The sequence below is a fragment of the Phascolarctos cinereus genome, unplaced genomic scaffold (assembly GCF_003287225.1).
Source record: "Phascolarctos cinereus isolate Bilbo 61053 unplaced genomic scaffold, phaCin_HiC Scaffold_5;HRSCAF=322, whole genome shotgun sequence".
Classification (NCBI taxonomy): Eukaryota; Metazoa; Chordata; class Mammalia; order Diprotodontia; family Phascolarctidae; genus Phascolarctos; species Phascolarctos cinereus.
Window position 1 is genome coordinate 287216592 of NW_027555958.1, and position 235949 is coordinate 287452540.

General features: G+C 43.5%; 4 protein-coding genes across 24 annotated transcripts; 3 read left to right on the forward strand and 1 right to left on the reverse strand.

Annotated features, from left to right (window-relative positions):
- Positions 1-27959: 27959 nt before the first annotated feature.
- TMEM94 (transmembrane protein 94) lies at positions 27960-76902 on the forward strand. Of its 8 annotated transcripts, none has more exons than XM_021002638.2 (32): positions 27960-28056; positions 42673-42797; positions 60142-60261; positions 60947-61074; positions 61488-61624; positions 62082-62284; positions 62667-62818; positions 63116-63218; positions 63465-63551; positions 64011-64127; positions 64505-64561; positions 64900-65004; positions 65593-65757; positions 65989-66198; positions 66679-66988; positions 67385-67558; positions 68441-68543; positions 68637-68854; positions 69556-69737; positions 69833-69971; positions 70302-70417; positions 70664-70763; positions 72718-72826; positions 73134-73323; positions 73599-73676; positions 73955-74040; positions 74376-74457; positions 74794-74942; positions 75113-75207; positions 75363-75456; positions 75685-75855; positions 76023-76902. In XM_021002638.2, the coding sequence occupies exons 2-32, from the start codon at positions 42777-42779 to the stop codon at positions 76093-76095; spliced, it is 4074 nt and encodes a 1357-aa protein (XP_020858297.1). In that variant the 5' UTR covers positions 27960-28056; positions 42673-42776; the 3' UTR covers positions 76096-76902. The 8 variants fall into 8 exon arrangements, with proteins under 8 accessions (XP_020858297.1, XP_020858298.1, XP_020858299.1 ...); XM_021002639.2 differs by lacking the exon at positions 27960-28056 and adding an exon at positions 29632-29649; XM_021002635.2 differs by lacking the exons at positions 27960-28056; positions 42673-42797 and adding an exon at positions 48226-48692 and having other exon boundaries at positions 69559-69737.
- A 130-nt stretch (positions 76903-77032) lies between these two features.
- CASKIN2 (CASK interacting protein 2) lies at positions 77033-94520 on the reverse strand. 4 transcript variants are annotated; one of them, XM_021002644.2, is made up of 19 exons: positions 94314-94520; positions 89173-89224; positions 88438-88535; positions 87732-87877; positions 87502-87597; positions 87188-87318; positions 86914-87022; positions 86385-86493; positions 85772-85866; positions 85317-85578; positions 84838-84959; positions 84596-84656; positions 84353-84444; positions 81067-81177; positions 80865-80966; positions 80504-80642; positions 78590-80047; positions 78262-78484; positions 77033-78074 (listed from the first exon to the last, which is right to left on the reverse strand). In XM_021002644.2, exons 1-19 carry the CDS (start codon positions 94405-94407, stop codon positions 77981-77983), a joined length of 3594 nt encoding a protein of 1197 aa, XP_020858303.1. In that variant the 5' UTR covers positions 94408-94520; the 3' UTR covers positions 77033-77980. The 4 variants fall into 4 exon arrangements, with proteins under 4 accessions (XP_020858303.1, XP_020858304.1, XP_020858300.1 ...); XM_021002645.2 differs by having other exon boundaries at positions 84353-84441; positions 84838-84962; XM_021002641.2 differs by having other exon boundaries at positions 84838-84962.
- Positions 94521-94915: 395 nt separating this feature from the next.
- TSEN54 (tRNA splicing endonuclease subunit 54) lies at positions 94916-109329 on the forward strand. 4 transcript variants are annotated; one of them, XM_021002648.2, is made up of 12 exons: positions 94916-95090; positions 98205-98287; positions 98671-98835; positions 99293-99356; positions 99460-99543; positions 101787-101885; positions 103341-103393; positions 105173-105277; positions 105575-106230; positions 106921-106981; positions 107422-107541; positions 108735-109329. In XM_021002648.2, the coding sequence occupies exons 2-12, from the start codon at positions 98214-98216 to the stop codon at positions 108883-108885; spliced, it is 1632 nt and encodes a 543-aa protein (XP_020858307.1). In that variant the 5' UTR covers positions 94916-95090; positions 98205-98213; the 3' UTR covers positions 108886-109329. The 4 variants fall into 4 exon arrangements, with proteins under 4 accessions (XP_020858307.1, XP_020858308.1, XP_020858309.1 ...); XM_021002649.2 differs by lacking the exon at positions 94916-95090 and adding an exon at positions 96511-96608; XM_021002650.2 differs by lacking the exon at positions 94916-95090 and having other exon boundaries at positions 98156-98287; positions 107425-107541.
- A 1390-nt stretch (positions 109330-110719) lies between these two features.
- On the forward strand, positions 110720-183929 carry LLGL2 (LLGL scribble cell polarity complex component 2). 8 transcript variants are annotated; one of them, XM_078155913.1, is made up of 26 exons: positions 110720-111026; positions 141405-141511; positions 161418-161515; positions 164274-164355; positions 164905-165020; positions 165542-165700; positions 166502-166664; positions 167099-167231; positions 167377-167530; positions 168125-168273; positions 174977-175194; positions 175369-175436; positions 175594-175747; positions 175851-175955; positions 176178-176470; positions 177010-177160; positions 177947-178091; positions 178627-178743; positions 178882-179048; positions 179791-180055; positions 180417-180570; positions 180718-180746; positions 181403-181450; positions 182148-182190; positions 182648-182709; positions 183245-183929. In XM_078155913.1, the coding sequence occupies exons 2-26, from the start codon at positions 141437-141439 to the stop codon at positions 183250-183252; spliced, it is 3156 nt and encodes a 1051-aa protein (XP_078012039.1). In that variant the 5' UTR covers positions 110720-111026; positions 141405-141436; the 3' UTR covers positions 183253-183929. The 8 variants fall into 8 exon arrangements, with proteins under 8 accessions (XP_078012039.1, XP_078012035.1, XP_078012038.1 ...); XM_078155909.1 differs by having other exon boundaries at positions 110721-111026; positions 177941-178091; XM_078155912.1 differs by having other exon boundaries at positions 110721-111026; positions 177941-178091; positions 183248-183929.
- The last annotated feature ends 52020 nt before the right edge of the window (positions 183930-235949 follow it).

Here is a 235949-nt window from a genome sequence, read left to right on the forward strand (position 1 = left end):
ATCCAGAATAGTCCTTGGAGTTTCCATGGAAAGTACTATCTCTCTAATGCCTTTCAGAAAAGAGTCTCAAAATGGTCAGTGTGGCACAATCTCATAGAGTTCCACATGGATAGGTGAAAATCATATTCGCTTCCCCCTCCCTCTTCAAAACAGAGTTATGTAAATTCAACAAAGGTTCTTTTACAAAGTTTATCAGAGATTATTGCTTTCTTAGTCCCTAATAAGGACCTGTCTTGGTACTCAAAATGCCCTTTCTCAACCTACTTCCTCTGGGTCCCTGCAACAGCATAGGGTACTCAAATATTCTCCAGAGATTCTTGAATCCAACCAAAGACCTGGAAAAAAAACTCTAGGTATTTCTGCATATGACACACCAAAATTTTCCAATGGTTCCCTGCCACTGCAAGGGCAATTCTAACAGAACTTTATCCTCACCCAACATAGGACCCAGGTTCAGTTTGAGAGAAAAGAAAATAGGATCAGATAAGCCCTGAGCAAGTGCAAGGCTCTCAAAAAAGGATTAAACACTTAGGAATGATAACTTGGGCTTTCTAGGCCACCAGACAAACCTTATCCTATAGACCTTAAGGTATGGGTGTGGTGAACCATAGAGATTTCTGTATTTTCCATATTTTAATAATCTTGAGTCATATTCCATAATATCCTTAGATCAATATTAAACCTGGGTTAGTGATAATCTCCTTGCCCAGCCATCTGAAAAAGCATGATGTAGCATTACCTGTAATACCTGCTCAGTGAATACTGATGTTTCATCAACTATATCCCACTTAAAAATAAAAAAGATGAATGGTCATCCATTTTAAATAGGTTAGAAGCAGGAGACGGAGTAGACTAGCAGATTTCTTCTAGCTACATGGCTATATACACAAATACATACACATGCTTTAATTGTGTAGAGACAAATAGCAAGATATATCCACTGAACAGGTACATTTTTAGATTTTAGCATGTTTAAATTTACAAAGTAAATCCCAGGAAACTGCAAGAGCCTTACATTTAACAGAACCAAAACTGGACTGCAGCAGGACATAGCGGGAATGCTGAACAGGATGTCTCCCACCATGTAGCCACTGATTCCTATTCTCTGAGGGACACTCCAGCAGCTGCGGATAAAACTATGTGACCCTCAGCACCTCTCCATCCCTGGGGAAACAAGAGAAAATGGGCATAGGCCCCATGGGAATGTAGGAAATGTGGGCTTGGCGAATAGGGAATGATGGGAATGAGGCTACAACACTAGGGCTCTAATAGCATATCACAGCTCTGCCTCACCCTGCCTTGACATTTGCCCTAGCCAGTTTAAGGATGAAAATAAAATCTATTTAGATTAAGAAGGGAGCTCCCCATTTAAAAGTTCCTCTGCTTCGGGACTATTTGATCGCTGCCTCTGAATCCCATTGCTTTTTTTTTTCTTCAAGTGAACACATGTGTCTTATTATAGCTTAGATATGCCACATTAAATCCATCTCATGATGCAGAGAATAGATCACCAAAAAGTGGTGTGTGTATGTGTGTGTGTGTGTGTGTGTGTGTGTGTGTGTGTGTATGTGTGTGGATACAAGACAGGAATGTACAGGCAACTGTTCTTATTACAAAATAGGTTCCTTATATCTTTCAGACTATCTGAAATAAGCACTCCCAGTTCAGTACTTACCTTTTCAAATTTATTTTCCTTGGTGGCATAGAAAGAGCCTTATCAGTAGAATGTAAGCTCTTTGACTGTCATTTTTAAAAAAATCTTTGTATGTTCAATACCTAGTGCAGCACCTTCCACGTACAGTAACAAAAAAAAAAAAGAAAAGCTCTGTATCACCTCAAATGTAGGAATAGTTTCCATTAACAAAGATAGAAGACTACAAACTAGATTGTAAAGAAGTGTCCAAAGCACATAGAGTATAAGTGACTTGCCTAGGGTCACATAGGTAGGAAGTATTAGATCTTCCTAATCCCAGACCTAGCACTTTATCTATTCCATGGCACTGTATTAAATCTACTGACACATGGTGTTTAATAAACACTCATCATATTGGCATAATTTTCTAAAAGCCTGTAAAAATTTTATTTGCTCCATGAAATCTATCTTAGACCCTTGTTCTGGATGACGCCTAATTCTGGATGGTCTGGTTTTTTTCTTTTTGCTTTTGGTGTTCACATATCTTTAAAATTTTGTACAAAAACATTTTTAAAAAGCCATGATCTTATCTGTCCCATGGCAAATAAAGTCCTCAGCTTGGGGAAAATGCCTCTCTAAGTACATCCCTACATCCTCCCTCACCAACTTGCAAGGAGGTTCAGTAACATACATAGAAGAAGGGGTCAGGGAAGGCATCAAACTGCAGTACCATGAAAACCTGAGCTTGAAGGAAAGGGATTGGAACAAAATGAAACACTTCCAACCAACACTTAACAAAAAAGAAACCAATTTAACAGGAGCATGGAAAGGATACTCAGTAAGGCCACAGCAGTGCTTCAGGTAGATGCAGCTTGCCTGGTCTCCATATGGAAATACTTCTTGTCAGAAAGGTGTATTGAGTCAGAAGTATAAGTTGACTCATATGTCAGGGTTGACTCACATCAGTTGAGTGTGAGGGACATTGACTCCTTGAGGGCAGGGCTTTTTGTGTTATGGCAACTGGGAAGTCAGTGGCTTGAGTCCTAGTTCTCTGGATAACTTCCCCGTCTTCTGGGGAAAACTAGCCAAGCCTACATGGTAGGGACTCTAGAAGATATTGCTCCTACTCTCTTCCCAAGCCACCCCACTGTTCTTTCCATATTCATCAGCCTATATTGTGGTAGAAGCAATATCCTAACCCCTCCTCCCATGAAAGTTAGGTTAGTCTTTCCTTAAAAGGCACTGAAAATCTCATCTAGGCTTGGTTGTCTCAGAGTACTAAAGGCTCAGACTGTTGACATTACTTCCTCTTTGCCTGAGTACAAAACAGCCACAAGGAGCTCCCGAGGTGTTCTAAAACTCAGTTGGTGGGCCCTTTCTACTGATAAAATCATATCAGTTTCTGATGTTGTACCATTTGACAATGCCTAGGACTTTGGCAACAAGAACTTTCTTTTCTGGGTCTTCAATAAATGTAGCTGTAGCATCTGCAGGAGCAATTGCCAGGCTTCATTTTTTTTTAATATAAATTTATTTATTTTTAATTTTCAACATTCACTTCCACAAGTTTTTGAGTTCCAAATTTTCACCCCATCTCACCCCTCCCCCCCACCCCAAGATGGCCTGCATTGTGAATATCCATTCCCCTAGTCTGTCCTCTCTTCTATCTCTCCCCTCTTCTCTTATCCCCTTCCCCTTCTATTTTCCTGTAGGACAGGATAGACTTCTGTACCCCATTTCCTGTATTTCTTATTTCCCAGTACAGGCTTCATCTTGACAGGAGTTCCTTCCCAGGATGATAGCTGAGGACAATGGGTTAGAAGCAGTACTGGTAGCCTGGGGGTGCTGATACTCCAGCATTCCTATGTTTGTGTTCCTATTGGTTGTAGTTTGTCAGTAGTTGTTGCTGGTGATAATGAAGAAGGTGGATCTTTCTCTGCAATGATTTCTCCCAACTCTAAATTTTGACCAATTTAAATTTATTTTCAATTATTTTGTCATAGATTTTAAAATCTATGCTTTAACTATGTGTAATGTTGGATTTAACTTTGCTGAATTTTTTTTTCTTTTCTTTTTTGTTACAAGGGATAATTCCCCAGGAAGAGAAGTAATAATAATAATAGCTAACATTTATATGGCACTTACAATGTACCATGCTAAGTGCCTTACAATTACTTCATTTGATCTTCACAACAACCCTGACAGGTAGGTGTTATACATCTGTATTTTATAGGTGAGGAAACTGAGGCAAACAGATTAAGTGACTTGCCAAAATCACACAGCTAGTACGCATCTAAGGCTCAGTTCTTCCTGACACAAGGTCCAGCACTCTATCCACTGTACCACCTAGCTGCCCCTAAGTAGGGAGGAACATAGCAGGAATAATCATGCCTGTAGACATTTCAGACTTTTGTTATTGTTCAGTAGTTTTTAGTTGTGTCCTAGTCTTAGTGACTCTATTTGGGTTTTCTTGGCAAAGATACTGGAGTGGTTTTCCAGTTCATATGACAGCTGAGGAAACTAAGGCAAACAGGGTTGAGTGACTTGCCCAGGGTCACACAGCTAGTAAGTGTCTGAGGCTAGATTTGAACTGAGGAAGATGGAGTCTTCCTGACTCCAGGCCTGACACTTTATCCACTGTACTACCTAGCTGCCTATATTAATATTAATGCCCATATATTAGTATTAATTATATGATATTAATATAAATAATAAATAACATATTTGAAATCTGTAGTTCATAAATAAAATCTTTCACTCTAATGCTCAGTAACTCAGTAGCTTGCCAAGGATAAAGGAAAGCAAGACTTGGCATACCATGCCTTTAAATTAAGCTCAAAATCTCACTTCTGTTCTGGGAGTTTTGCAGCAGCACATTCCAACCAACAATGATGGAAAAGCATGTGTAGAAAGAGCAAGCTGTTCTCTAAATAATGTCTCCCACTGCAAACTCTGAGAGAGCAGGGGGAAGTGGCATATTTTATGCTTCTTGAAAGAGTGTGAGGAAAGAGATTTGGAATGTATCCTAATCCTCAGCCCGCAACTGATTCACCGGGTGATCCTGAGCAAAATAACCTTTTTGCATCTCATAATTGGTTTATTTCCATGAAGTATGAGGCTAATAATACCTTATTGCTACCAACCTCCCTGGGATATTTTAGGAGAAAGGGTGGGAAATTTGTAAAAGCAGCCCCAGATCACTGAAACTACAAACAGATCTAAGCTTCAGTTCCAAAGTTATGGGAAGGGAGTTACAAAATCTGTCTGGAATTCAGCAACCAGCTAACCACACTCCATCTCCAAACCATATCAGGACAAGTTCCTCAGTGTAAGGGCTTGAGTTTTCTCTCCAGTGCCTTCCTGGGACAGCACTTTATATGCTTAACACACACACATACACACACACACACACACACACACACACACACACACAGAGGTATAATTATATAATATTTACATATAGTCCATATTATAGGATTATTGATTTTTTTATTTCAATGAAACATTTTATTTCATTCAACAGCTCAAGCTAAGGAGTTGAGATAGATGCCATATGAACCTTAAAAAAAAATCATTCTTTCCATAAACAGATCAAAGGTAATTCTCCAAAGGGCATTAATCATCACTCATGACAACTTTTGTAAGCATATTCTAATTTAATATAAATAACTAACCTTCTCAATTTTATACATTGGTTACTCCTTTCAATTTAAGTGGATTTGGACAGAATGAGTTATAATTTTAACATATAGGCTAAGTATAATCATAAACATTTTCTTAGTGCAATAAGGTTTTGGTAATAATGGTTGGCATTTATATAGTGCGTTAAGGTTTGCAGCTGAGTGATGCAGTGGATGGAGCCCTGAGCCAGGAGTCAAGTAAACTCATCTTCCTGAGTTCAAATCTAGCTTCAGACCGACTTACTTACTAGCTGTGTGACCCTGGACAAATCATTTAACTCTGTTTGCCTCAGTTTCCTCATCTGGAAAGTGAGCTAGAGAAGGAAATGGCAAACCACTCCAGTATCTTTACCAAGAAAATCACAAATGGAGTCATGAAGAGTCAGACACAACTAAAAAACAACCCAACAAAAACAAAAAGTTTATAAAATACTTTACATGAACAATTCCATTTGACTCTCATAATAACCCTATAAGGGTAGGTGCTATTATTATCCCTTTTTTGCAGCCGAAGAAACTGAGGCTCAGAGAGATTTCAGTGACTTTCCCAGGGTCATACAGTTAATAAGCCTCCAATGCTAAATTCAAACCCTTATGATCCCAGCTCCAAATCAGTTCCTGCATCCATGGTCCTACTTTGACATGCATTCCCTGAAGTGCATACTTTTGAGAAATTAGTTTTCCATTAATCAGTGGTTTGGGGAAAATATATCAATAGCACATATCTTTAGGTTCTGTTTGGTGTTATGGAATTCATTATACTTCTATAAGAATTCATTTTTTAAAAAGGAGTTCCAAGATTTCCCCCTTTCGTTTCTCTTGTCTATCCTGTTTCTATCTGTGTGGTAATATTTTATAGGATTTGTAAGTGCCAAGAACATAAAAGGGAAATATAACATATTGGGCGGGGGGGGGAGAACTAGTAGCTGGAGAAATCAGGAAAGCTTCATGTAGGAGAAATCCCTGGAGCTGAGCCTTGAAGGAAGTAGGTGGGATAATGATATTACAGCCTATCCTGCCCCATATATCTTGTGAATCATATCACCACCTGGTGGAGACCGTTTGAAATTAGCCAATGTATCAATTAACAAGCATTGATTAAGCACCTACTAAGTGATAGGCACCTAATTTTTTTTTTCTAGAATCAAATGCTTTAGCATCTGGGAGTAAACAAGATAGGAATACAACATCTTAAAAAGCAAAACAAAACTAGAGGGAAAATCATAGGAAGTGCCTTCCAGCTACTCCAAAAGGCATGGAGCTAAAGAAATCTTCCCCCCTGCTTTTTACTATATGATAACCTTGTGAATTATAAATTTACTTTTGGTATCCATCCACTTGCCTCCACCAATATTCATTTTTGAAGGATATTTATTGATTTCAGTAACATCATACACACATAAGGTACTTGATAGATATATTGAGCACAGTAGGGAAAAGATGCATAATACCAATTTAACCCTGAGGGACCCTCACAAGAGCCCAAGGGGCTGGAGCACTTTGCCCCACTGTGTTCTAGACCTAGGTATGTAATCTGACCAGATTGAGCCCTGGGAGAGCCTACCTCTAATACAAGAGTTCTTAACTTGGGGTCTGTGAGCTTTTTTTTTCTTTTAATATCTTGATAACTTTATTTCAACATAATTGATTTCCTTTGTTATCCCATATATTTTATTTTAAGCATTTAAAAACATAACTGTGAGAAGAGGCCCAGACTTCACCAGAATGCTAAAGAGATCCATGACACAAAAAAGGTTAAGAACTGCTGCCTTAGACCATAATTGAGATATTTGGCTGCTGCAGTAACAATTCAGCAAGGGTCTAACCCTACACATTTCTCAGCGTATTATTTTCAAGCCAGCATTGTCCCAAATGCCTTTTGTAAAATGTAGAGGAGCATTTTTTCTTTCCTCTCTTCTTTATTCAACATTACCTACTCTCTCTACTCTCAACATTTATTTTCTCCCTCTAATGAGAGAGGATTAAGCTCTCTGTTCTTACACTCATTGGTACATTAAGTCCCCTTCATTAACTCCTTGGGGATATTTTTACTTATTTTCTCATAACTAAGACTTCCTTACAAAAGGGGAGTGGAAATAAGTGTTTGTGTAGTGCCTACTAGGTTCCAAGTGCTATTTACAAATATTATCTCATTTGATGCTCACAGCAACCCTGGGAGGGAGGTACAATTATTATCAGCATTTTATAGTTGAGGAAAATGAGAAAAATAGAAGTTAAGTGACTTGCTCAGGGTCACACAGCTACTAAGTGTCTGAGATCAAATCTGAATTCAGGTCTTCTTGATTCTAAGCCTAGAACTCTATCTACTGTGCCACCAGATGCCTCTGGTAGAGTAAGAAAAGGTATTTAATATATAATATAAACTAGGCATGGAACAGGTAATTTATTCCTACAAACAGAAGTGAAACCAAACACAGGACATTGACAAGCAGGCATTTGATTTTTTAAAAAAGCCTTTAAAAACAGGATTCAGTGACTTAACTTATAATTGCCATTACAATCTGCTGGAAGATGATACTTAAACTTCATCAGAACATAAAGCAGTTCACAAGACTGCTAATTAGAGACATTTTACATTTCACCTCAGTGCTGTACTATTGTGGAACATAATGTTCTAACTAGCAGTGATCAAAAAGCATGTGCAGACAAAGCAAGCTGTTCCCTAAATAACTTGAACCTCTAAAGTCTGAATCTCCTCTGAAATTCATATTAAGCTTCTTTCACTGCCTCTGCCATGACCAATGGTTCCTACAGTTGCCCAAACGAACTGCTCCTCTCACAAGACCTAGGACCTTCTAACCTCATAGATTCACACCTTTGAGCATGGACATTTCCACTTCAAAGGTGATGTTCAGTCACCTACCCAAGAGAAGAAACAAAGCAGAAAAGGCATCCAGGTTCCAGTTGCAAGCTCACCTATTTGATTCTTACCTTCCTAGTTGCCACATGACCATGGTCACTAAGATGCAGGAATGGAGAAAAGGCAGCCTCAACTCTCACTGCAAGTCCCAAATTTACATGCTGTCCCCTCAAGAAAGCATAGAGGCTAAGCCAGAAGCCATCTCTTTTTTTAAGTGACACAGCACTGTCCCCTATTCTCACCTGCCACATCACAGGGCAAGGGAAGGCTAAAAGGCCCTTTCAGAGTGCTCCATGTCAGACCAAACCACTAAGTCCTTCCAGTACTGAGTAACCACATGGCTGGAATCAAAACTCAAAGTTCCCCATGTAGGACACCAAAACAAGGAAGGACAAACTACTCTGAGCGTAACCCTCATGACATGAAGACGAAATTAAATTGAATTTATTTGATCATAGAATCTTAGAGCCTGAAGGGATCTTTGAGATCACCTAGTTCAATCTTTTCATTTTCCTGAGGAATTCAGTCATTTTCCAGCAGAGACTGTACCTGATGGAGAAAATAGTTGGAGGGTACTTTTGGGCAGACAAAATGGTGGAGTAAGCAGTAAATCACCATAACTCTCTCATATTCATCTCTGAACAACCATAAAATGGTACCCCAAAACATATCCTGGAAAAGCAGAACTAGCAAAAAGACAGGGTGAAACAATCTTTTAGCCCAAGAAACTTGGAGGATCAGCAAGAAAGGCCCATCTCACTCAGGCTAAACAGGAGTACAGTCCAGGATGGGAAGCGTCCCAGCAAGCCAGCAGCAAACTCCACCTCAGCAAACCAGTTTGAAATCCTAAGCCCCAGTGTGGTGGACCAGGCAAATGGCAATGCCAAGAGCCCCCGAGTGCTTCAGCATAGCCAGAGGAATGGGCAGACCCTAGCTCTGAGAACCCCTACAGACGCAGCATACCCCCGGGCAAATAGGCAACCTCCAGGTGCTTCAGTGTGGCCCCAGGGAAATGCAGAAACACCCCACTTGCCTCAGCACAAGCCAGACACCAGCACTAGGACCTTGGCTCAGCACAGGTAAGCTGCCAGACCCCTATGACCTCCAGCAGCGCCAGTCATCCCCCATTCAACCCCCTCCATGTAATACCAGACACAAGGGTCCCCTGTGGGCCCCAGGGCAACTTCAGTGCAGCACCAGGTAAACAGCCAGGGCCTGTAGCCCCTGGCACAAGAAGCCTGAGACAATGCCCCTTCCACCCTGGAAGCCAAGTTCCAATGTAAAAGGAAAAAGGCCAAAAAAGATGAGCAAAACAACAACAACAACAAAAGAATCTGACCATAAAAAGTTATTATGGTGACAGGGAAGATCAAGACACAAATTCAGAAGAGGACAACAATGTCAAAACATCTATGAGCAAAGCCCCAGACAAAAACAAGTAGTGGTCTCAAGCCCAGAAAGAACTCATGGAAGATCTCAAAAAGCATAAAAGAGATATAAAAGAAAAATTGGGAAAAGAAATGAGAGTGATGAAAGAGAATTATGAAAAAAAGAGTCAACAGCTTAGAAAAAGGAAATAACTGCTTAAAAAGTAGAACTGGCCAAATGGAAAAGGAGATATAAAAATCTACTGAAGAAACCAACTGCTTAAAGAGTACATTTGGCCAAATGGAAAAAAGAAGTACAAAAGCTAACTGAAGAAAACAACTTCTTAAAAGCTAGAATTGGACATATAGAAGTTAATGACTCTATGAGATAAGAATCAATCAAACAAATTCAAAAGAATAAAAAAAATAGAAGAAAATGTAAAATACCTCATTGGAAAAACAGCTGACCTAGAAAATAGATCCACGAGAGACAATATCAGAATCATTGGACTACCTGAAAGCCATAATCAAAAGGAGGACCTGGACAGCATCTTTCAAGAAGTCTTCAAAGAAAATTGCCTTGATTTCCTAGAACCAGAGGGCAAAATGGGTATCGAAAGAATCCACCAATCACCTCAGGAAAGAGATCCCAAAATAAAAACTCCAAGGAACATTATAGCCAAATTACAGAACTATCAGGTCAAAGAAAAAATACTGCAAGTGGCCAGAAAGAAACAATTCAAACATCAGGGTGCCACAATTAGGATTACATAGGACTTAGCAGCTACAACATCAAAGCATCAGAGGTCATGAAACATGATGTTCTAGAAGGCAAAGGAGCTAAGATTACAACCAGGAATCACCTACCCTGCAAAATTACTTCAAGGGAAAAAATGGTCATTCAATGAAATAGAAGGATTTCAAGCTTTCATAAGAGGAAGATCAGAATTGAACAAAAAATTGGATCTCCAATATCAAGACCCAAGAGAAGCCTAAAAAGGGAAAAAGGGAAAAGAAAACATAAGGGATTCGATGGAGCTGAACTGTTTATATCCTTACATGGGAAGATGATACTTGTAATTCTTAAAAATTGTACCACTAATAGTACAGCTAGAAGTAACATACATAGACCAGGGACAGAGAACCTGTGACCCCATGTGGCCCTCTAGGTCCTCAAGTACAGCCCTTTGACTGAGTCCAAGTTTCACAGAACAAATCCTTTTATTAAGGGTATTTGGTCTGTGAAGTTTGAATACAGTCAAAGGGCTGCACTTGAGGACCTAGAGGGCCACATGGGGCCTTGAAGCCACAGGTTCCCCACCCTGATATAGACAGAGGGTACAGATATAAGGTGAATTTGAGAAAATGACATAAAAAAATAATTAAGGGATGAGAAAGAAGAATACACTGGGTGCAGAAGGAAGGGAGAAATAAAATGTGGTAAATTATTTCACATCTTATCGGGAAGGCTACGAGCAAGGCAATTACAGCAATATATCACAAGGATTATACACTATGACCAAGTGGGATTTATACCAGGAATGCAGGGTTGGTTTAATATTAGGAAAACTAGCAACATAATTGACCATATCAATAACAAAACCGACAGAAATCATACGATTATCTCAATAGATGCTGAAAAAAGTTTTTGACAAAATATAGCACCCATTCCCATTGAAAAAATACTAGAGAGGGGCAATTAGGTGGTGCAGTGGATAGAGCACCAGCCCCGGATTCAGGAGGACCTGAGTTCAAATCTGGCCTCAGACACGTAACACTTACTAGCTGTATGACCCGGGGCAAGTCACTTAACCTCATTGCCTAGCCCCCCCCAAAAAAAAGTCATAAAAAAATACTAGACAGTATGGAAATAAAGGGAGCATTCCTTAGTATCTATCTAAAACCATCAGCAAGCTTATCAGTAATGGGGATAAGCTAAAAGCTTTCCCAATAAGATCAAAGGTGAAGCAAGGCTACCCATTATCACCACTATTATTCAACAGAGTACTAGAAATGTTAGCTGTAGCAATAGGAGAAGAAAAATAAATCAAAGGAATTAGAATAGGCAATGAGGACAAACTATCACTCTTTGCAGATGATATGATGGTATACTTGGAGAACCCTAGAGAATCAACTAAAAAACTACTTGAAATAATTAACAACTTTAGCAAAGTTGCAGGATATAATAAACCCACATAAATCATCAGCATTTCTTTACATGACCAACAAAGCCCAGCAGCAAGAGATAGAAAGAGAAATTCCATTTAAAATAACTGTAAGCAATATAGAATATTTGGGAGTCTACCTGCTAAGACAAACTCAGTAACTATAGGAACACAATTACAAAACACTTTTCACACAAATAAAGTCAGATCTAAACAATTGGGAAAATATCAATTGTTCATGGATAGGCTGAGCCAATATAACAAAAATGACAATTCTACCTAAGTTAATTTACTTATTCAGTGCCATACCAATCAAACTACCAAAAATTATTTTATAGAGCTAGAAAAAAATAACAATAACATTCATCTGAAAGAACAAAAGGTCATGAATATCAAGAGAATTATTGAAAAAAATACAAAGGAAGGTGATCTAGCCATACCAAATCTCAAACTAAATTATAAAGTAATCATCAGAACTATCTGGTACTGACTAAGAAATAGAGTGGTGGATCAGTGGAATAGATTAGGTACACAAAACACAGTATTAAATCACCATAGTAACCAAGTGTTTGATAAACCCAAAGACTTCAGCCTTTGGGATAAGAACTCAATATTTGACAAAAACTGCTGGGAAAGCTGGAAAACAATAGGGCATAAAGTAGGTATGGATCAATATTCACATCATATACCAAGATAAGGTATAAGACAAGTCAAAATGGATACATGATTTAGATATAAAGGATGATAACATAAGCAAACTAGAAGAACTAGGAATAGTCTACCTGTGAGATCTATGGAGAAGGGAAAAATTCATGATTAAACAAGAAATAGAGAGCATTACAAAATGTAAAAATGATAATTTTGATTATGTTAAATTAAAAAAAAACTTTTGCACAAACAAAACCAGTGCAACCAAGATTAGAAGGAAAGCTTAAAGCTGGGAAACAATCTTTACAGCAAGTATCTCTAATAAAGGCCTAATTTCTTAAATTTATGGAGAATTGAGTCAAATTTCTAAGAATACAAGCCATCCCCCAATTGATAAATGGTCAAAGGATATGAATAGGCAGTTTTTAGGTGAAGAAATCAAAGCCATCTACAGTCATATGAAAAAATCCTCTAAATCACTTTTGATTAGAGAAATGCAAATTAAAAGAACTCTGAGGTACCAGTTCATACCTATCAGATTGGCTGAGATGGGAAAAAAAGGAAAATATTGGATATTGGAGGGAATGTGGGAAAACTGGCACACTAATGCACTGTTGGTGGAGTTGTAAACTGATTCAACCATTCTGGAGAGCAATTTGGAACTATGCCTAAAGGGCAACCAAACTGTGCATACACTTTGATCCAGCAATAGCACTATTAGGTCTGTATCCCAAAGAGATCATAACAAAGGAAAATGTGCACGTGCAAAAATATTTATAGCAGCTCTTTTCATGGTGGTAAAAAAATTTGGAAATTGAAGGGATACCCATCAATTGGGGAATGGCTGAACAAGCTGTGGTATATGGATGTAGTGGAATATTAGTGTGCAGTAAGAAATGATGAACAGGCAGATTTCAGAAACACCTGGAACAAATTGTATGAACTGGTACAAAGCAAAATGAGAAGAACCAGGAAAACACTGTGCACAATATCAGCAAGATTGTGTGATGATCAGTTATGAATGACTCAGCTCTTCTCAGCAACACGATGATCTAAGACAAATACAAAGGACACACGAAGGAAGATGCTATCCACATCCAGATAAAGAACTGATGGATTCTGAATGTAGATCGAAACAAACTTCTTTCTACTTGCTTTATTTTTTTGTTTTTTCTTTCCTTTTGATCTGTTTTTTCTTTCACAACTGTGACTAATACGGAAATATGTTTTACATGCTAGTACATGTATAACTTAGATCAAATTGCCTACCATTTTAGGAAGAGGGGAGGGGAGGAAGGAAAGGAGAAAAATTTGGAACTCAAAATCTTGTAAAAACGAATGCTAAAAATTCTCTTGACATATAATTGGGGGAAAAAATAGTATAAAAAAAAGGGGGCAGCCAGACGGCACAGTGGATAGAGCACGGGCCCTGGATTCAGGAAGACCTGAGTTCAAATGTGACCTCAGACACTTGACACTTACTAGCTGAGTGATCCTGAGCAAGTCATTTTACCCCATTGCCTCGCTTAAAAAAAATATTCAGAGACATTTATTATCTGGAACTTAGATGGGTCCTCTAGAGCAGTGATGTCAAACTCAAAAAGGAAAGGGGCCATACATAAGGATCTCTCCAGGTTACATGTTGTCTTAATTTTGAAACATTGTAATATATTTTAATTTTGTTAAATATTTCCCGGTTACATTTTAATTTGGTTTGGAGCATTGTGGGGTTGCATGCAGCCACAGGCAGGCTCTATGTTTGACACCTCTGGTCTAGAGAATTTTGGTCTGAAGCTATCATTTGATATGTGCCAGTTTTGCCGAGTTTCTCTTAGATATGTGAGTCTCTCACATATTGTGAGTCTCAAAAAGTGTGAGCACTAACCCCAAGAAGATAGAAGTGCTTCTGAATTGGTCACATCCACAGAATCTTCAAGAGCCAAGACTTCTAGGATTCAGCAGTTATTATTGAAAAATTGTTAAGAACCATGCTATTGCTGCTAAACCACTGAATGATCTCACTTGTGCATACATGATTGAAAGATCCAAAAGCAGAAGGGCAAAAAAAAAAAGCCAAATTTCTCCAAAACACACAAAGTTTTCAATGATGTGGATAACTGTCTCATATATGTATCAATGTTGATCTATGCAGATCTAAGCTTTTGTCCCCCACACAGATTACAACTTGGAAGACTGGGAAGTTGTCTGGTACCAAGACAGTGGTGATTACCAGAAACTAATTACATTCCCTAGCAGAAGACTGACTAACAATGAGATTCAGTACTCCATTCATAAACTAGAGTTCTTGGCTTTGAAGTGGGTGGTCATTGAAAAGTTCAAAGTCTATGTGAATGGAACAAAATTCTATGTGTGGGGTGAAAACAATCCACTGTTATATTTTGACAATGCCAAGCTGGATGTTGCATGTCAGAGGTAGGTAGAAGCACTAGCCAGCTATGAATTCAGCATACACACAGTCTAGGAATGACTAATACAGATATGGATTCTCTGTCCTGAAGGCTACATAACAACAAAACTTCGATGATATTAAAAGATGATATGTGTATACAAATCTACATATATACACATACACACACGTGTGTGCATGTATGTATGTGTGTGCAGCAGTTAGGTGGCTCAGTGACTAGAGTGCTGGGCTTACAGTCAGGAAGATCAGAGTTAAGATGCAGCCTCAGACACTTACTAGCTGTGTGACCCTTGGAAAGTCACTTAACTTCTGTTTGCCTTAATCTACTGGAGAAAGAAATGGCAAACCACTCCATTATCTTTGCCAAGAAAATCCCACAGACAGCATTGATGTGCTGTGGTCCACAGGGTCATGAAGAGTAGGATGTGACTGAACAACTGAAAACCAAATCTATTTATCTATCTATCCCTAAAGAGTTGAGCTACAATCACATTGGAAATATTGCTTAGAACTTGGGAGGGACTTCCACCCCAGACATCATGACAGCTGTGTATTTGAACTTTTTTCATTTTCATTTTCTCTCTCTCAGTTGTCCATAGATGACTGCCAGCAAGAGTAGTTATTAAAGACTAGGAGAAGTGATATAAGCCAAGAAGCAAGGAAATGACTGGTTGTAGGCACCATAGAATGGAGACAATGGCAGGAGATAGAGCTATGCAAAGAAATGCTGTACTAGTTTAAGATACTGCTTCTTTTGTATGTGAATAGTTTGGTTACTGAAGAGACATTAACAAAATTTATATAGGAAAAACTAATAAAAAAAAACAGCTAGAAAAGAGACACAGCTTCTCAAATAAACTGCTTGAGAGGCACAGACTGTTCTGGGGAGCAAATAGGGAATTGGCTAGAAGATAAATGTAGAGAAGGCAATGCAATGACTAAAGTAAGGATGGCTTCAGGGCATTCTGTTCAGTTCATTTGCATGTGGCTTTTCAGAATTTTTTAAATGACTGCTTAGGGTCTTCAGGGAGATCATATAAGGACTATTGCATTCATACCTCACTAAAAAGTGGATTTCTTGGGTTTTACTTCATAAGGTAAACACAAATAACTTGCCAACCACCAGGAACCTGATTTTGGACATATAGAGCTAGAAAGAAAAGATATAAGGATTTTTGAGAAGGAGCTATAAATAGGTTGTTGTTGTTTGTCTTTTGTTCTTGAAGAGGAGCGTGATGTCAGGGAAGTGATGCTATGACATGCAAGTAAATTGGATTTAAATGATAGGTACATATAGACAGAACTAGGAAAACTAGCTGAGAAAAGATAGTCACAAGAAGTTTCTCAGCTTGTCTGTGTTGACCTGTACTGCTCTCTCTAGTTTAGGAGAGAAAAAAAGAGGAAAATAAAGGCTTTTCATCTGTTTTGCTATTAGCTAGCTATGCTTTACTATTGGCTTGGAGAAGAGGAGACAAAGCATAATTCTATTTAATTCCCTGCTATTCCCTCTTTTTAACTATAGATGGCACTAGAGAGCAATAAGCCTGGATAACTTCACACGGGAATTTAGCTACCTTTCAATGAGCTTCCTGCAGCTATCCCAATCTTTCTCCAGCAATTCAGCAAAGTAACACCTATCTACCAATTAACTGGGTGAAGTGTGGAGGGGTCTTATCAGCTTCAATACAGAGGTTGCCAAAAGTGTCCATAAAAGTGCCAATTCCTCAGAGTTCATGTCTGTTCACCAAATAAACTCATCCAGAGTGAACACCACAACTCAACCCAGAAGAGGTCTTCTACCCTTCTCCACTTGAGTAATGATGCCCTTGGCCTGCTCACAAACCACCAATGGAAATTAGGGTCCCCTAATGATCCTAGTAGGCAGCTAGGTGACACAGTGGATAAGAGCCCTGGGCCTAGAGTCAGGAAGACTCATCTTCCTTAGTTCAATTCTAGCCTCAGATACTCATTAGTGGTATGACCCTGGGCAAGTCGCTCAACCCTGTTTGCCTCAGTTTCCTCATCTGTAAAATGAGCTGGAGAAGGAAATGGCAAACCATTCCTGTATCTTTGCCAAGAGAATCACAAGTGGAGTCATGAAGAGTCAGACACAACTGAAAAACTACTGAACAGCAATGATAACAAAATAGACCCAGTGTGATAGTAGCCTGGTTGCTAGTTTCAAACAGCCCCTCATATTTGTCAGCATTTCTCTTTCCAGGCATGTAGCCTCTGGTGCCCTCACCATCTTACAGTTAAAATGATTCATGCCTTGGTGGAACTTCACTCTTTATCCTTTGATGACATCCCAGATTTCCTTCAAATCTAAATACAAGAATGTGTGTAACTCAAGACCACCAAATGTGGTTAGGGTTTCAGGGGATGCCATAAGTTTGAGTGAAACAGAAAGGTTCTTTCTGCCGAGATAGTGTCAAGATGCGGCTTTACTAGTACTCTCATAAGTTGAGAGATGATTTTCTCCCTATCAACCCCATGTTTCAAGAGCCATACTCAAAGTTTCTTCTACAAGAGCTCAATCTCCACCCATTAAGCTAGGCAGTGGGTACCATTCCCCATCCTGCTATTTGTATAGAGAGGCATATTTACACAATTTTACACAAGCTCCACCAGCTGGCTTCTCTAGACCTTTGCAGTGGTATGCCAGAGGAGATACCCAGCTAAAGTCTGATGTCACTTAGGTGGGACTTCATTCCAAAGGCAGAATCAAATTGTTTCCCATGTTGGCTAATCAGAGAATATAGGGCAGTGGCGTTAGACTCAAACAGAAATGGACAACTAAACCATACAGAAGGATCTGTGATTTAGAAAACCACAAATTACCATTGTTTATGTTTTATTGTATTTTTATTCAGTTAAATATTTCCTAATTATATTTTAATCTAGTTATAGCAGCCCTTGGGAGGATCTGCCAAACCTAGCTTAAACAACTAAATAGGGAGAAAGGACAATCTCCATCTAAGTTTCCAACTCATTTAATTAGCTTTCTTCTGTGAAAACCATTGTTCCAGTGATGTATGTAAACTTTCTTAAGTAAACTTTTCTGCAATGTCTCAGTTTCCTTTGTGGTAAAAGCCCACCCATCCTATGACATGCCACCATAACAAACCATCCCCAGGATAACAATAGGATAAGCCTATGGTTTTCTTACCACCAAGGTAGGTTCTAATTCTCATTCTCACACCTGAACTCCAGTGATCAATAAGTATCAGCTTCCCCAGCAGCAGGATCTACAAACATTCATCACCACATCTGTTTTTGTATTACATAATGACAAATTTTAAGTACACCCAGGCTGATTTTTGCAAGGGATTACAAAGATTCTGGCCCCAGCAAGGAATATGTGTGTGTGTAATTTTTTTTTCCCCAGGCTGCTGCATATATAATTCTTTCCAGGCTGCTGCCCAGAGAGCATTTCCATAGAGATGATAGACTCTGGAAACATAGAATAAACTTTATACCAGAGTTCACCCATTTGATATTCTTCATCTTGCTTGCTTGTTCCAGGAGAGAGAGAATGCAAAGGGTAGGGTCAAGCTTTGGTGCTTGCTCATTTGCCTCACTTCCTCCAAGACTGTGGTGTATTATTGCTGTGGGCTAGTGGTAATTGGAAGTGATGAGAAATCTATTAGATGTGGATGTTAGAACACTTCCTCTAGGGTACCATTTAAGTGTAATACCTGTTTCAGTAGATTTTCATGGAGGCTACAGACTCTGTTACTGTATTTTTAAGAGTCCAATGGAATGTTAGGGAAAGGACAGTTTGGTGTTACAATTGTAACTATCATTCTATGAGATGCTTTTCTCTGTAGAGTCAAGGAGAATGTATGAGAGTTTAATTTGGGTCTAAAAGGATCTGTAGGGGAAACTATGGAGGAAACAGAAATAAAGTAAGGGGAAATTATCCCTCTAAGCGTTAGAACTATTCTGTTATATTTGTAAAGAAATATCATAAAGAGAATTTTGTGATGGAATCTGGACAAACTCATCATATTTAATTAGCTTGAGCTTGAGAGAGGCTGAAGATAATGTTTTCCTGTCATGGCTAGAGAGAAGCCAAAGAAGAAAGAGAGAAAGAGGATGGAGAAATCTTTCTTGATGGAACTGCTTTTAACCTTAATCTGGTAAAGAGAATGAAGAGAATTCTTATGAAGATACTTTGCTATCCTTAATGAACTAAATAGTGCAGGACTATATTTTCAGACGGAAAAAGAAGTCATCTGCATTTACAGTAAGATTTGAGGTGACCCTGGTTGTGATCATTATCACAGCTAACAGCAAATAGTTATCTATTTTATTATTTCATTTTTAAGAAACCATGTGTTCAGTAACTTCCGTGTTTATTTCATTCTGTGCCTTCTCTACTCAGACCATCACCTCCATGTCTTCCCTATTAGTAACCTAAAATCTGTTCTTGAGGCCCTCAGCTCTGTTAGGTGAGATTTTCCCTCATCTTGTTGAGACTCAGGCTTCCATGCTACTTCCCAGCCATTTTCACACTATGCCACCACAACTCTCCTTCTACAGCAACAACCCCTCTACTTTCCAGTTCCCTTTTATGTATTTTCTTCCCCCACTAGAGTACAAACTCCTTGAGAACAGAGACTGTCTTAAATGCTTGTATTTGTATCCCTAGAACTTAACAAAGTACCTGGCACATAGTAATTGTGTTTTCTCTCTCTCTCTCTCTCTCTCTCTCTCTCTCTCTCTCTCTCTCTCTCTCTCTCTCTCTCTCTCTCTCTCTCTCTCTCTCTCTCTTCTCTCCCTACCTGTAATGGGGAACTGTCCAATAAGTTACAGACCTTAGGAATCTGCAGTGTGCTCATCTGATAACAATCCTCTTGTGGACTTTGGAACAGGTGCAGGCAGACATTCTGTAACTAGTTCTGGTCTTCTATCAAGTGAAAAGGAGTCTCTTTGATTGGCTGAGGATGTGTAGCTAAAACTGGGGTTTACTGAAAAGCACTAGTCTACCAGAATTTACTACTCCCTTTCAGTCTATCTTCTTACTATCTGGTACCACTTTAGTGAGAGAGACAGTGCTGTTAGGAGAGAAGACTTAAGCCCTCTCCATCTGAGGCCAACATGTGGACAATGAATACAGACTTGGTCCTTTGCCTCTATGTGTGTGTGTGTGTGTGTGTATTTAGGAGTGTATGAAGGAGACTGAAGGCTATGACCTTGTGAGTTTTGAAAGCTATTAAGAGTTTCAAGAGTAGAATCTATGCTAAATTTTCAGCTAGATGGTCCAGCTTTGAGGCTTTGAAGAACAGCAAAGGATGATCTATGGGACCTAACCCAGTTGTAACTGAGATAGGGCTCATCCAACAGTAAAACTACATTTGGACATAAACTTGGTGGGACTAATGCCATGTAGAAACTGTATTAGATCTGAGCCCACTCTCCCTAGGGACTGAGGTAGCATAAGGGAGTATATATTGCCAAAATATTGGGGGGGGCGGGGAAATGTTCTACTTTTGTTCTTGTTCTCTCTTCAAAATAAATATCACTTGGTAAAAGCTAATTGAAGTTAAGTGGTTAAATGGAACTGGGGCTAGTAGTGGGGTGACCACACCAGAATGAGGGCTTGATCTGGTAGCATTAGAGGAGACACACTCCAACTCTTCAGGAGTACCCCTAGAAACATGAGGAAGAGATATGCTAACCTTACACTGAGAGAGTGAAGCCAGAATACTTACACATATTTATCTATCCTAGAAGATTAAGGAATTTAAGATATAGATACACATAAGTAACTATTTTGGAAGTTTTTCCAATTTATTAAATTAATATTTAATGAACTGGCAGGGGCTCTGAGAGTAGCTGATTAATTGAGAAATATGTTGAAATTGTATTAATTAACAAACACACCCTTGGATTACCTTAGAAGTGGGGAAACAAGTCATTCTTCATAGCCTTGCTACATAAGGTTTTGGAGCAAAGTGATGAAAATTGATGAAAACAATATTTAAAGATCAGTTTGGAAATGGTCAAGGCTATCTCCCGTGATTTAGCAGTCAGTTTCATTGAGTTAGTATAGTAGTTCAAGCTGAGAGAAGATGAGAGCTCTAAAATAGAGGGCATATAGAGAAAAGATTAGAGAGCTGAACTTTAGTGTGTGCTTTTATTAATGGAGCATGAGGAAGAAGAGGAATTAGAACAGAAGAAAGAGTAGTCTGAGAGTTTTTGTTGATATAGTCAACATAGTGTAACTGATGTCCACAGAAATCAATATAATATAACTGGGGCCCACAGGAGACTTCCTTATCTCTTCTGGATTGTCATGTATCCCAAGGGGAGATAAGGCAGCTGGGAAAAGAGGGAGGGATGGCATGCAACATTTCTAAGATCTCTCTTTCCTATCTCCTCTCCATCTCTCCACCAGGGAAAGATTCTGGATGCCACCCACACTTGTGCAATGCCAGGGGAGTAGATAATTGCTCTGGGGTAAGCCACATGAGAGGTCAGAAGCCTGACAAAGCCAGTAAGCCAACAGTATTGGATTCTTTTTTCCTTACTTCCATATGAGTATCCTTGAGATCCAAACTTTTTTTTCTTTTCCTTCTCCATAATTGGTTGTTGCTCATGCAACATAGTGAATGAAGAGAAATAGTGCTGGTTCTTACCCTTTTCCCCTTCAGACAAGGAGCAGGAGAGAAAGCTGGAACACACCCCAAAGATGGGTGCTTCAGAGGCATAGAACTTGGAGCTAAAACAAGGCATCATAGAGGTGAAAGTAGAGTGGGACTGAACTGGAAGCTACTATGAAATCTCAGTCAGTTGGTGGGAAGGCAGGGAGATCATTCCAACCCCCAAACATTCCCTGTTGTTTCTGCTTTCACTATTCTGGTCCAGGACCTGGATCTGGGCACTCTGTAGCAGCATTGCTCCTCCCCCACTTACCATTTCTTTTCCATGATCTTTGGGTGAAGCAGGATGTTTAGGAGGATAATTGGGTAGAATGATCCTCTACCAGAGAGGAATACATGATAATTTCTTTGAAATTTTGCTATTCTAAATCAACCATTTGGCCAAAGAAAAGTTGATTGCCTTTGTAAATCCTAGCATCAAAATTGAACTAGGAAATTTCTCAGAGGTAAAGACTAGAACTAGAGGTTTCCTTATTTTAATAATTCTGGACTCTTTCAGAACCCAGTTTCGGGAGGGGTTTCTTTCCTATCAGGCCTTTTGTAGCTAGTGGCTTTGTTAACTTCTAGGACATAGACACTACGTGCCCTTGCTGGTTAATGGTAAATGACACCTTATGTGTTACTGTAGGTTTTCAGAAGGCAAACCATGAGATAGTGTCAAATAGCAAATGAACTTGCTGCTACTGCTACTATAACACTTTGAATGTCAAATAGCAAATGAACTTGCTGCTACTGCTACTATAACACTTTGAATATCAACTAGGACACCTGCCAAGGGCACACATAGGGGAAGCCACTGTCACCCTAGTGTTATAGGGAGACGGTGTTGAGCAGGAGAGAACACAGAGAATGTCAAATGCTACGTAGACATCAAGGAGAATGAGGCCTCAGATAAGGCCACTGGATTTGGGGTTTAGATCACTGGTGATCTCTGAGTGAAATTTCAATACAATATTTCAGATAGAAACCAGATTACAGGAAGTTAAGGAGTGGGTGATGATGAAATGGAGACCACTGGTTTGGCTGTGAAATGAAGGCGAGAAACAAGGAAAGCTGAGTCACATACAGTCATTTTCAAGATAGCAGAGACCTTTGACTTTTTACAGGCAAGAAGAAAAGATCCAATGGAAAGGGAAAGATTGAAGAGGATAAGGAGAAAGGTGATAATGAAGGAAGCTAGGTCTCCCAGAGGAGGTTCAAGAGAATGGAATTAAGTTAACTTTGGAAAGGAAGAAAGCCATCTTTTCCTCAGAGTTTAGACTATTGGCATAGACCCAAAGACATTTTGAAATGAAGAGAAAGGTAGTTAGCCTTGATCTTCTCAGTAAATTAGTAAGCAAGCTCATGTGCAGAAGGGGAAGGAGGATTAGAGGCTTTGGGAGAAAGAAGGTTGAGAACTGCTGTTATGGAGAGTACATTAGAAAGTCAACAAGAGAAAAATAAATGGATGTCAAAGAGCAGTAAGGATCCTCTGTAAAAGATCCAGTCTGTGTAGTTTTAGGACTTTTTCCAGCAGTATTCTATGGCTCAAGAGAAGTAGTAAAAATATACACTGAGATTGATCAAGGTTGAGGATTGGCCAGGCAAGCTGGCTAAGGGCAAAATAATCTAGGGTGTTGGTGAATACAGCAGTAATTCTAAATGAGGCAGTCCTGAACCGGGTTATGACTTTTATGCAAACTATTCCCAGCACTATATATCCCTAGCTCTGACCTCTCTCATGTATTCCAGACCCATATCTCCAGGTGCCTATTGGATACCTCCACCTAGATGTCCTACAAGCACCTCAAACCCATTATATTCACAAAGAAATGGATTATCTTTCTTTTAAAAAAATTTTTAAAAAAACATTTGGAACTTAGATACCAGATAAAATTAATATTTTATAAAGTAGAGTCAATAAGGAAGATTGTACATGAAACCACAAATCTGTATTACATATATCTTGTTTTTCCATTTAAGTATATAATAAATTCAATGTTACTTTCAAAGTTGTCCTGCTTATGCGTTTCCTTCCAAACACTGAAAAAAAATGCTACAATGACCCCCCCTTTCCTTCTTTTATCCTTTCTTTTTTGGACAATACTATTGCTAATTTCCTCCCTAAAACTGACAAGAACAAAAGGGAAAAAGAAAACTCTTGTAACAAATATGCAACTCAGGCAAAATAAATCCATACATTGAATATTTCTGAAAATTTATGTTTCATTTGTGTCTTGAGACCATAACCTTTCTGGCAGGAGGTGGGCATTATGCTTCATCATAGATCCTCTGGAGTAGTAGTTGGTTATTTCATCTATCAGAGTTCCTAAATCTTTCATAGTGTTTTTTAAAATTTATAATGATGTTATTATTATATAAATAGCTCTTCAGATTCTGTTTGTTTCATTCTGCATCAATTCATAAATCTTTCTGGATTTCCCTTGAAACCAACCCTTTGATTATTTTTTCTGGAAAAACAATATTTCATTACATTCATAGTTCATAACTTGTTCAACCATTCCCTAGTTAATGGTCAACCCCTTAGTTTCCAATTCTTTAGTACTACAAAAAGAGTGGCTATAAATATTTTTGTACATATGAGCCCTTTTCTTCTTTATTCTTTGATCTCTTAGGAGTATCAGCCTAGTAGTGAAATTTTGGGGTCAAAAGATACATAGTTTAGTGATTTAAGGGGAATATATTTCCAAAATACTTTCCAGAAAGTCTGGACCAATGAATAATCTGTTGTGTGCCAGATTACTCATGGAAGTTTGAGTTAAAGTTCATACCCCTCACCCGTCACATACACACACTCCCACAATGCCAACCAAAACTGTTGTGAACTAAGAAGTTATGGAGCAAACCTAGGGAAGTTTGAATTAACCTTGTCCATAGGTGGATTGATCTGGGACCCAGCTGGCCACCAGACAACTTTCTTGCTTTTAACCTTTCAGGTGACTTTTAATTGCATTTATCTTCCGATTAACTACTTCTTCATCACTTTGGGGACTGCTTGTACTTGGGGGCATTTGAAAATGTTTTTATTAAACAGACTTATTATTGGTGCACTTATGTTCAGTTTCTTTTCAGCATTACTGAGACAGCTCCACCAACGTGTTGGTTAGTGTGCTTGTCTTCCTGCAGCCCATCTAACAATTGTCATTTTCCTTTTTTGTCATCTTTGATAATCTGAAAGGCATATAGTGAAACCTCAGGGTTGTTTTAATTTGATTTTCTTTAATTATTAGTGGTTTGGAGCATTTTTTCCTCATATGACTATAGATAGCTTGAATGTCTTCCTTCAAGAACTTTCAATTCATATCCTTTGCCCATTTATCTATTGGTCAATGGCTCTGGTTTTTATATATTTGAATCAGTTCTTTATATGTATTGCATATGAGAACTTAATGGTAGAAACTTACTGCAGATATTTATTACTAGTTACCTTTTCCCTTTCTAATTATAACTGCATTAATTCTATTTGTGCAAAAACTTTTTAATTTTATGTAATCAACATTGTTCATTTTATCTCCTGTGATTATCTCTATTACTTGTTTGATCATGAATTCTTCCCAAATTCATAGCTGTGAAAAGTATTTCCTTCCTACATCCTCTAATTTGCTTATTATGTGGACTTTCATATCTGTTATGCATTCATGTGGAGCTTATTTTGGTATATAGTCTCAACTGGATTTCTGCCAGACTGCTTTCCAGAAACTTTTATTTCCCCCAAAAGATGTTCCTCTTCATGACTTCCTTATTTTTGTGAATGACATCAACATTCACCTATCCATCCATGCTTGAAACCTGGGCAAGTCACTTAATCTTACTGCCCTTGGCATAAAACAGATACTTAATAAATGTTCGCCAAATTTTTATGTTTGTATAGATAGCAGCTCAACAGTGATTCAATCACTTATGAAGTTAGGTGCTGAAATTCCATTTCGTTAGGTAACTAAGGGATGAAGGAAGAAATAATATTTTATTGCTGGAAGGGACCTTAAAGATGATATAATTCTAGTCCAATCCTTATTTTGCAGATGAAGAAACTGAGGATAAGGTGGGTAAAGTGACTTGCTCAAAGTCACAGATAGTAAACAGTAGAGTTAGAATTTAAAAAATCAGTTTCTTTGACTCCAAATCCAATACTCTTTTATCTCCCCAATGTCACACAGGGAAGGGAAGGAGGCAAGAAAGGAACAATGATTAATTAAACACCTACTATGTGCCAGGCACATATTATCTTACAATATTATCTCCTTTGATATAATATGTACATATTTCTTATAAATGATATTTGAATTATATTATATGTAAATGATATTTGAATTATATTATAAATATCAAATGAGATTTAATATCTCATTTGATCTTCACAACAGTCCTGCGAGATAGATGCTATTATCCCCATTTTATAGTTAAGGATACTGGGGGTAAACAGAGGTTAGTGATTTGCTTATAGTCACACAGCTAGTAAGTGTCTGAGGCCAGATCTGAACAGAGATCTTCTTAATGCTAGACTCAGTGCTCTAACCACTGTACCACCTAGCTGCCTAGAAGCTAGTATTTCAAAGAAGGTTGAAATTTATTACAAAAGGAATCTAACTTTTCCCATCTTCTATTCTAATATAAGTGGCAGGAGGTTTTTCACAAGACTCCAGACTGGCATCCCTTGGAACACAGAGATATGAGGGCCTGCTAGGTTCTCAAAGATCGGCACGGTATTATTTTACTAGTCTAGGAAGAGATTCAGTTCAAGCATGAGATCATGCTACTTGGGACCAATGAGGTGGTCAATAAGCCAGTCAATACATATTTATTAAGCACCCACTCCAGCATCTTTGCAAAGGAAATTCCAAATGGGGTCATGAAGAATCAGAGAAGAACAAAAGGACTGAACAACAACCAGGCACTGTGCTAAGCCTAGGGAATATGGAATAAAGTCGAAAGACAGTTGGTCTAATGGATGGTCAGGTAAAACACTGTATAAACCTTTAACTGCTACATAAATTGGGTATTATGATTGTTACTGTTATGGGTTTACCCAATGCATGTACTTCCTTTGCCCCATCAGGAATAGCAACTCAAAGGACTGGGCCTTCACCCCTTGGTGAATTAATTAATCCACTCAGCGTGGGCATTGTACCTAGAGTGATTGGATGAAAATTTGCCGCTAGATCTGTGAAGCCCCAGTCGATGCTTCACATCCCATTCAACAATCCATCTGGAACTCAAAGCCCATCTTGTCTTGTGCTCCCTACCTCCTCACTTTCTCCCCAAACCCACAACCTGCCCATTTTCCTGCTTCTCTTGCTCTTGCCTTAGGGAATAGTAGTTGGGTCAGTGCTACCATTACAGCTTGAAATAACATAATAATCATCTGCCCTATAATTCCGTTCATAATCCTGTGATTCTCCAACCCAAAAGCCTTTCCCGCCGACACACCCCCACTCCCTATATATGGTGTATCCTCCTATTAGAATGTAAACACCTTGAGTTGTGTCCACAGCAACTAGCCCAGCGCCTGACACATAACAGGCAATAAACGCTTATTCATTCATTGGCAGCAACGTTTCTGTATATGGGAGAAGAGGGAAGGATGCTCCTGGTTCTGTGATCTAAGCATCCCCCTTGTTATCACAGACAGGAAGGAGGAAGCTTAAGAGGGACAAGTGGGTGGGAGGGAAAGTTAGGGAAAGCTGTCTGCCTATATATTCTGTGGCGCCAAATCAGCATTCCCTGTCCAGCCTGTGCCTGGATGCTCATTTGCCATTTCCAATGATAAAGCCTTTCTTGATTCTTTCCCACCCCCAGCCAATTGTTGGTGCTATCTTTCGCCCTCCTCAAATTATCTTGTATTTAAAGTATGAACACACATTTTGTATCTCCTAGGAAGACATAAGCTCTCCGAAGGAAGGTACTAATTCGTTTTGTTTTGGTTTTTTGTATCCCAAGAGCAGAGCTTAGCACAGTCGTATCTCCAGAGCAAGGCCCAGAACATTCTCCAGAGCTGAGAGTTGCACAATAGACGTTGGGTGAACTGAACAAATAGGGTACGGGGGAGGGGAGGGAGATGCTAAGATATTGATTGCCGCGTTGGGTTTTTTAACGCCAGGAAGCTACTCTTTTTTCCTCTAGGGCAGGGACAGGAAGAAGAGAGAAGGTTGTCCTCTTTGCCCCTGAGGCTGAAGAGCTCCAGCGCCCAGCACCTCGCCTCAAGGCGTGGGCGGTCATCCAGTGCGGAGCCAGGAAGGCTCTTTTCTCTCCCTCCGTCCCTCCCTCAGGTGTCACTTCACACGCAGAGGTCTGCCCCTACCAGGGCCTCAAAGGGCGGAAGTAACTTCAGCCCGTCTTATCCCAAAACCAATGAAATCTTGAAAAACTGCCGCCACACTAGCCCTTGACCAATAGAATCACGGAACGCTTCTCAGTCAGCCGGCATCTCCGTAATTGAAAAGGGAAGAAAGAGGGGTTTCCCTTTTAGTATTGCCAGGAACGTTGATGGCGGCGGCCCTTGGTGGAGGGGAGGTGAAGTGAGGAGTGGGGGGAAGGGGAGGGGGGGCGAAGACTCTGGCGAGAGGAGGACAGGACCCCCGAGGGCCTGGTAAGTACAAGAAGGCCACGGACCGGCCCGTGGGGAGGAGCAGTCTGGTTCAGGGCTGACCCCTCTGTACCCCCTTCCTCCTCTGGCCTCCTGGCCCAAGACCAGGGGAGTCTGGGGTCTGCACTTGGGAGAATGGGCCTCGCCTGGAGTTCGCCCCGGGGGAGAAGTGGAATGAATGGAGGGGGCTGGCCACTGCCTCCCTTCTCCTTTCCCTCTTCTTGATTATCCCCTTCCCTAAGGGCCCTTGCCCTAGGCTTCCCTCCTGGTGGTCCAGCTGGCCAGGAAACCCCCTCACCCCCCAGCCCCCACACATATACACAAAGGGTGGGTCCTGGTGGATTCCTGGTCCAGGGCCTCAGGTCTGCCATGCATGGTCTTTGACCCTGAGCTTTTTAGCTCTGATGTTGTAATGTATATTTATAGTCCCTGGGGGAGTCCCAAGGCCAAGCCAAAACTTTGTCCACTCCCCACCTCCCCGCCCCAGCTCAGCTGTTGCCTGGAAGCAGGACTTCAGCTCTTGTGCCCAACCCCCCCCCACCCCTCACCCCCCCCAAAAGGTCCTGCACCTGCTTTGTTTTCCTGGAAGCTACTGAGCTGCTCAGCTTTGTTCCCTGGACCTCTTTGATAAACTTAGTTTGCTGTCGTCCCAGGTTGGAAGTTCAATATGCATTTATTTATTAAGAGCCAACTACCTGCGTGGTAGGCCCGGTACTGAGTTTTGCAGATACAAAAAAAAGCCAAAAAAAAATCCCTACTCTCAAGGAGCTCACGCTCTAATGGGGACAAAAACATGCTGCCAATTCTGTACAAGCTATATACCATATTATGTTGGAGATGATAATCTCAGAGGGAAGGCATTAAACTTCTTGCAGAAGGTGACCTTTGCTGAGATATATTAGGGAAGCCTGGAAGCAGGGATGAGGAGGAAGAGAGTTCCAGACATGGGTGGGACAGACTCATACTCTGGCTTGGTAACTCTCCTACCTCCTCAGTCACCAATTTCGAACACAATTGTTCCCATCTAGTAAAACCCAAAGTTTTTATTGTTCTCTGCAGTTCATATGTGGGTATGGTTCACCCATTCTTGCCCCATAACACCCTAAGGAACCACTTGTTACTCTACTTCCCAGACATCTATAATTCATACCACTTCCAGGGCTACTCCCTGGGCAGAGAATAGAAGAAAATTCTGCTCTTAGCATTTTAGCTATAGAGCTGGAAGACTTTTTAGAAGCTGTCTTTTTGATAGGTGAAGAAACTGAGGCCCAGCCAGGTTAAGTGACCTGCCAAAAGTCACACAATTATCACACAAGTAGTTAACAGTAACGGCTGATATTTATATAGCTCTCTAAAGTTGGCAAAGCACTTTATATACACTACCTAGCGGAGTAGGAATTTTACTCTCAATCAAGCACTCTTTCCACTGCTTTGTATATTTCATTCAGCCTTTTACTACTCCATACCTTTTATTCATCAGGTCATAATTCTTCTGTTGCCTTTCCTCCCAATCTAGTTACAGTATGACTTGTCCAGAAGAGAAAGAACCACCACACTGAGTCTATTTTCCTTCTCTGTAGGTGTTTCTTTGCCCAGGTGAGAAAATGATCACTCTGGCAGTTCTTTTATACCTTTATTTGAGCAATTCAGTTTTAAAGACTTCAATTGAATTTATCCCTTGGATACTCCTAGGAAAAACACATTCTAGCATTTTGCACATGAGATTGAACTATAGGTATATAAAGGGCCTTCTCTGGGCTCATGTGTTAACAGTCTATAAGAGAATCCATCTAGAAGAGAATCCAAACGTTTGGATTTTTCTACTAGAACAGTGGTTCTCAAAGAATAATCTGGTGGTCTTTAAGGATCATTCAGGTGGTCCATTGTTTTCTCTAGTAATATCTATAACATGATAGGTCTGTACTTCAGTTTTTGGCAAGAATGAATAGTTTTCAGAGCCCTTAAGGTAGAATCATTAATTTTAAAAAAATGATTAATTGTCATCAATTCTGGTGAAGTGTGTTTTTTTGTTTGTTTATTTTTAATGGAAAGCAAGTAGGGCTAGTGATCTCTTACCCTAATGAAATGATTCATGGTCTGAAAAAGCTTACATCCCTCCATATTTGGCCTGGACCTGTGATTTCACTGGATTGGGTACCTTGTAAACAGATCAGCAACTTGTCTAACTTTTAAGTGAGTTTTCTAAGGCACACAGCTGTTCAGTGACTAGCCTATGGTCACACAATTATAGACAATTCTCCTTAACATAAGTGGACCATGGGCAGACCTCTAAGTAAAGAAGTTTTTACATAATGTAAATTATTCCTACTGATCCACTTCATTTAGCCTTTATAACAAAGGCATACACAAAATAATACCTTTATGCGAGTCATAAAACATACTAAAATACAGACATATTAAATACTTTGATAATAAACAGAATAATGAAGTGAAAGGTAAAGTTAATGATAAAGTGTACACAGTATTGTACAGTAAACATAGATATGCAGTATGTTGCCCCTTCCCCCCGCCTCTGTACCTAGCCTTTACCACTGGGGGTTGGTTGTGCGACTTTTTTTTGAAGCTGTTGAAAGATGTTTGGACAGTGGCTCTTTTTTCCCCTTGTGTATCTGACAATATTGAGCAATATTATCTTCAACTAGTATTTGAACTTTTAAAAATCTTGAAGTATTCAGATCCAGCTTTTTAATACAAGAAAAAAATTTACTCAAATGATGAAATGCTTACACCAGCTGTTTTGTTGTTGACCTTTTTGGTTCAACCTTTAGTTCCTAAGCTTCCCTTTTTTCTTTTGCCGTCTTTGTAGCTAGAGGCTCAATCAAATACTTCAGTAGTTTTTCTTCGTAAGACTCAACCAACTCTTCCACATCATTCTCATCTACTTCTAGCTCCAGTTCTTGTGCTAATTTTACAATCTTGTTACTTCTTGAAACTTTTCATCTTTGTCAAATCCACAAAAATCAGAAATAAACTGTGGGCATACTTTTTCCCCAGACTCTCTTCATACATGTTTCTGTTACACATTCCCATGCCTTATCAGTATTCTTGATTGCATGATAAATATTAGGACTTCCAGAAATCTCTCAATGTCAATTCCTTATCTTCATCCAAAGCTGCAATTGCCAGGACAAATGTAGTGTGTAGCAATCACTCCCTGATCCATAGGTAGCATTATTTTCATTAATACCATCCAGATGGGGAGGGTGACCTGGGGAATTATTCAAAATAAGTAAAATCTTCAAAGTAATGCCCTTATTATTGTTTAAAGATGATGCATTATCTATGTCTTAGAGTTAGCAAAATAATGCACAGGTAGTGTGGACTTGCTGTTTCCTTTCAATACTCCGGGATTTTTTTTTTAAGGCAGTTGGGGTTAAGCGATTTGCCCAGGGTCACACAGCTAGTGAGTGTCAAGTGTTTGCTTTGAGGCTGGATTTCAACTCAGGTCCTTCAGACTTCAGGGCTGGTGCTCTATCCACTGGGCCACCTAGCTGCCCTCTACTCTGGGATTTTTTGAGTGGTGCACAAGAACAGGTTTTAATTTGCAAGTCTCGGATACATCCCCTCCAAGCAGAAGAGTCACTATTTTTTGGAGCTTTATACCTTAGCATAGTTTTTTCCTCTACCAAAATGCAGGTTCAAGATAGCATTCTTTGATAAAATAGGCCCGTTTTGTCTACATTGAAGATTTGCTACAACAAGTAAGGAACTTCATCTGTTATTTTTTGCAGGAACTCTGGGAACTTCTTTGCTGCTTCAGTATCTTTACCCACAGCCTCTCCTGACACTCGCACATTATGAAATCCTGCATGATTTTTAAATTGTGCAGTTTTTATATCGTACTGCTTGCTGTAAATACCTGTGTTCCTTCAGGGTACTTTTCCTTTACATTTTCAAAGAGGCTTCGAGCCTTGGCTTGAATTGTCATTAAGCTGAAAGGAATACTCTTTTGAGTCTGGTCTTCTATCCAGTTAGTCAATAGTTTGTCCATCTCTAGGTTAGCACCTCTTTGTTTTGACAGATAATTAGATTTCATTCAAGCACTGCCTTTTGCCTGCTCCTTTATCTGGACAGCATCTTTCACTGTGGTGCTCATAGTCAATACCAGGTGCTATCTTATTGATGACAATTTTTGTCTTCTTTTATATTTTCTAGTTGTTTTCTTTTCCAAGTCCGTTGGCTTATGCTTACGAGATGGCTCACTTTTCCCTTCAAGAGCACATTTGCCATCAGCCATGGTGAAAATATAAAGATTACTACTGAACACAGGGAGAGGCACAGTGTCACTCACTGTCTGCAGACATGCAGGAACTGACTTAGAGATGCATCTCAGCTTCTCACCACCATTTATGCAGCCCAAATTGTACAGCATCTTATCATGTTGCAGTATAGCATCTGCTTTGTGTAAGGAGTTTTCATATTTTTTTTTATGGAATGAAGATTTTTTTTCAGAATACGTTACATAAAGTGGAATTTGTGTAATGTGAATTTACATAAAACAAAAATTGTCTGTAGTATGTGTCCGAATCAGGACATGAACCCAGTCAGTCAACCAGCATTTATTAAGAACCTTCTATATGCCACAGCATTATGCTAGGTGCTGGTAATACAAAGATATTTTTGAATTTTCTTCCAGAGTTCACATATGACCCCTGTAAAGTCTCTTTATATATCTGTAGTAATACGAAAATATCTGTTTCACTTTTGAAATAGACCTTATCCTTATGGGGCTTATGTTCTTTTAGGAGAGACCATATTTACATTCTGTTGACTCTTGTTCTAGTCGACATCATGGCTATTTCATGACCATTAGATTGATGATAGTAGATGATAATAGAAGTTAATAGGAATGCACATATGTGTGTGTGTGTGTGTGTGTGTGTGTGTGTAAATATATATGTATGTATATGCATAGCTAGGTCCTGATCAGTACAAATGATGAATCCCCTGAAGTTGTCACATTATTCAAATTGGCACTGCATTTCCATTGGGCTGGAGCCAGTTATCATAGTTTGCGTAATTGTAATTTTGAATAGTGTAAATTCAAATATATGTGGCCACTTCAGAGGATTCTTTGTATATAACAAAATAACCACCAGGTTATTTTTTTGAAAGAGAGACACTAGCAACTGCGAGGGTTTGGGGAGTACAGAGGGAAGGAGGTGGCATATACTAGTTATGGAGGGGACAGACAGTCCCCTGTCTGGAGATGGAGTGTCATATGTGGGGAACACTAAGGAGGCCGGTTTGGCTAACTGTACAGCACTTGAAGGAGAGTAATGTATAATAAGATGGAAAAGGTAGGTGGGGGCCAGACTGTGGAGTGCTTTAAATGTCAAATAGAGAAATTTGTATTTGATTCTAAAGGTAGTAGGGAGCCATTAGAGTTTATTGAATAGTGTGATGACACAGATCTATGCTTTAGGACAGTCACTTTGGCAGCAGAGTGTAGGACTGATTGGAATTCGGAGATACTAGTGGTAGAGAGATCAATTAAGCTTGGCATTTGTCCCAATGAGAGGTCATGAGGACCTGAATGGGGGTAGTAGCCAAAAGTAAGGAGAGAGAAAGGGATAGAATGCCTTCCTGATTCCCCCAACTCTTGGTGACTTCCCTCCCTATCTACCTTGTATTTAACTATTGTGTATATTTATTTTGTATTTATTCCATAACTACTTAGATATGTACATATGACAGAATATCCTGGAGAGCAGGAAGTGTTTCATTTTTTTTTTGTATCCCTGATGTTTGGCTTAGCGCCTGGTACATAGTAGGTTTTTAATAGATGTTTGTTTATTGACTGACAGATTCAAGAGATGTTTTGGAGGTTGAAACATGCTGATCCTCTAATCCGCTATGCTATTCTGTGTATTGAAATAATGATGCCTGATATTTCATAGATCACACTAAGGTTTATGAAACAATTTTTGTTCATCTGATTCTTACAATAACTCTGAAGTGCTATCAAGTTTTATTATTCCCCTTTGTGGAGAAATTAACTTGCTCAAGGTCATACAGCCAATAAGTATCTGAAGGGAGATTTGAACTCAGGTTTTCCTGACTCCTGGTCCAGCACACCATCACCTACACTCTATAGTTAAGGCCTGATTACGGAGAGGATATCCTCTGGAATGAGAGAGTGGATCCTGTTTCTGTCCTTTACTACCTATGGACCTTGAACAAATCCAACAAATTATTTCATTTATCTGATGGGCCTGTTTTCTCATTGGTGACGTGAAGGGATGAGATTAGATGAAAGATGGTCCACAAGTCATATGTGGGGCAACACTCTCAAGTGAGGCCCAAATCAGGTTAAAAATATAATTGGGAAATATTTAACAAAATAAATAAAAAATAATAAAATATAGATATTGCATTTAAAAACTAAATCAAATGTGGCCTGCAAGGATCCTTATGTACTGTTTAGTGGCCCCTATTTTTTTTTTTAGGCAATTGGGATTAAGTGACTTGCCCAGGGTCACACAGCTAGAAAGTGTCAAGTGTTTGGTCCGAGGGCAGATTTGAACTCAGGTCCTCCTGATTTCAGGGCCGGTGCTCTCTCCGCTCTGCCACCTACCTGCCCTGAATGGCCCCCATTTCTATTTGAGTTGATACCATTGTACTAGGTCAGCTCTAGGTGATCCCTTCTAGCCATGAATTATATTAGTCTGTGGAGAGGGCACTTTTTTTTTTTGGTCCTGACTTGAGATTTCCGTGGTGTGGGGAATACTCAGCAAAGAAACCCTCTCTACTCGAAATTTATAGTCTTAGTTGTCTGGGGACATTTAAGATTTATCCATGGCTACCCACACAGCCAGGATGTGTCAGATGCAGAATTTGAACCCAGAATCCAGAGGTCTTTTGTTTAGGCTTTTTTTAAAATTTAGGCTTATATAGCAGCTTTTATTTTTCCCATTAAATCTTCTACCAGAAGTAGAAGCAGGAAAATTGTGAGGTGTTAATAAGAGGTAAAGTGGTCCCCACCCCCTAAACTCTTACAACCCCTATATAAATAAGAGCTGATCGAGCTTGAGTCCATCTTTCCTTGTGGGTTCTTGGGTAAGAGGAGAATACAGATCCAGAGAACAAGGGTCAGGCAATAGAAGGAGAAAAAGGAGAAAGCACTTTACATTTCTATTTTGAGCAGTTGCTGGGGAGTGCCAGCCCTGGGTGCTGAGAATCACTCTTCTGGAAAGCTTAACTCCTGCCTAGCTAACAGTGAGTGAAAGTGGCAACCCGAATTTCCCCTCACTGCCCCCTCCCTGGAGGCCGATGTAGGAAAGAATTTGTGTGGGGAGAGAAGGGAACACTAAAGTAAAGGTCTGCAAATTGGAGGCTTTATTTAACTCAGTGTTTTGAGTCCAGCAGTGTACCCTGGAAGAAGGAGGCTGTTGTCAGTGAAACATTTTTGCTTCCAACTTTACAACTCTTGTTGGGGGTGGATAATAAGCAGGCAAAAGCAACCAGTCATCTTTCCATTAGGTAGGATAGGCTGTGACTGAAGCAGAAATGTGTTGGTTTTGTTCTTTTTTTCTCAAAATGAAGCCACAGTGAATGGTTTTTGCCTTCAGAGCCCTCTAAAGACTGCAGGTTAGCTGGCTCTTAGGGGCTGCTGAGGACAGTAATAAACAGCTCCAATTACCTGGCTTGACAAGGGTAAGGGTCACATTTGGGGTTCCACCCAAGGTGGAAGTGTCTACTCAAGGTGGAAAACTGTGGCTAAAATGCCCTTGGAGCAGCTGCTGTGGGTGCCAAATGGTGTAGTCCAGGCCACTTAACCTCACTGTCTTCTATAAGTGGAGTTGACGACATCAGCCTTCCTGAGTAGGAAGAATGATGTTGAAAAGAGCCGTTGGGAGGAATAAGTACTAGAGGGATAGTGAAAGGTCAGACAGTTATTACAGTATCTCATACTTAGGAAGCTATTTTCGCACAAAAACCCCAAAATCATTTTCTATTTTGCAGAGGAGGAAACTGAGTCTAAGAGAGATGGAATGACTTGTCCTTGGTCACAGCTGGTAAATATTAAAGCTGTCTTGAACCCAGGTCTTCTGGCTCCAAGTTTTGTGTTCTCTTCACCAACCATACTGCTTTAAATAGATTTTGCAGTTGAGGCCCTGACCCTAAGGTTAAGGGGGTTTGTTGCCAAGTAACAAGGTGAGAAGGCTCTGACTGAATCAGAATTGGAAGCTGCCCATGTTCTGATGCAAGGTCTTGTGGCTATTGCTGGTGCCCTCACTGAGGTTTTGTTTAAAAGAATTAAAAAAAACTGTATTATTCAACCCCTTTTTACCCTGAACTCCTCTCGAGGGGCTCTTTAGCTGTCTGTTCCTTCAGATTGCTTTCTAGAGGACTAACATATGGTCTTGTTCCTATATGTAGCCACAGGGAAACATCTCCCCCTTACTTTTGTGTCTTTATGACCTTTAAGAAATTCTGAATTTAACAAATACCAGCCACAACGTAGAATATGAGAGGATTGTATATGAAATAATGAATCTGTTCAGTGCTGCTTATTTTTTAAAAAGTATATAATAAATTCAACAAATTACTCTTACAGCTCTCCTGCTTGTCTATGCTTCCTTCTGAATTTCCTTCTGTTGTATATGCATTTAAAAATGCATATTTTTCCCTTTTCTTGCCTTTTTTTTTTGGCATCACCATTGCTCTTCTCCTCAAATTGCCTCTCCATGAAGAACATGGAGAAAAGAGAAACAGCTTTTGAAATGAATAAACTTAGTCAAGAAAAACAAATCCGTACCTTCACCGTGTTCTAAAATGTGTCTCCTTCTGCCCCTTGATTCTACTATCTCTGTCCACAGGTGGCTAACCTGCTTTATTGTAGGCTCTCTGGGGTTGTGATTAGTCATTCCTTTGATCTGAGTTCTCATGCTTTTCAAAAAATTGTTTTTCTTTACAATGTTTTTATTGCATACACTCTTCACTTGTTCTACTTATTTCTCCATGCATCTGTTTGTACAAGTCTTCCCATGATTCTCAAAAATCATGTTTTCATTTCTTATTGCTCAATAATAATTCCATTACATTCTGATACTGTAATTTGCTCTGCAACTCCCCAGTTTTCCTTGTCCACCCCCACCCCACCCCACTTTTTGGTATTCAAAGCTGAAGTTTATTTTGCTTGTGACTTTTCTTTCCCTGATATTATCCTCTCTTAATCTCTCTACATTCTCTCCCTCCCTCCATACTTTTTTCCCTGTTGAGTTTAATGTATTTCTACACCTAATTTTGTGTGTGTGTGTGTGTGTGTGTGTGTGTGTGTGTGTGTGTGTGTGTGCACGCGCGCGCAAATGCAAATGTGTTGGGGCAGCTAGGTGGTATAGTGGATAGAGCACCGGCCCTGGATTCAGGAGTACCTGAGTTCAAATCTGGCCTCAGATACCTAACACTAGCTGTGTGACTCTGGGCAAGTCACTTAACCCCAGTGCCTAGCCAAAAAATAAACCCAAAAAACAAACAAAAAAAAATGCAAGTGTGTTTACCCTTCTTTTGACAGTGTCATGTAAGAGTGAAGTTAGTCTGATTTCTCCCCCACTTCCTCTAAGCTTACATTATGAGAAACAGTAAATTCCATCCACTTCCTCCTTTTTAAATGCTAATGTTTTCCCCTTCATCCTCACTTTAAAACTCCCCTAAAACAGTCAGTCCACCCCCAGGTCCTTTGTTTTACCCAATTTCCTCAGCACCCTTTGAAGACATTCTGAATGGATACCTGTTTCTTCTCCTCTTGGAATGTTAAGCCTTTCATCGTTATATAATCTCTTCAAATTGCTCATCTAAATTTACCTTTCTAGGTCCCTCTGACTCCTGTGTTTGTACTTCAGAGTTCCTACTCAGGTCTGGTCTTTTCGTTAGAAGTGCTTGAAAGACTTGTGCTTCATTAAAGGTCTATTTTTCCCCCAGTAGGATTATACTCAGTTTTTCAGGGCAGATTATTCTTAGTTATGGGCCTATATCTTTTGTCTTTTGTTATTTGTATTCCAATATCTCAGGTTTTTGGTAGAAGCTTCCAGGTCTTGTGTGATCCTGACTGGTCCCTTGGTACTTTCTGAATGCACATAGTATTTTTTTCTTTGATGTGGGAGCTTTGGATTTTGGTTATGACATTTTTGGGACTTTTTCTTTGAGGGTTCTTTTTAGGAGGTGATTGGAGGAGGAGTCTTTCTATATCTTTCTTTTGCCTTCTGGTCCTATGTTTGAATAGAACTGGGCATTCTTCATTTATGATTTATTGAAAAATAGTATTGGCTTTAAAAAATGTTTTCAGGCATTCTAATGATTCTTAACCTATTTTCTAGGTCATCGTTTTTAATATTAGACATCTTTCATTTCCTTTTTTTTTCAATCTTTTGATTTTGTTCTAATATTTCTTAGTTTTCATGAAATTATTGATTTTTGTTTTATCTGTTCTAGTTTTTAGGGATTCCACTTCTTGGGTTAAGGCTTACCACTTTCTCTTCTAAGTTACTTAATTCACTTTCCATTTCTTTTCTCTTTTGCTTCTGTTTCATTTTTTATTTTTTACTTCATTCCTTCTAGGTAGACATGTTCTGGGCTGTCTTTTTGGATATCTAGATCTCTAATAATTCTTTATAGTATTTGGTATCTTCTTTTTACTCATATTTTCAGCCACAGTTCTGGAACTGGGGCTTTGTACCAGGGCTAGGCTCTGCCTCCTGTTTTGCCTTTGGGGGGGCTAGTCAGCCCTACTTGGTTTTGAATTTTGAATTTCCAGCCAGTCTTGGGGCTTTCTTGTAGGAGCCCTGAACTTTGGCTCTCTGGATATGGAACTTTACAGGCTATGTAAATCTCTGGTTGTGTTGGGAGATGTCTCTCTTGTTTTTGAGCCTGGCTTTTGTGGTAGGCTCCATTTTCTATTGCTTATAGGCTTCTGACTGACTTTTTTTTTTAAGCAATTCTGGGGTAGATGAAGTCACTTACTGTAGATTTTCATTAAATTTGTTGGTCATTGTTTGGTCTTATGCTATTTTTAGGTTTCTTGCTGGAGTAGGTATGTGGGAGTTGGGCTGCCTGCCTCCTGAAGTCTTTCTCTCTTCCTTTCTACTTCAAATTCTATCAGGCCAGTCTAAAACTCTCATCATCTCAAGCTAGGGCTACTGTAACAATCTCCTAACTGATCTCCCTGCCGTGGATTCTACCACTGTCACATTAATCTTCCTAAAATCAGAGCATACCATGCATTAGAAACCCTGCTTACTAACACTGGTTAGTGGTTCCCCTCTGCCTCCAGAGTAAAGTTCCTACTCCTTGGTTTACAAGGCCTTTCATAATCTGGGCTCTTCAGCCTTCCTGTCTGCTCCCTAAGGAAACCTTTCACTCTAGAATAGTCTTCAGATATGCCATGGGCATTCATGTGCCTTTACCTCTTTGCATTCCTTTCCTTTTCCTTGAATTTTTCTCTCCCATGGTCTAAATCCTATATACCCTTCCAGGCACCAAGTTCCATCTTCTTCATGAAACCTTCCCAAAGCACTTTAGCCGAGGACTGTCTTTCAAGAGTAGAACTAATCTGGGGCAGCTAGGTGGCACAGTGGATAGGGCACCGGCACTGGATTCAGGAGGACCTGAGTTCAAATGTGACCCCAGACACATAACACTTACTAGCTATGTGACCCTGGGCAAGTCACTTAACCCCATTGCCTAGCCAAAAAAAAAAAAAGGAGTGGAACTAATCTTTAAAGCCTTAACTTGTGATCTGATTACAGATCAGACCTAAGAAAATAGCCCTGAGTTCCAGTAGACTAATGTATGAAATGATGGAAAAACTTCATCTCTTAGAAAGATCCTCTCATATCTGTCTTTATTGTACTACAGTGGTCCTAGTTGGCCGCATAAGTGCTTCATAACCTTCGGGATTCCTCATTGGATGACAGTGAAAGAAGTTTATAGCAACAGTTTCTTTCTAGCATCTTTGTGGTGACTCCTTTGAAAAACTCTGGGTTGCTATACGGGGACCTTGGTGTTACACACATAAAACATGTCCCAAGGCCAGCTGAGTGTGGAAAATAGCTATGTGGAGGAGTGAGGCTGCCCTTTCAGGAGCCCATTTCATTGGGCTGCCTAAGAAAAAATATCACTGCACCCAGAGCCATTTCACTGTCTCTCTTCACTCTCCCTGACCCTCTTGGGTTAGCTCTGTTTTACAAGCATTGTTTGGAGATGGGGAGAGAATGGGGGTGGGAATGGAAAAGAGCTGGCAAGTCCTTGGATCTGGACTGTTCCCTCAACAGCACTGATGCTGGCCTACCAGGAATCTGAATGAGAGTTTCTGAAGAGCTGGCTGCTTCAGAGCCTTGGGCCTCCCTGCTAGGGTCCTTGGGAGAGGGCTTTTGTGTTTCTTGACAGCTCCTTTGTGAGCCAGTTCCTCTGAGGTTTTTGGCTGTCCCCTCTTTAAAGAGGCCCTGACTCTGCTAGCCCCGGAGGTAGCAGTTCCAATTGGCAGCCTTCCCCAGGGGAGTCCAGGGTCAGAGACCCAGCACTGAGTCTGAATTCCGGGGTCACCTTCTGAATTTGCCATCAACATTCAGTGTCTTAGGGCATGTTCATCTGGGTCTCCCTCTTTGTAAATAACAAATATTCCTTTCTGTGCCTCGGTGTCTGCATCTGGTTCTGAGCAGGTTGATTGGGAATTAAATGGGTAAGGAATATCTTGTACACACTCTATTTCTGTTGAAAAACTCTTTAAGGAGAGGTATCATTGTATACCCAACCAACCTCTTTGTCTCTTGAAATTAACCTCGCCTCACTTGGTGCCAAAGAATATTCTGCTTTGCTGGAGAACTTCCCTGGCATATTTGTCTTTGTAAACTATGGCATCTCAATCGAATACTAGGAACAATTGAAATGAGGGCTTTTTGCTCCCTTCTATCCTCAACCCCCATGGACCCCGGAAGACAATAATACATCATCCTCCCCTCCAGCTCTCTCTGATCAGTGACATCTAGCTGGTGACAGGCATTGTGGAGTCCATTGTTCTGCTGCTGCCTAATCTCCTTAGCAGCAAGTAAATGCTGAGGTCTGGTCAGGTGGGAGAAACAGTACCACCCAGGGGGGGCTTCACAAGAAAAGCCAGATTAAAACTGTTGGATACAATTGCATCAGTATATTGGCCGAAAAAACAGAGCTGGTTTGTGGAAAGGAGTGGGTAATTTCCAAATCCCTGCAGTGTATGGGTTTCCTGGGATGTGTGTGCTGCATGGGAATCATGTAGGTAGGGCTGGACCTGGGGTCAGGAAAGCTCATCTTCTTCAGTTCAAGTCTGGCCTCCAACACTTACTAGCTATGTGACCCTGGGCAAGTCATTTCACTCTTCCTCAGTTTCCTCATCTGTAAAATGAGCTGGAGAAGGAAATGGCAAACCACTTCAGTATCTTGGCCAAGAAAATCCCAAATCGGGGCGCAGCAGTCAAATATGACTGAAAAACAACTCAACAGCTGCCATAGGAACTGTCTATCCTGGACATTGCAGACTCCAGAGCACAATTAAATGGTAGTGGGAAAGTCCTCACGTAGTACAAAGCATATGAATCTATTTTGAGTCTTGTACCAGGCCCCTCTGGGACTCTTCCAGAGTAGAGATGAACTCCTAAGATGTGTCCAGGCCTCTTAGAAGTTCTTCAGACTAAGGATGACTTGGTATCAGGCCAGATTTCCCCATACCACTTAGGCCAAGCACATCCTGGTGTGACTTCTTGCTGTTAAAGCTCAGCTGAGTGGAGGAAGATGCATCATATCTGGATGGGCTATGAAAGATCAGGTGGTTGTATTGTCAGATCAAATCTGTCATCAAAAGCTTCTGGGTCCTTGGCCATCCTGTAGCTTCCTAACCTGCTTCTGATAAGTCCTTATTGAATGCTGCCCTGCACATAAATTGCACTAAACTGTGGGAAGAGGTTGCTGTGATGGTACATGTTTCCCAGTGAATGGAAGGCATTGTCACTGGGGCTTCAGGTGAGATTAGCTGGCTGGAATCTGTTCAGCTTCTGATGACAGCAGTAGAATGAAGATGTTGCTGCATTGCCACTCCCTGAGCTCTTAGGCCCTCTTCTTCTCCCTGATCTTTCATATCCCGTCCGGGTACCAGCCCTATGCCACAAGATGTAGATCCCATTCCTTCTCAAGGAACTGTACTAGTATAGGACTGACTGGTTCTAGGCAGGTTGCTAGGAAAGAGCCTGGAATGTGTGTACTCTACTGCGCAGGAACAGTCGATCGCACTGCCCTCTCTGTTCCTATGTCGATGTGTGGGAACATACACAAGTTAATCTTGTGTTGCTCTTTGGCTACCAAGTACAGGAAGCTGGATGTAGCATGGAAGCAGACTGGGTTAGTGGAAAGCATATTGGATTTGTAGTCAAGACACACCAAGTTCTGCCATTTACTATCCTTTGTGATGTTGGGCTATTTAACTTTACTGTGCCTCAGTTTCCTCAGCTGTACAATGGAAGGGTTTGTTCTAAATAATCTCAAAGTTCAATTCTGGCTCTAAATCTGTGATATATGATTTCCCTCTCTTTCCCCTCTCCCCTCCTCACCACCCCCCTTGTATTTTCACAGGTGATGTGGCTGTGACAGTCACTAGGGCTTCTACGTGTAAAAGAGGACCCTCTCACTGGGTCCTTACCACATTCTTCTGGGAATGCCTGCTGCACTTTGGAGCCATGGACCTGAAGAAACACCAGGTAGGCCTTCATTGCCTGGAGGTTCTTTCTTTGTCTTCGTTGGATCCCCCCTTCCCCTCAGTCCTTCAAGTTGACTTCTGTTTATCTGGAGGGCACTTATGTTTTGGGTACTTGAATTCTAAATTAGTAAGAAATAGAGAGGGTCCTTATACTTGTAATGTCATTATTGTCTGTTGACTGTACTGGGGAGCAGTGGTGGGGTCATACAATATTACTTGGTTGGAAGGCAGACAGGTGGAGATAATAAGGTAGAATATAACATAGATAAATAAGGTAGAATTAATTAACAGAATTCATAAAGCTATACTGGGATTTCTAATTCTGATTGGAGCCCAGAACAGCTATTTATAGCTGTTGCCTAGGGGTTTTAATTTGGATTGTTTTGATCTTTACTAGGGCCTTGCCAGTTGATTCATATGAGTTTAGTTGACCACCCCACATAGCCTCTCAGTAACTAGAGAGAATGATCATATCAAGATAGGGAGAATCCAGGGCACCATTCAGACTCAGGTAGTGGCTTTGTTAACTGGTACAAATCAGCCTGGCGGCATGGATCTTTTAATATAGTGTTCCACCTTATCCTCACTTTAATTCTTCTTCTTTTTTTTTTTTTTGCTAGGCAGTGGGGTTAAGTGACTTGCCCAGGGTCACACAGCTAGTAAGTGTTATGTGTCTGAGGCCGGATTTGAACTCAGGTCCTCTGGAATCCACGGCTGGTGCTCTATCCACTGCACCACCTAGCTGCCCCTTATCCTCACTGTAGAATAATCTTGTTTATGCCACTGACACTAATGGTGCTTTGAGAGTTGAGTAGTCTTTGTATGCAACTACCAGAATGTCTTTGTCTCTCATTAGAACCTTCACATAGTTCTCTTTGCCAGGAAAGAGGTTCTGTTATAAACAGAACCAGGAATTTCCTCCCCAGGGATGTTGCTCTGAACCTCTCTCTCTCTTTTTTTAATCCAATCAGTTGCCAAACTTTATTAATTTAATCTCATTGTTCTTTTATCTTTGTTTTCTTAATATTTTATTTTTTCCAATTACATGTAAAAACAATTTTTAACATTTGCTTTTTAAAATTTTGAGTTCCAAATTCTCTCCGTCCCTCTCCTCCACCCTTATTGAGAAGGCAAGCAATTTGATATAGGTTATATATGTCTAGTCATGCAAAACATATTTCCACATTAGTCATGTTATGAAAGAAAACACAGACAAAAAAAGTAAAGAAAGTAAAAAATGGTATACTTTGATCTGCATTCAGATTCCATCATTTTTTCTCTGTAGGTAGATAGCATTTCTCATCGTAAGTCAGAATTGTCTTGGATCATTGTATTGTTGAGAGTAGTTAAGTCATTCACAATTGATCATTGTATGATATTGCTGTTACTGTGTACAATGTTCTCTTGTTTCTGTTCACTTCACTTTACATCAGTTCGTGTAAGTCTTTCTAGGTTTTTCTGAAAGCATCCTGCTCATCATTTCTTATAGCACAATAGTATTCCACCACAATCATATACCACAACTTGTTTAGCCATTCCCCAGTTGATGGGCATTTCCTCAATTTCCAATTCATTGCTACCACTAAAAGAGCTGCTCTAAATATTTTTGTTCATAGAGGGCCTTTTCCCTTTTTTTAAAATCTCTTTGGAGTATAGACCTAGTAGTGGTATTGCTTGGTCAATTAACCTATACCTTGATAAAATGTACTGGCTAATTTCCCTCAAAGAGAGTAAAGCAGAACTAGCTCTTTTTGTTGATCTGGTGCATGCTTAAGCCACAGAAGGGCAGGTGGAAACTAGGACATCATGGGCTAGGAGAGTTACAAAAGGACTTCATTATCTGAGTTCCAGGGCTGATGCTATTGAATAGCGAAGGGTGGTCAGAGGGGAAGGAGATATATGTCTGCCCATTTGCTGTGCCAGTAGTATCCCAGCTGACTGGGATCTCATCTCATCTATAGAAGTCTTAGAGAAGAATTCCTTATAGACGTAGATCTTTAGCCCATCTGTGGCTCTGATGTGAAAAGAGAATACTGTCTTCTGGCTTGACCCTGATGGTGAAACACCATTTCCTGTTGTTGTGGAGATCGAAGTTCTGAGAGCCACTGGCCAAGCCCAAGTAAAGTCTGAAGGCTCATCTCTGGGAAGTCATTTGCTCATGTTTCCTCTGCATCCTCTTCCTCCCTTTCCTGAGCTGATAAGGCCTGAGTGGGTGTCATCAGGATAAATACATCGTCAGCTACTTATTGAGTAAATGCTTTATGTGAGGCGCTGTGCTGCCACTGGGCAGACCCAGGGGCTTAAAGTCTAGTTGGAGTGAGGACAAATACAAAAACGGATGAATAGCAATACTGGTTCAAAGTAGCATGTGCTAGTAGCATGAGTGAAAAAAATCAGAGAGAAGATTCGGAAAAGGGATTTTGCATGGAAGGAGTGGGATTTGAGCCTGGCCTTGAAGAAAAGACCAGACTAACTCGTAAAGATTGGGCATGGGTATGGGGTGTGGAGTGTGGAAGAGAAGATATTTCAGACAGGAGAATGAGCAAAATTATTGAGGTAGGATTGTTTGTCCCATGTTTGGAGAAAAGTCAGTAAACCAGTTTGACTCAGGCAGAAGATTTGTGTGGGGAAGTAATGGGAAATACATTTAGAGAGCTGTGGAGAACCAAACTAAGGAGCTTGGACTTTAAATGGCTGATGATGGAATTTTTCTGCTCCCTTCCTATTCTGGCTGGAAAATTATAATTTATGTTTGCTGGGGCCAGATCTGGACTTCCTGAGTACAGAGCGGGAAATCAGTCTTCTCCAGCCTCTGCGGTGTTGGAAAGGCATGAAGCAGGCCTGACTGCGATTAGTCGTTGGGTAGCTTTTCTGCTGGCCACAGAGCTAAAGATCAGCTTGGCTGATACGGGCTGATTTCTTGACCCCTGACTTCCTCCTTACTGCTCTGGCTTATACCCAGTGTCTTGCTGTGTCTCCCTGTATCTGATTCCCTTTTCTGCAGCCTGCAGTATATATAAACAGTGGTTGTCCCAAACTCCTACCTCTTAGCATTAGTGCCTCTATTTTCTACTGCTGAGAAATGGGTGCCATGGCTTGCTCTACATGACATGATGCAGCGTCACTGCTCGAGCCTAGAACCAGTGAGCTTTTCTTCCTAGGTAATGTCACCCAGCACTCAGGTTTTTAGCTAGTCATCTCTACAGCTGTGTCTTTTTAAATGAGTAATACCACTATGTGGTCAGCCTCAGCAGCAGACGAAGTTGGGCTTCGTGGTTTGGGAGTATCAGACAGGCCTATTGTGGGCTGACTTCTGAAACTGCTGCCAGATTGTATAAACAGAAGTTATCTGAATAGGGAGCTGTTCCTGTCCTTCCCTCTGTCCTGTGAGTGGCCGAGGAGTGTCGGAACCTCACTAGCCTTCACTTTTAGGTGGAATAGTCCTCCTTTCTGCCCCTATATGCCAGTGGGTTTGCCTGGGGCCCTACCTGAAGCTGTGTTTGGAAGGGGGAGGGGAGAGGCCAGCCTGTGTTGTACCAAGGTTCTTTCTTCCCTCCTGTGGTATGAAACGGTGTCGTCTAGGAAACGGAGTGCCCTAGAGAAAGATGCTCAGGCTCATTTTCTCTTGCTCCTCTGCTTCTCTCCCCTTTGCAGTTGCAACCATGAGGAAAGCCTTAGGTTCTATTTCCTATCAGATCTCTCTGATTTCTGAGGTAGTGTCTAAAAGGGCAGCATCTGGTCATATGGCATATCCCTTTCATCTCTTCTTCCCCCCCCCCCCGTTTCCTCTTCCTCCCCCCAATTAAGTCTTTTTTAAAGGATATCATATTTATTCCTGAATATATCCTTCTCTCCTACTTAACAAGTCTTTTTTTTTTTAGGCAATTGGGGTTAAGTGACTTGCCCAGGGTCACACAGCTAGTAAGTGTCAAGTGTTTGGTCTGAGGCTGGATTTGAACTCGGGTCCTCCTGACTTCAGGTCTGGTGCTCTATCCACTGCATCACCTAGCTGCCCCCCAAGTCATTTCTTAATACAAAGATTTTAAAAAGAGGGAAAAAAAGCAAGTTGGTTTTGTAAAACCAACTGATATGTCAACTGTGTCTGTTGGTACATACAATATCCTGCACCCATAGTCCACACCTTTGCAATGAATCTGTGGAAATGCATTTTCTCAGTTCTTCTGGGGCCACCCTCTTGCTTCTTTGACCTATATCTAGGTGCTGTGAGAATGTTTATTCACATAAGACCAGGACTCAGAAAGTTTCTAGGCCCTGTGAAATGGCTTGTTAATTCAATTAGCTGATCAGTGTGAGTCCTTATGTAAGACCTCTTCTCTCTGTTCTGGAGGTGAAGTGGCCTGGTGGCCCCCTGTACCTAGCAGTAACCCTCTAAGCCTGCCTCACTCTGGGTTTTGGATTTATCATCAGCTGCTTTTACAGCTCTTCACTCGGCACAGCATAATGACAGTCTCTGCGTCTACATAGCCGTATGTCCTTAGGCTAGTCACTGGAAGGTTCAGTTTCCTCATCTATCAAATGAGAATAATAATGCTTGTACTACCTCTCTCATAGGTTGTTGGGAGGAAGTGCTTTATATGTTCAAAACACTATAAATGTGAGTTGTGATGATCACCCCTGGAGGGAAGGTGGGGGGGGAAGGGAAGTATTCAAATGTGGAGTGCTAAAAGGACTTTCATCTAAGCTAGACTTTTGATTTTCCCTTTCTGTGGTATGTTTACTTCAGTTGGTTTCTTGACTCATCTAGGCCTAAAGTTCTGTTTTCCAGCTTCCACTGCCCAAGTCTTTTCTAGTTGAGTATAGCCTGTAGCTATCCTCTCTCCCCCAACTCCAGTCTTCTTTTTCTCACTACAGGATGTGTTGCTATTAAAATTCTGCATTGCCTTTTTCTCTTCCTTCCTTCAGTCCCAGGACTAGGAAGAACTGCTCCTTGGCAATAGGGAAGTCACTCCGAGCACTCTCCTGTGGGGAGTTCTCACTGGGATATAGCTGCCTTGCCCCCCACCCTTTTTCTTACCTTTCCCAATGCCTCAGAGGTAATGGGATAAATGGTCCATAAAGCAGCCCTTGGGGAGCTGGAGACAGTGTCTGGCTCCTGTAGCATCCATCAGGGATGCTTTTCTTACCCCAGTTTCTGTGGTGCTTGTTAGTTAACTCATTTCTCTCTCCGCATCATCTTTGACCATATACCTTCCCCTCTCCTGACACGGGTAGCTCAATTCCAGGGTTTCATACGACAGTTGGGCCAAGCTCCTGATTATCTGGCAGAACAGTGTACAAACTTTGTCCTCACTGTTCCCAGTCTCCTCCCTCCTTTCTCTCTCTATTCTGCCTCCCACCCTCCCTCTTACCGCCGCTGCTGCTGCTGCTGTTGCTGCTGCCTCCTCCCTCCTTGAATCTTCAGCGTGACTGGAAATAGACTGAATTAATCAGCAGATTGGAGCAGCTCCTGATTCTCTGCAGCACTGGGCCTCTTGTTCACATTCTCTCTGGCTTTCTGTGTTCAGTCGGTCTGTCTGTCAGTCTGTCTGTCTCTCCCCTCTTACCTTCTCCCTCTTTCCTCCCGTCTTCCTTTCTCTTCCCTCTTCTCTCTCCCTTCCCTCCTTCATCTCTCTCTCTCCCTCCCTTTCTCATCTCTCTCTCTCCTCCCCTCTCTCTCTCACCACTCTCACCCTCTTGTCTCTCTACTCCTCTTGTCTCTCTCCCCTTTCCCCTCTTCCCTCTCTGCTTTTCTGTTTGTCCTCTAACTCTTTTTCTGTCTCTCTTTAAGGACAGTATTAGAAATTGTTTTATTTAAGTCTTGGTTGCTCAGGCCTTATCCTCGATGCTCTTTAAGCAGGCAGAACTATGGATGCCCCATCAGGGAAAGGGCAGCAAAGTGAGTATGCCACGTTGGTTTTTATATTTCTGTTGAAATGGCTTATCCCCTGCTTTGTGCTCATCTTGAGATCTGTGAACATTTCAAAGGTCCTGAGAGTTAACAGCTAGAATAGCTTCAGGTGGGCCAGAGGCAGTGAGGCCTTTAGGAATGTGCCAGTGTTTCCCAGCCAGAAAGCTGGTGTGCCCACTGAGCTGGCAAAGGGGCTCATGAGTTGGTTGGAGAAGACGGAGGAAAGTCTAAATGACCCAACCCCAAGCAGAGTAAAACATGGACAGCATCCGCTCTGGCCTGCCTAAGAGATGTTATGTTAAGGAGTGTCGGCACTCTTGCTATCTCCTTGAAGGAAGATAGCACCGGGGAAAGGCATGAGGCATGACGTCCAGGCCTTCTTGTGCCCATGGTAGGGATATCTTAATGTCATCCTGTTCTTTGATGGCTCTGGAAGAAGGAAGGAAAGAGATGAAAGAAAATGCTAGAGTTAAGAATAGGGAGCATTAAGGGAGAGAAGACCTGTAGTATCAGTAGTTACCCTGCTATCTTTTTGCTTCAGACAGAGCTTGTGAGATTTTTTTGTTTGTCATCATTCTTTTTAAAAAAAGTATTATGAACTAGGAAATAATCAGCAAATGTGGATATTTCCATATGCAAAGAAGGCCAGAACAAGATTGTATATGTTCTTATGTACAGCTTTAAAATATACACATATGTAAAGTTAATGTGATAGTACCAATATTGTCCTACTTGTCTGTGTCCTCTTATGAACTCCCTCCTCTTTTCTTCTGTTTTTAAACTATTTCATTGATGATTTTTTTCTTTTCCTTTTGCTCCTCTCCCTCTTCCTTCATAACAAATAAGTGTAGACAGACAAAACAAATTGGAGTTGAATTAGTCATATCTGAAAACATAGATCTCATTCTGCACCTGTAGCCCATCCCCTCTCCACCAAGCAGTGGAAGGCGTGTATTAAGACTTCTGGAGTTACAATTGGTCATTTCACAGGGTTCTTGACTTTCAGAGTTGCTTTACTTTATAAAGTTTTGACCGTTTCATAAATAGTTCTCCGGGTTCACTTCATTCTGTTTCAGTTCATACAGTTTTTCCCAGGTTTTTCAGAACCCATCCCTATTTGCCATTTCTTGCTGTATAATAATGTTATATATTCATATAGTGTAATTTGTTCAGTTATTCCCCAATTAATGGACACCCACTTTTCCAGGTCTTTCCTACAATAAAAAATACTGCTATGATAATTTTGATACAAATGGGTCCTTTCCTTATATTTTTGACATGTATTTGGGTGGTTTAACCCTAATAGTGGTATTAGTGGGACAAAGGACATGCACAGTTTAGTGGCTGTTAGGGTATAATTCCAAATTGCTTTGCAGAATTGTGGATCAGTTCCCCCAAGAGTTCATTCATGTGCTCGTTAGCCGCTCAATAATTAACATTTTACTTTTTTGTCAGTTTTTCCATGTGGCTTTAATTTGCACCTTAAGTCCCTCACCCTTCCGTCAGGGGATAGGTAGCATTCTTTGGTCGGTATTCTACAGCAAGGTTCAGAAGACAAACTGTGACTCTGCCATATTGTACAGCCTTGAACTGAGACTGGTTTTTACATTTTAGTTTTATTGTTTCAGTGCTTTGGCTTCAGTTTGCCTACCTGTGCTTGAGTCTTATTTCATCACTGCATAGATCAGAGTTCTTAAGTCTTTCAAAGTTGTGTTTTTCTACGATGCTGTTGTTTCTGTATAAATTATTTTCTTGGTTCTTCTCACTTCACTCTAAATCAGCTCATACAAGTCATCCCAGGTTTATCCCAAACTGGCCCATTTATCATTTTTTATAGCACAGTAATATTCCATTACATTTATATAGCATGATTTGTTTATTGATTCCCTCAAATATTGTTATCTCTTTTGTTTAGAACGACTATAAATCTTTTTGTACCCATGTACGATATTTTCATTCAAAATACTTTGTACTTTTTCCTCTTTTTTGCTGTGTTTGGGGTATGGACCTAATAATGGAATTGTTGGGCCAAAGGGTTTGCACGTTTTACTGACATTTGGATTTTCTTTTAGCAGGTAGATTTTCCTATTTTCACTTTACCTTCTAGTTCTAATAAATTTAGGTAAATTTCTTTTCATGATTTCTTGAATTTAGATTTTTTTGTTCTATTGTGGTTTTCAGGGAGCCTGATAATTCTTATATTTCTTTGACCTGTTTTCAAGTTATTTTTGATAGTGGGAACCTTATATTTACTTCTTTTTTTTTCAACTCTCTTCACTTTGTTCTGTTCTTTTCTCTCCAACTGCCTATTGGACATTTTGAATTAGATGTCTCCAAGATGGAGGCTTCTTAAGCTCAGTATGTCCCAAACTTATTATCTTTCCACAGTGAACTTAATATCTTTCTTCTCTTTTCATGATTCTCAGCTAGGAATTGGTTCCATCCTCTGGGATAGCCCCGATAGGCCCCAGTGAGATACTGGAGATCATGCTAGTCTTAGACCTTCTGTGTGGTACTCCTCCCTGCCCCCACCCTTCCCCCAGTGCTGGCTCTCAGAAGCTGAGCTGAGCCTGTCTCCTTCCTTGACTCCCAGTGCACAGGTGGGCCCTGCTTGCCTATTCAGTGATCTGTGCTTTAGGGAGGGCTGTGTCTGGGAAGCCAACTTCTAGGTCTCTTCTGAACAAAGAGGATTCTGGGCTTGGAGACTTTGGGCATTCAGGCCAATTCAGTTCCATTTAGGAGGTGGTCTGTCTGGTGGGTAGGGTATTAGCTAAGGCCAAACCGAGATGACAAGTTTAATCATTCCCATCTCAAGTAGTAGTTGTGAGGCTAGGGAGCTTGGGACCTTGGTTGTTTCTGTTATTTCGTTGAGTTAAGCAGTCATCCTCTACTTCTTCCACAGATAGCAGGGAAAGGAGCAATCATGAGGTTGACCATGGGTGCCATGGATGTATTGAGGGGTCCTGGAAGAGGAAACTGTATTCCCTGAGAGATTCCACAGGACTGGAAGTCAGATTTATGCTGGGAGCAATGATGTTTCCCCCTGGTTGGTTCAGCCCCGAAACATGGGCTACTGTTTCAGAAACTTGTTGCTCTTATACTAGCTGTAACTGCCCATCCTGCTCCTCTTGGTCCCCAAGGCCCACCAGGGTCCAGCCTCTCTAACAGGGGAGACAAGGCTGAAATGGAGAGGATTCTGAACCAGGGCGTCTCTTGATGGCCTCTCTCATTTCATTATCTCTCTTCACTGCAGCTGGATTCTCAGTGGTAGAGCCTCATATAAACCTCTCCATTTTTTCTCATTTGAGTACAAATCATACAACATAGGGCGGGGCATGGGGGAGTTGGTTTAAACTGAAAAGTGCCAATGTGACTAGAGCAAATGTGGTCCTTCTGTTTAGTCCATAGAGCCTCCTTACCAATCATCCATTTTCTCCAGTAACTTCTTGGAGGGACTGAACTGAGAGATTTGAGGTTTCTTTGGATATGGAGACCTGGGTGGGGAGCATGGAGAAGATCTTGCCAAATTGAGTACTTAAAGCTAGGGCAGATTTTTCTGTCTCCCCAGTCACTTGGCCAATGGCCTCTATAAATAAGAATGGTAGCCCTGGGAATGTGTTGAACCTCAGGTTGAGTTTGCAGACCCAGATTCTTATTTCCAAAACAAACCGTATTCTTTCTCTTGCTGTGGCCTCTCCAGAGGCAACTTGGAACTCTCAGGAGTCCAGACTCATACTCCGCTCTTAGAAATGCCAGTAGAATTTGCCTGCCTGCCAGCAGATTGGCATCCTCTGCTGTCCCAGGTCCAGCTCTGCCCTGGACCTTTCTGTGGCTATTTGATCACAAGTGACAAGATTAGCCCTTGGACAGTATATCTCGGTCCCTCAGTCCTGAAAGTAGTACCATGCGTGTGGTATATTAGAAGGAGAAACTTGGGCAAAAATAGCAGGGAAGCATGGGTTGACTTGTAACATGGAAATGCCTGCTGGAGATGAGGTACGATATTGCCATTTACTATTTGTGAAAGGCCTCCAGTTAGATGAGCTTGACTTTGCTGATAGGAGAGTAAAGTGAGAACTTAGGGAGCAACTGGGCACAGAAAGCTGTGTGTTTTCTCCTTACCACCAGCCTGTGCATATGGGCACTTTTCTTGGGAAGGCATGTAATTATAGAATGCCTTGTTTTTCCTTTGCTGTGTTTTCCTTAATAGCCAGTCTGGAGATTGGTGCCCCAGGCTAGACACAACATGAGCAGGTAGGGGCATGGAGCAAACTCTCACAGATACTTTCTCTGCTCTCTGCTGGAGCCTGACTGGCCAATCTAGGGATTGGGGCTGTACCAGCCTACCACACCTACCACCCTAGGAAAGGAAATGGGATGTCCAGGCACTACAGAGAGGTCAAAGAGAGGTTGCTGAGGGGCCAGAGTTTCTGGTACCAGAGATGGGACATTAGTCCTTGTTTTTGGCTTTTCTTTCTTCGGGTTTTTTTTGGGGGGTGGGGTTTGTTTTGGCTTTTTTTGTTTGTTTGTTTGGTTGGTTGGTTTTTTGGAAACAGAACGTAAACTAATTCTGAAGATGTTTTGATGTTGGGAAGGAGTTAAAGGGAGGGTCATATATCTGTGGTCCCTAAAGAGAGAGATACAAATACCTAGTTAGAGAAGGGGCTGCATGCCAGCAACCCTGTTTGTATGGACTTAGCTTTTTGTGTGCTATTTGTAGCTCTTTTTTCCTACTCTACCTGAAATCCTTTAACTTTGGTCCTCACTTCAGACCTAGAGGTTCCCTGGTGAAGTGTTATCTCTGTTGGACATGGATGTCCCTTCCTTCTTTTTCTTCTAGTCTATCTTTATCTCTCCTTTCTTTGTCCAGTTTTCCTATTACTGGTTGTTGGTAGCTTCCATCATAAGACACTGTCATCCTGGCCACTCTCTCTATCACTGGTTGCACTTTCTCCTACCCTTTGACATACTGAATCTGGAGAGGAAATCAGAATAGTCTTTGCTTCCCACATAAGACTTTCTTTGCTATCATCACTCTGCAGTCTTTGCTTCTTTAAGGTTCACTCCATTCAAATTTTCTCCCCAATTCAGAACCTACTACTTATCTCTCAGTCCCAAAGTCTTCTTCCTTTTATTTTTTAAGTTTTAATTTTTTTTTTTAGGCAATTGGGGTTAAGTGACTTGCCCAGGGTCACACAGCTAGTAAGTGTCAAGTGTTTGGTCTGAGACCAGATTTGAACTCAGGTCCTCCTGACTTCAGGGGCCGGTGCTCTATCCACTGTGCCACCTAGCTGCCCCTGTCTTCCTCCTTTTAAAGGAGTTCATTACCTGACTCACAGTCTCTTCTCAACTCTTGACTTTATGCTAAGGGATATCAACACTTCTTTCCTCAACTCCCCTGAATTCTCCGTTTTTCCTCAGCCACACACATAGATAGCCACACCTTGATCATCTCACAGGACTTCCACTTCAACCGTCAAAACCCCCCTAATTCCTTTATTAGGTTATAACTTCCTATCATTCTGCCTCCTATTCTTGTTCCTCATTTGACTCTCCAGTTCCTCCATCCCTCAGTGTGGTCCCAGGCCATCACCCTACTCTAACCTTACTTTCTTCTCTTTCCATTCTCAACACTGTATTTATCCAGTTCAGCTCTGCACTGTCTTCTGCTTTGAGTGCTTTGTTCCTCTATCCTGTCAAGTCCATGCTCTACCAAGGTCTGATTCTAGATTATTCACACCATCTATCTCCTCTACTCCTACCCACATGCTGCCGAATGGAGCTAGGTGAAGTCAGGCAACCTTGCTGACTGGGACCGTGACAAATTTATAGTATTTAAGCTCAGCTGGGTCCTCACAGCAGCAAGATGGCCCTGTTACTTCTCCCTAATTCATTCCCTATACCCTCTTCCTTTAGAGGTGGTTTAGATCTTCACTTCTCTCCTCAAGCCTCCCACAACATCTCCTCTACCTCCCTCTCAGCAGAGTGCCTTGTTTCCTATCTTACATAGAAAATAGGTTATTTACCATAAGTCCCCTCTTCTTCTCTTCTCTCCATTTCAAAAGACCTTGACATTATCTCTTATTCTCTCCTTTATTCCAGTCTGTTGAAGATGTGACCTTTCTCCTAGCCAAGGCCAACCCCCATATGAGTGCCCTTGATCCCATCCTCTTTCTGATCTTTGAACTCTCCCAATCTATTGGCTCTTTCCCTGCCGCCTTCAAACATGCCCAGGTCTTCCCTAGACTGATAAAAAAAAAAATCTTCATTTAATGACCATCCCCTAGAGCTGTTGTCCAATATCTCTCTTCTTTTTCATGGCTAAACTCCTAGAATAAATTGTCTATTCTGCTTGCTCTCCTTTTACTTATTTCTTAGCCCTTTATAATCTGGTTTCCAATCTCATCCTTGAAATGCCTTTCATCTAAGTCCACAGTGATCTCAGTTGCCAAATCCAATGGCCTTTTCTCAAACCTCATGTTTCTCAACCTTTCTGTAGTAGTTGACACTGCTCATTCTCCTCTCCCCATGGTTACTTTCTTTTCTCTAGGTTTTCATGGCGCTCTTCCTAACTGTCTGGCCATCCCTTCTCAGTCTCCTTTGGTGGTTCACCATACATACATAACCTCTTAATTGTGTATATTTTCTAAAGTTCTGTTGTGGGTCCTCTTCTTTTCTTTGTCTACACTCTCTCAGTAACTTCATCGGTTTCCATGGGTTTCATGATCATCTGTGCATATGACTCCTAGATCTGGGTATCTAACTCTAGCCTCTTTCCTGATTTCCATTCTCTCGTCTACAGCTGACTATTTCAAACTGAATGTCCCATAGGCCTTTCAGACTCAGCACATCCAAATCAGGATACGTTATGTTTCTTCTGAAGCCCACTTTCTTCTGTATTTTTCTATTCCTGATGAGGGCCCCACCCTCCTTCCCAGTCATCCAAGTTCTTAACTTTGGTGTTATCTTTAGTACCCTACTCTTCCTCACTCCATATACCCAATCAGTTGGAAAATCTTGCTATTTATGTCTCCACATCTCTTGCTTATTTTCTGTTGTCTCTGTTCACCCTAATTCCTCTCTCATCACTGCTCTCTCGTGCTATTACTATAGCCTCCTGATTAATTTCTCTGGCTTAAATCTCTCATCTCTCCATCCTCCACATAGCTGAGAAAGTAATTATCTTTTTTTTTTAATTTAGTTTTTTATTTTTCCCCAATTACAAGTAAAAACAATTTTTGACCCTTGTTTTTTTAAAATTGAGTTCCAAATTCTCTCCTGCCCTACTTTCCCCCCCTCATTGAGAAGGCAAGCAATTTGATATAGGTTGTATGTATGCAGTTATGCAAAACGTATTTCCATATTAGTCATGTTGTAAAAGAAAATACAGACCAAAACAAATAAACCACTAAAAAAAGTTTTAAAAAAAGTATGCTTTGGTCTTCATTCAGACTTCATTAGTTCTTTCTCTGGGGATAGATAGCATTTTTCATCGTAAGTCCTTCAGAATTGCCTTGGATCTTTGTATTGCTGATAATAGCTAAGTCATTCACAATTGGTCATCGTGTAATATTGCTGTTAACTGTATACAGTATTTTCCTGGTTCTGCTCATTTCACTTTGCATCAGTTTCCGTAGGTCTTTCCAGGTTTTTCTGAGAGTATCCTGCTCATCATTTCTTTATACCACAATAGCATTCCATCACAATCACATACCACTACTTGTTCAGCCATTCTTCAATTGATGGACATCCCCTCAATTTCCAATTCTTTGCTACTACTAGAAGAGGTGTTATAAATATTTTTACATATAGGTCCTTGTCCTTTTTGTTTTTTTTATCTCTTTGAGGTTACTGCCTTAGTACTGGTATTGCTGGGCCTGGTTTTATAGACCTTTAGGCAAAGTTCCAAATTGCTCTATAGAATGGTTGAATCAGTGTACAACTCCACCAACAGTGTGCGTTAGTGTCTCAGTTTTTCCACATCTCCTCCAATATTTTAATTTTCTTTTTTTGTCATATTGGCCCAGGGTTGGGGAACCTGTGGCCTCGAGGCCACGTGCGCCCTTCTGAGTCCTTGGGTGTGGCTTTTTTTTTTTGTGAGGCAGTTGGGGTTAAATGACTTGCCCAGAGTCACACATCTAGTGAGTGTTATGTGTCTGAGTCCAGATTTGAACTTGGGTCCTCCTGACTCCAGGGCCAGTGCTCTATCCACTTCACCACCTAGCTGCCCCATGGGTGTGATCTTTTGAACGAGTCCAAGTTTTACAGAACAAATCTTTTTATTAAGGGAATTTGTTCAGTGAAGTTTGGATTCAAAGGGCTGTACTTGAGAACCTAGAGGGCCATATGTGGCCTTGAGCCAATCTGATAGGTGTGAGATGGTGCCTCAGAATTGTTTTAATTTGCATTTCTATAATCAGTAGTGGATATAGAGCATTTTTTTCGTATGGCTATAGATAGTTTTGATTACTTCTTCTGAAAACTACCTGTTCATATCCTTTGACCATTTATCAGTCGGGGAATGGCTCTTATTTTTATAAATTTGACCCAGTTCTCTATGTATTTGAGAAATAAGGCCTTTGTCAGAGAAACTTGCTGTAAGATTTTTTTGTGAATGTAATTTTCTAAAAGTTCTGGTCTCACCATTGGCTTCTGTTTCCTCAAGGAGCAAATATAAGTTCTTCTGTTTGACTTTTAAAGCCTCTTACAACTGGCACCCAGCCTACCTTTCCAATGTTATAGTATTATATACTTTTCTAGAGGCATCTGGTAGTGCTAGCTACTAGAGTGCTGGGCCTGGAGTCAGGAATACCTGATTTCAAATGTGGCTTCAGATGCTTATGAGCTGTCTGACCCTAGGCAAGTTACTTAACCCCTTTGCCTCAGTTTCTTCAACTGTAAAATGGGTATAATAACAGCACCCACCTCAAAGAGTTGTTGTGAGGATCAAATGAGATAATATTTGTAAAGGCACATAGCACAGTGCCTGGCTCATAGTAGGCACTACATAAATGTTTATTGATTTCCTTTCTCATGTTCTATAGTTCAAACTGGCTTTCTGGCTATTATTCACATATGATAGTCAATCTTCCATCTCCAAGCCTTTGCAATGTCCCCCATGCCTGGAATGTGCTCCCTTCTCTCCTCCAGCTGTTTGAATCTCTCATTTCCTTCAAAGCTCTGCTCAAGAGCCACCTTCTATATAAAGCCCTGCCTGATTCCAAAACTGCTAATATGCCCCACCTCCACCCCTCTGACAAAAGAACTTACCTTGTATTTATTTTATATGTGCTTATTTGTTGTGCGTATTGTCTCCCCCTATAAAATGGAAGCTCCTTCAGGGAAAGGACTGTTTGGGGTTTGTTGTGTTTTGTTTTGTTGTTTTTGCTTGGTGGCCCTAGTACTCAGCACAGTGCCTGATATTCCCAATTGTTTATTATTTGGTTGGTTGGCTATTCTTGCTGAGAGTTATCCTTCTGAGCTCTAGCATCCCTTATAAACTGTGTTTAAAGCCTCAATATATGTGTACATGGGACGTGGAGATACAAAGGCAGAAGCCACAAGAGGTTCTTGGTTTCTAAACCTGAATCATTTGTGCAAGGCTGATTATAATTCCACTATCTCCCCTCTCAGAGGTGGGATACATTTCTCTTGTCCCACCCTTCAAATCATCAGAAGTTTTGTGGTCATCTTGACTTTTCCCTTGGTGCCCTGCTTTATTCACACCTACCCTTTGCTGATTTTTCTCTACTTTTAAGCTAGGCAGTAAAGGATTAGATAAGATAGGCCTTGGTCTCGGCCGGCACTTGCCATGAAGTCTAAGCCCATTGCTGGAGTAAACTCCAGGATCCCCTGGTAGGGGAATGCCTTGAATGTGGACTCCCTGCACCAATGGCCATTTCTTCTTTTAAAAAATTTTTGAATTGATAATTTTGTTTCAGTCCTCATACATACTCTCATTTGAATTCCCTAATATATATATATATATATATATATATATATATATATATATATATATATATATATAATTATATATATATATATATGCATATACATATACATATACATATATATACATATATGCATATACATATACATATACATATATATACATATATGCATATAATATACACATACATATATACATATATGCATATGCATATACATATACACATACATACATATATACATATATGCATATACATATACATATATACATATATGCATGTACATATACATACACACACACACACACACACACACACACACACACACACACACACACACACACATATATAGTTTCTGAAATCAATTAAGTAAGGTGGCTATTTCTCCATAAGCTAAAGTAATTTGTATATCCCCTGTGGGAAGGTGCAGACCCTTTCCTCAAAGTCCCCTAAAGCTGCTCTGGTGAGCTGGGATGTAGTTTGGACATATTTGTTGGCAGGGAGCCAATGCAGGCTGCTGAAAGCCCTCCCCTCTTCCTTTCCATGTCTAAGAGAGGGTATTCCTGCTTGACCTCTTGTGCCCAGAATGAAAGTAGTATGAGTTTTTCCACCTATTACTAATGGACACTTGTCAATTTATTTGTTGTGGGGAGGGAAGAATAGGAGCTGGAAGGAAGGAAATGGGAGGGGTAAAATGGGCTTAATAATGTAGGCACCTTGGTCCATATGGGTCTGTAGGCAAACGGTAGCATAAGTCACAGGCTCTGCGGTATAAAGGAATCTGAGGCGGCTGATTGAGATGGCAGGGCACCCCAGTGATCTTCTGTCCCTAACGCTCAGCACAAAATCTTGGGTCTCATTTGTGAATCAAGGGTCCCTCTCTCTACATAAGCCACTTTCCCTGGCTTATCAATTCCCTTATCAGCAGTATTTCTTTCAGACCTCCATTTATTTTTTTAAACTTAATTCTCTTGACACATTTTGTTTGGGCGCAGTAGACATTTCCCAACAAATGCCCAAACAAGCTCCCTTATAGAGTATCTTCCCCCAAAGAGAGTTAAGTTTGATGTGTCCTTTAACTTTGACAGTACTAGTGTGGTGCTAGCATTGACTAGTGTTTTTGAAGGGAGCCTCTGCAAGTTGGCTATACTTCAGTTGCTATAGTCATTGTGTGTGTTGTACATTGATGTTCTTTAACTGGTCCTTGGCAGTCCTCTTCCTCACGCACTTATGTTCTCATCTCCTGAGGGCCCTCTCAGAGCTGTTGAGACCTCATTTCCGTCTGATCTGGAAATAGGGTGGGATTTTTCTTCCAGCCGCTGTAGCAACCAGGGATGTGGGGTGGAGCTAGAGTTTTCTGGGGGCCTTCAGTCTCCCGTAGTCTGTTCTTACAATATTGGACCTAGGGGAATCTAAGCATAAACGGGCTCTGGCAGTGACCTGAAGGGTTTCCATAAGGTGGTTACAGTGCTTTCTGCTCTCTTCTGTAGGGCGATCCTCCTTTGGCCCTGGGCCTGTCCACAGGTAAGGCCCTTAGTATCCTGAAAGAACAGCTGGAGGCAGTGCTGGAGGGGCACCTAAAGGAGCAGAAGAAAAGCCTCACATGGAAGGTGAGATTCTCCCCTTCTTTCTGTGTCAAGATGCTAGCCCAATGCTGCCATTACCCCTTCCAGACTTAGACAATAGTAATGTGTAGTGGAAAGAACCCCAGATTTGGAACGGAACATCTTCCTTTAGACCCCAGCTCTGATATTTGCTATCTGCGTGCCTTGGGCAAATTCCTTAACTTCTCTGCTTCTTAGTTTCCTGCTCTGTAACACGAGGGAGTTGGGCTCTGCTAAATGATTTCGAAGGTCCTCCCTAGCTCCAAATCCTTTGATCCTGGCCCAGCCAAATGAGTGTGAAGATGCCTAGGAAACTTATTTGCCTGGGGCATATAGGGTGCAAGGATGACTCAGTAGAAGCTAAAGGGGTGGCCACTTTTAGCTTTCTTCTAAGGCTCTAGTGAAGTTTATAAGTCTGGACCTTTTCACTGGGTAACGGTTCCCTTTTAGTGTTTCTCTGGATCCTAATCTTAAGTTTTGGACCCCTACTCCAGTAATAATAGGCTAGTCTCCAGCTTAGATCATAGCTTTGCTTGAGAGATGAGAAGTAGGTCAGGGGCAGGTGTGTGTGAGAAGGAGGCCAGATCCTTAGGTAGGAAAGGCTCTTTTCTTGCCATAACTGACTCTTTGGTGCGCCATTCTGGCACCTGAAGCCAGCTGCTGATTTGCAACATCTCTACCCATTCCTCAGGAGATATGGAAAAGGAGCTTCCTGCACCATGGTAACCGCTGTTCCTGTTTTCACTGGCCGGGTGCCTCCCTGATGCTGTTGGCTGTGCTGCTGCTGCTAGGCTGCTACGGGAATCAGCCAGCCGGGAGGTAAACAGAGGGCCCTGGTGGCCACCAGAAAGAGGTGGTTCTCCACCTGTTTCTTCTCCCTCCTGTTCCCCTTCCCACTCCCAGAAGAAAGTTTCTACTCTCCTATCCCTAAAACTAATGGGGGAGATCAAGAATTGCCCAGTGAGCTAGGGCAAGTGAGAACAGAGGCTGGTGGCCGTGAACTACTGCTTGGACTAGGGTGCTGAGCTGTATGGAAATCTCTTCTATTCTGTGACTGAGGCCAGAAGGCCAGGTTCATGTTGGGCAACCTGAATGTGACAGTCTCCTCTAGAAAGACAGGGGGTGGGGAGTGAAGTCAGAGCAGGGAGAAGGAAAGTACTTCAAGCCCAGGGGATGGGCTGGGATGGAGCCTCTGCTCATGGCACCTCGGCCACCTGGCTCTCTCCACCCAGCCATGGGGTAGAGTTGGTGAATTCCACAGCACTTCTCCTGCTGCTGCTTCTGGACCTCATCCTCATCGGGAGGCAGGAACGGCTGAAGCGGCAGGAGGTGGAGAGAAGGCTTCGGGGGATCATCCATCAAATAGGTGGTAAGGACAAGGACTGATTCTTCCTGGGGACTGGGGAAGATGCCCTGGGATGGCAGAATCTTGGCCTTCTCCTTTCTCACTAACATCCAGACCTCTGACCACCTAGGCTGGCAGCAGGTTTGCCTTGGTGCTCGTCCTTGCCCTGGCCTAATTCTCAGAGAGCTAGAGAGTTACCAGTGAAAGTTAAATAATAATATGAGATCCAGCTGTAGAGCCAAGGATCCTTTGTAAAAATTGTATATGATAAAGTGCCACTTGATTGGTTCAGATTGAAGGACGTGTTGAGATGTGGGGAGAACATCCCCAGAGCTGGGAAGCAAGCGTGAATAAAGGAAGAGAAACAAGAATGAGCTCATTGGGTTAGGGGAAAGTGAAGAGATTGGTCTGATTAAACTGGAGAGTTTATTTTGGGGAGTTGTCAAAGATCGCATTGCTCCCTTCCTCCTCTTCTTTCCAGATGCCCTCAGGGATGGTAAGGAGGTCAGGTGGCCAAATGCCGTGTACCCTGATCTTCATATGCCCTTTGCCCCATCCTGGTCCCTGCACTGGGCCTACCGAGATGGACACCTGGTAAATCTGCCAGTCAGCCTGCTGGTGGAGGGAGATGTCATTGCCCTGAGGCCAGGTCAGGAATCCTTTGCTTCCCTGAGGGGGATCAAGGTAACTCAGGGTTGTTTTTCCCCTTCTCTGGGGAATGTTGTGGGAGTAGTGGGAGGGTATCAGAGTTTATTCCTGAAGCTTCAAGGCCATAGCTAGTTCCTCAGTTTCTCAGCAGGGTCTTTGGGCAGGATAGGCCATGGACCACTATTTATTACCTGTCTTCTTATTCCAACCCTCTCCTTTCTGCTGTCTTTAAACTGTCAGAAACCTTAAAGGGCCCTGTCCCAACTGCCTGTTTGCTTGCTGATATCCCCGTTCCCCCAGGCCATCTCTCCAGTTGTCAGGGATCATAGAGGATCTGTGGCTATATCGGGGTGCTCTAGCACTGGCTGGGCACTGACATTTTTGTCTATTCCCTCAATCTTCCCCACGTTGCTGATAGGACGATGAACACATCGTCTTGGAGCCAGGTGACCTGTTTCCTCCCTTTTCTCCTCCTCCCTCTCCACGGGGAGAAGTGAAGAAGGGGCCACAGAACCCCCAACAGCACCGGCTCTTCCGAGTTCTTAAGACCCCCGTGTTGGACAACATCAGGTGAGAGGGAGGTTGCCCTTCACCCAGCCACTTGCTGTCTCTCCTACTCTTGTCCTGAGGGGAATTTGTCAGCTTAAGCACTTGCTCTCTTCTCACTGTGGACTTTTTGGAGACATTGGTCATTGGACTGACCACTGTGCTAAGAGAGGGGTTTGGGGGACTGTGCTGGGCAGGGGTAGGATTAGAGACTGGCTGTTTTGCCAGCTAATGGGTCTGTCTGGGGACTAGTGACATGTCCGTGTGACACTTCTTGGCTATCTGGATGAAGCCTGGGACTGAGGCTGCTCTTTCCCTCAGGTGGTGCTTGGACATGGCCCTGGCTCGCCCAGTGACTGCTCTAGACAATGAGAGGTTCACAGTGCAGTCAGTGATGCTGCGATATGCAGTGCCTGTGGTCCTGGTGAGTGAGAGGAGGGGAAGGTGGGTCAGCTGAGGGAGCCAAGGGCATGACAGTTTGGGCAGAGACTGCCTGTGCATGAGTTTCAAGGGCTAGAAGGGGATGGGAGGCAATGTTGCCAGGGGTCCTGAGAGATGAGCAGGAAAATTTTGGAAGAAATGAAGGGCAGGAATGGTAATTGAAAGTGTAGGCTTTGCCCCTCGTGCCTGAGGAGGCTGGACGGTACTGAGACTGTCCTTTTCCCAACAGGCCAGCTTCCTTATCACTAATGCCCTGCGCTTTGTATTCGGTGCTCCAGGGGTCACTTCTTGGCAATATACCTTACTCCAGCTGCAGGTAAGGGATTCTTTCCTTTGAAGCTGCTTCTTTCTTTGATTCTACTTCTGGGGTTCTCTAATACAAAGAACAGCCCCTCACCAAAGAGCAGTCTTTGCTCAGATTTATCCCAGGTGTGTGAGGACCTTCCCCACTGAGCTACTCTGATGCTAGAATTTTTTCTTGCAGAATGGGGAGAGGCAAGATGGGTTCATCTTTTAGATGGGATGGCCAAGAGAAGGCCATCTTTCAAATGTGACATGAAGCCAGAGTCTGATACCTAAGCTCATACCTTAGTTGTACTCCTTGCATGGTGAGAAAAACCCTCATGGTGGTACTCACCTCCTACTCTGGACTACTGGAATGCTTTATGCCTATGAATTGGCCACATAACCAGAAAAATCCCTCTGTTCCTTTCCCCTCATGGGCCAGTGCAACAGATCTTTAGGTTACGCCAGAGGTGAGTTTTTCTTTCCCCAGGTGAATGGTGTCCTGCCAATCCTCCCACTGTTGTTTCCAGTCCTCTGGGTACTGGCCACAGCCTGTGGGGAGGCCCGAGTCCTGGCCCAGATGAGCAAAGCCTCACCTAGTTCCCTGGTAAGTCTTCTGAGTTTTGAGCCCTGCAGCATCTGAGGTGGAGAGGGAGGAAGAGAAGAAGGGGTTTGGTTGTCTGCCCTAGGGGTATATCTTAGGCTCTGGAATCTGGCTTATACACTAGGGTGAGACCACTGTGTTGGGTGTGGTCGGTTAAATAGCCCAGGAGGACATTAACATGAGGTTCAGTACCGTTGTGATCCTCCTCCTGCCTCCCAAGTTCTCCTCCATATGGGGACTACAGTGTCTACTGATATATTCTCTTCCAAGGGAACTTAAGACCCTAGCTTAGGGCAGGGCTCTTGTTGCTGCCAGCACTAGCTACTGCTTGAACATATCCTTTCTGTTTCACTGATGATATCTTTTGTGTCTTGATATAGTTGGCCAAGTTTTCAGAAGATACTCTCAGCAGCTACACAGAAGTGGTCTCCTCTCAGGTCTGCGAGCTAGAATGGTGATCTCCTTACCTTCAAATTCTTATTATCTTGTGTTGTTCCCTCCCCTGAACCTTGGGAACTTATTCTCCTCTTCTTGACCTTGACCTGATCTTCCTTTCCTTGGGTTTCTATAGCCTAACAGTCCCTTTCTTGTGTAGACTGAATGTGAGCCCTTTCCTCTTGTTTTCTGCCCCTCAGCCAGAGAAGCTTTGCTTTAAACTGATAATTCTCCATCCCTCTCCTCCCCTGGAATTCTCTCTTTGAGCTCTAGAATCGATCTCCAAAAATCTGAGGCCCCAAATCCTCATGGTCCTCACAATGTCTTCTTTTCCCACTAGGAAATGCTCCGCTGCATCTGGGGCCACTTCCTTAGGGTGATCCAAGGCAAGTCATGTACACTGAGCTACAGCTCGAGCTTGCTGCACAGCCTGGGCTCCGTAACGGTGAGGATCATCCCTGTCTGAACAGAGAGGCCCTGAGGAGCTGGGGTGAGGGTGGGGTACTATAGGGACCCCACACTTTGAGGGAGATGCTCTGTCTTATAATAATAATAATAATAGCTAGGATTGTAAAGCACTTTACAAATACTTTCTCATTTGATCCTCATAACAGCCCTGGGCAATGGGTGCTATTATTATCCCCATTTTATAGATGAGGAAACTAGGCAGGTAGAAGTTAAGTGATATGCCCAGGTTCACATAGCTAGAAAGTATCTGAGGCAGGATTTGAACTTGGCTCTTCCTGACTCGAGGTCCAGTGCTCTAGCCATTGCACTGCCTATGTTTTGTGCCCCTAGACCAGAGAAGCTTTGCTTTAGCCTGATAATTCTCTATTCCTTGCCCCCAGAATTCTCCTTTGAACTCTAGAGTTCTCAAGACTTGCAGGATGCTTTCCCTCCTCTGTGGTCTCCAGGCCAGCTTATGCCCAGATGCAGGAAGATACTTTCCCCTTTCTTCTGTGGTTTACAATATCCATACACAGGCAAGGGTAGCATCAGGCACTTACCTTATCAGACCCCCTTCCTACTACAGGTGCTGTGCTGTGTGGACAAGCAAGGAATCCTGTCCTGGCCTAATCCGAGCCCTGAAACTGTCCTGTTCTTCAGTGGGAAGATGGAACCACCTCACAGCAGTCACGAAGACCTGACTGATGACCTGTCCGCCCGCTCCTTCTGCCACCCTGAGGTAGAGGAGGAGGTATGGCCGGCTCCTAGGCCCAGATTTGGGCTGAGGCTGTTTAGCCCCTGGAGCCTGGCCAGTGGCCTCAGGGAGGGTGGCAATTGACTGGAGGTAGTGAGCGTGGCCCCCGGGGAGGAGCAAGGAGGGTAAAATCACTAGAGGTCACAACCCTCTTCTTCAGTTAATGGGAGGGAAGAAGGGAGTCTCTGGGGCCTCTCTCTCAGCCCTCCCTCTTCACATTTTCCTTAGCCCCATGAGCGTGATGCTTTGCTGTCTGGTCCCTTGGGTGACACCTTGCACCTCTCCAATGAGCAGGAGAGGGGTGACTGGCCTGGGGATGGTCCCAAACCACCTGAACCTCACTCTCACCGAAAGCTGCATGGGCGCAATAAACATCCCTCTGGCTCCAATGTGAGCTTCAGCAAGGACATTGAGGGTGGGGAAGAGGAGCCATTTAAGGTGAGGGGAGAAAAAAGAATAGGGTAATTCTGTCCTTTCCCTTGCCCATTTTCCAGAGAGAAGAAGCCAATGGGTCCCCTTAAAGCCTTTTTTAACCTTTTTTTAACCTTTCCTTATCTCTCCTCCTCCCTCCTTAGATCATTTCACACCTTTCTCCTTTGGTTTTCTTTCTAATGGTTCTTTATGTCCTCCTTGAGAGTCAGAGGGCAGGATTAGAAGAAGCAGAGAGGGAAACATGGAGGGGGATGATTGAGGGAGGAAGATCCATTTAATCCCTCTGATTCTTCAGGCTGCCTCTTGAACAGGGAGGTCTTGAGCTTTGACTGACTCTCACTGGTAGAGTCCTGAGAATCCACTTCTCTCAAGCTTGGGAGGAGGGTGCAGCCTGGAGCAGTCTCACCTTTGTCTGTGCCGGACTGATGGATATGTTTCCCATCTCTCCTTCCCTCCCTCCTCTCCTGCCTCATCTGCTCAAGCCAGGCCGTGAGTGAAGGGGATGCCTGTGAGGCAGAGGACTTTGTATGTGACTACCACCTGGAGATGCTGAGCCTGTCTCAGGACCAGCAGAACCCCTCTTGCATCCAGTTTGATGACTCCAATTGGCAGCTGCACCTCACCTCCCTCAAGCCTCTTGGCCTCAACGTACTGCTGAACCTGTGCAATGCCAGCGTCACCGATCGCCTCTGCCGCTTCTCTGACCACCTGTGCAACATTGCACTCCAGGAGAGCCACAGTGCTGTGCTGCCTGTCCACGTGCCCTGGGGGCTCTGCGAGCTCGCCCGGCTCATTGGTATAGAGCTTGCCCACTCAACTGGCGGGAGCTGGGGTGGGATAGCCATAGTCTGGGCATGCCTGAATCCTGACGGGGGAGCTAGCAAAAAATAGGGATGGCCCTGCTGCTTTTCTGTTTAAAGAGCCCAGAGCTGCTGATTCCCAAACAGTTGTAATATTTGTATACCATTTGAGTCTCATTTGCATGACAAAATGAACAGAAATAGAACTCCCTTCTGCTCCTTTCCACTGAAGTTGCCCCTGCTGTGTGATTAGGTTGATTTGGCCCAAGTCTAGAGATACAACAGGAAGGTAGATGTGTTCAGCCCAGATAGGCTTTGGGGAGAAAAGTATGCCTGAGGTCCCCTTCTGGAGGCCATAAGCCTCTTTTCCTTCCATTCTCAATCTACTGCAGGGTTCACTCCTGGTGCCAAAGAGCTCTTCAAACAGGAAAACCACTTAGCACTCTATCGCCTTCCCAGTGCTGAGATGGTGAAGGAGACAGCCTTGGGAAAACTATCCCGTGTTACCAAGAGGCGCCCACCACTGAGCCATATGATCAGCCTCTTTATCAAGGACACCATCACCAGTAAGCCTTCTATCCCATTATATTCCTAAGCCAAGTCACCCTTGAAGTGGGAAGTGGGGCCCACATACTCCAGGCCTGTTACCAGAAGGGAGATAATGGCTCTCCCTGGTAACCTGCTGCCTGGCTTACTGCTCCTGGTCACCTGAACAACCTGTGGAGAAGCTGTGCCATTGTTGGCTGTTTCTAGGGAGGGAAGGGGAAATGAGCACCTGGATTCCACAGTTGTCCATCTATGTCAAGAATTGGGTAGGCTTTGGCTCCCTGGAGCTTCATGGAGGTATACCTATCAAGGTGGACATGTACTCCAACAGTCCAAGTTCTGAGGATCTCATTGGAAATCTAGATGAGAAGCCTGTGTAGTTTCCCCCAAAGAAATAGTCCTAGCCAATAGTTTTCACTATGGCAAGTGCTGTTGTTTCAAGGGAGCATTCCTGGAGGAGCTGTAAGGACCATTGAGGGATGAGAGAGAATTGGGGGAACTATGTGCCTTAGTGCTCAGAGCTGAAGATGTGGTGGGGATGAGGTTTCTAACCCTTGCCTGGCTAGAGGCTTTCGGACACTGGTCTTCCTGTTTTCCTTCAACTCATGGAGAATGTGAGGTCTGGGGTAAGTAACTAGTGGTCACTGCTGATGGAGAATTATCTTGAGTATAGGTAAGTTACCTGCAGCCAGGAGCTTCAGAATTGCTTTTGGATGATGGAGCTGCATGGCCCCTGCTTTTCCCTCTGGCTCTTTGATGCCGGAATTGCAGCCCGTCTTTGTAAAGACAGCTTTGTTGCAGCAGTCTCAGAACGTTGGGCCCAAGACATCAGAGGTGGTTGTAGAGGATTTCGGTTTTGGAATTTGGAGCTTGTTTTTAAGTCTTGGCCCTGTCTGTCACAGGCACTGAGCAGATGCTGTCCCACGGCACAGCAGATGTGGTCCTGGAGGCCTGCACAGACTTCTGGGATGGAGCAGACATCTATCCACTCTCTGGCTCAGACAGGTGGGTGTCTGAGGGCTCCTGTGGGATTAGGAGCAGCCAGCCCCAGTGCCCTGCCAGCTGGGGTCATTCCCTTTATTTATCTTTCCCTGACAGAAAGAAAGTGCTAGATTTCTACCAGCGAGCCTGCCTCTCAGGCTACTGCTCTGCCTTTGCCTACAAGCCCATGCACTGCGCCTTGTCCTCTCAGCTGAATGGCAAGTGCATCGAGCTTATGCAGGTGCCTGGCCACAATGCCATCTGCACCTCCTGCGAGCTTCCTGGTACCATACCCATCAAGCAAAACACCCGCCGCAACAGCTGGAGCTCTGACGGTACCGGGGCAGCCTCAGACACTTCTCTTTAATTTCTCTCCCAGGGGAAGCTGAGCCAGTCGTTGTCACTGGCTTGGCCCTGTTGGTCCAGAGGGGAGCCTTCATGGCTGGGGGAGTCTCAGAAAGGATCCTGGCACTTGCCTGCCTTCATTCTGTTAGTGTAGCATAATGGATTTGGCGTCTGATAGACCTGGGGTCAAATCCTGTCTGCCGTGTGTGAGTGGCAAGACTTTTCACCTGCCTGACACTCATTATCCCAATTTGTAAGATTAAGGTGTTGGACTGATTTCTCAGTTCCCTTTTAGCTCTCGATGATCCCCTGCCTGACCAGAGCCTCTCAAAGGACTAATGCTCCTTTCCTTGCACCCAGGAGCTTGGGAATTAATTAGTTTGGATGTATAGGGTTGACTAGGGGAAAAGGACACCTGTGTCCACACAACTTTCTTCCATAGCCTACAGCTGACTGATGAGTGTCTTTTATTGTCTTTTTTCTCTATCTTACTTGTGTGTGTCTGTCTGACTGCGTCTTGTGTATGCTGACGTTGATTTATGTCTGTGTACTTTGCTACGTACTTGATGCACTGAATGCCTGTATTTGTGTGGCAATCCAATGTGCGTGATTTCCTGTCTGGGTTTTGTGATATTTGGCTATTGTGGCTGTATCTTGGCTGGGCTCTATGCATCGGTTGCACTGCCTGAAGAAGGGATTGGTGAAGCGATGGAGAAGGAGGATTGCATGCAAGCTCTGAGCGGCCAGATCTTCATGGGCATGGTGTCATCCCAGTACCAGGCCCGTCTGGACATCGTGCGCCTCATTGATGGGCTGGTCAATGCCTGCATCCGCTTTGTTTACTTCTCCCTGGAGGATGAGCTGAAGAGCAAGGTGGGACTAGCCTTTCCCCTCCTTCAACAACCTGAGGGGAGCTGGCTTCTTCCTTTCCTTTGCTTCTCTATTCATTTCTATTGCCTCTTCCTCAGGTGTTTGCAGAAAAGATGGGCCTCGAAACAGGTTGGAATTGCCACATCTCCCTCACGCCAAATGGTGATGTTCCAGGCTCTGAGATTCCACCTTCCAGCCCCAGTCATGCTGGTTCCTTGCATGATGACCTGAATCAGGGTGAGAACACAGCTTCTTGGGTTTGCAAGAGGAGAGTAGTTAGAAGGGAAGAGTTAGAGGAGGGGCAGGGATTCAGAGGTCTTTTCTCCTTGGGTAACCGCTGCTGGACGTAGCTGCACGGGTTTCCCCCTGTTAAAGTGGCTATGATTTTTATCATCTGACAAAAGCCATCCTCAGAGGAAGGGAAGAGGAGACCTCCGGGTACAAAATTCTGAACCTGGATGGTTCTGAACCTCTTGAAGGAAGCTCTAGTCATTAAAGATGTGGGAAAGAAAGGGCACAAGAAAACTGTGGCTTTCAGCTTATGGTGATTCGGTTCTGTTCTTGCAGTGTCCCGGGATGATGCTGAAGGGCTCCTGCTCATGGAGGAGGAGGGTCACTCCGACCTTATCAGCTTCCAGCCTACCGACAGTGACATCCCTAGCTTCTTAGAAGACTGCAACCGGGTATGTAGCTAGCCCGGATCCCTGTGGACTGTCCTGGAGGAGGGTACCTTGCTTCCCATATCCCGCAGTCTCCCCAAATGGTGGATGTGTGTATGCTTCCAGACCCGTGTAAGTTGCACCACGAGTATGGAGGGGTCTGAGAAGTGGGGAGAGTCCTGGATCTTGTTGGAGACAGATGGACTGGAGCAATCTCATTCATTCATTCATGGCCCAACCTGGGCCTGTTTATATTTCTCTGCCTTGCAGGCCAAGCTGCCTCGGGGGATCCATCAAGTACGGCCACACTTACAGAACATCGACAATGTTCCTCTGCTGGTGCCCCTCTTCACTGACTGTACCCCTGAAAGTAAGTCTGTTGCTCAGGCAACTTAGGCCGCCTCCCTCAGGGGAGAAGGAGTCAGACCCTTCATCTTAAGTCTTTCTGGGGTTGTAGTTCTTACTAGGGTTTGGAGAAAGCTAGTGCAGGGCTCAGTAAATTCTAGTGGGCTAGGTGACTATAGTTCCTACAGATTTCATTATGACACCTCCTAATTTTGACTAATGATCAAATAATAAAAGATGAGTATGCAGGTGAAAGTTGGTGCATTGGAATTCTTATTGGACATGTCAGGTGTCAGGCTCGAGATTTGAGGAAAGTATGGATGTGTCAGTTAGGGGGCCTGAGGAAGCCGTTTGACTGTACCTCATTCTGCATCCCTTGGCTGAGCCAGTACTTTGGCCTGGGGCTTCCGGCTCAGGGCGGAGACAAAGCTACCAGGCACAGGGAAGTGGGGAGTCAAGTTCCCTGCTGTGTCTGCCCTGCGTCTCATTGTCTCAGCTCACCAGCAGACGCACTGAGCTCGTGCAGGTGCCTCTGGCCATTGTACCATTTTCACATCCTATGGGCTTCCTGGCCTCATACCCATTGAGTACACACACCTGCTGTAACAGCTGGAGTGATGGGGCAGTCTCTTTCTTGTCTTAGATTTCTTCCCAAGGAATGGCCTCCACTGAAGTCTGTTATAAGCTGTGGAGGGTCCCCTTTCACCAAAGAGAGTAGCACTCCATTCCCCCAGACAGCTGTTGCTTCCTCAGCATTGTTTCTGATGTAGGATGGAAAGACCCTCCTTCCACTTCCTCAGTAGGCCAGCCTCCCCACCAGCCCTGCCAGGCTTTCTTCTTTTTGCTTGGATGCCTTCTCGTCTTCCTCATGCAGGTTGGATCAAGGAAGGCATTTTCCCCATTAAAGTAGAACTCCCAGTGAGGTTAAGTCTCCAGTTGCAGTGATAGCCTGAAGCCTCTTTTTCTGCCCACCTTCTTGGATGTGTGCATGAAAAAAAAAAAAGAATCAAAGCATATCTGACCATTTCATATTAGTACTAAATTTGTCTCATTAAAAGAGTTGGCATAAAGTGTTTTCTTTTTCACATTGTGAGAATATTTTCCATAGTTTAGGGTATTAATCTGGACCAGGGTCTCTCCTGCCCCCCCTTTTCGGTAGTTTCCTTACAACTATTTCAACTTCTTTTTTTTCTTTTTGAAGTTAAACTGTTCAAGATTTCTATTTGATGCTCTGTTAATTTGGTATTTTACGTTTTTGTTTGTAATATCTAATTTTTAAATTTGTTGTGCTTTCATCTTGTTCATTTTTTAATTTTAATTTGGTTTTCCTCCCTCTTCTTTATAATATATTGACATTTGAAAGAAATTTTTAAAACGTGGCTTTTTTTTGGCTTTTTTTTTTTGAGGCAATTGGGGTGAAGTGACTTGCCCAGGGTCAACTAGCAAGTGTCATGTGTCTGAAGCCACATTTGAACTCAGGTCCTCCTGACTCCAGGGCCGGTGCTCTATCCACTGCTCCACCTAGCTGCCCCAAATGTGGCTTATTTAATACATTTATTTGGCTCCTGTATTTTGAAGATGGCCCCTAGTTCAAAGCCCCCTTGTTGATCCCTCTTCTATCTAGGTTTTTGTCTGTGAGGAATATGTGAACTGTGATCAGCCAGCAGGGGGTCTGGCTTAGTGGCGCTTTTTTATTGGGGGGTGTGGGAGGGTGTTCTGGTGGATACGGGTCGTTAGAACTTGGAATCCTGTGAGTTGGAAAGTAAATATGGTCAGTAGGGGCATATACAGTGTGAGCTGCAGTGAGTCTGCCTGGCTCCCAGAGGGCCATGGTTCACCTGCTCCCTCACTCCTAGACCTTCTGACCTAGGGGTTAGAAGAGTATGTCTTGCATGAATGTCAGTATCTAGTGCTGGGTTTTGTGAGTGAGTATCCTAGGTCTATTGTTGATCGTCTCTTCCTACTCTCTTTTTCTTCAGCCATGTGTGAGATGATTAAGATCATGCAAGAGTATGGAGAGGTGACGTGCTGCTTGGGCAGCTCTGCCAATCTGCGCAATAGCTGTCTCTTCTTGCAGAGTGACATCAGGTCTGGATGAGCCAGAACTGTAGCACGTGACCCCAGGGGTTGGCCCCCATCTCCGAGGGAGACCACAAGTGGATCGGGCTGGTGGTGATGGCAGCAGGGGCAGTGACGGAAGTGATGGGAAGGTGCCTGCTCTCGCCTGGGCTCACCTACTTCATGGCTTGTGGCTGTTATTAGATTGTGTTTGCTAGTATTTTGAGTGGCCAGTCAGGGAATGAGAGCACAGGGTCTAAGCCCAGAATCTTGCTAGGAAACAGCAAATCTTTGTAGGATAGGACCTGATGTCTTCTTTCTCCCCCCAACTAAGCAGCATTGCACTGGATCCCCTGTATCCGTCCCGCTGCTCCTGGGAGACCTTTGGCTATGCCACCAGCACCAGCATGGCCCAGGCCTCAGATGGCCTCTCTCCCCTGCAGCTCTCAGGGCAGCTCAACAGTCTGGCCTGCTCGATGGCCTTTCGGCAGGAAGAGAGCATCAGTATCATCCGGCTCATTGAACAGGTGAGGATTCAGAACCCAGCATTTTCATCTTTCTTTCTTTAGGGCCTAGCATAGTGCCATAGCAGGTGGGTAAGTTTTTGTTGAATTAGAGTGAGAGGGACAATTGTCCTGTTGGCTCTCGGTTCAGGCTTTCCACCGTGTGCCCAGAGGAACATAGGACAAGCCTAGGAACCAAGGGACAGAGGGTAGGTAAGGGTCATTCCAGTTGAAGTGATGATTGATTCCCATACCTATCAGTTCTCCTTCCCACTGATCTGGTCTGATTGTCTCCGCAGGCTCGTCATGCTACCTATGGCATCCGCAAGTGCTTCCTTTTCCTGTTGCAATGCCAACTGACTCTAGTGGTTATCCAGGTGAGGTTGGAGCAAGGCAGTAGGTATTGTCTTTCTGCTCCCCTGGGAAAACAGAAGGCTGAGCAGGGACAGTTGTGGTTGTGAGTAGCTTAGATAAGTCTGGGAGTTTGGTGAAGTACTTTCATGTCCTCTGACCCCTATTCCCCCAAATCCCTCTGAGCCTCTCTTTACAGCAAATGAGAGCAGCTGGGCTAGGGGCAGTGCCACAGATCCTGAAGGTTTAGCCCCTTTTTCATTTCTTTAATCCTTGCTTCTTTATTTTTTTTTCCTCCATCTAGTTCCTTTCTTGCCTGGTACAATTGCCACCACTCCTAGGCACCACTGACATCCTGTGGCTGTCCTGTTTCTGCTATCCCCTTCTAAGGTGAGAAGCCATGTGGCATCCCAAAGTGGGGCTGAGTGCTCCCCAAGAAGCATGGGCTCCAGGAAGAATACCATGCAGGGTGTGGCCCCTCTGGGACAGGTGTGCATGGTCCTTTGGGAATTTCTTTCCCATTTCTTCACCCCATCTTCACCCTAGTGGTTCACGTCCTACTCCCCTTTCCCCGATGGGATGCCCTGGAGCCAATCCAGGTGGGGATGGTGAGTGTCCCTGCCCTCCCGGAGGTTTTGGCCTGGTCTTTGTCATGCCTCAAGATAACTGGGGAAGTGGAGCTCCAAGGAGCCAACTATCCCCTTACGCTGCCATCTGCTTTGCAGCGTCTCCCTGCTAGGGAAGCCTCCACATAGCTCTGTCATGTCTGTAGCTACAGGGAAGAATCTTCTCTCCATTCCCAAAAAGGTAGGTGAGGCAAGACCCCCTTTGCACTTGATTTCAATTGATTCCTGGGTTTTCTGAGCCCTCAGTGGTGGTGTGGATGGTGTAGAGCAGATTGGACAAAACTGGAGGCATCTGAAGATGAGATCTTTATTGGGGGGGGTCCATCTAGTCCCCCTAGATCAACAAATGTCTGACGTGGGGGGAGTGGATGTCAGGGGCTCTTACACTGTTCATCCTCAGCATTGCCAACAGACTGTTTCTTGGCTTGAGTTGGCTCAGGGCTGAGCAGGAAAGGGTGGGGTCAGCTGACTGGAGTGGTCCTGTCTCCTGTGAATGACGGCCCCTCTTCTCCCGCAGACCCAGCACTACTTTCTTCTCTGCTTCTTACTCAAGTTTAGCCTGACCATTGGCTCGGGCCTCATCTGCTTTGGCTTCATCCTGCAGAGTTTTTGTGAGAGTGCCCAGGCTCGAAACCTTACTAACTGTTCCTCTATCATGCTGAGCAGGTAGGCCCCACCCTTCACCCCCCTACATAGCTGGTAACTCTTCCTGTGAGGGGACTCCCTGCTCCTTTACCTTCTGAGAGGACTCTTGTCTCCCTTTTTGCCTTTTTTACTCCTTAACTGCCTAACTTCTTTGTGCTGGTTTGTAGCTGTGCTTCCTTCTGATTTGACAGATTTGACGAGATGGCTCCGAATTGGTTTGATGACTTTGCCAATGGGCTCCTGCTGGCCCAGAAACTCACAGCTGCCCTGATCGTCCTTCACACTGGTGAGCATCCCTGACCTCTGGGAGCTTCTGGCCTGGTCCCTCCAGTGTTGCCCGATGAGGACTGACAGTAGCTGCCTTGGCTGAGTCACACGGGGAGTAGGCAGCCCAGGCCAGCGGGGGATTCTGAGGCTCTTTTGTCACCCCTCCCCCAACAGTGTTCATTTCCGTCACCCACGTGCACCGCACCAAGCCCTTGTGGAGAAAGAGCCCCTTCTCCAATCTCTGGTGGACTCTAACCGTGCCTGTGGTGTGAGTACGGCCAGCTTTGGCGCGGTGATCTGGTCCAGGGGTTCCTCGAGGGTGGTTGTTCGAAGTTTGTGAAGTGGGTTCTGGATCAGCTGTCAGGGTTGGAGGTGGACATTGGTGATTTCAGGGGTCACACAGGTACAGATAACCAACTCTTTCCCACTGAAAGATTGGGGAGCTGGTGAGGATTGTACCTCACAGGCTCTACGTCTTTGCTCCTACCTTTGTCAGGCTTCTGGGGCAACTCGTGCAGATAGCTGTGGACTTGCAGCTCTGGACAAACAGGGACAGCGATATTAACTTTGGCCTGGCAGATGTGCCCTTGATAACCTGGCTCCTGGGCTGCCTCTCCCTCATCCTTGTGGTAGTCACGAATGAAATTGTCAAGTTGCATGAAATCCGGTGAGGAGCAAGACAGGTCCAGCCCCCTCTGAGACCAGTTTGCCAAATCTGTTCTTTACGATCCATCATGGAAGAACACCCAAGCCTTTCTCTATTTGCCACTTGGTTCACCTGCTTTCCTTGTTTTCCTTCTGTGTCCTAATCCTCTGTTCATCTTGTGTCATCAGGGTCCGAGTCCGCTACCAGAAGAGGCAGAAACTACAGTTTGAAACTAAGCTTGGCATGAACTCCCCTTTCTGAGCTGCTGGATGCAATCATGTTCTTTTGGCCTAGCCATCCTCTCCTTCCCGGGGACGTTCCACCTGTCCCCTCCACCCCTACCATTTGTGTGTTTGGGGATTGAGGTTGTAACTACTGGAGCGATGGTTCTTGGGCCCTTTAAACTAATACAAGGTAGGAGGAGCCATCAAGGCCTGTGGGCCAAGCCTTCCTGCTCTGTTCCTACTAGATTCTGGAGTCTTCCATTTCTCCCTCTACCACATGCTTTTGGAGGAGTCCAAGAGCCCAGCAGGGGCTCAGCCAGTCCTGGACTTTTTTCTGAGCCCAGCCTGGGGTACGTTTGAATGAAAGGCACCTTTGCAGAAAGGGCCCCTCACCTGAGTGATGTGGCACAGACCCAGACTTTAGGGGCAGAAGCCCCACCTAAGCAATTACCCGAGCTCCCCCTTAGGTGGTGATATTGAATGTGGGGGGGGAGGGGCTTTTGCCTCATCTTCCCATCCCTGACTCCACAGAAGACAGTAGCCACAGGCCCCTCCCTTAACCTCGTCTTCCCAGGCCTGGGGCATGGCTTCTGAGCCTCCCTCTAGCCCTCCCAAGCTTTCACAGAGGAGCCTACTGTTCCTGCCTTTTCTCTGAGACTGAAGATGGAGAGCAGCCCTGGCCACACCCCTAATAGCTGGATGCCACTGCAGGCAGGGTTCCCGGTCCTTCCTCCTAATGTCTTTCCTATGTGAGAGTGTTTTTACTGGTGTACATTTTCTATCAGAAATGAGCCTTTTGGAGATGAATGTAAAAACTCCATTTGTATTAAAACTTGTAAATTGCTTCTGTCATTGACTGGTATCTAATGGGGAGTAGAGAGTGGCCAGGTAGGGGATAACCCCAGGATTCGGAGTGCATGTAGAGGGAGAAGCCTTAGCTGAGGAGGCAAAGAAAGATTCAAAACACAACTACATCAAGTGGAATGAGTCTTTCATTGAAGTTAGTGTTGGGAAGGGGTTAATGGTCAGAGAGAGGGGGCTGCTGACTTAACCAGAGCACTTCTCTGGTCCAAGGTAGCTACAGCCCCTCCCTGCCTGTTAATAGAGAAAATTCCATTTAAAATATACACCTTTCTCTCTGCTTAAAAAAATCTGGAATTACACACAAGTTGGCCAATAACACCAGGCCCATAACACAGCCTGGGCACCACACCCAACATCACAGCAGCTTTGTCAGAGCAGTGGGGGAAAGGGGAACGAGGGTAAGGAGACTGATGGGCACCTGGTTGTGGCTTCATAGCTTCTAGGTGCCATGCCCTGCTGACAGACCCAGCACGGCCTATTTACATGTCCTATATACACACACAGGTCCAGCTGGGAGCAGGCACTGGGACAGCAAAGAAGACCATCCTGGATAGGTCAAGGGCTTGAACTTTGCTTCTAACCATCCCTTCATCTCGAACCCCTTCCAGTCATCCATAAGAAGTCATTCTTTTCTGGGGAAAGTTCTTTTGCCTGTCAGGTCTGTCCCTCCCAGGATACACTGGCTGGGGATGAAGACAGGAGTGGGCAGGAACAAAATACCACAAGGCCTTTGTCCCCTACAGCCTGGAGAGGAAGCTTTTCCCAGAGGCCATGTCCAAGGGGGCAGAGCTATCAGGTCAGATTACACAAGGCCAGGTGCTAGAGCTGGGGCCCCTGAGCCTGTCAGGCTCCAACAAGTTTGCTTCGCCCCTCAGGCTAGGGGCTGTTCAGGGGTGGAGCTGTGGTACTGACAGGTATTGGCTTACAGGAGGAGCAGGCACGGAAGGGCACTCCAGTTCTGCTCCTGCTTCTTGCAGGTCCCAGCCCTTGCCTACGTACTGTTAACTTCTTCCTTGCTGGAGCAAAGCTGTCATTTGCGTGAAGAGCTAGGTTTCCGCTCAATCTAGCATAGCATCCAGTTGGTCAGCTAAGGCATCAAACATGGTGCTGATATCATCCAGGATGTGCTTGGAATTGCCAGGTTGGGAAAGGCTGGTGGAAGGGAGAGGACAGGATCAGTGTCATGACAAACCCAAGGGGCCCTCATCTATGTACTGTAGAATTTATCCTGCAGATAATACGAGGAGCCGGGGGAGGGAGTTGGTAGCTGCTTCTAATCTTCAGTCATTCCAGCAACTGCACCTACTCCCTACCCTTTCCTCTCCCCGATGTCTCTCACCCTTCTCGATCCTCAACACCGATGCTCTTTTCAGCAGCCCTCAGGGCAGCTGCCAGGGAGGAGCTGGTCTGCTCTAGTCTCTGCTGGGCATGAGCAGCAATGGGTGCTCCCCCGTTCTCAGGTTTTGGTGGGGGGGCAGGGCGAGGACCAAGTTTGGGAGCCAGCTTAGGCCCTGAGAATGCAAGTTGTGTACAAGCCACTGACACAGGTTTGGGAGATACACCTAAGGAGAAAGAAAAGCCAGTCTGTTATCTGCAATAGGGCAAAGGACCTCTCAAAACTCCTAACACTCCTCCCTCTCACCCCAAGGCAGGCCATCCCCTCATACCTCCTACTGGCACCTTGATGAGGGCCAGGGGAGCTGAGGACATTTCCCCCTTTTGCTGGGTGGCCACTGAGTCCTCCAGGCCAGACCCAGGCAACTGGGGACCAGGAATCTGAGTCAGGATATTGGTGGAGAGGGAGGAGGCAGTGGTGTTAAGAGTCAGTGAGTTGTTAGGGCCAGGAACTGGAGGGGTGGGAGTCAAAGTGTTGGATGGGGGAGGTGCCGGGGAATCGGTGGTGGGCTGTGAAGGCAATGGGGCCGAGAGGATTGGGGTGGGAGTGGCAGCTCCAAAAGCCAGAAGTGCTGTCTGCAGTGGCTCTCTCTCCCGACATTTGGGCCTCCGCTTGACAGTATCTGACTCTGTGAGGTTGAAGTCAAGTCCAGGGGGAATAGAGACCTCACGGTTCAAGGGGCCGGCAGGCTTGGGCCGCTGCTTGATAGTCAGGTTGCCTTCTTCAGCAAAGGGCAGTCCCTCACCAGAGCTGCCCCGGGAATGGGATGTCCCTTCAGAACCCCGCTCCTCTTCTGTATCTGAAGCAGGACTCCCAGGTGCAGGAGAGCCCGGGGGATCCGAAGGACCAGTTGGTTCACTCAGTGTGCGTCTCCTGGATGCTACAGCTTCTTCTTCGGGCCCTGGGCTCCCACCAGACAGAAGAGAGTCAGGCGTAGTACCAGAGACAGAGCTGAGGCGCTTGGGAGGTGGAGGTGGGGGCCCTTTTCGGCGAGCCCGTAGGGCAAAGGACTGGCTACGGGGAGCTCCCCTAGTTAGAGCAGAGCCAGGGCTGACCTGGGTCAGGGTACTTCGACCAGGGCGCCGGGTCAGAGTAGCATAGCTGTCCAAGGCACTACCTACTGGTCCTTCAGCCTCCCCTTCTGTCAGTCCTGGGCGGCTCAAGCTGTGGGAGCGGCGTTTGGGTCGGGGAGGGTCAGGAGGAGTTGAAGAGGAAGCAGACAGGTAGGAGAAGGCCCGGGGGACACTAGAAGATGGCACAGGAGCTGGACTAGGGGGTGAACTTTGGGGATGCATGAGCATATAGGGGGGTGTGTCCTTGCTGGAAGGGTGTTCGTTACCCTCTGGGAGATTCCTCTCTGGAGGAGGACTGGGGTGCCCAGTATTGGATCTAGGGGTAGGTTGTTCCTGAGAGTGCCCAGAACCCCTAGAACGTGCCCCAATACTCTCCTGGCTAGGAGAACGGGTTGGGGGTAAGGTCAGTGGCTCTGGGGTACCCCTCGCCATGGCTGCTTGCAGTTCAGGGCTGAGTTCACTGGCTTGGAAGGTGACCAACCGGGGTCCGGCAGGGCCATCACCATTCTCCAATCCCTCAATAGCCATCACTTCTGGACCCCCTGCCACTTGCCTCCCACCACCACCCCCACTCCCACTCAGACCCTCCCCCTGCAGCAAGCTCCTTCGAAGCTCTGCCAGACGTTTCACTCCCAGCATCAGCTTCTTCTGATGGCCTGAAGAAGAAAGCAGAGAGAGTCAGGCTGGGTGGGTCCCAGGACCCTGCCACCTAGTCTAGTCACTCAAAAAAAAAATCCCTTCTATGTGTGTTTAGTGCCTAATGACTTCAGATGTACTTTCATGTATATCATCTCATTTACACTCACAATTGTTGTGCGGGTCAGAGCCAAGGTAGGTGTTTTTAATCCCAGTTTCACAGATGAGTCTCTAGCCCAAGATCATACAGTTTAGTAAGGTGACAAGAGTTGTTACCTGAACCCAGGTCTTTTGACTCCAAGTCCTGGACTTCTCCAGGGAAGAGGGGGCACTCTGATTGCTCCCCTCCCCCAGCTGCTTCCCGATGGACACAGTGGGGGACGGGGCAACACAACAGACTCATCAGAGAAGGTGGCAGGCTGGATGGAGGTCCCTGGGGTGGCTAGGAGTTGGAGGCGGTGGTTCACCATGCTTACCGAGTTTATTGACTCCAATTTCCTGCAGCTCTTCCCAGGTGAGGTCGGCTACCAGCCCCATGGAATCATAGCCACTGCTCACTAGTTGTTTGTGATACTGAGGCAGCCCCAGGGCCCCCAGCCACTCCAGTAGGTCCGCCTGCAACAGTGGCCATCAGCTCCAAGCCTCAGGATAAGCACCTAATCCAGAGCCCAGTACAGGGGGTGCTATCCAGCCCTGGGCATGTGACCACTTGTTTTGATCGGTCCTGGTGTGAGGACTATGCCCATGATGGAGGGTGGGGATGGGGACAGTGCTCCTCCACAAGGCATTTGGGGGTGATTGGGCTCAATATCCAGGATGTTGTGACTAGCCACTCACCGGGATGTAGCTGGGTAGCCATTCTGCAATGTTAAGCTGGGTGATCTCAGTAGCAATTTTCTTTCTGTGCCCAGGCTTCGTCACCCCAATGGCTGTCAGGTCCTGGCACATGGGGTAATGCCCATCAGTGTCTATTGCTTGGCACCTCCCTAGCTCGGCTCTTCCCTATCCCTTGCCCTTGCCCTCCCCCACCAGCACTAACCTCTGGCGTCATTCGGCTGATGGTTGGCACGTCGTAACCAGCCTGCAGGAAGTGAGTGGTATAGCTTTCCAGCTGGAACTCGCTCAGCCAGTTGTGAATAGCCTGAGCATCCTGGGGAGCAAGAGAGGGAGAAGGGAAGGCAGATAACTCAGAGGGCTGTGCTTCTCGATTCCCTCCCCAAGCAGCCCAAGGCTAGCTTCGCCCTTTACCCAATCAACTCATCTGCAAGCATTTATTAAGCACTTACTGTATGCTAAGCACACTGCTAAGTGCTGGGGTTACAAAGAGAAAATTAAAACTGTTTTCACCCTCAGTGAATTTACTTTAATGGGAAAGATAACATGTACGCATATAAACAGATACTATATCTATATCTATATCTATATAAAATGAATACTAGATAGGTTTGGGATAGGATACATTAGCAGCTGGGGGGACTAAGAAAGGCTTCAAGTAGAAGGTGGCACTTCAGCTGAGTCTTAAAGGAAAACCAGACATGATAAGAGATGGAGGTGAGGATGGATTTGTACTCTAGACAGCCAGTGCAAAGATTAGGAGGTGGAGTGTTGTTATGTGCAGAACACATATGCCAATATAGCTGGATGAAAGAGTTTGAGGAGGGACATAAAGACTGAGAAGGTAGGAATGGGCTAGGTCCTAAAGAGATTTAAATGTCAAAGTTTATTTTAGAGGTCAGAGGGAGCCATTGGAATATTTTGAGCAAAGGGATAAATGACCTGTGCTTTAAGAAAATTACTTTAGGGGGCAGCTAGGTGGCACAGTGGATAAAGCACCGGCCCTGAAGTCAGGAGGACCTGAGTTCAAATTTGACCTTAGACACTTGACACTTACTGTGTGACTCTGGGCAAGTCATTTAACCCCAACTGCCTCACCAAAAAGCAAAAAAAAAAAAATTTACCTTAGGAGCTATAGGAAGGATGGATTGGAGTAGGGAAAGGCTTGAGGCAGGGAGACAAATAAGAGATGTTGCAGTATTCGAGGCCAAATGCAGTGAAGGTCTGAATAAGGGTATTGGTCATATGAATGGAGAAGAAGCGAAGTATTCAAGAGATATTAGGGAGGAAGAAATTTCAAGATTTGGCAATTATTAGATTTGTGGGATGAGAGGAAGGAGTTGAGGATGACAACGAAGTAACAAAATTGGGTGACTGGGAGGAATGTGGTGCACTTAATATTAATAAGGAAATCTGGAAAAGGATGGGGTTTTTAGAATGGAAGGTAGGGCCTGTATTTGGGACATGAGAGGCCTACTGGACATCTGGCTGGAGTTGTCCAATAGGCAAATTGGTGATGAAGAGCTCAGGAGAGAGATTCGGGCCAGATATATTTGATGGAGAGTGTGAAAATTATTTGAAACAATTTGATCAATTTTTATATGGTTTCATTTTGTGACAGCCATAGTCAGGTGTGTATCCTCCTACCAACACTAGGCTGGCTGAAAAATGTCTAATCTTGACCATATGAAACCGTTTGAGCTGGTTCCCCCTACTTTTAGTTCTTTCTCTTGTCAGGTGCGTGATGGATTACATGCTGTATCCATGTTTTGTTACTCTTATTTGCTGTGTTTTTAATTCTATGGTTCTCCAAGGAAATGTGCTAAAATTGTAGAGCTTAAAGAGCACACTTCACTGACAATTAGAGATATTGCCATGGCTACTGATGTCATGTATTTTAAGAATCCTTCAAAACAGGACTGTTACATCAAAGTGGAAAGGAAAGTGTGGCAGAAAGTGAAAAATGATGCCAACTAGTGTTGCTAAACACCTAAGAAAATTAAGTGAAAACCTTCAGAGGAGCCTGGCAGCTGGAGGGGTTACTGGTGATTCCTTTAGGGCAGTGTAGGCTTCTTTATGTTGGAGAAACAGGAAAAGAGCAGTGAAAAAATACTAACTTGCTATGAAGAAAAAACGCTTGTCATAAACAAGACAATACAAAAACTGGAGTGCTGAAGGTGACTTACTAATAAAACTTACTTTCAATAAAGGTAATACCAAAACTGTTCTCAGAAGAAGTAAAAGTGACCCTATGATATCTGAGCATATTCATTAGACTGCAAAAACATCTACTCAAAAAAATGTTTTGGAGATTTTTTTTAAATTTCCAGTGGGCCTAGAAGTCCCATTTCCATTGAGGAAATGATGAACATATTGATATACTCAGAAACAGAACTGTTCCAGAATTATAGAAATTTCCAGATGGAGATGGGATACTGCAACATGACCTTACACTAGCCCGTGTCATGAAAGGTTAAAACATGTATCCAAGAGATGGAGAGAAATATGCTTCAAGTAGTCTGGGAGATTGCTAGATTTAAGAACCAATGAAAACTTACTGGTGATAATCAAGGCTAGATTTGGAAAATTAAGTGTTTGTCAAAGTACACTTAATGTCCAATGTAATAAAAGTATGGATTCATGATGAAGAATTGCAGAGTATGGGTTAAAGTCCTCCTAAGAATTCAATGCCAAATCATGGGGGGGAAAGTGACTACAGCAAAAAGAGGATATAGAGTACATTCAAAGCTTTTGAAAGACGTGAAAAGTTAGAAGGTTTATTGCATGTCAATAATTTTTAATTATTTCACTTAGTTCTAGTTCATTTGCACATCACTGTAGGTCAAGAAGTCATCTTCAGAAAGATAGTAATGGAACCCATAGAAGTGGATGAAGTCCCCAAGAATAGAGAGAGAAAAGATGGCCCAGCACAGAGTCTTGGAGTACACTCACAGTGGGCATGGCATAGACGAGGAGACTCAGAAGACTGAGAAGGGAGTAGTCAGAGAGGTAGGAGGAAAACCAGGAGGGAGTAGAGTATGATCATCATTGTTAGAACCATGAAGTGTCCAAACTGAGCCCATGGACTGGATTCCTTGGACTCCTGCCCCTTAGTTCTTGCCTCTGTTCAAGTCAAGGACTCCTAGCTACCCAGAGAAACCAGCTGATGAAGCATACCCTAGCAATATCCTCAGCATGCCCTTATCCAACAGCCCAGGTCTGATTACAGTTTATTTGGGTTTTTTTTTTGTTTTTTGGGTTTTTTTAGTGAGGCTATTGGAGTTAAGTGACTTGCCCAGAGTCACACAGCTAGGAAATATTATTTGTCTGAGGCCAGATTTGAACTCAGGTCCTCCTGACTCCAGGGCTGGTGCTCTATCCATTGTGCCACCTAGCTGCCCCATCTGATTACAGTTTAAGGAAAGACCCTCCACCCTCCTCTAAGCCCAAGGTCTAAGAGGTAGGGATACCTTCCCAAATAGGGGTCATACCTTCCCCTCCAGCAGCTGTTCCGGTCTCACATCCTGGTTGAAGATTTGTTCCCTAGGGCGATGGTTCGTCAGAGACCAGTGGCTCAAGCCTTCTGGGGGAGGCAGAGGAGATGGGGTAGGATGAATACAGTATCCTGGCCATCTCGGCCTCCTGAATTCTGCCCACATTTCCTAGCCAAGGGGTACAAGGGTGACCATAGACCACTACCAGTCCTGATGTTCCCTGACCCCAGCCTTCCTCACCTGGTAGGGATGTGGGGTGTAGGCCAGGCAGAGACAGGTCCTCTCCAGTAGGGGTCAGTGGCTGTAAAGGGAGAGCAGAGTCAGAAGCCATGGGGATAGGTATAGGATCAGATTCATAGCTGGAAGGGACCTTAGATCTAGTCCAAGAACTGCAACTGGGCCAAGAATCCCAATTCAGCACCATTTCTGTAATATACAATGCTGAGAATAGTGTCCCCTTGCCCAAAGACGCAGCCCCATACCTGGGTATTCTCAATGAGGAGGCCAGTGTTGTGTCCATTTGGGCCCTCTGAACTTTGACCGCTACCTGCACTGCGGATGCTGCCCACACTCCCTTCACTGCCCACACTGTTTCTGTCACTGGCTGCTGGGAAGAGGAGGAAAAGAACGAGAATCCCTGTAGGCACTATTGGCAACTTATGAGAGGTGACATTATTTATAGAGAACTTTAGGGTTTGCAAAAACTATATAAATTATCTCATTTGATCCTCACAGCAACCCTGTGAGTTATATGCTGTTATTATCCTCACTTGGCAGATGAAGGGACTGAAGGTCAGAGGGATTAGCTGGCTTTTTCAATGTCACACAGAATATTAGGATATGAACCCAGATCTCCCTATTCTCAAGACCAGTGCTCTATCCAGTATACCATGCTGCCTTCAGGAGGATGCTAGGAGCAATGGCTTATGCCAGTTTTCAAGCCCTCAGACAGAAGACTTACCTGGGCTATCTGGGCTAATGCCAACCCGAGGAAGTTGGCTATAAGTGAGAGGGTGCAGGGAGTCATCAGTTGGCAGCTGAGGGGTCCTGGCAAAATTTGGGCGCAGCGGTATGGTCCCAGCTGCGGGGCGGGGTATGGTGACCCCAGCCCGCTTGCTGACCACTTCCACAATGCCCGGTGGGAAGTATCCCACCCGATCAGTGCCCAGTTGGCTCTCATGTATATGTCCCTTCCATCGTCCATCAGGGTGCTGTTCAAGAACCTGCAGACATGCATGGAGAACTGGTTCAGTGGGGCAGCAGAAGGTGTCCAGGTCCAGAGACCTTCTTGTTTGGATCTCTAACTTCCCCTACATCTCTGATGTCCTATAGTCTTTCGGACCCTTCCCTTCCCCTTAAAGAATCATAAAACCTCATCAATGCAACAGACCTTGGGATTCCTTCACTATCCCTCACCGTGATGATGTCTCCAGCCCGGATATTGAGGGCAGTAGGGTCATGGAGGTTCCAGAAATCCTTGAGAGCCCGGACCTTCAGGATCCCTGATGCTTCTGTAAGACAGAGAAAGAGAAAGAGAGAAAGAAAGAGAGAGAGAGAGAGAGAGAGAGAGAGAGAGAGAGAGAGAGAGAGAGAGAGAGAGAGAGAGAGAGAGGAGAGAGAGAGAGAGAGAGAGGGGAGAGAGAGGGAGAGAGAGAGAGAGAGAGAGAGAGAGAGAGAGAGAGAGAGAGAGAGAGAGAGAGAGAGAGAGAGAGAGAGAAGAGATGATGTGAACATTGCTGGGGTCATCTCCCCAACTCAGCCCCTCTTTTCCCTCCCCACTCTGTTGCTGGCCTCAATCTTCCTTCCCAAGTTCCAAACTAAAGCTGAATGTGAAATTCTCTTTTTCTTCTTTCCTTTTATTTTTAATTTTTTTTAATATAAAATACTCCCCAGTGAACTCTGCTTCTCTCTCAGCTCGCCCCAAGTATGTGACATCCCACAATCCCTAACCATGCCAACTACACTCTCTTTTCTCGTGGTCTGGGCTCTCCTTAAGCACCTCCTTTCCCATCACATTATTGCCACTCACCCCGCAGTAACTGCTTGATTTCCCGGCTGGCCTGGGAAGTAGTGAACTGGTTCACGATATCCAGGGCTGTCTGATTATACGTATTCCTGATGTTCACGTCCACACCACCCTGTGATGACCACCATGTATCAATCCCCTTTAAGATCACAATTCTCCCCTCAACTCCAATGTCATCCGTTATGACTCCCATGGAAACTCCTCCATCCTCATTAGACCGTTCACAGCCTAAAGCGTCCACAGGTCTAAAGCTGGAAGGGACTTTGGAGTCCATCTGGGCCAGCTCTATTTCAAACATGAGGAAATGGAGGCCGTGGGGAAGTTAACTGATTTAGCCAAGGTCACAGAGATAAGTAAACATCTGGGAGCAGGCTCTGCACCCAAGTTCACTGCTCCCTGACCCACTGTGCCCTGACTCTGCCTCCCTAGTCCTTGAAACACAGAAGTTGCTCAATCATCACTTGCTGAATGAAGGAATGCCCTTGCCTGCCCGAGTGCCCTGTGGCGTCCTCCTCTTGGCACACATGCCTACCTCCAGCAGCAACCGCACCACCTCGGTCTTGCCGTAGAGCGCTGCCTCATGCAGGGCGGTGCCTGTCTTTGTCTGGCGGTTGATCTCAATCCCAGCTCTCAGCAGCTGCCTGAAGAATGGAGATGGAGGATTGTGGGGGGAGGAGGGAGAGGGAGGAGTTCGCTGTAAAGGCTACGAGGTGCTCGGGAGATGGAGGAGAAGCGGCAGTGACCGGGAGGTGAAAGGACAGCAAGGGAGGGGGCAGCTGGAAGCAGCGGGGCTGAGGGACAGTTACCTGATAACCTCCTTGTGCCCATTCTTGGCCGCCAGGTGCAGGGGGGTGGTGTAGTTGGGGTCATTTGGATCCTTGGCCTCGCCCTCCAACAAAGCCACACATAGGTGGCTATTTAGGAGTAGCTGGGCTACCTGTGGGTACCGTGCCCATGTCAGGAACCTTTCCTTTTAGGTTCCAGAAATAGCTACCCCAAGATCACTCGAATCCTACCCCCCCCACAATATACCCAGAGTATAATCTGAGGTACAGAGTGAACATGGGGTGAGAGGCCTCCCCTGGGGTACAGTGGGGGCAGGGGAGTGGGGATGCCTCACCTTGAGTCGTCCAAACTCACAGGCCAAATCCAGAGGGGTCTTCTTAGCCTTGTTGACGAGGCAGGGGTTAGACTGATGCTGCAGAAGCATTTCTGACTGAGAAGGGGACAGAGAGTAAGTATTTAGCCCTGGCCTTTTCCCCTCTATGCTGGGAAGGGGAGGGAGACAAAGCAAACTCCCCAGGATGGTAGATCTACTTCCGAAAATTGCCACCCGAAGAACTCACTCACCACTTCATAATGCCCGTACTGGGCCGCCAGGTGCAGCGGGATCTGCCCGTCCAGGGAAGCAGCATTGACGGCAGCGGCTGCTCTCAGGAGCAGGCGCACGGGTTCCAGCCGGCCCTGCCAGGCTGCGTAGTGCAAGGGACGCATGCCTGCAAGCAGAGGGACGGACCAAGCATGACCTCTCAGGCTGGCGGGGGCGTAAGCAGGAGGAATTTGCTGAAATTATCTGGGTTCAGCCCTCTCAGAGCCAAGTGTCTGACTGATACTGAAAAACAGTGGCTCAGTGGATGTAAATCTAGAACGGGAGCCCTCACCTTGGGGTCCATGAAGTTTATGGGTTTTTTCAATCCTATGATAACCGTATTTCAATAACAGGTTTGCTTTGCAATCTTATGTATTTTATTTCATGAATTAAAAAAAAATTATTCTGAGAAGAGATCCATAGGTTTCACCAGAATATCAAAAAAGGGTCCATGACACTGCTTGGTATTTACATAAGACTTTTTGTTTGCAAAGCACTTAATCTATGTGATTTAATTGCCATCCTCACAACATTCCTATAATTGTCCCCACTTTACAGACTGAGGAAACTGAGGCTGGATTTGAACTCAGGTCTTCCTGACTCCAAGTCCAGTGCTCTCTCCAGTAAGTCTCACCACAGCTGCCCAGCTGGGGTACCCAGGAAGGATGGGAAGTTTCAGGTTTTCACCATTGCTGTCTTTGATATCCACTGTGGCTTGTGCCTCTAGTAATAATGCCATCAGTTCCAGGCTGCCTCCCAAGGCTGCATGGTGCAGAGCTGAGAACCTGGGGGACACAGCAGAAGAAGAGGGTCCCAATTTAGCGCATATCCCGCCACCTTGACATCTATAACCTAGGCCTCTACCAAGCCATCCACTGGGCCCCAGAACCACCCAGGGAATGGGGTGGCAGGAAAGGGCTGGGCTATCTCTGCCCGATGTTCCCCTCCTCGCCCTTCTCCACCTCCCCCCCGCCACCACCACCGTGGGAGCGCAGCGAGAGGCCAGCTGAATGAAAGGGCTCAGTGTCTGGGCTGAGAGGCCTGTTTGTCTGGCCATCTCCCTCCCCCCTACTCAGTGGGCCCAGAGGAGGGGGTCGTGGGAGCGGGAGCCTGAGGATTTCTACCCTAGAGGGGAGAAAAGGGGGCCCAGCAGGAATCTGACCTGAAGGAATACCCTCCTAAAGAATGGAAATCTCCTCCCCCCTGACCACCCAGCCACATGCCTTTAAGCTCTGTGGGTCTGTATGACCCTATCCCACCCACTCAGATACCCCTCTTCCTGCCCCAGGCTTCCTCAGATCCCAGAAATCTAATTAATGATACCCCAAGTATATGGCCCCTTGGGGCTTCCTAACTCCTATTACCCACTGCCTCAGTTTCCCAACTGTGTACTCCCTGGGGAAAGCAATTGTGCTCACTCACCCATCTGTATCCTGGTAGTTTACGTTGAGCTTCTTAGTGGAGCCGAGGAGTTCTGAGGGAAGGGGGCAAAGTTAGGTCAGAGCCAGAGCCCATCTACAGCCCACCCTATACCCTGCCCTCCCTGCCCCCAACACACACACACACACACACACACACACACACCACACACACACATACACACACACACACACACACACATACACACACATGCCCGCATGCACTGCAGCCTGATTTCTCTTTACCCTACCCCAAGTCCTGCAAAAGCTGGCACTGACCTCTTGGTGTACAGGAAAACACAAGTCCCATGGCCCCTGACCCACTCCCCACTGATGCCCTGCTCTTCAAAATCAAGGAACCACTGCAGCAGCCCAAGCCTTCCTCTTTCCACAGTCCCCCAGACTAGCTTCTGCTTATAGGGACAATGGAGTATGTGGGGGTGTGTGGGGGGAGGTGGCATTGCCAGCATGCTGTGCCCTATGCCGAACAAGCCCATGGAACACATGGTTGACATTCTTGCTGAATTAGGCAAAGGAGAGGGGGAGAAACCTTGGGTATGGGGTTCTAAGGCTTAGGAATGGAAGGACAAATGCCATCCATGCCTTGGGGGACCATTTCTTCATTGTTGCCCCAGCAACAATCTCTTGCCATAGGGTTACCCAACCTTCAATCTTGGGGACCCTCCCTGGCTGCCATAATTACGGAGATGGCCCCCTGCCTAGCCACATGTTGGGGCTGGGCTAGAAATTCAATTCAAACAAACATATTTTATTAGTTAACTACCATGTGTAGGACACTGGGTTAGGTTCTGGGAATACAAAGATGAAATACAACATACACCCTTCCTTCAAGTAGATTACAATCTATCGACACATCCCAGTTCTTAGGGGGAGTTGGATAGAGAGATGAGAAGTGTAATTGTTATCCATGTATGAGTAGACATGGGAGGGAAGGGTGAAAAGGGGCTCTATGCAGACCACCAAAGAGGGATCTGTCAGAGATCTGAGCACCTAGAATTCCCTTTCTCCTGGGGGTTCCCATCTCTGCCAGGGAGGAAGCTTGGCCCACCCCAGCCTAGGCAGGGAGCCAAGCACACTGGTCCAGGCCTGCCCCTAGGTCCCAGCTGGGCCCCCTAAATGCCCCTGCAGCCTAGGCAGGACAAGATGTCATTCCACTAGTGATGAGCCAAGTCAACTGGGGAGTGGCACAAGGGGCATGTGGGGGAAGAAGTGGCATGGCTTCTTTCCTGGGCTCCCTATCTCTGGAAGTAAGTTAGACTCTCCCCAAAGGGGTTATGTGTAGACACAAGAGAGTCAGACCTGGGAGAATTTAAGGGGGAGTGGAGTTGATACGTCTGATGGTCAAGAAGAAAAAATCTAAATGCATAACTGCATGGAATTACTCCTCTAGACCTCAGTTTCCTCTTCTGACAACTCCACAGGGAACAGATAAGAGAGTATTTCCAGCTCAGCACCAGTTACTGGGGTGGCAGAGGTGAGGGTTAGGGCTCAAAGGTCAGCAGCAGCTGCCAGGAGTGACAAGGGACCTTCCTCAGCTCCTCATTGGCACGTAGGTGGCTCTGCTGCAGAGAGCAGCCAAAAACTCACTCTCAGGGGAGCGGCAGAAAAACTCAGTCTTACAGTCAGGAACAGGAACGAGGGCCAGGTCATGCTGGATTGCTCCAGCCAGGCCAGAACAATGACCGGAAAGGCGGTTGGGGGGAGACTGTTACCCTGTGGGGGCGGAGTACCACGAGAGAGTACGAGAGAGGGAGTGATGTTCCCCGGGTAGCCCTGCCCAAATCCCTCTTCCCCTTAGGGGTCTCAGTACCCTTGGTGACACAGGGTGGGAACACAGGATATGAGCTCAGTGTCTCTTCCCCAAACCCCCTCCCAGCTCCAGGAACCAGGAAATGCTTTTCCCCTTCCTCTGATTAAAAAAGGAAAGAGTTCAGAAAAAGGACGGAGGTGGGGAGGAATAAAGAGAGAGGCAGGGGCAAGGCCGGGCAACCCCAGCCCTCTCCTCCTGGCCACCTGCTCCTCTCCCTGCTTCTCAGTCAGGATGGAGGGGATTCTTTCTTGTGCAGTTGACCCAAGGGAAGGGCAGGCAGTGACTCCATCTGGGTTAGGGGAACTACAGCAGCTGTGGAGGAGGAGATGGGGTTGTGAGGACAGGACCTTCATGGACCAAATCCCTAGCAGGGGAGGGAGCAGAGGCCCCATTCACCCTGCTCCTCCTTCAGAATGAGGCCAAGACCTCATGCAGCATCCTGGCATCTGGCATGGTCCCTGAAGGTAGCACCTTCCCTTCTGCCACCTCAGGTAGCTGGGAAATTCTGGGCTCAGGAGGAAGAGACTGGGTCCTCTCCCCTCACCCTCATAGCTCACTCTCATTCTCAAGCTTTAGGACAGGGTGGGAGGAACAGAATACTAACGAACACCCTGCTCCCCGCATTTCTGCTCAGGTCAGCCCTGCCTAGCTGCTAAAGCCTTCCCTCTGAAGTTACTTTCTAACGATTCTGTATATCTCCAGCTTGTATGTACCTAGTTATTTACATGTCCTTTCCCCCATTAGATTGTAAGCTCCTTGTGAACAGGGATTGTTTTGTGCTTTTCTTTGTACACTCAGTTCTTAGCATAGTGCCTGGCACATAGTAAGATATTAACAAATGCTTGTTGACTGACTGACTGACCTCCCCTTTACATAAGCACACACACGTATATCTCATTCAAGGACACAATTGGCAGCAGGGAGGGAGGGTTGGCTGAGGTACATCATTGGTTGGGGAAATTGGGGGCCATGTCTCGTTCTAAGTAGTGCCACTGAGAGGGAGGGGGGAGCTCTAATGGGAGGAAAAAAGATCCCATAGTCCTTGTAGACACTAAGCTTCCTTGTTATGTGGCCATAGAATGTAATCTCCTAGAGGGCAGGGACTGTTTTTGCCTTTCTACGTATCACTAGTTTTTAGCACAGGGTCTGGCACATTGCCCTGGAGGAGGCTGAGATGTGCCCATATCAAGACTGAGAGAGGGGCAGCTAGGTGGCACAGTGGATAGAGCACTGGCCCTGGATTCAGGAGGACCTGAGTTCAAATCTAGCCTCAGACACATAACACTTACTAGCTGCATGACCCTGGGCAAGTCACTTAACCCCCATTGCCTAACCAAAAAAAAAAAAAAAGACTGAGATAGACCTCTCTCACTCCGCTTCATTTGGAATCCAGGCCAGCAGTGGAAAAACAGGGAAGGTGGCCCGGCCAGTCTGTGCCCTCTCTTCTCCTACCTACCACTACACCAAGTTACTGCCATATCACAAACACTGCCTGGCCTAAGTAAGGTGACAACAAAGTTCCCAGATTCACTGATGACCCTATAACACCAACCCCAGTCCTAGCCTAACCCAGCACTTAGCACATAGTAGGCATTTAAAATAAATGTTTGTGTATTCATTGACGATATTCCACTGTCCCAGGGGGGGTTGGCTCTGACTTTGTATTCTTATGAACCATGAGGACAGAGGCAGCTCCATCAAGGCCATGCTGGGCAGGAGGCCAAAAACAACACAGAGAAGGAGGGAAAAATGAGCGCATGGGGAAACAGGGTTAGGGTGTGGGGCAGAGCTGCACCCTCTCACAGTCTGCAGAGCAGACCCCTAGGAGCACAGCAAGGCTCAAATCTACTTTTAAATGTTTAAAATTAGGTGGTGATCTCTGGACTTCCTTCTTCCCCACCCAACAACAAACAATCCAGGTCTACAAGCACTGACCCCTCCCCTCAAGCTTTTCACTCTGGCTCAGGAAAAATTATCAAGTCAACATACTGTTGTAACTGGGAAGGACATGACAACCTTCAGCTCTGGACCAACTCTCCTTTCCCTGGTCCTTATATTGTAACTTCCCAAGTAGAATGTAGGCTACATAGGGCAGGGTCACTTTTATACTTAATAATAATAGCAAAATAATAATAAGAGCCAGCACTGCGCTAAGCATTTTACAATATTTTCTTTTTATCCTTATAACAATTCCATTTTGTAGTTGGGGAAACTGAGGCAAAGGTTAAGAGACTTGCCTAAGGTCATACAGCTAGCTAGTAAGTGTCTGAGACAGGACTGAACTCAGGTCTTCTTAACTCCAGGCCTGCACCTAGCACTCTGCTGGTCAAATGGCATGGTCTCAATAAACTCTTGCTGATTGATTAATTCAGAGAAACATTAGCCAAAGGCGACATGTACAGAATACTCAAAACTCATGGATAGATGCTGCTCCTTGGGGCTGCAGCCTGGTGTTGGCCCAGCCCCCAAAGAAGAGACCAGTAAGTTCCCCAAGGCCTTGTCCTCCTAGAAATCTTCTTTCTGCACCAATCTGGAAGCTCACATCCCATGAAAGGAAAGAAATATGTCGATGCCAACAGTAACCTCATTGCTCTCTAAGTTCAGGATCAAACGAGGTGGGGACAACTAGGGGGGTGTGAAGTGGATAGAGCATCAGGCCTGGAGTCAGGAAGACCCATCTTCCTGAGTTCAAATCTGGCCTCAGACGCTTATTAGCTATGTGACCCTGGGCAAGTCACTTCACTCTGCCTCAGTTTCCTCATCTGTAAAATGAGCTGGAGAAGGAAATGGCAAACCACTCCAGTATGCTAGCCAAGAAAATCCCAAATGGGGTCATGAAGAATAGGACACAACTGAAAAACAACTGAACAACAACAACTTTGGAGTTTCTACAAAGTATTAGCTCTGAACACTAGGTACTCTGGAGCTACTATGCCACCAGAAGATGTGGCCAATGAGGGCTAAAGCTCCCAAAGCCATGAATCCTCCTGGGCCTGTTTCCAACTCATCCCACCCACAGGACTGTAAGGATAACACTACTAATGGAATGACTTCTTTAAGATCAGCCCTGGCCACATAACAAGGAAGCTTAGTGTCTACACGGACTATGGGATCTTTTTTCCTCCCAATTAGAGCTCCCCCTCCCTCTCAGTGGCACTACTTAGAACGAGACATGACCCCCAATTTCCCCAACCAATGATGTACCTCAGCCAACCCTCCCTCCCTGCTGCCAAATGCAAGGCTTCCCACCCAAGGTTGCCCTCCCCAAACCCTGTGGAAAGGGCAGCCTTCCAGTCACACCAGGGGGAACTCACTGCTTTTAGCTGCCTTGAATTTGGCCACCAGCTTCTGTACCCCAGCTACATCCCCATTCTTCACAGCAAGAATCAGGTCCTGCTCCCTCCCCATCCTGAACTGGAAGGCTGGGGCTCTGAAGGGCAGGGCACAGAGAGCAGGAGATGACCCCGGATATCCTGGGCTTCAAGATGCCATGCCCCAGCTCCTCAGAAGGCCTGCCAAAAAATCCAGTTAAAAGTCCTGGGGATGGAAGTCCAGAGCTGAGGAGGAGCAGTGCCCTTGGGCCGATGGCTGGCTGGCTGGCTGTCAGCAGTTGACTGGTCCTGGTTCCAGGTGCTCAGAGAATTGCTACCACAAGCAGGAAAACCAATCTTGGAGGGCGCCTGCGACGGGTGAAGATCTGGACTGAGACCAACTTGCGGCTTCTGACAACTCTGGGATGGGCCAGAACTGGCCACGCCACCCTTCCCTGTTTGGCTCTGGAACTCCAGCGCCTATTCTGAAAAATGCCAGCATCCCCTCTGGCAGGTCATGGGGTCTGTTTCTGTCCTGGAAAGATAAGGCATTCCCCACACAACAGTAGTCTCTTTGCTGGAGAGGAAGGCTCAAATCTTCAGCTGTGGCCTAAAGAAATTTAAGAAAGAAGGTATCAGACGTAAGGGAGGCCAAGAGCCAGAGATCCAGCACCCCCTGGGTATTACTGCCATCCCAGGACAACTCCAAGGAAATCTCAGGAGAATGACTTTTGCTTTATGATGAAGAAGCAGGGCTGAGCCTGTCAAGATGGTTAAGAGGTAACCATGATGTAAAAAAGTGGGAAGGGGTGGGGGTGCTGGGTTGACGGGAGGGAAGCACTGAGTTCTGGGAAGGGGAGGCTGAGTCACTTATATCCATGGGGCATCTAGCAGCACCTCAGACTTGGGGCAGGAGAGGCCCTAATAGCATGACATGGGGACTGGGGTAAAGCAGGCCTCCTCCCCATAGCCCCAGGTTCCTAACACCCACAGACAACTGACTTGGTGTGGAAAGCAGGGGGCCTAGGGCACTGGGCACGAATCCCAAGGGGTAGGAGTTGACATTCTTTGCCTTAAATTAAGAGCTCCCATCCTCCATACACATCCTGGGCTGTTCTCTAAATATATATCTGATTCCCCATTTCCTAGTTGGCCTCAGTTCACTAGCTAGCTGTTCTAGGGTTCCTTATGGTAGGTTGGGATGGGAGAGGAAGAACACTGGACAGGACAGTAACCCCCAAAAGAATCTGTGTGAGTGGAAGGAGGCAGCGCTGAATTCTTGGACAGAGAAGCTGGACACCTGTTGCTCACCCATTCTTGGTTGAGTGTGTGTGTGTGTGTGTGTGTGTGTGTGTGTGTGTGTGTGTGTGACTTTTTTGGGGGGACAGAAAAGAGGCGAGATGTTCCTCCCAATCACTGCCCCCTCCCCCTTACCTTTCACCCCGGATCCAAGTACTAAACTCTCAAACTGGTAACAAGCCAACCAACATCAGTTTTCTCAGCTAATCGTATGCTTTCACCCACCCCGAAGCTGGGGGCGGAGACCTGGGACCTAGGTTGCAGGGGGCTCCCTCCCCAAAAACAAACAGCCCTGTGGCTCTTCCTACACCACTCTCGCAGGTTGGATACTCCCGCCCCCACTCCACTTCCAGGACCCAAATCTCAGCTATCTAGCAAGAGGGCGCCCGCGACTGGATACGGGACTCATTATCCCCCTTCACTCCCGCCCCCTTCAGAGCCCCCTACCCTGGGAGGAGAAACAATGCAAGGGGGACGGGAAAAGGGAAACAGCGGACGCTTGGATTAGACTGGGGATTGGGAGGGGAGGTAGGGTGGGAAGTTGGGATGAGAGGATAGGAAGGGAAGCACAGAGTCGGAAGGTGGGGGCAACAGCCTATCCCGCAGGGAAAGTTACTTTGTATCCTCCTCTAGTATCGCTTCTCCTCCCCCTTCAGTTCCGGGCAGTTTGTCTCACCGCTTCCAGGTCCAGCCGCCTCGCCTAAGTTCTCAGGATCCCACCTCAGCCCCTTGCAATTCCAGAGCACAGCTCCCGCCGGCCCTTCTCCTTTCTCCTCCTTCTCCTCTTCCTCCGCGGCCGGCTCGGCGCCTCCAGCAGGAAATCCCGCCCATCCCCCTCCCCACACCCTCCTCTCCCTCCAGCCGGATTTGGAGTTCGGGAGCTCTGGGGCCCTCCCGGCCAAGCCGTCGGACTGTCACTCAGCCCGCTCCGCCCCGCCTACTTGCTTCTGTCCCTGCCCGACCCAGGGAGTCCGAAACTGACATGACGCATGCGCCCAGGTGAGGCGCGTCTCTCACCCTTCCTGCCTCCTCTCCCCAAGCCACCCCGCCCCCTCCCCACGCACACCCGATCCCAGTACCACCCCTGGAGAGAAAGAGTCTTTAGAAACCGAGGTGGCTGGTGTTAGCTTCCTAAGCAAAAGGCACCAAACCAAGACACAAAAGAATTAGAAGAAAAGTGACCCAAAAGGGAAAAGAAAACGTGGGATGGGAGAGAAATAATATCTGGGGACCTACTTTCTCCTCTTTCACTCCCGGGTTCCAGAAGCACCCCCAGAAAGTTGTGGCTCCCCAATTATTCTTGCCCTAGTTGGAGCAATGGCTCCATCTCGCGGAAGATCCTGAGACCGTCCTGCCTCTTAATTTTTCCGACTCATGAACTAGGGAGCCCCAGGGGACCGCCCCCAAACCCCTAAGATGTGCTTAAGAACATCTCTGGAGAGGCTGGGGCGGAGGAGAAATTCTACGGCTGGGGATATGGGTTCTTTTGTTTTTTACTAGGGAGAATGTACGTGTGTGTTGGGGGGTTAGGAAACGCTAAATTTAGAGCCAGGGATCCCTGCATTCGAATCCCAGTTTTGCTACTCGCTACCTGTGCAATCTTAGACAAGTCGCTTCTCCTTTCTGGATTGAATTAAATGACCTTTCAAGTTCCTTCCAATCCCAAATCTATGATTTGGTGAGTTGGCTGACCTGTCCTAGCCAGGTACAAGACTAGTTCTAGCCAGAAGACAGATTAAGGCATTCTGCTAGTTATTCCTGTTCCCGCCCTGGAGACAAAATCTTTGGGAAAAGACAATTTTGCCTTCGGAAATAATTTGGGATTTGGGGTTGTGAATGATGGAAGTGTGAGGACACTTGCCTGGACTTGGTAGGGAGGGGACCGGTGAAATCTTCATTTTCAGCACTATCCTGGGTCGGACAGCTCTCCGCCCCCCCCACAGCACCCCAAAACCCTTATCCCCATATTCCTAGGTTAGGACTAAAGAAGGACATAGGTCGAGGTCCCTCCAAGATACAGTTCTAGAATTTCCCGCGTTCAGTTTAGAAAATATTCAAATATTTTTCAAATTCCAATCCAGGAACCCACATCTCTTACCTCGAATCAAGCTCTTTTCTCCGCCCAGCGTCCCCTTCTGGCTTGGTTTTAGCTCCTAAAAGATGTTAGCGACTCAAGACAAATATACATCTTGCCCCAAGGTCCTGCATTCCTTTATCCACCCTATCCACCCCCAGACAGCCTCCTCCTTTAGTCCTACTTTAGAAGCATCCCTAGAGAGCGTGCTGGGAAGCCGACACGTGTATGTTGATCAGGGTGGGGTGGGGTGGAGATCAGGGTCTTCCGAAAGTCAGACTGTTTGCTGTACCTCTGATCCCGCGGTCTTCTTCCACCCAGAGGGACAGAGGGTAGCTGAGGCATAAGGAAGAGCCCGGGAAGTCTCCAATCCGGCGGGAGGGGATATTGGTTGGGCACTAGGACCCGGAGGGGGGGGAGGCGGGGAAGGTTGCAAGAGCTTAGAATCCGAAGGGCGCTAGGGCCGCGCGGCGTCCAGGAGGCGGAGCTAGAACGGGCCTGCCTGACTCCGAGTTGCCTAGGTCTGCCTGATGGATCCGGCGCCTGAGCAGCCACTGGAGCCCGAGCCCGGGGCAGTGCTGATTCCCGCTGGCCGCATGCTCAGGTGAGCTTGGGGGGAAAGCAGGGGCAGTGGAGGGTGCTGACTTGGAGGGGTGGCGCCCCGGGAAATCCTCCAAGATTCAGCTGGCAGACCACGGGGGGGGGTAGTTTTAGACAGGAGGGAGGTGTGGTTTGGAGAGAGAAAAAGGAGCAGGTTCTGGGAAGGTGGGAGCAGAGTTAGGAGTGAGGGTCCAGGTGCTTCCGGGAAGGGGAAGGGAGGAGAAGCGGAGATGAAGCGGAGTGTAAGGTGACCAGCTAGGACCAAAGAGAGGCAAAGACTAGGAGGCAGGACAAGCAGGGCAGGGGTCCCTTGTTTCCCCAAACTTTGTGAACTTAGGTCTCTGTGCCCCCGCCTCCCTCAACTGCAACCTTCTCTTCCTCTTGCAGCCCCGAGGAGTTATTCGCAGCCCGATCCCGGGACCAGAAGCTGCCTCTGCGCTCCCATGGCCAGAAGGTCTTCCTCCCCGACGGCTCGGAGGCCCAGGAGGAGCAGCTGCGGCTGTGTAGACAAGAGCTCTGGACCCTCCTTGCGGAGGAGCGAGTGGAGCGACGGTGGGAGAAACTTTGGGGCGAGCGGGGTTGGGAGGAAGGGGAGAGAGAGGCGCACACACAGAGAGAAACTAAGGCCTGTGCGTGTGTGTGTGTGTGTGTGTGTGTGTGTGTGTGTGTTTTGGGGCGGGGGGGTGGCCACTGTCTGGATATTTACGAAGTTTTGGGGAGAGGAAGAGAAGGAAGGGGATGTAATGTCCTGAAAACCTCAAAGAAGGCCACAGTTAGGGGGTGCTACCCTATATCCTGGGGAGAAAGACCCAGATTGTTTGTTTTTAACAGTCTAAGAATTTTTTTTTTTGCTTTTTTGGTGAGACAGTCGGGTTAAGTGACTTGCCCAGGGTCACACAACAGGTCCTCCTGACTCCAGGTCAGGTGCTCTATCTACTGCGCCACCAAGCTGCACCTCAGCCTGATAATTTTCGAACTGATTTTCTGTCCCTTTTCCATTCCCCTCCAGGGGCAGCTTGGTGACTGCTGAGTGGAGTCCTCAGGATGGAGTGGTAACTCTGAAGTCCTTTGCGGTGAGTGCTAATATGCTATGCCAGTAGCAGGTAGAGAAGGGGATCCCTGGTGACCACTAGGCACCCTGCCCCACCTTTATAATTTCCATTCTCTTTCATATAGGGTAAATTCTGGCAAACCATGGGCTTCTCTGAAGGGGGTCAGCAGCGGTTATACCCAGAAGAGGCCCTGTACTTGCTGGAATGTGTAAGTTTCCATAGAAGGGGATGAGTACCTGATGCATCAGAACACTTTGCTGGTCTGAGTCTCAGTTGCCTTATTTGTAAAATGGAGATAATAACTTGTGTGTCAAATGCTTTGCAAACTATAAAATGTCTTCTTTTGAGTCTGTGGAAATGTAATTTATTGGAGCAAGTATTTATGTATGAGATGTCCAGGCAGAAAGGAATTTTCAGACTAGTTAGGATTAGAAAACTAAGACACATACTTCAATTACATTTATATATACACTATGTGCCTGGCATGTTGTTGTTATTTTTGAGTCATGTCTGACTCAGTGTGACCCCATTTGAGTTTTTTTTTCCCAAAGACTGGAGTAAGTGGTTTGCCATTTCCTTCTCCAGCTTGTTTTACAAATGAGAAAACTGAGGCAAATAGGGTTAAGTGACTTGCCCAGGGTCACATAGCTGGGAAGTATCTGAGTCAGATAATAAGCACAGAAAGATCTTATATTCAATATGACTTCCTATCAATTGTGTGTATAAATATGTGGTTTAATACAGAATATAATTTACAGGATCCTGCTTCTTTGCATCTATTCTTCATCAAGGATAACCTTCCATGTAAAGATTTTATGGAGATGAGGAATGAGTCATGTGGGTCCATGGTTTCTTTTTAAATTTTAAGTAATATTTTAAAATGTATTTGATTTTATTTTTAATGTATGGACTAAAACACGAGTATCCATAACATAGTATAATAAAAAAGATAATTATATATGAAACTGTAAATTATACATGAAACTCGCCATTCCCTTTAAATATATATGTTATTATGTAAATTTCCCCCTCCTCATCCCATCCTAGAGATGGATACCAATAGACACAAATAAGTATATGTATGTAAATTTAATATATTACATGTTAACATATGTAAAATTACTGTATACGTATTTCTCTTTATCAGTTCTTTCTCTGGATGCAGACAGTGTCTTTCTTCATATGTCCTTTATTTTTAATTTGTGTATTTATAATAGTCAAAATGACTTAGTCACTCAAAGTCATTCTTAAAACAATATTGCTGTTACTGTGTATGTTGTTCTTTTGGTTCTGCTCACTTCATGCTTTGCCATTTCAGCTAAGTTTTTCCATGCCTTTCTAAAATCATTGAGCTCATCATTTGTTATAAGCACTGAAGTATTCGATCACAAGCATACACTACAACTTGTTCAGCCATTCCCCAATTAATGGGTGTCCCTGCAATTTCCGGTTCTCATTCACATTCAGAGTTATAATTACTATTTGTGAATTTCCCTCCATCTTATTTTTATTCACTGTTCAGCCACTCTTTTTACCCTATCCCTGTTCTTCTCTTACCCTATACCCTATCTTCTTCTCCCCTCACCTTCCTCCTACCTTCCAACCTACACCCCCCCCAAAACCTCTCCTCTATCCTGTCTCCCAGTTTTCTCATCTCTCAACACGTTCAGAAAGCTTCTATACCCTTCTAGATATATATGTTGTTTCCTCTTCAACCCAGATGAGAGTAAGGTTCTAACATTAGCAGCCCTTCACCCCTATTTGCTTCCTCTGTTAGTATCTTTCAAAATGTCTTTTGCTTAATATAGACACTTCCCACCATATCCCTACCCAATCCTCTCCTTTACTGGCACAAACCAGAACCTTCCCATAACTTAGATGTTTTTCAAGAGCTGCTATGGCTGAAAAATGTATCACCCTGAAGCTAACCTGGTAGTGAGCCACTCTGAATTTAAGCTAGTCTAGTTTTTCAACCAGGTGAGCTGTAGTCCATCATGAGGCCCGTGCTCAAAAGTTTTTCCAGGTTGGTGTAGGACCTGCCAGAGCTTTGTGCTCTGATGGCACAGCCTTCAAAAGTCATGGTCTTCTCCATATCTTGAAAGGCATCAGGGCTGGCTGACTTTTCTTCCCTATGTACTCCCAGTGGGAGATTTAGGTCTGCTTTTCTACCTTGGAAGATGGGGGGAAGGGGAGAATGAGGGTAAGGAATAAATTTCCTCCCATTTACACACACACACACACACACACACACACACACACACACACTGTTGTTTGTATCTTGTCTCCTTCATTAGAGCATAATCTTGAAGGCAGGGACTGTTTTTGCCTTTCTTTGTATCTCCAGCCTTCAGCACAGGGCCTAGAGAAACAATAAGTGCTTAATTAATGTTTGTTGATAATAGAGGGAAGAGGGAGTGCTTATAATCAGAGTTTTTGGTTTCTCTTTTCCAGGGATCCATCCAACTTTTCTACCAAGACCTGCCCCTGTCCATCCAGGAGGCCTATGAGATGCTACTAGCCCAGGGTACCAAAGGCTTTCTGAAGTACCAGGTATTCCCCCACCTCCGACCCTTAAGCAAGGGAAAGGGACATCACTGGGTGAAATTCACAGACACAAGTCAAGAACAGCATGTGTCTGTTGAGCAAAAAACCCAAGTGGGAACTAAATCTATGAACTCACAGGTTAGAATCCTAGAACCAGTATTTATTATCTCATTTAAAATGTAAGTCCCTTGAGGGCTGGGACTAGTCATTCTTGTCATTGTATGTACAGTGCCATGTGTATAACAGGTATTTTATAAGGGCTTGTTAAATTAATTTAGCTAAGTGACCATGGGCAAGTCTTCTAACCTTACTTTTTGTTCGGTTTTTTTTTTAGGTAGTTGGGGTTAAGTGACTTGCCCAGGGTCACACAGCTAGTAAGTGTCAAGTGTTTGGTCTGAGGTCGGATTTGAACTCAGGTCCTCCTGACTTGAGGGCGGGTGCTCTATCCACTGCACCATCTACCTGCCCTAACCTTACTTTTGAGCCTCAGTTTCCTCATATGTAAAATGAGGATAATAGTTACTGGTAGTACCTATCTCACCAGGATGTTTTCAAGGTGTTCTGAAGGGTGTTTTCTTTGTAAAGCGCTATATAAATGTGGTTGGGGGCTTAGGTGGTAGGTTAGGTAGTTCATCTTCCCAGGTTCAAATCTGAGGGGCAGGTAGGTGGCGCAATGGATAAAGCAGTGGCCCTGGAATTAGGAGGACCTGAGTTCAGATGCAACCTCAGACACATAACACTCACTAGCTGTGTGACTCTGGGCAAGTCACTTAACCCCAATTGCCTCACCAAGAGAAAAAAAAAAACAAACCAAGTTAAATCTGGCCTCAGACACCAGCCTTGTGATTCTGGGCAGGTCACTTAACCTTGTTTGCCTCAGTTTCTTCATCTGTAAGATAAGCTGGAGAAAGAAATGGCAAACCATTCCCAAAAAGGGGTCACAAAGAGTCAGACATGACTGGAATGGCCAAATAACAACAAAACTATAAATGTGACATGTTGTAAGTTTATACCAGTAGAGAAATGGGAGGAGAGATCCTGTCTAGACTCATACCTAGGAATTTTACTCAGTAGCCAGTGCTAGTATTGAGATACTCCAAGAATGTTCTTCCCTATCAGCTCCTTGGGTTTTGGAAGGAGGAGGATACCTCAGCTTTTAAAACACAGAATCCCTCTAGAGCTTAAAACTAATGGCCAGAGCCATCTGGTTGTTGAATTCACTTGTTTTGTGTGTAGAACCCTGTAAGCATTTGGTGGAAGGAGGGAATGGGAGAGAAGGGAAGTATAAGGGAGCAGGGCAGGAAAGAGAAAATACGAATCTAGCAATCTAGCTTATAAGATATAGTAGGGAGTGTTGAGTAGCCAATGCTGGGAACTCCGTGCCAGGCAAGAAGACTGTCCAGAAGATTCTCCTCTTACTCAGATTTGGGTGACTATCTGACTTCTCCCTTTCTTTCTAAGGTTTTCAGCCACCTGAAGAGACTAGGCTACGTGGTTCGGAGGTTCCAGCCTAGGTAAGGCCTTTTGAATTATTGTAGACTGGGCATCCTGGGCAACTTGGTTGCTCTCTGTCCAGCTCCTTTCAGCTGGTATTCTTTGCCCTGTGATTAGGGTAGGTGCATTGCCTAAATTTCTTCTGGTCTCTAGCACTTTCTTGACTATATTAAATCAAGTAGGATATTGGAGAAAAGCTAGCAGACTGTTGGGGGTGGTTAAAGAGATCAGAGTGTAAAGTCAATCAGTGAAAAGAGAAGCAAAAAACTGGGGGTGATGAGAATCTTGTGCCACCTGCTGGGAGAACAAATTGCCAGCTGAGAATAGGGTTGGGAAATTTGGGGGTGATTTATAACTCTACCTTTTGGGGTAGGATGGGGTTCCATGGCATATTGCACTCCTTTATGATAGCTCCTCCTTCTATAAGGGAGCTATCATATACATACATACACACACACACACATATATGAGTGTCTGTGTATACACATACATATGCACACATACACAGTGCATATAGATAACTATATGTATATATGTATACATGTCTACAATGTACATATGTGTATACACACACACATATATATATAACACATTTTACAAACCTTAAAGCGTTACATAAATGTTATTTCATTATAAAGTATCCAGTTTAGAACCATTTTCAGTTTAACTTGATTATTCAATAAATAAGTATCCTTTCCTTCAAGGAATCAGCATTCTTGTTTCTTTTAATCTTTTAGTTGATGTGCTGTATTCTTAGGCTTAAAACTCTTTCTTTTCTTGTTCTTATCATTGATGAGTTTTATTAATTATTTCATATATAATCTAATAATAATAATAAGTATATATTTAAATTCACCAGGGTCAAAGCAAGTTAGTTTAACCTGTGGTCACACCCTGTACCCCAAATCCCAACTTCCCTTCTTATAACTTTGTATTAATGAGGGCTAGGCAAGAATAAATGGAAGTTTCTCCCATCACAGAAACTCCCCCCATCCCCATGTAATCACCTAATGCACATAAAATCCTAGCTGTAGGGTGTGTATTTTTGTCCTTCTTCTTTCCAGTCTTGGGGTTTATGGCCTAGATTTCTTTCTTAAGGACCAGATCACTCTGGCTTTCATTGATTGGCCAAGAGTTGCCCAGCCCAAGCCTCACTTGGTCAGGCTCATAGTGGGTGTAAATAGCAGTTGTTTCTGTTTTGGCCAGGAACCCTGAGGGTCTTCCCCTCCCAGATTAAATTTTTTTTTGATTGGATAAAAGACGCCATTCTTTGCCTCATTTCTTACCTAGCCTTAGTCATTGAATGGGCATTGCCTTAGTCAGACTGAGACCTAGGAAAGACCTTAACTCAAAAAGCCTCCCACTGCATCGAGTGCCATCTCCAGTTGTCCTGATCTATATCTCACCACCGGACCCGGATGGCTCCAGAGGAGAGAGGGAGGCTGGTGACTTTGCACAGCCCTTCCTCACTTAAATCCAATTCACTTGCAAGTAATGGCATCTCCCTTATGTCAGGGTCCTCTTCAAGAACAAAGGACAAGGGGGCAGCTAGGTGGCGCAGTGGGTAGAGCCCTGGCCCTGGAGTCAAGAGGACCTGAATTCAAATTTGGCCTCGGACACTTGACACTTATTAGCTGTGTGACCCATTGTCTAGCCCCCTCCCCCCCAAAAAAAAACTGGGAGGACAAACAACAATCCTTGCCCTCTCTTCTTCTTTTGTCCAAACTGGCCTTGGGGGGTGCAGCTCAGATGATGCAGATAAGGAAAGTGGGTATAGTGACCTCTTTGCTTTTCCACAGCTTGGTCCAGTCTCCCTATGAGAGGCAGCTTAACTTGGAGAGTGGCAGTATTTGGAGCTCTGAAAAGTGTCATGGAAAGAGGAAGAGGAGGCATTCTAGCCCTTGGTAATGGTTCCAAGTTATAACAGCCTTATCTCTGCTCTTGGGGGTAGAATGGAAGAGGGCAGTGTGATGACAGGTATGTGAATTCATGGGAGGAGGTGATAATGACGGTAGTGTGTGCAACCCTACCAACACTAAATTGCTGGAAACACCAATACTAGACATTCAGCTACTTGGACTGAACATTCAGCTAGCTGTTTTATGGCACCACAAATTCTTCTTCTCTAGGGCCAGCTTTGATGGTGTGCCCCACTGGTGACACCTCTGAGATCAGATATGCTTCTTTCCCACATCCTTCAGGTCCACTGATAAGAAACCCAAGGTGTTGGAGAATCCTCTGCCAGAGGTAGTCGGGACTGCTGAGAGTCAGGCAACTTCAAGCCAATATGCCCCCAGCCAGAACAGCAGATCCCTGGAGGAGAAACCCCAGGAATCAAGCCATGTAGAGGATCCAGGGGGCTCTAGTTGGCCTCCTGAATCCCCAGGGCAGGTCCCTGGCCAGACAGATCCTCATGGTAGGACCTTGAAGGGAAGAGGAGGAAGCCAGGATACAGCAACGGATGATAACGGGAACAATAGTAAGCCACGATGGGACTTTGAGAAAATTGCGTTCCCTAACATGGCCTGCGATCGCCGCCATACCCTACTACTTGCCCCAGCTCCAGAGTTGCTCCCACAGAATGTCACTGCACGGGAGATTGATGCAGCCCCTTGGTGCCAGCAGCTGAATCAGCGGAAAGAGAAGCTTTCCAGGAGAGAGAGGGAGCAGCAAAGGGGGACTACTCCCTTCCGAAGTGATGTGAATGCAGACCCTGAGGTGCAGCGCTGCACCAGCTGGCGGGCATATAAGGAGCTGCTAAAGCGGCGGTGGCAGCAGAAGGCCTGGAATCAACCCCCTAACTTGTGGGACCAGCCAGTCACTCCCCTCCTGACCCCTGGCCAAGCAGCAAGCCCAGGTATAACTGTCTTCTGATCTTTTTAGCCCCCATCCACATCCAGGTCTCTCACTAAATCCTGAGAGAAGAGGGTCAGTTTGGTGTGCTATTTCAAGGGGAAGGCCTCACTGCTTTGGAATGGGATATGGTTTTAGCAGGGCTGTTTGACAATGTGGGGAGCTTTGGGCTTGAAAACCACAGAATGCATTGCATACTTAACAGGAGAGGTATTGCATGGAAGAAACTTTACAGGTGATACTGTCTGGTGTCCTGGGGACCTTAGTAAGAGCCATTCAGGACTCTAGGCTAGGACAACATGCCATATGGCAAAGGACCAGAGAGAGACAATTCAAATGATCAATGATTAATGGGAGAATGAGGGAAATAGGACTTGTCCATCTATAAAGAATAAGGTTGAATAGAGAAGCAAAGTGTATAAAGACATGAACTATACAGAAATGGTGAAAATAGACTTGTTTACTAACTAGGACAGGGGGTGGATCAACCTTGGTGCTCGAGGGAGGTAAGTTTAGGACAGATGAGAGGACCCTGTCACTCAACAAATATTTAAATTATGGAACTCATTATTTCAAGAAATGACACAGGCTAGAAATGTGTGGTTTTTTTGTTTTGTCTTGTTTTTTAACCCTCAGATTAATTCACAGAGACCAGCTCCATAGTGGATTCTAATTTTTTTCCTTCCCAATGCAGCCACTGTCCTACAACAGATCTCCTTACTGCAGACCACTCATCTCACTGATGAAGTTGATGGGTAGGTCTCTAGAGCAGTATTTCCCCAGTTGTTGGGGAGTCTGGAGCCCTCTCAGTGTTCTTAGGGGCTTTGAGTCCTCTGCACCTCAGACGTCCAATTTTGATCTCAGCCATAAAGTGATTGGGCTGGAAGGGAGGAACCCCCCCCCCCAGTTCTTCAGGCTAGGAAAACTTAGCAACTTCTCTCCTCTTCAGGAGTTAAATGGGGGTGGGGGTGCTAGAGCGAGTGGACATATGTGGGCTCTCTCAGCCTCAGGGATTAGGATGGAGGAAGTGTCTGGGAATATTAGTTCCTGTCCTAGTAAATGAGATAATATTTATAAACCACGGTGCCTGGCACATAGTAGGTGCTTTCTAAATGCTCTGTTCCCTTACCTCCCCCACTTCTTCCCTTATGCCATTTTAGTCTTATGGCCCCTTGATCTCTTTTCTGTCTGTCAGTAGGCTGTTGGAGAAGTCTGGGGACATGGAGATCAGTTTTGACATCTATCAGGCAGATAGCGTATCCAGTTTCCGGAAAAATGACCCAGGAAGGCCATATGCTCGGATGTGCATCAGTGGGTATGATCCAGAATGAGAGCTGAGGCCTAGAAGCAAACCAGCTCTCTTTTCATCCCTACTCTACACCCCGTTTTCTCTCGAGATCATGCCATAGAGGATTGGATGAAGCAACTGGGGATGTTTAATTTGGTGAACAGAAGACTACTAGGGGACTTGTACCTGTGTTCAAATATTTTAAGGACCATCACTTGGAAGAATGATTAGGCATGCTCAGCCTGACCCCAGAAGGCAGAGCTAGGAAAAATTAGGGGGAATAGGGAGGAGGAATTTGCAAAGGGGGTTAATGTAGGCTTTAATCAAGGAAATTCCCTAAAGGAGCGAGAGCTGTCCAAAAGTGAAATAGGCTGCCCCCCAGAGGTGTTTGGGTTTCTCCTCATTAGAGATTTTGAAGTGAAGATTATCTGTAGAAATTCAGAAGGGGGATTGTTAATATACAGGGATGGATCAGGGGTTCTTGACCTTGTTTGTGGCATGGACCCCTCTGGCATTCTGGTGCAGGCTCAGGGGCCTTTCTCAGAATCAAGTTTCTTAAAATGCATAAAATAAAATGCCTAGCATAGTGGGGGAAACCTGTCATATTGAAAAGATTAAGACTCCCTGGGAACTGGTCTTTGAGGTCTTGTCCAATCCTGCAATTTTGTGATTCCTTCCCAGTCCTAGCCCTCAACTTGTGAGACTATTTTCTTCCAATACCTACCCTGAGGAAGGCTTTGTAAATAAGAGTGTCTCACCACCTGTGTATTCTTTTTTGTTTGTTTGTTTTGGGGTTTTTGTCATGGTTTTGGAGGCAGTTGAGTTTAAGTGACTTGCCCAGGGTCATACTGGTAGTAAATGTCCCAGGCTAGAATTGAATTCAGGTCCTCTTGACTCAGGGCTGCTGCTGTATCCACTGCACTACCTACCTGTCCTACCATCTATGTATTCTGAGACTGTGTGTGTGTGTGTGTGTATTTTGAGGATAGGGGAGAGGTGCCCCTGCCACATTTTTTTGTCATCCTTCACAGCAGTCAAGTTGGGAAGGGACCCACAAACAAAGCCAGTACTCCTGAGCCTTGGGGAGACTTTGAGGCCAGCACTGTTTCACCTTAACCATTGATGTCCTGGCTCAGGGCCCTGGACTGAGGAGTCTGAGAAAACTTGGGAGGTTTGATTAGTGTTTGGGCTTCTTCAATATCTCATTCAACTCTCTACAGATTTGATGAACCTGTCCCAGACCTGTGCACCCTCAAGCGGCTGTCCTTCCAGAGTGGGGATGTTCCCCTGATCTTTGCCCTGGTGGATCATGGTGACATTGCTTTCTATAGCTTCAGGGATTTTACACTTCCCGTGGACCTGGCACATTGACCAACTGGCCTCCAGATCTCATTGGGATAGCCTCTGGCCTGGGACAGAGGTAGCCACCCACTGGATATGACGGGGCAAAGTGTCTCTTCAGTTTTGGCAGGCTTTGCTCTCAGGAATGTCTTATCACTCAGACCCCTAATTCTCAGCTGTCACCTGTATTGGAACCTTCTTCCTTATGTGTCTGATACTTTACCAGTGTTCATCCCAGCCCAAGCCACCTCCACAGGAGAGCAGGCTTGAAAAATGCCGGGCAAGTTATATTGCCCTCGTTGGGGAACATTCCTCATGTTTGCTCTGATTCTTCAGTGGTGCCCTTGGGACCTGGTGCCTTTCTTCCCACAGGCCAAATAAGAGGAATCTTGGTCCTGTTTTAATGTAAGAAAGGTTGAATACATCCAGGGAAACCTGGGTGAGGCTAAAATCATTAAACTCCTTTCTTCTGTCTGCTGTGACTGTGTATTTTAGGGTAGTTTGTCAAATCTTACCCACTCATCCTCCAACCTACAAAATTCCTAGACCTGGAAGCAATGATCAACTCTGTCCTCATTTCTGCTTTTGTGACCCTCCCTAGAAGGCAAAGACCTGTGTCATCCACTTTCATTCCCCCATCTAAAGTCACTTCTGGGGTATGGGGGTGGGGGGACAAGAATGTTATCTGCCTCACACCAGATGAGTAGGCAGCCTGGCATTCTTGATTATGAAACATTTTCCTCTATTTTTAGGTTTTGAGTAAGGAGAATAGGGTAAAACTTAGCCTTCTCCCTCTCTCCTCCCTCAGGACTGCTTCTCCTTGGTCTTGCCCTTTACATGTCAGAGTTGGTAGGTTAGTTTCTGTAGCAGAATGGTAGCATCTTCTGCCAAATTTCAAGGTACCAAGGTAAAGAGGCTGGGTATACAGAGAGCCATCCTCTGAGCTGCAACAAGGTCGTGGCTCTAACTTATTCCATGTGGGAACAGCTGTTCTGTGGAACATATCATGGAGTCCCCATGTGTCCCCTGCCTTCCAGGCTCCCACATTCACCAGATCACTCACTTTGATTCTCCTGCTGTCAACAGAATGGCCAGACCCAAGCCCCAAAACCTTTCTTGTGCCTTGGGGGTTTGGGGTGGGGAGGACATCCAAAGTTGGGAAGAATGCTTCTTGCTGTCCACCTCCAACTTAATCAGATGCCAGACAAGCGTTTCACCTTTACATCAAGTCTAGCCATCCACCCAGGCCATCTCACTATCTGCCTGCCCAGGGACCCCCTTTCCACTTCCCCAAAACAAAATTCTCTTCTCTGGTCGCTTCTGGTTTAAATATGTGGTCCTCTATTAGGGTGTAAGCAACCTGTGTGCTTTTTTAAGCTCCCTTTAAAAAAAAATCTTTGTAAACCTAGCCCTTTGAGGTAGTGACTGGCATATAGTAAGACCTTTTTTTTTTCATTCATTCTAGAAACTGGACGTTTTGTCAGCTAAGTAATCCTTTATTAGTGAGGTAATAGGGTTGACTCTCTTCGGAGCAGAAAGGAACTTTGTGAGTTTATAGGAAGGAGGACAGTCCCAACCCACAGTGGGGGATGGTCTAGAGGACTAGAGAGCAACATTTAAAGAACTACTTCACGCTTTCCCACGGGCGGTGGAACACAGGGTGGGGCGGGGACAGTAGTGCGGCTCCCAGGTACTCCCAGGTAGGCTAGGAGGTGGGCGTGAAATCCCATCTCATGAATATTCAGATTTAGCTTTTGGCCCGCCCTTTGCCTTCTCTCGATACTGGGATTGGACGTTTCCTCTTTCCTCACCCCTCTCGCCTCTGCTGCCTTTGCTTATTTTCCAGCTGTTCTTTCCCAATTCCACGAACTTTCTTCCTGGGAGTCTCGTGGTGGCCATCGGGCGGGACCGAGGGGACACAGTTCCCTGAGCTTCTAGGGAGGATGGGGTGGGGCCTCGCGGTTAGTCCAGAGGATCGGTGCCCCTCCCCGTTCTTTATGTAAATGGCTGGGCGTGCTCCACCTCCTCCCCGGCTCGGGGCGGTGGAGGTGACCAGGAAGGAGACGGCTCCTTAACAGCCTGTGGGCCAGGCGAAGGGGAGCTAAACCGAGCCGGCTGCAGGCTCCAGGAGACGCCGAGGCCTTGGGGCAGCGGCCGGTCCAGAGTTGCGGGTGAGAGAGGGCGCGGGGCTGAGTCCACTACCTGGGGACCTGCCCCTTGAGGGCGCCCGGAGACTGGGGCGGGGGGGGGACGACAGGCTAAGCTGGGCTGGGCAAGGATGCGCGTGGACCGGGGCCGGAGCTAAGACCTCCGAGGGGTTCCCTCCAGAGACGCCGGGTGGAAGGTCCGGAGCTGGGGGTCTCACCGTGCGGTCTCCTGGAGGCTTCCCGGGAGAGCGCAGCACCTGTAGAAAGCGGCGCCCGCCCGGAACTTCCCTCCGCGTAATCCATCCGTGATTGGTTGTGGAACTTGGGTTTCTAGTTTGCACAATCGTTTTTGGGGCTTGGCTGTGGTGGAACAGGTGCCCGGCCCCAGGTGGGGGAAGGGGTGCCGCGCCCAGGGGCACGCCAGAGTTTGCTTGGCCAGAGAGTACTCTACCCCCTCCAACCCCAGCTGCTGGCTTTGGAGGCTTTTTCCTGTTTCCTGATCGGGAGAGTTACTTTCTAGCTCTCTTTTCCTCCAGAAGGGACCTGTTGGAGTCATTTAACCCTTGCGACTCACCTCCTGCTCTCTGCGCGCTGGGGCTCTGGACTCTGTGAGCCTCTTAATCCTCGGCAGAGCAGACGCAGGAAGTCCGACGGCTATTTAACTCTTTCTTTCTTTCTCTCTCTCTCTCTCTGGCTCTTTTGCGGTACCAGTGTTTTCACACATCCTTCCCCTCCCAGGCTGTTTTGGACACTGGTTGGGTAGAAAAGCAGGCACCTTAAGTTGGAGAGTTGCCCACACCAGTTAGGGAGAGAGTAGGAAACTGAGATTTAAGGAGAAATGGAAAATCCCAGTGTTCCCCATGGCAAAAAAAAAAAAAAAGATCTTGGAGTCGTTCTTAATTCTTGATGTGGCTGGAATATTTGACCACTGTCGTAATGAGAGCTATAGTAGGAGAGGGTCTTCACATGCAGTTCTCCTTCCTCCGACTCTTTTCCTATATGCTTCTGGAATGGGTCTGAGAGGGCAACTCCTCTGCCAAGGTAGTTGCTGAGCTGACCTCCCTATTCTGAGCTTGGATTGGACTTTTAAAAATCAAGAAACTGTCTTGAGGCCTTAGCGCACGTGCTTCTTCTGGTGTAGTGGGTTGGAATGAAATTGTGTGGTTTTATGGACCTGGTCCTTGTTGGAAAATTGGAGTTAATGAAAATGTCTGTTGCTGGGGAGGGGCTGCAGCTTGTCTACAAAGCATACAAAGGCTGAAAGGGTCCTAGGCCTGGGCTAGGGTGTGGGGCAGAGAGAGAGAGAGAGAGAGAGAGAGGAGAAGCACATGAGAATAATTTGAGGCACAGAGGAAAGAATTAGAAGAGGGAAGATGGGGAGCTCAGTCAGCTTTCTTAAGTGCCTTTTTATGTTAGAGGCATTCAGCAAAAAGCAGAGAATTCAAAGACATGCAAGAGACAGACTAAGCTCTCAAGGAGCTCACAGTCTAAGGTAACAGGAGGAAAGGAATAAGAATAAGTTTGTATAAATAGCACCTACTATGTGCCAGTCACCTAGCTAAATGCTTTACCCATATTACCTCATTACATCACAGAGTCAACAAATGATCCAGAAGGAGATTTCAAGGAAGGGTTTGGATAAGGATAGAAAGGTAAAGGTCATGTCATCATAGGATCACTGGTTTGGAAGGAGCCTCAGCAATAATCTAGTCCAACCTTTTCATTTTACAGATAAGGATACTGTAGAAAGGGAAGGGATTTTTATCCAGGATCTTACAGGTAATAATTACATGTCAAAATTCAAAGTCAGGTTTTTTCCCTTCAAAGCCCATGGACTTTCCATTTTACTGCAGCTGATGAATAATCCAACACTCTCCATTTACTCATAATTCCACTGAGGCCTGGCCTGAGAAATGAACTAACTTATCCGGGGTCACAAAATCAGTAGTGGGAGAGCCAGGACTAGATCACAGGTCACTGTCTCCTCCCAGTCCTCTACCTGTTTCCTTTGCACCAAATTAACACATCTATAATAATATTAATAAAAGTTAGCATTTATATAGTCCTTTAAGGCTTGCAAAACCCTTTACATGTTATTATCCCCATTTTATAGATGTGGAAACTGAGGCCAAATTAATTCTCCAGGGTCCTACAGCTATCTTAGGCAGTATTTGAACTTCAGCCTTCTGGACTCCCAAGTACAGCACTGTATTCACCGCATCACCTAGCTGCCATTATCTGTAGCATGTCTGGAATAGATTGGTCAAGTAATTTTGATGCTACTAGGCAGAATTTCAAAAGACCAAGATCACCGTTGGGGAGGGGCAGGGGGACGAGTGAAAAAATATCTCTTCCTCCCCCCCCATTGGGTCAAATACCTACATCTTTTTGAGGTACCAGTATGGCATAGAACCTGAGATGAATATAATAAGTATTTATATAATGCTTTAAGATTTGCAGAGTGCTTTAAAGTATTATCTCATTTCGTCCTCATGGAATCCTAGTGAACTAAGTGTTAATATTATCGCCATTTTAAAAATGAGGACACTGAGGCAGAGAAGCAAAGTAAATTGCCCAGGCTGCGCACAGCTAGTGAGCATCAGAGGTTTCAGGTCTCCATGACTTTTAAGTCCAGTACTCTTTCCATTACGTGCCCTAAGTAGTGACTCAAGAAAACTTTTTAATCTTTTGTTTTTAGCATTCTTTGCATCTTGACCTAGGCTTTTTGAGGGACCGTGTGTGGGGAGGAGGTCATAATGGTGGAAGTTCAGTTGGCATTGTATTTTTTGAATCAAGGACAGAATGTGGTTGAGCAGTGCCCAGTTAAATGACCTATTTATGGGTGCTTTTTTTCCATTTCATAGAAGAATTAGGGGTTGGAAGACCAGGGTTCCCTATGGCCTAGTCACAGGCTTTTCCTGAGTCTAACTTGGGAGAAGAGGGGCTGGCTTGAATTAGAGGGAGTGACCACTGCTGAAAGTAGCCAGATTGCTAACTCTGACAAGTATTAGCAAACAGAGAGAGAGAGAGAAAGAGAGAGAGAGAGAGAGAGAGAGAGAGAGAGAGAGAGAGAGAGAGAGAGAGAGAGAGAGAGAGAGAGAGAGAGAGAGAGAGTTCTTTTAGGCTCATTGTTCAGGTACTCCATCAAACAGGGTGTACAAATTCCCAGGGTGCATGGTCATTAGGCTGAGTTTTCCAGGGGCTCAGGCAGAACTTCTTCCTCCTATTGTCTTCTGGGGGACCCCCTGTTCTATAGTCAGTAGAATTTGTGGAGATCTTAGTTCCAGGGACCTCTCCACATTGGAAAAGTGCTATCTGGGACCTATCATGTTTTGGGTCTCGGCATTCTGGCTTTGGCTCCTTAACTATTTGAGGTATGTGGTCACTGGACTTGTTATATGTAGTAGAGATTCCCTGCTCTAGCTCCAGGTTGCTCTGGTTGCCTCATTGATGCTGTGTCCCTGTAACACTTATGTGCTTATTCATGGAGCTGCTAGGGCCTGGGCCAAGGCAGGGGTTTGTTAACCTTTATTTGTGTTATGGATTCCTTTGGCTGTCTGAAGCCTGTGGACTTCTTCTCTGGATGATGTTTATAAATACAAAAAATAAAATACATCATTACAAAGGCAACCAATTATATTGAAATACAGTTAGCAACTATTTGTAACAAAAACCAAAAAAATTTACAGAGCCCGGGTTAAGAACCGTTAAGTTAGGGGAGTGAGCACAAACACCCAGAGCTTCTGGAGTTGGAAAATTCTTCCCAGAGGCCCAGTGTTCTGGGACTTGGCTAGCCAACTAGGCCTTCCAGCCTAGACCTGGTGACTTTTCAAGGACCATGAGGGAAGGCTCTTCCTTAGTTGCTTAGGGAATTTTGCTTGAGCAAAAAAAGTTCTCACCTCTTAGATCCCCTCTCTGGCATGAGCCAGGGAATTTCTTAACCTTCTTGGTGACTTTTTTCAATTGCTGCCCAAATCTCTATAGTTAGGATTTGAACCTGCTATGGAGAAAAGAAATACATAGTGAATCTTGATCCTGAGTGAGCAGAGATCAGAGGCTCAAATACCTAGAGCCTCTAGAGACCTTTGAGGTCATTTGATCCAACCCTCTCATTTGGGGGCCAACAACAAGAAGCATTTATTAAACACCTACTATATGCCCAGGGCACTGTGCTGAGCTGGGGGCCAGAAGAGGTTAAGTGCCCAGCTCTAGGGAAAAAAAAGAATGAGAGGGAGAGGGGAGTGACTACAACCTTGTCTGTAAGGCATTGAATGGGGCATATATTTAGGGTCTATCCTCCCTGTTTGCACTTGACCAGTAGAGGCCTTCTTTGGGGATTTGGCCCGTCTGCTTTGAGGGAGATCTTCCCCAGGGCCTAGCAGTGGAATAAATTAATGAATGAATGACCATTTATTAAGCATTTAACTCTCTGCTGGGTGCTAACAAGCAAGCTAGACCACCACTTTTCTCAATGAGCTTACATTCTAATAGAGAAAATAATGCATAAGTAAAGGGCAGTTGGAAAGTTAAGGGGGGGAAGGGAGGTATACTGTAGTGGCAGCTTGGTTTGGAGATGGCCAGGAAGGAATGTGAAGGCCTGGCTCCTGGCAAAATAAAGTGAAAACTCACCTTTCAGAGCCCAGGGATCTGGAGCATGTGGTTCCAAGGACAAGGATGGCTGGCATATAGACAAGTAAGACATTTGCTTAGCACTCACCATGTGCCCAGCCCTCTGTTAGTGAAAGATTATGCTGGAGTTCTGGGGAATCACTCCAGTAGTTCTTCCCTTTTCAAGGGACCTACATTGAATTCTTGGTTTAGGAGAGGCTTTTCAGGAGTGTGTAGGGCAACTGCTCTGTTTTTGTGATCCTCAGGAATTTAAAGACCAGCGTTTACTCCTGAGGCAACTGGCCTAATGATCCCAGGGTTTAGGGTAGGTGGACATCCTGGGAATGTAACTGAGTGCTTGGGTGTTGTGGGGCCCAGGCATGCAGCGGGGCCAGATAATTTCCTTAAAGCACGTTAGGAAAATCCTCAGGATGCCAGGCCCCTGGACAGGGCTCCCACCTCAGCCAAAGACCCTGAGCACATGCTCTTTTATTGTCTGGAGAAACTGAGCCTGGGATGCAGTTATCTCAATCTTTTTCTGGGTCAGAAAAAGTGGGAGACCCTGTCTGGCCGCTGTTTTTCTGCCACTGTTCTTTGAGTCATTTTCATTCATAGCCCGACTCTTTCTGACCCCATTGGGAGTTTTCTTAGCAAAAATACTGGAGTAAATGGTTTACCATTTCATTCTCCAGCTCATTTTATGGATGAGGAACTGAGGCAAACAGAGTTAAGTGACTTGCTGAGGGTCACACAGGTAGTGTCTGAGGCCGGATTTGAACTCACGAAGAGTTCAAGATCATGAGATTTCAAGCCCAGTGCTCTATCCACCATACCACCTAGCTTCTTTGTGCCCCTAACTATCCATTTTCTTGAAAATGCCCTGTATATTGGGGCAGCTAGGTGGCGCAGTGGATAGAGCACTGGCCCTGGATTCAGGAGGACCTGAGTTCAAATCCTGCCTCAGACACGTAACACTAGCTGTGTGACCCTGGGCAAGTCACTTAACCCCATTGCCTAGCCAAAAAACAAAACAAAACAAAAAAAAACGAAAATGCCCTGTATATTCTTGTAGCCATGTGTCAAAACTCAAGGAAGGGAAAGAAACTTGGAAGTGGAATTGGGTCATCTGAGTGATGTTCCCAAGTGGCTCACCCTGTATTGCCCAACTGGACCTATGCTTTATTGGCCAAAACAAATGCTTGGAGTCAGTTCTTTTTCTTGCTTCTACCTCCCTTTTCTTTTCTTTCTTTTTTTCAATTATTTTTTTTTCAACAGTCACTTCCATAAGTATGAATCTTGGTGGGACTTCTTCTAAGAAGTTAAGCCTTCTTGGGCATCTTAGGCACCACAAAAACTGTTTTAGTTGTCAGAGCTGGTACAGGTTGCCAGTCAATCAATCAGCATTTATTAAACAACTATGTGCCAGGCATTGGGAAATCAAAGAAAGGCAAAAAACTACTCTGAAGGAGTTCACAGTCTAATGGGAAAGAAACCATGTAAACTCTGTGCAAATAAGCTGTATATAGAATAAATATGAAGTAATTAACAGAAGGAAGGCACTAGGGGCAGCTAGGTGGTGTAGTGGATAGAACACCAGCCTTGAAGTGAGGACAATCTGGGTTCAAATCCAGCCTCAAATCCGTATACTTACTAGCTGTGTGCCCTGAGCAAGTCACTTAACCCCAATTGCCTCTAAAAAAAAAAAGGAGGAGAAAGACACTAGAATTAAGGGAGATTGGGAAAGACTTCCTGTAAAAGATAGGATTTTAGTTGGTACTCGAAAGAAACAAGGGAAGCCAGAAGGCAGAAATAAGGAGGGTGAATGTTCTGGGCATGGGAGAGCCAGTGAAAACACCCAGACTCACAATGGAGTGTCCTTCCTGTGACGTGGAGGTTCACATGGCTGGTTAGGGAGTGGCATCTGCCAAGTGTGTTTTAGAAAGCCCATTCATTCAACAAGAGTATTGAATAGGAGGAAGGGAAAGGTTAGAAGACTAGCAATAGACGGTGGGAAGAGGGGCAGGTTGTGCAGGGCTTTGAAAGCCAGAAGATTTTGTATTTGATCCTGAAAGTGATTATTAGTGATGGAAATAATGACATGAGCCAGATGGCCTTTCAGTTGCCTCTACCTGTCCCTTGGTACTAGGTTCCACCTCTGCTCTAAGTGGAAGAGGACATTGTGTAATGATGCATGATTGACAAGATGCCACAGCTTCAAGGATGTTAGAGAGGAGAGGACAACTTCTTAAATTATTGACTTTAGACTGTAGGGTTTGATCATCAGGGAAGTGTGTTTTAGAAAGCTCATTCAACAAGCCCTGGGACTAGGGAATTGTCGTGTATCCTCTTGCTGCTTGCTGAAAATGACATGTTAGTCTAGTCTGGTATAGAAAAGATTCATCTCAGTTTGGCCCCTTTCCTTCTGAAAACAAGTAGGGACCTCCTGTCATTCTCCCTGGCCTGCTTTCTTTGTCCCTCCCTCCACCTCCTCTTCTCCCAGGGAGTTTTGGCTCATTATCTGAGCTGTTCCCTAATCCCCTAGGAGCATGGAATCATGGATGTGGTGCTAGTAATACCTCAGAGATCATCCAATCGAAGCCCCTCATTTTAAAGGGCAGGTAAACTAAAGCTTACAGATGTGGAGTGATTCAACCAAGGTCACACAGAGTGGTTGAGTCGGGCTTCAAACCCAGGTCTTCTGACTCCAAATTTAGCACTTCCCTACTGCGCCACGCTGCCTAGAGCCCTCTTCCCCAGACTCTGCCAGAGTTGCTCATCCCAGTCTCATGCTAGGGTTTGACATATGTCTTTTCTTCGGGACTGCTGAAACAATGGCCAGGACTAGTTGACCACTTGGATCAGGCATCCCCAAATAGTACCATCTTGGAAGAATTAGCTCCTGTCCTTTCATCTCTATCAATCAACAAAGATTTTGTAAGTACCTACTGTGTTCCAAGAAAATTTTGAGGTCATAGGGATAGAAGTACAAAAGAGAGACAGTCCCTGCCCCTCAAGGAGCTTGCTACATTCTACTGAGGGACAAATAAATATTTAAAGGAAATGGAGAGAGAGAAATGGAGTATATATGCATATATACATATATATGTGTGTGTGTGTATGTATATATATATGTGTGTGTGTGTGTGTGTGTGTGTGTGTGTGTGTGTGTGTGTGCGCGCGTGTGTATATGTATACATGCATACATACAGAGTTATTTGGAGGGACCTCTTTTGGAGAGAAAGCAGGAAAGAGTTCTTCAAAGCAGTCACATTTAAAAGGGTGAACCTTGAAAAGAGGAGCTCCAAGAGCATTCCAGGCACATGGGGACAGTATGCAAAGGCACAGGAGCAATGTTGTATATGGGGAGTAGTAAGTAGCCCACTTTGTCTGACTTGTAGAGTAGAAGGAAAAATATGTAATAAGGCTGGAAAGAGTGTTACTGTTCATCCTTCAGTTCTCGAAGAGTACAAGGACATCAGGAGGGTGATGTCTTGACTTGCAAGAGAATTGGATTTATAAGTGAGGCAGAGCTGTGCAGAGTAATCAGCCTCACTCTGTCCTCCAGAGTCATTGGAGTCCAGTGGCAAGACATAAGTCAAGACTAGTGATGGTCTAGCATCTGGAAAGATGGACTGAAGCTAGGGTATAATGGACTTTTGAAATGCCTAACGGAAGAGAATGCTTTTTATCCTAAAAGTAAAGGGAACCTTTTCACCAAAGCATCTTGAGTGATGTGTTCAAGGCTTTGTTCAGGAACACCAATTTGGCAACCACGTGAAGATAATTGAAGAGGAGAGAGACTGGATACAGGGAGGCCATTTAGGAGGCTATTGTACTAGTCCAGGCAAAGGATGATAGCCTGGACTAGAGAGGTTTGAGTGTGAGTGAAAAAAATGTTGAGAGGGTAGAATCAACAAAACTTGGTGACTGATTGGACATGGGGAGTGAGGGAGAGTGAGAAATACAGGATGGCTCTTAGATTTTGGTGGTAGGATGGAATGAAACAAGCATTTCCATAACAGTTTAGTGAAAAAAAGATGATGGTAAGACTTGTGAAAGAGGAGAAAAATACGAGTCCTTAGCTTGAGGTGATGGCAGGGTAAACGAAGGTTTTTTAAGGACAAACAGTGTTGGGGCATGTGTGTAGGCAATAGGGAAAGAGCCAGAGGATGAAGAGAGGTAGAAAGTTATAATAATGAGAGAGGAGATGATGGAAATGGCAAAATGTAGGAGCCTGTAGAGGATAGGAGGGTGCTTGCAAAGAGGTTTATGAAAAAGACCTTCTTTTCCTCTGAAGCTGAAGCAAAAGGAGAGAATGGGAATGGTCCTCTGATTGAATATGAGGTATAGAATTGGAAGACAAGGCTCACAAAAGGGGGCCTCAGTTTTCTCAAATTATCCTCTGTGGGGTAAGGATGCCTCTACTTTATAACCTACTGACTTCTCACCCCCTTGTTATCTGGTTTCCCAGCCTACTACTCAATTCAAATTGCATTCTCCAAGGTCACCAATGATATCTTTACTCCTAAACCCATTGGCTTTTTCTCACTTCTCATCCTTTTTGATTTCTCTGCAGCATGTAACACTGTGGACAACTCCCTCTTTCCTGAGTTTTGGTGACTCTCCCTATTCTCTGTCTCCCTGTCTGACCATTCCTTCTCAGTCTCCTTTGTGGAATTATCAGCCATATCCTGCCCCTTATATGGAGGTTTACCACCACGATTTTATCCCAAACCTTCTTTTCTTTATATATAGTTTCTCTTTATGATGTCATTAGCTCCCATGGGTTTACTTATCATCTCTTTACAGATAATTCCCAAATCTATATATCTGGTCCTCTAGTGAGCTCCAATCCTGGATTGTAGAGTACAGGGTAAGTGACAAAAGAGAATACTAGAAAGTAGAAAGGGGCCAGCTTGTGAACGGCTTTACAAGTCAAACAGCATTTTATACTTGATCCCAGAGGTAATAGGGAGCCATTGGAGTTTGAGTAGATAGAGGAGTGACATGGCCACACCTGTCTTATATTTAGGAAGATCACTTTATAGGGGGAAAACCTGAATCAGGGAGACCAAACAGAAAGCTGTTGCAATAAGGTATAGGAGAAATGTTGTGAAGATAGAATTGACAAGATTTGGGGCAGCTAGGTGGCGCATGGATAGATCTCCAGCCTTGGAGTCAGGAGGACCTGAGTTCAAATTTGACCTCAGAGATTTGACACTTACTAGTGTGACCCTGGGCAAGTCACTTAACCCCAATTGCCTCACCAAAAAAGAAGAAAAGAATTGACAAGATTTGGTAACAGATTGGATATCGGGGAAGGGGGGGTCAGGGTGAAAAGAATAAGGAATTAAGGGTGACACTGAGGCTTCAAACCTGAATTACTGGGACATGTCCAATAGGTAGTTGGATTTGAGAGACAGGTCAGGGATGCTAGATAAATAGATTTGAGAATCACCTGTATAGAGATGCTCCTGATTCTTCCCTTTCCCCAACCTGTCACATTGTGTTGATATGTAAATGTATATTCCTTTCCTTCCCTGAGATGACTATTCTTTTTTTCTTTTTGGTGAGGCAATCCGGGTTAAGTGACTTGCCCGGAGTCACACAGCTAGTAAGTGTCAAGTGTCTGAGGCTGGTTTTGAACTGAGGTCCTCCTGAGTCCAAGGCCAGAGCTTTATCCACTGTGCCACCTAGCTGTCTGTGTCGTTGGTGTTCCCCCCCCCCGACTTCCTGGTAAAACCTTATGACTCCTGTTCCTTTTGCTGGTACCTTTCCTTCTGACTTCTTGAGTTAGGAATTGATCTACTGTGATATGTGTGGAAAGGGGTCTTGACAAAAAGAAGAGAGCTGAAAATCAACTCTGTAAAATAGTAAAAGTAAACAAGCAAGGTGAAATCCCAGTAAAACCAGAAGAACAAAAAGAGTAATAAGAACATATACGCAATTATATGCCAAAAAAAACCGAGAACACAAACAGTATAGATACCTTCAGAAATATAAAATACCCAAACCAGCAAGTAGAGATCTTAAATAACCTAATCTCAGAAAAGGAAATAGACTTAGTTGTAAAGAAGCTATCAAAGAAAAAACTCCTGGTCTTGGATTCACAATGAGAATTCTGTCAAGAACAGTTAGTACCCATACTTTACAAATTATTCTCAAATATTGAGAATGAAAGCACCCTACCAGAAATGAGATGAAATATAATGCTAATACCTGAGCCGGGGAAATATAAAACACAGGAAAAAAACAAACAAACAAAAAGTATAAGCCATTATATCATTAATGAATGTTAACTCAAAAATTTCAAATAAAATTCTGGCAGACTAAAGCAATTTATCCAAGAAATAATTCATTATGATGAAGTGGAATTTATATTAGGGATGCAAGAATGGTTCAAAATTAGGAAAATAGTCAGTATAACTAATAATATTAAAAACCAAAATGTCCCAAACTACATGATCATCATAAGAGAGAAAAACCTTTGCTAAAATACAATGCTTTTTATGCTAAAAACCCTATAAAATATAGGCAAAGAAGGACCTTTTTTTAATATCACAAAAAGCATCTATCTAAAAATAAAAGTAAGAGTCAGCTAGGTGGTGCAGTGGATAGAGCACTGGCCCTGAAGTCAGGAGGACCTGAGTTCAAATATGGCCTCAGACCAAACACTAGACACTTACTAGCTGTGTGACCCTGGGCAAGTCACTTAACCACAATTGCCAAAAAAAGAAAAAAAACTGTAAAAATAAAAGTAAGCATCTTATGCAGTGGAGATACATTAGAACTTTTTCAGTAAATATAGGAGTCAAGGAAGGATACTCATTCTCCTCACTGCAGTTCTGGAAATTGCCAACAAGGGAAAAAGACAAGAGAAAGAAATTAAAGGAATAAAGATAAATAAAAACAATCTGGTACTGGTTAAAAGAGAAGACAATGGAATAGCTTAGACAGTGGGTAATCAGAAACAATTGTTTAGTCATTTCAGTTGTGTTCCGACTCATCCAATTTGGGTTTTTCTTGGCAAAGATACTGGAGTGGTTTGCCATTTCCTTTTGGAGCTCATTTTATAGATGAGGAAACTGAGGTAAACAGGATTAAGTGACTTGCCCAGGATCACACAGCTAGTAACTGAGGGCAGATTTGAACTCATAAAGGTGAGTCTCCCTGACTTAAGGACTGGCACTCTATCCATTGTGCCCCTTAGCTGCCTGGGTCTGAAACAAGATGGTGGTTGATATTACAGTAGTTTGGTAGAGGCAGCTGCCTCTCCCTCAGGTTGCCATACTACTTCATCAAGGCTGACTTGCTTACCCTGACAATGACAGCATAGTATCACTATTGACCTTGTGTTTGACCAGAGTTTTGCTGTTTCTCGTTGTTGATTTTATCTACATTGTTGAAACCATTTCATGTACTGCTCGGTTCTACTTTCTTTGATGTGCATCACTTTATGCAAGTCTTTTCATGTTTCTCTAGTTCACCTTGGGTTCCCTTCAGCAGCTAAATTCTTCATTTTTATCATTCTTCATGGCACAGTTATATTTCATATCCCTTAATCAAGCCTTTTTATTAAGCATATGCTTACTATAATTGATAGTAGGGATACAAGTAAAAAAGTGAAACAATCCCTGGCCTCAGGAAGCTTCTATTGTACATATACCATAGTTCAGCCTTCCCACAATTGTTGAGCATATCTTTTGTTTCCAACTTTTTGTCAGCACAAATCATGTTGCTATAAACAGTTTTGTACACGTGGGTCTTTTTTTTGCTGTCTGTAACCTCCTTGAGGTTATATATAACCTTAACAAAATAATACCCCTAACAAGTTACTTGCTCTGCGCCCCTTATGATCCTTTTGCCATCTGTCTACTTATGAAGTTTTTGTTTTGCTTAAGGGGCGGTGGTCCCATTAGATCACATTCCATATTCCTTTAGTTCTATTTTCTTTGACTTTCTTGCTCCAGGTTGGGGAATATCAGATATGGGACCGTAGGATTTAGAGCTAAAAAAGATCTTAGAAATCATGTATTCCAACCCTAATATTTTATGCTTGAGGAAATTGAGACCTGAAATGACTTGGCTAAGGTGACAGACCTAGGATTTGAACCTATGTCTTCTGACTAAAAATCCAATACCCTTTCCCATTATACCATACTGCCCCTCTGCCCCCCCATCACTTTGTGTTAAAGGTGATGAGTGAGCAAATGATGCATGAAGAATGGACGAAAAAAAAGTTAGCTCAGCTGAAAAGAGAGTATGTGGTTAAGAGTAATAGGGAATGAGTTTAATGAAAATGGAACATTTAGAAATGCGAGATAAGGAGACATTTGTTCCTTCCTTAGTAGTCTCAGGCGTTTGCTCCAGTTGTCTTGGGATCTGTCTACCTTCTGGATCAGTGGACTTCCCAAGATCAGGTTAGCTTGGCTTCCTTTGGAGAGCTATGCAATTCTTCCTTAAAGCATTCCTAGATGTTAGGCTCTAAGAAGCAGAGAGGGGTCCTTAGAGGACTCTCCAGACCTTGTCCATTATTCTAGAGGTCATTTTAAGGATTAGTGATAGCTAGCCTGGACATGGCCTCTCCATCTCTCAGCCTGTATGATTTTTCTATTGTACTTGCTGGTTGGGTTTTTGTGGCAGACATCTGGTACCCTAGCTCTACCTTGTCTTTATATGGAATTAGAGAGAAGGAGGATTCAACAAATATTGATTAGTCATCTGCCATTTGCCTATCATTATATTACTAAAACTTAACATTTATGTAACAGCGCTTCATTTTTTTTTTCAAAAATGGCTTTCTCAATTGATTATTTCTTTGAATACTCACAACAACCTTGGAAGGTGGTTTTATCCCTGTTTCATAGATGACCTATCTCATAGAGGTGAAATGATCTGCCCAAGGTCACACAGTTGTGTCAAGCCCAGGTCTAGAAACCCTGTTTACTGACTTCTAGTCATGTTCTTTCCAGTACAGCACAGTGGGTCCTCTGGTAGAAGGTAGACTTGTCATTTCTGTCAACTCCTTGAGGAGTTAAAAGATAAGTGAAAGAATTGGGGGTGGAACTCTGGGTTGGGAAAAACCAGTTCCAGAAAGCAGTTTGTAATTAGGCAAAGAAAGGGATTAAAATGCTCATACTTTTTGGCGCTCAGGGATTCCACTAGGTTCAGGCACATGCATAAGGAGGTCACTGGCAAAGAAAGGCTCCATATACTCCAAATTATTGACAGTAGTACTTTTTGTGGTAGCAAAGAACCGGAAACAAAGTATATTCTTTTCCATTGCGGAAATGGCCAAACAAACTGTGGTACTAAAAGTAATGGAATGTTGCTCTGTAGTAAGAATTGAAGAACATGATGACTACAGAGAAGCATGAAAAGACTTATATAAACTGATGCAAAGTGAAGGAAGCAGAGCCAGGAAAACAATATACATAGTGATTACAATATAAATGGAAAAAAAACCCCAAAAAACCCCCCTAACAAACCTGAATCTGAATGTTGCAAGATAACAAAGACCAAGGTTGGCCCCAAGGAAGAGCAATTGGAGGACACCTCCCTCCATCACCCTTTGCAGAGGTTGGAGACCTCTGTGTGTAATATCACATATAATGTCTAGGGAGTTTTTTTTAATGTGTAAATTAGTTTTGTGAATTTTTTCTCTCATCTTTTCTTAAAATTTCTTAGTTTAATTCACTTCAATAAATGCTTAATAAGTACCTGTGATATGCCAGGCATTGTGTTAAACTCTGAGGATACAAAAAGAGGCAAAAGATTGCCCTCAAGGAGCTTACAGTCTAATGGAGGAGACAATATGCAAACAAACATATAAAAAGCAAGCTCTATACAAAATAAATAGAAAATAATTAGAATGTGAAAGTACTGGAATTGAGAGGGATTAAGGAGGACTAGTTATAAGACATTTCTTGGGGAGGAGATGGGGTACAGGAAACAAAAACAAAGCGTTTAACAAAATCTATTTTGTAAAAAGAAACAAGATAGCTGTGTGACCCTGGGCAAGTCACTTAACCCCAATTGCCTCATCAAAAAAAAAAAAAAAGAAATGAGAGCTCCTACAGGAGAACATAAATTCATGAACTGTACGACCTCAGAAGTAGGATTCTCTTCTGACAACATCTCTGCCAGATAAACATCTAACCTCTGCTTGGATACCTCTGGTGAGAGAGAGTGGACTACTTATTGTGGAAGCTTATTTCATTATAGAACAGTCCTAAAACATTTTTCCCTTTCTATTGACCCATTTACCCAAGTGTGAAACCTCTAAGTCACCTTTGATTTCACCTTCTACCTCACCCCACAATGTCCAAAACAAGTCATCCTCTTCTCAGATTCCTTCTTTCCTTTCCACTATCTTCCTTTAGGACCTTTTACCTGAACTACTCCAGCTTCTGACATCTAGGGACTGTGGAACCCTAGAATGCTTACTTAATCTTCTCAGTGCCCCAAGGCAGTTCTCTGACTTTAAAATGCCCAGAAGGGGGGCATCTGTGTTGGTAGAGAGAGTTCCCCAACTGGAGCTCCCTACATCTATAAAATTACAGGTCTCTCTTTTAAAAAATGACAGCAAAATCCACATCCAGAGAAAGAACTATGGAGTTTGAATGCAGATCGAAGCATACTATTTGCTATTTTTTTTTCTTCTGTTGTGTTTTGTTTCCTCTTTCTGGTGGTTCCTCCTATTGGTTCTAATTCTTACTTACAACATCACTAATGTGAAAATATGTTTAATAGGAATGTATATGTATAGCCTATATCAGATTGTGGCACCATCTTAGGGAGGGAGGGGGAGAAAAATTTAAAACTCAAAAGCTTATGGAAGTGATTGTTGATAATTCAAAATAAATTAATTTTTTAAAAAATGACAGCCTTCTTGGAGATTCTTGACCTGTTTTGTGTCATGGGCCCCTTGGACTGGTGAAGCCTATGGGATCCTTGTCTCATAGTCACGTTTTTAAATTCCTAAAATAATATACATAGGATTACAAAAGGAAACTAATTGGGGCTCTTTCATTCTTTTTTTCTTTTCCCCAATTAGCAAAAACCTACTTGCCTCGCTCACAAAAGAAAATCATAATGACACTTGTAACAGTTATGCATCATTGTCAAGCAGCACCAGTTCTCACATTGATTGGCCATGTCCAAATAATCTGCATTAAGTTCATCGCCTACCTCTCTGCCAGGAGGAGGTCATGTTTCATCTTGGGTCCTCTGGAATCATGGTTGGTGATTTCACTGATCAGAGTAAAAGTTTTTCAAAGTTGTCTTTACGATGTTACTATTGTATAGATGGTTCTCCTGGTTCTGTTCACTTTACACCAGCCTTCCTCTGTTTCTTTGGAACCATTCCCTTCATCATTTCTTACAATATAATAATACTTCATTATGTTCACATACCAGAGTTCAGGCATCCCCCAACTGATGAACACCCCAATCTTGCCACAACAAAAAGAGCTACTATAAATATTTTTGGATATATGGATCTTTTTCTTCTTTCTTTGATTTCTTTTGATCTCTTTGGGGGTAAAGGCCTGGGAGTGGTGTAGAAGGTATGTACCATATACCAAAGGGTATATTCCTTTTTTTGTTGTTGTGTCTTTATGGTAAGTGTACAACTCTCCATAAACCGATTTGGGGTTTTCTTGGCAAAGATTCTGGAGTGGTTTGCCGTTTTCTTCAGCTCACTTTACAGATGAGAAAACTGAGGCAAACAGGGTTAAGTGACTTGCCCAGGGTCACACAGCTAAGTGTCTGAGGCTGGATATGAATTCAGGTCCTCCTGACTCTAGGGCCAATGCTCTGTCCTTTGAGAGCCACTTAGCTGCCTCATATATACAGTTTGGTAACTTTCTGGGTATGGTACCAAATTGCTTTCCAGAGTGGCTTTACCATTCATAGCTCCTCCAACATTTGCAATTTTCCTTTTTTGTCAACTTTGCCCTTCTGATGGATGTCAGGTAGAGAATCTCAATGTTTTAATTTATATGTTTCCAGTTATTACTGATTTCATGCATTTTTAAAAAAATATTCTGTGCTGCTTAAGTTCCAGAAAAAGTGGAACACTAACTTTCCTGAATATACCCTGTCGCTTTTCTGCATTCCAAACATTTCCTTATGCTGCTCTTTCCACTTAGAATGCCTTCCCTCCCAATCTCCATCTGTCAACTCTGTCCAGGCTTCCCTGGGGTCTTCCTTACCTGCTACTTCTTTGGAGCTTTCCTGATATTCTACCCATCCTCTCTTCACTCCTTCCCCCTCCTCACCCCCATTACAGATGTAATTACATACACCCCACTTACAGCATTTCTTTCATGGCAAGAACCCTATTCTTCATTGTGCTGTAGTTGTGTGTTCATCTTATCCCCCTACTACACGCTAAGCTCAGGGGACGGTCTAGTTCATTTCCCCTCACTCCCAATGCCTGACACATAGTAGGTACTCTACTCTCAAAAGGAGGCTAGAGGGAACATAAGAGGTTGAGGAGAGGGGTGAGCAGAAAATACAAAAGGGAGAGACAGAGATATAGCAGAAAATCAGATTTGCTGGGGCAAAGGGGTCAGATATAATGCAAGTGATTGATGAGGCTGAAAGGGATATTAGAAAGCCAGTTGATGAGGGCTTTGGGGGCCTGGCTGAGAATTTAGATTTAATGTGATTGATACCAGGAAGGAAGCTTCAGTTTGGACTCCTGAGATATGTTTAGGAAGCAAAGGGCAAATTTGGTCTGGTGATTATGAGTGTTGGAGGTACAAGCAGCAGTCATCTATATGTCTTGGAAGTAGCTTCTGGGCCTTGTCTCTCACTCCCTTGGAAGAATGCAAATTATTTATATGGTGGGATTCAGAAAAGCCCCTATCTACAAAGACCTAACCATAGGAGTCCCTCTGGTAGGGATGCTGAAGTGTATCAACTGCTAAAATAATTCCCATTTGCTGGGGAAATCAATCACTCTATATAGAATATAGAATAAACAGCCAGCCCTCTGGATAGCGTGATTCTCCAGAATACATTTATGAAGGTGACTTTTTAGGAGCTCCCTAAATGGTTATGCAATGCCTTCCCGCCCTGTTCTTCAGGTTCCCGGCTTGGAGGTGGAGGACAAACTTGGGAGGCATTGTATGGAGGAGTGTATAGATGTTTTCCACACCAAAGAAAGCTGACTTTTGGGTTATCTCATTTAAAATATGTAATGGTTATCCAGTATTACCACAGCTTGTAGAGGTCCCCCAAGACCCAGCTCTAGACCAGCACCATGGAGAGGCAGCAGCAGCATCTTGACATATGGGAAATAGCACTGACCTTTTGTAGCTAAGAACCAGCTGTGGGTTCAAGTCTCAGATTAATCAGCCATTTACTATTCTCTGTGAACCCTGACTTTACTCTTGGAACTTATTTATTCCTCGATCCGTGCCTGGTCTATTTCAAATTGTAGATGGCTTTGTAAAGCACAACACAAAGGTGAGGTATTAAGTGTAAGGCCACCGAAGGCTCTCAAAATGGGATTCTTGGTTTTTTTCCCTACTCTTCAGGAGGTCTCCTTAAGGACAGGTTGGGCCCTAGAGAACAAAATGGCACTTCTTTTGAACTTCTGTATACTTTCTGTGGACTTCTGGGTTGCTGGTTGAGTTCTTTAATCTAATCACCCCTTCCCTTTAGAAGTGAATTCCTTAAGGGCTGGGACAGTGGGTTTTTTGTTTGTTTGTTTGTTTGTTTTGTCTTCCCTGCACTTAGAGCAGTATCTAGCACCTACCTAGAGCTTATTAAAAGCCTGTTGATTGATTCCTTGCCCTTCTTCCACCAATATTCCTGGGGCACTGTGGCAGATGTAGTCAATTAGCAAGCAAGTTTTTTTGGTTTTGTTTTTTGTTGGTTTTTTTTGGGGGGTGGGGCAATTGGGGTTAAGTGACTTGCCCAAGGTCATGCAGCTAGTGTCAAGTGTCTGAGGTTGAACTCAGATCCTCCTGACTCCAAGGCCTGAGTTTTAGCCATTGTGCCACCCTTGCAAGTTTTGTTTTAAAAAAAAAAAGTATATTTTTTTTCTTTTTAAAATTGTGAACTTGACAAACACCAACATAACCAAACATTTCCATATACAAAGAAGAGAAAATAATGATTACACATGGAACTGTGAATCTTATATTAAATTCAACACAATACTAACTAACTGCCTTGCTTGTCTGGATCCCCTCATCAAGGGCCTTCTGCTCTCTAGATTTTAAAAATATTTCATTGATGCTCTTACCTCCTCCCTCTCTTTTGGAGTCAGTATCAGCCCCTTCCCACCCCTCCAAATATAAATAAATCTCATGTATAGTTGAGGAAACAAATCCACACATTGTCTGGGTCTGAAAAAACCATGTCGAATTCTGCACCTCTGTCATCTATCAGCCAAGAGATAGTTTATGACAGGTTATTACATTTATTTTAGATTTCAGAATGCTGATGAGTCTCCTAGATTTCTCTAAATCTGTGAATTTCGTAATTTCTTATGCAGTGATGATAATCCATTACATTCATACACTGTAATTTTCTTACCCATTCCCTAATTGGTGGGTATCCACTGTTTCCAGTTCTTCACTACAGCAAAAATGCTGTTATGATTATTTTTGTGCGTGTGAGTTTTTATCCTATGTCTTTGACCCAGTGGTATTTCAAATGTGTGCACAGTTTAGTGCCTTTTGTAATAAAGTTCCTAATTTTGAAAATTGTTGGACCACTTCACAGTTCCTCCAAAGTCTGTCTTCCCACAGCCCAGCCAATAATTGTCATTCATTCTCTCTCTCTCTTTTGTCATCTTTATAAATCTGATGACTGTGAGGTAGAACCTCTGAACTGTTTTACTTTATATTTCTCTTATTAGCCATTTGAAGAATTTTTGGGGAAATGGCAAGGATTTTAAAAGTGCTAAGGACAATAAGATTCTCCCCCTCAAAAAAAAAATTATTTCTTCCCCCTTATCCGGAATGTAGGGGAAAAAAATGCTCTTTGCTTATCTAGAAAGACAGTAATTTCAGAAGAGCTCTTTCCTATCTCTAGAGCCTTAGGGTTTCTTCCCCCCCCCCCCCCCCCCCCCGTGTTTGTTTTCTAAACTTATCCTGGGAATTTCCACTCAAGTGACCTACCTGGGAATCCTGAGTCTTTTAAATGGAAGGCCCCATGTTGGAAGAGAAAAAGTATTGGATATGGAGTTGGAAGACCTGAATTTAAATGCCAGCTCAGTAGGTAGCACGAGCTGTGTGACCTTGAGGAAGTCAAGGTCGGCCTCAGTGTCCTTATATAGAAAACAAGATGGTGGAAGTAGTTTCCCCTACCTTTAGGATGGGATAAGGGACTGGATTTCATTACTACAGGGAATTCCTAAGTGAGGAAACCTCCCCCACCCCCAACAATTTTATTTTATAGTCTTAAAAGGGTGCCTGGAGCATTCTGAGGTTAAGTGACTGCCTCCCCCTACTCCCCAGCTCTAAAATCAGCAATTCTTTGATTCTACATTGAAACTTGACCACTTAATATTGAAACCTACAATTGACATCTTGACCCAAAATGTAGGAGGGCATCCCTCACTGCTGAGCTTTCAAGTCACCCTGAAATGGGGCCAGGCTTGCTTCGTCCAAGTCTCAGGGGTTTGGGGAAGATCCTGTCCTGAGCCTTGCTCTCCAAGGTCCCTTTAAGTGTGCAATCTTGATTTACAGCTGCAGGTCAACAAATACACAGACACACATTCTTTCCCAGGCTCCAGAAAGGAGAGAGGCTTTGAGTGACAGAGAACCATTTTCTGTTCCCTGAATGGCTGCAGATAGCAGCATGGCAGGGACCAGTCTCTTCTGGTTGGCATGCTATTTGTTTTGAAAACCCCTGACGTGGCTGATTCTATTCATTCATGGAGAAACACTGACCACCACCCACATTGGGATATATTCAGACTGGGTCTGATCTCCTGCCAGGATGGTAAGCAGTTTATTAATCCACCAGAACTTTAGCTCCTACCGCTGCCAATGCCTTTGACTGTAAAGTTGCTCTGTAAATGACCCATGACAGAGTTGGTGTGTTGGGGTTAATTTTACCCAATATCACCCAGCACCAGTACCCACTGCTTCATTGTGTGCATGCTTGCTAGATGGAAACTAACTTTCAGATTCCTTAAAATGAAACAGAATCGGGAAAGGCAATCTTTACAACTCACCCAGTCAAGATGAAGTTGATAAGTATGTTTGAAGGACTCCCGTTCATTGCTGGCTGGATTAGGGGGGCTGATAGACACCTGGGCTGACTTGTAGTGTATTGAGGGAAGCAGGTGAACTTTTCTGTCCCAGATCAAAGCATAAACATTAAGTATTCCCATAGCCCTTGAATCTACTCATAGTTGTTACTGAGTTACTTTGGGGGGGGGGGCATCTCTAGAGCTACGATAATTTTTTATATTGGTCTTCCACTGGGTGTTTTCTTTGATTTACTCATCTCTCTAGTATTAGTTAAAGAATTGGCTTTGGACCAAGGCCAGGCTCCACCCCACTGGTTGTCCCTGCTTGACCTCAGTCTCCCAGGGTTAAGCCACCCTGGATCTTTGGGATTCACATGGCTTTCAGGACCTGCCATGGCATCTCAGTAAAGACTTCTAACAACCTGGAGTACCCTGGTCTCGTACTCCGCACCCCACATTGGTCACTGCACTCTCTTGGGCTTCCAGTGTCCCCACTCTGGGATTTTTTTTTAACCTCCATGTTTTCTGAGGAAAACCTACTCTTGCTGCCTCTGGACATAAAACCCTACAAGCTATAAGTGTCTTTGATCTGTCTCTGCTCAAGGTTGTATGAGTGCTTGCCTGGACTGGATCTGGCTTTGCTGGTGGCCCCCTTTCCTATTTCCTGGGTGCTTCTGGCAGGTGTTTGTGCAATTCTGAGGTGGAAGGGGGCACTTGCTATAATTTCTCATTGGATTTCTTGATCATTATTTGATCTGGTGTGAATTTCAGATTTTTGCTGGAGTAGGTATGGGGCCTGGATAGTCTGTCTCCCCTTCAGGCATCTGTCTTGGACAGTAGTAGCATGGATTGCTTGGGCTGCCCTACTCCTGTTCTTCCTGAAGCCTTCCTCAATTAAACCTTGACTCCATTTCGGGAAACCACTAAAACCTTCTCTCCCCAGCCCCTTCCATGCCTCCCCTATGTTACTATATTATTTCTACCTGCCCTGCTGCTCCATCTTATCCATTAGCATCCCATTCCTCTCCTCCATTAGGACCCAAAGAGGTTCAGAGGTCCTACTGGAATTTGGGAGTAGTATTAATAATATTTCAACTACTTTTCTTCCCCTCTGGTTACTTACACAGCTCAAAAGATTAATGATTTCATTAGTAATAGTGATCTCTTTCACAAAGTCAGTTCATTGTACCTTAGGGGATAGTCTTTGAGGTGTTAAATGCCAAAAAAGTGGTGTTTTTTGGTGTGGTTTTTTTTCCATTTTCTGAAAAAACTTAGCTAGGTTTGTGGTCATTGGACAATATACACAGTCTGTCACTGGGCCCATGGTTGAAGCTTTAAGTTTAGTGCAGGACCTGCTAGAGTTTATATGTCACCTGGCCCATCCTTAGAAAATAGGTTACCGTCTACCCCCAAGCTGTGGTGTTAGAAGATATCATGGTAAGTAGACCTTGGCGAGGTAGCTTGAGGCCTTAGCCATGGTGTATAAAATGGCTTCTATGGTTCCAAATAATCAACTAACAAATGGGCTTTTGGATTCCAGCCCATCTGTAAGTTGGGAGCTGACCTTAGGACTCTAAGCCAGCCTACTCCCCAGCAGGCCCCAAACTAGTTATATTAAATATGACAGTATTTGCAGCCTAGAAAGGAGGGGAAGTGCTTTACTTACTGATGGCTCCCCATGAAACACTCTATGCAAATATAAGCTGCTATTCATTCAGTTTGCTTTACAATTTTCTATGAACTATTTCTTTTTGCATTTGAGTTTTAAAGGCTTGCTGTCAGTGCTAATTTGAACATTTTGAAAAGGCTGTATTTTGGCTAATGTTGAGATGCCCCATGCTTATGATGGGGTAGGGGGAATTAGTGGCACAGATAATCCAAAAATAATGGCCAATACCTCCTTCTACCCCCAATTATATTTGGCATTGGAATGCTTTATAAGATAAGAATATTGCTTGTCCTGAGTGGTAGATTTCTTATTTCATAGGTTTAACTGGAAGAGGGAACCTCCAAAATCATATAACCCAGGGTTTCTTATCTTTTGTAAGGATTTTGACACCTGTATTTTTTATTTGTATTTTATTTATTTTATTTTGCTTTTTTGGTGAGGTAGTCAAGGTTAAGTGACTTGCCCAGTGTCACACAGCTAAGTAAGTGTCAAGTGTCTGAAGCTGGATTTGAACTCAGGTCCTCCTGACTCCAAGGCCAGAGCTCTATCCACTGCACCACCTAGCTGCCCCAAAACCTGTATTTTAATATAATTGATTTCTTTTCTAAGCCTATGTTTTTTATGAATTTAAAAAAATTTGGAGAAAGAAGTTCATAGGCTTCACCAGACTGCCAGAAGACTTTGTCACACACACACACACACACACACACACACACACAAAACTCGAGAGTTAGTCCAGTCCCTTCATTTTATAAGTAAGGAAACTGGAGCCCACAAAGGTCATGACTTGTCCAGGGTCACACGGGGACTAAGAAGCAGACTGGGGTCTGAACCCAGGCCCACTTTTTCACTGTACCCAGTGGCCTCCAATTTTCTGCTATTTCGTTTGGGTTAATAGGAAAATGAGTTCCCATTTCCGAAACACATGTCAACTAAGCGTTGGGCTGCTCCAGCCCAGAAGTGCTAGCTAATGATGGAAGAAGCCCGCCCAGGATTTGTGCTCTGCCAAGTCTAATCTTAAAGAGCTAATTTTAGAAAATTGCTTTGGGGCCAGTGGAAGGTAGGGGGAGCAGACACAGTTGGAGAAGAACCCAGGGCTCCAGTCATGGGTCACAAGCACTGAACTGGAATGTTTTCGTTTTCCTTTGAATCCCAAAATGTTAGAGTGGAAAGGGGCCAGAGAGATCAGCTAGTTCAGAGAATTAAAGTGATTTTTTTTCCCAAGAGTGCATAGCTAGCAGAGGGACCCCTACGTCTCCTGGTTCCAAATCTGGTGATCTTCCTACTATACCATAACTCTGTGGTAGGTAACCTCATGCTTTCTCCTCCCCTCAGTAGCCGGCAATTGTAGAAGTTCCTGACATGTTCAGCACTGGAATTAAGGTCTCAGGTCACCTCCCCCAAAGTCCACTTATATGATGTCTACAGTGTCTACTGTAATGTCACAACTTGAGGTAGAGGGTAAAGGTTGGCTGGAGAGGTCTGGCCCTTTCCTTTATTGTTTTAAGTGAGACTTTCAAGGACATTCTTCCCTGAAGTTAGAAATGATTATGAAGAAGGGGTGAGGGGCTTGGCTGTTCAAGTATTGCCAATATTTCCCTCCCTTTGCCCATCCTCACTTCTTAGCAGTTAGGCTTTTTTCTGCTCTCTGGGTCTGGTGAGGCAAAGCAGGGGAAAATAATAATGTCATAAGGAAAGGACAGCTCTGAAATAACTCAGAACTCTGACCAAAGTAGCAGAGTAGTTGGTCATGACTTCAAAAGACTGATGATACACCTCCCACTACTTGGCACAGAGCTAGAGATGCAGAGTCAGACGTGCATTCTCAGTTGATTCCATTGTTTTGATTTGCTTGACTACTCATGTTTTTCTTACGAATTTAATAAACATCAACAAACTAACCTTTTACTATTGCAAAGAGTATGATGATTATGTGTCATATATATAATAATAATATATTCCACTTTACATAGTGCTTTAAGGTTTACAAAGTGCTTTACAGATGTTACCTCCCTGAGTTCAAGTCTGGCCTTAAACACTTACTAGCTGTGTGACCCTGGGCAAGTCACTTAATTCCTGTCTGCCTCAGTTTCCTCATCGGTAAAATGAGCTGGAGAAGGAAATGGCAAACCACTCTGTATCTTTTCCAAGCAAATCCCAAATGGGCTCATTAAAAGACAGGCCCAACTGAACAACAACAGTTAAAATATCATCTATATCATCTATCCTCGCAATGACCCTGGGAAGTACGCGATGTTAGTATTATCACCACATTTACAGATGAAACTGAGAGAGATGATTAAGTATAGTCTATATCTAAAAATGTTTTTCTTATTCTGTAGCTCTAGTCCATCAGCTCTTTACCAGGAGATGGAAAACATGATTCTTATCATCAGCCTTGTGGAGCTCCGATGGAAAGATTTAAGAACTCTGATCAATGCAATGGCTAAACTTGTTTTCTAGCTTGTTCTGAAGCCATACATTTTAGGATTTCTTACATCATGATAATACTGCATTATATTCATATACCCTAATTTGTTCAGCCATTTCCCAATTGATTTCTCGATTTTTTGACAGTTTTTGTTGTTTGATTTTTTTACTTTTTGCTACAACAAATGACTTTGTCACTAGAAGTACTGGTTTCTAGTTTCCTTTTTCTATTTTGTTTCTTCTGGTTTGGGTAATGGGACCATATTTGTCTCGTAGAAGAGTTAGGTGAGATCCCTCCTTTTCCTATTTCTTTTTTTTTCTTTTTTTTTTGTTAATATAAATTTATTTATTTTTAGCTTTCAACATTCACTCCCACAAGTTTTTGAATTCCAAATTTATGCCCCATCTCCCCCCCTCTCCTACCCCAAGATATGCATTCTGAATATCCCTTCCCCTAGTCTGTCCTTTCTTCTCTCTCTCCCCCTCTCTTATCCCCTTCCCCTTCTATTTTCCTGTAGGCAGGATAGACTTCTGTACCCCATTTCCTGTATTTCTTATTTCCCATGCATGTGAAAACATTTTTTTTAAACATATGTTTTTAAAACTTTAGGTTTCAAATTTTCTCTTCCTCCCTCCCCACCCACCCTCATTGAAAAGGCAAGCAACTCAATATAGGTTGTACATGTGCAGTTATGCAAAACATCCATAGTAGACATGTTGTGAAAAACTAACTCTATTTCCCTTAATCCTATCCTGCCCTCCCATTTATTCTATTCTTTCTTTTGACCCTGTCCCTCCTCAGAAGTATTTACTTCTGATTACCCTCTTTCCCAATCTGCCCTCCTCTCTATCATCCCCCTGCTCTCTTGTCCCCTTCTCCCCCTATTTTCCTGTAGGGTAAGACAGATTTCCATACCCAATTGAATGTGTATGTTATTCCCTCCTTAAGCCAAATCCTATGAGAATAAGATTCACTCATTCCCTCTCACCTTCCCCTTTCCCCTCCACTGTAAGAGACTTTTCTCTTTTTTTTTTTGTGAGATAATTTACCCCATTCTACCTCTCCCTTTCTTCTTCTCTGAGTATAATCCTCTCTCATCCCTTAATTTTATTCTCCAGATATGACCCCTTAATCTTCAACTCACCCTGTGCCCTCTATCTATCTACATATACATACATATAATTTTTTTCCTCCAACTACCCTAATACTGACAAAGGTCTCATGAGTTATAAATATCATCTTTCCATGCAGGAATGTAAACAGTTCAATCTTAATAAGTCTCTTATGATTTCTCTTTCCTGTTTACCTCTTCATGTTCCACTTGAGTCCTGTATTTGAAAGTCAAATTTTCTATTCAGTTCAGTCTGTCTTTTCATCAAGAATTGAAAGTCCTCTATTTCACTGAATGACCATTTTTTCCCCTGAAGGATTATACTCAGTTTTGCTGGGTAGGTGATTCTTGGTTGTAATCCTTCCCTTTGCCCTGCAGTCCTTTAAATGTAGAAGCTGCTAAATCTTGTGTTATCCTGATTATGTTTCCACAGTACTTGAATTGTTTCCTTCTGGCAGCTTGTAATATTTTCTCCTTGACCTGGGAACTCTGGAATTTGGCTATAATATTGGTAGAAGTTTTCCTTTGGGGATCTCTTTCAGGAGGAGATCTGTGGATTCTTTCAATTTCATTTTGCCCTCTGGTTCTAATATATCAGGGCAGTTTTCCTTGATAATTTCTTGAAAGATGATGTCTAGGCTCTTTTTTTGATCATGGCTTTCAGATAGTCCAATAATTTTTAAATTCTCTCTCCTGGATCTATTTTCCAGGTCAGTTGTTTTTCCAATGAGATATTTCACATTGTTTTCTAATTTTTCATTCTTTTGGATTTGTTTACTGTGTCTTGATTTCTCATAAAGTCACTATCTTCCAATTGCTCCTAATTTTTAAGGAAGTATTTTCTTCAGTAAGCTTTTGGACTTCCTTTTCCATTTGGCCAATTTTTCTTTTTAGGGCATTCTTCTTCTCATTGGCTTTTTGGACCTCTTTTGCCATTTGGGTTAGGCTATTTTTTAAGGTGTTATTTTCTTCAGTATTTTTTTGGGTCTCCTTTAGCAAGCTGTTGACTTGTTTTTCATGATTTTCTTGCATCACTCTCAGTTTTTCCTCTACTTCCCTTACTTGCTTCTCAAAATCCCTTTTGAGCTCTTCCAAGGCCTGGGACTGATTCATATTTTTCTTGGAGGCTTTGGATGTAGGAGCTTTGACTTTGTTGTCTTCTTCTGGTTGTATATTTTGATCTTCTTTTTCACCAAAGTAAGATAATATAGTCTGACTCTTTTTGCGCTGCTTGCTCATGATCCCAGCCAATTACTTGAGTTTTAAACTCTTTGTTAAGGTAAGAGTCTGCTTCCAATGTGGAGAATGTACTGTCCCAAGCTTCAGGGGTTTGTATAGCTGTTTTCAGAGATACTTGTAGGGACCTGTAAATTTTCAGTTCTTCCAAGGTGGTATGATAAGTGGCAAGGTGTTTACTGCTTTCCTGGCCTGTGACTACAGGTACTCCTTTCTGTCCTGTAACTGTGAGGAGGGGTTTCTTCTCCACAGCCACTACAAGCTCCACCAAGCCAGCGCTCTTCTTCACCCCAGCACCCCCGCCAGAACTGTGGCCCAGATCCAAACACGGGCAAAGCAAGAGATTCCTGCCTCAGCACTGGCAAAGAGATCCCTGCAATCCCTCTCTGATCAGCCACTGGATTCCCCCTCAGTCTGTGGGCCGGAAGCTCGGGAAGCAGCTGCCCCCCCGCCCCAGGCCACGCTCTTGGGGAATGGAGCTGAAACCCCACCTTCCTGTCTCAGCACCGATAGAAACAGACTTTTCCCACTGACCTTCTAAGTTGTCTTTGGCATTGGTGGATTGAGGAGTCTGGAAACCTCCATAGCTGCCCGAGATTCAGTCCCCTGAGGCCTGCTCCATATTCGCTGCTGCCTGCGCTTCCAGCCCGGTGTGATACACCTTTCTGATCAATCATCCAGGTTGTCTTGGGCTGGAAATTTGTTTCACTCTGTCTTTTTGTGGGTTCTGCTGCTTCAGAATTTGTTTAGAGCCATTTTTTATGAGTATCTGGAGGGGTTTGGAGGAGAGGTCAAGCAAGTCACTGCTTTCACTCTGCCATCTTGGCTTCGCCCCCTCCTTTTCCTAGTTCTACAACTTATTTATATAATATTGGAACTAATTGTCAGAGTTCATTTGTAAATCCACCAGCTCAAGGTGCCCTATCCCCACTCCCATCCCAGGAATTCCTTTATGTGTTGTTCTTTTCTATTAAATATCTATTTTTTTTCATCCTATAGTTGCAAACCAAACCTTTATCCTTTGCCTTTTGGAATAGCTTACTCCGTTCTCTCTCCTTTTGGAATATAATGCTTCAAATTTTTCTCTCCTTTGTAGTCATTGATGTTGTCTTGTATGATACTAACAGTTTTTCCTTGCTACTTGAATTCTTTCTCTCTAGTTGCCTGCAGTATATTTTCTTTGACTTGAAAGTACTGAATGTTGATTACGACATTCCTAGACATTCTCAATGTGGAGTTTATTTAGAAAGGATTCTTTCTGTATTCCCTTTGCCTTTGGCTCTAATAGATCCAAGCTATTTTCTTGAAATATAGTATCCAGTATTTTTTTATTGTTATTATTATTTGTGTGGTCATGGTTTTTAAGAAGTTTTATTCTTAAGTTTTTTTCTCCTTGGCCTGTTTTCCAGGTAGTAACTTTTGATAGTAGATATCCTAAATTTTCTATTTTTTTTTCAGTCTTTTCATTTTGTTATGGTATTTCTTGTCTAATAGTGTCATGGTTATGTTTGGTCTATTCTAAGCTTCAGAGAGTCAGATACTTGAGTAAGATTTTTGAAAAATGTCCTCTTCTGAGCTTTTTATTCTCCTAATTCTTTCAAAGCCCTTACTTATAATTTCATTTTTTCCTATTCCTTCATTTAAAGATATTTTTGTTTTTCCGAGACTGTTTATAGTTGCTGTTGAGTTGCTCTCTTCTGTTTCCCTCTTGGGCATCTCTTGACCCCAAGTGTTTTTGTGTATTATTTTCCTGATAACTCCTACCTCGGTTCTTGGTTTGGGACTTTGTGCTTGGCACATGGATTAATCCCTTCTGTATTCTTGAAAGGGTCGCTTAGACTGTCCTCTAGTCCCTGATTTTTCTGTGTTTCTGCTGCTGGCTTTTCCTTCCCTTGTAGTATCTGTACTAAGAAAACTCTGTACTGGCTCGTGTTCCAGTCAGGGTGCTAGGGTCTTCCAATCTTTCAGTTGCGTCCTACAGTGGACATCCCACCGTTTCGGTCACTTTTATGCAGTCTTAAGCTGGTTTCTTTTTGGATTTCTTGATCTTGATTCTATCTCATACCCTTTTCAGATCTTTGGAGTATATATGTAAGAGGTGGGCTTTTCAAGAACCTTTCATCTTAATGCTTTAATCTGGAGTGTCTCTGTCTCTGTCTCTGTCTCTCTCTCTCTCTCTCTCTCTGTCTCTCTCTCTCTCTCTCTCTCTCTTTATATATATGTAAAAATCTCAAGGAAGGGCTTCTGCTGAGAATAAGGTGGGGGGGTTTAAGGTAGTGAATGGAGAGAAGGTAACTACTGTGGATTATAATAGACATAGAAAAAAGATTCAATACAAATTTTTAATGTGCCAAAGGGAAAAAAAAGTACTGAAGGGGGACATAAAACATTGTTCTTACTACCTTGTTGAACTTAGTACATGTATTTATTTAAAAGAAATCCACTGTACATAATAAATTTCATTTCTTATATAATTTTTTCTGTTCTTTGTATCTTGAAATATTTGCATTTGTTGATAATTAAGTTTCTAGTTAAAGAAAAAAAATTAGAGGAAACTATTGAGTTGTCACTCCTCCTGTGGGAAACCTAGGAAGTCTCCTTTCTATGAAACTAAAAGCCTTGTGGTTTTTCAGAAAACAAGTTAACAATTAACCTGCAGGCAGTGCTGGGCCATCTTGTTAGGCAGAACTGTACCTATAAAGTCAGGTTAAATGGCTCCCTCCTCCAAGCCTTTCCTGCTGCTGTCTTGGTTACATGTAGGATATGTTAGTTATTGAAAGTAATACAGAGCATTGAGAGCTGAACTCCAGATCTGAAGCAGGTGGTATCTGTGGTATATTTCTTAGTTGTTTTCCCAGGCTTGTTATCTGAAGCACCAAAAACCTCAGATAGGACTTGAGGAGAGGAGTAAGATGTGGGTTAGCAGAGAGTGAGGCTGGAATTCTGAGTTATTTACTCTGTAAAGTAAAAACCTGACAATGGCCCCCTGTGGCCATTAAACTCTGAAATGATCATAAGGGTGTCACTGTTCTGGGCTGTGCCCCAGGGGGTTGTTGTCTTGGCTTTTTATCCATGACCAGGAATATTTTGCCCCACTTCAAAGACGGAATTTTGGGGTCTTTCTCTAGGTCATTGGTGGGGCAGCCAGGAGCCAAGAAGGATGAGAAGGTTCTTGAGATCTGGACATGATCAAGCCCGGGAGCGACTGAAACAGGATCTCTTTAAATTTAGCAAGGTAAGTGAGTGGAATTGAGAGAGGAAAGGAGGTGAGTGGATGGGGAGCAGTGTGAAAATGGGTTCTGGAGAATGCTATTGTATAGAAATAGAATATTTGCCTTTCAGTTGGGTTTTCCTTTTTCATTCCTCGAGTGTGGCAGCTGTCGGCATTGCCTGAAATGTGCCCCATGGGTGTTGTATTTTGGGCATTTTCCTGCCTGGGGAAAAGGGTGAGATCATTAATGGGGGAAAAAAAGCCAGGCATATTCCCATGATGCCAGTTCAGGATACTGCTGCTTTCATCCAATTGCTTTCTCTTCCTACCTACCCTCCCCCTACCCCAGCTCCCCCAAAAAAGGAGCCTACAGAAATTCAAAAGGTTTATGTGGAAGGTTACTGAGTAGACTTCTAACTGTCCATTGGGGGAATGCCACGTTAAGTCATTCTATTTTCTTATAAAGGAAGAATAGGCAGGACTTGGCTATAATGTGCTCTCCTATCTTCCTACCTTCTAATTTCCCCAGGAGCCAAAGCCTGTTTATAACTTAAGACCTAGTCTAGACCGAAACCAGGATCTCACGAGGTCTCTTCACCCAGGCTTGGTGTGTGGAGAGAGTCCTTTCCCCATAAATAAGAGGGGGAGGCAGTTTGTAAGCAGGAGTGGGCACCCCACAGTTTGGGAGGTGTTGTGATGTAATTAGCCGGGTCTCTCATACTTTGATCTAAGCCCTGGGATTTTCAGGGACCTTTGTTCTGTGAACTACTCTGTTGTTCCAAGTAACTCAAATGCAGGAAATGCAGCTATTGAGGAATCCTGGTACTTGCCCAATCACCAGGGTGACTCTGGTGTTTTTGGTCCAAATCCCTGGATCTGGATACCCCCAACCTTTTGAGGTGATATTATGGTAGCTGACTTTTGTTTATAACTTATGGTTTAAACTCCCTTTGAGGAGAGGGGGGATTCCTCTGAGGGACACATCCCTCTAATATTTGGCTGTCTGGTTAGTTTAGGCCAGTTGTTAACCATTTTTTTGTAGCAGAGACCACTCTGGCAATCTGGTCTGGTGAAGCCTGTGGACTGACCCCTTCTTAGAATAGTGTTGCCTATGTTCATATATTAGTGAAGGAAATGCTAGATTTCAATTAGAAGATTGTGACAATAAAGAGGTACTTTTTTTTCCATCATGAAAGTTCAACCCTCTGAAATCTATCCACAGACTCCTTGTCCTCGAATCGTTTGAGAACCCGGATTTAGGATGAGTGTGGAGAAAATAGTTCCTGTCCATGGACCCACCCCTCTTTTAAGTCCCAGTGCTGGACTGTTGTAAAACCTCTTTAACTGCTAGCTTTTGTTGGGGTAGCCAGTCCTTGTCAAGGTTTACTTTTCATTTGATCCTCACAATGACTTTAGTGAAGTAATAAAGAGGCTGGCCCTCAGATTTGCTGTGACTGCCTCCCTCATTTCCTTGAAATTTTCAGGGAAAACTCCTTGAGGGCAGCAACTCTTATTTTGTTGTTATTTGGTTTTATTTTTTCTTTCTCTGCTTGTAGTTGGTAGGTGGCAGAGGCTAGATTAGAATCCAATACTTCCCAACTCCCACACTATCCAGGTGCCACATAACTCATACACACACACACACACACACACACACACACACAACATATACATAGCTTATTTATATATACATATATACACTTAATATATGTAAGGACAGAGAGTAATGATCCTTGGGAACTTTTCAGGTTTGTTGGATTCATTGTTTAAGTGAAAGCAATTTAAAATAGTTGCAGGCAGTAAGTACTAGTGAAGGGGCAGTACAATTCTACCCTAGGCTAGGCAATTCTTAGGCAAAGCCTTCCTGTATCTTTATCCTGGAGAGGCTGTATAATGTAGGGAGAAAAGAATTAAATTTGGAGATCTAGATTCTAGTATTGCCTCTTTTTATTTTTCCTACCTGAGACTTAAGGTGGGTAATTTTACCTCAGGGACCTAACTAAAGTGAAGGAGTTGGACTGCATCTGGAATTCCCAATTTGTTTTTTTGGTCCCCCATGCCCCACTTATTCAATGTGAAAAGAAATAAATTCCACAGTTTATCATGCATATGCCCATAATAAATAAGTAAAATAAAGATATTTTCATTTAAAAAAATGTTATTCTGTACCTAATACACTGTGGACTGGCCCAGCCCCTGGGTCCTTCTGTGAGGCTAGACTCCAGGAAGGTGGGGCCTGTTCTGCCCTAAGGAGAACTACTGAAATTTGAAAAGAGCTAAACCCCAGGTGGGTGGGAGGGCCTGCATTGATGAGATGGAAAACTCCTTGAAGGCAAGGGCTTTTTTGTCTTTAACTAATGCTGTCTGGTTAATTGTATAGTTGGTGAGTAGGCTCCTGAATTGCCCTGGTAAGAAGCTATATAACCTGTCGCTCAGAAAATACAAGAGAAACAAACACAGAAACCACCCAAACGGGCTTGGTAAAGAATAAGACATTCAAACCCCAAGCACCCAGAACAGAGCTGCTGGCAAAGCTCTCTGAGCCAAGCAGTTTCTATAGCATAGGGAAGTTCCCCATCCCCCAACCTCCCTAGGGATCAGGGCTGGATGGTCTTGAAAGCAGCCAGGTGTGGTAAAGAGCCTCGATGATTTCTTTTTCTTCAACACTGGCTCTTCTTGTTGAGTGGTGGTTATTTTTCTTGGCAGAGAGATGACCCAAATGTGGACTGCACCATTCTCATCTCCTTTGTCATTCAGTCATTTTTCAGTCATGTCTGAGTCTTTTTTTTTTTTTGGCTAGGCAGTGGAGTTAAGTGACTTGCCCCGGGTCACACAGCTAGGAAGTGTCCTGAATCCAGGGCTGGTGCTCAAACTGCCTCCACATGTCTGACTCTTCTTAACCCCATTTGGGATTTTCTTGGCAGAGATACTGGAGTGGTTTGCCATTTCCTTCTCCAGTTCACTTTACAGAAGAGGAAACTGAGGCAAACAGGGTTAAGTGACTTGCCCAGCTAGGAAGTGTCTGAGGCAGGATTTGAACTTGGGTCTTCCCAACTCCAAGCCTGGCATGCTATACATTTTGCCACCTAGCTGTCCCCTATTCTATCTCTGGTCCCCCATTATTAGAATGTAAGCTTCTTCAAGGGCAGGCATGATAATTTGTCATTCTTCCTGTCCCTAGCACTTAGCATAATGCCTGGCACATAGCAGGTGCTTAATAAATGTTTATTGACTGACTTTAAACCTTTACTGAAAAAACAAAACCCACAGCTCTGAAATTCCCATAGCACTGTTTCTATCCCCTCATGTCAGACATGACCAAAAACAACTGAACAGCAAATTATGTACCAGGCACTGTGCTGAGTGCTTTATAATTATTATCTCATTTGATCCTCACAACAACCCTAGGAGGTAGGTGGTATTATCATTCCCATTTTACAGATGAGGAAACTGGGGCAAGCAGAAGTTAAATTACTTGCCCAGCTAGGAAGTGTCTGAGGCAGGATTTGAACTTGGGTCTTCCTGACTCCAGGCCCTGCTCTCTATCCAGTGTATCACCTGGCTACCCCAGTATTAGGCTCAATGAATAAAAGCATGGTATAGTAGTACAGTGAGTATTAGACTTATGAAGATTTGAATTCAAATTCTGCTTCTGGTACTGTGTTACCATGGGCAATTTTCTTGACCTCTCCAATTCAACAAGGACTTATTGAGCATATATATTAGATGCTTAGCATTATGGGAGGTTGGGAAAAGCTTCTTGCAAAAGGTGGGATGTGACTTGGGACTTGGAAAAAGCCACGTGAAGTCAAGAGGCAGGGATGAGGCAGGGAGAGTTTTCCAGGCACGGGGAACAACCAGGGAAAGTGTGCGGTCTGAATAATGGGGTCTCTTGTGTGATGAGTGGGCAGGAGGCCAGTGTCCCTGGATCATAGACTATCGAAGAGAATAAGGGGGTAAGAAGACTAGAAAGATAGGAAGGGCCAGGTTGTGAAGGCTTTTTTTTTTAAGCTTTGGAAATCCCCTTTCCTTTTTTTTCCCACTTTAAAAAAAATTTGTTTTAATTTATCAACAATCACTTCCATAAGCTTTTGAGTTTTAAATTATTCTCCTCCTCCCCAAGACGGCATGTAATATGATATAGGCTATACATATACATTCCTATCAAACATATTTTCACATTAGTGATGTTGTAAGGAAGAATTAGAACCAATAGGAGGAACCACAAGAAAGAGAAAACAAAACAAAATAGAAGGAAAAAATAGCAAATAGCATGCTTCGATCTGCATTCAAACTCCATAGTTCTTTCTTTTGATGTGAATAGCATTTTCCATCATGAGACCTTTGGAGATGTCTTAGATCCTTGTATTGCTGAGAAGGGTTAAGTCTATCAATGTTAGTCACCGAACAACGTGGCTGTTACTGTATACAACATTCTCCTGTTCTGCTCACTTCACTCAGCATCAGTCCATACACGTCTTTCCAGGTTTTTCTGAAGTCTGCCTGCTCATCATTTCTTATAGCACAATAGAATTACATTACATTTGCATATCACAGCTTGTTCAGCCATTCCTCAATTGATGAGCATCTCCTCAATTTCCAATTATGAAAGCTTTTAAAAGCCAACAGAGGATTGTGTATTTGATTCTGGGGGTGATAGAGGGAGCATTGGAATTTATTGAATAGAAGAATTAGGAAGATCAATTTGGCAGCTGAGTGGAGGGGTGGACTGGAGGGAAGAGAGTCAGATGAAATAGTTCCTGCCTTGAAGGACCTTACATTCTCATGGGGGAAGGTGACACCACACAAAATTTACCATGTACATTTAAATACAAAATATGTGAGGTAATTTCTAGGAAGAAGGATAAAAGTCTAATAAGGACAGTTAACAGTAGAATGAGGATTGCAGAAGATATGTGTGATGTGAGGGTAGAACAGAGCAGTATAGGAAGATGAGACTGACATGGGAGGGTATAAAGGCATCCAGACAGTGGTGGTCACAGAAGAGAGTTTTAAGGCAGATCTCTGCTATGAAGGGCATGCATGACCATGTTGATTTGGGTATCAGACCCTGGGCAAGTGATGGAAAATGGGGATGGGGTAGTCAAGGGGCAAAGGGGCACAGCTGCTTTTGCCCAATCCAGATCAGTGCAGGGATGAGTGGAGTCTTAGGGCCTGGCTGGCTGTAGGGGGTGAAGCAAAACTTTTGCAAACCTTAAAGTCCTATAATAAATTTTAGTTATTATTGGTAACTAAGCTCTGTTTCCTATGACGTTGTGGTAGCTGAGGGATTTTGTTGTAGACATAATAATGTAGATGTTAATGCATTGATAATGTAGATATTATATACATATAATGATGTAGATATATAGTATAGATATGTTATCTGTATTATAATAATAATAACAGTAATTTGAGTGGCAAGTGATGAAATGGATTAGAGCCAGGAAGAACTTAACTAGCTGTGTGACTCTTAGCAAATCACTTAACCTTTAGGGCTCTAGGTGACTCTCTAGGGCTAGAAATTCCAGAGAAGGTACTGACCTTCTTTTATTGAGGGAATTTACTTGCCCTTAAGAGTTCCCTCTGCCACTGAAAAAAATCATGGGTTCAGCTTCTACCCCTATCCCTTAATAATAGCTTTTATTTCCTCGTAGTACAACATTTTCACATCCATTATATCATTTGGTCCTCACCAAAGCCCCGTGAGGTTAGCAGGATGGGTATTATTACCCCATTTTACAGATGAGAAAACGGAAGCTCAAAGAAATGAGTGATTTCCCCAAGGTAATACAAATTAGTGAGAGAACTGGGACCAGACTTCTAGTTTCCTCATATCGTCAAAAAGCCTTTATTAAATACTTCTGCATGTAGTCATATGTTGGTCATTTTATAGGCCAAGCCATATTCCCCCAGTCCTTGCCTTCTAGGAATATAAAGTTATTTACCGTCTTAACTGTAATGGGTCAAATTGCTCTTCTCTCCCCATTCCCACAGGAAAATGTAGTGTTTCCCTTTTTCCCCACCCCCTCCCCCCAAGGCATGCTGAATAACTCCTTATTGCTCATAATAATATTCTAATCAACCTGTGATCTCATTGATATAGATGCTCTTTCTGGTTATATCTGTACCTAACTGGTTCTTATCTTCATAAGTATCTATTAAGGGGTCCACTGAACATTTCTGTAGCACCGTAAGGCTAAACAAAATGTTTTCCTTACAATAACCCTATAGGGTGCAATTGTTCAAGTATCCCTAATTTTCAAACTAGGAAACTGAGAGTTAAATACCTTTATACAGATAGTTAGTATAGAATTGGAATTTGAGCCTAGGACTCCTGATCACTGTGTCCACTATTTGCTGCACTGCCCAGGGAGAGAACAGTAGTAACAGTGGTATTCCTCCCGACAATGTACCCAGTCTGTTTTAGAGAAGTAGTTCTATTACCAAGAAAGAAGCCCCTCTATTGACTGTCCTGTTGATGGAATCAAATCACAGGTGTATCTGGTCAGTCAGGCTTTCTTTTGTTCAGTAACTGTGATTGTGAACAAATCACTTAATCTTGAAAAGCCTCAGTGTTCCCAGCTCTAAAATGGGTATGATAACTGTCCTACCTGCATTCCAAGGTTGTAGAAAAAATCAAATAAGAGAATATGTGGAAAACACTTGATATACTAAAACACTAAATGTAAGGTGTCACTGCTATTGAAGTCATAGGGCCAGACCCAGCTTCCTTCCCTCCAGTCAAATATCTCATCTTAACTACCAGTTATAAATGGAATTTAGTACTTAGGATTCAAGTTTTTATCTATCTCTCTAGTCTAAAAAAGAGCCATAGTCACTCAGGTAAAAAGCATTTATTAAGCACCTGTTGATGTTTTTCCCTTGTTGTTTCTTCCATCCTTATTTTCTTTGTTGTTAGCTTGATTTATTTGCATCATCTTCTTACTTTAAAAATAAAATGGGCAGGGCGAGCCCCCTGGGAGCCAGTGAATGCAGAGAGGAATTATTCTGGGGTCACCCAGAACTGCCTCCTGGAGCTCTCCCTCCTGTGTCTGCCCTTGATGAAACTGAAAGCATGTATGGCCTGGCTGGTACTGATAAGATGACAGGTGAACCTGCTTGTCATGCAGCTCTGGGTTCCCTGTGCAATTGGTGGGTGGGCTTTTGGGCTTTTTTTTTCTGGCTTTGGGGCAAAAGCCCTGAAGGAGATGGGCCTGGCCCTGCTTACAGGGTTTCAGTTTCTTGGTGGAGGGGCTTGTCTACCCTCGCATAGGCAAGTGGGAGGTGACAATGGGAGAAACTAGGAGCCAGGTTGCAGCCAGCTTGGAACCTGATCTGAACCACACCCAGGACCAGAGAAAGAAAACCTCAGCTCTCCAAACCAGGCTCATCCCCAGGAGGCCAGGCCCCTGGGCCGGGTTTCAGGCTCCTGCTTGCTGTTCCCTTCCAATCTTTGAAAAGAAGCTCTCAAGTCATAATAGTTATAGCTACTCATATTTTGCACAGTACATCACAGTTACAGAGCATACACCCTGGGAGGTATTGTAAGTATTGGCACAGTGCAGACTAATTGGTTTCCCTGCCTCTAGCCTTTCCCCTCCTCAGTCTCCTCCAAGACTAGTAGATCAATATTCCTAGATTCACAGGTCCAGCCACATCATTCCTCTGCTTAGAAACTTCATTAATTCCCCAATGTGCCTCTAAAATAACATACAAAACTCCTCTGCCCTTTAAAAACTCTTCGTAACCCTGCAGAGGCATCTGGGTGACATATTGGATAGAGTTTGGGACTTGGACACAGGAGCACTTCGGATCCTGCCTCATATACTTCCTAGCTATGTGACCCCTGTGTGCCTCAGTTTCCTCATCTATAAAGTGGAGGTAATGGTAGCACCCACCTCACAAGGTTTTTATGAGGACCGAATGCAGTAACATGTATGAGTCTCTATATAAAATTTAGTGATTGTTGTTATTATCCCTATTTTATAAATAAGAAATCTAAGGCACAGAAAGTAACTTGCCTGTGGTCACTCAGTTAGCAAACAGGTGGTGAAGTCAGGACAGGGACTCTTGTCTGGGTCCAAATCTCATTGCTTCCATTGTGCTGTGGTCCTTATACTCTCCTTCCCCTCGGAGGCATGGGGGCAGGTTTGGAGGTACAGCCATTTTAACAGGGTGGAGACATCTGTGGTACCTGGGAAGCTGAAATGGATTTTGGGGGCCATGGTAGCCTCCTGAGGAGGAGAACGAAACAGTACTTTCTCTAGAAAGGGGGTGACATTGTAGTCTGGCTCCTTCGATGGATCAAGTCTCTGGTTTCCCAACCCCCTATTAAAGAGTCCATTGTTCTGCCTTCCCTCTGCCTTTCCTAAAGGTTACCTGTGCCAAGTAGCAGGACGGGATCTGTCTCTAGCTATGAGATGAGAGTGCTGTACTCTATTTTATCCTATCTTCAACATGCCTTCGCCTCCTTCCTGGTCAGCTGTTCATTTTTCATGGAATAGCTGCTTCCCCCAAGAGTGGCAGCATTGACATCTCCCAGCAGCTGAGAACAACCCCCATCCTGCTACTTGGCACAGGTAACCTTTAGAGAAGGCAGAGGGAAGAGAGAACAATGAACTCTTTAATAGGAAGTTAGGAAACCAGAGAACTGAACCATCGCTGCAGACAGCAATGTCATCTCAGGCTGGATAATACCCTCAGGCAGCCATATCTGTCATAGTCGTAGCCAGACAATGTGCCATCTCAGGCTGGATACCTGAGATCTGGGATTGTTCTGCGCTGGCAGGAGAGCCAAGCTGAATGAAGTAGCCCAGATATCTGGCCGGCTCATTGACCAGCTTTTGTTAAATTTGTAGGTTAGCCTTGGGGACATTATCATCAGGGACCTTGAGCCATAGAGGGAATGACATGGAAAGGATTGGCTGTTGAACTCTGGACTTGCTCTCCCTAAATTTTAGCCCTTTGCTCTTCTCCTGCCTCAGGTACCCCTTCCAAGGTTTTGTACCCCAAATGGTGATTTTGTTTAGCAATGGGTTGTGGTATACAAGTTCCTGACACATGACAGGGGCCTAATAAATGCTAATTGACTGACTGTAGCATAGTAGTCCTACACAGGCTACCCACATCTGTAACTGACAAGATCACAGAATTTAAAGCTAGAAGGGAGCTAGATTCCAGTCTGATTGTACTTCCTCTAAAGCCAGTGTTCTTTCCATCATTCCTGGGCAATGTCCCTGGATCTCAGCCTTTCCCATTCCCCTAGGCTCCTCTGGTGACGCCTTTGTCAGATGCTTCTCCATCCCTTCTGACTCTAGTAGACATAGCTCAGGTGTCCAACCAAACCTTACCTTTCCCCAAAGTGTGAGGGAGTGTGAGGAATATGAACCACATACAATTGGATTAAATTACAAATAATGGTTCATGTTTGTGTGCATGTAGTTCAGTTCAGCAAACTTTTTAAAATAAATTTTCATTGATATCTTTTGCTTTTTATATCATCATAGTTTCCCCAATAACCCTTCCTCTCCTATCCTGTATAACAAATGGTATTTCAAAAAAAGGAAAAAAGAAAAAATCAGCACAATTGATCAGTTCATTGAAAAAGTCCAAAAACCTGTGCAGTATGTAAGAAAAGAACTTATGGATCTCCCACTTTCATTAAGGGTATCCTGTCATATTTCTTCATTCAAGTCCTGCTGGATCTTTATGGCATTTATAATACATAATAATTTATAATGTATAATTATATTTTATAATATGTAATTTAATCATATATTAATATTTACTTCATGTTAACTTATTGCTGTAATATGATATATTGATAATTATAACTTATAATCTGTAATAGTTATAATTATTATCTTTATGATATTGCTACATTCGACATGTGGTTGTTCTATTTCCATAACGTCATTGCAGTGTATGCTGTCTTGGCTCTGCTTATTTCATTCTGGATCAGTTCTCCTAGATTTTTCCATGCTTCTTTGTATTCATACACACATTCTTTGTTACAATACAGTAGCATTTCCCATTATATTCACATACCACACTTAGCTTAGCCATTCCCCGATCAATGGGGATCTACTTTGTTTCCAATTCTTTGCTATCACAGAAGGTACTGCTATAAATACTTTGGGGCATATGGAGGCTTTTTTCTTATCAGTGGCTTCCTCGAGGTATAAGCTCAGTCATGAGGTCTCTGGGTCAAAAAGTATGGATATTGTAGTCACTATTTGCATAATTGAAAATTTTCTTTCCAAAATGGTTCTACCAGTTCACAGCTCCACCAATAATGTATTAATGTGCCTATCATCCCACAGCCCTTTCCACATTGACCATCTGTCGTTCTTGCCAATTTTCAGATTGTGAAATGAAGTCTCAGGTTTGTTTTGATTAGCATTTCTCTTGTTAGTGATTTGGAGCCTTCTTTCATGTGGTTGTGAATGCTTTGTTCACAACCTGTGAGCTCAACAAACCTTTTTCTGAGCACTAGGTACTGTGCTGCATGCTAGGGCTACCCTTAAGGGAACTTAAGATAAGGAACTTATCTACACACCTGCAGATAAGCAAATCATTTTTTTTGGTGGTGGTGGGGAAGACACCATCACCTTGTTGGGCTCAGTAAACAGCTCATATAGGTATAGGAGATGGCATCTGAGCTGAGCATTGAAGGGACCTAGGAATGTCCATTTCAAGATGCATTAAGCCCTTTCTGGTGTTTCCTTTCAAGTCTTGCCAAGATTTTATCTCCCAATGAATGAATCAGTGAATGAATAAGAAATTTTAAAATGTTTACTATGTGCCAAGTGCTGCAAATAGAAATAGAAAGGGAAGATCATCATGGTGCTTAGGGAGCTCATACTGATGATAATACATTGGAAGTTTCAGGTATAGGGTGGATGGAAAGGAGTTCTTAGGATATGTCAATATATCTATCCTCACATAACCAGGAACCTGGAGGAGACTGACCCACCTGACCCTTTGGGGAGTAGGCCTGAGGGTCAGAGTGTAGGGATTCTGTGTTCCTTCCAATAGAGGTGAGGATTATGGTGAAGGGGAGGTCAGAATCTAGCTAGGAGGGTTAAAGGGACATTGACAAGACACTGGCAAGTAGGTTGGAGGTGGGGTATGGGTAGGATAGGACAGGAAAGAGCCTTCTGTCTTGGTGTCACTTCCAGCTAATCCCCTTTAAACCCTAGAACCTCTGATTAATAGCTTGACTTTTGGGATTCTGCTTCCTTTCCGCTGTCCCATTCTATAGCAATGGGCTATTTATTACTAATGTTAGCCCCCATTATAGTTCCTGAAGTAGTTCTACTTTTCTCATTGGACCCATTTCCAGCTCATCTAGTATTCCTTTGTGTTTTTTTTTCCTACCTTAGAAATCCTAGTTTCTCATTTTTTTCCTGCACCTGTATCTTCTCTTTTGGCCTAGCCCTCTCTAGAGATAGTTATTCACTCTTGTACTTGAGGGCTGCCATCTTGGATCTTGTATTCAGCCCTTTCTCGTCTTATTCATAAAGTGAAGAGATTGCATTTGATGGTTTCTAAGAGTCCATTCTCTTATGAGCAGCCTTACTTGTCTTCTCTTTTCTGGGGTTCTTTCCCTGGCCCTCAGTACAACAAATGTTAAATAGGATCATAAATTCAGATCCAGAAGGGCCCTAGAACCATTGAGTCTAACCCCCTTCCCTTTTTTTTTTGGCTAGGCAATGGGGTTAAGTGACTTGCCCAGGGTCACACAGCTAGTAAATGTCAAGTGTCTGAGGTCGGATTTGAACTCAGGTCCTCCTGACTCCAGTGTCGGTGCTCTACCTACTGCACCACCTAGTTGCCCCGCCAACCCCCTCATTTTAAAGATGAGGAAACTGAGGCACAGAAATTTTAAGTGACTTCCCCTAGGTCATGCAGTGAGTGTCTAAGTTCACTGGCTCCTATTTTTAAAAAAGATGGTGCAAGATTCATCAAATTAATGATATAGAAAATGAGGGTGGAAGAAGCAACAAGGGACAAACTTGGGTCTTCTTGTCTCCAAGGTAAGCCTTTTGTCTGCTGGGCCACCAAGCTGCCTTTAGTACTTACCATATACAAGGAGCTGGCAGTGCATTTTGGTGTAGTGGAAGAGGGCTGACCTTGGAGACAGGCAGACCTGAGTCTGGGCTCTGCCTCTGATGCCTACTAGCTGTATGATCCAGGAAAGTCAGTTATCCCCCGACTTGTAACTCTTTTACAGCTAAGTTGCTGTTCTTCACCAGTGGAAAGAATTTGTCTGCTAGGAGTTCCCTACACCCATGAAATTACACATCCAGACCTAAAAAAAAATAAGTACAAAGCTGTGCTGACATTAGTACACAGAAGAAAAATAACCCTGTTCTGGCTCTGAAGGACTTTAGAATTAAAGGGGAGAGGGAGTGGCTATGACCAGTACACAAATGTATATTCTACCAGGGAGGTAAAGATCCCGAAATGGAATGCTCCCAGAAAATTTGAGACATCAAGGCTCACTTTCAGCTTGGGGAAGGATCAGAGAAGGCTTCTTAGAAAAGGTAACACATAAGCTGAGCCTTGGAGGAAAGAAGGATTTCAGAAGGAATATGGAAGGAGTGAATTTGTGGCTTGGAAAATGGCCTGCGCAAATGCTTCAAGGTAAGAGAGGGCAGGATGACAGGGAGCAGTTGTCTAGTTTGGCTTTAGTGAATAGGGCAGGATTTGAATTCAGGTCTTCTTTATTCCAAGGCCAGCACTCTATCCATTGCATCATCATTATCATTGCTAGCATTTGTATAGTAATACTTCTACTATGTGCCAGGCACTATGCTAATAAGTGATTTACAAATATCCCATTTGATCCTCACAACAACCTTGCAAGGTGTATGCTATTATTATTATTCCCATTATTCATTTGAGGAAACAGCGGTGAAGTGTCCTGCCCAGGGTCATATAGCTCGTTTGTGTATACATAGTGTACGAGGGTACACTCCTGGTGCTGAATTCAAATTCAGGTCTTCCTGACTCTAGGCCCAGCACCCTATTCACTATACCACCTGATTGCCACCATGAGAGATTTTTTTAACATATACTACCATACCCCAAAATATGCATTTGCTATTCTAATGTGACTCTATAAAGCATATACAAAAGTAGAAAGATTTTCAATGAAATGTTTTTCAGATAATTTTGTATTTTGGGGTGAAAGTAATATGATTGAATATGCTCTGTGATTTTTGCTTGGTTTAACACTTAACATGACAGCCATAGACTGAAATGTGTTGAGAACAAGAGCACCCGAGAAAGACTGGCGTCAGTCCTTCCACTTGTGGGACCTCCTCATCTTCTATCAGTATATCTGGAATCTAAGCAGCTAAGTGGAGCAGTGGATAGAGCACCAGCCCTGAAGTCAGGAGGACCTGAGTTCAAATCTGACCTCAGACGAAAACACTTGACACTTACTAGTTGGCCAAGTCACTTAACTCCAGTTGCCTCGAAAAAAAAAAAAGATTCAGCATCTCTTTGGGGCAGCTAGGTGTCGCAGTAGATAGAGCATCGGCCCTGGATTCAGGAGGACCTGAGATCAAATCCGGCCTCAGACATATAACACTTACTAGCTGTGTGACCCTGGGCAAGTCACTTAACCCCACTGCCTAGCCAAAAAATGTGCGTGTGTGTGTGTGTGTGTGTGTATGTATCTGGAATCTGATGTGTAGACTGAGTGGGCTTATCACTGTCAATCCATATATTGAATTTAAATATGTATGTATGTATGTATGTATGTATTTCTGCCTGCATTCACAATTTATATTTCCCAAATGCATACAGGCACCAATCATAACTTTGCTTTTGTTAGTCAAAAGTCAGTCGACCCGTATTTATTAAATGCCTACTGTATGCTGTTCATTTTCTTTGGCTTCATCTGGGAGACATCTGGAGGGGTTATAGCCTGGACTAGAGCTTAGCAGCTACATTTTGCCAGAATGATAGAGACAGTTCTTGAAGGGCTCAGACCAAGTGACTCACAGTTCTATATAATGGATTGAAATCTCTTTAGAACAGGAAGCTTCCATCATAGTCCACTCTTTTTTTCCTCTCCAAACCTGAAACTGTGAGAGATCACTCATAGAGCTAACCAGAACACTGAAATCTGTTCCCCTTGCTGATTTTCTACCTTCGTTTTAGGGACAACCATTCTTTTGGAGTAATTACTCCATCTGTTCAGCTCTTCTTCATAGGTTTCTGCCTCCTCCGGTTGTCATTTAAAGCCATCCACAACCTGATCCCACCCTATCCGTTTAGCCTTGTTACATATTTCTCCCATTTACTCACTCCTCAGTCCAAGCAAACTGGCCTTCTCTACTGTTTCTCATACACAGCCCTCCATTTCCTACCTCCAGGCCTCTGCTTTGGCTGCCTACCCTGCATAGAATGCACTCTCTTCTCACCTTCACCTCCTACAATCCCTTGTCTTTTTTTAGGCTCTGCCAAACACTGCTTTATATGTGAAGCCCTTCCTAATTTTGTACATACCTTTACCACCCTATATGTTTGTCTCCTCAGCAAAATGTCAGCTCCTTTGAAGGCAGTGATTTGTCTCACTTCTGTTGTATCCCCAGGACCTAACGCAATCCTGGTATATAAAAGGTGATTAATAGATGCTTGCTGATTATTGCCCTTCCTCAGTCCTGTCCAGCAGTTATCTTCCTGAGCTGTGTATATGCTACACTGCCCCCAACATTGCTGCTTCCTTGGTTTTCACAGCTGTCCCAGCTCCTTCTCTCTGTCTTGCAGCTACTGCCTGCTTTTGCCACAGCCAGTCCCATTCTCCGTTGAATATTGTGGTCCCTAAACGCTTTGGTCCTTCTCTCAGACTGCCGTTGTCTTCACTGCCGCCCTTGCAGGAAGATGTTTTTTACGTGTAATTGGAGGGAAATAAAATATTTTAAAAATTTAAGAAGTAAAAAATTAGTGATAAATAAGCATTTGTTAAGCTCAGGGTCACACAGCTAATAAGTGTCCAAGGCCATATCTGAACTCAGGTCTTGCTGACTCCAGGTCAGGAACTCTGTCTGTGCCACCTAGATGCCTCAGATCTGGGAAGGCCCTTAGGCGGTCCACTTCCATTTTACCTACCCAAAGTCTTTTTCCATTTTACTTGTAAGATTTCTGAGATCAGATGATAAAAGAATAGCAAATTTGGGCCCGGAGTCCAGTTCTTTTTCTCAACCTAGTGCTCTAATGGCTGGGGAACAGACTTAAATTGCTATTGGAATAAGAAGTTCAATAAGTCACTCATGGATTACCCACAGTAACCTTGTGTCATAGAAGGAATTTGTGCGGCAAAGAGCAAAATCATTATTACTCCCATTTTACAGATGAGGAAATTTAATTGGCTTGGCAAGGTTAAGTGACTTGCTTGTAAGTCACATAGCAAGTAAGTACCAAGGTTGGGACTGTTGGTTAGGGACTTTGAGTTTTTAAAATATTAAAAAGAAAAAAAAACCAGTGCCACCTGTTAGTGTAGACTTCTCTTCCTTAAAGGTCACCTGTTTTTACAAAAGAAGAAATGCTCAGAATGACTTGGCCCAAAGTTACAAAGAATCAGGATTCAAACTGTGGTCCTAATGATCTTTCTCATTTCCCCAACTTAGACTTTATCTTGCAGCCATTCTGATCTGTGGAGAGGTTGTCTTGTGCTTCTGGTAATGATGAGAAAGGTGAGGGTCCCAAGAGACCTCTCTGGTGTTTGTCAGCTGTAGTTGCCCTGAATGCCCTCCCCCATTCAGTGTGTGGAATATGAGATCTGATAATTCTACACTGACTGAAGTTGGTCTCCCTCCCCCTTCTTCCTTCTTCTTCACCCTGACTGTGGCGCCCTCCCATTGAGCATGGGGTGGGAACTGGGAGGATGTTTACATTCCTCAAACTGACTATCTAATCAGGGCTTTTCCAGGCTTGGCATTTTTTAAATAACTGGAGTTGGGGAAATGGTAGAGGGCCTCCCATTCCTCCTTCACCTTTTCTTTCTTCCACATTTGTCTTGTCCAAATGGTCACCTACAGTTGGGCCCCTACTCTTGATTCTCTTAGCTGTCACTTCTGAGTGGACCTTTATGGAGAATTCTTTCTCCACTGCTGGCACTGGGACTTCTTCGATGAAATCACCTCAGAGCTTGCCACTTTCTAAGGGAGAAAGACTGAACAGAAAGTTTCCTGAGTTGACAACCTGGCACCTTTTCCCTCTACTGAGGTTAGACAAGTGTTGAGGAGCGTTTGGGTGTGGGTAAACTTTTGGCATTCGGTGAAGTGTCCACCGTGCCAGGCGCTAAGGTGCAGAAATGTAAAACGTATCTACCTAAATGCAACAGGAAAAACTAAACGTTGGTGTTTTGTTTTAAAATCTCTTTTTTTAACCACTTTTGTATTTTGTTGTAACTGAGTTTGTTTCCTTTACATCAAATAGAAGAGGGAATATTGCACATGAATGTTGTAAAAGTGCTACATATTACTTTCACTGGAAACTAATTTTCTACGTTAGATATGACTGGGTAGAATAGAGTGATGCAGTATTATAAGACATGATACCATGCACAGCTGCAGAGTGATACAAACACCATTTATAATAAGAGAGAGGAGTGTGTGAGGTGCCTCTCAGCCCAGCTCAAGACTTTCTTCCTGAGGTCAGCAATAGAGACAGCAGCATACAAGGGACATCTCGCCACAGCCTCCCTCAGAGGTGTTGCTACCGCCTTACAGGCAGCCCAGTCTTGAATGCATATATCCCCAGTACCTCTCATCATCTGGAAAGCCAAACTGCTTTAATACAGTTGTTTTAAAATCTTGTGTTATTCACCGGACCCCAGTATTCTTGTGTATTCATTCCTAGGATTTAGAGCTGGAAGGGACTTTGGAGATCATTGAGGAGGGGCAGGGGAGAAGAGGGATTAGCCCACCCCCTTTGGAGGCTCACCATATAAAAGCCCAACAGTGCAGATACCCAGTTGGCTTAGGCCACTGCAACTGAGAATTTCCACAGTGCCAGAGATTTACTGCCTTCAGCTTCCCAGGTAGCAGGGATTACAGGCCTGGCTGGGACTGCTCTTTGAATCTACTTCAAAGGGATGGTTTTAAGACAAATACAGAGCTTTTTTTTTTTTGTTAAACATTGTGAGCTGTAGATTTGTATAATTCATTACTCCTAGAGTATAAATGGAAATATTAGAGAATGAGTGGAAATACAGACTGCAGAATGTAATTCCCTTGAGGGTAGGGACTATCGCTTAATAAGTGTTTATTGCATGAATGACAAAAGTAATCTTTGGAATGCTTGTGGATTGATCCCTTCATTTTTCTGATAAAGCCTTGAGGGGAGGAAAAATGACTTCTTGGACTCTGAGCTCCTTGAGAACTGAGATCTGTCTTTTGCTTTTCTTTATATCCTCAGTGCACATAGGGAGCTTAATAAATGTTTCTTGCCTGGTACATAGTACGAACTCATTAAATGTTTGTTGCTGCCACATAGTAGGAGCTTAATAAATGCTTGTTGACTTGCCCTATATTGACCTTTCTCCTAGCCAGTGTAGGGAGTGGTAGGGTATAGGGGTGGGGATTTTGTGGCCCTCTAGGTCCTCAAGTACAGCCCTTTGACTGAATCCAAACTTCACAGAACAAATCCTTAGTAAAAGGATTTGTTCTGTAAAACAAATTTTGACTCAGTCAAAAGGCCTCACCAGAGGACCTAGAAGGCCACATGTGGCCTCAAGCCTGCAGGTTCCCCCACCCCTGATAGAATTTAGATCTGGAAGGGACCTTAGAGAGATCAAAAAAGCCCAACCTCATTTTTATAAATTAGGATACTGAGGTCCCAGAAAAAAGGAAGTGTGTTTTCCAAAGTCTCACAGGTAAGAAGCAGTCCATTCAGAACTTGAATCCAAGTCCTTTGTTTCCAAATCTAGTACAAATATTCTTTCATGACCCATAAACCCTCACCACCTGAGTCTTATCTTTTAAATTCATCATTATCAAAAAGCTATAAGCACTGGAGAGACAGACAATAAATGTAGTCTCCTGTTCTCAGGACACCTAATCAAAGACTCCTCAGCTATACTCCTTTCTAGCCATATCCACTTTTGTACCATACTAGAGCAGGTAACTCGGTGATGTCTGTGCCAGGAAAGAAAGGGTATGGGACTTGGAGGGTGGAGTAGAGGGTGCCTGTTTCTCACTTATCTGATTTTTCATTTCCCAGAAACCTAATTACTTAAAAAAAAATTCCAGCTCTAGCCCTACTTCTTCATGGAGCTCAATGTGGGACTTTTAAAAGGTATGCTGGCTGTGTGGGGAAGCAGAGAGCCCAGGTAGAGACAGACAAATTGGACAAACTCACTGCCTGCATCTTCCTCTCTCTCCATAGCTAGAAAGTTGCCACCAGGTCTGATCATGTCGATTCCACGCACAAGAAGTGTCAGTAGTTCCTATTGGTTCTAGAACAGGAATGATTTGCTGTTGGAGTCCAGGAATTTTTTTTTTTGAAGATAGATAGAGGGATGGATGAATGGATAGATAGATAACTATTTCAATATTATACTTTGTGGTCCTATTTTTTTTATGCATTTAAAAGCATTCTTCTGAGAAGGGCTACATTCCACGCACCTGATAGCTAAAAGGGTCCCTGACATAAAAGAATCCTTGTACTAAAATAAAATAAAATGTCTGTTTGGCATTTAAAGCCCTTCCACACCTTGGCTCCAACCTCCCCCAACGGTCCAGCCAGACTGGCCACTTACTTCTCCTCCTGTGTGTGCTATTTCCACTCTGGCCTCTCTGTACCTTCGTGCTCTCTGTCTCCCTGCCCAGAACGTTCTCCTTCCTCACCTCTCCCTCTAGGAATTCCTCGTTCTCCTGTGCAACCTCCTAAATTAGGCCTTTCTTTATCCTTCCAATTATCTATTCAGGACACATACCCCACTCATTAGTTGATGTTTATATTTATTTTGTTCTTCTGTAAGTTGTTTCCTACCTCCCTCCCCCAGTAGCTTACATTCATAAATGAGATGGTCCAGACCCTGAGGCCAAAGATTGAAGCTGACCTTCCTGAAGACTATTCCTCAAGTTCCTAAAATAAGTATAAGACACTGTGCTAACAAATGAGAAGACTGAACTGATGCTAGAAGGATCGTAAATAAGCTATAGACTTTATGAAACATAAGTTCATAGATTTTTGTGCGTTCTTTACCTTTTGATACTGTATTGGATGAAACATTCGTGAGGTTTTTTGTTTTGTTTTTTCCCCCTTTTGCGCTGGTTTTATATTATGATCCTGAGTGGTCAGGAAGTCCTGAGTTCAAATCCAGCCTCAGCACTGTGACCCTGGACAAGTCACCTATCCTCTCTATGTGTCAGTTTCCTCATCTATAAAGTGAAGGTAGTACTGGCATCTACCTCCCAGGATTGTTGGTAAGATTAAATGAAATAACATTTATAAAATGTTTACCAAACCTTAAAGCATTATATTATTACTATATTATTGCTAATTATCATTAATACTATTATTCATCTCTTTGTCTCCATAGCAACTTGTTGTATTGAAGTGAATCAAATTATAGTGATCATGATAGCTATCATTTATCTAGCATTTTACCAGTTAAATCATTCATTTCTCACCACAACCCAGTGGGGTGGGTGCTATTATGTTTTCCACAAAAGGGAGGCTTAGGCAGGTTCAGTGACTTGCCCAGGATGTCGTACAGCTAGCCTGAAGCAAATTGGAACTCAGGTCTTCTGGACTTCACTTATGCCCAGTGCTGACTGCCTAACCCTACCGCTCCTGCTGTGCCCTGGTGAGCCCTAGGTCCCAAGCAGGAAGATGTAGCAGTTCTCTTTATCTGTTGCCATATTTCTTAACTTGGGGCTGTGGGATTCACTCTCTTTTTCAGACTGTGGAACATGGCTTCCCCCACCAGCCCAGTGCACTGGGCTACAGCCCCTACCTCCGAATCATGGCTATTGGGACCAGGTCTGGAGCCATCAAGCTGTATCCTTTTCATTGCCCTGGCCCCTTTTCCTTAAAAAGGATCCCCAGAAGGCCTACTGAGGAAGGACAGAGTTTTTGGATACTTCTCCTCTCCTCCCAAAGCTAAACTTTTACATATGGTCTTGGGTAGGGGAGGTTATCTGTGAGCGGGTACTGACCACCTAGAGAAATGAAAGGTGATCTTTCTCTGGAAGCTGTGGCTTTCATGTTCTGCTCTATGTCTGTCTTCCTCCCTTAGAGCTCCAAGTATCCAGTTTTACCCTCCTTGTGTAGCCCACCACCCCTATCCCCTACCTGATCCTTTGAATGAATGAATGAAAAAGCCCTTGTTTGTCTCTTGGTTGAGCCCTGGGGATACAAATTCAAAAGCAAAGCCTGCCTTGCCCTTTGGGAGCTGTCCTTTGATGGAGGGTAGGGAGACCACAGTGGGGAAGTTGAATTCTACAGATTCAATTCAGATCAACTGACCATATTAATAAGAACTTATACTTAGAACTTTAAACTTTAGTTAACTTTATTTAGTTCCTAGAAGGCTTTTATACCAGCAAAAGCTGAGGGATAACAAAGGTTACAGATGTGGAATACCCTGGAATGGGGTGGGGGAGTAGAGAATGGGTCCCCTGTTTTCTGAAGCTGAGACCTCTCCTGAGAGTGATCCAGATGAATGAAAAAGCATGTCCTTGCTAAGTGCTAAGCACTGTGCTGGTGGCACAAATCTATTAGGGGAAATCACACTTTTTGGAGAATGGAGGGGGTGGGTGTGGCAGGGAAGGCTGTAATGGAGAGCTTGAGCTCCAGCTTCCAGCCATGGTACCTGGACATACAAGTAGAAGTTGGAACTGTAGGGCAGCTAGGTAGCACAGTAGATAGAGCACTGGCCCTGGAGTCAGGGGGACCTGAGTACAAATCTGGTCTCAGACCAGACACTTGACACTTACTAGCTGTGTGACCCTGGGCAAGTCACTTAACCCCAATTGCCTTGCCGAAAGAAAGAAAGAAAAAATATAACCTTAAATTGTGTTTGTATTAGAAGTTGGAACTGTAGCACATTAGAAAATGGCCAGGCTCAAGATGAGGCTGAATGATCACAGGGACTTCAGAACTGAGGGGTTTAACTCCCCCAGGCCCTGATTGTAAGGAGGTGGTTTCCAAAGATGTGGAGTAGGATCATAAATTTAGAGCTTGGAAGAGATCATAGGGATCATTCTAGAGGAGGAAACTAAGGCAAGCAGAGGTTAAGTGACTTGCCAAGGGTCACACGTGGCTGTTAAGTTTCTGAGGATGGATTTGAACTCAGGTCTTCTGTCTCCCAAGTCCAGTATCCTGTCTACTGTACTATGCATTGACTTCAACCCGTATCTTTGAGAAGGTCTTGGTCAGAGGGTTGTCCTTGAGGCAAGGTACCCATTTCTTTACTTCCAGACCTATTAAGTAGGATACTTCCAGCTAAGCCATTAGAATTTCCCTGTTAGAATATAAGCTCTTTGAGGTCAGGGTTTGTGTTTCACTTTTGTCTTTTGTATCCCCAGTATTTAACACAGTGAAGGACACATGTTTAATGAATGTTTGTTGATTGATTATTTGGGCCTGGGATGGCTGCAGGTTGGTTTTCCTGTGAATTGAGCACAAATAGGTAAATACAGGGGGCCTCTGTCTACCTCAGAGTCCATTCTGACCCCTGGTTTACCCAGAGGCTCTTGGGAGGCCAGGGTGGACCTAGAGTGGCCAAGGGGCCATTCCGAGAACCACCAAGAACACAGATTGATTTAATGGCCAGATTGAGTTATGTTGTTAATCTTTCTCTCTTTTCTTCCCCCTCCCCCCCATCCCCAGTGCTTTCTGGGTCATTTCAGGAGATGAAATGTACTCAGAGCTAATCCTTAAACTTCCCCAAAGGGCTCCGGAGTTGGATATACCATCTCCAGAACTGAACCAGGGCATAACTATCAAACATCAAAGGCATGTAGTCACTTTGGCTGTTTGGCTGGGTGCCTCATTTTTTCCACCTTGGAGGAGAGATTTGATCTGAACTGGGCCCTAAGTTGGGGGAAGGGAGATGGGGACAGGGACAGGACAGGACAAGTCTTGCCGAGTTTGAGTGGAAGGGGTGGGTACAGTTGGGAGGACATGGGGCCTTGCCTGCTGCAAAGTGAATCAGCCCTGCATCTCTGCCAAGTTAATCATTACCAGCTCAGTCCTGAGAAGGCTGGGCATATCCTGGTTACCAACCAGTAATACATCAGATTTGGCCTGGAAACAGCTGCTTAAGGTGAGGAGGTGGGGGTGGCATGGATTTCTTATAGTCCCTTACGTATGTTCCATGTGAATGCTAGGCTAGTCGAAGCTTTGGGGTCTGAGGACCTTTGATCACCAGCAGCAGCTTTAAGCCCTTGTCTGGGTACAGTGAAGAGAAGTAAAACTATCCCCTCCAGCCCTCAAAGTGGGACAAGCTTTTGACTGTGACATTGTGTCCAAGGAATTAACCCCTTGCTCTCCCCTTGCCTCATAAAAGTACAGGTTTTTCACCCCTGCCCCAAAGCCACTGGGAAAATGACTCATCATTCTCTCAGGGCTGTCCAGCCCCTGGTTTCTGAGCTGGAGAACTTCACACAGTCTTTACTTATCTAGCTGTATACACTAGATATGGGATGGGGGGGGCGGCAGAAAGGGAGAGAGCTCCACTCACCAGCTTTCCTAGGAGTTGGGTGGAATGGATTGGGGCTTCTCCTTTCAAACTTGTTCCTAAGCCAGCTTCCAGCTATGGCGCCCCTGGCGTGGAGTTCATGGGTCTTCACCGGGAGAACAATGCTGTGGTACAAATCCATTTCCTCCCTGGCCAGGTAAGGATCTCATGCACTGATTAAATAAGAATGTGATGACAGATGCAAACTAGGGTAAAGGGGAGAGGTGGGGCGGGTCAGGTGGTATCACTGTAGGTGGGATAGATCGGGCAGGATTTGAAAGCCTGGCAAAGACTTGCTAAGATTGCAAGCCCCCCTCCCTCTTTTTCTCCCAACTGATATTCATAGTCTTGCCTGGTCATTGTCTAGAAGGAATGCAGGGGGGTAGGAGTCTTTTCCCTTTATTCTCCCTCACCCCACTTTGTTGCACCTGAGAGGAAGGAGGGAAGCAGTATGATAACCATAAAGTGTTGGGAGTGGTGCTACCCTTGGACATAAGGGGTGCCGCCTCCGTTTACAAGCTGAAGAATGAAAGCCCTATTGTTAACTGATATACAGAGAATCCCCCAGACCAATTGTAGTAAGAGGATCCCTGGGTTTTTGTCCAAGATGACTAGTCCTCTCCTCCCTACCCCTACCCCCACAACCATATGCTGCTCGGCCCCCACCTTACCTCCAACATCTATCTTCATCCCCTCCTCCACTCAGTGCCAATTGGTCACCTTACTGGATGACAACAGCCTGCACCTCTGGAGCCTAAATCAGAGAAATGGGGTATCTGAGCTGCATGAAGAAAAGTTCTCCACTCTTCGGGGGCCCCCGGGGTAAGTCCCAGAGCCTAGGTCCTTACTCCTCTCTAGATTAATGAAGAGGCCAAATTCTAACCCCCCCCCCCCTCCTGCCCCTTGTACCAGTAGAGAGCTCGGTTCACCTTTGGATGAGCTCACGGTATGGCTTCAGTTGGTACCTGGGGCCAGCTTGTGGGAGCTGCCCAAATGGGTGGCTAGGATACACAGAAGGCATCAGAAAGTATCTGGCATAAGAAGCACTGAGGTTTCAGAATTCATAAGCATTTGTCTGGGTTTGATGCAGAGAGTAACTGATATGTTTGTGTTCCATTCCAGAAGCCTGTTTAATCATCTCAGTGAGATTTCCAAAGCACAGCATTCTCTAGGGGTGGAGGGAGTTCAAAAGGGTAGAGGCCTGACTTCTTATGAGTGGGGCTTCACAGAGACAGACAGCATGCCTCTCCTCCCCTCCCTAGACCCTCAACTCACCCATGTTTTCTGCCTTAATTGGGGATTTCAGCAGTTCGAAATACAGCAGTGAATTTTCTTGTTTGCAGGGCTGCCCCCAGTGCCACCCAAATTACAGTGATTCTGCCTCATTCCTCCCAAGAGCTGCTATATCTGGGCACTGAAAGTGGCAACGTGTTTGTGGAGAAGCTGCCCTCCTTCCAGATGCTAGAGGACCAGATGATCAGTACGGAGGCTGTCTTGCAATGGTGAGCTGGACTGAGAGTCCCAGCAGGCCTTCACAGAGTGAGGCTAAGGCCAGCCTTATCCACTGAGAGAAGCAAGTAATTGTGTGCATGGTATAAATTGACAGGGCCAGGAAGCCAGAGTGAGTTGGGGGAAAGGAGGGGTGTACCTGGGGTGGTGGTCAGCTTTTAGGACAATAGTGACAGTATACATAAGATGCAGAGCTCATTCAATTATCCATCTCAAGATTGGGCAAATGGAATATAGATTTTAGAATAGCGCGTGCCCTCAGCAGGGGGTAGGGGGGAGGGAGACAGAGGGGTTGAAAAAACTTGGGTAATTTGAGGTATGTTCAGATTTGAACTTCATCTCTGGATAGCCATCGGACACCACTTGTCATTGCTTTGTCTGGCTTTTAGACTGGCCCCAAAGCACAGCTTCATCATAGCCAGCTTCTGGGGCAGGGCTTGCTTTCATACTGAAGCATTTGAAAACATTGCCTCCTTTGAAGTTAGCCAGGCCTCCAGTTCTGGGGTATTAGAGGATACATATTACAATTTATGCTAAACAATCATCTATAGATTTGCTAGGATCCACTGTTTCTTTGCCATTTCTCTGGTAGTTGGGAATCCTTTCCCCTCTCAGGCTGCTGGGGACTTTCTTGTATTGCATCAGCTTCAGGTAGAGGGAGGAGAGAATACAACCCCCTTGGTCGTGGCCTCACTGGGCTGTCAATCAGCATCATACTGTCCTCTCCCTCCTCTCTCACCGAAAAGTATTGACTATGGTAGGAAGCTCTGTGTTTGTCAATTCCCTGTGTCCAGGTTGCCTAAGGATGCACAGCACTGGCGGGCATTTGAGATGGTAGAGGCACTACAAGAACATCCACAGGACCCTACCCGGGTCCTGATTGGCTATAGCAGGGGCCTTATCATTATCTGGGACCTTCAAAATAGCCGGGTGCTACACCACTTCCTGAGTGGCCAGGTAGGTAGAATGCCCGGGGGCTGTGGGGCAGTAGGATGGGCATCCAGTAACTTTCCTTTGATGCTAGTGTCTGGTACTGATGATAGGCATGGGCAGAGCAAATAAACATGGCCCCTATCCCTTCATGCCCTGTAAACTCTGTTCTGGGCACTCTAGAGATCTTATAATAGGATCATAGGGTGTGGAACTGGAGGGACTTTGCATCATCTAGTTCAATCCCCTAATTTTACAGATGAGGAAACTGAGGCCCAGAAAAGGGAAATGACTTGTCTAAGGTCGCAGAGCTGGGATTCAAACCCAGGTCCTCTGACTCTTTCCATTGCACCATGCTATGGTACTAATCCTCTGTATTTAAACTGGGGAAGGGGGTTTTAGGTGATGGGAAAAACTGCCTACTCAATTTTGATATCCTTCCCACCTCTCCCCTTCTCTAGCAACTGGAGAATGTCTGCTGGCAGCGAGATGGGGGTTGCATTGTCAGTTGCCATTATGATGGGAGCTACTGCCAGTGGAAAGTGTCCAGTGAAGCCCAGCATCCTGAGCCCTTGCAAAGCAGAGTGCCTTATGGTCAGTGGGCCTGGGTGTACCTGGTCTCAGAGCCAGGGACCCAAGCATCGGTCTCCTCAAGAGATCTCTTTGCATCTGTAGACATATGAATCTATGAACCTGTATGTTCTCTAACCAATTCCATTTCTCCTTTTTTTTGCCCCAGGTCCTTATCCTTGCAAAGCTATTTCTAAAATCTTCTGGCTGACGACCAGGAAAGGGTACATCTCTGGGGTTTTTTCTCTTCTCTTCTTCCATCTAGCACCTGTTCCCATCCCTGCCCCCCAACTCATGGAGAATGGCCTGTATTCTCTAAACAAGTATGCACTTTTCTGTTTGGTGGAGACATATCAGCGATGATTTCCAATCTGCCATCCACCTTGAGGGGAAGCAGTTGGCCCTTAACCCAGCAGGGGAATGGGAATAAGAAAGGGGGCCAATGTAAGAGCATTCAGGTCCTTCTGGGAAGGGAGGGAAAAGATTTCAAGTCATTTATAAACCTAAATTCCCGTTACACACACATACACATCCAACATCATGGGATTTTTCATTCTGAAAAATAACGTTTTCAGAGAGAAAAAGGGAAAGGATTAATTAAGGGAATGAATGAGACAAAGCCCACATCTCCCTTCCTGCTTAGTTGGGAACATATAGTACTATGTCCTTGTCACCATCAACACCCAGGAAACTCTCCCAGTGCAGAAGACAAGATGTATCAGACTCCACAGGATGAGGCAGGCCATGGGATATCTTGGATTGTCCGCTTTGCCTAGTGACTCTCTCCAGAAAAGTAGGAAGGGTGCCTCCATCTATCCTTGCCTTGAATGCATGCCCCCACTTCCCCCTGGCAGAGCCCAAAGCTGAGAGGATTGAGGTTGCTCATTCTGTCTTCCGGTTTGACTCCCCACTCCCAGGCTGCCCTACATCATCTTCCAGGGTGGCATGCCCCGAGCCAGCTATGGAGACCGGCACAGCATCTCAGTGACTCATGGGAACCAGGAGACAGCATTTGACTTTACCTCTCGAGTCATTGACTTTACTGTCCTCACAGAGGCTGCCTCTGGTAGGCTGCACTTATTTTGGGTGTCTCATCTCATGCGTGGGTCAGTAGATAAAGAGAAAGGAGGCCTCCACATAAGGATAGAGGGGATAGGAGGGAAGGAAAAGCATTTTTTTAAGCACAAACATCTCATTTTGTCCTCAAAACAGCCCTTGGAAGTAGGTGCTATAATTATCCCCTTTTCACACTTGAAGAAACTGAGGCAGAAAGAGGTTAAGTGACTTGTTCAGCTAGAATGAGTCTGAGGACTGATTTGAAGTCAAGTCTTCCTGACTCCAGGCCCAGCCTTTAATCCACTTGCCACCTACCTGCCACTAATATAGATGGGGATTGTACCTGTGATTTCATTAATATAGGGAATTGCTACGTGAGGAAACTCTCTTTGCCAATGTAGTAATATATAATGATAATTTAATAATAGCATATAGTTATCTATATTACTATATATAGTTATAACTATAATAATAATTGCTAACATTAATATTTCGCCAGGTACTATGGTAAGTGCTTTACAAATATTATCTCATTTTGTCCTTAAAACAGCCTTTGGTGATAGGTGCTATTATTATCTCCGCTTTATGGTTGAGGAAACTGGGTCAGACGCAGAGGTTAAGTGACTTGCCCTGGGTCACACAGCTAGAAAGAATCTGAGGCCTGATTTGAACTTGGGTTTTCCTGACTCTAGGCCCAGCAGTCTGTCTACCTGCCTGCCTCTGACAGAGATGGGGACCAGACCTGTGATTTCATTAATACAAGGAATTACTGGTTGAGGAAACTTCCTTCTGCCAAGTCGATACCTTCTCTATATCAATTAAGTGGTTTTCTAAGTCAATGTATGCCTACAGGGATCCTTATGTATGGTTTAGTGGCTTTCATTTCTATTTGATACCACTGACCTAGAGCATTTGAGAAGCTAAGTGACTTGCTCCAATTCACAAAGACAATGTATATTAGAAGCTAGACTTGAACCCAGGTCTCAGTGACTTCAAGCCTCCCTCTCCCTGTAATAGTTCCTTAGTGTTTGGATTTGAATTGAAAGAAGGGATAGAGGAAACAGGAAAAAACTGAGCACTGGGCATTCCTGAACCTGTGACAGTCCTGGATTCCTCGGCTCTCACCCTAATAGAATAGTGAGCTAGAATTGAGGTCAGAAGACTGATTGAGAGGGGGGGCTTATTTTGGGCACATTTCATAACCTTTCTGAGCCCTGGCTTCCACATCTATAAAATAATTACATACCTGCCTCACCTCGTGGGGCTGTTGGGAGGAGAGTACTCTGTGGTAGGTCCTCAAAGCCTTATAGTATAATTCAGCTTAAGCCTACTGAGGCAGAACCCATATTGGTCATACCCTCCCATTGACTCTGAAAATCGTACCAGGTGGGGACCTTGGAGGACATTTGTCTTAAACTTAAATTTAAAAACTTTTAATTAAAATTAAAATGTAATAAAAAACTTAAATAACCCTTAAAGTTTTACTTGAGGAAACTTGGACCTAGGGAAAGTGATTTGCCTGAGGTTACATAGAGGTAAAATTTGTACACACATCCTCTGGGAGTCAGTGCTGATTCTTGTAGTAATTTTTGCCCTTGGTCATGGCTTTTCCTGCTTAAAAATCTACTCTACCAACTCCTGTGTTAAGGGAAATGAGGTGGGGGGTGGGGCAGGGGAGAGAAGTCTGCTTGGCTTTAAGAGACCTGTCTTCTTCCCACCCCCACCTCAGTCTTCCCTTGCAAAAGCTGGGCACAGCCTGAATTGAATAGCACAGGGGTGAATCAGTCTTCCAACTTGGGTGAGATCAAAGGGGGCTGATATTGAAACCTGGAGGGAGAAAGAGAGAGTAGGAGTTCCTCCTCCTAATTACTCCAGTTTAATGAGGACTGTTGAGCTGGAGAAGAAAGGGTCGGGCTGTCCCAGGACTACTCTGGTCCTGCTGGTCTATGAATTCTCCTATCCTCACTGAGCCTACCAAGCCCTTTCCTATGTCTTTCATTAAGACTCGGCCCTTAAGTTTTCCTTCCACTTCCTCATCTGGAGAGCATGACACACCTAGGTTACTGTTCCCCATGTTGTCCTATTGGGGCCACAGTCCAGTGGTTCGAGGCGTGCATCTGTCACTCACTTTCTGTGTGATGCTAGTAAGTCACTGAATTCGACCACAGACTTCAGCTAAGGACACTGTGTCACCTGTGCTAAGCTTTAGAGGTGAAAAAACAAGTAAGACAAGGTTCCTGCCTTCAGGTGACTGACAAGATGATGATGGAGTCAGGGAGATAAGACAGGCACGAATTGCTAAAATACAAAACAATACTGAGGGATAAAGAAGGTGCTGTTGGCCTTGAGCTTCTCTTCTCTGCAAGGATAGAAAGGATTATGGCCTCACAAAGATGTTGGGAAGATACAATTTCATAAGACACAAAGGTATTTGAAAAAATTTTTTAATTCTATAAATGGGACGTTTTTATAATGGGTAAACCATCATTTGTACTTCTGTAACCTATCATTTTTTAAAAAATTTCTTAAGCATGTATTATCTCTCCCATTGGCTCTCCCCTGGTGAACAGTTTTTTTGAAAAGAAAAAGAAAATCCTCATAATTAATATACCCAGTCCAGCAAAACAAATTCCTGTGTGGGCCATGTCCAAAGTTGTATGTCTTATCATGTATTTTAAGTCCCTACCAGCTCTCTGGACTTGTTTGTCATTACGTTGATTGGAGTTTTAAAGTCTTTCAGAGTTATTTTTCTCTGTCATATTGTTATGGCATAAATTTTTCTCCCGGTTCTGTTCATTTCCCTCAGCATCAGTTCATAAAAGTCTTCCCAGTTTCCTCCAAAATTGTCCATTTCATCAATTCTTTAATGATTTTTTTTGGAGGGGGGGTGGGGGATGTAGGCAGTGGGGTTAAGTGACTTGCCCAGCTAGTGAGTATTATGTGTCTGAGGCTGGATTTGAACTCAGGTCCTCCTGACTCCAGGGCCGGTGCTCTATCCACTGAACCACCTAGCTGCCCCCATTTATGTGCATGATAATATTCTATTACATTCATATACCACAGTTTGTTTAGCCATTTGCTGATAGGTAGGCACATGCTTCTGTATATCCACTCCATCCTAGCCATTCCTGAACCCACTGCCCAAAGTCCTTGCCTGCCCACTGTCACTAGGCACTAGGGTTCCCAGCCTTTTTTGGTTTCTTTTGACATTAGCTTTCAGTAAACCTCCGTGTCTTCTATTCAATTTCAAAGGAAATAAACTTGAGAGTTTACCATGCATGTACCCATAAATAAAACAGATTATTTTTTTCATAAGGAATCTTTTGTTCAATACTTAGTCTCATAAAGTTGTTGAATGTTTATCAGAACACAATCAAATTATTTATTGAGACCTTTATTGTTTCTATTTCTTGTCAAGCAACAGTTTAACTCTTGGTAGTTTTAAAAAGAGATACCCTACCCTCCAGATTATGTTAAGCCTCCACTTTGTTTCTTGGTTTGGATTTGATTGAGAACAGGCAGCAGAACTGATAATCCTGCCTGATTCAGGAGATCTTAGGTCCAAAGGTGGAAGAAACATTAGAGGTCATCCGGTCTTTTTCCTGAAGAAGAAACCCATGGCCTGGGAACTTCTGATATGCCCAAGGTTACACAAGTAGATACTTTGCATCCAAGATGAGATGTGAACCCAAATGATCTGACTCTAAAACCCAGGCCTCTATCCATTACACAATGCTGGATTAAATTTTAGTACCTGACTTTCTCCACCCTTAGTTGTTAGCTATTATTAACCCTGCCACTTTTGCAATATTTCAATAGGATGACATAATTATTTACTAAATATTCCCTATACCCTCCTTATGAGCTTCTTATCCCGCAGGTAGGGAACCCCTGTTCTCAACAGAGGGCCCATTTGGGAAGAAGAAATGAATAAGAGGGAATTCTGGTCAGTTCCTCTGGGGTTCTACTTTCTGCCTCCAGACAGATCTTGTGGCCCTATGCAAAACACTTGCCCCATTAGTACATGACTTGTATGTTCATATTGTGTTTTGTTTTGTTTTTTGGTACTTAGAACAGTGATCTCCAAGCCTTTCTGATCATGCATTCAGTTTCTAAAATATTTTTTAAAATAATAAAAAAAATGTATATGCATTCTAAATGAGTATGTGCATCATAAAATCTACACAAAAAGTAGGAACTAAAAAGGATGAGGTGAAGATGAAATAAACAATATTTTTAAATAGTTTTTATTTTAACAGGATGAAAAGCCTTATCTTTAACTAAAATTATTAGTTGACCTTCATTTTGGTAATTTCTTATTCATATTTTAGCAGAGGTGATTTCATATTGCTTCATTATTTTTTTTTTAATCTTGTAATGCAATAGTTCAGTGGGTTGGTTCTGTGTTTAGTCTAGTTTGACTCCTGGTTTTAGTGGCTGTCACAGCTGAACAAAATAACTCACAAAAATATTGTCGTTGTTTGTCACCCTTTGTTCTCGAGAGGGACCAATGACATCACAAGGGTGATGTCTTGACTTTCTAGTGAATTGTATTTAGGTGAGGCAGAGCTGCACAAAAATGTGGAGCACAGTCGAAGAAGAGGATTATTGGCTGGGCTTACTAAATCATGATACTCGTTTTTCAGTCTCATCCACTAATAATATGAAGGTTTTTATTTGAAATATGGTTAGCACATGTCCATCTTCCCTGATGTCAATAGTTTTCTTGCAAACTAATTAGAAGATGTTGCATTGTAAAAAAAAAAATTAGCCTATAAATATAAACTCCTGAAACTTTTTACTTGGTAAATTTCTAAACAGATTAAAAAACTTTCCTTTCCCAGTTTGTATGCAGATATGAATACTTGTGTAGGTGACATATATCATTTTCATACAGCAGAAGCCTAAGTTTTTAACTCTTTTGCTAATCATGATGATTTCATGCAATTATTAGTATCTCAAGGCACAATGTATACTTAGGGCAAGGTTTATAATTAATGATAGAGGATATCAACTCCTTATTTCAAATAATCTTGCTATTTTTTTTGGCTACTTTGTCTGATTTAATTAGATTGCCATTGTTTTTACCAATTAGGTAAAAGTATCAGCTCTATCATTTTCTTGTTGGCTTGTTCTCGTGTATTACTGTTATTTTCACCTAATAATATTTTATTTTTTTCCAATTACATGTAAAGATATTTTTCAGCATTCATTTTTGTAAGATTTTGAGTTCCAAATTTTTTTCCCTGCCTTCCCTACCCCCCTCCCCAAGACAGCAAGCAGTCTGATTACTATTATTTTCATTCTGCGATTTCTTTGCCAAGAATCTTGTCCTATGGGCAACCTAGGTGGTACAGTAAGTGAAGGCTAGATGTCATGAAGATTTGAGTTCAAATTCTGTCTTAAACTTTTAGTAGCTGTATGAGCCTGGGCAAGTCATTCTCCTAGACTTAGCTTCCTCATCTGTAAAATAGGAATAATAATAGCACCTACCCTCATAAGATTGTTCTGAGGATCAAATAACTGGAAAGAGCTTTGAAAAGCACTATATAAATGTTATTAGCTGTTAGCTTTTTCACCCTGGGCAGATTTCTTAACTGATTTGTAACTCTGGCAACTCAGTAGGACTTAACCAATGTAGCTTAGAGTAGAACTAACCCTCCTAGAAATTCTGTAAATTAACAAAATCACAGACCCTTCCTAAATACAAAAGTTCTTTAAAGGACTGGGACCCCCAGGGACCATGTGGGGAGCCAAGAATAGGTTTGCCAAAATCGAGAGAGACTCACTTGGGTGATGCTGGTGGGGGGGTTGGGGGGCTGGTCTTCCAGTGCTGTAGGGGTAAGGGGATAAGGGTTTTGCTTGGCCACTGGGGTTCCTCTGGGCAAGGATCACAAAGTTCCATCTCTGAAATAAGTTCATCCTTGTAACAACCTTGTCCTAAAGGGTGATTAAGGCACTGATTGAACCCAACAAGTTATTTATAACCAGTGGGGTTTTTGAAGGTGGGCCTGCTCCTTTCCTGTCACCTGTCCTGGTTGCTTATCCCCACTTCCTACATACACACACACACACACACACACACACAGCCAAGTGACCTGATATGTGGGAGTAGGGGTGTGTCTTCTGGGAAGGAGTCCCAAATCTAAATATGTATAGTAGGGATCATTGAGTGTACGTTCAGAAAAACTGAGACTGGGCTCTTTTGGGAATTTACTAGTCCCTTCTGAGGAAGTCTCTGAAGGAAAGATTCGGGTTGTGTTAAAAAAAATATAGACGTTATTTTTATAAAACTAGATGAAAATTAGTTCCTTCCATTAGGATACATGGACCTGAGGGATGGGAATTCTGTGGTTCCATCCCTGGAAAGCCTGACGTGAGACTGGGTAGAGGGCATCTCTGTGATCTGATTTTCAGTTAGGGCTTACCCAACATAAGGGTCCTTACTTTGCAATAGCAAGGCCCCAAGTTAGCTGTGCGTGGTCGTCAGAATCTGTGGGCAGAGAAATTTTGGTCATGGGTAACCATGTATGTGTACAACTTTCTGGGGAATATTGCTAGGGTCATGTCTGGATTATGGAATGGTAACCTAGATTTGGAGAGATGAGACTGCCTCCTAGTGGGCTAGGACAAATAGTAGTTTTCCCTGCTCTGGCAGAGCCCAGAGCAGGGACCTTGAAACTGCTGAGTCTGGTCCTATCCTTTCTCCCCAGACTTTGATGAGCCTTATGCTATGGTGGTGTTGGCAGAAGAGGAGTTGGTGGTGATTGACTTGAAGACAGCAGGCTGGCCAGCCATCCAAGCCCCATACCTAGCATCCCTCCACTGTTCTGCCATTACCTGCTCCCACCACGTCTCTAGCATCTCCCTGAAGCTGTGGGAGAGGATCATTGCAGCTGGAAACAAACAGAATTCTCACTACTCTACCATGGTATGTTTACCGCCTGAAAGTGCCTGCATTCAATGACACACATTCATCTAAAAGTCAAAACTGGGGGATAGTTATATCAGTAAGATTAAACCCATATCAAAACTGGCCTTCCCCTCTTTAGCATTTCCAGACTTTATGGGCTAAGTTTTTGAGGTCTGGTCATGTATTTTTCAGGTGTGGCCCATTGATGGGGGTACCAGTTTGGCCCCAGATCCGCCTCAGAGGGACCTGCTGCTCACTGGGTAAGTGATTGTGATAAATCCATCTCACGCAGGGCAGGTGTGCTGAGTCACTCCACTCATTTCCCCATAGTGTGTCCCCACGCTACTCCATCATATCCCTATGTGTACCTAAGCTCACATGCTTTCCCCCTTTCATCACTGCTTACTCTGGCCACAGACATGAGGATGGCACAGTGAGGTTCTGGGATGCCTCGGGCGTCTGCCTACGCCTGCTCTATAAGCTAAGCACAGTCCGTGTGTTCCTCACTGACACTGACCCCAACGACAACCTCAATGCTGTGGGAGAGGATGAGTGGCCCCCGCTGAGGAAGGTAAGTGCTCCTTTAGGAATGGGCAGGACTGCGAGCATTGGGGAAGACTTGTGTTTTCACAGGTGATTTGGAAGGTCTCACTTTTTCCTTCCAACCTGGTCAGGTTGGCTCTTTCGATCCCTACAGTGATGACCCACGACTGGGGATTCAGAAGATCTTCCTTTGCAAATATAGTGGTTACTTGGCAGTGGCGGGGACTGCAGGGCAGGTAAGAGACCTAGGGCCCGAGCAGAGGGAGGGCAGGGTGAGTTCTGCTCCAGCTAAACTTGCACCCCTGCCCCTCCTACCTCCCATCAATCAGCGGCCCTGGCTGTACGCTGCAGCGTCTCGTCCGTGGGCCACAGCTCACGTGGTAGGTGCTGGACCCTGGGCCCTTCTGCCTCAGGTAGTTACCGGCTCAGCCCCTCTGTACCTTCCCTCTGCCCCGCAGGTGCTCGTGCTGGAGTTGAATGACGAGGAGGCAGAACAGGTGGTAGACCACATAGAAGCTAACCTGTTGCAGGACCAAGAAGGCTATCGATGGAAGGGGCATGAGAGGCTTCGGGCTCGGCAGGGGCCCATCTGCTTTGAGTCGGGCTTCCAGCCTTTCATCCTAGTACAGTGCCAGCCCCCGGCGGTGGTCACCTCGCTGGCCCTGCACTCGGAGTGGAAGCTTGTGGCCTTTGGAACAAGTCATGGCTTTGGGCTTTTCGATCACCAGCAGAAGAGACAGGTTTTTGTCAAGTGAGTGGTACCTCCCTTGGGGAGAAGGGTTGAGATGTGGAAGGATCTGGGAGACAGCTCAGGCAGAAGACAGTCATTCCTTAATCAGATATCAGATATTTATTAAGGGCTCATTAAGCCCTGGGCACTGTGATAAATACAAAATATAGTTTTAAAAAATTAGTCCCTGCCTTCAAGAAGCACACATTCTAATGGAGAAGACAACAGGTAAGTAACTATGTACATGCAAGATATATAACAGTCTCAGAAGGAAGGCACTGACAGGTGGGGAGAATAAGAAAGGACCCCCCCCAAGAAGGTAGGCTTTGAGCTGAGTCTTAAAGGAAACTAGGGGTGCCAGCAGGTAGAGGTGAGGTCTCTTGTCCATATCTTGTCACCTCAATAGTTCCGTCTCACCTTTAAGAGAAGGAAGGAAGAAAGGAGAGATGAGTATATGTACTTTACTCCCTTTCAATCTGCTGGGAGCTCATGTTATAGCTGCCTGGATATTCAGGCCTCTACTTGAGGGCCTCTGACCTCCTGTGTCTGGCCATCCCTAGATGTACACTGCACCCTAGTGACCAACTAGCCATGGAGGGCCCCCTGTCCCGTGTAAAGTCTCTGAAGAAATCCTTACGGCAGTCATTCCGAAGAATGAGCCGGAGCAGGGCATCCGGTCGCAAGCGGCGCATGGCTGGCAACTCAGGGGAGGTAAGCCCGGAGAGAGGAGAAGTTAATTTCTTCTTTCTTCTTGGCCTGAGATGGCTCCCAGGAAGCAAACTGCCATCATTATAATAGGTTCTTCTTTCCCTTTCCCTGGGTACCTTGGCTGCCTTGTGGCCAGGAGGCAAAAAGGGTGCCTCACACTCTGAAAAATGGTCGTAGGTCCAGAAAAGGGTAGCTGGCTTTGGGTTAGGATCTCCCTTCTAAGAACAGGCACCTTGACACTAGTGAGAGGGGGCATCACTCCCTTATACTTCCCCCACTTCTAAATAATACAAATCTACATAATTGAGCAAAACAAATTCCCTTGTTGGCCTAGTGGGTCATCTTCAGTCCTCTGGACTCATGATTTCTCATTTGCATTGATTAGAGTGCTTACGTCTTTCAGAGTTGCTCTTCTCAGGCTCCTTGCTGGCATCGTGCTTCTACTTTCTGCTCATTTCCTTTTGCTAGCCTCATAGAGGTCTTTCCAGTTTCCTCTGAACATGTCCATTTTGTCATTTCTTCTGGCACATTGTCTTGCATTACATGCATATAACATTTAGCCATTCCCCAACAGGTGGCACTCCCTTAGTTTCTAGTTGCTGTCAGTATTTTTGCACACATGGGTCCTTTTCCCCTCTTTGATCTCTTTGGGGCATGGTGGTACCACCAATAGTGGTATTGCTTTACAAACCCCTCCTTTCCTCCTCTCCCTTCTGTGTCTCATACCTTACTTACTTTATTCCTCTACCATCCACCCCATCCCCAAACCCTTCTCTGGCTTAGTTGCAGGAGCCCAATGCCAGGGCAGATCGAGTAGGCTTACAAAACATGGAGCTGGCCCCGGTGCAGAGGAAGATTGAGGCCAGGTCAGCGGAGGACTCATTCACTGGCTTTGTCCGGACCCTCTACTTCGCTGACACCTACCTTCGGGACAGTGAGCAGCCTCTGTTCAGTCTAGTTGGGGGGGGGAGGGAAGAGTGGGGGACGTGGGGTGGAGGTGGATAACCTCTGGCTGGCTCAGCATTATTTTTGCCCTGATACAGCAACACATAGAGAGCCCTAGAGAATTCTTTGATCTGTCCCTTGCCCTCCTTTCTACCATGTTCAGAATGCCTAGAGTCAGAGTACCTGGTTTTGAGTCTTCATTCTTCTATTTGTTATGTGTATAATGCTGGGCAGTGGACTTTTCTGTGCCTCAGTTTCCTCATCTGGTATTAAGATAATACTCTGCCTCCGTCAATCCTACATTCTAGGATGAAGCATGTGAGCCCACGTGTGAACCCTGTGTATCTGGGATGGGGGGAAGGGGAGAGGACCCAATAGAAGTAGTCTCTTGGGTCCACAATGGCTTGCTGTTCCTGGCTAGGTTAGTCTTGGGTCTTCTGGGCTACCTAGAAAGTGGATGTACTGGGACAGTCTACCCCAATTCCAGGGAGATGAGTGGCTCAGGACCCTTTTTACCTTCACAGATTCTTACCACTGCCCTTCCCTGTGGGTGGGCACCAATGGTGGCACAGTCTATGCCTTTTCCTTGCGTGTCCCACCTCCTGATAGGAGAATGGAAGAACCAATCAGAGCTGAACAGGGTGAGTGATGGATGGGAGGGCCTGGCCTTGTGGGTGGGGGAGACCAGACTCTCTCCCATGGCATAAAACCGGGAATCCTTGAAGCTGACCAAGGGGTATGCTCCCACCTCACCACTGCTCCACCTTCTCTCCTTATAGCCAAGGAGATCCAACTGATGCACCGTGCCCCCGTGATAGGCATCCTGGTCCTGGATGGGCGAGGCATGCCCCTCCCTGAACCCCTGGAGGCAGCCCACGACCTCTCAAAGAGCCCGGACATGCAGGGCAGCCACCAGCTCCTTGTTGTATCTGAAGAGCAATTCAAGGTGATTGGCAAGCAGGGGCCACTTCCTGATCTTGAGACTAGTGGAAACCTCTCTGCTAACTCTTTTGCCTTTCTTTATATCTCTAGCATTTAGCACTGGGTCTGGCATATAGAAAATGCTTAGTAAATGATCACTGACCGAGTGTTCCTGGTCGTAGGGGCTGCTACCAGGGCTTAAAAATCTCCCTTCCATTAACGTAGCCTAGAAGCAGACCAGGCCTACTATGTAGGGTGGGCTCACACTGGGGCTTTGGGAATGGACCCAAGTCCCGTTTCATGTGGGAGTCCATCAGCAGTGGGTCACCACGTGTAGGGCTCTGTAGGGGTATCTTGGGTATTTAGAAGAAAGAGAAGGTGTGCGCCCCAATCCCAGGGAGAGATAGGATATATGACATTGAGGAGAAGTATTAGGATGGAACGAAGAGTGTTCACAACCAAGTCACCAGCGAAGGCTTCCTGGAGTTAATTTTTCTGCAGAACCTAGATGAAGGAAGTGACAGGCTTCAGTAGAGAGGAATGAGGAAGAAATCCCCTCTGGGAGATATGATTGGCATGTGTACAAGCTAGTACATAAGAGACGGAGAATGGTGGGGGAGGGTGGACTGAAGACTGCTGTTTGTCTGAAGTCTCAGCTGGGAGATTCATGAGGGATAACCTTGGAAGGACGGGGCCTCCCAGAGAGGGGAGCTTGGGCAATAAATCATGTTGTGTTCCCCCTTTCCTCCCACCCCATCCCCCTCTAGGTGTTCACTCTGCCCAAGGTCAGTGCAAAGCTGAAACTCAAACTCACCGCGTTGGAGGGCTCACGGGTACGGCGGGTCGGCGTGGCCCACTTTGGCAGCTGCAAGGCGGAGGACTATGGGGAACACCACCTAACCGTCCTCACGAATCTGGGTGACGTCCAGGTAGTCTCCCTGCCCTTCCTCAAGCCCCAGGTACGATACGGCTGCATCCGCAAGGAAGACGTCAGTGGTATTGCTTCCTGTGTCTTCACCAAATACGGCCAAGGTACGATGGCCTTGGGGCCCCTGAACCCAGACCAGGCCGGCCTTCCCTGTCACTTCCGTGCCTTGTGCCCTGGACCTGTCTTGTCCTTTGAGTAGGGGTGGGGGCAGAAGGCTGAGCACCTTTGTGAGTCTTCCTAAGACGTTGTTCTGCCTGTTGATGCACGGGTTATAACCCTCAGCAATGCTCAGGATAGTAGTGGGTGCCCAGATAGAGGCTGGATGGAGGCAGGGTAGGAGATGTACTGGAGGGGCTGTCAAGGAAGACAGGCTTGTGATCTGAGGGGCTGCTGCTCACTTTCCCCTCCGGATTTCCTGCTAGATTCACACCTTGTCCTCTCTTTATCCCTTTACTTATCCTTCAGGCTTCTACCTGATCTCACCCTCTGAGTTTGAGAGGTTCTCTCTCTCCACAAAGTGGCTGGTTGAGCCTCGGTGTTTAGTGGACACAGCAGAAACCAAGAACCACTGCTCGACCCTCAATGGCTCAGGCGTCAAGAAGGGCTCAAGCAAAGCCAGGTGAGTAAGGGAGCTGTGGTCCGCAAGCAGAGGGAAGAACCCCCCCATCCACCCCAGCGGCCAGAAAGCAGCAGGAATTGGGATGCTGGGGGCTGGGTGGACCACCTTGAGCAGAAGTTAGAAAACCTCACTGTGTCCTCCCTGCAGGAGCTCGGAGAACTCGGGAGATGGAGGCGGTGAGTAGACCTACCTGTAGACCGTGGGTATGTTGAAGGAGCCTCTAGGGTGGGGCAGAAGCTTCATGAGAATGGGGATAAATAGGAAATGTTGAGAGCACGTGGGGATGGGGTCTTGATGATAAAGAAGTTGCTCCCTTTACAAACGTTTGTCATCTCAAATGAGCCGTACCCTTCATGCCTGTCTGGGCTGGGAGTGGAAAGGTGGCATTCCTTAGAACTTGGTGTCAAACTCAATCAGAAGAGAGTGGAGGGAGCACCAAACCGATCCCTGTGGGCTGCATGTTGATGTTAGTATTGTCTGTGTTCTGTTGCATTTATTTATTTTGTTAAGTATTTCCCAGTTGTCCTCACTGGAGAGTGATGCAGGCTGACCCAAAGCTGTTGAGGACTCTCCAAAGAGCTTTTGTTTATGTGGATTTATAGCTATCTACCATATTAGATATTTAAATGTCTTAGTATTATTACAAAAATGGTTTTGACTTGGGGGATCCTGTGAAAGGGTCTTGAGGACCCCACAGGGATCCCCGGACCGCACTTTGCAAACCACAGCCTTAGAACACTCCCCTGGTGCCAGGGTTGGGATAACGTGGGGAAGAGTTCCAGAGGAACCAGGGTTAGGATTCAGTGGGTCTGTGGGCTCCTCTTCCTTGCAGGGAGGAGTCAGGAACCATTGATGGAACGGGCCCTACTCAATGATGAGAGTAAGTGGGAAGTTTGAGAGGATCTGAACTGGGGAAGAAATGGAGATGAGTATTTCACCTCATCCTAGTGAGAAACCTGAGAGCAGAGAAGAGACTTAGTGAATGATTTCCCTGAGGTCCAAAAAAGGCTTGTCCTAGGAACCCTCACCTTACGGGCAGTATCCTGAGTTCATGGGAAGGAAAAGGAAGATGGGGCATGTGATGATGTCTGAAATATCACCAGACCCACTTTCCCCCTCCTTCCCCTACCCACTCCCATCCCGCAGTACATGTAAAGTGTGACTGTCACCATTTGTAAGATATTTGGGTATAAGGCAACGCATCCCAGCTCCTCCCAGACCTCTGGGGTGGGGCAGTGTCTGCCTCAAAGCATCCCTCTCTTCCTTGATAGCACAGCTCAAATCCCACTGTCTGTTCCTGATTTCCTTTCTCCTGCCACCACCACACAACTGCCCTGCCCTCCCTCCCAACTACCTTGCAGCTCATTGCTTTGCATGTACTCTTTATATGCTGATGCAGGGCTTTGTATTTATATATTACTATATTTAAGCTTTAGTAGTTTGAAACTGCAGTGAGACTTTTCAAGCAGACTATATAGTAGTACTTGGTAGGGAGCTTCATTCTTTACCTTTGTATTCCCAGCAGCTGGCATGATGCCTGGTATACGTAAATGCTTGTGAATTAATTCTCTTTGCAGGAGTCCTGAAGGAGATCCAGAGCACTTTGGAAGGTGACAGAGGGTAAATGTTCTCCCCTCTACCCTCTTAAAAAAAAAAAGACAGAACCAGGATTCACTCAGCAGTGTGACTCCCCTATAGCTAGAGAAGACATTGTCCCAGTAAACCTGGGGTATTTTTTCCTGCATTTTACAGGATGCCTTTTTTTTTTTGGCAAGGCAGTCAGGGTTAAGTGACTTGCCCAGGGTCACACAGCTAGTGAGTATCATGTATCTGAGGCCAGATTTGAACTCGGGTCCTCCAGACTCCAGGGGCAGTGCTCTATCCACTGCGCCACCTAGCTGCCCCCAGGGTGCCATTTTTATATAATGTGTCTAGTTCCCGGTATCTCCCGTAGCACATAGAATAGTACTGGAGGACCTACACAGTCTTCTTCTGTGCAGATATTTTATTAAATTGAATGGAATGCTACTTAACCTCTCTAGGTCCCAGCTAGGCAGTGACAGTTTTCTCTTTGCAGGAGTTATGGGGAGTGGTATTCCCAGCAAGTTGCAGTGGGACGTAGACACAATAATGGTGGAGGTAGGTGACTTTGGAGGGTCCTAGGCAGGGGCTCCTCTGCTCTCTCTGCCGCCATGGGCTATCCATACATATAGGCTTTTTCTGGGAGCCCCGAGTCTAATCAGAAGGACCGCACCTCAGACAGGCATCCAGGCGTCCTGGGAGGTACAGGGGAGTGCCCAGGGCCCCAGAGAACAGGAATTTCTCTGTTCCATCTCCCTAAGTGCTCTGCTCATGGAAAACCCCACCCGTAAAAACCCCAGGAGGGACAGGTGAAAACACACACCCCACACACACTGGCTCCCAGTCTCTTATGCCAAGGCTGCTTTCAGAGATGCTTATAGCTCAGGATTTGTTCTGTACTACACTCAAAAACTCCCTCACTGAGGGAGTCCAGCCTCCCCTGAACACTTAGGTGTTTTTCTACCCGTTTCCCTCCTTCCCCTGCCTCCCTGACCTGCCTGGGTCCTTCTAGACACCTCTTTGGCTGGGATGCTCTGAGGACGACTCTTACCCCGTGAAGATACCCAGCTACCCGTTCTTTTTCTTTCTCCAGTAGAGTGATGATTGCCGATGCAGAGGCTGCCTCGAAGACTCCAGTGCCACAACACTACTGAAGGGCCTACCATGGAGGGTGCTGACCCTAGTGGAGGTCTGGGTGGGGCCCGTCCAGGGTTAGACAGGAGTACCCCCCTGGCCTGCACCTCTGCTGCTTCTCCGGCTTCTCCAACAACCACCATCCCCCCCCCCTTACCCCCTTTGGTGGGGGGGAAGGTTGGAATCCAGAGACATCCCGAATGGACAGGATGACCCCTTCCCCAACTCCTTGTCTGTCTTAGTCCCTTTTGTCAATGTTTGCACAGTTTTTACTCTCTTCCCCCTCCCCCCTCCTTTTGTAGTGGGATGAGTTTTAAATTATAAATTTTAACTGCCTCTGGGTGAAAAAGTTTTTTTTAAAAAAATACCTTATTACCTCTTTGCTGGACTGACCCAATGATTTATTTGGTACTTTTTAAAAATCCTGTAGGGTTTTACATTTAAATGAATATGGATTTTTAGAAATGTACTGTCGGCTGAGTCCCTGAGGGAGCTGGGACCCCCTAAGGGCCGAGGGCATAGGGTCTTATCCCCTAAACCCCCTGGGGGAAGACTCTATTCTTGTAGCTGTTTTAAAACAGAGCAAACCATGTCTAAACACTGTGGCCTGGTCTTTTTGGAATAAAGGACTGGAGTGTTTATTATCCTAATGTCTGTGTTTCTGTCTGTTCATACATCCTTGCCCTGGCTGGGAGGTGGCTAGAAACATTCTCTGTTTTGTCTGCTCTTTGTGGTTTCTTCTCCCCAATTTTTCAGCTCTGGGTAGAAGTTCCCAAGTGAGCTACGCCCCCTGCCCGATAAGGTGCCATTCTGACCTGGGTGAAAACTTTTGGAGTTTTCTGCCATTGTCTCTGGCTGTCTCTGGAGGGCCAGGAGTTGCTCTCAAGGTCTCTTCTGACCCTGTGTTCCATGACACTGAAGGCGGTACTAGGAGAACACTAATGTTTGTGAAAACGCTACCAGCTAAACTCAGATGAAATACACCTCCTGAATTTGGTCCTTGAGCGATAGGTGATAACAGGTTCCCTCCTATCAGTAGAGAGATGCGGAACCACAGGTGTGGAATGTTGAATAGGTACGTAGGTATGATATCTATGTGTCGTCAGTTTTGCTTAACTTTTTTTTTTCTTTTTTGTACAAGGGAATACCATCTATGGGGGTTGGTGGGATATCTGGAAAGAGCTAGTGTAAAAAAGAGGCATAAAAACTTCAGATATTCTATGACTAGGGCAAGTGCTAGAGAGCATAGAGTCAAGCCTTGAACTGTTGAAACTTTGGCCTGGTAAGGAGAAGGTAGTATGGAAGACAAGTCTCTTGAGAGACTCCATGGGTTTTCTCGGGCTTTTTATGTTTCTATTCAGATGTCCCACTTGACCAAGATGACCCATGAAATATTTCTTTAGCTGTAGGGCTTATGAAGCATCAGACTGTCCTTAGTAAGAAGAAGGTGGCAGGAAGAAAAAAATTTCCAATCAGTTCCATTCTGTCAAAATGTATGTCATCATGTAGGGCTGCTCCCAAGACTTTGGGAGGGAAAAATCCCCAGGAATGTGAATCCGAGTGTTGGTTTAGAAACCAGGAGACCCTAGGCAAGTTGGTTCAGCCCTTTGGGCCTCAATATTCTCATTTGTAAAATAATGGTGTTGGGCTACATTGGGCGTTCATAGATCTGGAATGGAATTCAAGCCATCGAGTCTAACCCACTCATTTTATAGATGAGGAGACTGAGGCCCAGGGAAGTTGTGACTTGCCCATTTAAACACAGGTCCTCTTACTCCAAAGTCAGTACTCTGTAGCATGCTGCCTCCCTAGATGATTACTAAGGTTTCTTCCAGCTCTAAATTTCTATACTCCTAAGTCTTTTCCCCCCCACTTCTAATTCCTAACATTCTTGACTTTGTAGATTCAGGGCTTCAAGGGTCCTTACACTCACAAGGTTCAAGCTTCTCATTTGACAGATGAGGGAACAGAGCCCTGGAATGGTCAAATAATTTACACAAGGTCATACTTGAATTCCAGGTCTCTTTCCACTACACCGTGTATTTCTAGATATAGAAACCAAGGCTAGGGTAAATTCTGACTTTTCTCTTAACTGTTGACTGACCTACGACTGTCTCATTTGGTTCCAGTGTGGAAACCTAAATTACTGGGGGACTGGCCCGAGTCAGACCTGAGCAGCCAGCCCAGAACACTAGGAGAGCAGCAAGATAAAGGTAGATACCAAGGCTCCTAGTGCTAATGGATAGTAATTTTCTACTTAGGTTGAGAGTTGTTTGGGAAGCCTTTGTGAGCTATAAAACATTATATAAAGACGTGCATTATTACAATGGGGAAGTGAATAGGAGTAGCTTTGGCCTATCTGGGACAAAACTATTATGTAAAGTATTTGGAGAAATGGGATTGGGGTAAATCCCTAAATCATCACCCTCAAGGACAGTCACTTTTGTCAAAAGGGTGAGACTTGGGGGCAGCTAGGTGGCGTAGTGGATAGAGCACCGGCCCTGGAGTCAGGAGGACCTGAGTTCAAATGTGGCCTCAGACACATAACACTTACTAGTTGTGTGACTCTGGGCAAGTCACTTAACCCCAATTGCCGCACTAAGGAAAAAAATCAATGCCTTCTTATTGTGTGTACTCTTTCACATGTGTGTATATGTGTGTATACCATGCATATCTATATGCACATATGTACAAGTTGTTTAGTTGTTTTCAGTCATATCTGACTCTTCTTTACACTTTTTTAGGGGGTGAGGGTAATGTTTCTTGCCAAAGATACTAGAGTGGTTTGCCATTTCTTTCTCAAACTCATTTTATGACTAAGTGTCTGAGGCTGGATTTGAACTTGGGTCTTCCTAATTCTAGGCCTGGTACTTTATCCACTGCCACTTACCTGCCCACATGTGTATACACACACACACACACACACACACACACACAGAAATTTGATGTCATAGCCTGTTAACCAAAGCCCCCCAGTTCCTACCTAGTACAGCCCATGTCTTTGTTGAGAACCAATAGCCGTCTCCTGGGCTAGTTTTGTGGTTCGCCATCAGTGTCAAACAATGGTGAAGGAGCCTCCGTGGTGGCACTTGGTGCCAACCTTTGTGAGGATTACTCTTTCTCCAAGGAACTTGTAATCTAAAGGGAGTCAGATGGGTATGGGAATGATTAGATTATGTTTAGCTATAAAGAAAAAGCATATATAAATATATATATATAATTATAATAATAATTTTATATGTGCATATGTACATAAAGAGAAAATGCAGAGCAGAGTGAGGAAAGATTGGATTTGAATCTTGCTTCAATAATAGTAATGATAAAAATAGACAACATTTATATAGAGCTTTAAGGTTTGGAAAACGATTTACATCTCCCTTTATCCTTACATTAACCCTGGGAGGTAAGTATTATTATTATTATTATCCCCCATCTTAAAGATGAGTAAATGAAGGCTAAGCCAACTCACCAGCATAATTCAGCTATTAAGCCCATCGCTTTATTCACTATGCCAACTAGTTGATTCTGTGGAAAGCTGAACAAGTCACTTAACTTTAAACCTATTTTCTCATCTCTTAAATGAGGATACCATCAGACAGTCCACAAGCATTTTTTAATCACCTATGTGCCAGGTACTGTTATGGGTACTATGTTATATTATATGGTGTATGTGTATATGTATATAGATAGATAGATATAGATATAGATATACACATATATATACACACATACATACCATATTATAGTATGGGTACTATAATACTACCCGTAGCACTTACCTGACAAGGCCATTGTGAGACTCACTTGAGCTAATGTATATGAAGTGCTTTGTTAACCTTAAAGCCCTATAGCTATTATTAGCATTACATGTAGTTCTCCCCTCTAAGAACTATTCTCCCCCATTTTCGTTTTCCAAAAGGGTGACTACCTCAACTTTCAAAGCATTCTCTAGATGTGCACTCCTAAAGCTATAGTCCACGAGCCCCTACCAGTGCATTTTCCTAATAATCACCCAGTAGATCGAATTATCTCTAAACAAGGACATTTACTAAGATGGCATAGCTTAAACAATAATAGTGAAACACCGCTAAGATAAACTCAGGGTGCCCTCTGTGCACACGACTCTACACAGACAATACATGGGGTCAGCGTGCAGAGGGAGCATGGAGTACACAAGAAGAGAGGCGTAGGCAACATAAGTGGCTGATGCAACTCCCACCTCTGACATCTCAGAGCCCTAGGTCCCTTTTCTTTTCATGATATCCTTGTGTTGCTGGACTTGGTGGTACTCAGCTGAGTTTTCTGGACTTATTCCTTTCTTCAGGTCAACTCCCAGTGGCCAGGACTGGATTTCTTGTTTGTTTGTTTTTGCTTTTTTTGGCTAGGCAGTGGGGTTAAGTGATTTGCCCAGGGTCACACAGCTAGTAAGTGTTATGTGTCTAAGGCCAGATTTGAACTCAGGTCCTCCTGAATCCAGGGCCGGTGCTCTATCCACTGCGCCACCTAGCTGCCCCTCAGTTATTCCATAATTAGTTCTCTTCTCAGCTGCCAATGGACACACTCCAGAGCTTCCCTGGAGTTGACTATCTCTAGATCTATTAAGCTTGCTTTTTAAAGGCCATCAGGGACATGGTTCATCTTTGGCCATCCAATGTATCCAGGCAGTGCATAGAATGCTAATCCTAGAGTCAAGAAGACCTGAGTTCAAATTCAGCCTTAAATACTTAGGAGCTGTGTGACCCTGGGCAAGTCACTGTTCACCTCGGTTTCCTAAATGTGAAATGAAGATAATACACCCACCTTGCAAGGTTTGTGTGAGGATGACATGAGACATTTGTAAAAAGCACTTAAGCACAATGCATGACTATATAAATACTTATTCCATTCCCTTTTCCCCTAGCCCCAGTGGCAAGTTGGTCTCTTGAGAATTTTGGAAATAACAAAGTGAAAACTCTTTGCACTGCCTTTAAGGCATTTTTGAGGAGGGGGAGGCAGTTGGGGTTAAGTGACTTGCCCAGACAGTGAGCATCTGAGATCAGATTTAAACTCGGGTCCTCCTGACTCCAGGCCAGTACTCTATCCACTGCACCACCCAGCTGTCCTTCCTTTAAGGCATTCTTAACATGTTGTTGTCTCTATTACCTGTCTCCTTTCTGTGATTCTGAACTGAGGGAAAAATCATTTCATCAGGGGTGTCCAAACCAACTCCTCCCCCTCCCCCCTCAACCACTATAGACACACCCCATAAGCAAAGAAATTGTAAGAACAGCACAGTGTCTATACATGAGGTGAACGTGTGTGTTGACATGGTAGGGCAGAGCAGAAGGAGCCTGGTGTATGGTGAAGAGCCAGGGAAAACACCTGGGCTTGAATTCTTCCGGCTCCAACACTAACTAGAAAGTCACTTAACCCTCTGAGACTGGGTTATAGGGCTTTCCTGGAGAAAGTGCTCATTGACTTGAAAGCACCAAATAAATGTAAATGTCTGTTGTTGGGCAGCCTGGCCTAACAATAAAGTACTGGACTTCTGTTGGGTTCGAGGCTTGGCTGCATGAGCCTCTGTAAATTTGCTGAAACTCTCAGTTCCCTAAGGTGACCTCCCTAAGACTATCTTCATTGATGGAGGGAGTTTCTTTACCCCAGGTTCTATATACCAGTGAAATCACAGATCACCAAAAATCACTGTTTTTATATATTTCAAAGGACTCAAAGCAGGGTTGTTATGCCCTACGCCTATTTAGATTGACAACCAACGTTTCCACCCTTTGATTGAGCAAACTTCCTGGTGCTATGACCAAAATAATTTCCTCTTATGTCCAGCCTTCTGACAACCATCTCCCCTAACTGATCCAAAGTAACTGTGTGTGTGGTAGAGTAGAAGTTGGAGGGTATGTGTTCAAATCTTGACTGTACAATTGGGGAGCAAATCATGGCACCTTTCTAACCCTCAGCCACTGAAGGATTATTATCCCCATTGTATTTATTTATTTATATGTCTTTTTAGGCAATTGGGGTTAAGTGACTTACCCAGGGTCACACAGCTAGGAAGTGTCAAGTGATTGGTCTGAGGTTGGATTTGAACTCAGGTCTTCCTGATTTCAGGGCTGGTGCTCTATCCGCTGCACCACCTAGCTGTCCCTATATCCCCATTTAAGCTGAAGAAACTCCAGGTGCCCAGTGGTATGGGTTTTAGGAATACTCTTCATATTGGTTCCAAAGCAATATTCATCTACATCTAACGAGTTCCCCTATTTCCAGTAAACTACAGAACCAGATAATAATAATGATAGCTAGCATATATATATATAGCACCTACTCTGTCCCAGGCACTGTTCTGTTCTAAGTGCTTTACAAAACAGTCTCATTTTCTCCTCCCAACAACCCTGGACCTAAATAGAAATTATCCATTGGCATTAGGAGACCTGCCATCTAACCTCATGGTGCTATTATTTCCCTCATTTCATAGTTGAGGAAATTGAGGCAAATAGTTTAAATGACTTGCCCAAGATCATACAGTCAGTATCTGAGGCTGAATGTGAGTTCAAGTCTTCCAGACTGTAGGCCCAGCCCTCTATCCACTGCTTATAGGGATGTAGGCAGGGAATGTAGTTGTCGCCAACCAGTGGCTATTTCAGAGGACTCTGTGTGAGTGCACAGGCTTTCCCAGTGGCTTAAATACCTCCCAGTGCTCACCAGAGGGCGCTCAGTCCACACTTAAGTAGACTGTGTTGCCCTCCCACCTGCTGGAACTCTCCTGATCTCATGGATGGTGCTATTAGCCAAAGGTTCTATGTTGATTTAATTTAATTTAATTTTAATTTCACAAGCATCTACTAAGCTCATACATGTGCCATGCACTATGCTAGGGACTGGGGTTAGAATATGCAGATGTAGATAGATAAAGGGAAAAATTAATTATTTCCTGCCCTCAAGGAGCTTACATTTTAATGAGGGGAAACAATATGTACATAGGAAATTAAATAAAAAATATGTATAAAGTATTTTTTTTGGGGGGGGAGAGTGTCACAAATCTAATATGAAGGGCAGTTGAATGGGGGTTCCCAATTACAAAATGAGGATTCCAAAGGGCACGATAGAAAGGGAGGGTAGAGTAGGGTAGAGACAAAGTAAGGATTAGATTATGAGGCTTTTGAGGGCAGGGGCTGTCTTTTGCCTTTCTTTGTATTTCCAGCATTTAGCACAGTGCCTGGAACATGACAGGCACATAATAAATACTTACTGACTGACTGATTGATGGCACTGACATTTAGGCTAGATATCAAAAAAGCTTCTTAACAATTAAAGCTGTCCAAGAGTGGTATGGGCAGCAACGTGGCTCAGTGGAGAGAGTGCTGGAGCTGTATTCAAGAAGGTTCATGTTCCTGAGTTCAAATCTGGTCTCAGACACTTATTAGCTATGTGACCCTGGGCAAGTCACTTAACCCTGTTTGCCTCAGTTTCCTCATCTCTAAAATGAGCTAGGGAAGGAAATGGCAAACTGTTCTAGTATCTTAGCCAAGAAAACCCTAAATGGGGTCATGAAGAGTCAGACTACTGAAACAACTGAACAACAATATCAAGAGTGGTATGGGCTTCCTCAAAAAGTGATGGAGGTAGGGCAGCTAGGTGGTGCAGTGAATACAGCACCGGCCCTGAAGTCAGGAGGGCCTGAGTTCCAATCCGGCCTCAGACCAAACACTTGACACTTAGCTGTGTGACCCTGGGCAAGTCACTTAACCCCAACAAAAAAAAAAAAGGTGATGGAGGTATTCAAACAGAGGCTACGCGGAAGACCATTTGTGTATGTAACAGAGTCAACTCGCAGAGGAAAGTGGCTGAGAACTGAAGCTCTCTGTCCTCAGCAAGTCCACCCCTCCCCTCACTGAGGGCAGGACCTTCATCTCTATCAATAAGAAGAGAGTTCCATTCCAGTGAGCTTTGGGACAGCTTTCATGAGTCAGCTGGAGCTGGTTCCAGCACACTCCTGGTAATAAATTGGATGGTAGATGGGCACACCCCATGCAGTAACAATGGCAATATTGGTTTGCTTATTATTCCTCAAGTAAGAAGATAGAGAGGGATGGGCCGAGGAGTCAGAAGGGCAGATGAAGTAGGTGGAGTTCTGGATCCTAGCTGCTTATCGAGGCGAGAGGCAAATTTTCAAGCCCTGTGTAAATATCAGCAATTACGAATCCCGTTATTATTGACTGGACCTTGTTTTCCACTGGCAGCTGAGGAAGGTTGCTGGGAAGCAACCAAATATCAATAATATAGAAGTCATATTTTTTCTTTGTTGTGGTATGGGTTTACAAAGCGTTCACTTTCTTTCTTTTTTTTTTTAGACAACTGAGGTTAAGTGACCTGCCCAAGGTCACACAACTAGTAAGTGACAAGTGTTTGGTCTGAGGTCGGATTTGAACTCAGGTACTCCTGACTTCAGAGCCGGTGCTTGATCCACTGTGCCACCTAGCTGCCCCCGAAGCTGTCACTTTCATCTTCTTATTTGATCCTGACCACAGCCTAGTGAGTTAGCCAGGACAGGTATTAACTATTTTATGTTACAAATTAGAAGATGAAGGTCCCTGAAAGCTCAGTAGTTTCCTTAAGATAACAAAGTAACAGAACTTGGAAATGTCTTCTGGTTTCATTTTTGTATTCTTTCCCTTGTACTACCCACCCATCCATCCATCCATCCATCCATCCATCCATCTGTCAATATTTATTAAGCACCATACTAAGGCCCCATACTAAGTACTGAGGATACAAAAAGAGGCAAAGAAAATTGAGTTAGGTTTCTCATTTTGGTCTCAGATAATCAACAAGAACTTTTATTAAGGACCTGTCTGACTGTGATAGTATACTAATCGTTGTATACACAAAGCCAGACCCTCTTATGATTTTAACTTCTAGGTAAGGATTTAAGGTGTTTAAAATAGAATTACTGTAGGTCATTCCTCTTCTGCTCCTTCTGGCCAAGAGTTCTTCTCTGCTCTTCCTCCTTAATCATCAGGGGATTCTTCCCAGAGGGCAATGTGGTATTTTTCTCCTATGTGTGCTTAACTACTTCCCACCAAACACTGGTTACACAAAAGACCATCACAAATAGTTAATAGTGAGTAAACTCATTTATTAAAGCAAATAGCAAGCAAATTAGAAGTTATACAGACTAGAAGATGACAGAAAATACAAAGAGTTCTCCTGCTGGGAACCGAATACCTTAGCTTAGAGCAAGAGGTCTCAAAGAAAAAAATGAGCAGAACCAAGAGAATATTGTATACAATAACAGCAGTACTGTTTTAAGAACAACTTTGAGCAATGAAGTCATTCTGACTATTATAAACACCCAAATTAATGTCAAAGATCCTATGAAGGAAGATGCTGTTTGAATACAGAAAGGAATATCGCTGTGGTGTAGGAAATGATTGATTTATGGTTGATTTTGAAAAATATGGAAATACTTGGACGCAGGAAGAAAGATGCAATCCACCTTCAGAGAAACAGATGTTAGGTGGCAGCTAGGTGGCGCGGTGGATAGAGCACCAGCCCTGGATTCAGGAGGACCTGAGTTCAAATCCAGCTTCAGACACATAACACTTACTTGCTGTGTGACCCTGGGCAAGTCACTTAACCTCATTGCCTAGCCAAAAAAACAAACAAACCCAAAAACAGATGTTAGGAGGAAATAAGCATATGTGTGTGTGTATGTTTATATAAATGTATATAAATGTATGTATATGTGTATGTGTGTATGTGTATGTGTGTATATGTATATAATGTATGTATGTATGTATGTATGTATGTATCCATGCTTAATTGTAGCCTTCTTTGGTTGGGGGTGAGGCAAGGAGAGGAGACAAAATATCTGAGATCAGATTTGAACTCAGGAAGATGATTGATTCTTCCTGACTGCAGCCTGGCACTCTATCTACTGTGCCACCTATCTGATCACCTATCAAAGCAACAGTAAAATCTCAGGAAGTCCTGGGCCTTGGCTAATTATAAACATGATTGAGTTATTCACCCTCCAATACCAATGTCCAATGTCGATTATTTCCCAGAGCTCACTCCTGATTCATGAGGATAAACTGGGACATATTCAAAAGTTTCCATAAAAGGAAAATCTCAACCCTGCTGTGCTCCCATCCCCAAATTTGGAGTCTCTCCTTTGCATTCCTGATGGGCTAAATTCATTCATAGGTTCCAGACAATTCACTGTGGCCACATGTTTTACTGAAGCACAGTAAGGAAATTGTTAATTATATGTTATCTGTCTTCTGATCCTTCTTCCCTCTGCTCTCTGTCCAAAAGCAATAGAAGAAATAGGAAAGGGACTGGCATTTTGAAGTCAACAACGTTAGTTCACCAAGCACTTAGAGAAACAAAAAAGTTCTGGAGATTCATACCACTTCCTGTTCTATCTCCTCTGGCTGGGATGCTTCACAATAGCTACCAATCTTATCCCTTGTCAATATAGTCCTGGCTTCTCTTCTGTTATCCTTGACTTTGGTTCCCTGATGCCTGGCACGGACAGGTGGTGCCATAGTGCATAGAGTGTCAGGCCTGGAGTCAGGAAGACTTATCTTCATGAGTTCGAATCTGGCCTCAGACACTTACTAGTTGTGTGACCCTGGGCAAGTCACTTAACCCTGTTTGCCTGTTTCCTCTCTGTAAAATGAATTAGGGAAGGAAATGGCAAACTATTCCAGTATCTTGGCCAAGAAAACTCCAGATGGGGTCACAAAGAGTTGGATGTGACTGAAACAACTGAACAGCAGCAGTGGCTGTCATCATTCCAGGATCAGTCTCAACTCTTCCTCTTCCTCTGCCTCACTTGGGCTACAATGGCATCACCGGTAGTGCAGGGTAAACGATAGCCACATGGCCTCCTTGTACAACTAGGGCTCTCAATCAATCAAACGATCCTAGGTGGGCACTGTGTTCTAGGCACTGCTAAGCACTGAAGATACAAAGAAACAAAAAACGGCCCCTGCCCTCAAGGAGCTTATATTCTAATTCAGGAGACAATGTGTACAAAAATTAAAACACAAAAGATGTATAAAAAATAGATGGAAAGTAGTTTTAAGGGGGAAGGCACGAGAATCTGGAAGAGGAGGAAAGGACTGCTATAGAAGATGGGCACTTAAGGTGAGTCTTAAAAGAAAGCAATGGATTTTAAGAGGCAGAAGCTAGGAAAGAAAGTGTTCCAGGCTCGGAGTCCGCTGGTGCAAAGACATGAAGGTTTGATATGGAGTGTCTTGATGAGGAACAAGTGGGCCAGTACAAGTGAGTCATAAGAGTATATGAAGAAGAATCACATATAAGAAGGTTGGAAAGACAGGAAGGGCCAAGTTGTAAAGAGCTTTAGATGGCAAACAGAATTTATATTTATTTCTAGATATTATAGATATAGTCATTGGGGGTTTATTAAGCAGAGGGTGAAGTAGGCTAGGTAATTCAGATTCAAAACTGGAATTAAATGAGACATTCATAGAAAATCCAATAGCTAACAAAAGATTTACTTAGTCATAGCAAAGGAAGGATATTCAGGACAAGGAAAATATATTCAGCAAGGATGCAGTATTGAGTCATTCGGGCATAGTTTCCCCGCCTCTGTGTTTGCTTGGCTGTTTTTATTTTATTTTGTTTTTTAACATGAAGTCATGCAAAACATATTTCTATATTAGTCATGTTGCTGAGAGAGAGAGAGAGAAGAAAAATAAAGTGAAAAAACAATATGCTTCAATCTGCACTCAGAATTCATCAGTTCTCTTTCTAGAGGTGGTTAGCATTTTTCATCATGAGTCTTTTGGAATTGTCTTGGATCATTGTATTGATCAAAAGATCAGAGTCTCTCACAGTTGATCATCATTACAATATTACTTTTCCTGTGTATAATATTTCTCCTGGTTCTGCTCACTTCACTTTCTGTTGTTTCATGCAGATCTACCCAGGTTTTGCCGAAACCATCCGCTTCATCATTTTTTATAGCACAGTAGTATTCCATCACAATCATATACCACAACTTCTTCAGCTATTCCCCAATTGATAGGCATCCCTACTTTCTGCAGCTTTCCAGTTTTCCCAACAGTTACTGTCAGATAGTGAGTTCTTGACCCCAAAACTTGGATCTTTGGGTTTATCAAATACTAGATTACTATGGTGATTTACTACTGTATATTATGTAGCTGATCTATTCCATTGATCCAACACTTTCTTAACCAGTACCAGATTGCTTTGATATTTACTGCTTTGTAAAATTGTTTGAAATAGGCCATCATCTTTAATACTTTTTTTTCATTTATTCTCTTGATATTCTTGACCTTTTGTTCTTCCAAATAAGTTTCGTTATTTTTCCTAGCTCAATAAAATAATTCTCTAATAAATTGATTTGTATGGCACTGAATAAATAAATATAGGTAGAATTTTCATTTTTATTATATTGCTCAGCCTACCCATGAACAATTAATATTTCTCCAGTTGTTTAGATCTGTCTTTGCGCGAAAAGTGTTTTGTAATTGTGTTCAAATCGTTTCTGGGTGTGTCTTGGTAGGTATACTCCCAAGTATTTTATACTGTTTGCAGTTATTTTAAATGGAATTTCTCTTTATATCCCTTTTTGCTGGGTTTTGTTGGTAATATATAGAAATGCTGGTGATTTATGTGGGTTTATTTTATATCCTGCACCTTTGCTAAAGTTGTTAATTGTTTCAACTAGTTTTTTAGTTGATTCTCTAGAGTTCGCTAAATATACCATCATATCATCTGCAAAGATTGATGGTTTTGTGTCCTCATTGCCTATTCTTATTTCTTCAATTTCTTTTTCTTGTCCTGTTGCCATAGCTAGCATTTCTACTACAGTGTTGAATAATAGTGGTGATAATGGACATTCTTGCTTCATCTCTGAGCTTATTGAGAAGGCTTCTAGTTTATCCCCATTTCAGATAATGCTTGCTCTTGGTTTTGGATAGTACTTATCATGTTAAGAAACGCTTCATTTAGTACTATGCTTTCTAGTGTTTTTTAATAGGAATGTGTGGCATATTTTCTCAAAAGCATTTTCTGCATCAATTGATATAATCATATGATTTTTGTTGTTTTTGTTATTGATATGGTCAATTATGCTGATAGTTTTCCTAATATTGAACCAGCCCTGCATTCCTTGTATAAATCCCAGCTGATCCTAGTGGATGATCTTTGTAATATATTGCTATAGTCTCCTTGCTAATTTTAACTTTATTAATATTTTTATTTTTTAAAAATAATTTAAAATTATTTTTTTTAATTTTATTTATATTATTGCATTGATGTTCTGTAGTGAAATTGGTCTATAGTTTTCTTTCTCTGCTTTTGCTCTCCCTGGTTTAGGTATCAAAGTGTATTTGTGTCATAAAAGGAATTTGGTAGGACTCCTTCTTTACCTAATTTTTTAAATACTTTGGATAGTATTAGAATTAATTGTTCTTTAAATGTTTGGTAGAATTCACTTGTAAATCTACCTGGTCCTGGGGATTTTTTCTTAGAGAATCTTATTTATATCTTATTTAATTTCTTTTTTAAGATAGGGTTATTTAAGTATTCTTTTACTCTCCTGTAAATCTGAACAATTTATATATTTATAAATTATTTATCCATTTCACTTAGATTGTCAGTTTTGTTGGCATATAATTTGATAAAATAGCTCCCAATGATAGCTTTAATTACATCTTTTTTGGTGGTTCATCCACTCTTTTCATTTTTGATACTGATAATTTGATTTTCTTTTTTATTTTAATCAAATTAACCAATGGTTTATCTATTTTGTTAGTTTTTTCATAAAACCAGCACCTAGTTTTATTTATTAGTTCAATGAGTTTTTTAACTTTCAATTTTATTAATTTGACTCTGATACGATTTCTATTTTAGTGTTTGATTAGAGATTTTTAATTTGTTCTTTTTTCTAGTTTTTTAATTGCACATCCAGTTAATTGATCTGCTCTTTCTCTCTTTCATTAATGTAATCATTTAGAGATATAAATTTTCTTGTAAGTGCTGATTTGGTTGCATTCCACAATTTTAGGTATGTCATTGTCTTTAATGAAGTTGTTGTTTTATGACTTATTCTTTAGGATTATATTATTTAATTTTCACTTAATGTTTAATCTGTGCTTCCAAGGCCCATTGTTGAATTTAATTTTTATTGCATTATGGTTCAAAAAGAGTACATTTAGTATTTCTGCTTTTCTGTATTTGTAAAGTTTTTATGCCCTAATAAATGATCAGTTTTTGTCAAGATGCCATGTACAGCTGAGAAAAAGATATATTCCTTTTTATTCCCATTCAACTTTCTCCAGAGGTCAAACTTTTCTAAATTCTATTCATCTCCTTAACATCTTTCTTATTTATTTTATGGATAGATTTATCTAGTTCTGAGAGGGGTAAATTGAAATTACTCACTAGCCTCATTTTACCATCTATTTCCTCCTGTAACTCATCTAACTTCTTTAAGAATTTGAATGCTATGCCATTTGTTGCATATATGTTTAGTATTGATATTACTTCATTGTCTATGGCACTTTTTTTAATTTGCAAAATGTAGTTTCCCTGGTTATCTCTTTTAATTAAGTCTATTTTTGCTTTTGCTTTGTTTGAGATCATGATTTCTACCCCTGCCTTTTTTGCTTCAGCTGAAACGTAACAGATTTTACTCTGGCCCTTATTTTAACTCTCTGTGTGTCTTACTATTTCAAATTTGTTTCTCGTAAAAAGCATATTGTAGGGGGCAGCTAGGTGGTGCAGTGGATAGAGCACTGGCCCTGGATTCAGGAGGACCTGAGTTCAAATCTGGCCTCAGACACATAACACTTACTAGCTGTGTGATTCTGGCAAGTCACTTAACTCCAATTGCCTCACCAAAAAAAAAAAAAGCATATTGTTGAATTATGGTTTTTAATCCATTCTCCTATCTGCTTCCATTTTATAGGTGAGTTCATCACATTCACACTCACAGTTATGGTTACTATGTATTTCCTTCCATCCTATTTTTTTTTGTTTCTCCTCTCTCTCTCTCTCTCTCTCTCTCTCTCTCTCTCTCTCTCTCTCTCTCTCTCTCTCTCTGTGTTTCTTTGTGTTTTCTGTCTCTGTCTCTCTGTCTGTCTGTCTCTCTCTTTTACCTTGACCCTCCTCAAAAGTCTATTTTGCTTCTGACTGCTGCCTCCCTTAATCCATTCTCCTTATTATCACCCCCCTTCTCTTTTTTTTTTTTGGCTAGGCAATGGGGTTAAGTGACTTGCCCAGGGTCACACAGCTAGTAAGTGTTACGTGTCTGAGGCTAAAGTTGAACTCAGGTCCTCCTGAATCCAGGGCTGGTGCTCTATCGCTGGTGCTCTATCCATTGTGCCACCTAGCCACCCCTCTCACCCCTCTTCTCTTAGCCCCTCCTACTTCCCTGTTGAGTTAGATAGATTTCTATACCCACCTGAGTGTATATATAGATATATATCTATATATATATCTATATATATCTATATATATATATATATATATTCTTCCCTCTTTGAACCAGTTCACATGAGAGTGAGGTTCAAGTATCACCTGTCCCTCCCCCTCTACTGTAAAAACTCTTCCTTGTGTGCCTCTTTTATGTGAGATAATTTTACCCATTCTTTCTTTCCTTTTCCCTGTTTCCCAATAAATCCTTCTTTCTCTTCCCTCCATTAAAGAAAATTTTATTAATTTATTTTGATTTATCAACAATCACTTCCATGTGCTTTTGAGTTTAAAATTTTTCTCCCCCTTCCTCCCTGCCACCCTCCCCAAGACAGCGCACAATCTGATATAGGCTTTACATTTACATACCCATTAAAAATATTTTCACATTAGTGAAGTTGTAAGTAAAATTTTATTTATTTATTTTTAGGCAATTGGGGTGAAGTGACTTGCCCAGAGTCACACAGCTAGTACATGTCAAGTGTTTGGTCTGAGGCTGGATTTGAACTCAGGTCCTCCTGACTTCAGGTCTGGTGCTCTATCCACTGCGCCACCTAGCTGCCCCCTGTAAGTAAAAATTAAAACCAATAGGAGGAACCATCAGAAAGATGAAGCAAAACTCAACAGAAGGTAAAAATAAGTGATAGCGATTTGACTTCCATAGTTCTTTCTTTGGATGTGGACAGCATTTTCCATCCCGAGGCCTCTGGAGATGTCTTAGATCCTCGTAATGCTGAGAAGGGTTCAGTTTAACAATCTTAGTCATTGCATAACGTGGCTGTTATTGTGTACAAAGTCCTCTTGGTTCTGCTCACTTCACTCAGCATCAGACCACATAAGTCTTTCCAGGTTTGTCTGAAGTCAGCCTGTTCATCATTTCTTATAGCACAATAGTATTCCATTACATTCACATACCACAACTTGCTCAGCCATTCCCACTTGATGGGCATCCCCTCGATTTCCAGTTCTTTGCCACCACAAAAAGAGCTGCTATGAATATTTTTGTACATGGGTCCTCCCTCCATTTTTTTTAAATGATCCTAACATAATCGACTCATGCCTATGTCCTCAAGCTATATAGACTCTTTCTAACTACCCTAATAATCATCAAGTTCTTAGGCACTGCATGTAATATCTTCCCACATGGAATGTAAACAGTTGAACCTTATTAAGTCCCTTATGATTTCTCTTTCACATTTACCTTTTCATGCTTCCTTTGAGTCTTATGTTCAAATATCAGATTTTCTATTTAGCTATGGTCTTTTCCTCAAGAATGTTTGAAAGAAGGGGGCAGCTAGGTGGCGCAATGGATAGAGCAGCAGCCCTGAAGTCAGGAGGACCTGAGCTCAAGTGCGGCCTCAGATCAAACACTTGACACTTACTAGCTGTGTGACCCTGGGCAAGTCGCTTAACCCCAATTGCCCCCCCCAAAAAAAGAATGCTTGAAAGAGCTCTAATTCATCAAATATGATTGTTTATTATTAATAATCAATCATTCAAATTCAATCTTATTAATTATTAACATGGCATTAATTATTAATTGTTATTTATTATTAAATATCCTTTTTTCCCCTTTGAAGGATTATACTCAGTTTTTCTGGACAGGTTATTAATGACTGTAATCCAAGCTCCTTTGCCTTCTGCAACATTATATTCCAAGCCCTCCATTCCTTCATTGTGGTAGCTGCTAAATCTCACGTGATCCTGACTGTAGCTCCACAGTATTTAAATTCTTTCTTTATGGCTGCTTGCAATATTTTCTCCTTGACCTGGTTGCTCTGGAATTTGACTATGATATTCCTGGAAGTTTTCATTTTGGGATTTCTTTTAGGAGGTGGTTAGTGGATTCTTTTCTATTTTACCCTCTAGTTCTAAGCTATTGGGGCAGTTTTCTTTTATAATTTCTTGAAATGTGATATCAAGGATCTTTTTTGATCATGGTTTTCAGGTTGTCCAATAATTTTAAACTATCTCTCCTCAATCTATTTTTCAGGTCAGTTGTTTTTTTCCCAATGAGATATTTCATATTTTCTTCTTCTTTTCCCCATTCTTTTGACTATTTTATTGATTCTTGAAGTCTCATGGAATCATTATCTTCCACTCGACCAATTCTGATTTTTAAAGGGTTCTTTTCTTCAGTGAGGTTTTGTACCTCATTTTCCATTTGGCCAATTCTATTTTTTAAGAATGTTATTTTCTTCAGTTACCATTTGGCCAATTCTATTTTTTAAAGAATGTTATTTTCTTCAGTATTTTTGTGCCTATTTTACTGTTAATTTTCTTTTTGGTACCTTAGCTGTTTTGGTGCCAAGCTATTAATTTTCTTTTTGGTACCTTATTGATGGAGATGAATGTACTGCCCTGCATGAAGGGCAAGGTCAGAATTAGGGGAAGGCAGGAGAGCTTCAGTTTTCAGTCAGTCCCTCTTAGGGACTCCAAAGCCAGTCCCCTTTGGGATCCATCAAGCTTTGAGTTGAATTATGACAGTGCTTCTGGCCTCCAGCTTCAAGAAAGAAGATGGATTAGGCAAAGCCCCACTTCAGGTTGCTGAAAGAAAAAACTGGGAAGACATGAGAGGAACTGGCAACCTCCATCACGTCCCTGTCTTCAGCTAGCTACTCTAGAGACATCAGGGAGTTTCTCCTTTGGTGAGATACAGGACACTCTCTCTTGGTTGAGCTGAGTTACCTTACTCCCAGTGGGAGAGCTCCTTCATTCTGTAATGTCTGGTATACGTTCTCCTATGTATACCTTCTTTGTTTTCTGTTTTGCTATGATTTGGATAAATGGGTTTCTGTGTGTTCATTGTGGAACTGGTATTTGGTGGGAAAGGGGGAAAGCCTTGCATATAGAGCTTGGAGTCCTCCTTCCCCTTCCCCTTCCCCTTCCCCCTTCCCCTTCCCCACCAATGACAAAGTAATCAGAAGATAACTCACACCTAAACACAGATAGATATAATACTAGCCCCATACCCCATCTCTCTGAGGAGAACAGAGTGACCTCCAGCCTCAACTTCCTGCTTCTCCTCCTGGCAGGAATGACAGTCTTTTTTGGAGAAAGGTGGGAGGGAGAAGAGGCTAGAGATGTCTATTCTGCCTCCCTTCAAGCCACATGACAACAGACTTCACCATGTATGAGCACCTTTCTTTATATGAGGTTTACTCATTACTCAAGCTATGCCCATTTCTGCCAAGGTTGGGGCAGGAACCTGGGGCCTGAGCCACTTGTACCCCTCACTGGAGGGAGAGAGAGAGGGAGAGACAGAGAGAAGAAGGGAGGGAGGTGGACAGAGAGGAAAAGAAAGAGGTATAAGTCACATGAGAAAAACAGAAGTTTTCTCTCCTTTTAAATTAAAGCAGACTCCTCTATAACTGGGGTGCATCTGGCACATTTGCCTATATCCACAATTCCGGTATAATTTGCCCTATGAACCCAGTCACAATGAGCATGCACAGCTCTACTAAGGTAATCCCTATGTGGACCTCAAAGCAGGTAAATATTTAACAACCAGCTCTCCAGGGACAAAATGTATGCAGGAGACATTTATAATCTGCATTATTAACATTTTCTCTATCACTTTCTTAAGAAAGTGTCAAAAAAAAACAACAAATCAAACCCTGATTCATGACATTTGCCAATTTCCATTTCTGAGGCTTAAATGCTCACACTGAAAATTTAACAATGGGCTTTTATGCGCTGGTTCAAGCTGGCTCAGCACCCCACTGTGTGCAGGAATTGTTTTCTCTCTGCTTACCACAGAAAGAAGAGGAGCTTTTCAATTAGCTGCTGACTCCGAAGTTGGAATGTTTACAGAAGGCACTAACCCACCAAAGTATTTCCTCTTTTTCTCTGACTATGATAGAGGAAAGATATGTTATAAGTCTTCGGTGGGGAGAGAGCCCCTGGACCCACACATGACCATGAATGTGAGTCCTTGTTCTTTGTCTCAGCATTTATTCTTTCCTGTGCTTACTTTGCGCTTTCCTACTCTTTGGTGAAGAACAGACTAGCCTGCAACCCTAAACCCTGTAAGTTCAAAAGTTCAAGAGAATTAAGGTCTGGGAGCTGAAGTCAATGCTAGAACTCAGTGAGAAGTGAAGTCCCAAGGGACCTGCTGGACCCAGAGTAGAAGTGGCTCAAGGCAGCCAATAGGGAACAACAGTGACTCCCCCACGGTTATGTTGCATTTGGAAGTGAACTTGGAGGGGGCAAATGTTATATAGAAACTACTTTAAGTTTGGACCCACTCTTCCCAGGGGCTGAGGTTGTATAAGGGAGACTATGTCCACCAGTATTAGGGAAAACTTTTTGCTGTTATTATATATGTGTTTTGTGTGTGTGTGTGTGTGTGTGTGTGTGTGTATATATGTGTGTATGTGTGTATGTATGTATATATATATAATATTATACCTTTGTTATTGCTATATCTTCTCAGTAAATATCCCTTTGTGAGAGCTACTTGATGCTTAAATGATACTGGGGCACTAATGTTTGGAAGAAGACAGAATAGGGGCTTAAGCTGATGGCATTAGACAAAGATACCCATATGCCCTCAGGGATACCCTTAGAGCCCTTAGGAGTACCTTAGAGGGGGAAACTGAGGTTTTCTCAGGGATCCAAATCATTAATGCAGGTAGGAGTTTGTATAAGGATCCTCAATATTTATAAAGTCCATACCAGAAAGTTATCTGGGGTACTGGGGGAGACTAATCATGACATTTCATTTGACATCCCAAGTGCCTTACACTAAAGAGTCAAAACAAAGACTATATATGACAGTTACCAATGCCTTCCCAAATGCCACATTTAAAAGTCCAATTTTTAAACAGTTCAGTTTTTAAACAATCCCAAATTCTTTAAGGCCAGTAGCCCTCAACAGGCTGATTATGATTATATACAATTATAGGAGTAGGGCCAACTGTATAAAACTGGTTGCAGCACTCTTGGCTCTGAGGGTAAGTTTAAAATCAAAAACACCATAGCTCACAGAGCAAATCCCAGTAAGTAAGAGAGCCTGTCATTCAAGTATTGCTTCTGGGGCTATAAAAGCATATGCAGTTATCCCTTCCATATCACAATTTTCCCCGGGGGTTTAGCTATATTGTGAGTTGACATAAAAAACTAAATGGGAATTTTGGGGGGAAGTTTTATGAGAGCTCCAGACAATATGCAGAGGCCAGCAGACGACACAGAAAAAGTTTAGAAACTAAGAAATGCATAAAAGATATGTATAATATCAACACATTTTATCTTTGGATGCCATAATAATTGACTTCTCTGGTACAAAGGGAGGGCCAAAATTTTTATGAAGATTTTCCAGATTGCAGGGACTTGGCTTTCCTAATCCCTGAGATGTAGAAAGGAATACTGTGCTTCCCTTAAGGGGCAACTAGGTGGCACAGTGGATAAAGTGCTGGACTTGAAATCAGAAAGACTCATTTTTCTGAGTTAAAATCTGGCCTCAGACACTTACTAGCTGTGGGACCCTGGGCAAGTCACTTAACCCTGTTTGCCTCAGTTTCCTCATCTATAAAATGGGCTAGAGAAGAAATGGCAAACTACTCCAGTATCTTTGCCAAGAAAACCGAAACAATGGAACATAGAACAACAAACTTCCCTTAAGATTATGAAAGGAATGGGTAGAGGATAAACATTTGAGCTATCTCACTAGAAGAGAGATAGTAAAAAAAAATCGCATTTGACGTCAATGCTGATTCCCAGGTGGGGCTACTCCATCACCACAGTACATCTGCCTTGGTTTGCTTTTTCTCACTGTTGGGGATACCTTGTTACATTCCTTAACTGAAGACTGGTTGTTATTTTTCCTTTGGAGCTGCTAGAGGTTCAGTTACATAGACATAATTATATTGGGCCTAATATTCTGTAATTCTATTATGTGTGGGGTCCAAAACAGCTAGATCAATAATCAACAAGCCCTCACCCAAATCCAAGCGGCATGACCTGGTCAAAGGAGTGGGAAAATTGGATGTAATAAAAAAAATCTGTTATGGTTTGGGATGCTGGGAACCCCAAAATGCAAGGGTACAGGGGGTCTTGCCTCGAAAGAATTCAATCACTCAAGCCTTCTTTCAGTCAGAGTAGCAAGATTTTATTTTAACACCAGCATGGCAGTTAGATTCCTAATAAATCTATGATTTGGTACGGATAAGACTGATACCTATATACAAGAAAAGACAGTAAGAAGATATGGATGGGATTAAGGAGTGGTAAATAGCCTGGGATTGGCCAGGTGAAGTGGTCAGAGAGCCCCAGTGAAAGGGCAATTAAAAGGATTACTGAGTATCTAGGTAGACTGGGATGGGCCAGAGGCCTCAGAGGAAATGCCAGTGTGAGAAAGTTCAAGGGCTTTTAGGGGTCCAGATCCCATTGCACCATCAGATCAACCACCATTCTTTTTATATTTAATTTTGTTTTATTTTAATTCTGCACTTAGCAAATACCTCCCCAAAAAGGAGCATTTCCATATACAAAATAGAACCCAAAAAGATGATTTTACACAAAATCACAAACCTCAATAACATACAGCTTGCTTTTTTGAAAAGAAAATAATAAAATGGGGCAGCTAGGTGGCTCAGTGGATAGAGCACCGGCCCTGAAGTCAGGAGGACCTGAGTTCAAATCCAGCCTCGGACCAAATACTTGATACTTACTAGCTGTGTGACCCTAGGCAAGTCACTTAACCCCAATTGCCTAAAAAAAAAAGAATATAATAAAATCCTCATGTTACTTTCAAAATTTGTCTATTTCATTCCAATCTTCCTAATATTTCCTTCTGTGCATATTGCCACCCAAATCTCTCCTCCTACATTGAAAAAAGAAAAACAAAACTTTCGTAGCAAATAATAAGCAAAACAAATCCATACATTGGCCATTTCCAAAAACGTATGTTTCCTTCTGTACTTCAAGTCCATCACCTCTCTATTAGACCATGTGAAGCATGCTTCATCATTGGTCCTCTGTGATTGATTGTGATTGGTCATTGCAATAATTCTTAAGTCTTTCAAAATTGTTTTTGTAACAATGTTGTTATTACATAAATTGTTCTCCTGGTTCTGTTCACTTCATTCTACATCAGTTCAGACAAATATTCCAAGGTTTCTCTGAAACCATCCTTTTCATTTTTTTCTTACAGTACAATGTAATATTCCATTACATTCATACAGCACAATTTGTTCATTTCCCAAATGATAGGCACCCCCTTTGTTTCTATATTTACAAATATAGATAGATAGATAAAGATATAGTCAAGTCCTGAAATAAATCAATCTCATAAGTAGAGGAACAAGGCATCTTTAATCAAGATAACAGGATAGCAAACCTGCCACCCTGGGAGGGGGATGTCCTATGAGGAGGCCCTTTTAGGAGATAAAGGGGAGGGGATCACTTTAGGTAGCAAGACCTAGTCAGGAGATGCCAGCCACCCTCAGCCATCAAAGCAAGGAAAACCACTTCATTCTGGCTGTTTCATTCTTAATACCAAGAATCAGAACAGAAGTGGGTAATAATCTTCAGAAGCTAGTCTGATTCAAGCTGGATTTGTTTGCAAGGAAAGGTCCTTTAGGGGACATAGGTGAGGATATTACTGGAATTCTGAAGTTACTGCTCATTAAGAAGGAGTGGCATATTACAATATTACAAATTATATTAAGATTTTTGTTATCATATTAACTTTTACATATATATGCGTATAGCTATAGACATATTACATATAAGTCCTGTTCCTCTTTCTTTGATCTCTAGTAAAGTCTAGTAATTTTATCACTGGGTCAAAAGATATGCACAATTTAGTGACTATACTATACCCACGATAGTGGGCATAGTTTCAAATTGCTTTTAAGAATGGCTTTACCAATTAGTAGCTCCACTAACCAGAGGGCTTTAGTATACTAACACCACCCTTCCAAGGACTGTCATTTTCCGTTTTTGTCGCTTTTGTCATTTGGATAGGTGTAGAACCTAAAATTTACAGATTTCCTCCCCGCCATGACTGTTGACGCTTAGATTTCTTTTTTAAAAAAACAGCCATTTCCTTGGGAAATGACTCTTTCAGCCATTATTATACATGGCATTGTTCATACAATTTCCACCTCTCCCCTTCTGCATCTAAAACCTGAAACCAGATCAATATTCAAATAAGCTACTCAGAGCCACTATCCCTGATTCCTCTGTAAAATAGCTTGTAGACAGTTCCCCCTCTGCTTATTCCCCTGCAATCTGTGGGCATGTGTAGTAAAATCAGTATTTGGGACCCAGCTCAAACGAGGACTATAGCCAACTATTCTTGCACAAATATTCTACTGGTTGACAATAGTCTAGTAGGTGACCTAACTGCAGCAAGTAGGTCTTCAAACAAGAAAGGAGAAAGAAAAAAGAAAAACAATAATAATTGATGAAGGAACAAAAGTTTACACAGTACTTTTCCTAGATCTTAGTATTGGAAGACTGGGAGAACTCTGTCCCACACTTACTTTATTCTAGCTCAGTTTGCCTACATTCACGTTTCCAAAAAGTCATTCATAAGCAAAAGGTTCTTTCCACATTCAAACACAAATTAATCAGTAAATCTCTCCACTCGTTTAAAAATTCACCAGCATTAGATAGTGGTGAATCAATGGCCCTCAGGCTTTAGAGAGATAAAAAGCCATTCCTTTAAAACTGCCGGATGAGGGGTCCAGTCTACATTGCAAATAACTTGCTTAAAGCTTAGGCAAGCTTCTGGGCCCTGCAAAAGGTGGTGCTTTTTTGGAATAGTTTTCTGCTGGAGGAAAAAAAAATTTAATCTAGTACAAAGGTAAACTGAATTTTGAAAATGCCCCTAAATTTGGAGGAGACTTAAATGAACAGATTAGAAGGCCCCAGCCTAACACCTGGTGGACCCAGAGATCACTATCACTCCTAAATACAAACCAGCTATGTTTACAGCACTAGACGTCTTCAAGAGACTGAGCACATTCGTACCAGACATAGGTTGCTGGATGTCCACAGGCAGTTCGTTCTCTCATCTACACTCCCATGACAGAGCTTGAAGTAACAAAAATATTTCCCAGAAGAAAAGGAGACCATCTGGGGCCCACCTTCACTATTACCCTTCCCTGACTTTTCCAGGTCATTCGGATCCAGTACTGTAGAAAGTCAAGTAGTTCAGGTGTAGTTTTGGGATAAAATAAGACAGTCATAGAACTGTCATGCAAAAGACAGTTTGTAAAATGAGACTTACTTAGCCATAGCAGGAGAAGGTTATTTAAATCAGGGAAAGGATACTCAGCAAAGATACAGGATACTTGGGCACAGCTTCCTTATCTCTGTGTTGCCAAGAAGATATGAGGTCAGTAGCCTGAGGGAAGGGGCTAGGTGACTACTCATGCCCTATATTTTGTATTAAGGGCACCCAGAAATGAAATCAATGGCTGGGGTCTTTAATTGTCTGGAAGATAGTTTTAGTACTGATGAGGTCTAGAGGTTTAGGGGTGCTGGAACCCCAAAATCATGACACGCGAGTCCTGTCTGAAAGAATTCAACCCAAATCTTCTTCCAGTCAGAGACAATATTTTAGAAATAAACCATACAGGCCAGACTCTTAAGGAATCTGAACATTAATGGCGCCTGTAAGGTCGTGCAGGCATGAGGAAATCTCAGTGTTTAAATGGGGGCCAGGGTGGATCTTCTATACACTCAAGTAACTTTGGGTGACCAGAGGAGGGGCTCGGAAGAGGATCTGGGTGACTGGAGGAGGAGCTTAAGGAGAATTCTGATTGGAACGTCTGGGAGACTGAATAGACAATGGGAATAGATAATGAAGGGAATTGGAAGGAAGAGGTTTGAATGGGGTCTGGATAAGATGCATTAGGTTTTCAAAGGGAGATAGGAACAGTGAATAAGAAAAAGCCATTGAGTAGAATATAGCCTGTTTGAAACCAGAGTGAGGTCAAAAAAATTTTAAGGGTTTTCTGGGGCCCATAAACAAATGGGACCCAAATTCTTTTTGGGGCAAGGGGCAAAGGTCTCAGCTTGGGCCCATGCCCCATCAATACCTTTCATAGAAAAACTGCATAGCCTAAATTGGGCAACACCTTAAGCTATTTGTTTGTCCCCTCTACCCTGACCTCATGAATTCCCACCCCAGGGGTCACATGGTCAGACCTATGCTTGGAAAATCATTTTGGCAGTTGTGTGGAAAATGTATCAGAGTGGAGAGAGACTTGAAGCAGGGAAAACATTTAAGAGGCTATGGCAATAGTTCAGGTGACATGGTCTTGAGGGCCTGACCTGGCGGGGGTGGGGGGGGGGGGTGGCTGTTCAAATGGAAAGAAGGAAGGTGAAAGAAATAAGCATTTATATGGTTTTTGTTATTCAGTCAGGTATGACTCTTCAGGTTTTCTTGGCAGAGATACTGGAATGGTTTGCCATTTCCTTCTCCAGCTCATTTTACAAATGAGGAAATGGAGGCAAAGAGTGGTTAAATGACTTGGCCAAGGCTCAATTTGAACTCAGAACTTCTTTTTAAATTTTTTTTTCATATGCTTTTGAGTTGAAAATTTTTCTCCCTTTTTCTCCCCCCCTCCGCAAGACAGCGCACAATCTGACATAGGCTTTACATTTACATACCCATTAAACATATTTTCACGTTAGTGAAGTTATAAGTAAAAATTAAAACCAATAGGAGGAACCATCATAAAGGTGAAACAAAACTCAACAGAAGGTAAAAATAAGTGATAGCGATTCGACTTCCATAGTTCTTTCTTTGGATGTGGACAGCATTTTCCATCCTGAGGCCTCTGGAGATGTCTTAGATCCTCGTAATGCTGAGGAGGGTTCAGTTTAACATTCTTAGTCATGGCATAACGTTGCTGCTATTGTGTACAAAGTCCTCTTGAACTCAGAACTTCTTGACTCTAGGCCCAATGCTCAGTCTGATGGGGTAGGGATCTAGACCCCAAGATGGAAAACCCCTGGACTTTTCCACTTGGCCAAATCTCTGGCATTTGCCTGAGGCTATAAACCCATCAACTGGCCTTTCATTGTGGCTACACCCAATCTCTTCTCCATTGTCTTACATACCTAAGGTCCAAGGTCATTTCCCCTCCCATCCAGATCTCCTTAAGCCCCTCCTCCTGTCACCCCAAACTACTTGGCCACTCCTAGATCCCTCCCACAGGCTTTCTGTATATAAGGTCCATCTTGTCTCCATTAAGATGCTAGGGTTCTTATAATCTAGCCACTGCTCAGATTTTCACAATCTAGACAATAGCCCACAGATGCTCGGATTCCTTAAGAGTCTGGCTAATATGGCAAATCTTCAATAAACCCTGTTTTTGGCTGAAAGAAGGCTTGGGTTGAATTCTTTAGGACAGGATCCAAGTGTCATGATTTTGGGATTCCAGGACCCCTAACCTCTAGATCTAATCATATCCACTGGGCCACCAGCTGCACTGGGGGTATTTTCTATTTCAGAGATGGTATAGAGAAAGAAATTATAAGATGTGGCTACTGATTGGGTTTTCAGGGTTATCAAGAATGAAAAATCAAGTATGACAGAGTTTCAAACCCAGGTAATTGCTCTTTTTCACACAGGACACTATTCCTCAACTCTGTATATACCTTTGTGCTGGCTGTCTCTCTCCTGCATCTCCTAGATTTCTTGGCTTGGCACAGTTCCTGTTATATAGTAAGTACTTAATAAATACTTGCTGGCACCCTTGAGAGTACTAGGGAATTTCAGGAAAAGGAAACTGAGAGTTTTGGGGAAAAGATAATGAGTTCTGTTTTACACATACTTTGTTTAAGATGTGTGTAGGACATTTAGTTTGAAACACCCAATAGGGAGTGTCAACCTCCAGAGTTCAGTCTAAGAAAGACAAACAGAATTAGGTTGTATGTGTGTTTACTTTCTCAAAGCAGTGGTAGGCAAGCATGCATGTGGAGTTGCAGTTGGAACTGAGCTCACTCTGGGATTATGCTGCACAGATTATAAAGACAAAGAGAAACTGCAAAGCTGGACAGGGGTGGCCATGCGTGGCCTAATCGGGTGCTGCCACGGTTCCTTGGGTTCCGTTTCTGTTTCCCCAAGATCATGAGACACCTACAAGGATCAAGGAAGAGGGTCAGGCTGAAAAGTCCTTAACGTCTCAAAATTAGGATCTTGTGCCGATTCAGTCCATTAGAGCTGATATAAACCAGCTTAAGTCAGTTCTGTGATCACCAGTACAGCAGAGAGATTTCTGAGTTTGGCATGCAAAACACTACAAAAGCTTTCTGATATGTCAAGCTTAAGGGACACTCAGTCTGCCTCCTGATGGGCTGATTCTGATTCCCAGGTCAGTCCAGACTCCTCTGGATAGTAAGGAAGACCAAGCAAATCAAGGTGGTTAGTAAAGTCATTTTTCACAGAAACTAGCACAGAAGAGAGACTGTCAGTCTCTAAATCATTTGCATAGATCCCAGTTTCCCAGAAGTCTCTTCTGATCAGGCTGCATTGAAGGAGGCTAATGGGGTCATCTAGTCTCTCCACTGCCAGTGGCATGGAATTTAAATGCAATGGGATGACTGGGGCCTCTTTCACTAGACATGAAATCTGACTTTTCCTCATTACCACCAGACACATCCTAGCCTGATGATGGTGGGAGTGGTAGTTGGGGGGGGGGTTATTTTTTTGTTGGCATTAACCCTGCTATTCTTGTACAAAGGTAGGTAAGTAATTATTCTCAAGCCATTCTTTGCATGTCAGGCACAATCTATCAACAAGCCATTCCAGTTTGGTAGAACTTTCAATCCCTCAATTAGCATAGCCTTTGAGGACTTAAAGTCACCTCTATGCCATAAGTGCTTTCTTTAGTGGAGGGCTAGATGGCCTCAACGGTCTGGGTGCAAGCTTCACAACTGTGGTTGTCTAGGGATATTGTTGAAAGGAAAATTTTTTCATTAGGGCTTTTCTCTCTGATCAATGAGGCAAAACTCAGGACAAAGAATTGAAAGGAATTTATTATAGTAAGTCAAGGTAGCAACATATGGACAGGCTGATCAGTGGAGATCAGATTAATCAAGGTCAATCTTGTTTTTATTGGTAACTTCCAGCATGAGATAAAGACAATCCAGGTAGGTCCATGTCAGCAAAAAAGATTCCTCACCAAGGTAGCAAGTACTTGACAATTTCCAGGTACAGGTAGGTAGTGGGGTGACTTGACTATGAGACAAATATCAGGGGTCTGGGTGATACCTCCCTCCAATATTGATTGACAAGTAGGTTTAGGAACAAAAGGTCACTGAGTCAGCAAAACTTTCAATAACAGAGTGGTTCATTTTTTTTCAAATCTGAATCCATGGATGAGGGGGGAAAAAAAGAATACATTCTCACAGCTAGAACAACTGATTGCGGAATTATAGGATTTAAGAGTGGGAAGACATCATTTAGTCCAATCCCCCATTTTATAGATGAGGAAACTGAGGCCGAGAGAAGCAGCTTGTTCAACATCACAACAGTAGGATTTGTGTTCCATACCCTTTCCACAATGCTTCCATGGAGATCAGCTTTTAAGGTGAGGGGATAGAGAGGTTGGGGGAAATCCAATTATAACTAAGCAATCTCAAATCATTTGACCAGAGAATACTTTGGATAAGGGATAGAAAGGCTGCTGGATGTCTTCCCCCATCTGCCATTTACATTTGTATGCACCCTATATGAGGTTCAAATGTGCTATTGTTGTGGTCTAGAGGTGCTGGGAACCCCAAAATGCAAAGGTATAGGGTGTGGGTCTGCCTTGAGTGAATTCAATCGCTCAAGCCTTCTTTCAGTTCAAGTAGAGAGTTTATTATGACACCAGTTGGTGTGGCGAGATTCCTAGTGAATCTGCATGATTTAATGGGGGCAAGATCAATACTTTTATACAGAAAGAATGTGGGAAGATCTGGATATGATCTAAGAGTGGCAAGTAGCCTGGGGTGGTCCAGAGGTAACAGAGAATAAAGGGGCTGGGCTGGGTCAGGGCCACAATGAAAGGATAGTTGAAAGGATTATACTGGGATGAGCAGATGCCTCAGGTAAATGCCAGGGATCTGGGTTCAGGGACGGGGTTCCCGAAATTTGTGGGAAAGTTCTAGGACTGAGGGTCTTTTCTTTTTGGGGATCCAGATCCCATACTCCATCACTATTAATACAGAATCTACATATAGTCCAGTCTTACATCTTTTTACTCAAGCAATGGTGGGGATAAGGGTGAACATGGAGCTCTCACTGCTCAGCCACCTAATGACAGCAATCAGGACATATTAAATAGCTTTCAAATATATAAATTTATTTATTTTTAGTTTTCAACATTCACTTCCACAAGTTTTTGAGTTCCAAATTTTCACCCCATCTCTCCCCTCCCCCCACCCCAAGGTGGCATGCATTCTGAATATCCCTTCCCCTAGTCTGTCCTTTCTTCTCTTTCCTCCCTTCTCTTATCCCCTTCCCTTCTATTTTCCTGTAGGCAGGATAGACTTCTACCCCATTTCCTGTATTTCTTATTTCCCAGTAGCATGTGAAAACATTTTTTTTAAACATATGTTTTTAAAACTTTAGGTTTCAAATTTTCTCTCTTCCTCCCTCCCCACCCACCCTCACTGAAAAGGCAAGCAACTCAATATAGGTTGTACATGTGCAGTTATGCAAAATACTTCCTTAGTAGTCATGTTGTGAAAAACTAACTCTACTTCCTTTAATCCTATCCTGCCCTCCCATTTATTCTATTATTTCTTTTGACCCTGTCCCTCCTCAGATTACCCTCTTTCCCAGTCTGCCCTCCTCTCTATCGTCCCCCTGCTCTCTTGTCCCCTTCTCCCCCTATTTTCCTGTAGGGTAAGACAGATTTCCATACCCAATTGAATGTGTTTGTTATTCCCTCCTTAAGCCAAATCCTATGAGAATAAGATTTACTCATTCCCTCTCACCTTCCCCCATTTCCCCTCCACTGTTAAGAGACTTTTCTTTTGGTTTTTTTGTAAGATAATTTACCCCATTCTACCTCTCCCTTTCTTCTTCTCTGAGTATAATCCTCTCTCATCCCTTAATTTTATTCTCCAGATATGACCCCTTAATCTTCAACTCACACTGTGCCCTCTATCTATCTATCTACATATACATACATATAATTTTTTTCCTCCAACTACCCTAATACTGATAAAAGTCTCATGAGTTATAAATATCATCTTTCCATGCAGGAATGTAAACAGTTCAATCTTAATAAGTCTCTTATGATTTCTCTTTCCTGTTTACCTCTTCATGTTCCACTTGAGTCCTGTATTTGAAAGTCAAATTTTCTATTCAGCTCTGGTCTTTTCATCAAGTATACTTGAAAGTCCTCTATTTCACTGAATGACCATTTTTTCTCCTGAAGGATTATACTCAGTTTTGCTGGGTAGGTGATTCTTGATTGTAATCCTGTCTCCTTTGCCCTGCAGTCCTTTAATGTAGAAGCTGCTAAATCTTGTGTTATCCTGATTATGTTTCCACAGTACTTGAATTGTTTCCTTCTGGCAGCTTGTAATATTTTCTCCTTGACCTGGGAACTCTGGAATTTGGCTATAATATTCCTAGGAGTTTTCCTTTGGGGATCTCTTTCAGGAGGAGATCTGTGGATTCTTTCAATTTCTATTTTGCCCTCTGGTTCTAATATATCAGGGCAGTTTTCCTGATAATTTCTTGAAAGATGATGTCTAGGCTCTTTTTTTGATCATGGCTTTCAGATAGTCCAATAATTTTTAAATTCTCTCTCCTGGATCTATTTTCCAGGTCAGTTGTTTTTCCAATGAGATATTTCACATTGTTTTCTAATTTTTCATTCTTTTGGATTTGTTCTACTGTGTCGTGATTTCTCATAAAGTCACTATCTTCCAATTGCTCTAATTTTTAAGAAAGTATTTTCTTCAGTAAGCTTTTGGACTTCCTTTTCCATTTGGCCAATTTTGCTTTTTAGGGCATTCTTCTCCTCATTGGCTTTTTGGACCTCTTTTGCCATTTGGGTTAGGCTATTTTTTAAGGTGTTATTTTCTTCAGTATTTTTTTGGGTCTCCTTTAGCAGGCTGTTGACTTGTTTTTCGTGATTTTCTTGCATCACTCTCAGTTTTTCCTCTACTTCCCTTACTTGCTTCTCAGAATCCCTTTTGATCTCTTCCAAGGCCTGGGACTGATTCATATTTTTCTTGGAGGCTTTGGATGTAGGAGCTTTGACTTTGTTGTCTTCTTCTGGTTGTATATTTTGATCTTCTTTTTCACCAAAGTAAGATTCTATGGTCTGACTCTTTTTGCGCTGCTTGCTCATGATCCCAGCCAATTACTTGAGTTTTAAACTCTTTGTTAAGGTAAGAGTCTGCTTCCAATGTGGAGAATGTATTGTCCCAAGCTTCAGGGGTTTGTATAGCTGTTTTCAGAGATACTTGTAGGGACCTGTAAATTTTCAGTTCTTCCAAGGTGGTATGATAAGGGGCAAGGTGTTTACTGCTTTCCTGGCCTGTGACTACAGGTACTCCTTTCTGTCCTGTAACTGTGAGGAGGGGTTTCTCTCCACAGGCACTACAAGCTCCACCAAGACAGCGCTCTCACCCCAGCACCGCCGCCCAGAACTGTGGCCCAGATCCAAACACGGGCAAAGCAAGAGATTCCTGCCTCAGCACTGGCAAAGAGATCCCTGCAATCCCTCTCTGATCAGCCACTGGATTCCCCCTCAGTCTGTGGGCCGGAAGCTCGGGAAGCAGCTGCCCCCCCCCCAGGCCACGCTCTTGGGGAATGGAGCTGAAACCCCACCTTCCTGTCTCAGCACCGATAGAAACAGACTTTTCCCACTGACCTTCTAAGTTGTCTTTGGCATTGGTGGATTGAGGAGTCTGGAAACCTCCACAGCTGCCAGAGATTCAGTCCTCTGAGACCTGCTCCAGGTTTGCTGCAGCCTGCGCACCCACGCTGCGCTACGCTCCCAGCCCAGCCAATACACCTTTCTGATCAATCATCCAGGTTGTCTTGGGCTGGAAATTTGTTTCACTCTGTCTTTTTGTGGGTTCTGCTGCTTCAGAATTTGTTTAGAGCCATTTTTTATGAGTGTTTGGAGGGTTTTGGAGGAGAGCTCAAGCAAGTCACTGCTTTCACTCTGCCATCTTGGCTCCGCCTAATATGGTTTCTGATAGACAGCCCTAGGAAGCTGGGTATATTTTCCACTGGGGAACCACCAAACCACTACCCTTCAATTTCTTCCCTCAGTCATCTTCAGAGAGCTACAAACCTAATCCCAAACCACCACTAGGTCATTCTCTGATTGAGGCAGAGTTTCCCTTCATGGAGTTTCCCTTCACTTAATTAAAGGAGACAATAGCTGCATTTAAAAAATGTGTAACATCCATTTCAAAAGCCTGTCCCACAGAAAATAGAATCTTGGATTAACAGTTCAATTCTCATTGTATGAAGAGGCTGAGCAGACAGTTAACTGACATTCTGGAAACATTCTGGAAAGACTACTGTGATTGTTGAATTGAGGACCAAAGAAAAGGACTAAGAGAACAAGATACAATCTCTATCTTAAAAAGAAATGGAAAGTTCTTGAGAAGTCTTTAACTCATATCCTAAGATAACTAACTGAAGGATAGGACTGTGTTTCCAGAGCTCAGGTTAGCATTGTAATGATGGCTAATGGTTAAAGGTGATTTTGACTGTGATCTTTCTCATGGATGATATATTTTAAATATTTATGTCTTTGTTTTATTGTTTGTTACGTTGTTAACAAATAATATTGCCAGTAACCATGATATTTATTTAAGTTTAAGAGATTGGGGAGAAAGGTTATTTACATATATATATACATATACATATATACATACATATGTATATACACACACACACACACACACACACATATATTTTTAGAGGTTTTGCCCTTAAGTTAGAGACTGTGAGCTAAAAATCCAAGGGTGCACACCCCAAAGTCCTTGAAGAGTGTCAAACATTGGGTGACCAAGGCAGTAGTTCTGGGGTCTTGCCATGTGTTGGCACTTAGTTTTACCTCTTCCCCAAAATTCTTGTTACTAGTGGTAACACAGGTAGTACAGGTCAAAAGATCAGTAGAAACTCTTACAATCCCTCCCTCTACAGGAGTGTTAACTTGTCTAGTGGCCTGGAAGCTTGTCTCCCAAGTAAGGGAATGATCCCCTTTGGAGAAGCAAGGTGTTGATATAGAGAGAGTGGCTCATAGAGAAGTGGCAAGCATAAATGGGGTGGCATAAACTTCTGAGAAAGTCATATTGGGGAAGGGGGCTTTGTGGAGATGAGAGCTGCTATGTGGGTATGAGTGGTCTAATGAGTTTCCCAGTTTAACTAGGAAGTTATCTTCCCACTTTCAGAGGCCAAGTGTAAATTCAGAGCCTTCCTGAATTAGAATGACTGTAGCAGCTACTACCCGGAGGCTTGCAGGCCATCCAGCAGCTACAAAGTCTAATGGTTTTGAAAAATGAGCAACCTAGCTAGGATCAGGTCCCAAGGACTAGGTTAGGGGCATGGAGGTCAATTTAGATTTTAAAATAACAAAAATTTTAGCATGGTGGGGGCCCCACTGTAGAGGGAGTGAGTGAGGTCCCAGAGAAGCATCATAAAAGGGCTTAACAATAAAACTATTATTAGGTAACCAGACTCTACAAAATCTAGCCATGCCTAGAAAAGTTCGAAGTTGTTTCTTGGTGGCTGGGACTGGGAGTTCATGGCCCAGAAACTTTAGAGACTGGCATGCTATCTGGACTTTGTTCAAAGAGACCCTATAGCCTTGAGTTCCCAAGAAATTAAGTACTCCTGAGGTAGTGGACAAAGAAGCCTCCTGGGTGGGGCTAAAAAATACAGCCATGGGAAAATACTTTAGGGTCTCAGAGGTGAACAATGGCTGGGGTGGCAAAAGTACCTCACCCAAAATTGTTTCCCACACTTCCAGGGGAACATGGGGAGGTCTGGAACACAGAGGGAAAAGGGACATGGGAGGCTTAACTAGAGAAAATTGGCTCCTCAACTTCACCATCAGATTCCTTCTCAATGAGGGGGCAGGGCAAGAGGAGAACATATGGGAGGAGTGTTTAAACAACAGATTCTCAAATAGGCAAGGGAAGGAGTATGTCTGGAGACATCCCTTAGTTATCCCTTGAATGTCCATGACAGGATGAGTCAAGGGGTGAATAGGGCCAGAGTAATTGGTTGAAGCAAAGAATATAGCCATGTTAAAGTGGGTAACCTTACCTTCAGCCTTGATTTCTGCCCAGGGCTTGGCGAAAGAGATGGAGAAAGTGGGAATGTTGCTAGGACCCAGGCTTCCATGTCTTCCCCAGTCTTGAGAAGACTGGAGGACAGGGTACTGGGGGGCTGCTCTACCACTTCTCCTACCTCGGAGACAATCCTTCTTCCAATGTCCCTCCTGGTCACATCTTGGGCAAGGTCCTGGAGGTGTCCGTCTTGGGGGCTTCCTCGAGGGGGGTTGCCCTGGAGGGGCACTACTTGGACCAGTGACCCTCCTGGTGGCATCAAAAGCAGGTTTTCCCATTGCCTAAGTTGCCAGGAACACCCTTGGGTCTTTTCCTCACCATAGTAGCAGCCAGGAGTCAAGCATGTTCTTTGTCTCTAGTCCTCTGCCTGCATTCTTTCTCCTCTGCTGCAACTAGGTCTCTGTTGTTAAAGACTCCAAAGGCAATCTCCAATAACTGGGCCTGAGTTGTTTGGGGCCCATTGCCAATTTCTGTAGTTTTCTCCTAATATCTGGGGCAGATTGGTTAATGAAATGCATGCCAAGGATTGCTGCCCCTTCTGTAGAATCAGGATCTAAATTCATATACTTTTTAATGCCTTCTACTAACCTATCTTGGAAAAGGGCAGGGTTTTCCTTTTCTCCCTGAGTAATTTCTCCAATTTTCTAAAAATTTACATGCTTTTGAAAGACCATTTTCAGGCCTTCTAACAGGCAAATTATCATGTGGTCTCACTTTCCGCTATTCTCACTCTTCTGATAATCCCATGCTGGGTCACTAGAGGGAACCCCAGCTGTTCCTGGGGGGTATCTTGTGGGATCATTGCTAGTAAAAGTATCCCCAAATTTTTGAGCTTGTTCCCAGATTCTCTTCCTCTCCTCAGGGGTACAACAGGTGGAGAAGACATGCAAATCACCCCAAGAAAGTTCAAATTGTAGGGACACATCCCCGAAGCCCTCAGTAAATTTAGCAGGATCCTCAGAGTGTCGACCCAGTCTTTCCTTAATCTGGTTGAGGTCTGAAATGGAGAATGGAACATGCACCCTAAGTGTCCTGTCAGGAGAGGCAGGTACTTCCCTTAAAGGAAAGAGTCCTGAAGGCCCTGCAGCAGCAGGAGCTTTCCAGGGGGAGGGAGATAGGAAGTCACACTTCTCGTGAGTGAGGGACTGGAAAGTGCTGGCTGAACTGGCAAGGCCGAGGAATCTGACTGGCAAGGGGAAAGATTACCTGACAGATGGGGAGGGATCAGGGGAGAAGACGCCAAGGCAAGACCTTTGTCTGGAGCCCGAGTTGGGGTCCCATTGGAAGTAGAGTTCTGGGGAGGAGGTACCAAGTTGAGAACCTTGTCCGGAGCTTGAGCTGGGGTCTCTTCGGAAGTAGAGGCCAGGGCAAGGCCCTTGCCAAAGCCTGAGTAGAAGTAGCCTCTAGAGCAGGGGCCTGGGGAGGAAATGGAGGAGCCAGAGGAAAAGGGAAGGAAAACCAAGGGAAAGAAGAGATGGGCAAGGAGGAGGTGGCATGGGAAACAAGGGGGGGGCAGGGGAGAATAGGGAAATGTAGGAAGGGTCAAGGGAGAATGGGAAGCAGAAGGAAGGGTTGGGGAAGGATGGGGAGCAGAAGGAGGGGTCTGGGGAGAATGGGGAACAGCCGGAGAGGCCAGAGGAGAATGGGGTGGAAATAGGTTCTGGGGAGGTGGTGCTGATGGAGGTTGGGAAGAGGGGGGTGTCATAACCCTAGGAGGCATAAGAAGAGGATCATCCAAAAAGTCTATTTGATCCCCACTCCCCATTAGGGGGGTTGCTCTAGCTACAAGCATCTTACAATCCTTTCTGAGAATGGGGTCTCTAGAAAGCTCAACAAAAGCCATTAAGTAAGAAACCTCCACCCATTTTCTTACTCTGTGACAATATTTTTCTAACTCTGAGAGGGTCTTTAGCCGTAATGTCCCAAAAAGGGGCCATGCCGCATAATTTTCCAGGTGATACTGAACCCAAACAGTGTTGCAAAAATACATCAGCTTTTTCTTTTAAAATCCTTTACAGAAGCTAAAATTTTTCCAATTTTGTAAAAAACAGACCAAAGGTGAATTCTTGGGAATTGAAGAGGATTGACCCATTGTGGGCTTAGGGGAAAGTTAAAAAAAGAAAAAAAAGAAAAAAATATCCAACAGTTTCTCAATTCCCTAGTCTCGAGAGAACTGAGAGGATTGGACCTATGCTTCCTGATAGGGAGTCCATCCTCTATGCTAAGGAAGTGTATGCCCAGATCCAAGTGCTCAAACATAAGCTCTGGACGGGAAAGCCTGAGAGCATCAGGCGGAGTTCGAGACAGCCTGGTAGCTTTCTGCCCTAGCAGGACCTGAGAGGTCAGGCCTAAAAACACTTCCAAGCCAAGCCTAGCTAGGTGCTTAGAAATCCCCCTCCCAGCCACAAGACAACAAAGAAATTGGGGAGGGGGAGGCTTACGTATCTTCCAGTTGTGGCTGGAGAGGAGTTTGAGATTTGGCAGTTTTTCCCGGTCAGGGAAGAGGTCTAGAGGTTTGGGGGTGCTGGAACCCCAAGATGGCGACACGAGCCCTGCCTAAATGAATTCAATCCAAATCTTCTTTCAGCCAGAGGAAAGGTTTATTAGAGATAAATCATATAGGCCAGACTTTTAGGGAATCTGAACATTAGTAATGTCTGTGGGGACAAGCAGGCATGAGAAAGTCTCAGCCTTTTGGGCATGAGAGGCTAGATTTTAAGAATCTAAACATCTTAATGGAGACAAGATGGACTGTGGGAGGGATCCAAGAGTGGATCTGAATGGGAGTGGCCAGTAAGCTGGGTGAACAGAACTCCTGGGACCTGGACAATGGAGCCTACCTAGGATTAAGTGTGGGAAATGGCCTGGGGCCATAGGGAGGTAGGAGAGATTGGGTGTAGTCACAGTGAAAGACCAGTTGATGGGATTATAGCCTCAGGAAGAACTCCAGTGACTTGGCCATGTGGGAAAGTCTAAGGTTTTTCCTTTCTGGGGCCCAGATCCAAACCCCATCATTGCCACTACTCAGATTCCTAAAATCTAGCCACGGCTTAGATTCTTATAATCTAGCCACTGCTTGGATTCTTAAAATCTAGCCACTCCTGGCATTCTTAAAATCTAGCTACTGCTGGGAAAAGGACCCACATGTACAAAAATATTCATAGCAGCTCTTTTTGTGGTGGCAAAGAATTGGAAATTGAGAGGATGCCCATCAATTGGGGAATGGCTGAACAAGTTGTGGTATATGAATGTAATGGAATACTATTGTGCTGTAAGAAATGATGAACACACTGACTTCACAAAAACCTAGAAAGACTTGGATAGTCTGATGCTGAGTGAAGTGAGCAGAACCAAGAGGACTTTGCACACAATAACAGCCACGTTATGCAATGACTAAGAATGTTAAACTGAACCCTTCTCAGCATTACAAGGATCTAAGACATCTCCAGAGGCCTCGGGATGGAAAATGCTGTCCACATCCAAAGAAAGAACTCTGGAAGTCGAATCGCTATCACTTATTTTTACCTTCTGTTGAGTTTTGTTTCATCTCTCTGATGGTTCCTCCTATTGGTTTTAATTTTTACTTACAACTTCACTAATGTGAAAATATGTTTAATGGGTATGTAAATGTAAAGCCTATGTCGGATTGTGCACAGTCTTGGGGAGGGTGGTGGGGAGGAAGGGGGAGAAAAAATTTTAAACTCAAAAGCATATGGAAGTGATTATTAATAAATCAAAATAAATTAATAAATTTTTTTTAAAAAATCTAGCTATTGCTGAGATTCTTATAATCTAGCCACTGCTTTCTCATGTTCAGACTCCTTAAGAGTCTGCCCAATATGATGGATATTCTAATAAATCTTGTCTTTGGCTAAAAGAAGGCTTGGGTAGAATTCTTTCAGACAGGACCCGCGTGTTGTGATTTTGGGGTCCAGGACCCATGAACCCCTAAACAACATCAATGCCAAAACTAATCACTCATGCTACACGGACCCCTAGAAATATTTTTCCCCCTGTGGGCAAATCAAAAGGAACAGCTAGGAAACTTTGTGTAGACCCCATCTGGATGGCCTTGGGCACTGAGGGAATCATGGAAGAATTTTCATCCAGGAGAGTTAAGTTTCTTACTAGAGTGTGAGGGCATGATATGAAGTTGATTCAAGGTGAAGTTTATTCTTTGTAGGGAGACCTCCACATAATGAGGTCTAGATTCTTGGGTTTCTGGGACCCCGACACAGCATTGCGGGCCCTGCCCAAATGAATTCAACCCAAATCTTCTTTCAGCTAGAGACATAGTTGTTTGGTTTTTTTTAATTAGAGATAAACCATACAGGCCAGACTCTTAAGCAATCTGAACATTAGTGATGCCTGTAAGGATGTTTGGGAATGAGGAAATCTCAGCATTTAAATGGGGGCCAGGGTGGATCTTATATACTCTCAAAAAACTTTGGGTTAGGAGGAGGGACTGGGAGAAAGATCCTGAAGCTGGGGTGAGTTTAGGTAGAATTCTGATGGGAATGTCTGGGAGGTTGAATAGACAATGGGAATAGACAATGGAACAAAGAACTGGAAGGAAGAGGTTGATAAGATCCAAGGCGAGATCAAAGACTAGGCTTCTTCCATTAGAATAAGGAAAAGCCAGTTGAGTAGAGTATAGCCTCAGGCAACCATTTGAGATCAGAGTGAGATCAGAGAAAGTTTAAGGGTTTCCTGAGGCCCATAGACAAATGGGACCCAAATTCCTTTTGGGGTGAGGGGCAAAGGTGTCAGCTTAGGCCCATACCCCATCACACATGGGCTGGGAAGTTCTGTAGGAACTAAGCTTTTCTTTTAAGACCAGAAGATTGAGCTTATTTTCCTTTTTAAAGTGGTCAATGATTAAATCTGGCCTGTATGTGTGGGTCCAAAGTAGAGAGGCCCCTTTACTTCCTTTGGGAAAGGGCGAGGGCAAAGAACCCTAGTCTCCTTGGATACAGGGATTGTTTTAATATGGTACTCAGTATCCAACTGAGTCCAGAGTACAGAGGCCCTGCATGAGAGAAGGAAAGGGTGAGGACCTCAGTCCCCTGGCCACTGTTGCAATTCAAGAACAGGAGGCAAATAAATTTGTTTTCTCACCTCAAGGCTGAGAGGAAGACTTCTAGTCAAACCGAGGTTGTTAGTCCCTGTACAGAGAGCCCTTGCACTCAGAGAATTTTCTTGAGGACCAGGATTTTCCTCCAAAAAGATAGGATTGAGTTTTCTTTCTTTTTCCCTTTCCTTATGGTTTTTAGGTTGGAAAAGGCCCTTTTTGCAAGCAGTAGGACAGGCAATAACCTATTATGACTTTGTAAAAAGGATGCTTATTTGTTAAATTGTAGCACTATGTATTTGGAAATATGGAATTCAATACCAAATACTGGATTTGATTATGAGCTGTGTCACCTAGACTTTTCCTGACCCTCTCTAGTACAAGGCACTGGGCAAGGAAATATAAAGGAAATGAAAAAGGAAATGTGAAGATTCCCCAACTCTTAAAGAGCTATCTAGGATATGACCTTTGCCAAACAAACTCTGGGGCAGCTAGGTGGTACAGTGGATGGAGTGCTGAGTCTAAAGTCAGGAAAACAGCTTTCTGAGTTCAAATCTGGCCTCAGACACTTATTAGCCTTGTGACTCTGGGCAAGTCACTTAACCTGGTTGCCTCAGTTTCCTCATTTATAAAATGAGCTGGAGAAAGAAATGGCAAACCACTCTGGTATCTGGTTCACTCAGTTATCTATACTGGTATCTATACCAGCTAGTATCTGTACCGAAGTTTGCCAGTACCTCTGCCAAGAAAACCCCATATAGGGTCACAAAAAGTTGAATTCAACTGAATAACAAAAGCTCCTCAACTCTTACTTTGTTTCTGTCTTCTTAATTAAAAAAGAGTCAAACCCAAGATAAGTAAGAGAGTACCTGACTTCCCTTGATGAATCCAAGTCACCTCAGGTCCTAAAAGAACTGGCAGATGTGATTGCTGAGACATTGTCAGTGATATCTGAAAGTTCAAGGAAGATGGGAGGAATAGGTAACACAGAATTGGAGAATGGAAGATGTGGTTCTTGTTTTCAAAAAAGGGAAGAGTATAGAGTCTGTGAACTCTAAGCCAGTGGTTTTGACTTTGATTCCTGGAAAAAATCAAGAAAGGATCATTAATATGAGATCATTGACCAACCTTGAGAAAGTGGAGTTGATGAGGATGAGATCTAGACTCCCTGGACTTTCCCACAAGGCCAAATCTCTGGTGTTTGCCTGAGGCTATAATCCCATCAACAGGCCTTTCTTTGTGGCCACATCCAATCTCCCAATTCTGTTACCCTTAACCTAGCCTAACCCTCCCTATAGCCCCAGCCATTTCCCACACTTAATCCTAGCTAGGCTCCATTGTCCAGGTCCCAGAAGTCCTGTTCACCCCCTTTTACTGGCCATTCCCATTCAGATCTTCCTTAGACCCCTCCTCCAGTCACCCCAAACTACTTGGCCACTCCTAGATCCCTCCCACAGTTTTTCTGTATATAAGGTCCATCTTTTCTCCATTAAGATGCTCAGATTCCTAAAATCTAGCCAATGCTCTGATTCTTAGAATCTAGCCAATACCTCACAAACTCTCAGATTCCTCAAGAGTCTGGCTAATATGGTAGATCTTTAATAAACCCTGTCTTTGGCTAAAAGAAGGCTTGGATCGATTTCTTTCGGGCAGGACCTGCATATTGTGATCTTGGGGTTCCAGCACCCCTAATCCTCTAGACCTCATCAGAATGACTATCATTACAAAGATCCAAAGTGAGCTCATCAAGAGCAGGGTCATGCTAGAATAACCTCATTTCCATTTTTTATAAGATTACTAAACTTGTAGATGAGGGGAATGCTGCTGTGAACATATTTTAGCAAAGTTTTTGATGCTGTTCTTGTGAAGGAGAAGCAAAGAGAAAGATAAAGTAAGAGAGAGAATGAGAGAGAGAGAGAGAGAGAGAGAGAGAAGAGAGAGAGAGAGAGAGCGCGAGCATTTATTAAGTACTTATTATCTGCCAGGCACTGTGCTTAGTACTGGCAATATAAATACAAGCCAGCAAGACCTCAATGAATCTACTTTCTATTAGCAGAAAACAACACCTAAATGGGTATTAGAAAGTGGGGATGAGAAGGGAAGGGAAGTGCTCATTGGGGATATGGTAAAGAGTCATCTCAGAAGTGTTGTGGAGGTCTGGGCCCCAGCAAAATCAAGTAAAACTCCCTTATCAGAGTCAGAAACTCAGACAGTGGAATCCAAGTTTCTAGTTGGGTCAGCATGGTAGGAGAATAGGGTCACGGTCAATAGCCATTTTGTGAGGGACCGAAGATATGCTTACTTCACTGCTTGCTTAACTCATTCTCTGGACTGCTCCACGTCCCAACCAGTAATCTTGCCCTCTGCTACCCACCCCAACCCCTCCAATTTTCTAGCTCCCCTTATTGTACTCATTTTAACCTCTATGTTTTGTTTTTCCCTGTTAGAGTAGGGACCATATTGTTTAATTGTATTTCTGTAGAGGGGATTGATACTTGCAGAATCAGGATGATATGTAGATATGTAGCTGATATGTAGTGGAAGCACATTAGAGAGACTTGAACACATATTCTCTAAGTAATTCTAACATGCTAACTACATGGTTAGGAATAGGAATAGCTATAACTCATGGTGCTTTCCAAAGGGCCTTAGTGGGCCTCCACCATTTTCTCTCGGGCTACATTGTTTGGCTACAAGATCTTGGTCGATCTCTTTGACTCCTTTGATAACAATATCTGGTGAGATATAATGTGGTAAAGGGAGAGGTCTTGGACCATCTTCCCTCTGAGGCCATGTGGCCCTGAGAAAATGGGACTGCCTCAGCTTTTGTGTGACAGGGATTAATCTGGAGGTTCTGACCTTGTGAGTTTCAAAAGGTTGGGAGAGTGAGCCTCAAGCAGTCTGGGAGCTCAAGAATGTGTCAACTTTTGCAGCCAATTCAGCAACAATGCCCTGGGGAAGGATTGACTTTCTAGAGTAACTTTTGGGACCCAGTCCAGCAGTAACTGAAATGAGGACTCATCTATTACAATCATGTTACATTTGGAGATGAACTTGGTGGGTCCAATGTTGTGTAGACACTACCTAACAGTAAGCTTGTTCTCCTCAGAGACTGAGGTAGGATGGGTAAGAGTGTGCTTCCGAGGGGTTGGATGAAATGCTTATATTTTTGTTCTTGCTATAACTTTGAAATAAATATCTATTTGTGAAAGCTAACTAATGTTAAGTGGTTAAATGGGGTAGTATTTATTGTCACCTAACTGTGAGGGTTTAAAACTGATGAGGGCTCAAGTAGATGGCATTAGAGAAGGCATGCTCCAAAACCCTTGGGGGTACCCCTAGAGCACTGAAAGGGTGATGTACTAGCATGGTTCTTGGATGAGCCAGAGCATATTTGTTCCATTTGTATCCCTGGTACTTAGAAGAGTGCTGCTGGAATTGTGGTAGGTCGTGTTTTGATCAGAGTTCTGAAGTCTTTCAAAGTTACTCGTCTTTGCAATATTGTTATTATTGTATAAATTGTTCTTTTGGCTCTCTTCACTCTGTGTCAATTCATACAAGTCTTGCCAGGTTTCTCGAAAACCTCCCCCTTCATCATTTCTTATAGCTGTTTTGTTAAGTTCTGGGCTCCATGGTTTAAGATGGACAATGATAAACTGTAGAGGGTTCAGAGGAGGGCCACCAGGATGGTGAAAGGCCTTGAGTCTATGACGTATGTAAATTGGTTGAAAGAACCAAATTCATTTAGCTTGGAGAAGAGAAAACTTAGGACATGATAACTGTCTTCAAGTATTTGAAAGTCTGTCGCGTGAAAGAAAGATCAGGGACTCGAATCCCACCAGTTACACTGCTTTGGGATTTCTTCAGACTTCTCTATCACACCATCAGGAATCTGAGGGACCCTCTCACTGGAGGATGGAGCCACAAGTTACTAAACCTCCATTTAAGGAGAAGGCTTAGCACAGTCAGCTCCTCATTTCTCACCAGCTGCACTGCTTTTTGTCATTTTGGGACTTCTCTATCACGGTCCTAGCATGTACCCACACCATCTTCTCCCCCATCGTTTTCAGATGCCTTTTGTGTATTGTTGTCTTCTCCCATTAGATTGTGACTTTCCTGAGGGCAGGGACTCCTGCTATTTGTATGTGTATCCCTGGTACTTAATACAGTGTCTGGCACAGAGTAAGCATGTAATGAAAGCTTATTAATTGACTTACTCTTTTTGGCCTCAGAGAGCCCAACCAGGAACAATAGGAAGAGGCCAATTTAGGTTTAATAGCAAGAAAAAATGTCCTAATTAGAGCTATCCCAAAGTGGAATGGGTTACCTTGAGGGTGGTGGATTCTTCTGGGTGTCTTCAAGGAAAGACTGCATAACCAACCACTTGTCAGGTATCCTACAGTGGGGATTCCTTGGTGTATGGTTTGACCTGGATGGCCTCTGAGGTCCCTAACAACTCTCAGATTCCTCTAAGGTGGTAATGGATGGGCAGGGAGAACAAGAGGTGGGGGAAGAGATTCATGGTCAATCATTCATTCAACAAACATTCATTATATTCCCCACTTTGTGGTAGACACTGTGGTAGGCACTAAAGCATTTGGCCTGGAATTCCTTGTCATACTGTCCAGCTCAATTTTATTTGTATCTGTCCTTCTAGAATAGAAGTCAGGGGGCAGCTAGGTGGCACAGTGGATAGAGCACCGGCCCTGAAGTCAGGAGGACCTGAGTTCAAGTACGGCCTCAGACCAAACACTTGACACTTACTAGCTGTGTGACCCTGGGCAAGTCACTTAACCCCAATTGCCTAACAAAAAAAAGCATCAATAGAATAGAAGTCAGTCAATCAGTTAACAAGCATTTATATATGCTTACTATAGGCCAGGCACTATGCTAAGCATGCGGGAAACAAGTACAAACACAAAGAAAGATGGCTCCCACGCTTACCCCTACCTTCATGGGAGAAGAGATCACATAAAAGAGGAGGTAAAAAGCAGTAGGGGTAGGAGAGAGAGGAGCACAGGGGGAAGGAGATATGTAAGTGGAGGCATGGTGGCTAAGTCTAGAGGATGAGGGATAGCTGGTCTGGGGCCCTTCCCCAAAATGGAGGTTCCAAGAAGAATTCACCAATGGGAGAAGGGCCTGTAGGGAGTAGGTGTCGGGAATTAGCTGAGGCATGATGGCGTAGTCTCTAGACAATGAGGTATGGCTGGTCTTGGGCCCCAAAATAGAAGGGAGAACTCACCTAAGAGTCTTTAACCTGGGGCTCATGAACTTGTTTTTAATAAAAAGAAATCTTTTGATAACTCTATTTCAATATAATTGGATTCCCAGTTGGGGAATAGTTGGACCAAGTATGGTATGTAAGCATAATGCAATACTTTTGTGTTATAAGAGATGTCGAAGAGGATGGTTTCAGAAAAACTCGGGAAGACTTATATGAACCAATGCAGAGTGAAGTGAACAGAACCAGAAGTCAAGGTAAGTCAAGTCAACGAGCATTTATTAAGTGCCTACTATGTCCCAGGCACTGTGCTAAATGATGAGGATACAAAGAAAGGCAAAAAGACAGTCCTTGATTTCAAAGAGCTTCCAGTTTAATGGGAGAGAGCATACAAATAACTACGTGCAAACAAGATACACACAGAATAATGTGGAAATAATCTACTGAGGGAAGTCACTAGCATTAAGGGGGAAGGCTTCTTGTAGAAGGTAGGTTGTTATTGTTGTATGTCCTTCATTCTTGAAGAGGACCATGACATCAGGAAGGTGATGCCATGACATACAGGTGAATTGGATTTAAGTAAGGGAGGGCTGTGCAAAGACACCAGTCTCATTTTCTCCTCTGGAGCCATCTGGGTCCAGTGATAAGATATAGATCAGGACAACTAGAGCTACAGTATGTGATTGTGATAGAATATTATTATGCTGTAAGAAATGACAAACAGGATGATTTCAGAAAAACCTGGAAAGACTTACATGAACTGATGCAAAGTGAAGTGAGCAGAACCAGGAGAATGTTGTGTACAGTAACAACAATATTGTACAATGGAGAATTGTGAATGACTTAGCTATTCTCAGCAATGCAATGATCCAATATAATCCCAAAGGATTAATGATGAAGCATACTATCCACCTCCAGAGAAAGAACTAATGTTGTCTGAATACAGACTAAAGCATACTATTTTTCACTTTCTTTCATTTGAGTCTTCTTGTACAAAACAACTAACATGGAAATGTTTTCTATGGTTGCACGTGTATAACTTATATCTGATTGGTTGCCTTCTTAGGCAGGGGATAGGAGAGGGAGGGGTAGAATTTGGAATTCAAAATTTAGAAAAAAAATACTTAAAATTGTTTTAACGTGTAATTGGAGAAAAAATAAAATGAAATATATTATTAAAAAAATTTTTTTTAAAAGAAAAGAATGTAAACTCCTTGTGAATAGGGATTATTTCATTCATTATATTTATATCCCTGGGACTTGGCACAGGGTCTGGTACATAGTAGGTAATTGATCAGGGGTGATGATGGACAGTGCCATTAGACTCTGCCCATAATTAGCTCTGCTCCAGGCAGCTATGTGGTTCAATAGGTAAAGTACTGGGCCTGAAACCAGGAAAACCTGAATTAAAATCCAGTCTCAGACACTTACTAGCTGTGTGACCCTGGGCAAGTCTGTTGGCCTCAACTGTAAAATAGGGATCATAATAGTACCATAATAATACATAATAGTACTTCCAGGGTTGTTGTGAGGCTCAAATGAGACAATATTTGCACTTAACAGAGTGTCTAGCACATAGTAGGAGCTTAGTGAATGCTCCTTCCTAGGAAGAATTGCAGTGGGACCAACCAATCTCGGTGCTCATCTCTGGGGGGAGTGCTGCCTGGACCTCCTCTCAGCCCAGCTCTATAGCCCCCTGCACATTTGGAGTGCTCAGACCTGATAACCCCAGAAGAGGGAGGGAGAGCAGGCTATGTCACAAGGACAAAGGACAGAGGAAGAAGAAAGCCAAATTCTTGGAATATTCTGGTCACTTTGATCTGCCTGCTGTATAATGGCTGTAAATGTTATAGCACAGTTTCCACAGGCCAAATGGGCGAAGCAGCCTAGTTACTTCATGGACGTAGCAAGCACATAGCTAGCTATTCCCAGAAAGCCTATCTTGCTCAGCTTCCTTATCTGTTAAATGGGAATAGTAATACCTATAGGGTTATTGTGAGGATTAAATGAGATACTTGTAATGGGAAATCTTAAAGAGCCATACAAAGGTTAGTTATTATTATCATTATCATTATTGTTGTTATTATGCAACAGACTGCCCCTTTCTCCAAGAGTGTCACTTTCAGCTTGGAGATCATCCTTGACATACCAGTTCCTAGCTGCTCCTCCTTTCTTTTCCCCGTGTATAATTATGCAGGACCAGCCACTTACTAGATAACAAAGACCAGTTCTGGTCTTTTTAGGCCCAGGTAGTCCCGATCCACTGAACAGGTGTTGGCCAATAAGTCAATCAAGAAATCCAATGCTTAATGACGGGTGGGGACAGAACTCAACAGTTTAACCTGAGCAGGGTGAGGTGAGTGAGAATGGATTCTCTTTCCCTTCCCCTGATTCCTCCACCTAGGAATCAAACAGTCACACCCTAGACTGAGCCACCACTGTGTGTTGGGGCCTGCATTGTGTTCAAGGGGTAGGATATGGAAGAAGGCAGGTTCCTTGCCCTGGAGAATATCTGATTCTAATGGGGGGAGGGTGGAAAAGGAAATAACACAATCCATCTTCTGGGAAGCCCACGTTCAAAGTGGGAGACACAGTCCTCATCCTCAAGGACCTACCCCCATGTAATGGAAAATTATCTTCCTTGGAGCCTTCTGACAGAGAACCAGTGCAATATAATGACAAATGTGTATAGTGACTGTACTAGGAATCAGTTGACATTGAATCTCACCTTTGACATTTATTAGCTGGGTGACCATAAACAAGTCATTTAACTTACCTGAGCCTCTGTTTATGGGCAGCTAGGAGGCATAATGGATACAGCACTGGGCTTAGAATCAGAAAGACTCAACTTCATGAATTCAAACCCAGCCTCAGACACTTACTAGCTGTGTGACCCTGGGCAAGTCACTTAGACCTATTGACCTCAGTTTCCTCATCTGTAAAAATGAGCTGGAGAAGAAAATGGTAAAGCATTCCAGTATCTTTGCCAATAAAACCCCCAAAAAGGTCATAGAAAGTTGTACTCTACTGAACAAGAGCCTCAGTTTCTTTATCGAGCATAATATACCTGTGGTACCCATCTCATAGGGTTGTTATGAGGATCAAATTAGATAATGAATGTAAAGCACCACATAAGTGACAAGTATTAATAATAATAATAATAAAATATTCTCCACCTTCAGAGAATCCCCAACCTGATAGGAGATAGAAACTGGAGGGATACAGTTACCAACACAGAAAGACTGTGATTGGGAGGAAGATACTGTGTTTATTATACAGGGAAATGGGGAAGAGTTCTATTTGAAAATAGCTGACTGTCCACTTATTCTTAGAACAAACATTGTAGCTGCCTCCCAGTCTTATCTTCCTATGTCCAGCTTCCATGTGCCTCTCTCCTTTCAACACATATTTTTCAATTTAATTCAAGAAACAATAATATTAAGTATTGACTCTGCACCAAGCACTGTGATAGGCGATGGTGATTCAAAGGCAAAAATGAAGCAGTCTTTGCCTTCAAATAGCTTGAATTCTACTGGAGGTGGAAACAACATGTCCACAGACAAATGAATACAAAGAATGTACAGTGTCATTTCAAGAGGAAGAGAAGTCTTAACTCCTAGGCAAATCAGGAAAGGTTTCATGTAGGAGGTGGCAAGAGAACTGCTGTTCACTGTATCTTCAATGTACTATCTCTCCCTGTATCCTTAATGTAATATCTCTTGCCAGTTCAGGAGTAATTTTTTTTAATTTATATTTTATTTTTCTCCAGTTACATGTAAAAACAATTTTAACACTGATTTTTAAAACTTTGAGTTCCAATTTCTCTCCCTTCCTTCCCCCCACCCTCTCATTGAGAAGGCAAGCAATTCGATATAGGTTATACATGTGTAGTCATGCAAAACATTTCTATGTTAATCGTGTTGTGAGAGAAAACATAGACAAAAAAAAAAACAAAACCACAAACCAAACCAAAAACCCAAATCTCAAGAAAAATAAAGTAAAAAAAAAAGTATGTTACAATCTGTATTCAGACATCATCAGTTCTTTCTCTGGGAAGGTATAGGATTTTTCATCATAGTTGTCTTGGATCACTGTGTTGCTGATAATAGCTAAGCCATTCACAGCTGATCATCTTATTGTTTGGATCATCATATTGCTGTTGCTTTGTCCACAGTACATTTTACTTTGCATCGGTTCATGTCAGTCTTTCCAGGTCTTTCTTTCTTTCTTTCTTTCTTTCTTTCTTTCTTTCTTTCTTTCTTTCTTTCTTTCTTTCTTTCTTTCTTTCTTTCTTTCTTTCTTCCTTCCTTCCTTCCTTCCTTCCTTCCTTCCTTCCTTCCTTCCTTCCTTTCTTTCTTTCTTTCTTTCTTTCTTTCTTCTTTCTGCGAGGAAATCAGGGTTAAATGACTTGCCCAGGGTCACACAGCTAGTGTTCTGTCTGAGGCAGGATTTGAACTCAGGTCCTCCTGAGTTCAAAGCCAGAGTTCTATCCACTGCCACCTAGCTACTCCTTTCTAGGGGTTGATTTGTTTGTTTGTTTGCTTAGGTAATTGGGGTTAAGTGACTTGCCCAGGGTCTCACAGCTAGTAAGTGTCAAGTGTTTGGTCTGAGGCTGGATTTGAACTCAGGTCCTCCTGACTCCAAAGCTGATGCTCTATCCACCGTGCCACTTAGCTGCCCCCAGGTTTTTCTAAGAGCAGCATCCAGCTCATCATTTCTTTTTCTTTTTCTTTTTTACTGAGGTGATTGGGGGTTAAGTGACTTGCCCAGCATCACACAGATAGTAAGTGTCTGAGGCTGGATTTGAACTTAGGTCTTTCCTGACTCCAAGGCCAGAGCTCTATTCACTGCACCACCTAGCTGCCCCCATCATTTCTAATAGCACAATAGTATACCAGCATAATCACATAGCACAATTTGTTCACCCATTCCCCAATTGTTAGGCATCCTTTTAATTTCCAATTCTTTGCAACCAAAAAAGAGCTGCTGTAAATATTTGTGTACGCATAGGTCCCTTTTTTTTTTTAATCTCTTTTGGAAGATCAAAGGGTATGCATGGTTTTATAGCCCTTTGGGCATAGTTCCAAATTGTTCTATAGAATGGTTGAATCAGTTCACAATCACAAGTTATATTTTTTTAATTAATTCATTACTTATTTATTTTTGAAGTTCATTTTTTTTGGAGGCAATTGGTGTTAAGTGATTTGCCCAGGGTCACACAGCTAGTAAGTGTCTGAGACCAGAATTTAATTCAGATTCTCCTAACTCCAGGGCTGGTGCTCTGTTCTCTAGAGGTGAGGAATAGGGCACAATGATTGTAAAGAGAAGATAACTTGACTCTCTCCTCTTCTCTAGGAAGCATTATCTCTGGTGAAAAGCTTCTCTGAGGCAGCTGGGCACAATGTTGCCAGGTGCCATACCTCTGTTATGATAGCAGCAGAGTTATCACGTAATAGGATTTGAGACGGGCTTGTGGTGAGAGTTTGAAGTAAGTGCTTAGGTCACTCAACCTCATTGGTCCTCAGTTTCTTCATCTCTATAATAAGGGCTCTGGCCTAGATGGTGTGGAATATATGGATGTTATTTCTGCATATGGTTAGAGCCAGAGATAGTTTTTCCACAAAAAGTCTAGTGGAGCTAGGTGGAAGTTGAACAAAGGGAGTTATATTAGAATAAGAAAACACTCTTGGTGGTGAATAGACTAACAGGCAGGAAATCAGTTCTGAGGTTGGGTATAGATTAATATCTAAAGAGGTGTTCCCAAGTAAGGGCCGGGGGTCATCAAAATGTGGGGAGTGGGAGTAATTAGGGTTGGAGACTCACGTGGGGAAATTAGGTGCTTCCGATAGGCTATAACTTCTATAGTACCCAGCAAATGGGGAAACAGGGGAAAGAAATTTGAATGGGGAATAGGAAATAGAAAGGGGTGCATTTGTCAATACATGTACTCTCACATGTGTGCTCTCACACATGTGGTATCCTGGCCTTCCCAGGTTGTTATTAAAGCTTCTTCCTGATTCAACAATGGCTTCATGGAATTTGTGGTATTGATATAGATAACAGATGGCCTCTGAGGTCTCTGAATCTACTGAATCTGTATCCTTCTGTATGTCTGAATCTGAATTAGCTCTGAATCTACGATTCTACAATAAGGGAGATCCATATCAGGGGTCAAGAGATCTTAGTTATTCATGTTGGTAAAGACTTTTTTGTCAGTACCCATGACCCCTTCCCAGGACCCAGAATGTGTGAGCCATTGAGAGACTGATTTCTTGTCTAGTTTATCCTATCTGCCCCCTCCTCACATCTTTCCCAAAACAGGGTACCTTGGAGTTCTACAGAGCCAAGATGGTGGAGTAAGCAGTAAATCACCATAATTCTCCCATATTCACCTCCAAACAATCATAAAATAGCACCTGAAACAAATCCTGGAACAACAGAACCAGGAAGAAGGCAATCTATTTTTAGCCTAAGAAACTTGGAAGATCTCCAAGAAAGATCTGCCTCTCTAAGACAAAAGGGGAATGCAGTCCAGGACAGGAAGTGTCCCAGTAACTCAGTAGCAAGCCTCCCCTCAGCAAATCAGCCCTGAGCCTGAGTCCCAGTGCAGTGAAGCAGGAAAACCCCAACACCAGGACCCTTACATGTCTCAAAATAACCAGGGGAATGGGAAGCCTACAGCTCCAAGAACCTCCATGTGTTTCAGCCCCTGGCAAACAGGCAATCTCCAGTGGCCAGACAGCCATCTGCTTCATTGTAGCCCCAGAGAAACATCCCACCAGCCTCAGCACACACCAGACACAAGCACTAGGACCCCAGCTCAACACCAGGTAAGCTGTCAGACAATCTATGGCCTCCAGCAGTGCCAGCCACTCCCCATCCCATCCCCTCAGCACAGCACTGGACACTGAGCACCCCCCATAGGCATCAGGGCAACATCAGTGTGACACCAGGTAAACAGCCAGGGCCTGCAGCCCTTGGCACAAGAAGCCTGGGACAGTGTCCCTTCCATGCTGGGGGGAAGAACTCAAATTTAAAAGAAAAGCAAAAAGCAAAAAAAAAAAAAAAAGATGAGCAAAAAACAGTAACAACAACAACAAAATAATTTGATCATAGAAAGTTATTATGGTGACAGGGAACATGAACACACAAACTCAGAAGAGGACAGCAATGTCAAAACACCTATAAGCAAAACCTCAAAGAAAAATGGGAAGTGGTCTCAAGCCCAGAAAGAACTCATGGAAGAGTTCAAAAAGGAGCTTCAAAATCATATAAGAAAAGTAGAAGAAAAATTGGGAAAAGAAATGAGAGTGATGCAAGAGAATTATGAAAAAAGAGTCAACAGCTTGAAAAGTAGAATCGGCCAAATGGAAAAGGAGATACAAAAATCCACCAAAGAAAACAACACCTTAAAAAGTACAATTGGCCAAATGGAAAATGAAGTATGAAAGCTAACTGAGAAAAACAACCCCTTAATTCAGAATTGGGCTAATGGAGGCTAATGACTATTTGAGACATCAAGGATCAATCAAACAAATTCAAAAGAATGAAAAAATAGAAGAAAATTTAAAATACTTCATTGGAAAAACAACTAACCTAGAAAATAAGTCCAGGAGAGACAATAGC

Bases quoted from the DNA above. Each gene is read 5' to 3' on its own strand.
- TMEM94 (XM_021002634.2), top strand. From the start codon at position 48,639: ATGCTCTTTAAGCAGGCAGAACTATGGATGCCCCATCAGGGAAAGGGC. The intron at 48,693-60,141 runs GTGAGTATGCCA...TCTCTTCTGTAG, and splicing joins ATCAGGGAAAGGGCAGCAAA to GGCGATCCTCCTTTGGCCCT. The intron at 72,827-73,133 runs GTCTGGATGAGC...CCAACTAAGCAG, and splicing joins TTCTTGCAGAGTGACATCAG to CATTGCACTGGATCCCCTGT.
- CASKIN2 (XM_021002641.2), bottom strand. From the start codon at position 94,407: ATGGGGAGGGAGCAGGACCTGATTCTTGCTGTGAAGAATGGGGATGTA. The intron at 85,867-86,384 runs GTGAGTGGCAAT...TCTGTCTTACAG, and splicing joins AATCAAGCAGTTACTGCGGG to AAGCATCAGGGATCCTGAAG. The intron at 84,963-85,316 runs GTAAGTCTTCTG...TCCTCTTCCCAG, and splicing joins CATTAGCCCAGATAGCCCAG to CAGCCAGTGACAGAAACAGT.
- LLGL2 (XM_078155909.1), top strand. From the start codon at position 141,437: ATGAGAAGGTTCTTGAGATCTGGACATGATCAAGCCCGGGAGCGACTG. The intron at 175,437-175,593 runs GTAAGTGATTGT...CTCTGGCCACAG, and splicing joins AGGGACCTGCTGCTCACTGG to ACATGAGGATGGCACAGTGA. The intron at 177,161-177,940 runs GTAAGCCCGGAG...TCTCTGGCTTAG, and splicing joins TGGCTGGCAACTCAGGGGAG to TTGCAGGAGCCCAATGCCAG.
- TSEN54 (XM_021002648.2), top strand. From the start codon at position 98,214: ATGGATCCGGCGCCTGAGCAGCCACTGGAGCCCGAGCCCGGGGCAGTG. The intron at 105,278-105,574 runs GTAATGGTTCCA...CACATCCTTCAG, and splicing joins AGGAGGCATTCTAGCCCTTG to GTCCACTGATAAGAAACCCA. The intron at 106,982-107,421 runs GTAGGTCTCTAG...TCTGTCTGTCAG, and splicing joins CTCACTGATGAAGTTGATGG to TAGGCTGTTGGAGAAGTCTG.